The 206,452-nt window shown below is 38.7% G+C and overlaps 10 protein-coding genes, 1 long non-coding RNA gene and 1 pseudogene across 21 annotated transcripts in view; 6 read left to right on the top strand and 6 right to left on the bottom strand.

The window, feature by feature from the left end:
• Positions 1-2,366: 2,366 nt before the first annotated feature.
• LOC148373276 (cyclic AMP-responsive element-binding protein 3-like protein 3-B) lies at positions 2,367-24,677 on the top strand. Of its 3 annotated transcripts, none has more exons than XM_088342004.1 (10): positions 2,367-2,419; positions 14,004-14,099; positions 14,918-15,131; positions 15,709-15,842; positions 19,363-19,467; positions 19,560-19,666; positions 21,317-21,385; positions 21,464-21,548; positions 22,638-22,731; positions 23,973-24,676. In XM_088342004.1, exons 2-10 carry the CDS (start codon positions 14,016-14,018, stop codon positions 24,092-24,094), a joined length of 1,014 nt encoding a protein of 337 aa, XP_088198130.1. In that variant the 5' UTR covers positions 2,367-2,419; positions 14,004-14,015; the 3' UTR covers positions 24,095-24,676. The 3 variants fall into 3 exon arrangements, with proteins under 3 accessions (XP_088198130.1, XP_088198302.1, XP_088198216.1); XM_088342176.1 differs by lacking the exon at positions 2,367-2,419 and adding an exon at positions 4,310-4,509 and having other exon boundaries at positions 23,973-24,677; XM_088342090.1 differs by lacking the exon at positions 2,367-2,419 and adding an exon at positions 12,695-12,828.
• Positions 24,678-24,888: 211 nt separating this feature from the next.
• sirt6 (sirtuin 6) lies at positions 24,889-35,309 on the bottom strand. Its single transcript, XM_088342302.1, has 8 exons — positions 35,152-35,309; positions 34,527-34,654; positions 34,177-34,359; positions 32,208-32,267; positions 32,034-32,129; positions 31,773-31,853; positions 28,177-28,300; positions 24,889-25,474 (listed from the first exon to the last, which is right to left on the bottom strand). Exons 1-8 carry the CDS (start codon positions 35,215-35,217, stop codon positions 25,205-25,207), a joined length of 1,008 nt encoding a protein of 335 aa, XP_088198428.1. The 5' UTR covers positions 35,218-35,309; the 3' UTR covers positions 24,889-25,204.
• A 711-nt stretch (positions 35,310-36,020) lies between these two features.
• Positions 36,021-46,974, bottom strand: cdc34b (cell division cycle 34 homolog (S. cerevisiae) b). The gene is made up of 5 exons (XM_088341891.1): positions 46,332-46,974; positions 45,462-45,548; positions 44,085-44,182; positions 42,425-42,559; positions 36,021-38,484 (listed from the first exon to the last, which is right to left on the bottom strand). Exons 1-5 carry the CDS (start codon positions 46,515-46,517, stop codon positions 38,274-38,276), a joined length of 717 nt encoding a protein of 238 aa, XP_088198017.1. The 5' UTR covers positions 46,518-46,974; the 3' UTR covers positions 36,021-38,273.
• cactin lies at positions 45,984-59,253 on the top strand. 2 transcript variants are annotated; one of them, XM_088341762.1, is made up of 10 exons: positions 45,984-46,188; positions 49,358-49,850; positions 51,035-51,130; positions 51,211-51,356; positions 52,504-52,666; positions 54,011-54,125; positions 54,202-54,394; positions 54,658-54,777; positions 57,219-57,541; positions 58,684-59,253. In XM_088341762.1, exons 1-10 carry the CDS (start codon positions 46,109-46,111, stop codon positions 59,172-59,174), a joined length of 2,220 nt encoding a protein of 739 aa, XP_088197888.1. In that variant the 5' UTR covers positions 45,984-46,108; the 3' UTR covers positions 59,175-59,253. The 2 variants fall into 2 exon arrangements, with proteins under 2 accessions (XP_088197888.1, XP_088197807.1); XM_088341681.1 differs by lacking the exon at positions 45,984-46,188 and adding an exon at positions 46,371-47,913.
• An 11,293-nt stretch (positions 59,254-70,546) lies between these two features.
• LOC148373272 (semaphorin-4E-like) lies at positions 70,547-100,421 on the bottom strand. 7 transcript variants are annotated; one of them, XM_088340277.1, is made up of 16 exons: positions 98,697-98,772; positions 98,368-98,581; positions 92,997-93,248; positions 91,992-92,137; positions 87,244-87,306; positions 85,953-86,051; positions 85,772-85,871; positions 85,576-85,683; positions 79,633-79,784; positions 77,816-77,994; positions 75,452-75,605; positions 74,203-74,398; positions 72,979-73,094; positions 72,748-72,905; positions 72,632-72,684; positions 70,547-71,256 (listed from the first exon to the last, which is right to left on the bottom strand). In XM_088340277.1, the coding sequence occupies exons 3-16, from the start codon at positions 93,139-93,141 to the stop codon at positions 70,784-70,786; spliced, it is 2,142 nt and encodes a 713-aa protein (XP_088196403.1). In that variant the 5' UTR covers positions 93,142-93,248; positions 98,368-98,581; positions 98,697-98,772; the 3' UTR covers positions 70,547-70,783. The 7 variants fall into 7 exon arrangements, with proteins under 7 accessions (XP_088196403.1, XP_088196245.1, XP_088196492.1 ...); XM_088340119.1 differs by having other exon boundaries at positions 98,368-98,578; XM_088340366.1 differs by having other exon boundaries at positions 92,997-93,237; positions 98,368-98,578.
• A 37-nt stretch (positions 100,422-100,458) lies between these two features.
• On the top strand, positions 100,459-101,211 carry LOC148373271 (nanos homolog 3-like). Its single transcript, XM_088341476.1, has one exon. The coding sequence runs from the start codon at positions 100,496-100,498 to the stop codon at positions 100,979-100,981; it is 486 nt and encodes a 161-aa protein (XP_088197602.1). The 5' UTR covers positions 100,459-100,495; the 3' UTR covers positions 100,982-101,211.
• A 229-nt stretch (positions 101,212-101,440) lies between these two features.
• On the top strand, positions 101,441-102,751 carry LOC148373270 (uncharacterized). The gene is made up of 2 exons (XR_015851089.1): positions 101,441-101,930; positions 102,376-102,751. It is a non-coding gene; the product is annotated as an uncharacterized LOC148373270 (long non-coding RNA).
• A 3,758-nt stretch (positions 102,752-106,509) lies between these two features.
• On the bottom strand, positions 106,510-112,085 carry LOC148373269 (uncharacterized). Its single transcript, XM_088340910.1, has 2 exons — positions 111,552-112,085; positions 106,510-107,683 (listed from the first exon to the last, which is right to left on the bottom strand). Exons 1-2 carry the CDS (start codon positions 111,649-111,651, stop codon positions 106,632-106,634), a joined length of 1,152 nt encoding a protein of 383 aa, XP_088197036.1. The 5' UTR covers positions 111,652-112,085; the 3' UTR covers positions 106,510-106,631.
• LOC148373268 (cyclin-Y-like) lies at positions 111,622-122,665 on the top strand. Of its 2 annotated transcripts, none has more exons than XM_088341136.1 (10): positions 111,622-112,589; positions 113,813-113,887; positions 114,057-114,091; positions 115,676-115,773; positions 116,134-116,169; positions 116,247-116,304; positions 116,386-116,496; positions 120,773-120,939; positions 121,001-121,163; positions 122,408-122,665. In XM_088341136.1, the coding sequence occupies exons 1-10, from the start codon at positions 112,430-112,432 to the stop codon at positions 122,522-122,524; spliced, it is 1,020 nt and encodes a 339-aa protein (XP_088197262.1). In that variant the 5' UTR covers positions 111,622-112,429; the 3' UTR covers positions 122,525-122,665. The 2 variants fall into 2 exon arrangements, with proteins under 2 accessions (XP_088197262.1, XP_088197257.1); XM_088341131.1 differs by having other exon boundaries at positions 116,383-116,496.
• A 77-nt stretch (positions 122,666-122,742) lies between these two features.
• pitrm1 (pitrilysin metallopeptidase 1) lies at positions 122,743-147,168 on the bottom strand. Its single transcript, XM_088340009.1, has 26 exons — positions 146,855-147,168; positions 145,176-145,284; positions 144,997-145,103; positions 142,762-142,913; positions 142,568-142,682; positions 141,058-141,154; positions 140,828-140,988; positions 139,145-139,271; positions 138,987-139,075; positions 136,639-136,767; positions 136,446-136,559; positions 134,775-134,871; positions 134,570-134,704; positions 133,455-133,593; positions 133,273-133,389; positions 133,047-133,176; positions 130,902-131,022; positions 130,594-130,836; positions 130,025-130,125; positions 129,839-129,959; positions 128,790-128,840; positions 128,504-128,616; positions 128,290-128,415; positions 124,965-125,110; positions 124,798-124,900; positions 122,743-122,908 (listed from the first exon to the last, which is right to left on the bottom strand). The coding sequence occupies exons 1-26, from the start codon at positions 146,899-146,901 to the stop codon at positions 122,815-122,817; spliced, it is 3,084 nt and encodes a 1,027-aa protein (XP_088196135.1). The 5' UTR covers positions 146,902-147,168; the 3' UTR covers positions 122,743-122,814.
• A 2,732-nt stretch (positions 147,169-149,900) lies between these two features.
• Positions 149,901-150,043, top strand: LOC148373266 (U2 spliceosomal RNA; annotated as a pseudogene).
• Positions 150,044-202,979: 52,936 nt separating this feature from the next.
• LOC148373265 (Krueppel-like factor 6) overlaps positions 202,980-206,452 on the bottom strand; it is a 14,525-nt gene continuing 11,052 nt past the window's right edge. Inside the window, exons 3-4 of the mRNA XM_088352853.1 lie at positions 205,556-205,679; positions 202,980-203,543 (exon numbers count right to left, since the gene is read on the bottom strand). Coding sequence (XP_088208979.1) covers positions 203,492-203,543; positions 205,556-205,679 — 176 coding nt within the window. The 3' untranslated portion in view covers positions 202,980-203,491. The remainder of the gene's footprint in view (positions 203,544-205,555; positions 205,680-206,452) is intronic.

Raw genomic sequence — 206,452 nt, 5'->3', positions numbered from 1 at the left:
GACAAAAAAGTATTTTTTTCCAGATTTATTAATTTTGTGTTCTTTAAGGACTAAAATACATTTTTGTTAAGAAATTTTATTGACATTTCCTATATTCATTTTTTACTAAAACATTGTAGAATTATTTTAAAATAATTCAGATTTGTTATTAATTCCATTTAATATTGGCTAAAATGTCTTTGATTCTGATTTTTTTTAAACATTTGATTCAAAATGTTTCAAATTTATATTTGTTTTCACTAAATGTATATTTTGTTTAGATTTTTTTATATTTAACCATTATTGATCCCATTTTTCTTTTTTCTTTTTTTTTTTACTTTTTATTGACCAAAACATTTTTTTGTTCTTAACAAATATTTAATAATAATTCTGAATTTTCCATTTTCTAAATTTTGTATTAAGATTGTTTTTTTTTTCTTACGAAAATATATTTATATGTATATATATATATATATATATATATATATATATTACATTTTAACTCAACTCTGTATTAATTTATCTCATTCTACACTAATTTAGATTAAAAAATTAAGAGGCTTTGATTTCAACACTTTATCAATCACATTTTCATATTAATTTTTTTATTGAATTAAATATTTTTGTTAAGAATATTTTATTTTAATTCGAATTTTTGTTGTTCACATTTTTAATTTAAAGAATGCAATTATATTTTAAGAATATTTTTAATTATAATTTCTTTATCGATCACATTTTTAGATTCAAATTCATTTTTGGCCGCAAGAAGTCAAGTCAAGTCATGTTTATTTGTATAGCCCTTAATCACAATGAGTCTCAAAGGGCTGCAGACAGGAAAAAGCTCCAGAGGATCATAAAAACAGCCCAGAGAATCGTCGGCTGCTCTCTGCCCAGTCTGGAGGACATTGCCTGCTCTCGCTACCTCAGCAGAGCAGAAAACATCGTCAAGGACTTTTCTCACCCCGGCCACCATCTCTTCGACCTGCTGCCTTCCGGCAAGCGCTACAGGTCACACAAAGCAAAAACGAACAGACTCAGAGACAGTTTCTTCCCCACAGCCATTACCACCCTAAACAGACACCGCACAAAAAACTGAAAACTGTTGCAAAAAAAAAAAAAAATACCTCACACGTATGTAAAATGGTACTCACGTACATGCTGTCTGCACTATGTTTGTTCACTGCTCAACAGACACCGCACAAAAACTGAAAACTCGTGCCAACACTACCTAATACGAATATAATGTTACTCAAGTCTTGTTCTTGCACATGTCGACTGCACTACGTTTAATGCTCAAATTGCACAATGTCTGACCATTTCCTTTTTCTGCACTATGATGTCTATGCTTGCACCAATGTATATGCGGACTATTTTTGCACCATGATGACTTTGCACCAAATGCAATATTGCACAACCGTTACGATACAACGTTATCACGACAACCCTGTATGTAACATCCCACATGCTGACATTCTTGTGTAAATACCATGTAAATTATAACTATAGCCTTATTCCCCTTGTTTTACAACATTATCTTCTCTGTTCCTTTATCTTCTTGCTCATACCTTCACTATGTGTAAAACTGGAGTGTCATGCCCAATTTCGTTGTCACAATATGTTAGCCCATTTGTAACAATGACAATAAAGGTATATTCTATTCTATTCTATTCTATTCTATTTTTGCAAACCACAGACTATTATGACACCATCCCCTGATCTAAAACCTACATGAGGGCAAATAATACACAGATGTTGCCCCCCATTTGTTCTCGGAGGTGCGCAAGAAAAGATAAATTCCAAAGACAGTATAACGCCCAAAAAATCGAGTGCTTTGGATACTGAAATCCCTACAAACTACTGAAATTTTTGTGATCATCCTAGCCTAATTTATTTTTGTAAGGAACGTTTTTCCTTTAATCAACTTACTCCCTTCATTCGTTCACGGATACACTTTGTCGATTTCATTTCCAGAAAATTTGGTTCATCTACAATAAGTAAGTACGTTTTGGGTATGTTTTTTTTTAAAAGTTGAGTTCATTGAAGTTTTTTTTCCTAAATGTCCGACTAAAGCTAAACTCGTGTTGTCAAATATGCGGCCCGCCAAGGAGTTTAATCTGGCCCACAGGACAGTGTGGCACAACAAGGGCTGTAGACTAGTTAAAATGTTATATTTTGGGATTCATGTTGTGTAATCTGGATTTGACTGTTGGGGGGAGTTTATTATTACTTTGCTGGGTATTGAGTTTTGTATAGCAGAAAGGGTGAGAGAAGTATCAGTATATCACCACTAGATGGCAGAGTCTCACAGGTCAGAGAAGGGTGCTTGGGCCAAGTCTCACGGGACCTCACGTGATTTAGTGAGACTTGCTCAATAAATGAACCTTAATGCCAACAATTAAATTGTGTCGTGTGAGACTGACATTTATCATCTATTTTCAAGGTGAGATGTATTTACTGGGAACACACTTACTGTGGGGATGATAATATGTGAAAATATGTGTGTAAATGTTGTTTGTTATGTCTGTAAACTACAATAAGCGAAATAGTAAGTCACTCATTAGCATAAGCAGCAAATAAGGGCCTTGGGTGAGGTATGCTATGTTATGCTGGACTGGGTCAAGAGTCTACTGTGATGTTAATTTGTATATTTTGATACCAAATAACACGAGGTAAGTTGTTTTGGAAGGTACAGTTATGGTGATTTGTCAATTGATTCTTGAAAAGTACCAATTGATGGCAATGTCATATTGTATTTACCGTATTTTCCGCACTATAAGGCGCACCTAAAAGTCTTATTTTTTTTTCAAAAGCTGACCATGCGCCTTATAACACAGTGCGCCTTATATATGGCTCAATATTAAATTCGCAAGGTCTCGCAACTACGAGAAACAGCCGCCGACTCCATTTTTCGCGCTGTGCATACTGGGAAATATTAAACGATTGGTAGTTGCCGGGGCTCGTGTTGTATTTGTTTACTAAGTGGCAAAATGGCTACCCCATTAAACTGCTTAATTCATATTCAACAAATACAGTATTTGTCTGAATCCAGGGTTATGACTGGTGAAGATGTAAAGCACAATTTACCTTAAACAAACGCAGAATTATTCAGAATGTCACGTTTGAGAGAGAGAGAGAGAGCGAGAGAGAGAGAGAGCGAGCGAGATTCTCTTTCATACGTGCATTTGTATAAAAAATGGCTCCTGTTAAGAGACACGCGTACAACGCCGAGTTTAAACTCAAAGCGATCAGTCACGCAGCACAACACGGCAATAGAGCGGCAGCGAGAGAGTTAAACTTAAATGAATCGATGGTACGGAAGTGGAGAAAGGATGAAGATAAGCTCCGCCAAGTAAGGAAAACTCAACAAAGTTTCCGTGGCAATAAAGCAAGATGGCCAGAGTTAGAGGAGACACTTGAACAGTGGGTTGTTCAACAAAGAGCGGCAAGCAGAAGTGTCAGTACGATAACTATACGTATGAAGGCAACAGCGCTGGCACAAAAACACCGGACGTGTTGGATGGCCCATTCACTGAGATATGGTCAATTCGAACACAGCAGAAGAAGAATTCGAGGGATTCGTCGATGAGGAGCTTATAGAGTGATCTTTGTTTTTCTTTTGTGTGTTTACGTTTTACATTTTACAGTTATTATGTTATTGCTTTGCACTCGTTGTTTTTGCACATTACGAGTGTCACTTTATTGCGATTGCACTAACGTTTCATTTAAAATAACAGTATCAGACGTTTTTTTCTTTGCGTGTTGACTAAATGGACAAAAAATAAAATGATATGTCGATGTTGTTCAAAGATGTTAAAGATGTGTCACGAAAATGCTTTACCTCAGAGAAAATAATAAAACGGCTGTTTATTTATTTTGGGAGTGAATGGAGTTGTGGAAAGCTTGTTTGTTAATAAAGTTTGACCTTTTTGAATGGTTTGTTGACATTCCCTTGAGCGTGGCAACATCTAGAGGTTGCATAAAGTAACTACATTCTCTACTGTAGTCAAGTCGTCACATTTATTTACCGTAAATAGCCCTTAATCCCAAAAATGTCTCGAAGGACTGCACAGGATTACAATTACAAAATTGCACAATTACCTGATCTTAAACCAGCATGCACTTATAGCGCCTTATAATGGGGTGCGTCTTATGTATGGCATAAGTTTTAAAATATATCATTCATTGAAGGTGCGCCTTATAACATGGTGCGCCATATAGTGCGGAAAATACGGTAAATGTTAAAGGGATCTCGCGTGATTTAGTGAGACTTGCTCAATAAATGAACCTAATGCTGACAATTAAATTGTGTCGTGTGAGACTGACATTTATCATTTATTTTGCAGATGAAATAAAACAACAACAACAAAAACAAAAATATATAAAAGAAATGTGTAACACCAGCTGGAGCTAGCCCGTCCACCTGGGTCCCCTTTACAACAGCGCTGATAGAAGTACAAGAGGAAAATGTGCTGCAGTCTTAAATATGATCACCGGATGTTGCCAAAGCCAGGAACCAATCACAAAGCAACTGTAGCTTCAGTTTTCCTCCCTTTTTTTTTGCCTTTTTTTTTCCCTTCCGGATTCACGTTTTGCTCTCTCCTTTATATTTTCTCTTTTTCTTGTTTTCTGTTTCTTCTGAGTTCTCTTTGGATTTGTTTTCTCTCTCTTTCACCCTCATTTTTTTCCTCTTTGTCTCTTTATTTTTTGAAGGATAAACATTCAACTATTGAAAAAAAACGTTTCTATAGCTAATTTTAGACATTTCTGCTATGTATAAATACAATTTGCATGAAGTAGTTCACCGTAATGTTGTCAAACACCCGGCTTGCGGCCCGGTTTAGCCCACCAAGGGTTTGAAACTGGCCTGTGTTGCTTAGAGAAGCACAAGAGAAAAATGCCTTGCAGTTTGAACGTTGTCCGCTGGATGTCCCCAAAGCCAGGTGCCATTTACAGAGCAACTAGAGCAGTATCTTTCTGTCTGTCTCTCTCTTTTTCCTTTTCTTTCTTTCTTTCTCTCTCTCTGTCTCTTTTCCTTTCTTCTTCTCTCTCAAATATTCTCATCATTTTTTTTCTTTTGGTTGATGTTTGTCAGTCTTTGCATTAATTTTGTCTATTGTATAATCTTTGTCTTTTTAGTTATTTTTTGTCCAAAAATATAGTCCGTTTTTTTTGTTCTGTCTAATATTTTTGTCAATTTTTCACCATTTTTGTTTGTTTTGTTAAATATTTTTGTAAACTCTTGAATTATTTTGGCTAGCAAACAACGCCTGTAAATCCAAAATTAATCCCCTAGAGTGTGTATTTTATCGCGATCCCTAGTGGTGAAAAACTACTACATTCAAATAATATAAAGCTTTATTGACTCATAAACAGGACATTAGAGCTAGCAATTTGTGATTATATAACAGCACTTAAATAATTTTATAATGGTTGATGGCCATATTGCTACTACGGAAGCCCAAATGAGGATTTTGCTAAGCTAGCACATCTCAGTGCTGCTTTTAGCACATTAGGGCCACTTTACGCACACAGATGAGTCAGTCGTGTCATTCAGGCATCTTCCACTTTTTTATCCAATGTTTCATTCTTTAGCCACTCATGTCAGCCACTTGGTTGAGGGCTATGGTTTGCCGCTAGCTGCTGCTGTTGTTTCTGTTTAGCTGCCAAATAGCTACTTGGCTGCAGGGTATGGCTCTCTGCTAATCGCTATTGCTAGCTGCACCTTCTTTGTCCTTCAGTGTCACTTGGGTTCCACAGCTTCTCACGCAATCAAACATCGCTGAGTTCCCTGATTTAGGCATCTTTCACAATTTAATCCGCTGTTTCCTTCACGCGTCACTGAATTTAGCTACTTGGCTGCAGGCTATTGCTAGCCGCTATTGTTATTGATTGATGTTATATGTCACTCGCCTTCCACAGCTTTCATGCAAGAAAATGTTGCCAAGTTTCTTGACTCAGGCATCTTTCCCTGTTTCCTCCTCCGTTTTATTCTCTAGACACTGTGATTTATATTCCACTCTCTCGTAAGACTACATAAAAAAAAATATATATATATTGTTTTTTTTCCCTTTGGTCACTTATTGCTCATTTTCTTATGTTCCAGTAAATTTTTAAGGATGACAGGTAAAGTGTGGAAAATAAGTATGTGAACACCCTGCTATTTTGCTATTTCTCCCAACAATTTGTGTGATACAGCTGCAAATAAGTATGTGAACACCTGTGTATCATCTAGAGTTTTGACTCTGAAAGACCTGTTAGTCCGCCCATTAGAAGTCCACCTGCACTCCATGTATCATCCTGAATCAGATGCACCTGTTTGAGGTCTTTAGCTGCATAAAGACACCTATCCACCCCATACAATCAGTGAGACTTGAATTTGTAACATGGCAAAGACCAGAGAGCTGTCCAAAGACACCAGATACAAAATTGTACACCTAAAATGCTGGAAAGGGCTACATAGCAACTTCCAAGCAGCTTGGTGAAAAAAGGTCCAATGTTGGAGTAATCATTAGAAAATGGAAGAAGCTAAACATGACGGTCAATCTCAATCGGAGCGGAGCCCCATGCAAGATATCACCTCGTGGGGTCTCAATGATTCTAAGAAAGCTGAGGAATCAGCCTGGAACTACACGACAGGAGTTGGTCGATGAACTGAAAAGAGCTGGGACCACCGTTTCCAAGGTTACTGTAGGTCAGGGGTCGGGAACCTTTTTGACTCAAAGAGCCATAAAAGCAAAATATATTAATTTTATTTTGGGAAAGAGCCACACCATATATTATGAGACAAATTTACTAAATTGCTAAACCCGCGCCCCAGACAAAAGCTTAGTCTTCAGCACATTTATTTTTGATGATTTGATAAAAATTATGAAAAGAATAATGCCAGAGCCCGTGTCCCAAAATCAACAAACATACCACTTTAAACTTGTGTCTTTCTTGCAATTACTCAAGATCGGTTAAACTCATTTTGACCCTTTTTTTCATACATTTTGGTTTCAAAACCAGATGTAAGCAGTTATTTTGTAAAAACGTCACAACATTCTGCAAATAGGGAGCCTGATGAGGTCACTTTTGGCGCAGACGGCGTATGGCGAGAGATGGGAGGGAGTGCTTGCACTTTTTGCATAGCTCCACCCATCCCTCCCACTCACCCAATCAAAAAACTTTTAAGTTCTCTTCCGGTGTTTTGGCGTATTTACAGTTTGTTCTGTGGATTCATCATAAGGTATCTGAACACTGAAGACAGATAATATAGTGAGGTTTTATATAACGGATTCTTTAGCGTTGTACAGCCAGAACAAGTTTTTTTTTTTTTTTTTTCGTGTGACACCTTGACTGTAAATTGTAGTGAAAAACGTGCCCTAAATATTCTGCCAAGTACTACTACCTGATCAGCTTTGGTTTGGCTTTGTGTGTAACTGAACAGGATTAGTAGCCTACGTTTTGGACGGGATGGAGAAAATTTGCATGCAATCAAATTTGTCTCCGAGCCACAGGTACTCATAGAAAGAGCCATATATGGCTCGCGAGCCATAGGTTCCCGACCCCTGCTGTAGGTAATACACTAAGACATCATGATTTGAAAATCATGCATGGCACGAAAGGTTCCCCTGCCTAAACCAGCACATGTCAAGGCCCGTGTTAAGTTTGCATATGACCCTTTGGATGATACAGAGGAGTCGTGTGAAAAAGTTTTGTGGTCAGATGAGACCAAAAAAGAACTTTTTGGTCATAATTCCATTGCATGATTGGAGGAAGAAGAATGAAGAGTACGATCCAAAGAACACCATCCCTACTATGAAGCATTACTTATTTGCAGCTATATCACACGGATAGTCAAACAAATCATGCATTGTGATTTTTGGATTTTTCTTTTAAGGTTTCTATCTCACAGTGGACATGTACCGACGAGGACAATTTCAAACCCCTCCATGATTTCCAAGTGGGAGAAATAGCAAAATAACAAATATCTATTTTTCCAGTGTGTGTGTGTGTGTGTGTGTGTGTGTTTATATATATAAAATAATAATAAATATCAGGAGTGTTATTCTTGGTATCTCGACAATTCCGAAAGAGGTCATAATGAGGTGTACTTTGAGACGGTTCACACTGCAGATAGAGCAATCATAAAGATAAAAAAAAACCTTGTTATTATCCTCATTACTGAACAGATAATACATCATGTTTTTTTTCTAGATTTTATTTCTTTATTATCATTCAGAAGCACTTCCTGGAGTTGTCACTTTAATTTTGTTTTGTGGAGTAATGCCACCAATATATATATATATATATAATATATATATATATATATAAGTTAGGATAGTTTAGATATCTATATATTTATGTAAATGGATTTTATCTATACTTTAAACATATTCATTATGTTTGTATTCAATTTTGAGACGTAAAATTCACATTTAAGATTTGATCACATTTTAATTGAAAAAAATCACTCATGCGACTTCTTAGACTAAAAAAAGGACATAAAAATAATATATTTTCTAAGACTTTTTTTACATTTTTAAACATATTTATACATCATAAATTCACATATACTTTAAGTGCAAACAAACTGTTTGATCTCTGTATTTAGCTGTACAATGCACATGATATACCAAAGATTTTATAATATTATAATCAGAAAATGCAATCATGTGGAAACAAATCTACTTTTAAAACAATAAGGCAACAAAAATAATATGATCAATTATTCAATTTGAATAGAAAGTTTTGATTTAGCAAAATTGAAAAACACCAAAATAAAGCATTTATTGAGTGAATAAATTAATATTTAAGACTTTTTTTTTTCGAATGCTAAATAAAGTCCCAGTACTAGACTTTGTTGAGAAGAAAAAAAATCTATATAAATATAGTGACTGACACTTTTAAATTGGGACACAATCCTCCAAAAGTTTTTTTGTGTAAATTCGTGTAGACATTTGTCGGTTTTCTAGTCCTTGAGCTAATCACCGCTGCCATAGATTAGCTTCAAGTGCGCAGCTAACTAGCCGAAATTGATAAAAATGTTACATGTGCCTATTAGAGCTACTAGAGGTAAAATCTTGGGCCCGGGCCCGAATCAGACCCAAACCCAGCTGGAAATTCAGGCCAGGTTCAAGCTTAAAATGTCAGTCGTTAAGGCGGGCCGGTCGGGCTTCTGTCTCGCTGTATTTTGTTATTATTATTGTTTCTTTCCCCTTTTTGAGAGATCTACACAGCATGCACTTACTTTTACTCAAGTATAACTGAGATAAAGGAAATGCTTATGAAACTATCCCAAAATTATTTCCTTCCCGGTGTTAGGGTAAATGACACGCGGCTTCCTCTTTCCACCTCCCTCATGTCAGATGTCATTTCTCCTTCTTGGCAAAAGCTTACAAGCTTTATAAACTTTCTTTCTGCTGTTTGGTTGCATATCTCACTATTTGCAGCTTGTAATTTGCAGAATCTGATTTTCTTTTTGGTGCCATTTTGTTCAGTTTCACTTTCGTTCGCTGCACTTCGGTGTCAAACCGTTCGTTTAGGCGCTGCATTTGCAGTGCCAATTGATTTCAGGGACTCTCAAGTAAACCCCAAGCTGCATAGCTCAGCCAAAACGCAAAGTTCAGCGCTAAGGTACGCACAGCCGGAGTAAAGCTTCATGTTTACTTTGGCAGAAGATTAAAGATTCGGGCTTATTTCGTGCTCGCTTATCGAATCAAGTCAATCCGTTTTGTTCGGGCGGGTTTGGGTTTATATACCCGTGACTCGGGTCCATTCGGGCTGAATTTTTTTAGGCCTGATCTTACTTCTAATAGCTACTAATTTCTACTGTTAATATAATGTCACTTGATAATGACGAGTGATATATTTTCTCAGTCAACGCATGTGTGACTTCAAATATTAAAGCACATGTATTATGTTTAAAAGTGACATGTATTTACGGAATATTCAGCGCTTTCTGTGATGTTCCTATTGGCGCACAAAGTAAGTACTACTAATACTAGGAATTCAGAAACACGAACTAACTGGAAAAATGTCCATCGTTATCAGGCGAAAAAGCACGTTTTCAAGAGAGCATGTTCCTTCAACGTCTTATGTAATTGCTAACTTGTTAATTGTGAGTCTTCTCAATAAAAAGCTGAGACAGATGCCTTTTACTACAGCACTAAAGATAAGGGAAGAGACACAGCAGATTACAGTACGCAGAGAAATGAAAATTAAGTCAATAAAATTGGATCCAAATGACTTTATTTCTAGCAATACATTGTAATCAGGGTTCCTACGGCTTAAGGCAGGTTCAATTCAAGACTTTTAAAGACTTTTAATGCATTTTGAAATCAAATTTAAGACCAAGTCGCAAAAAAAACAAAAACAAAAAAAAACAATAACTCCTAATTCCAAAGAACTCTTCTGCTACATTCATGAAGCATTTTTATCCTAATGCATGAAAAATGACCTTTTGGTCCAGTGTAAACCTTTTTTGAAAAACATAACACTGCTATATTTGTGGCCCATTGATAGTAATGTCATAAGAACACATGCTTGTAAAAAACTTTACTTCCTGGATTAATAAATACAACAAAACCTTTGTGTTTACACATTTAAGATGTTCAAGAATTGCATTTACAACAAATAAATACCAATTAAGGCCTTATTTCTGAAATAATTCAATGCCTTTTAAGAATTTTCTAGGATTTGCGGGAATCCTGATACTGTATGCTATTGAGTGAGTTCGCAAACAAAAACATCTTTTCTGGATACCACAATAAACAAATCTTTTTATGTATAAGCATTTTATGTCATCCAGACGATGCTAGACTATCATCACTTTAACTAGCTAGCTAGCATTCTATGAAAAACAAAAATGCTTCTTAATGCCACAAATTACATGCTTATGTATAAGTGTTTTGTGTTATTCAGACAACACTAAACCATAAAGCATAGTGTTTAGCTTCATAACTCACTCGATAGCTAGTATTCTTTTCATAAAAAAATTTTATGTTGAATTTTTTTGTTTTTTTATGTTGAGTTTGTATGTTCTCCCCGTGCTTGCGTGGGCACTCCGGTTTCCTCCCACATTCCAAAGACATGCATTTCAGGTGGATTGGCCGGTCCAAATTGTCCATAGGTGTGAATGAGCGAGCGAGTTGTCTGTCCCTGTGTGCCCTGCGATTGGATGGCAACCAGTTCAGGGTGTCCCCTGCCCACTGCCCGATGATTGCTGGGATGGGCTCCAGCACCCACGCGACCCTACTGAGGATAAGCGGTGCGATGAGATGAGATGAGATTTTCAACAACTAATTTTTGTCTTTTGTTGATTTTGGGTGAATATTACTGTCGGATTTGGACTTCTTGTTGATTTTTGTCTTACATTTTAGTTGGCATCTTTCTTTTTTTTCGTGATTTTTGTTAAATATATTTCCTGCATATTTTTTATCTTTTTGTGGATTTATGACAAATGTCTGTAATTTATTTTACTCTTAGCTGATTCTGGTTCAATTATTAAGTCAAGTTTGGTCTTTTTTTTATTTTTTGGCAAATATTTCCATCAAACTTAAACTTGTTGTTGATTTTAGTTAAATATTCTACTTAATTTTTGTCTTATTGTTGATGTTTGCTGAATACCTTTTTGGGGGGTTAGTTTTATTTAAATTTGTTGTAAGTTTGTGTTTTTGTTATCATTTTATTTCAATATTTATTTCAATTTGTGGTATATTTAAGCCTTTTGCTGTTTTTGTCTAATACTTTTGTCAGTTTTTCCTATTTTTTTCAATTTCTGTGAAATATATTTGGCAATTTATTTAAAATCATTTTTCTCTTTGTTAAATTTTCCCAAAATATGTTTGTCAATTTTTGAAATGTTGTTGGTCCTGGTCAAATATTTTAGTCAATTATCGTCCTTTTGTTAATTTTGGTTGAATATTTTCATCAATTTCTGTTAGCAATCTACACCGGCAAATCCAGAATGCATCACTTTTATTTAAAGTATGTATTTTGTGTTGTAAACATAATGCTAGACCAAAGCATCATGTTCAGCTACATAACTTGCAGGCTAGCTAGCTAGCATTCTAAGTCCAGTAATTTTTCCTGGATGCCACAATATCCAAAACATTTGATGTGAAGTTTTATCCAGATGATGCTTGACCGTTTACCATCATTTTAGGTACATAGCAATGAGAATTTTATGCTTGCAAACCAAAAATGAAAATTTAATGTATTCCACAATATACCAAAATCTCTATTTATAAACATTTTGTGTTATTCAAACGATGTTGGACCCTAAAGCATCACGTTTAGCTAAATAGCTCGCATGCTAGCTGTGACGTGGACACACAAATTGTGAAAAAAAAGTAACAAGGAGACTTTTTGAAAAAGTGTTAGCTATATTTTAATATCTTACAAGGTAAGCTATCAACTACTTTGTGAAATACTATCCCCCTAAATTTTAACCCCGAACTCTAAACTCCACACTTACTCTTAACTCTGACCCCAATCCTTTACTCTAACTCCCTAACCTAATGCCCAAACCTTTGATTCCCCTAACCCTGTTTCTGAAACTAATGAGTTTTCAGGACCTTTAAATTGCCTTTTTTTCTGGCGAAGTCTACGGTTTTTTTTTTTGCGAGTTTGGTTTGGACCTTTTCCAGAATAATCGAATGCGAAAGCGCCGACTAAGAGTTTGAGCCAATCAGCTGCGATTGGTTGACAGACACCGATAGGAAACTTCAACTTTGTCCCCTTAATCACATTAAGTGCTCAAGACACACACAAGAGAGCGTCCATTCTGGAATCGGAACATTTTTACAGAATCTTTGGATTATCGCGAAGGACCAAAATTGAGAAATCAACAGTTTTTGGCAAGGAAAAGTAAGTGTAGAGTGGAAACCTTTTAAGAATATTTTGGAGAAAAGAATCAAACGTTCAAAACGGTTTCTTAGTATAGTGATAATTTTGTAGAATATTAAAAAAAACGTATAGTTAAAGAATCTTTATGAATAATCAATAGTGAAAGACTATGAATTATCAGTGGATTAAAATTGAAAATCAGATCCAAAATATACATATACATATAAATAATATAAACATTCCCATTATACAGTATTAATATCATAGATTATAAAAGTGTTTAGTCGAAGACTCTGAATTATTAAGACTACAATCAATATTCAGATCGAAAATCACAATCAAACATTCTGCTTGATAATCTGTTGCTTAGAATCAGTAAAGTCTTTGACTCAGTTCCCATAAAAAAAAATTGTGATCTTCTCAGCAACCAACGATCTGGAAATTTAATACATTTTTTTTTAACTCGCTTAAATTTGAAATTCACAAAAAGACAATTTTGGGTTTTATTATTCACTGATTATCATCTGCAGTCCAAAGTAAAAGCCTATATGTCTTTGGAGTCAAGTCAAGTCATTTTTATTTGTATAGCCCTTAATCACAATTAGTCTCTAAGGGCTTCACAAGTTATTACATATAAGAAGTTTAGGTTATTTTTTGGGAGAAAAATAAACTAAAATCTTGCCATCTTCTTGAAAATTGCTTAAAATTAAAAGTACTTTTTGAGCCCTTGGTATTATTGTTCAGTAAATTGTATTGATTTTAATTATTGAGTAACGATTATTTAATTATTTCACAAGTTTTTTGTCAGTTTAAAATTTACTGCGTTATTTCCAGGTGTTGATGATTAAAAAACTGCTTTTCCAATATGTTCATATGTATTCATCGATTATTAATATGTATTAATAGAAGTGAATTGAATCAAATCAAAATAAAAGTGAAATCTTAATAGAAAATTAATCAACCCAGTTAATTCTCAACAAATATCAATACCTAGGTCACACAAGATTCTTAATTGAAATGATTAAAAACAAATAATTGTACTTGTTTTTTGTAAACCGTGTTTCTATAAAAAAACAAAAAAGGCAACCGATTATATTATCATTCTTTTATTTTTTGTTTGGTTTATTATGTAGGCCAGTTGCCTCTATTTTATTGGCCTGTATCAAGTTGTTTTGTTTGTTTTTTTTTTGCTCCAGTTTTAAACTAGGATGGATCTGATGGACCTGTTTACCAGCAAAGATGAGAGTGGAAGTTGCCACTGCAACCAGCCCTGGACCGTCACCATTTATGATGCAAGTACAACCCCCCCCCAAAATATTTGTGAAATATCTTCGGCAATTTTTTCTTTTTGTTGATTTCTGATTTGCCAAGATTTCAATTTTTTCCTCAAGTTGGTTTTTTATGGATCAATTTAAAATATTTTTGTAATTTTGTTATCGATCCTTGTCTTTTGTTAACTCTTGTTGGTAATTTTGTTTTTTCATCAATTTTTGTTAATATTTCTCAGCAGTCGGGATTTTTGTAGATTTTTGTTGATAATTTTCACAAATTTTTCAAATTCATTTACTTTTTGTCAATTTTTTTCCAATATTTTAATACATTTTCTATGTAACTTTTTGTTGACTACATGTATTTTTAAACATTTCTGTCAATTTGTTTCTTTTTGATTTTTGTCAAATATTGAGTTTTTGTCAAGTTTGGGCTTTGCGATTTTTTGTTGTTGAATATTTTTGAAAATTATTTATTTTATTTAGTTATTTTTGTTGAAAAATTTCAGGATCTTTGTAAACGTCTTTGTTTTTATTTTAGTAGAATACTTTCACAAAGTTTTGTAATTTTGTCAAATATTTTCAGGAATTTATGTGATTTTTTTTTCATATTTTTGTCTTATGGATTTTTGTTGAATATTTTCATAAATTTTCTGGCAATCCTGTTCTCTTACTGACTTTTGACATGTCTTTTTGGTTAATTTTTCTGAATGTGTTTGTTGTTGTTGAATACTTCTGTCATTTATCTCTTCATTTTTTGTCCTTTCATTGATTTTTGTGAATATTTTTTTGTATATTTTTTGTCCAATTTTGTTCAATACTTTTGCCTATTTTGACTGCAGACGCTGAGCGCGGAGGTAAAAGACGCCGATAACTTCCTTGATTCTCTGCTGGCTGGCAGCGAGTCATCTTCGGGCCCCGCCTCACCCGCTTGGTCGCCTCCAACACCAGAAAGCGTAATGAGCGAGGACGGACCAAGCCTGCCCCCATTTTTACGGCCCGGGCCATCACAAAAACGGCAAAACGATATCACGGCGGATATTGCCATTGATATAGGTAGGTTGAAAATTTACAAAAAACACTTAATCGACAAAAATCCCTAAAAGACAGGTTGATGAAAAATTGTCAGAAATAGTTATTCAAAGTCAACAAGAGGACAGATCTGGTTTAAAAAAATGAAAAAAATATTTAATTAAAATTCACCAAAAGACAAAGATTGGCGACAGATTGACATTAATATCAGAAAAAAATGTACATAAAGAAAAAACAGACTAAAATATTGGACATAAAGACAAACGTACAAAAAAAATATTAAAGAAAAGATTTACAGAAATATTGGACCAAAAAAAAACCCCACAAAAAGATGAAAAATTACAAAAAAAGCAGGGAAGAAAATCTGAAAAAACAAAGAGTGACTAAGATTTTACCCAAATATTTGAGAAAAATTGTCGTTTTGTACACCCCATGACACTTTCTCTTGAAACTCCCCCCAAAATACCAATTTTAAATTTGTTCATAAAACGAATAAAAACCTAAAACAACCACTTGCATTGGGACTAAACTTTCATTTTAGGAATCCAACCCCTGCAGAATTTTTATTTTTCAGATTTTTGGGAGGTTTTTCTCGTTTCAGGTTCGGAGTCGGACGCCCTTCAGGAAAAGATGGGAATGACGTATTACCTCACATCCACCAATCAAAGTGCTGCGACCACGCCTAGTCCAGCACTCACTGTTAAGGACCTCCTTTTGTCCAATCTGGGAGAAAAAGTAAGAATATATCTTTATATAGATACATTTGAAATAACTATCTTTATACGCAAGCCATATCCACCCTAGCAGAAGGTGGCTTGATTCGAGAAACGCTTACGATCCTCATTCATACCTCTTAGCTCTCACACCAAACATTAAGCCCACAGCACAAAAAGGGGTGAGTTGCTGTGCCATGCAACACTTCAGCATATTGGCCTAACAGCATACACTTGTTTACCCCCTCTGCATCAAATGCGTCGAATATCAGTCATTCTTAACTACCCTTCGCCATTCACATCTATCTCTAGCACACACTGTTGGATCCATTAAATTAACCAACCTCACATCCAGAGAACCTTTCACTCCATCGTGCCAACCATATCCGGGCCGTCTTCTCATTCTATTTCTCACCACTTTTGCACTACATACTCTTTTAGTCAAACCGCCTTCCTCCATTCTTTCCATATGTCCAAACCAGTTCTTCTCCTCACTCCATTCCTTAAGCTATCCAGTCGTGAAGCTCCACACATATGACGCTAACATCTAATTTCAAAGACATTTCACCTATTACACTCATTTACTCTCAAACCCCACGCCGTACATCACTGTTGGTAACACCACACCATCATACGATCCCCGCTTTGTATCAATTGGCAGATTCCTACATTTAATCAATCCGTTCGGCACCCCCATTGCCTTACACCTTTCACCCACTCTCTTCTTCACATCCTCCTCCAAACCACAACCTGCTGCCACATACCAACCCAAATACTCAAAACCATCTGCCTCCTGCAACGTTGCACCATTTAAAAAAAATCTCTAACCCACCTCTCATAAACATGACTTGACCTCTCGAACACCTCATTACCTTTGTCTTGTCTGTATCAACTTTTAGCTTCGTTCTCTTACACACTCTATTGAACTCGACTACAAAAGCACTCAGGCAGCTGAGTCAGCCAGCAAAGCAGTGTCATTTGCAAACAGCAGCTTACTTACATGCAACCCACCATCACAAAAATGTTAAATATTAAAATGTATCATTTACCAAATTGTTCGAATTAGTCATCTGACTCCATTCACCTAACAATGCGCGCTCGTTTTTTGATGGAAAAGATGGACAAAAAAAGCTGACATTTTCACACGGGGGCAGATTTAATTTCATTATTAATTTAACGAAGTGAACTCCATCGAAATCGGCCGAATTAGTCGAATTAGTGTCGTTGGAGTCTCTGTCAAGCCTCCTCTCTCGTTCTCTCGCTTTCTTCTCCCGGCCCACATTTTTCCGCAAGCTGGCGTGCTGGCTCCTCCCATGGGCAATCCAGGGAAGCCCCCCTTGGGCTTCACCACCTTCTCGCCGATGGGTGTCGCGATGTCTGTCCTTGTGCGTCTGGCCTTCTCCGTCAGCACTCACAGGAATTCTGTTATCAGAAATACGTCTGATGCATTCCACACAGCCTAACCTTTTAATGCACCTTGAAGAAAAACAGTCAGTGAATATCTTGCATCAAACTCAATAAATGTAACTTGTATTCAATCGAATAAAATCCTTTATAGTCAAATGTATAAAATCCTTCAATACGCACTTCACACAGCGCTCCATTCATATACAAATTGAACAACCAAGGTGACATGACACAACCTTGCCTCAAACCCACTCTTACCAGAAACCCCTCTCACGCAAAATATTTTATCATAACATTATTTACTGTTCCAATTTCACTTCATTCCCCACTCTCACACAAGCTCTGCTGTCCTCATATAAGCTTTGCATAGCACACAGCAACCTGCCACCAACTCCATAGATCATCAACAGTTGCCACATTGCTTCACAATCTACCCTGTCATATGCTTTCTTTAAATCGATAAGGGCCAAGTCACCTATCTTCCTTTCTCTATGAACTTTTCACACAACTGCGTTACAGCAGAAATCTGATCCGTACAAACTCTTCCTCTTCTAAACCCACACTGTTCCTTCCCAAATACTTCTTTTGTCTCATCCCTTATTTTTCTAATCATAGGCCTGCCATAAACCTTTCCCAACACACTCAACAGACTTGTACCTCACGAATTACTACACACCAGCCTGTCCCCTTTCCCTTTGTACAAGGGAACCACACGTGGACTAAGCCATTTCCCTGGTACCACTCCAAGCACAAAACATATATTCAAAAACCTTACAAGCCACACTATCACAGATTCACCATCTCTCCTGATATGCTCTACAATGCATCCATCCAACCCAGCAGCCTTCCCTTCATTCATCAACCCCAAAAAACAACAAGGTACTACAAATTGACCTAGAGTACAAGGGCCAAAAAAATGCACAATTAGTTAGCACTGTGGTTTTAAGCGTGCCATGGCTTTATGTACTTCCTCCTTCCTTAAACACAAACATTTCATCTTTAATTTACATTTTTGTCTTCTTTTTGGCAACATGCTTTTAAATTGTGTATCTTTTTGAGCTTGTATTAGGATGAAGAAATGAACAAACTCTGAGTCGAAAATTTAGGTTTTTGATAGCCCTTTTATCAAAGGCGCGTGCTTCCAGGATTGGCTCAGGAAGGAATAAGACGCTCCGCCCATGGCAGGAGGCTGATTCATTGGAAAACACAAGAATGAAACCATACATCTGATTGGTTTGCTGTGTTCATGTAATTTCGTTTAAACCAATCAAATGTTTATACAGGAATCACATGTTTAAATGCAGCGTATAATGTTGGTTGCTGGATGTCGTGCAAGTATAATAATTGAGCACTAAGGATAGTGAAACTATGCAACACAATGCGTCTCTGTAAGAAGAATAAAATGTAGGAAAAGGAGGGCCATCTTGATTAATAGTTAGCAGGCCCCAAGAGAATACAATTGTTGCAAGAATACAAAAAGAACATGGATATACTCTTTGGCTTCCTTAAGCCATATTTGAGGATAACATAGATTTGTAAAAGAAAACACAATTATTGAATATGCTATAAAAATATAAAGGTATGTAAAAGTATAAAAAAATATAAGAGTATAAAAGGCATATTTAAACCATAAGATCCCATACAATATATCAATATACATATATATATATATATATATATATATATATATATGCACACCTGAGACGGATTTAAATCCAAATCGGCCTTAGAAACTTGCCCACCACACATGACTTAATCATTACAGTAAAAAGTGGTGGTTCTATTTTTCTGTCGTGGTTATGGTTTTTTGTTTTAACTCAACTGCCTATTCACCTGCAATGCGCTCAAGTACGTCTTGCCGTCCATCATGGCTTTCATTCTGCAGGAAAAGGCAACTTGACGTCACGTGCAAAGGGTCAGTATAAATGCAGAGCGTTTACCATTTAGTGCACAAATTAGCCACTCGAGAGCACTGTCATACAAACACAATAACTGATTTTCTGGAGTTAAGTGTATGTAGATATGAGTGTATTTTATATTATTTTTGTCATGATTATATTTATGTTTTGTCTCCAGTGTGTTACAAAATGCTTTTTTTTTTAGCATCTTTGTTTTTTCTGTTGTTGCATTTCCAGAGAAATTCCCAACATCCTTTGCAAGAACTTGTCCTCAACGAGGATGAGAAGAAACTTCTAGCAAAAGAAGGCATCAACTTGTCTAGCGAGCTTCCCCTCACAAAGGTCGCTTACCAGACGTGCACACGCAAAGCGAGCTGGCAAGCTAGCTAACATTTATTTCAAGGTTTTTCTCCCCCATCTAATTCACTTTTTAGTGTGAAGAGCGCATTTTGAAGAAGATCCGGCGTAAAATCCGCAATAAACGCTCAGCTCAAGAAAGTCGCAGAAAGAAGAGGGAATATTTGGACAGTCTGGAAGAAAGGTACATGAAAACTTGAATGTATAACAGCACACTTGTAGTGTGACACCAGGCCACACGGTGGCGCCACTAATTCCCCTGACAACTTGAAGTTCTTTAACTATAGATGTGATAATCGTGTGTGCACGAGCAGTAATATTATTTGCACCTCAATAAAGTAAGTATCTACTTTGGATATCTACGTTTAATATTTTTAACAATAAAATAATACATAATATAATGTTCCTTGATGATATCAATAATGCACTCAGTCGCCTATTTAAGTCTCCTCGCCAGTTTAATAACAAGAGGTACAAACACACAAAAGAGCTACTGTTGGTCGCTGCTCACACCGTTCACGTACACACACAGACTGACTTTGAGGCACAAAGCTTCTGCATCTGTTTTTCTTTGTCCGCTGGGATCCTGTAAAACGTCAATTTACGATCATTAACGTTATTTAATTGATTCTGGCACACTAACAACGTGACATTTTAACACCGAACTAGCAGAAACGAAACTTGGTTTCTTCAGAGTATTGATCAAAGCTGAGGATTGTTATGCCTTATCTTTGACTGGGATGGAATGAATCCATCCTTCTATTCATTATCTGCACCGCTTATCCTCAGTAGGGTCGCAGGGATGCTGGAGCCCATCCCAGCTATCTTCGGGCAGTGGGCAGGGGACACCCTGGACTGGTTGCCAGCCAGTAGCAGGGCACACAGAGACAGGACTCACTCGCTCATTCACACCTAGGGACAATTTGGACCGGCCAATTAACCTGAAATGCATGTTGTTGGAATGTGGGACAAAACCGAAGTTCCCAGAGGAAACCCACGCAAGCCCGGGGAGAACATGCAAACTCCACACAGAAGGGTTCGATCTCATGACCTCAGAACAGTTCCGCACTCACGCTAACCACCGCGCTGCTGTGTTGCCCGATGGAATGAATATGTAAGAAAAAAATTGAGGAAGGAGGAATGGCAGAAGAGAATAAAGGAATAAAGGATCTATGAAGGGGTCTATGTGTATGATTTAGTGCCCCCAGTCTATAGAACAAAAGGATGAGTTCAAATGAATGAAGGGAGGAATCGATGAATAAAACAGGGAACTAATGGAGGGATGAAAGAAAAAGAGTGAATGGGAAAACTAACATGGGAACAGAGGAACAAAAGAAAAAGAAAAGACAAAAATGACAAAACAAGGAGGGAGCAAAAGAACCAAATTATAAGCAGGAAAATAAAAACTAAAGAAAGAAAGGAATGAAAGAAAAAACTATGGAAAAAAAACAAAACAAAAATACAAAACCAAGGACAGAATGTAAGTAAGAACAAAGAAAAACATCAGAAAAAAAGGAAACAACAAATTAGCAACACAGAAAAAGAATGAGCTGCATAATTAATGAAAAAAAACAATAAAGAACCAAATAAGAAACAAAGAAAACTGAAAAATAATTGAAAAAATGAAGAAAAAAATAACTAAAGGTGAAGAGAGATAAACAAAGGTATGAACAAAATAAAGCGGAAAAAAACAAGGAATGAACAAAATAATGAGCAGAGGAAACATTTAAAAAGGAAGAAAAATGATACAAAAAGACAAAGTTTAAGAAAAACAAAATAAAAGCTGAAAAAAGACAGACGGACGTTTTTTTTTTCTCTTTCCTTTCTGTTTAAGGATGTCGGCATGCAGCGCTCACAACCTCCAACTGCAGAGGAAGGTACAGAGATTGGAGGACACGAACAAGTATGTTGCAAAAGTTGGCACACCCCGAAATACACAACAAATATTGAATACAAACTCTTGTGTGTCTTTGCACAACAGTGCCTTAATGGAGCAACTGAGCCAGCTCCAAGAACTACTTCCAAACAACAGCAACAAAAACACACAAAAAGGGACATGCCTTTTGGTGAGTTTTTTTTCAGCTGTTTCCTTCTCTTGCCTTAGCTGCTCCCTGTAAAGAAAGTTTGTTATCTCACTCAGTGTCAAGCGGCTTTCAACTGCTCATGCAAACAAATGTTGTCGAGATACGTCATTGAGTCATCTGGTCTTCCCCCCTCCACAGTTTCCTTCTCTAGCCACTTAATTTAGCCACTTAGCTGGCTGCAGGCTAAGGCTTGCTACTGGACTTTACTGTTAGCTGCTCCTGCTTTGCTCTTCAGTGTCACTTGCCTTTCACAGCTGAACATTGTTGAGTCCAGTGAATCAGTCATACGCCGTTCTTTTTATACACCGTCTCCTTCTTGAGCCACTCACGCTAGCCACATGGCTGTGAGCTATCGCTTGGCGCGAGACACTGTTTTTGGCTTTTCCTTCTTTGTCCTCACTGTCACTTGCCTTACAGTAGAGTTTTGCGATTCCGGCATCTAGAGCTAGTCATCTTCTGCTTTCTGGCATGGTTTCATTTCCTAGGGCCTAGCCATTCATGTTAACCACTTGGCTGACACTTATTGTTTGGTGCCATTATAATTGTTAGCTTAGTTCCTGCTTTGTTCTTCAGTGTCAATAGCCTTCCACAACCTGTTATCGAAAACAAAAGTCGCAGAGTTGTGATTCAGGCATCTTTGGCTTTTTTTCCCATGATTTCTTCCTCTAAGCTACTCAGGTTACTGTGTTCCCCGATTCAGGATCCAAATGCTTGACGAATTCAAACGTTTAATGGCATTTTTAGTATCTCACCCACCTCGTCGCTAAAGTTAGCCACTTCCACCAACTCTGACCAACTCCAGCTATTAGCTCTTTTCAACCACTCCAGGCATATCCAGCTGGTTTTGTCTTGTTCTTACTGGTGGGGATTAACGGCAGCTTTCATGTCACTGGAGAAAATCTGGAAATATAATTCAGAATGTTTCCAAATGACATCCTTCAGAATTCTGTAGTGTCTTCTTCCAATGTTCTTGGGACCACAAGGACCTCTATTGTGAATTTATTGAACACTTTCCCTTTTATTAAAAAAATGAATGTTTGAACGGTTTTCTAACTGCATTTTTTACGTCAGGTTTTGCTTCTTTCTTTCGCTCTCATCATCTCCTCGCAACTAAACCCGGATCCTTACACTCAAGGAAGATCAGAAGAGTATACGCACAGCTCAGGTGAGTGTTGTTTATGTGTCATTCATCAAATCTTTAGAAAATATTTCTGTTTGTGCACCAGCGCTCAAATGAAATAGTGCAACTTATTATTATTCTCCATTCAAAAATGCTTTAAAAGATCTAAAACTATACACCACAAACTCATGTTCATATTTATCAATCATAAAATACTTCATACTGTTGCAATTAAATAACTTAAAAGGAAATAATGAAAAGGAAAAAACGAGGAAACAAAAGTGACGAAGGAAGGAAGAAACGCACCAAGGAAGGAGGAAGGAAAACGGAAGATTTGTAGGAAGATACATCATTGGAAGAAAGAGGAATGAAGTGAGGAAAGGAGAGGAAGGAAAACAGATGGAAAATTGGACAGCATGAAGGAAGGAATTTGCAAGTGAAGAAGGAAGCAAGGAATGAAAGATGGAAGTAGAGAATGAAGGGAAATGGAATGAATATGGAAGGAAAAAACTGAGGAAAGATTAGAAGAGAATGAAGGAATGTGTGTGTACAAGGAAGGGATGAGAAAGTGAGGGAGGAAAGTAAGTTACAAAGAAAGCAAAAAGGGTGGGAAAATAAGGAAAGAAGAACAGAAGATAATGGAGGAAGAAAGGGAGAATGAGAGAAGGTAGGAAGGTCAAAGGAAGGAAAGAAAAGGAAAACTGAAGGAGTAATAGGAAATGAAAGAAAATGGGAGGAAGAAAGGAAGGTAAAAGGAAAGAAAGAAAAGGAAAACTGAAGGAGTAATAGGAGATGAAAGAAAATGGGAGGAAGAAAGGAAGGTAAAAGGAAAGAAAGAAAAGGAAAACTGAAGGAGTAACAGGAGAGGAAAGAAAATGGAAGGAAGAAAAGAAGGAAAAAGAATGAATGAGAAAGGCAAAAGGATGAGAAATGAAGGGAAATGGAAGAAAAGTGGATGGAAAGAAGGGAGAAAAAGGAAGGATGATCAAAGAAAATGAAGGAAAACAGGAGGGAAAAAGAGAACAAAGGAAGTAGGATAGAATGGACGAAAAACAGAAAACGTGAGGAAGAAAAACAGAAGGCGGGAAGGAAGGAAGCAAAGTTGCAGGTAAAGGAAAAAGGTAAGAAAACTTAAAGATGGAAGAAGGGAACGAGAGTAAAGCGAATTTCAGGTACAAAAAAAAACCTTATTTGAACTGAACATTCAATTCGTAATATCAGGGGGAAAAAATCCATAAATGAAAATTGTTTAATATTAAAATGATGCAATGTGTCTCCGCCCCCAGCACCATTGCATTCCATGCAGTCGGTGGAGCAAGCCAGCAACATGGCCCACGTTGGGCCCCCTCTCGATATGGGGCCCATGCACTCCCCCGGGCACCAACAGGGACCTACCCGCCATTTTTGATGTTTTTCAACTCATTTGCTGCCGAAAACGAGCTGGAAAAGGCAGAGAATGAGTGAGAATGATTTTATTATTCGTTATTTCTTCTTCTCACCATCCAAATTCTTTTTTTCTACATAAAATTTACCTTGTTGTGATTTCATCTGCCCAAATAAAAAATTTTATTTATCAAAAATATCTTTTTTTTTCTGTGATATTTACCTCTATGCATCAAATGTCTGTCAGATAAATAATTACGGAAAATACTCGAAAATTTAGTATGGAAAAAAACAAAAAGACTTAAAATATTAGGAAGTTTCATTTTGTATTTTATTTTATTAAGCATTTTGTGACAAAAAACAGACAATGTATCCGCTGAAAAAAATGAATGTTGTGACGTAACTTAAGTAAAACAGAACTCCAGGATACAACACGAATCCATTGTAAAAGTGAAGTTGCTGTATAGCGGGTTATACAAATTTAAACTAATTAGATCTTTTGTTTCAAACAACTGGCACCCCAGATAAAAACAATACTAATAAAGTAAGTAATATTGAGGTTTAATGTGCTTTAAATCAATATTCATGTATAGGGACAAAAAAAAAATCACTATTTACCTTTGGCTGATCCAGTGGAGTTAGCGAGCGGATGCAAAGGGGGAGGACACATAGGAAACTTCCACTTGCGAGGATCCTCTTACCCTTCGAAGACTTGGTTGCTTTAAAGGCATCCTTATTCCTAATAATTTTTGCTTTGTTTACATAGTTATTATGTTTTTGCTTCTGATTATATCACCGCAAAGTACGGTAGGTCACAACTGATTGACAACATTCTGTGTTTTATTAAAAAAAAAAAAAAAACCATAAAAACCTTTTTCCTGAGATACAAATTTCACATAACATCGATCTATGCACAGGGGGGAAATGTACTTGTCTGTTTCAGTATTACAGAGAGAGAATATTAAGGCTGTAGTGTAAAAACTTTGCTAAACGGGATGCGTCTTCAACTACATGCACAATAATAATCGGAAAATAAACAGTGGTGTTAAAGGTAACAGCACTTGTACTAGGATCCTTAGTGTTTTTCTCAAGGCAACATATTTCTTTTGGGGGAGGAGGAGGGCATTACCTGAGACTACTTTTCACCTTTCAACTTCTCGGAGGGATCCTTCCTCTCTTTCTTTACATCTAAAGTCTCTTCTTTGAGGGGTGCCGCTCGTTTCTTCTGGATCTCACCTTTGACTTTGGCGTTCGGGGGCTTCACATCGGCCTCGGGTCTGCCGAGGGAGGAGCTCTCGCATAGCGTGGGTCCCTCCCACTTGGGGACATCCAGGTCCAGATGATCCAGAAGCTGCTTCATCACTTCGTCCACATAGCCATTGATGCGAAGGTCCGCGTGCTTGTCCTAATGGAGGAGACGTTGGAACTGACATTGAAAAATGCTTTAAATATTCTTAAGATATCAAAATCTCACAGCTTACCTTTGTTAAAAATCAATACAAATAAATGCCTCAAAAAAAAAAAACAATCGTGTTTTTCATTCCAAATACCATATTTTCACGACTACAAGGCGCACCTAAAAGCCTTTAATTTTTTTCAAAAGCTGACCATGCGCCTTACAATACAGTGCGCCTTATTAATGGATCAATATTGAGTCGCAACAGGTCTCGCAACTATGGCAAGCAGCCACCGACCAAATTTTACCCCGGAGGCGAAGTTGTCCGGTGTATGCTGGGATAGATATACCGCCGTTATTTCCTAACCAAAGTGTCAATCATCATTTGAATCGGTTACTATTGGCTTAGGTTATTTGGAGGTAAAGGAGGCGGGTCCTTTTCAGCATTTACAGGCTCGCATAGGCTAAAGCGGGGCAAAAACGAAGCCTGCAATTTGCCGAAAAAGATGTGAATCACATGTTTGGTTGCTCTCCGGCCTGGAGAAAACAATTTTTACTAGTCTGTATTTGTAAACAGGAATTATGGGGTTAAACAGACAGCTTGCAACAATCAAACTCCATCGATGCAGATACTTCTTGGCGGATTTTTTCTTTTATTTGTCGGCATTATTGTGTGTTTTGGAACGTGTCAATATTTTACACGGTTGGATTTACTACACTCGCGGATGTAAGAGGACCATAATTGCGTATTATTATTGAATGTGATGGATGCAAGACAACTTTGGTGAGCTACCTCGGCTTTTTATTTTCCCAGTATCTTGTTTCAGACTGATCTGGATATTTCTGTGACAAGTCTATTTTTAAATTCAATTCAATTCAAATTGTTTATAGTCATATGCACATTTCCCTGCACAATAAAATTCTTACTTTGCTGTCCACACAGTTGCCAGCAAAAAAAAAAAAAAATAGAAACTAAAATGGTTAGCATTTTTTGAATCCCAAGACTTTAACCTTCCTAATGAAATGTGGAATGACGCATTTGAGTAATTGGTGACATCATACAGACACCGTGTCTGAGACACGCATTTGCTTCTTTGCGAGCCGTCGCAATGTTAAGGGCTTAGTAAGTTTGACTGAACTATCATATTGTTAGAAAATGATATAACGAAATTGTGAATATGCTTATTTGCTGTTAAAAGTGTCAATAAAATTGTTCAAACCCAAAAAATCTGATTGTTTTGTTGATGTCCTAGCTGTAGCACCTTATAGTCTTGAAAATACGGTACGTTTTTTCCTACATGAATATATATATATTTTTTAACTTTTTCTGGTAAAAAAAAAATCTCAATATTAGATAATAGAAGAATAGAATAGAACACCTTCACTGTCATTACACAAAGTGGCAAGGAAAATCAAACCTGCCCCTATAGTGAAGTTAAACATCTCTCAATTTAAGGTTAAAAAAAACGAGTAATATTTATTCATTTAAAATAAAAATTTAAAAAAATAAATAAAATAAAATGGTCTGAATTATTAACAGGGTTTTAGATGTATCGAAATTTAAGATGCAAACATAATCTTGTTTTGTCATTTAAAGCAATATATTTTTATACTATATTTTTGATTATATTATTATTTTAAATGTATTTAATTAAAATACAGGAAAAAGTAGTGTCCTGTCATTTCAGGGCATTTTATTTGTTTCACTATCTTTTAACAATATTTCATTTTTTATTCTAGTAAAATACATAAAATCAATAGAATTATCAGAATTTAAAGATTTTCTAATTTCTATTAATTTAAGATAAAAACAAATTATATGTTTCTTACTCTTTTTTGGAATATTTTTACTTTTATCCTTTTAATAAAAAATCTCAATGATTAAAAAAAAACGTTTTTTGGTTCTATGGAATGTGCCAAATTTTGAAATCTTTAAAATCAGAGTTTTAGTAATGTGGAGTAATATTTTTTGGAAGTAAAATCTTGTTTCATGTACAATTTATGACTATAGTTTTATTTTTTATTTTAGTAAAATATACTTAAAATCACAAATTTTCAGGACTTGATTTTAAAAAAATCTGTTAATTCGAGGAAAAAGATGACATTTGGTTTTGTCATTTGGAGTAATGTTTTTACAGTTTTCTATTCAACTATATTGTTCTAATTAAAAATACTGACAATTACTAAAATTATCAAATTGAAAGATATTTAAATTTTGCTCAATTAAGTCCCCCCCACACACAATTTTTTTTTAATCATTGAGTAATATTTTTATATTCCTATATTTTTTGTTTTTATTGTTATGTATAAAATACTTAAAATTACTCAAATTATCTTTTTTTTTAAGAATAATTTTAGGAATAATCTTTTATATCGGATTTAGAGACCAATAAATCATTTTTGTAGATTAGATTTTGATTTGTATCTTCTTTTCCTGAGTGCTATTCTGATATTTTATTTTCGGTTAGACAACATGTTTACTTTTAAAAACATATGTCGGCCTGGAGAGGGATGGGCGCCACCAGGTGGTACTTGTCTAATACAGACCACAGTGGTTAAGGGATCCAACCAACAAAGATTGTAACAATACCTTAAATTAAAAGCAAGTTAAAAAAAAATTCATAAAAATATTAATGAAAATGAAAGACATGATTGCCATTTGATTTTTTTTTTTTTTACCAAAGACGGTAAAAGGAGGAAACGAATCGTACATGTTTTGTGGGCTGCAGGTTGACGATGACCAGTTTTCCGCCTTTGCGCTTTGTAATCAGCGGAAGGTCGCCGCTTGGTTTGATCTGCATAGAGGTGCCCAGCGTCAGCGCCAGGTCCGATTGCCTAACCAGATCAGTGAAAAAGGGAGTTTTGGGGGATCAAAAGTCGGGAAATCAGAATCTCATTATACAGTGCTGTGAAAAAGTAATCGCCTCCTTCCTGATTTCTATGTTTTGCATATTTATCACTTACAAAGGTCCCAGATCATCAAACCAATTTTAACATGAAAGAGAAACAACCCAATGAAATACAAAAAGCAGTTTTGAAATGTTGATTCCATTTATTAAGGCATAAAAATATAGCCCAGGGGTGGCAAACACGTGGCTCTTAAGCCGCATGCGGCTCCTGGCCAATAAGAATGCGGCTCTTTGCCTCGTTATATTTTCTATATACTGTGGCTCTTTGCCTTGTTTCATGTTTAATTTTTTTGTGTTTATTAAGGGTGGACACTTTCCTTGAAATCAACACAAGAACAATACTTGTATTGTAAGGAGAGGAGTGTGTTATGGGAAATAATGTTTTTAATTGTGTGTGTTTGTGTGTGTCTGTCTGTCATGGCAGGTCAGAGCATAGTGTGGCTCTTTGACCCTCACAGTTAAAAATGTTGGCTCTTTGTGTCAAACTTGTTTGCCACCCCTTATATAGCCCTATATGATACTATGTGAAAAAGTAATTGCCCCCTGAACCTAATAGCAAGGTGGGCCACCTTTCACAGTAATAACAAAAATTAAACATTTACGATAATTCGTAATGGGTGTTTCACAACGCTGTGGAGGAATTTTTGCCCATTCTTCTTTGCAAAGTTGATTCAAATCTGCCATATACGAGATTTTTCTAGCATGAACCTGCCCTTTTAAGGTCAGCGTATCAACTGGATTTAAATCCAGACTTTGACTTGGCCATTCCAGAAACTTTTTTTTGGGACCCAGTCAGAGCAGGACTTGCTGGTGTGTTTCGGATCATTGTACAGCCTCATGATCCAAGAGTGCTTGAGTTTGAGGGCATGAACTGATGGCTGGACGTTCTCCTTCGAGTTCTTCTTTTAAAGATCAGAATTCATATTCAGTCAATCACATCAAATTGTCGAGGTCCTAAGGAAGCAAAGCAGCTGCAGGCCATCACATTGCCACCACCGTGCTTTATTGTTGGTATCATGTTCTTTTTGTCCAATGGTGTGCCATTTTTACACCACACTTAACAGGCTGCGCATCTTCCAAAAAGTTCAAATTTTGACACATCAGTGTAAAAAATGTTTCTCCAAAAGTCTTAGAGATTATCAAGATGCTTTGTGGCAAATGTGAGACGACTAGGTTACTGAAATGTAAATTATTGGTCCATCTAAATGACGTGAATTGTTCTCAAAGACTGCTCTGAACATTGACAAATGTAATATCACCCAGAGTGACAGTCAAAATTTTAGGTGTCACATTCGACCTCAATCTGTCCTTCCAAACACACGTTAAGGATAATACTAGAACAGCTGTTTTCCATCTCCGCAACATACCTAAAATCCACCCCACGTTGTCTCCGTCCGAAGAGGAGATTATAATTCATGCATTTGTTACTTTCCGCCTCGATTACTGTAATGCACTACTCTCCGGTCTCCCGAAGTCCAAAATCAAGAGCCTGCAGCTGGTACAAAATGCTGCTGCAAGGCTTTTAACTAAAACAAGAAAGTTTGATCACATTACCCCGATTTTAGCTAACCTGCATTGTCTTCCTGTTAGCTTAAGATGTGATTTTAAGGTTGTGTTGGTATTATAAAAAATAATGCATGGAGTTGCTCCCTCATATCTTTCTGATTTAATTTCCCTCTATGTTCCGGTCCGGAGTCTTCGCTCTGAAGATGCTGGTGTACTAGGGATCCGAAGAGATTCACAGGTTCGAGAACGTTTTCCATTCGGGCCCCAGTGTTGTGTAATGCTCTGCCCCATGTGATTCAATCTGCAATCTCAGTGGAACTGTTTAAATATAAGCTTAAAACACACTTTTATTCTATATTTCATGTTGACGATATCTGAGTATTGTTTGTTATTTCAAAATCTGTTGTAGCCTGCTCATCTTGGAAGGGAGATTACCTCATGTGCGGTCCCTTTATTTGCCTCATGCTGAGGTTTTTGAGTTTTTCCCCTTGCCCTCGTGTAGGTTTTAGATCAGGGGATGGTGTAATAACAGTCTGCTGTTTGCGATAGTATGCGATAAATACAGCCCCTTGAGACTCCTTGTGATTAAGGGCTATACAAATAAAAAAATACTTGACTTTTGTGGCAGCAGTGCATTTGGCCTGAAAACTCTCCCATGGATGGCATTTTTGGCCAGTGACTTTCTTATGGTGGAGTCATGAACAGTAAATAAAACTCAAGTGCTCTTGTAGCATGCAGCAGGAAAATGATCTGATAAACACCAGCAAGTCCACCTTTGGATAGCTATAAAAAACACGAAATGAAGGTTCTGGAGTGACCATGTCAAAGTTCAGATTAAAATCTAATTGAGATGCTGTGGTGCGACCATAAACGGGCAGTTCATACTAGAAAACCCTGCAATATAGTAGATTTAAAACAATTTTGCAAATAATGTGATAGGATTATTGTCAATGTACTGTACAATGCACTAGCTACAAACATTGAGCATTACAGCGAGCCTTACAGTTTAGTATAAGAGTCTTATCACCTTGTGAAACACTCAACTATTTGCCGAAGGAGAACAGCTGAATTGTCATGTTTGTTTTACTCCAGTCTATTTGATGGTCCTTGTTCTATGATGGTGATGATATGGTCAACTCTTCTCCCCCAACGACTCTGTGACTGATTTGTTTGTAATAAAATAGAAGAGCTGCTAGGGCTCTAGTCAGATGAGAATCAGGCTGAGAACTGATCCCATCTTCTCATGAGCACATAAATGTATCTTGTCTCGTATTGTGTTTTATTCAAAGATGTAAGGTAATAGACAAAACAGAATGGCATGCCAAAATAATTGAAATCAACATTTCAGTAGTAATAATAAGTAAGTGATGAGTGGATTTTTTATGTTTTGTGCCCCCTCCTTATCTTTGGCAGCAATTCTACTTGAACTCAAAGCACACAAACATCTATTGTATAGGTTTCTTTTTTTTAATGAGAATAGCAACCAAACAATGACAGAGGGTTAAGGAATGAGTACATGAAGTGTCACATTTAACCATTTGTGCTCACCCTCTCCCAACCCCTTTGGCAGCAATTCTGACAAGGATGTTTTAACCTGTGTGATTTTATAAAAATAATAAATAATAATAATACATTGGACTTTGAAGCGCCTTTCGGGACACCCAAAGTCGCTGTACATGTAGTAAGACACAATCATGACGCAAGAGTAAATCCAAGCAATTTTGACAAAGGTCAGATCACATTTGATGGTGATTTGATGCAGAAATTTGAGAAATTCCAAAAGGTTTACCTACTTTATTTGGAACACTGTACATTGAGCTTTGTTTTGGCTTTATTAAAATGTTTTTGTTTGAATACATGAAATGAATGTGTGAAAATGTCATCAAATGTACCTGCTTGCGTTGTCTGCTTTGTTCAGATCTTTGTCGGGAAGCGCGTCCTCCCAGTCCAGGATGGTGCTGATCAATTTCCCCCTGAAATGCATTATAATAATAAAATATTTCAACTAAGATAGAATTGTCTTCACTGTCGTTGATCACAACATATTGTACATTGTTTACAGTGAGATTGGACACAGAACGACAGGATGAACATGTCAAAGAAGACAAAGAAAAACAAAACAAAGTAAAAATAAAAGGGAAAAAGGAAAGGACCTGCAAGCTCGGAGTCCCCTGGAGCGCACCACGTCGCAATAGCGTCCTGTCGGCCTCAGCCCCATCACACCGATGACATTTTCCCTCACGTACTGCCTGAACAAACAGCAGATTATTAAAAGAAACATCCTTGCACAAAGATCAAATTTGAGACATAGAAGCCACAACGCGTACCTGCAACACTTCTCGCACTCCTCCACAAACATGTTCCCGTGAAGCTCTGACAACAAGTTCCTGCAGAGGAGGGGGTAAATTTCCTATATTTCTAATGTTCTGTACTGTCTTTATTGTCATGTTCCGTGTTTTTGATCTTCCATGTTGTTGTCAGTAAAAACAAGTCAGAGTTACATCATTGTCTTTTTTTTTTGTTTAGTTAGTTACCTTGCGTTCATTTTTTTGTTTGGATCGACCTAGTTCACGCCGTAGTGCAGTCGCCTGACATGCAAAAGGTCCCTGGCTCGAGACCAGTGGAGACATATGTTAGCCTGGAGAGGGATGGGCACCACCAGGCTGTACTTGCCCAGAACACACCACAGGAATTGGTGCCCCAAAGACTCTACTGGTTAAGAGATCCAACCAACTAGCCAAAAGTTAGTTAGTGTGCCTGCATTAGACCTAAGATTTATGGCCCGAGCCCGAGCCCGAACCCGAGGCAATTTCGGGCCGGGTCGGGCCTGAAATGTCAGTCATACGGTCGGGTCGGGTTCGGTCCTGCTTTTTTTTTTTTTTTTTTTTTTTTTTTTTTTTTAAATTAATTAATAATTATAAATATATGTTCATTAAAAATATATACTTAAACTATGTATGGATACTAGACCAAGGAATATAGTAAATCAAATAAATATTATTTGTGTACAATTAGTTGTGATTGCGGAAATCATAGCGTACAGTGACGTTGGTGACTTTTCCATCCGCATTAACAAACGCATTTTGTAAAATACGATCGCGCTTTATTGTTTAAATAAACGCGTTATATAGACTAGAATCTCCCAATTATTATAATTAGCTCGCTTTATTTTGTTTTAAAGCGTATTATATAGAATACGATCGCTTTTGTCGGAAGCGTACATTGACGTTGGTGACATTTTCATCCGCGTTAAAAAACGCAATTTGTAGAATACGATCGCGCTTTATTGTTTAAATAAACGCGTTATATAGACTAGGATCTCCCAATTGTTATAATTAGCTCGCTTTATTGTTTTAATAAGCTTTTTATATAGAATACGATCGCTTTTGTCGGAAGCGTACATTGACGTTGGTGACATTTTCATCCGCGTTAAAAAACGCAATTTGCAGAATAAAATCACGCTTTATTGTTTAAATAAACGCGTTATATAGACTAGGATCTCCCAATTATTATAATTAGCTCGCTTTATTGTTTTAATAAGCGTTTTATATAGAATACGATCAGGGGGGGGGGGGGGGGGGATTTGCATAGGAGTCGGAAAAGGGCACAACACGTCAACACCCCCTGAATGAAAGTGCTGCGCTAAAATCTTAAGGACGTACTACTACTGCTGCTGTGGATTATGGCCCAATGATCAAGTCGTCAAAATGACGGACGCCCTTAAATGTTTTCGCTACCTCAAAAAAAAAAACCCGTCAATGACAGATTGTCGCTTAATGTAACATCTGCAGTGCAGACACAGAAATATAAAAGATGTAAATGTTTATACAGTTTTATTTAACTTAGGCCTAGATGTTGTAACAAAAGGCAGAGTTTAATTTGTTATCATAAATCACCCCTCCTTATAAATAAAATATGTAATTTCGGGCCCCCTCGGGCCGGGCCAGCAAATCCAGTTAATTAGTCGGGCTCGGTCCGGGTCGGGTTTAATACCCCTCGGGCCTGTGTCGGGCTCGGGTGCTTTTTTTTGGCCCGATCTTACCTCTAGCCTGCATTATATTTCTTGGTCTCATCGTCATAGCACTCAGTGTTCTGTCCACGCATGGAAATGTTTCTTGTTTTGTCTCTCTTTCATGTTTTGTTCTGACAGAACTGGTTGGTGTTGGAACATTATTTAGTTGTTCGTGCTACCTCTCCTCTAGGTTTTATGATTTATTCAGTTAAAACGAGTAAGTATTCAACATATCCCACATCGTCTTCCTTTCATGATTAGTTTATTTAGGTGAAGTCGCTCACCTGGGGAATCCGGATCGCACATGCAGCCCGTCCACATTCTGGCTGACTAGGTACTTGAGGTATCCAGCCCTCTGGAGTCCCAACAGGGCCATGTGAGTGAAGCTCGGCCGGGCCTCTTCAAATGTGGTCTCAAAATGGGGCGCCTCGCCCTTTTGCTCCAAAGTCCACACCCCCTTTGGACCCCTAAACGATAAAGAAGAAAAAACTTTGTTCATATTTATTTTGATTCTTCATTCATCTGTTTACTATTTGTCCCTTAATCTATTAAACGGATGAACTATGATAGCATTTGAAACTTTAAAACTAAATAGGAAGATAGTGGTGCAGAAGTTGTCGTGACAATTTCTCACCTGAAGTCTGGGATGCCAGCTGAGGTGCTAATTCCAGCTCCAGAGTGCACGACCAGGAACTTGGATTCTTTGACCATTTCTGCCAGGGTTGCCACTTTTTCTTTTAGCGTTTCTGGGCTATCGAATGACTGCATCAGCAGAGCAGAAATATTAGGAAAATCATACGATAATCTTTCTTCATCGGAGCACACATTTCAAGAGAAATAGATTATAGTATACTCCATCTTGTACCGTTTATTTTTGGAGAATGACATTCAGTGGGATGGGTACCCATATTCTCCCTAAATTTGATTCCGCCCTTGAGCTACAGGATCCTCAAAACGACAACTATTTGTGTAATTTTTCCGAGTTTTACTCCCATTACTGTTTTGTTTTATGGAAGATTACATTGAATGAAACGCGGGCGCTTTATTATTACAAATAAACAACATTTTGATAGTTAAATTCTACCACGTACCTATTGTTTAATGAAAGTATGCACTTAGCAAAAAGTATGCGTTGTTTGATTCTAGGTTTTAGTAAAAGTAGGATGTTATCATAACAAAGCCGAGCTCCTTGCTAGCCAAACTACTAGCTAACACTTGTTCAAAATTGAATTAGGACCCCCTGTTTAGTTTTGCATTACCTCTGGAAGTCCACAGATACCTTTGTCGGCATACGGCGAGAGACCAGCCGCATAGTTTACCGACATTTCACTTTATTTATTTGATAAAGTGATCATTCAGTAGGAAAAAAAAAATGAAGATAGCCCCAAACCAGTCTGGCGCTTTTTGGTGACGTGACAAATCTGCGACTTTAAGTTAATTTTAAGAGCTTTCGATTTTTTTTTATAAAAAATGAACACCCACTTTGAAAAAATTCATCAACAAACTGGGTTTTTTTGTGTGTAAGTGATAACTGATCTGCTTAAGAATCTCCTCCTTGCGTTGTGTTATATAATTTTCCCCCTCTGTATTCCTGTAGCTCTTTGTTCCATTGAAAAAAATAACTTTGTATAGTTGACTGCTTCATGCCAATTGTTTGTAATCAATGATGCTATGTTCAATGAAATAAAGCATTAAAAATTTGGAACATTCTCATTTCAGCCTATTTCGTTCCAAATAAGCTTTGTTTTTCAATTTTAAATAGCGACCCAAAAAATAAAATAAAAACAGAAACAATTGCCTCCAAAACGGCGACCAAAGATATTTTAAAGGCCCAGTGTGTGATATTTGACCACTAGATGACACTGTTGTCCAATGCAAACAAAAACTAATGCCTCGGCTAGGACAAATATTGCGGACTACTAGGTATGGATTCCACTATGTAAAATACAGATTTCTCAACTTGTGTTTTTTTTTCCCCAAAAAATATGTAATTGGCATGATGATTCATGTATTTTTGCCTAGTATTCAAATAATGTTTTTTCTGCATGAAAGTTTTTTTTACCATTTAGAGCCATTAAATATTACACAATGTCCTTTTAAGCGATGATGGAAAAATCAATGTCAACAATTTCCATTGCACATAAATCTTTATTTTCCACATTAAATAGCCTCCCAAAAAGAAAAAGGATTGAACAAGGCGATCATCCATACAGCTACATGTGCATATCCAATTTTCTGAAAAACGACCCACCATGTCAAATGGAATTGAAGAATCCTGAGGGTCCAATTCGAACGGATGAAACAAATCAATCCTGCTGGCGGGAAAAATACACACGAGGAAACACAGCAACACTAAAACATATTCTCAAAATACCTGATCTCACTACAAACACAAAAATAATTGGTGGTGGAATTGTTCACGTTCACTGGGTACGTTTTTATGCAGGGAATAATCCGATCAGAAAACACAAAATTGCCAATTTCCAAATTATGTAAATGTGCATAGTCATCGGATTATGGTCTTCATCAGACCGCTAATTTTCTGATTGCATGGCTTTCATTTTTTGATTACCCATGCATGTATGCGAGTTTCTTTCATTTGTGATATTTTGGTGCAGCAATGCACGGTGGGACTTGTAGTACAGAGACGAATGGTACACTTAAAAGTCAGCTTATGCTCTTAAAAACAAAAAAAATCCTCATTTATATTAGTTAATTCTACAGGACATTTCGGGACACTTCTATGAGTAGATCACGAAACTGATCTGCAAGTGTGTCTGAATTAAATCAAACAATTCACGCATCACAACTTGCACAAGATAGACTTGATTGCACCTGGTCCAAAGTCTAGTCTATTTTCTACCACCTATTTGCCCTGTGTATTCATCTATATATAGTTGATGTCAGTTATTTCCATCCATATACCGTGTAAATCTCCAATTCTGGCAACCCCTGTATGAGCCATCTTGTAAATTGACAAACGCAACAATGGCGCTTACCTTTAAATCGAACAAGTTACTTGGTTGAATTTGGTGAGTAATATGAATAAAATCATTATACAATGACAAAAATTAAACAAGGAAATGAAGTTCATTCTTGCTTCACCTTTGTATCTGGGACCTGTTTTAATTTCTGCCATCGAAGCCATAGTACTACAGGTGTATCCATCTATATATAGTTGATACAACAGTTGTATCCATTAATATAGAGTGTATTTGCTTCTGGCAAGCTACATATGAGCAAAATTTGTAAAGAACTTAGATGCAGCTATGGAGCGGATCTACGTTGAATATGGTGACATAAATTAAGTTATGAATTTGTCAAAATTATGATGTTTATTATCACACTTGTGAGAAGAATACTCACATACACCATTTACATTGGGATACTTGTTTGTTTGTAGGCATGTAAACTACTCATTGGGATTGCCCCAGATAACCAATTTACAATGGGATTATTGCCTGCATGGAAGCGTCCGTGACTTCCAAGGCTGAAAATGCTTTTCTATTCTGACACTGCAACATCATTCCTCGAACACGTTTTCTACAAACCCCTAATCATTTAATGACAAAAAACATTCGCAAGGTTGCAGGCATTAAGTCTAACCATATAAAAAAAAGACTATCATTGCTTGCGAAAAGCACGAAATAAAAGACAAGAGGATTACATACATGTTGAGGGGAGTTAAAAGAATACAACACAGAGTTTGTTTAGTCAGGCATCAAACCTGTGGAGGAAAATTCTGATGAGCAAGCACTTTCCTCCCTCCCCCTCCCCAAAAAAAAGGTTGCTGTTCCAACTCACTTATCAGAATGACAAAACTCACCTAAAGATCATTATCTTGAAAGTAAAAATTGTTTTCAAAGCCTGAAGTCCATTTATGAGAAATTTCTCCATTCTCTGTCGTTGCTTTTGTTCTCAAAGCTGGAAGCAAATTTGCAAATTGAAAAAAAAAAAGGAAATCCAATGTTTGCTGGCATGCAGTTTGAAGAAAGTCCCATCCGTTTTTTATTAAACAGGAAGTCAATGATACTTAATAGCAGTATATCAGATACGAGAAACAATAAAAGTTGTGAAGTGAATGATTTGCGTCAGTGCAAAGTGGCATTAACCCCCTCCCCCACCCATTAAGTTACCCTTTCCAATTTCAGTCGAAAAAACGAAAATAAAACTTGTTGTTGTTGTTCTGCTGGTGCAAATTCACAAGGGCCCACTCATTAACAAAAAGCGCGCAAGCTAACACAAAATCATTTCATTGGTTTACAAACAGGAGGCGTGAAATATCTCACTTGCAGACCTCGGACCTGTCGTACGACCCCCGAGTGGGGGGTGTTGTTGGCGGCTCTGCAAAGGTTGGTCAAGCTGAAAAGTGGAAGGCGTGTCACGACTCTTCGTTGCCCGAATCGTCTTCGTCGTAGCAGCAATCGCCATCTCCGTCTTCCACGTCGTCATCGTCGTAATAATAGTCATAGAAGAGGTCGGATCCCTCATCGGGAGGCGGGGCGCGAGTGCGGACGCAATATTCAGCCAGCGTGGTGGGCACCTGGACCCCATCGCGTTCTGCCTCTGCTTTGGTGGCCAAGACTTGTTTTCTGTTGAGCACATATCACATAATTTATTTGGGTCATTCGGTACCTTTAACGGGGTGCTTAGTCTGAGGTGCACTTAAAAAGTTGAACATTCAATAATTTCTCTATTTAGTATGTGTTAACACCGCCCAACGGAGTTCAAAAAGCCTTTATATATTTTTTCAACAATGCCTATCTGCTTTTATCTAACTTTTATAATAAGTGCTTAAGTCACAATGCGTATTTCGAAAGAAAGAAGGCGGCGGAGGTGGGTAGTGGAGAGGGATTTCACGCGCGCGCCGGTTGTTTTCATTTATTCAAAGATGAAAATTGTGATGGAAAGAAAATGACTGTTTCACCTACAGAGGAGAGTTTATTCGAGCGGGTCTGAGATAGACACACGCGGCTCAAAGGCAAATTGACAGATGCTGCAATGATGATTTCAGCCAAAAGATGGCGTCAGAAGGTAGAATATTTTTGAAGTTAGGTACACAGTGCCCAACTGAGGTCAGAGAGCCCTTGTGCTTTATTTTCCATTGTGCTATTTACTTTTATCAGTCCTGTTCAGGGCAGAACAAACCCCCAAATCGATGAAAAAGAGAAGAGTTTATTCGATCGCATCTAAGAAATTCTATGTTCTTGCACCCAAATCGTGTGTTACTCTGCCACTATTTCCTGCCTTAAAGTCATGATTACAGCTTAACATTTTCAAAGGCTGCACCCCACCTTTAAAGGTCTAATGTGTAATATTTGACCAATAAATGGCACAGAGTTGTCTGGTATGAGTGAGGGTCAGTGATACACAGCAGAGCGTAGCCGCTGGATTCTGGAAGAACATACCGCTGATCCCAAAAGGGATTTTGCGGTGAAAAGGAAATACAAATTTCTCAACCTATTATCTTTTTATAAAAATTAACATTTGTATGATAGTTTATGTATTTTTGCCAATTAATCAACTCAAAGTTTTTTTATTTTACTGGATGAAAGTATTTTTTGTACCACTAGGAGGCGCTAATAATTACACACTGTCCCTTTAGTGCTTGGCCAACAGCGTCGTGACCTCGTAGCTTGCCTTTTTGGCATTTTTTTGACTCAAGAAAAAGTGTCTCTGTGCCGTTAAAACAGCTTCCAGTTGCTTCACCCTTTCACAGCTTTAGTTTTCAGTTAGTTTTTTGTAGTCAACATGGTCTGTCTGGCAATTCCTCTTGATATTATATTCTTAGGAAACAGCCACAGTGTTTTGCCAAATTAGGCAGACGCATTTGTTTTGGATTACAGTTAAAAAAAAACACTCCGATTTTCTGGAAGCGACGGCCCTCACAGTCCACTTTCTTTATTGATTTACAGTCGCCATGTTGAAATGGAGTGGGCTAAAATTCTCACAGAAAGCCAAGGGCAAGGTGGTCGTAGAGCTACTGCCATCATCTGGTGAAATGGAGATTATTTTTCTTTTTCCGTAGCAATGTGTTTTATATTGTGGTCAACATTACTGGCAAGCCGCATATTATTATATTTATGGCAGAGGCTGTGGGGCCCCAAAAAAATGATCACGGCCGTAACTAGCCCCCAGGTTGGATTTTGGGCATGCCTGCAAGAGATATATTTCTTTAATCAGATTCAGATTCAGATTCAGATCTACTTTATTGTCATTCTAGTACACGTGTATACAGAACGAAATGTCGATGCATCTGACCCCCACAGTTAACTTGAATGTACAGATATAAATAATGTTGTATTGTATTTTGGCTACGTATAGTATTTTACCATAGTGCCGATAGTGCAAGAAGAGTAGCTAACCAGATGTGCAAAATGGGCAGTCAGGTTAACAAGTCAGGTACACAGTAACATTAACACTGTAACAATAACGCTGTAATTACAATAGTGCAGAGAGCAATGTGCAAGGAGTGGCAAGCTATAAAAAAAAACTGCCTAATCGACACATATATTAAATATAAGTAGGAGGTACTATACAGGACTGTCTCAGAAAATTAGAATATTGTGATAAAGTTCTTTATTTTCTGTAATGCAATTAAAAAAACAAAAATGTCATACATTCTGGATTCATTACACATCAACTGAACTATTTCAAGCCTTTTATTATTTTAATATTGCTGAATTTGGCTTACAGCTTAAGAAAACTCAAAAATCATATCTCAAAATATTAGAATATCATGAAAAAGTATACAAGTAGGCTATTCAACTAATCACCTGAATCATCTAATTAACTCGAAACACCTTGCGAGGGTTTCCTGAGTTTTAAAAACACTCAGTTTGGTTCAGTAAACTAAATCACAAGTATAGGGAAGACTGCTGATCTGACTGCTGTCCAGAGGACCATCATTGATACCCTCCATCAGGAGGGTAAGACACAAAAAGAAATTTCTCAAAGAGCAGGCTGTTCACAGAGTGCACTTTCAAAGCATATCCACAAAAAGTCTGTTGGAAGGGAAAAATGTGGCCGGAAACGCTGCACAACCAAGAGAGATGACCGCAGCCTTAACAAAATTGTGAAGAAGAGCCGCTTCCAGAATTTGGGGGAACTTCAAAGACAGTGGGCTGAAGCTGGAGTCCAGGTATCAAAAGCCACAGTTCACAGACGTGTCCGGGAAATGGGCTACAATAGCCGTATTCCAATGGTCAAGCCACTTCTGAACTCTGAACGCTATGGAGAAGAAGCACTGGACAGTTGCAGAGTGGTCCAAAGTCCTCTTTTCAGACGAAAGCAAGTTTTGCATTTCATTTGGAAGTCAAGGCGCCAGAGTCTGGAGAAAGGCTGGAGAGGAGCAAAATCCAAGTTGCTTGAAATCCAGTGTGAAGTTCCCACAGTCAGCAATGGTTTGGGGAGCCATGTCAGCTGCTGGTGTTGGTCCACTGTGTTTCATTAAGTCCAGAGTAAATGCAACTGTGTACCAAGAGATTTTAGAGCACTACATGCTTCCATCTGCTGAAAAGCTCTATGGAGATGAGGATTTCATTTTCCAGCATGATCTGGCACCTGCCCACAGTGCCAAAACCACCAGTAACTGGTGCACTGACCATGGCATCACTGTCCTTGATTGGCCTGCTAATTCCCCTGAACTGAACCCCATCGAGAATTTGTGGGGTATAGTTAAGAAGAAGATGAAAGACACCAGACCTACAAATGCAAATGAGCTGAAGGCCACTATCGAAGCATCCTGGGCATCAATAACACCTCAGCAATGCCACAGGCTGATTGCCTCCATGCCACGCCGGATTGATGCAGTAATCTGTGCAAAAGGATTCCCAACCAAGTACTGAGTGCATCAATGGACATTTTCAAATGTTTGATTTAGTTTTGCTGTTATAAAATTATTTTTTTACTTGATCTGAGGAAGTATTCTAATAATTTGAGATAGGATTTTTGAGTTTTTTTCAGCTGTAGGCCAAAATCAGCAATATTCAAATAATAAAAGGCTTGAAATAGTTCAGTTGATGTGTAATGAATCCAGAATGTATGACATTTTTGTTTTTTTAATTGCATTACAGAAAATAAAGAACTTTATCACAATATTCTAATTTTCTGAGACAGTCCTGTATATATGGGGTACCAGGGTTTCGGATCTCATTAGCTTTGGTTCCTATCCCCCCCTTATACGACAATTTAACTTTGTGATCCCCACCTCAGAAAAGATTCATGTCATATTCCAGGGGTATAATGTAAATCAATAATTGCAGGAAATGGTCTCTTGAGAAATCAGATATTTTTTTGCTAATCACTAAACTTTGTCTTAATCTACATTAGCATTTACTGCATGGAAATGTGGAGTAACACACAAAACCAACTTTTTTTTACCGTGTTGTTATATTAATAGCGCTTGTAATCACACTTTGTCAAGGCTTAAATGGTCACGCTAGACCTATTCCACAATATCAAAATTTGACCTAATAAATAAAAATAAAAAAAATGACATTTTGTGTTAAGGTTAGTTCGACGAGAACTGACCTGATGATCTCCACGTATTCCCGATCTTTGCCCTTACTGTCTCGCCACTTGCGATACATGACAGAAGCGTCCACATTTGCCGGAGAAAAGGTGTTTGGCTCGTTCAGCAGAGAGATGACACTCAACAAAATGGTGCTGGAAATACAAACGGGAGTTACATTATTACTTACTAGATGCAAAAAATATATGATCTCTGTTAAAGTCTATCATGGAGTTCTTAAAATGACAATGTGTAATAATTCATAACTAGAAGTGGTTGTATAATGGAACATAAGTGTGCACTTAAGAAAACATACAACATGGATGAAACATACTAATTAGGCCTGAAGGATACCATTTGACAAAATTCCCAGGCCTACTTCCATATTTTGTCAAGTGAGCATTGATAAATTCCAGCCAGCGACAGGATATAAGACAAGCCAACAGCTGGAGTTTGTCTGAGCTGCTGTAGGTGGCTAACATGAGCCGCAAGCGGGAGAATTTACTAAAAAAAGGGCAGCAAATGATTTAATTTGTCAGACCCCGAATCAAGGAACTCAAGTGTGGTAGGAGAGGACAAAGCAGGAGCAGCTAGGAACAACAATAGGGGCTTGCTGTGAAACCACAGCCTACTGTCTAGTGGCTGACATGAGTGGCTCGAGAAGGAAACTGCAGGAAAAGGCGCCTATCGCTTGTATCATCTGACTCAGTCAAGTTTGCTTGCATGGGCAGCTGTGGAATGTGATTGACACTGAAAGACAGAGTTGAGTCAGCTGACAATAGCGACTAGCGGTGAGCCATAGCGTGCAGGCAAGTTGTGTGAGTGACTAGAGAAGGAAACGGTTGAGAAAAGAAAGAGGAAGATGCCTGAATGACAGAACTCAGCAAGGCTGTTTGCACGACCAAAATCTTCATTTGCGCTTTTGTAGTAGTAAGATGGCGGCCAAGCATGTCAGCTTTTTAAAAGGGTCTCAAGTTGTGTAATATAAAACAATTTCTTTGAACCTACCAAAAAAGCTAGTGTTAATATCCGCTAGCGACACAAAAGACCGAGAGATGGATAAACTTAAAACAGCTGAAAATAGCCAATTTCTGGAGTTGGTCAGAGCTGGTGAAGAGCTAACTTGGGCAGCTAGAGAGTAAAGCTACGAAGGACGAGGCAAGTTTTATTCAGATGAAGCAGCTAACAATAACTGTACCGAATAGCGGCAAGCTAGAGCTTGCAGTCAAGTGGTAACGCGAGTGCTTAGGAGGAAAAAAAAGTTGTAGATGACAAGCGCCGAAAACTCGGAGACGGATATTTGTCTCTAAAGGTTCAAAAGTCTTTTGTTTTTGTTGTATCCTGTAATCTTTACATTTTAAATGGAAAGATAATCATTAGTCCAAAGCTGAGAATTACAGCTTTCCCCTTTTCCCTAACTGAATGTAAAGCCAAAGCAATTCCCAATTCAAACTTTTATCTAGAATTTAATCAAACATGTTTACACATCTTGATTGTGAAATGTGTATTAGGCAAGCAGAAGATGTTATCTCGAGAGACACATGGATCGTCTTTCCTAGATAGTATCGAATGGCAAGATGTGGCATCAACATTTATTTCTTGAGAACGAGACTCCTCTGAGCGTCATGCGATAGGGTTCTTTGTCAAGTCAGTAACCGGATCATCGGCATTCATACTAACCGGACATTCTGGGTGGGATTCCATCTCTCCGAAGGCAGTTCGCCGCTTTGTGGGTCGTCCACCGGCGGGTGTAATATAGAAATACACACGTCTCCGTTCTGTGAAGGGAAAATTTTGATGTGTATTAATTTTATGTAAGTGGCAAAAGAACAATTCTGACAAGAAATGCATAATCGTTTTTGAGAGCCAAATATGACATCACAGTTAATGCCCCAATAAAGAAAAAAAAGGCTGCTAATTAGTCATTTGACACTACAATGTATTATAACATCATCCGAAACTACTTGTTGGAAATTGTAAAAGTAATTATGTTCCCTATATTTTCATTTTCTTAGTTGTGTAACATCTCCACTGCTTCATAGAGTATGTGAAGTCAAAGCACATTTATTTGTATAGCACTTAGTCAAAAAATGTCTCAAAAATGAAGCACCGGAGAGTTCAGCCATAAATCAGTTGTGATTGTATGTCTGGACTTAAGCAAGTAGATTGAGTATTTTTTTGTTTTTGGGGGGTGCACTGCTGTGTGCGTGAATTCAGATTGAATTAACATCGACAGTTTGTTGATTGAGAGCAGTGCAAACAATTGTCTTGCTGGTGACAATCCGTAATATTTTTATGTACTAGACATGCACAAAGTGTAATAAACATATTGGAATGTTTTGTACTCCGTTGGCCATACATATACAACCGTAATAAGCCAAAAGTTACATTTGCCTGCCTTTCTTTTACGCACCGGCCTTGTATATTCTTATTTATCAAAGCTGCTAATGTGTGCAGCTAAGATATTTGCATCTAATTAAGAATGGATGACATATAGCTCAGTAGCATCAGGATGTAGAGCCGTCGTCTTGGGAGCAAAGACGTTGCAGGTTCGTTTCCCTGCTCCTCTAAGTTAAATGACTAAGTGCCCCTGAGCAATACACGGAACCACAAATGTCTGCGCTATGCAGGTAGTCACCTTGCTTGGCAGACTGCTATCGGAGTGTGAATCAGTAAAAGGTGGTTTATTGTAAAGCGCTTTGGATGTCCTCAGTGACTGGTAAATTGCTTTATGAATGCAGTTTGAATACCATTTGTGACATATTGTGCATTCCTAGATTAAAGACCGCTGAAAACGATTGTTTTTCTTTGTAATGTGTCGGGGTATTAGTGTTTTTTTTATATTAATATTATAATTATAATATATTAATATGATTACATTACATGATTAACTATGAATAGTTAGCTTTGTATGAGGATACGAAATGTATCTGAATTTTTTTTCACGTCTGTGCAAACGTTTATTTTGATCAACAAAATGTTGGATGGCAATGAAAGGCACTTTTGCAGTTTGTTGCTACATCAAAGTGGTTGTGACGGGCCAAATGTTAGACCCACCTCGTATATGTTGGGATGCCACATCTTGGTGAGGAATCTGAAGGAAGGTGGGGAATATGGGTAGTCCATGGGGAACTTGATCCGAGCCTGGCACACAACAAACAAACAAGTATTTGTAGACACTTCAAGCGCATTGAAACTGTCCTAGTGGGAAAAAAAACAACAGCATGCAAAATACATTTAAATTGTGTCTAGAATGAACCAGACAAGATTTAAAGAAAGATCCAATGGCAAAACTTGTCCAAATCAAGTAAAAAAAACAACCTGATTTAGCCCCTTACTCAACGTCGAAAAGACATAAATCGGGTCTCAAAAGTATCAGACCACATTTAGCCAGAATTGTGTCCAATAGACATCAAAATTGTGTTAATAAAAAAAAAAAAAAACAAGATTCGATACATGTAAGTCATGTCAAAAACAGACCAAACCAGCTCTACAACAAACAAGATCAGATCGTGTCAAGAACATACAAGACTCAGCCCCAAAACAGAAACCATCTTTAGACGCATTTTGGACTTTGGATTAAAGGCTAAAACTGGTGGTCCGTTCTCGACAGGATTTAGATGTCTTTTGGATGTCCGACTAAGGGTTACATTTGGTCCGGTCTATTTTAGAAAATATTAAATCGTCATTTTTAAGTATGATTTATGACTTTATTTGGCCTGATCAGTTTTGGATGTGATTTAGACCTCCTTTGGACGTCCGAATATGGGCTAAACTTTGTCTGGTACGTTCTAGACACGACTGTAACGGTTTATGGGCGTAGGATTTCGGCCTGAATATATATTTGTTCTTTTCAGACGTTATTTATATGACACATCCAAAAGGCGTCCAGTAACGGGTGGAGTTGGCACTCGAAATGAACCTTACCTTGAAATAGCCCCCCTCATAGTGCGTATTGGGGGGTCCAAAAATGGCCACTTCCCAGTTGTACATGTCCGCCTCGTCCACCAGTGTGATTTTAAAGCCCTCGACGGGTTCTTCTTGGAGGCTTTTCATCTCCAGCATGAGAGCTTTTTGCGAACTGGCGACGTGCGAGGAGTCGTGCTGCGCCATATTCGGAACCTTGTTGGAACGTGTTGCTCGCTTATGTTGACGACAACGAAGCTAAATTTGAACGCAGACCTAAACAGGCCAAAAGTGAAGTGGACTTGAACGCAGCTTATGTTGGGTTATTTACAATCGAGTTTCTCGGTGGTGTCAAAGAACCAAATCATAGTGACCGCTGAGGAACCGAACCTTTAAGTTCTACTTGGAAAAGTCGTCGCGGATATAAGCCGCAAATCTACTGCTAGCTGCCAGCTAAATAAGCTAGCTCGAGAAAACCGCCTTATAAACAGACGGACTTCTGTTTTAAGCTGGTAACCCACCAATTGTTAATCCTTTTTTAAAAAACTAAAATATCTTAACATCTTTTAAGAGTTTTAAAGTCGACAAACAACCCCGACAAGCGTGTTGTCATGCGAGGAAGAGCGAAGAATGTTGTTGAAAAGAAGTCCTTTCTCCCCTGAAAACAGGCAATTGTGCAATGAGCGCCTTTGGGACTTGTAGTCCTGTTGTTGTTTGTAAACATTGCACTATCCCATACAAATAATCAAATTTCCAGACAAAAGCCGCAATAAAGCAATTTTAGAATAATAATAAATACAATAAGACTCAATTTTTACAGGTGTGTCGTGTTTCATATATTGTTTAATGTTCCAAAAATAATGCCAAGAACTACATTCACCAGTTAGCCGGATATTACGCGAGCGCGATTGTTGTTTGCGTTTCTGACCTATTTTTCTAATTTGATTTTTTTCGTCTATTAAAGTGATATACGTTGAAAATTTTATTTTTCATTTATAATGGCGTATATACAAGTGTAATTAAACGTCCAGTTTTAATTTATAATACTATTTTCTTGAGTGACGTAATAATAACGCGCGCGATTAAAAAAGTCCCTGTTTTTAGATGTCCGTGTTACGCCTAGTGAAATTTTTTCAAAAACACTAAAGCAGATTTCATGTTGCACTTTTTAAGCCATACATATTATTTTATTCATACTTTGAATAATTATGCGTCCCTATCACCGTTGTATGCTTTGTTCAAACACAGAAATATCTGTAATATACGTATTTTAGACGCGACAAGATCATACCAGGACCCCAAACTTCGAAATGGCCTCGAAATCACGACGACGGTCCAGAAGTCTAAGCAGGGACCGAAGAAATCGGCACAGAACGACCAAATCTAAACCCCCGGAGAAAATGACGAGTCGTTCTTACTTATCGGAACCAAAACGGTCCAGTCGCGGCCGAGCGCGTTCTGACAGTTCCGATTCTGGCAGCAGTTCACCGCAATCACGACGGCCTCAACATCGGCGACGTTCGAGTTCCCGTAGTGGTTCCGAAAGCGACAACAGACGAAGAATGCAACGTGCGAAAAGCAAATCTAAAGAAAACTCGCTCAGGTAGAGATTTTACGTCAATATGCGTATCGTATTAAAGTATTTGTTATCTCACCTTTGATTTGCAGCGAATCTCTGAACCTCTGGGATGTCCTACGCTCTTTAGAGCATCATTACAGTTTCACTGAGATTATTGAAAGCACGGGATAGGGCATAGATTTGTACTGAGGTGGGGGTCGTTAAGTTAACTTGCTTTACAGGGGGGATCGAAAACCTATTGTAATTAGCCAATGCATTCCGAACCCATGGTAGTCCAGATAAAAACATACAAATTTTAAAGTAGCATGTAGTAAGTGCTACTCTCAGTAGCCTAGATGGTAAGGCGCCCGCTTTGAGACTGGGAGGTTGGTGGTTCGCGCCCCGGCCGAGTCATTCCTAAGACTTAAAAAGTGGTCGGCGGCGCCCTCTGTTGGCTGCGGCTGCATCGGCTCGCTACAACGGGTCAGGTGCAATCGACATTTCGTTTGTGTACATTGTTACACAGAATGACAATACAAGGAAATTATTATTATTATTATATGTAATATATGTGCATATGATTAACATTAGAATGCACTTGTAAAGGAAATCATATTTGTCAATGGCGAGGTGTGTGACTTGAGCTGGTCAAGTGTAGTAGCAGTTAGATGCAGAGTGGCGGGGTCGGGTGGTAGTCATTGGCAGATTCAAATTAAAACCGATTTGATAACTACAATAATGATTATCATGCCTTTCTGTAATTGCTTCCTTATTTTTAATAATAGTCAAAATCGTTGATTGGTTACAGCCATTGTCCTTAGTGAGAGTAGCAATTCGTTTGACCTCTTCCTAGTTGTTGATAATCACAAGCTTCGTTTCAATGGTTCTTCTTTTAGCATCACTACAAGGATTGGGATTCATAATGGATAAATATAGCATAAAGAAATCCAGAATTATCTCATCAATGGACAATTATATTTCGCAATTGTTTCCTACAACTCAATGGTTGTTCTCGCTGTCTTCCTCTTTTTCTCATCACTAGCTTTCTTCTGATCAATCCACAATCGCAAAAATAAGGCAATAAAACACACTACTACACGATCAATTCTGAATGGATGGACAAGCTCTCTGAAAATTATGCTTACAGCACGCCGTAGGCCGGCTGATTACGGATCCATTTTTTTCCGTTCAAATACCGTGGCAAAAATGACTCAAATTTTCGGGTCTAACACTGATTTTTATTTTATTATAGTGTTACTAGTGTACCTAGGTGTCACCGTACAGTAGATGTCACAGTTGTATCCATCCATATATTGGGTAAGTCTATGCTTGTCTCATGCAGTTGAAACGATTCAGTGGGATTGCTCAAGAAATCCAATATTCCCCTTCCAATCCAATAATCACCTGCATATAAACATACCCACTGTCATTGCAAGAGCATTTTCCAAACAAAATATGTCCTCATGCGTTTTTAATCGTGTTGTCTTAGTTCTGATTCAGATCATCTTCGAGAGAGAGAAAAAAGAAACGACATGCAGATCCGACAAGGATCGTCTCAAGAGAGAAAGAAGAAAAGATCTTCTTCAGGAAGCAGCGAACGAAGGCGGAGAAGCCTCAGCAGGGACCAACATAGACAAATGGAGCGCAACCGTGACCATACATCGGAACGAGACAAACGTAAAAACATCAAGAAAGACAGAAGGAGCCGTCATCGCTCAAGTTCGGCCGATTCCTCCGCCAGCTCGGCCTCCGATCAGGAAAGCAAGAGTGCCAAAGACAACGAAGACAAAAAGAACCAGAAGGAGATGATGAAAGCTCTGGAGACGCCCGAAGAGAAGAGAGCGAGGAGGTTGGCTAAGAAAGAAGCCAAAGAGAAGAAGAGGAGAGAAAAGATGGGCTGGAGTGAAGAGTACATGGGATACACCAATGCTGACAATCCTTTCGGGGATAATAACTTGCTGGGGACGTTCAAATGGCAAAAGGTATGTTAAGAGTAGCAATGTTATTTCATCCAAAAATGTTCAACTTATGTACAATTGTGCCTCAGCTTTCCTTCGCCTCTGACTTTGTGCATGTATACTCATTAGAGTGCACTTTTCCCTTGTCTTTGTTTTGTGGGTGCTATAAAGCACAGCGGGAATTTTAGCACAGGGACTAATTATACATAGAATACTATAAAATGCCTTTATTGTCATTACACAAATTGTCAATGAAATCCAAAGCTGCCCAATAAAGTGCACACAATGACATAGAATTAAAGAGATATAGACTTGAAAATGTAACATTGAATTTAAAAAGTAACAAGAGTTTTAAAGTAGTGCAATTCTTGAGTCTATTTACACGCAAACTCTGGTTTACTCTCTCGATAAAGTCTCATGTGTAATTAGTTGACTTCTCTGGGAAATTTCAGTTTTATTTCCTGCCCCCACAGTGAAAATTTCTCAGGTTTTTCCATATACAGTGAATCCTCGCTATAATAATGTTTACTTTTCACTGTCTTTTTACTTAACTGATTTTCCTTGTGTCCTGCATTCTAAATGGCTAAATCTCGGGTGTCAAAGTCAAACAGATGGAAAAGCCAAATAAAAAATGAAGCTACAACTTGAGGGCAGGACTGATAGAATATCAGTATTTTTAAAATGACGCATATAGTCTAGCGAACCTAATTGAAGCTACTGAAAAGCAAATATATATATATAGATATATAAATAAAAATATATTCCAGTATGATCAAATAAATAAAGCGATGTTTAATTGTGCCTCTTTCCGTAATCTTTAATTTTGGATAGGCACAAAAGACAAATTTCCTTGATATAAAAAAAACCATGACATGAACATTAAATGAGAAAAGCTGGTTACATCAGTAACATAAATTTTATATCTTAATAAAACCGTGCTTAAATTACAAGAAAAAAATTATAGCAATTTTTATCATTCATTAAACTATAATAAAATGATTACATTCTTTGTTTAATGAATGTTGAATTGAAAAAAAATCGACTTTTCATATCAGACAGAACGGATTAATGTTGTTACCAGTATTTTGGATTGGGACAATAAATTCAGACCTTGACCAAATCTGACTTTAATTACGAATCTGGAACAGAATATATTTAAACTCCGCAGCATCACTGCATCATAACCTATCCTGCCTTTATGCTGTTAGGCTTTGGACAAGAAAGGTATCGGCCACCTTGGAGAAAAAGACCTCAAAGAGAGGAACAAACGCATCCAAGAGGAGAATCGGAGAGAGCTCCAGAAAGTTTGTTTTTTTGCAGATCTGCAAAATTATTGAAAACGTCACAAAATGCATGATTAAAATGTATCTTGAATCGTTTGTAGGTGAAGCAACTACGTTTGGAACGCGAGCGAGAGAAAGCAATGAGGGAGACTGAGCTGGAGATGCTGCAGAGAGAAAAGGAGGCGGAGCATTTCAAGACCTGGGCGGAGCAAGAGGACAATTTCCATCTGCATCAGGCTAAATTACGGTATCTAGTGCTTGATAGCCATTAATGTATTACACAAGAACCCACAGGATACAACATGAATCCAATTGGAGGTGAGGATTGTAGAGTGTCGTACAACTATGCTAATTGGCTCCGTACCCCCTTTTCCATTGATAAAAAGGCTAAAATGACAAAATTGTATATCATAAATACTACTTATGTGTAATGTGGATAGGATTGCATTACATAAATAAATATAAATGTAAATGATAAACTACATTTGTTAAAGGCAGACTTGAGCTGGTACAGTGGAGTTGGCTGGTGGATGCAGTGGGTTCCAATGAAAACTGATTTTAAAAGTTCCACTTGCGAGGACCGTTGTTGCTTTATTCGCCTCCTTGTTCTTAATAACTGTCTCGATCGCCGATTGGTTATGAACATATTTCTTAGCTAGGGTATCTAAACGTGTGTTTTCTTCCCATTTCTTCATAATCTCAAGCTCCGTTTCCATGGTTATCCTATTTTTGCTTGTCCCTTTAGCATCATTATAAGCCTTGGGACCCAAAACTAAACAAATTCAAGTTTGTTATGAGGATTCTGAACTTAAGAAATAAATATACATGTAAAGGAAATATCAAACTTACCTTTGGTGTGACTTAAGCTGGTACAGTGGAGTTAGCGGGTAGGTGCAGAGGGGGCGGAGGTAGATGGATTAAAATCAAATTACATTGTCATATGCTGAGAATACTTTGTTGTTTTATCACCTTCTAATTCTTAATAATTGTCCAGCTCGCCGAACATGGTCATATTCCTTTCTTTTTCATCTCAAGCTTCGTTTCCATGATTAGCATCTTCTTGCGTCTCCATTTAGACTCACTGGATGTCTTGGGACCCAGAGCTAAACAAATTTATCTTTGTTACATGAAATTCTGAACTCGTTGAAGCCACAGAAATGCATTTTGGGAGGGAAGTTATCCATTATGAGGCTGTGACGCTAACCAAAAGGTTATTTTGTTAGAATTTGTTGTTGTTGGGGTATAGAGTGGAAAATGTTGTAACAAGGGGCCAAAAAGAACATCATCATACACATTAAAGTTAAAACATTCTAAGTTGTGGATGCTGTTCCCTGGGGTCTGCTACATTTGGAAACCCCAGACCAAAAACTAACTTTAAAACATGTATGTCCAAGGTCGAAAATCCGAATCCGGGACGGTCGCGCCAAACCCATCGACCTCCTGGCCAAGTACATCAGCGCTGAGGACGACGACCTCGCCGTGGAAATGCACGAGCCCTACACGTTCCTCAACGGGCTCACCGCTACCGACATGGACGACCTTCTCGAAGATATCAAGGTCAACAAACACCTTTTGCAAATTGCTGATAAAAGAGCTTGGACAAGATTGAAATTTCCCAAAATTGAAAGATCAGTAGATCGTCTCCAGGGATGATTCTATTCTACTATGTCCTTGATTTTGCCCACAATTTCGTTATTGCAGAAGCTACTCGCATTAGCAAATTGCGCCACTTTGGTGGTTATCTTCACTTTAGTCTTAGTTTTAGTGAATTAGTTGAAAAAAAAAAAAATTAACAAAAACAAAATATTCACAATGGTTAAAAGGACATACAATTTGTTACATTTAAATGTACTGTAATCAGTTGTTTATTCCGGTTAAAGGGACAAGAACCCCGTGCCATATGTGAAAATCCACTTGCAGCCATAGTTGATCAGGATATTGGATCATTTTTGGTGGGGGGGAAAAGGGAATAAAAGAATTGCTCTGCATGTCACTAATTTTCTCTCTGTGAACCTGTTCTCGGCAATAGTGTATTGGGGATAATGGTTCGCAGCCACTTGGTAGCACATTTGTCGTAGGCGGAAAGAAAGGGGGGTAAAGGTGCCGACCACATAACAAAAATTTGCTCACTTTGCCTTTGTGCTCAGTAATAGGGGCCTGGGGATAATAGATCGCGGCCAAACGGTGCATTTCAAATGAGGCGGGCCAGAATGCCACGCCTAAATTGACAAAGGTACCCCGTCAGTGCCCACTCGCAGCAATATTAGATTGTGGATAACGGATAGCGATTGCACAAGTTACTTCGTTTTAGGTAGCAAAAAAATAATTGCCTTGTCCAACAAAAGTAAACTCTGCTGGTCGCCAAATGCTGCAATATGTGATTGGTGATAACTGATCTCAACCACGAGTGCTATTGATCTTAGTCAGGAAGATTTGGGGATAAAAAGCCACCAGGCCTGACAAAAATGTGCTATGCCATTCCTCTGTCCTCAGCAATAGTCATCTGGGGGATAATGGATTACAGCAACAACCATGCATTTCACTTTAGGCGGACGAGAATGTCATGCCTCTTGACATAAGCGGTCTCTCTCCCCCCCTGCAGCAATATTGGTTTCGGGATGATAGATCGTGACTGCATAAGTAAGGTTTATGATAGGTGGAAATACAGTAATTGCACAATAAAGCTGCCCAGCCTGACAAAAGTGCACTGCCTGGCCTCGCTCGCAGCAGTATGGGATCAGGGATAATGGATCGCAGACATTTTTTTCAACCTGCGATGCACTGCGGCTACTGCAGCTGCAAAACGTATAGTGACAAGGGATCACAGTGTTCAGACATTTAAACCAACTATGCCCCCCAAAAAATTCTGAACGTCTCACTTAAATGTTGTTCTTCCGACAGGTTTATATGGAATTGGAACAAGGCAAGAATGTTGATTTCTGGAGGGACATGACCACCATTACAGAAGACGAAATCGGCAAACTCAGGAAACTGGAGGCCTCGGGAAAAGGACCAGGTACACGATTCATCTATTTGTTTTGTGTGTTTGAAAGAAATATAAAATGGCGCAAACACAATCTAACACGTTTTAGGTGACCGCCGCGACGGCATTAACACGGCGGTGAGCAGCGACGTGCAGACGGTTTTCAAAGGCAAAACGTACAGCCAACTGCAGGCGCTGCACCTCAACATCGAGACCAAAATTCGGGCTGGGGGCTCCAACCTCGACATTGGATACTGGGAGAGTCTGCTCCAGCAGGTTCGGGTCTTCATGGCCAGAGCCAGGTAGCATTTAGCTCATGTTTTTGTCAAGTTCAGATAAAGCAACGCTTTGTTGGCTGACTTTGTTGTAGGCACTACCATCTTCTTTGGAGCTGAATTTATTCAATTCCGGTAGTCCCTGGCATGGATTTTGTGCATTAGCAAATAACTTTGCTTTAGCCTCAGCATCAAGTAAAGAGTGGATGTTGCATAACCTAGCAGCTAATCCAAGTTTTATGGACCTTAACCGTTAGCACAGCCGCTAATATAAATATGTGTGGATACAGGTTGCGAGAGCGACACCAAGACGTACTTCGTCAGAAGTTGTTCAAGCTGAAGCAGGAACAAGGTGTGGACAGTCAACCTTTGTTTCCCATCATCAAGGAGGAGCCCAAGAACGAAGACGTGTAAGTTGATTAGGGAATTGGCTGAGGTCTGGCACAAGCCATGCGATAGTCTGTGAACTCATAGCTGTAATGACGATTGTTATTATTAAGAGTAGGGATGAATTAGGCTGTCAACCCCAAAATTATCTTCCTTGAAAAAATGAACAAAGATCCATAACTAACATCTTTTACCATGTTATTAACATGATGTTACTATGTTATTACTAGGTTATTATAGGGTAGGGGCCTCCAACGCGGTAGGTAACCCCCTAAGACTGCGGGCTACTTCTGAGAATATATCATGATGGAAATGATTGGAAATGTAATTTCTAACTGGCATAATGTTTAGTACCAGATTGAGCCTATTTAACGACCTAATAATTACAACCTGATAATAACACGACAAAAACGCTATAGAAAAAATGCATATCAAGCTGGTAGAATATATGAATGATCAGTAACAAAAAATAGCTCTTAGCTTAAAGAATGTTAGCTACCCCTGTTATAGGGAGTGAGGCTAAAATGGGCTTAGGCAAGTACGGAAATCGTCATCAAAAAGGGACCAAAGATCTAAAACATCATTATTGGGGAACTAGCAACTACTTTTGCTATTACCTGGTAGTTATTATTTGAAGTGTGGCTAAGATGTTTTCGTGGTTGCATTAGACTCTTTCTTGAAAAAGGCAGCAAAAATTCATAACTACACAGTTAATAAATTCAATGTTGCTATTTTGTTTTATGTTACTATGTCATTATTAGTAGTGGGGCTTGAATACATTCAGTCAACTACAATACCATCTTCCTTGTAAAAGGGAACAAAGATACCTAACATAATAATTTGTTCACTAACAACCGTAATTTTTTTTATACATTTGTAATATTTGTTTGTTCACTATGTTGTTATCCTGTCATTATCAAGTTGTCCCTTTTAGGAGTAAGGCTGAAATAGACAAATCATATTGATCATTAGTGATTTAACTGTTATTCTATTACTGCGTTATTATTGGGTTTTTAGTTCTAAGAGTGGGGTCAAGACTAGCTGTCAACCCCAAAAATATCTCCATTGAAAAGGGAACAAATAATTATAATATAACTAGTGAAATAAAAACTGCTATTTTATTACTATATTATTAGCGTATTTTACTGCACTAAAAGGCACACTGGATTATAAGATATTTTCATATTAAAGGCGTATTAAACTATAAGGCGCATGGAATCAAAACAACAGTAAGAGTTATTGGTGTGTTTTATCCATTTACAGTACGTATCAGCACAAAGATTGATCAATGAGTCAAAATTGCAAAACATTTAACGCAATTCAACTCAAACCTGGGTCGTGGCTGTGAGATCAATGTAACCTAACCACGAGTGGTACAAATACGTACACAAAGCATTTGATCTCATCTCATTATCACGCTTTACTTGCTCAGCTTCGGTAACAATTGTTAGAGAATGGAGAAAAGAGAAAGATGTCCTGAGAGATGAACACAAAAAAGCACGACTGGTTAACAACTCTTTGGTGTATCTGATGGAATGTGATTTTGCACAATTATGGTAGTACTGTATACTTTAAACAGGGGTCAGGAACCTTTTTGACCCAAAGAGCCATAAAAGCAAAAAATGTTTTCAAAAGAAATTGAGAGAGCCACATCATATATTTTCAGACGAAATTGAAAAAACTGCCAAACACGCTCTCTAGACAAAAGCTAATTCTTCAGCACATTTTATTTCAGTGTGTGTCATTTGATGATTTAATCAAATGTATGAAATGATAATAATGCCAAATTTTGTGTCCCTAATCAATGTAAATATGCCATTTACAATTTGTCTTCCACCTTAAGATAAGTGTTGAGGCAATTTTTTTCCATGACATTTGTCCTTAATAACGGTTTCAAAACAATGTGCATGCAAAGTTCTTTTGTAGAAATGTCACTAATTACTGCAAACGATAAGCATATCGTCATATTTACTTTCGGTGTAGACTGGACTGAGCGAGAGAGAGAGAAGGAAGCGGCTTGCGCTGTGTGCAGGGATCCGCCCACCTGTACTGCTCACCCAATTAAAGTCGTTTGCCAGCTTTTTTATTTATCAGTTTAAATGGTTTCTTATCGAACTTCTGCATTAAGTTGCTTCGGCTTTATATGGACCAAAATTGGGATGAAATCACTTGACTTTGAAACGCGACAGAGAGATGTGCAATAGTTACATTTTATTTCGGAGCCAAATGTACTCATCAAAAGAGCCATAAATGGCCCCCGAGCCATAGGTTCCCTACCCCTGCTTTAAAACCTTGTGTAGTAACGCACACGAATAAATGTTGCATGAGTTTCCAGATTATCCACCCTAAACAAAGTGCACCAGATTAGAAACTGCGCTTTTAACTTCCTGGCCCATTTGGATTTTTTAAATGCGCCTACACGGTAGCCCTAAAAATTTGCTCCATCTGTTTCTCTCACCTGAAGTGAAAGCAGAACAGGCGGCCTATCAGCAGAGCCAACCTCAGAAGAGCCCGGCCCGTCGTCATCATTTACCGACGTTGACCATGGCGAGAAAAGTGGTGACAAGAAGGATGAGGAGGAGAAGGACGAGGACAAGAAGGATGAGGAGGCGGAGTCTGTACTGACGGAGGAGGACTTGATCCAGCAGAGTCAGGCCGAGTACGATTCGGGGCGCTACAGTCCGCCACTGCTAACGGCCTCGGAGATGCCATTGGACGCACATGCGATAGAACCTGAAGAGGACGCGCAACGCTTAAGCTTGGCACGAAGGCAACTGCAGGTCACAGGTAAGACGTGTGTTATGAGCGCCCCCTAGCGGTATCAAAATATTGGAGTCATTTCAATAAAAGTGTTGATTCAAATCAGAAGCATGCAGCTGCAGTTCACAGCTTGGATGTGTTTTAAAGCACCGTCTAGTGGTTTCAAAATACTTTGTTCATACAAGAAAAACACTAATAATTCAAATAATGAGTAAAAACACACCTACTAGCTAATGAACAAGATTTATGAGATAGAAATACTTGATTGTATGACACAACTTGAAGAAATGAACATGATTGGCAGCCATTTTACAACTGTGGAAGCTCAAATGAGGATTTTGCCATGCTAGCTTAACCTGGTGCGGCTCTCAGTAGCCTAGATGGTAGTGTGCCCGCTTTGAGACTGGGAGGTCGCTGGTTCGCGCCTCGACCGAGACATACCTAATTGGTATAATGGCGGCGCCCTCTGGCTGCGGCTGCATCGACTCGCTACAACGGGTCAGGTGTATCGAAATTTCGTTCTGTGTACATTGTTACAAAGAATGACAATACAAAGGAAATTATTATTATTATTATTATTATTATTTTATCATGCAACAGCCATGCACTGGGCTGAGCCCAAAATGTGAAGGTCACTGAGATTTGAGTACCTTCCCCTTATTTGCTACTGATTCCTTCTCTAGCCACTCATGTCAGCCACTTGCTTTGCCGCCGGGCAGCCGCGAGGAAAACAGCCTCCTGGGGCTGACCGCCATCTTGGAGCTTTCATCCCAATTGACTGCAGGCAATGGCTGGTTGCTAGCTGCTGTTGCTAGCTGCTGCTCTTCAGTCCCCAGTTCCACAAAATGTCTAGTTAAAAATGTAGGGAAGAAAATGTTGTAATTTTTTTAACTACAGTCATTTGTATCTATTAATCATTTATTTACCATTTCTTTATTTGATTTGACGATCCAGAATATTTTTTTGGCCACAAGGGAGCAGTATAATTATAAATAAATTTGAATTAAACCATCCCCTATCGAGGATGAAGTTTGAAATCATTTTAATGACAGAAAACGTTAGTTCAAATCCCATTAATGAGTTTTAATGGTAAACTTTTTCATGACGAGAGATTTCTTGTCAGGTTTTCAGCGTTAATTCCATCACTCAATTCCGATTGTGTCCACCAGGGGATGCCAGCGAGAGCGCGGAGGACGCTTTTGTGCGTCGCGCCAAGGAGGGCATGAGTTCTGACGAGGCCCAATTCAGCGTGGAGATCCCCGTAACGGGCAAGATGTACCTCTGGGCCGACAAGTACAGACCCAGGAAGCCTCGCTTCTTCAACCGAGTCCACACCGGATTCGAGTGGAACAAATACAACCAGACGCACTACGACTTCGACAACCCTCCCCCCAAAATCGTCCAGGGATACAAATTCAACATCTTCTACCCGGACCTCATCGACAAGCGCTCCACTCCGCAGTACTTCCTGGAACCCAGTCCCGACAACAAGGACTTTGGGATTCTGAGGTTTCACGCCGGACCTCCCTATGAGGACATCGCCTTCAAGATCGTCAATCGCGAGTGGGAGTATTCGCACCGACACGGCTTTCGATGCCAGTTCGCAAACGGGATCTTTCAGCTATGGTTTCATTTTAAGCGATATAGGTACAGGAGGTGAAGATGGGGTCTCCTCTGGTATGGAAATGGGTTTTGTAACACACTTTACAAATCACATATTAAAGATGTTTTTTCATATATATGATGACTTATTGTTTTGGTTTGGCGATCAGGGTTTGTGCACCTTTTTCATGGTAAATTTCCAGCTCTTTTTAAGGACTTATGTCCAAGCCAAATTTCCATTTTCTCAGTACTATTAAAATACGAAATCCAGTGTGAATCATGTATTTTCCAGTCAAAAATATATCTGCGATTTACATATGTGATTTTTTTTTTTTTTGTCCGCAATTGGTACATCATCCATGCACTAATACGCATTTCATATGGCCCTGTTCAGGTGTCGTATGTACCTGTCTCTGGGCGAGACCTGTAGGGGGCGATGGCGCTTCATTGGACAATGTCATACAAACTAATGCCAGCTGCCATTAATCACACGGGAAGAAATGCAATGGCAAAGCGAAGCCACCAGAGAGAAGTGTCGCCATCATTTTTAAGCAGATTTGTTGAGAAACATGGCACCCATTTCCCTAAAATTCAAGCACTTTTCAACTTATGAAAACATTTACAAACGCTTCCCTACATACGACCATTCGAGTTACCAAAAACGGTAGATCTGGAAAAAAAATTCTGGATGTCAAAAAATACTTGGATATTGCTGTAAATTACAATTTGTATTGTGTGTATCTTTTAAGGAGTGCAGGGCATCACTGTAGTGCTTCTTTCCGCCGCTACCGCCATGTGGCTCTGTGAGAGCTCACCCAGTATCCACCCCGAAGAAGCAATCCGCTTCCTCTTCCTAGTTCTTGCGTAAACATTCTATACTGTATCTCTAGCGCACTAAGAACTTTGACATTTTTATTGTTTAATATATCGTGCATCCATTCAATATGGTTATGTAAAGAAGAGGTTACCCATTTCTTTTCAAATGAAAGCTGGAAGAAGAAAGCTTGATGTGGTTGAGAAAATGGTCGGAAAGATTTTTTGTCAGCCACATTCTACCACCAAGGAGGAATTCGCCTTGTTCTTGAAGCTCATCTTCTAAAGGTAAGTTAAACTTCACTTTATTCATCTTTAATAAAGCATATTTTACTAGACGTTTATTTTTTTAGTACAAAAAAATGCAGGTTACTTATTCAAGCTTATTACTTATACCAACATGGCAGCACGTGTTTACGTTGCGGCGGCCAGTTGCTATCCGGCTAACCTGCTATTTACTATCGTTCTATCTTTTTTGCTTTCTTTTTTTGGACACATGCGTGGCCAATAAGACTTAGTCGGGAGGAACTTATTCTATTGGGTGGGCGTCTAAATTTCGACTCTTCGGGCACCTTTTATACCACCCATGAAATCCCGAACGAGCTTCAAAGGGACTCTGGTTCTCCGTGGTTAGCCACTCCACCTAAGAAAAGATGAAGACCGCGCAGACAGAAAACAGAAGCGGGGCTGTCGTGCAGGGAAGCGTGTGAAGTCGAAGGAGCAAGAAGGACACGAAGATGTGTCTAATGCAACCATTATTTCTTCATCGATCTTGTGGGTCAACTGAAGCCCAACGCACCGGAGCGGCGACATCTTGTGACGATCTCGACAAAGACTACAGCTAAGTTAAATGATTCAGCAAAGCTAAAATTTGGTCTTTTAAATGTTAGATCGCTTGCTCCTAAGGCTTTACTTGTTGATAATATTATTCGCGATTATAAACTTAACTGTATCAATCTTGGTGAAACTTGGTTATGAGTTTTACCGCTAAATGCTGCTTCTCCTCAAGACTAGCACGCCCTTTGAAGAAGGGTGGCGGTGTCGCGCTCATTTCTGAAAAAACGCTCAAATTTACTCCTCGTACCTCTAATAATTACAAGGCGTTCGAGGCTCTTGTTATGCGGTCCTCTCTATTGTCAATTTATGTAGTAACTATTTATCGCGCACCAGGGCCATACACGGCTTTCTTGGACGAATTTGCTGAACTTTTGTCTGAACTAGTAACCTATGCAGACAAAATTATAATTATGGGGGACTTTAACATTCATATGAACCCCCCCCTCAGTTCACTTACTGTTGCGTTTCGGTCTCTAATTGATACATTTGGTTTTAACCAACTGGTTGATTTGCCAACTCATAAAGATGGAAACACGCTAGATTTGGTTCTGACTCGAGGAGTTTCAACCTCAAACATGACGGTGTTACCGTGTACTACAGTTATCTCGGATTATTATTTTGTTACATTCGAGGTGCTAGCTAAATGTAGTACTAAAAAAGCTGAAGGGTTTAGTGGACGCAATATAAGCACTGGCACAGTTTCTGAGCTCTCCGATCTTCTTCCAGTAGCAGTTGCGTCCTTTCCTTCATACAAAGGCTCTATCGACTCACTCATGAATGAGTTTAATGCTACCCTGGCTAGTGTCCTGGATTCAGTAGCGCCCATACGGCTTAAATCACGACCTAAAAGATGCACGCATTAGTTTAATGATGAAACTAGATCCCTTAAACAAGAATGCAGGAAATCTGAAAGAAAATGGCGCGCTACCAAGCTTGAGGTTTTCCACCAAACCTGGTTTGACAGTCTGTTAAAGTATAAACCAGCCCTTGCCTCTGCAAAATCAGCCTACCTTTCGAAGGTGATTGCGTCACAAAAGAACAATCCCTAAGTCCTTTTCGACAATGTAGCATCGCTTACAAGGCAACAGACTATCCCAGATAGTTCCACCTATTCAGTCCATGGATTAATGGTCTTCTTTACTAAGAAGATTCAAGGCATACAGGAAGAAATTGCTAAAGACTGTATTAATACAACACATACTAAAGCGCTGAAATCTATAGATGCACGACATGGTGGCTGTCCAGGGAATTTGTCCCGTTTTAATGAACAGTCACTCAATAATCTTAAACAGATGATGAATACGGCCAAACCGACGACTTGCCAGTTCAACAAGGTTCACTTATTAAAGGTCTTTTTGGCGTCCTTGCACCTTCAGTTCTAAATATTATAAACATATCACTCTCCTCAGGTGTAGGTCCAGCGGCTTTTAAGTCCGCCATTATTAAACCCACACTGAAACGACCCAACCTTGATCCAGAAAGCTTATGTAATTAAAGACCTGTGTCAAACCTACCGTTTCTTTCTAAAGTACTTGAAAAAGTAGCGGCACAGCAGCTGAATGATTTCATATCCGAGAACAATCTTTTTGAATCAATGCAATCAGGATTCAGGGCTAACCACTCTACTGAAACAGCTCTGATTACGGTAACCAATGATCTCCTACGGGCAATGGACTCTGGCGCTTCATCACTTTTGCTGCTGCTGGACCTTAGTGCTGCTTTTGACACAGTGCACCATAATATCTTACTAGAACGGTTGGAAAAATGGATTGGTCTCTCAGGAAACGTCCTCTTATGGTTCAGATCCTACCTCTGATAGGACGCACTGTGTTAAATATGGCGAAATGACATCTGAGCCCTTTAGTGTTACCTGTGGTGTTCCGCAGGGTTCAGTGCTTGGCCCCCTTCTCTTCAGCATTTACATGCTTCTATTAGGTGCTATTATTCGCAAGTATAATATCAGTTTCCATTGCTACGCAGATGACACTCAACTTTATCTCCCAATAGGAGGAATCTGCCACACTAAATTGTGGAAATTTGGAGGCCTGCCTCACTGAGATAAAAGAGTAGATGTCACTCAATTTCTTGCGTCTTAACTCTGAAAAGACCGAAATGTTAGTTATTGGTCCATCTAAATGCCGCGACTTATCCTCTAAAACTGCTGTGAACATTGACAAATGTCACATCACACAGAGTGACTCACTTAAAAATTTAGGTGTCACATTTGACCCCGATCTGTCCTTTCAAACAAATGTGAAGAAAATTACTAGAACCGCTTTCTTCCATCTTCGTAACATTGCTAAAATTCGTCCTATACTGTCTCAATCGGATGCGGAGATTATAATTCACGCGTTTGTTACCTCCCGTCTCGATTACTGTAATGCACTACTCTCCGGTCTTCCGATAACCAGACTCAAGAATCTTCAGCTGGTACAAAATGCCGCAGCGAGGCTTTTAACTAGGACAAAAAAGTCCGATCACATCACCCCAATTTTGGCTAACCTGCATTGGCTCCCTTTTAGCCTAAGATGTGATTTCAAGGTTCTCTTGTTATTATACAAAATCATACATGGACTTTCCCCCTCATATCTTTCAGATCTGATTTCCCCTTATGTTCCGGCCCGAAGCCTTCGTTCTGAGAGCGCCGGTCTTCTGGTGATCCCATGAGCCAAGAAGTGTTCCGCTGGTTCGAGAGCGTTCTCCATCCGGACACCGGTGTTGTGGAATGCTCTTCCCCCTGAGATCCGATCTGCAACCTCAGTGGAAATGTTTAAATCTAAGCTTAAAACTCACTTCTACTCTATAGCATATGAATAACCTAAACTGCTCATGTGTAATAACCTGTGACGCCCTTTGAGACTCTGTGATTAAGGGCTATACAAATAAAAATGACTTGACTTGACAAGCCTTCAACATACTTACATAAACCTTAAACATACAAAATGTAGCACTAAAGCAACTTGCGAACAAATTGAACTTACGAATGATCGTATGATCTCGTCCGTAAGTAGGGTCGCGTTTGTACATTCAGGCATTTAAGGATTTCAAGCACTCGTGCAAACCCTGTGTAATTCTCAAATCACAGTCCAGGGGCTGACTATTTGGAAATTTTAACTCAAAGTGACAGTGTGTAAAAGTTCACTAGAGGTCATTGTAGCATGGAACGTGATGAAGCGTGTGCATTGGAAATTGGGTAAAACAATCCCCCAAAGTGGGGTCATAAATGTTGCTTTAATAATAATAATAATAATAATTTCCTTGTATTGTCATTCTGTGTAACAATGTACACAGAACGAAATGTCGATTGCATCTGACCCGATGCAGCCGCAGCCAAGAGAGGGCGCCGCCGACCACTTTTTAAGTCTTAGGAATGACTCGGCCGGGGCGCGAACCCGAACCTCCCAGTCTCAAAGCGGGCGCCTTACCATCTAGGCTACTGAGCTGGCGAAAAGTAAAATATATTCAATAATTGAAATGACTAATAAAAGAAACAAAAAAATCAAATCTAGTTTTAAAGTGACAGTGTGTAAAAATTCAGCAAAAGAGGTCGTTACAGCATGGAAGAGAGATTCAGTGTGTGCATTGTAAATATAAAATTAGGTAAAAAAATAGTATCATAAATATTCCTTAAAGGCAAAAAGTAATAAATACATTAATTAAACAAACTTTTTAACAAAGAAAAATGCAAATCTAGTTTGAAAATTTACCACTGCAGTTTGTCAAAACATTAAATATAGATTAAGAATTAAAAATAGATAATTAGGTCAGATTTGCAATAATTCCTTAAAGGCTATAAGTAATAAATATATAAATTAAAATGATAAAAACTTGTTTTAAAGTGACAGTGTGTCAAAATCCACAACTATGGGTCGTGGATTTTAATGGAGCTGAAGCATACACATTTGTAATAAATGGGGTTTTAAACATTCCTTAAAGGCCAATTTTTTTAATAGATATTAAAATGAACTATTATAAAAAGAAACATGAATTGGTGACAGTGTGTAAAAATGAACCACTGGAGGTCGTTGTTGTTTGGAGTTGAAATATTCAAAATTAAAATGGTGTTAAATGTGTTTATAAACATTCCTTAAAGGCAAAACGGAATGATTAATTATTCAAAATAAAATCATAAAGATACATTTAAATGTAGCTTCAAAGTGACAGTGTGCAATAGTTGACCACTAGAGGTGGTTGTGGCATGGAATGGAGCTGAAGTATGTGCATTTAAAGAGGCCGAACTAGACTAGAGGCTAACATGAGTGGCCATAGAAGGAAACAGTGGAGCAAAGTCAGATGCTTGAATGATGAAAGACCAAGCAGGAGCAGTTAACACAAATAATAGTAACAAGCGGGGCAAGCAATGGTCAGCAGCTTAGTGGCTCACATGAGTGGCTAGAGAAGAAAACGTTGGAAAAAAAGTGGAAGATGGAAGGACAGGAACCAGGCTTAACTGTGGGTGGTAAGTGGCCTTTGTGTGCTTAGCAAAATCTCTTAAATAAGTTGAGTGCTTCGTGGTTGTATCGTCTTTTTTGCGTGTTTCTGTTTTGCTTTACTCTTTGATATATTGTTCGGTTTTGTCATTCATTCTTGATAATGTGTTCTTAGTTATTGACCACTGAGTGTTCATATCGAGTTCCAATGAAAAAAGAAACAAAAAGGAAAATGGAGTTTAAAAAAAGAAAAGTGAATTGATTTGTTAGCAATAAAAGAAATGGTAAATGGACTGCATTTCTATAGGGCTTTTCAAGTCAATGACGACCTCCCAAAGTGCTTTACAATGTGCTTCACACTTACCCATTCACACACACACTCACACACCAATAGCGGCCATGCAGCCATGCAAGGCGCCAACCTGCTTATTGGAGGCATTAGGGATTCAGTGTCTTGCCCAAGGACACTTCGACATATAACATGCCCTCTACCTGATCCTGTTCAGTTCCAATTGTGTTGGACAAGTTTTATTGTGATCTACTGTGTTTTATTGCCCATTTGTCATGATATTATTGAATCCCAAGAAATTAGTGATAAGGGGAAGGAGAAAACAGTGACAACGATCGAGACGAAGAAGGGAATGATTTGAGGATGATGTACAACTGTACAACTGTCTGCCATTAAGGTTCAATACATTTTTAAAATTATTTTACTTTCTACCAGTAGATTATTCCTCATTACCTACACATTTAAATAATTGTCATTGTTTAGCTTTACTCATATGTGATATTTGTATACGTACATTTTGAGTATTTATAGTTGTGTAGGTACATACATAATAATAATAATAATTTCCTTTGTATTGTCATTCTTTGTAACAATGTACACAGAACGAAATGTCGATACACCTGACCCGTTATAGCGAGCCGATGCAGCCGCAGCCAACAGAGGGCGCCGCCATTTTACCAATTAGGTATATATAGTAATATTTTGGGTATTTATAATGTTTAAGTCGACATTTTATTCATATTTTGAGTATTTATGTTTGCTTAGTACAGGCTTCATACATATTTTGGGTATTTATAGTTGTTTAAGTACACTTTGCATCATATCTTACCTAGTAATGTTTAAGTACACATTTTGTAGTTGAGGGATCCAACCAACTGGAATCTATCAGACATTTAGAGTTGTCTAGGTGCACGTTATATGAATATTTGGGATGGATTCTCTTATTAAGGTACACTTTTTATAAATATTTGGGATATTTATGGTTGTTTCGGTACACATTGTGTGAATGTTAAGTTCTTGTGCAGTCGAGAAGAACCCTGAGAGCAGTTTTCTTTTCCCTTTCTGTTTCATTCTGAGGTCAATGAAGGTCAGGTTTGCTTTTGGATTTCCCAATGATCTTGCAGGAATTTAATAATATAATAATAATAATAATTTCCTTGTATTGTCATTCTGTGTAACAATGTACACAGAACGAAATGTCGATTGGAAAACTGTAAAGTACTGTGCTCCAGAACATTTAACTTAATTACAACCCTCCTTCTGCATTTAGGATTATGTTTAAAACTTTTTTTTAATTCACCCACAGGCAGCTCAAGAAATAAATAAACATTTGATGGAAATAGCCAACAATGTCAAAACTAGTCTAAGCATATCTAATCTAAAATTATTTATAAATTCCCTTGTAAATTCATATGTGTCTTATAGGCTCCAAAACCGCTGAACCGATTTTTGTGAACATTTTCACTGTTGTGGTTTAGGGCTCTGGGAGTGTTGTGAGCTAGGTTTTGTGTCAAGGCACCCCCAATAGATACCATCAAAATGGATACACATGTGCCTTCATTTTGGAAACCCAAGGTCCCACCCTGAAAGGCAGGCTGTACTCGGTGGGCTGACACGCCCTTTCCTCTTAGGCGAGGTTGTGTACCACCGTTTCCTCCCAGTCCCAAAAATCAATTGGTCACACCTCAGGACAATCTGCTAATTACCCAAGCAGCTGCAAGGGCATAGCGGGGAAAAGAGAATTAGTCCCTCCAAACTCTGGTGTAAGCAGCCAATGGTTGAATCTTTTTTTGGGAAAGTGGAAGTCCGTTTTGTTGAGGGTAAAGAGAAGTCAGGACTAAATGGAACACTGCCCTTTCATGGAGCGTTGAAGGGCAGGCCTGTTTTGCTTTTAACTGTTTAACTATTTGCTCCCTCTGCCACCTACCACAGGAAGCCTACCTCAGCTCGGAGAAGAACCTTTGTTTTTTGGACATCATCTTCCATTTCCCCTGTTAGGAATGAAATAATTAGAATGTAGCGTTTACCAAATTGTTCGAATAAGTTATCTGACTCCATTAACAAAACACGACCTGCATTCTCCTAACAATGCGCGCTCGTCTCTTGATGAAATATGGACAAGAGACCGGCATTTCCACACGGGGGCAGATTCAATTTCTTAAACAAATTTAACTAAGTGAACTCCATCGAATTAGCCGAATTAGTGTGACTCAAGTCTCCGTCAAGACTTCTCTCTCGGTCTTTTCGATCTTCTTCCTCTGCCCACGTTTTTTTCCGCAAGATGGTGCGTGCCAGGAAAACCCCCACGTGGGGTCCACCCCATCGCCTCGATGTCTGAAAATCTCATAACAGCAGAGCGCTTATCAAAACAATGCCTGACGTTAGAGACTGTTATCAAAATTCCCCAGCCAAAACATTCTGCATTTGGAACTTCAGCCTACCCGGTGAAAATCTTTATTGCACTCGATAAATGTAACTTGTATTTAATCGTATAAAATCCTCTATAGGGGCAGCACGGCGGTGCAGTGGTTAGCGCATGTGCGGCACAGTTCAAGTCATGGGAACCTCCTGCGTGGGTTCAAATCCAGCTCCAGACTTCCAGTGCGGAGTTTGTATGTTCTCCCCGTGCTTGCGTGGGTTTCCTCCGGGCACTCCGGTTTCCTCCCACATTCCAAAAACATGCATTTCAGGTGAATTGGCCGGTCCAAATTGTCCCTAGGTGTGAATGAGCGAGTGAGTTGTTGCGTTCAAACAGATCTGGAGGTGTATGCCGTTCTTTGGCACTTGCACGTGGTGATTTTCAACAAACCACAACCCCAACAACCTCACCCAAGGAGCATGCCCGGCAACACCGGCAATAACTCAGGAGGTCGCAGGTGCGATTCCAGGCTCCTCCGTGTTAAATGTCTAAGTGTCCTTAGGCAAGACACTGAATCCCTGATGGTGCCATCGGTGTGTGTGTGTGTGTGTCAATGGGTAAGTGCGAAGCACATTGTAAAGCGCTTTTGGAGGTCTTCATTGAGTTGAAAAGCGCTATATGAATGCTTGTACTGTAATGAATTGAAATGGCCGCTAAAACCCAAATAATCGTTACGGCCAAATTCCTTAGCTATGGTAACAATGTGTGTGCCTTCATCAACTTCTCAAACTTTGTTTCCATGGTTATTTTCTTTCTTCTCCATTTGGAATTGCTGCAAGTCTTTAGACCCATGGCTGAAAAAAAATCAATCTTCTTCTAACTGACTTAAATTGTATGTTTACAAATTGCAATATTTTGTAATTGTAATATAAATAAAACTAGACGACAAGACTTGTCTTCTTTCTGCATCTTTTCATTCAGTTCATTTTTTGTATTATTTCAATAAATATATTAAATCAAAATCAGATAAAAGTGACTTAATGGATGGGCACTAACATAGACAAAAGAAAAAGATGTCATATTTTGTATTTTCAGTAGAAATTTGCCTTGAATTTGGAGATTTGAAGTTAGTGGAGTCCGTAAGGGTTCTTGTCTTGTCTCACTTTTATGTTTGGTTCCATTAAGACAACCGGTAAGTTAGTTTGCCAACATGTTCTGCATCGTCTTCAGGTTTTGTTCAGTTCGAGCTAGTTAGTGTCCTTGCAATAGATTTCATGGTCTCTTCATAATTCTGTCCACGTGTGGGAATGTTTGTAGCGCCATCTTTTCATGTTTCGTTCCGTTAGAACTAGTTGGTGTTGGAACATAATTGTGTTCTATCCGCAGGACAGTACATTCCCTGTTTCCTCTTCCTTTCGTGTTTAGTTCAGTTACAACTAGCATTCCAACCTATCCAATGTCTTCTTCCTTTTATATTTTGCTCATTTCGATCCGATTAGTGATTGAAGATGATGTAGCAGTAATCATGTATTAGAGCCTGTGATCGAGTAGCTAAGTTCCTTGTAAATTTCATTGTTCTGTACCTGTACACTATCCACTATGATTCCTTTTTTGTAAAAAAAAATTAAAAAAAATCATATTCTATAATCGTATTTTGAGTCTCCATTCCTGGGATCCAATTCTGTGGCCACCTGACATAAACAGCATTATGACACTATAAGGTTGTGATAATGGGGCCATTACTCGTGTTGTCATCTCCATTGTTGAGGTTTCCTTAAGCGTTTTTTATCTCGTTTCCTTTTTCCAGCTGTCCTTGCTCTGTTCCAGCAACCAGACGCCCATCCCGCAACACACATCCTGACTACAAATGTCACAATATTACATAACCAGAACCCAAGAAAATCTGGAACACAACTGGTCAACAGCATTTACTTTATGAAAGTCAGTTCACTGTCAAGGACAAACAAGGTCAGAATAGTCATTAAAGTTAAAAAAACAGAGTGGTCCAAAACTATTTGTGTTGAATTAAAAAAAATGAAATTAGAATTGAATTAATTAGAAAAATAATTAATTTGTAATGAATTATTAACCAAAACTGAGTCTCAATAACAGTGATTCTTTTAAAGGTATTGAACTAAGGAATTTGCTTTTATTTAAAAAAAGAATTACATTTTGCCCATTTTTTTAAATCTAATGATTTTCTGTTTGAGCGCACAGAAATTGAAATTAAAACATTTTGTGTTAATTTAATTGCCAAAATTAAAATATATGAAAAGGTGCACTAACAAGAATAAAAAAGGACATTTTCTGCCCAAAAATCCATTAAGTGCCAAAAACCTTTTAGACGAAATTTGCAATTATTTCATGTGTGGATAGCAAAAAGCTAATGACTTAGAAGGGTTTTTTTCATATTACAGAAAAATATTTCTATTTGTGTCAAAGTTGAACCATTTCCTAACTAAAACAGACCAACATTGATTTTTCTGCTCTAAATTCCACTGAGTGCCAAAGATGGATTTTACGTCATCTCCAAACATTTTTTGAGTGTGGATAGGACAAAATGTATGTGACGAAAACAAGCTGAACATAATCATTTTATTTTTTGAAAAGCATTTATTCCAGCTCTTAAATTCAAAGACTAATTTGTATGTCATTTCCAATTTATGTGCACGCTGATAGCACAAAGTTAAATGGACCAACCATCCAACCATACACAACACAAGAAAACATCCAGTTCTTAAATCAACTCAGTGCCAAAGATGTATATTTACAGTTTTTGTTGTGGCTAAACTGATAGATAAAAAAATAAAAGATTTTTGCTGTTTAAAAAAATGGTCCAGAAAATTCTAAGATGCTTGCCACTTGTACTCAAGTTGTATTTACATGTAAAGAAGTCTGGGAAAGTTTCCTGAAAAGCAAATCTAAACTGTGTTGGGGTTTTAGAGCGGTCCTACGTCTTCGTGTCCGTTGGACTCGTAAGTCTTCCTGGTGCTCTTCCTGTTGCACTTCCACGGCAGCGGAAGATGACCTTTGTACAAATTCCAAACTAAAAGCGCTACAAGTGCAACAGTCAACAACCCAACAACCACTTGCAGCCCCACTGGCGAAGGGTCGTCCTTCTGGGCCTGGGGGTCCCGGGCCCGGCCTTTGAGGGCCAGCTTGTATTTTACAACGTCGGCGGCGTGGCGCTCGTATCGGGAAGGCTCCAGCGCCACGCAACGGTAGAGGCCGGCGTCCGATTCCGAGGCGTTGAGGATGAGGAGGCCGTCCGGAAAAATTTGATGCCGATGCAAGGGAGACAAAATGGCGCCGTCGTGCTCCCAACGGCTCGTGGCCCGGTTGGACGGCGGGGGGCAGACCAGTTTTACACTGCCGCCGGGGGAGAAGAATTGGGGAACTACAGGTGGAGGGGCTGAGAAAAAAAAGATGAACTTAAAGGGCCCAGTGTGAATGGTATAATTATTTACTTCATTACAATAAAGGACTAGTGATTTAAATCATAAACAAAAACACGTGTACTATTGTTAGACGAGGCCTTTCAGATATTGGATAGAAGACTTGAGCTGACTAGCTAAGTTGCTGTGACCGGTCCTTGCTTTGCGTATTCCCTTCTAAAAGCACTCTTGCACACATTATCCAGTTTGAACTAGTTAAGACCATTGGGTTTCACATTGGGACAGTGGTGAGACTGAGTCACCCCCTATCCTCCAGCGTGGGTACATTGGCCGAGACAGTATAAGGCAGCCCTTCTTCCGGGTCATGCTAAGAAAAGCTCCACAGCTGTGTATTCAATGTTTCTCGCATCCAGTTAATAGTTAAACGAGAATATGTAGTCTCGTGGTTGGCAAGCATTTAGATAAAAGAAATGGGCTGAGGTTCAGGCCGAACCTTACAATATCTCATAAACATGAGATTTTCTTTTCACCAACTTTCACATTTTTTCCACCGTTTCCATCTCTAGTAACTCATGATACACTCAGCTCAATGCTATAGTTCTTGTTCCAAGCTTGATTTACATGGCACAGCTTTATCCTTCAGTGTCACTCAGTTTCCATAGCTGGTCAATTCAAGCAAAAGTCTCTTGAGTTCTGTGATTCAGGCATCCGGTGCTTTACTCCACTGTTCTTAAGCCATTCATGTTAGCCTCTTAGTCGCAGGCAGTGGCTTGTCACTAGCCGCTTTTGCTCCTGCTTTCATTGCCACCCGCCTTCCACAGCCGAATGTCACTGATGTCGTTGATTCAGGAATTTCCCACTTTTTTACCAGTTTCCTGCTCAAGCCAGTCATTTTATATCCCCTAAACTGCAGGCGTTACCTGGCCGCTGTTGTTATTGTTAGCTGCACCCGCTTAGTCCTTCAGTGTCACTTGCCTTCCACAGATGACCATGCAAGCAAACAACGCAAAGTTTCATGATTCAGGCATCTGGTAATTGTCATCTTTGACTTTTCCAATGTTTCCTTCCCTAGCCCCTCATGTTGCCGAGTACAGTCATTCTGGGTTCTGAGACTTGACAAATTCTTCTGTAATGAAAACTAGCGTTGTCATCTTCCTGGCTGAAAAGTAGCATCATCTTCCTTCTAGCTCAGGAACTAGCGTCATCTTATACACAGAAAATTAGTTTTTCTTATAATACCTCAAAACTAAGAGGCAGCACCGTGTGGTCTGGTGCTGTGCTATGAATTGTTACAAAGAACAAATATTCAACAAAGTATTCAAAAAAAATAAGGGGATTCATTTGTGAATCTTATAATAATATTTTTCTGAAAAGGACTTGTCCCCAACTCACCAGCTTTTGGACAGAGGGCTGCGTTTCCGTCCTTGACACTCTGAATCAGTTCCCTAAAGCAGAGAATTTCAGTTACATTATGCCCATACATTATCATATCAAATACGAGCTCATACCTTCGGATGCTAGCAATAGCGACGCAAGCGCTAGCGTTCTCATCCCACCCGCAGTAAGGATCTCGAGATAGGACGCAGTCTGTGCAGGACGAAGATCTTCCGCAGGTGGCGAGCGGAACCTGCGCTGCTCCGTAGTCGGAGCCGGCATAGAGATGACCCTGGAAATCCGTGGAACCGTGGTAACGTACCTCAATTAATGTAAAGCAGAATAGAATAAAAGCATTTCTTTACCGTGACGGCGGAAAAGCGAAGGATCTTGATGGCCTCGGGCTTTTTGAAGAGCTCAACTTGTTCGATGATGAACATCTCGCCATCGTAATTGATGGCTTTCAGGATGGAACCGTCACCTGGGGACAAAAACGTATACAAGGGATATTAAAGACTTGTTTGGTCAATCATTTCAGAATACAGTATTCAAAGGAAGACGATTTGAAGTTCAAGACTAATTTGAAAATAAACTTTATCAACTGTTCCCGTGGGCGACAGAGCGGCTGGGTGGTTAGCGCGCAGATGCTAGGTTAATGGTTCGATTCTATCTATCGCAGCCTCCCTGTGCGAAGTTTCCATGTTCTCTTAGTGCCTGCGTGGTTTTCCTATGGGCACTGTGGTTTCTTCCCACATGCAAGTCAGGTTAATTGGCCGGTTCAAATTTTCCCTAAGTATGAACGAGTGAGTGAGTTGTCTCTGTGTGCACTGCGACAGGATGGCAAACAGTTCAGGGTGTTTCCTGCCCACCGCACAAAAACAACTGAGATAGGCTCCAGCACCCACGTGACCCTAGTGGGGATAAGCGCAACAAAAATCGATGGCTAGTTGGATGGAACTGTTCCCGTCTTTATGGCCCCAGTGGTGTCATAGCCAAGGGAAATTCAATATGTACAGGACTTCGTGTGCGGTCCCTTCTCAAAGTTTCTTCATTTTCCTCATGTTGAAGTTTTTGAGTTTTTCCTTGCCTTCATGAAAGTTTAGATGAGGAGATGGTGTAATAATACTAGTAGTCTGTACAGCCCTTCGAGACTCCTTGTGATTAAGGTCCATACAAATAAACATGACTTAAATAGATCATAGATTATTAATAATAAATTATTATTAATAAGTGCATTGTATATCTATTTTTTCATCAATTGTTTTTCTTTTTTAATATTTTGAGCATATCATACAAATAATTTATTATAAATATGGATAAATTGTTATATTATTCGTAGAAGTATATAATAATTTTTAGATGACTGGATTTATATAAATGATATACATTATAAATCCTGGTACATTACAAATGATCTATTATTACTCTTAGTTGTCCTAGATTATACATTTTATTTTTTCACCTTTATTTCCTAATGCCCAATTATGTATAATTTTCTACTAAATACTCGACAATTGCTAAACTATTAAAAGGTTTTTTTCCGCATTTTTCTTAAATCATTTCTTATTAAGTGAATATGGTGCCCTCACCCGTTCCAATAAACATGACGTGATATCGGCATCCATCTGCCGCAGTCACTTGGTCTACAACGATACACGTAAAGGCAGGACCCCTTCTTTCCAAGACAGGCTTCTCGCCGATAGGCTGAACGGCATCATCCATGAGTGGTCGATCTTTGATGAAATGGAGGGTTTGGTCCGGGAGGTCCTGAGACGGAGTTTGGCACTGAGGGGAAAATCAAATGCACCACTTACGCGATTATTTTTCCACCATAGAAGAAGACGTCAGTGTAACATATTTTCCGGCCTGAAAACCTGAAATTGAGCAGTCATTTGAAAGTGCGGCTTATAACAAGGTGCGCCTTATATACCGCAAAATACCGTGGATACGATTGAAAGTGCATACGTTACTTAAAGTTTGGTGTTGCTGAGAAATTCTATTCATTGATGAAAGTTTGAAGGGTGAAATTTTTATTCTTCAAATAAAAATCATATATTTCTAACCTTCTTAATGTCTCTAATTTACTCTCCATTTAATTTTGCAACTCATTTGATTAATAAAAAAGGGTGACTTCTCATGGAACAAACGCTATTGTGTTGGTGACCCTAAACTTTTGAATTCTAGTCTACGTGTGTGTTACTATGCAGTACAAGTTTTAAGGTACACCACTGTATTTGTGCTAGTATTGATCATTTAAAAATCATTGCTTATCAAAATCACAAAACAGGAATCAAACCCGGGTTGCGGCGTTGACAGCACTGACACAGTAACAGTGATACATATGACATAGGAAAAAGGTATTAGATTTTATTTCATCACGCTATTTTTACTCACTGTGCCAAAAACAAATGTTTGTGAATGAAGAAAACAGGTACAGAATTTGTTCGCTAGTTGTGCTTTTTTAGCCCTTATTTATATCTTTCAGGACAACTTTTAGTTTTGCTCATTCTCTAACATTCATATCTGGCAATGTGAATAAAAATAGTGTGATAAAGCGATAAAATCGAATGCCTTTTTGTATGTCATATGTATCACGGTCAGGTTTCGGCACTCTCACCTCCATGACCCGGGATCGGTTCCCTTTGCATACAATGTTTTGTGATTTTTATTGCACTAATACATACCGTAAGTGAATACACAAATATACAAGGCAGCACTTACTGTAGTTTTAGTTCCATGCGCATTGTGTATGAAAAATATATGACAAGGGATTATTTTTTTTTAAAGGTGCGCTTAATAATCAGGCGCACTTTATAGTACAGAAGATACGGTACTCACCGATCCGGGACGAGGATCGGGAACCTCGCCGCTATACGCCACCCAAATAAAGGATGTTTCCACGGAAACCAGCGTCTTGAATTGTCCCTCAGCGAACACTCGGTTTATGTCGGAGATGTTGTAAGCGCACACCGCAGACACGTCCGACGTGTCTCTGAAGAAAATAAATACAGGCAGTGAGAGAATTGAGAGCCTTCCAGTTAGGGATGCACATTATAAATAGGAAAACTAATCCCACTTGATATGAATGAGTGATCGATTTTTCTTGGCCAAGGCGTGTGAGACATTAAGTTTGGTAGCAGGGTTACAACGTCCCCAACTTTAATGGGAAATATTGGATTGTCGATTGCCATTATTTTAATGAAACGGGGAAAAGTACTTTAACTGAGACTAAGGGTGCACAACAATTATCGGGTCGATAGTTATAATCGATACCAGTCACAGTTATCAGGCTGATAGCGTAAAAAAAGATACTTGAATAAACAAATGACACCACCTGATAATACTCAATTAGCTGACACCACTTACAGTATTATAAAGAATGGAAGCATTTCTGTTCCGCAGAATATATTTGGATTTTGTATAGAAGTACAACTTGGTCGTGTCTCCTCTGTATCTCTTCATAATATATAAGAGGCAACGTGGAGTTCTGCTATAATCAGTGACAGGTCAGGATGAGTGATAGTTTTGTTTTTAGAATATTTTGGTACTGGAGAGCTCCTCCATTATCAGTTGCACGTTAGGACGGCTGATGGTTTTGTTTAGAAGTTTTACATTTTTTTCTAGGGAAGTAGAAGCACAACTTAGTTGTGTCTGCTTTCCACTTTTTTCTAATGTGCGTAAGGCACTGCAGAACTTTGCAAGCTAGGGCTGCTGTGATTGCATGGGCTTCTAACTTTGGCCAGAGTTTTATTTTCAGGGTATTTGAATTTTTCTGAGGGCAGCACGGTAGCGCAGTGGTTAGCGCATGTGCAGCACAGTTTTGAGGTCATGAGATCGGACCTTCCTGTGTGGAGTTTGCATGTTCTCCCCGTGCATGCGTGTGTTTCTTACGGGCACTCCGGTTTCCTCCCACATTCCAGAAACATGCATGTCAGGTTAATTGGCGGCTTCAAATTGTCCCTAGGTGTGAATGAGCGAGCGAATTGTCTGTCCCTGTGTGCCCTGCGACTTGCTGGCAACCGGATCAGGGTGACCCCTGTCCACTGCCCGAAGATAGCTGGGATGGGCTCCAGCACCCCCGCGACCCTACTGAGGATAAGCGGTGCAGATAATGGATGGATGGATTTTTCTGTAGAAGCAGGCGCATAATTTGGTTCTGTCTCCTCACTACCACTTTTGAATGTGTGTGAAGTGCTGGACAGCTTGGCCATTGTTAGTTGCATGTAAGCATTACTGATGGATTTGTTTTTAAAATATTTACTTGATTTATAGAAGTACAACTTGGTTGTGTCTCCTCTCTACCTCATCTCAATGTGTGTGAGGCACTGGAAAGCTGGGCCATAAACAGTCGAAAGGTTTAGGCTGTTGTAACTGGATGGACTTCTCCACTTTAGTCAGTCCATTAAGTTTTATTTTTCAGAATATTTAGATTTTTTTTTTATAAAAGTAGAAGCACAACCTGGTCATGTCTCCACTCTACCCCTTCTTATTAGGCGTGAATAACTCGAGAGCTTGGCCGGTATCAGTTGAATGTTAAGATGACTGATGGTTCTGATTTTAGAATATTTACATTTTTTCCCGTAAAAGTAGAAGCACAACTTGTTCGTGTCTCCTTTCTCTCCCTTCATAATATACAAGAGGCAACATAGACCTCTGCTACAATCAGTGACATGTCAGGATGAGTGATAGTTTTGTTTTTAGAATATTTTGGCACAGGAGAGCTTGGCCATTATCAGTTGCACGTCAGGACAACTGAAAAGGTTATTGGTATCTGTCTCCAGAAGGATTTCATTGGTTATCAGCATGAGTAGTAAAATAACCAGTTATTGTGCTTTCCTATACACTCTTAGAAACTACTGTAATAGCAATTCATTTTTGATCATTTTACATCATTTTTTTTCCCTCAAATAATTATCTGTGAAACACAGTACAGAAGTAGTGATTAATCGCAATTAATTATGAAATGTATTTGAATAATTGAATAAGGGCTTTGTGTTTGTTTAGGCAATTATCTTCACATTAAAGTTGATGTTGAGGACGAGCAGATTCAAAGTGTCCACTGACCTACAAAGTTTCTGTTTATCTGTATTGCTATCAGTCTACAGCATCAGGAATTTATTTGTAATAGGTAAATAAAAAACAGTTCTTGTGCATCCTTGGTTCCAGTAAATGCAGATTTGACTTAAAATGAATAAAACGTACGATTGTGGAGTGAAGATGGCGTAGAACAAACAATGTTGCCAGGGCTTTTGAGGGTCACACCAGCGATAAGTATTCTGGATCACGTTGGGCAGCTGGGAGCCCATAACAGGACATTCCAGTCTAGCTTTTAGAAAGGACGTCCACTTTCTCTGCAAGGTCCTGCGACCTCCTGTGTCGGCCTGGGGGAACAATCTTTATCGTTAGACGAGTTTTTCTTTTTTTTTGTATCAACTGCACAAATTAAAAAAAAAAGATGATATTAGCAGAGGTGGAAATATGGTAGGGCAACAGTCAACAGCACAAACCTTGCTTGAAAGTTTTGTTATAAAACTGACCTGAGAAACCTGAATAACCAAAATGTTCTGGACATTTGAATTGTCCAAATTTGGTGTTGTTGATGAGATTGGTGTTCCTGATACAGATGATAAAAGTGTATTTTTGAACCAATGTTTTAAGGTGGGAGGAAGAGAACAAAAAAAATTAAGAGTCTTTTTAAAATGTTTGTTAGAGATGGAAATTAATCTTTAGTGGCATCTTGCATTCCTCTTTTTTGTAAAATCAAATAATCTAAGGGTTTTGTCCCCCCCCCCCCCAAAAAAAAAAATTATAACCATAAACTTGTTATTAACTGGCACATTTGCAAAAACTTACGGATTTGGGACAAATACACATTGAATATATTCTTAAATGGCAAGTTTGCAGGAAAATATCCATAATGATCAAGAAACTCAAAAACAATTTATTTTTTAAGAAGTAGCAACCTGGCAATAAAACAGTAATTTATGAGGAAATTTACAGATTATTGCTACGTCGTGAAATGCTAAATGTACTTCGGGAAAAATTCACAAATGTACAAAAAAAGTTGCTCAAATTATGACAACAAATTTCCAGGTAAAAAAGAGAAAGTTGTAAAATTTTAATAAAACGAGCCAAATGAATTTTTAAAAAATTTCCTATAAAGTTAGAGAAAAAAAATGCAGATTTTCAAGATTCTAAAGAGAAAATCTATTTGTGAAAAATCCACCAAATTTATGAGATAAAAATTTGGGACTTTTTGCCTCTAAATTGGAATAATAACACCAATTGACTGGAAAACATTTGCTGAAGTTTAGACAAGAAGAAATTGCAAATTTAAAAAAATAAGTGAAAAAAAATATAGGAAAAACTGAAATAATTTTTGAGTGGAAAACTTGCAGCCTAACCTCAAATAATCAAGAGAAAAAAATAGAGATTAACAAAATGTTTAAAATACAATTGTCTCATAAAAAACTTTAAAGACAAAAGATACAAGATATAATACAGAAAAATATATATTATTAGAATGTACATAGATAAATTTGGGAAAAAAGACAGATGTTATAGAAAAATATTATGCAAGATTATAAAGAGGAAAATTATTTGTGAAAAATACATACAATTTACGAGACTAAACTATGACTTTTGCTTCATTAAAAATTGTACATTTGAGGAAAAAACATCACATGTCAACAAAAAAGAAATACTTCAAAGAGTATATTTTAAAAATTAATTAAAAAAGAAATGAGAAAAAAATAGAAAGCTATTTTCTTTCCCAAAAAATAATTAAGATTAAAAAAGAAATGGAGATTTGTAAATAACAAAAGGTGAAAAGAATTAAAACTAATAAACTAGCTCAGATAAACGCCACAGTTGCAAATAAAACTGTGTTCTTCATCTTTTTGCCTTGCTGAATGAATTTTAAAGAAATAAACTGCAATTTCTCATCTCTTTCCACTTTTCAGAAATTGAAAGTAACAACAGGAAACCAAAAGTTTAAAACTTTTTTTTCTCCAATTCACCTTGCAAACACGAGCAACACGGGAAACCACCACCGCCTTCTTGTAACAGTCGTACTCTACGGCCGTCTCGCTGAAAAACAAGTACACTTTGTTGTCGTCGACGCTGCCCTGTTGGCTCGACGGCATCTCCACCAGGGACACAAATTTCGGCTCTAGCGTATATAAAAAAAAAATATATTTGAACCAGCAGCAATATTTTGTCACTGAAAACGTTTCTGTTGAAAATGAGCATAAGAGTGTTTTGGTTCCACCAAAAAAACAAAACGAGGCTTCCGAAAGAACAATGTTGTGATGAAGTCACGTTTAAGGTGAGGCGAGACGTTCAGACCTGCCTGTCACTCGGGGGCAGAGTTGGTGTAAGACACATCTGCTTTTTTGACCATGATTGCACACAGGGAAAGGAAAAAATGAAGGTTGAAACGGGAGCTTGGACATCTTTTTACCAACTTGACATTTACTCACAAGGTGGCGTGTCTCTCTGCTTCCACATTTTTGTTAGTTACTAGCTGGACTTCGACAAATGTTTGGCTAAGGTTTACATTACACTAATTGTCTTCTTTTCTTTTGCTCTTGAAAACTAAGAATGAGAACATCTCTAAAACAGGAATTCTGGCATTTTTTATTAATAAAACATTCTTTCAGAAGTTGGTATGTCCCTCTGCTTGTTAGCCACTAGCTGGACTTTGGCTAATATTTATATGCTAATGCTACAGAGCTGAATTACTAAAGATCAGCAATTTTAATTTGTAAATACGTGCTTTGTTTGGTACAGTACCTGTAGTACCTGAAGTTTTTCTTAGCCGCTAGGGCAAATATTTACATGCTATCAAAACACAGCTATCGACAGTCCAGAAGTTTTAATTAATCATTACGTATTTTGTGTGTAAAAATGTCTCCTCGGTTCAGTTGGCCTGTTAGCTGCTAGTGAGTCTTTGGGTAATGTTGACATGCTAAATCGTCAGAGCGTGCCATCTATGGTCCAGTAGTTTTAATTCATAAACACATATTTCTGTCTGAGTCTGTTCCTCTCTGATGTTTTTATTAACTGCTAGCCGGATTTGGCTATTGTTTTCTTGCTAACACATCGGAGCTAACTTTTGAACATTCGTAAACACTTAATTTATGTGAAGTTTCAGTCAATTTGTTAGCCAATAGTATTTAAACTTTAGTCAAAATTTAAATTTGTGAACACAAACTGCGTGAACGTCATTCAGCCATTCGTCATTGAAGGTTTTGTTAGCTGCAAGCCTTTGGCTAATGTTTATATACTAACATTAACAAAATAACTTACGACAGTTTATTTCATAAATATTTGTAGGCATTCAGCCCGTTTGTCCCCTAATATTTTGTTAGTCCCTCGTCGGACTTTGGCTACTGTTTAAATAACAACGCTACAGAACTAACTCAATAAAGTCTATCTATCTATCTATCTATCTATCTATCTACCCTGGTGACCGACAGCAAGACAAACATATACAATAACAAAGAAAATAAAAGCGAAAAAAAAAATTAGCAAAAAAACAAACACAAAAATTTTTTGGACCATGGCCAACCCAGTTGCCCAAACACCCAAACAAGTTAGGCACCTCGGCACCTAAGTTGGTCATGCTTTCGAACCTCCAGATGAAATGGGACAACAAAAAGTGGACAAGTCACTCGGGTCAGGGTGACACAACACACTCTTTTGTTCAACAGCAGGGCCCGACAGCTTTTACTGGTTTACCCCTGCCGCATCATACGGGTGCCCAGCCCATCCTTAAGAACGCGTCCACAATCCGACTATCCTTTCACAACATCTCTCCACTCCTTCCTATCACCAACAAGAGCTCTAGCTTCCATTAAATTTAGACCTCTTTCCTGCAGTGCACTCATAACACAATCCATCCACGTCAATCGCGGCCTTCCTCTTGGTCTCCTTCCATTGACCACTGCTCCTCTTCAACATTTGCTCCTCATCCATCCTCTCCATTAGGTCGGCAGTAGCTCAGGAGGTAGAGCGATCGTTTTAGGATTAAGGGATCCCAGTTCGAATCCCGGCTTGTCCGTGTTACATGCCGAAGTGTCCTTGGGTAAGTCACTGAACCCCCAATACCCCCGATAAGCAGGTTAGCGCTTTACATGGCTGCACAGATCACGGCCGCTATTGGGAAATGTGAAGCACAATGTAAAGCGCTTTGGGAAGTCATTGACTTGAAAAGCGCCATATAAATGCAGATCATTTCATTTCATTTCATTTCATTTCCATTTGTCCAAACCAACCGAGTACTCTCTTATCAACACGCTTGCTCAGTTCCACGACTACTCCAGTTCTGTCCCTCACAATTTCATTTCTCAATCTATCCAATCTTGTCACTTCTAACATACTCCTCAAACACCTCATCTCAAAAACATTCAATTTCCTTCTTAAATCTGCGTTCAAGCTCCAAGTCTCCATACAACACAGTCGGCACAATCACACTCTCATACAGTCCCCTCTTAACATCCATCATCATCCTCTTGTTGCTCATCACTCTCCTCAGAGCACCCAAAACCTAGCTTCCTTGATTCACTCTGTGCAATACCTCGCACTCCATTCCACCAACTGCAGCCACATCACAACCCAAGTACCTAAAGCTTTCAACTTCTTCCAGCACCTGTCCATGCAACCTGATTTCCAACGTCATGCCCACTCCATCATGTGAACACTTCATCACCTTACTCTTCCCAACATTGACACATAACTTACGCTTATCACATACTCTTCCAAACTCCGTTACTAACCTTCTCAATGTTTCCTCAGAATCAGCCACAAGCGCTGTGTCATCTGCAAACAACAACTGACTTACCTGCCACACTGTTCCACTGTTGTCCATCATCTCTACACCTCTGCCAAATACTCTTGCATTCACCTCTCTCACCACACCATCCATGTACACATTAAACAGCCATGGTGACATCACACACCCCTGTCTCACACCAGTCAACACTCACTTGTCTCACTCCCTACTCTTACACATGCTCTGCTTTCATTTAAAAACTCTTCAATGCTTCCAACAACTTTTCACCCACTCTATACATCACCATCACTTGCCACAACGCCTCTCTATCAACTCTGTCATACGCCTTTTCCAAGTCCATGAAAGCCAAATAAACCTCCTTACCTTTTGCAAAATGTTTCTCACACACCTGTCGTACTGCAAACACCTGGTCCACACATCCTCTTCCTTTCCACTCTGCTCTTCCATCACCACCTCATTCGTTCTTTCTCTCACTCTCTTAATCAAGACTCTTCCATACAGCTTACCCGGCACAGAAAACAAACTGATACCTCTCGAATCGCTACATTCTATACTCATCACCTTTACCCTTATACAATGGCACCACACATGCACTATACCAATCAACAGGAACCACACCACTTAAAAAGCATTCATTCAACAAGCGTACTAACCAGTTAATCATAGCTGTGCCACCTATTTTCAGGCATTCAGCAGTACAACCATCCAACCCAGGCGCCTTTCCCTCCCATGTTTCCACAGGCTTCACATTCAAATCACCCAACACGGGCATTCTCTCCATACCATCAATCGCCTCGACTCTTACTTCTATCCCATCCTCCACATTTAGCAACTCCCCAAATAATCTGCCCATCTCGTCCTGACTGCACTACCGCTAACCAGCAATCTACCATCCTTATATTTCACTTTCTCTTTCTTTCAAGACTCACTGTTTCTTACTCTTTTCACTTCTTTCCAGAACACTTTTCTCCTTTCCTCAAAGTTCACTCCTATCTTTCGACACCATTCATCATTTGCTTTCCTTTTCGCTGCTTCCACTGCCGCTTTTACCAACCTTTTCTTCATTTTATATCTTTCATACGCATCGCCACTCTTGTCTTGCAGCCATTCCTCAAAGGCACGTTTCTTTTCTGTCACAGCCTCTGATACCTCATCATTCCAACATTCACTTCCTTTCCTAATACCTCAACCAACTTTTCACATTCCACACACTTCTTTTGCACTCCGCAACACTGCCTCTTTAAACCACTTTCATTCAATTTCCACACTCTCCATTTCTCTTCTACTAATCCGTTCATACTCTTCCCTTATCCTCTCTTTAAACTCCCTTTCCTTTTCTGCCTTATTCAACTGTGACATTTTCACCTCTGTCCTCACACTCTTCTTATAACTAGCCCTCCACGATCCATCCATTCTCAGTTTTCCTTCACATAAAAATGATCAGACATACCACTCATTTCACCTCTGTAAACATGCACATCCAACACTCTACTTAACATCTCTTTCCTTACCACTACATAATCCATCAGTGCTCTGTCCACCATCTTGCCACTATCCACTCTGACAAAGGTATACTTATTCCACTCCCTCTTTTTGGACAATGTATTTCCAATCACCAACTCATTTTCCACATATAACTCAATCAATTTCTTCCCACTCTCATTTCTTCCTGGTACTCCATATCTACCAAACACATTTTCAACCGTTTCATCACCCACTCTAGCATTAAGGTCACCTAGTATTACCACTTTCCACCCTTCTTTCGCACTTGCCACACATTCGGACAAGTCCTTCCAGAACTCCTCTATCTCCTCAGCGCTTCTTTCTGAACCAGGTCCATATGCACTTATAAACATCCATACTTCTACACCCTACTTCAACCTCACCCACATCAATCTGGGAGATATCTCTTTCCACTCCATCAGTTTTTCCTTTGCTTTCTCACTCACAAGCACAGCCACTCCTTCTCTAGCATATCCACCCGTAACTCCAGACCTTCTACCATACATACCTCCAAGCTGTAATTCACCCTTTCCTTTCATCTTTGTTTCACTCAAGGCTAACACATCAACCTTCCTTTTAGTCATCATCCTTCCAATCTCCTATTTCTTCCACTCAGTTGCTTTACTTCCACATCCTCTCACATTTAGTGACCCTATAACTAGGGTTTGCGAGACCTTTCGGTCTTCCGCCCCCCTTTCTTTGCCTTGCTGTCTTTTAGGGAGTAGAGATATAGAGGAGAGGATCCCCAGTCCCCTCGCTCCCTCCACTTTAGTCGCCTCTTACGACACACAGCGGACCACGGTGGGAGAATTATCTTACCTCTCACGAGGGGAGGGCCTCTCACCACAGGGAAAAAATAAAGTTGAGCTGTTTTAATTCTTGAAAATGTACTTTGTGTGTGACATTCAGTGCAGCTGCCCCCAAAGTTTTAGTTAGCTGATCGCCGGGTTTGGCTAATTTTTAAAGAGCTAGTATCTACAATCCAGGAGCTTTAAATAGTACTCATAGTTGACATGGAGTCTGTTTAACCCCAAGGTCGATTGGCTGACGCTAAACTATGTACGTTTAATTTACCAATATTATTTTACAATGGTGAATATGCAAGAATGACTTCATTGTTTTAATACACAGCGCCTACTACAGCATCATCATCTTCAATTCCTTACTGCTCCAGTTTTCTTCACTCTACTATCCCTGGCTTGAAATATGAAATGCCACCAAAATTAGGATTGATAATAATGTAGTGAACATTGTCTGCAATGAGATTACACATGATACTCAAGGATAAATACATAATAAAACTTCGAGAAAAGTAAGATAAAAAGGTTCACTTAAAAAACAGAAGAGCAAAATTGTACCATGTAGCAGCTACAAACTAATCTTCATCATAACTTTACTCAAATTTGCTCGAGTTATTTACATTGTCAATCTCTCACAAGTTTTACTTCTTACTTTAGCACTATGTTGTCCAACTGAACATTTTTAAGCATTTAAATACTGTTTTCTGAGAATTTAATAAATGAAAATCCTCAAATGAGCATCTAGTATTATGATATAATTTAATATAGAACTCTTTTAAGCAAATTAGATCAAAATAAATGATTCTTTTTGTTATTTTAGACATTTTTTTTTTTAAACTTTTTTTTGGTTCATTCTTAATCACCATTGAGCCAAGAGGTTTTGATCTCGGTGCGAATGGGAGGCGAGCTGCGCATCAGAACCAGTTCCGAGCCCAGGAAGTTCATGGAGGTGGCCGAGTACAGGTTGTCGTCTGTCAAAAAAAGAAAAAGAAAATAATAATAATAGAGGAGGTTTTTGGGTTAGCTGACACATATTTCGTTTCGCTAGGTTGTACTCACCGACCATGATGGAGGCGTGTCTTTGGAAGGGATTAAAAGGACATTTGCCTTTGCCGTCTTCGCCGGTCCTCTCTCGGGTCAGTTTTCCGTTAGCGTAGGACTGCAAGCAAAATAAAAAATAATTAAAAAAAAAACAAGAGTCAAATGGCCACGGAAATGAAATGCCGGTTGTCCGTCTCACCATGAAATCACACTCAGGATCGAAAGCGTTGGTCCCACAAACATAAATTCGCTCGTCCGTCATCTGGTGCAAGATCTTGATGTAGTTTTTGCACTCACTCTGTTTACAAACATAAAGCAGTTGTCAATCATACACTTAAATGTTATTAGAGTAATAACGGCCGAATATGACATCACAATTATCGGCCTGATAGGAAAAAAAGACCTGATAAGGAGTGAAGTGACACCACGCTACTGTTCAATCCACTAACAGTCCTTATTAAAAAGAATACAAGCATTTATGTTCCTTCTTAGAAAATATATATAGAGTTTCTTTAGAAGTAGAAATACAATTTGGTCGTGTTTCCTCTCTACCTCTTCATAATGTGCACAAGGCACTGGGGAGCTTGGCCAAGATAAAATTTGAAGCATTTATCATCCTTATTGTAATATATTTTGATTTTCTATTGAAGTAGGAGCATGGCTTGGTTGAGTCGCCTCTTAAACTCTTCATAAATGGCGCAAGGCACTTCAAAGCTCGCGCAAGATTCGAAGCTCATTAGAATGTGCTTCGATTTTCCATACAATTAGTAGTACAATTTGGTCATGTCTCATCTTTATTGTTTGGGGGAGGCACTTGAGAGCTCGGCCAAGATAAAATTATATGCATGTATTTACCCCAATAGTATACATTTTGATTGTCTATAGTAGTAGTAGTAACATAGCTTGGTCGTGTCTCCTCTTAAACTTTGTGCGATGTATCAGAAAGCTCAGCCCCGTTTCTAAGGATTTGAGTTTCTGTACAGATAGTAGCACAACGTGATTGTGCCTCCTCTCCACCTCTCTAATGTGTGATAGGCACCGTACAGCTGACACTTCTTGTTTGGAAAGACTCGAAGCATATATGTTCCTCATTACAATATTTTTCGATTCCTTATAGAGGTAGCAGCATGACTGGGTCGTGTCTCCTCCTAAACTTCTCATAATGTTCACAAAGAACTGGAGAGCACTTTGGGCAATATTTATATATACTTATAACAATATCTTGCCACTAGTTATTACTGCAAAACTAAATATTTATCGATTGATCAAGTCAAGCTCGAGTTGTATCATAATATTGTAAATGTAAACAAAATAAAGAAACGCATACAAATAATTTATAATGATTTTGCCTGCATTTATTTTTTATTGTATGCAGTTAAGAAAATATATTGGTTTTCAGTATCAGTCTCGAGAAGCAAGATTGTATATGTTACCAGTAGGAAAAAAAGTTATTGTGCATCCCTCACATTGAATGACAAAGGCAGGCTCACCTCAAGGTTTCTTCCTTTGTTTTGACAGTCCACCTTTTGCTGTTGTGTCACTTCCCATTTCACCTTTCAAGATGGAAAAATAATTTTAAACTTATCTCTTTGATTTGCACTTTGTAACCAGATGCATGACCAAGATATTTAAGATATGGAACAAAATGGGAACATATAGCGACTCCTAATGGTGTAAAAAAATACTCGATTTAATTTTTTGATTAAAAAAAAACAAAAAACAGAACAAGTACAATACCGTTACATAATTTTAGGTTTAGAAATTAGTAATTACACATCGCAACTTGAAATAACAGACGTGTTTGGCAGCCATCTTGCTACAACAAAAGCCTGAATGAGTTGGTGATCTAAAATACATTGTTTGAAAAGAGTGAGGTGAATAAGTTTACCTTTGTCAGAGTGGATGGTGGTGGGATGGTAGACAGAGCACTGATGGATTATGTAGTGGTTAGGAAAGGGATGTTAAGTAACTTGCTGGATGTGCATGTTTACAGAGGTGTAATGAATAGTATGTCTGATCATTTTTATGTGGAAGGAAAAATGAGAATAGATGGATCGTGGAGGGCTAGTTATAAGAAGAGTGTGAGGGAAGAGGTGAAAATGTCAGAGTTGAATAAGGCGCAAAAGGAAAGAAAGTTTAAAGAGAGGATAGGGGAAGAGTATGGACGGATTAGTAGAAGAGAAGTGGAGAGGAATGGAAAGGAAGAGAAAGTGAAAGATAAGGATGGTAGATTGCCGGTTAGCGGTAGTGCAGTCAGGACGAGATGGGCATAGTATTTTGAGAAGTTGCTAAATGTGGAGGATGGGAGAGAAGTGAGAGTCGAGGTGATCGATGGTATGGAGAGAATGCCCATGTTGGGTGATTTAAATGTGAAACCGGATGAGTTTTTACCGTTAAATGAGGCTTCTCCTCAAGACTACGTGAGCAGCCATGTAGCACGCACGTTAAAAAAGGGTGGCGGTGTCGCGCTCAGTTCTGAAAAAACGCTCAAATTTACTCCTCGTCCCTCTAATAATTACAAGGCGTTCGAGGCTCTTGTTATGCGGTCCTCTCTATTGTCAATTTATGTAGTAACTAATTATCGCGCACCAGGGCCATACTCAGGTTTTTTAGATGAATTCGCTGAACTTTTGTCTGACCTAGTAACCTATGCAGACAAAATAATAATTATGGGGGACTTTAACATTCATATGAACTCCCTCCTCAGTTCACTTACTGTTGCGTTTCGGTCTCTAAATTATACATTTGGTTTTAATCAACTGGTTGATTTGCCAACTCATAAAGATGGAAACACGCTGGATTTGGTTCTGACTCGAGGAGTTTCAACCTCAAACATGACGGTGTTACCGTGTATTACCGTTATTTCTGATCACTATTTAGTTACATTCAAGGTGCTAGCTAAATGTAGTACTAAAAAAGCTGAAAGATTTAGCGGACGCAATATAAGCACTGGCACAGTTTCTGAGCTCTCTGATCTTCTTTCAGGAGCAGTTGCGTACTTTCCTTCATACAAAGGCTCTATCGACTCACTCGTGAATGAGTTTAATGCTACCCTGGCTAGTGTCCTGAATTCAGTAGCGCCCATACGGCTTAAATCACGAACTAAAAGACGCACGCATTGGTTTACTGATGAAACTAGATCCCTTAAACAAGAATGCAGGAAATCTGAAAGAAAATGGCGCGCTACCAAGCTTGAGGTTTTCCATCAAACCTGGTGTGACAGCTTGTTAAAGTATAAAGCGGCCCTTGCCTCTGCAAAATCAGCCTACCTTTCGAAGGTGATTGCGTCACAAAAGAACAACCCCAAAATCCTTTTCGACACTGTAGCATCGCTTACAAGGCAACAGATTATCCCAGATAGTTCCACCCATTCAGCCCATGACTTTGTGGTCTTCTTTAATAAGACGATTCAATGCATACAGGAAGGAATTTCTAAAGACAGTATCGATACAACACATACTAAAGGGCTGAAATCTATAGATCTACGACATGGTGGCTGTCCAGGGAATTTGTCCCGATTTAGTGAACTGTCACTCGATAATCTTAAGAGGGTGGTGAATACGGCAAAACCGACGACTTGCCTGTTTGAACCGCTTCCAGGTTTGCTTATTAAAGGTCTTTTTGGGTTCCTTGGACCTTCAGTTCTAAATACAGTGGAACTCCTCTCAGTTCGAAGAAATCGGAGTTCGACCAAGAATTTCGAGAAATTCTCGCTTCGCTGTTAGGTAAAAAATTCGGAGTTCGAACGCCGGTAATGCGTGAGTGCGTACGCTAGGGTGCGATGCTGAGCAGCTCACGGGTGTAGATCGCCCCCACCCCTCGTGACCAACTGTTATCACGTGCGCACTTGCCTCTTTTTGATTTCGCTTTTAATATCGTGAACGGAGTGTTTTAGCCCCTAATTATGCCTCCGAAGAAGGTCGGTGCAAGCAGGACAGGTGAAAAAAGAAAAGTTGTTCGTACAACTATTGCCTTTAAGAAAGACATAATAGCCAACTATGAAAGAGGTGTGCGAGTTTCCGATCTTGCTAGGGAATACAGCATGCGCCTTCTGCTGACCACCACAAAGGTAAGAAATCCTATTCATAATTCTTTTCTTTATCTTTTTTTTTTTTACACGTTCATGTTAGCGTAATCTTTCGTACGGAAGATTACGATAACGCGAACGTACGATTAGCCTGGGTTAGCTTCATGTTTACGTTAAACACTCATGGTAAACATTCAGGGTGTTGGAACGGATTAAAACGATTTACATTATTTTTAATGGGAAAAATTATTTCGGTGATTGAACAAATCGGTTCTCAAACAGGGTTCTGGAACGGATTATGGTCGAGAACCGAGGTCCCACTGTATTATAAACATATCACTCTCCTCAGGTGTAGTTCCAGTGGCTTTTAAGTCCGCTGTTATTAAACCCACACTGAAACGACCCAACCTTGATCCAGAAAGCTTATGTAATTATAGACCTGTGTCAAACCTACCGTTTCTTTCTAAAGTACTTGAAAAAGTAGTGGCACAGCAGCTGAATGATTTCATATCCGAGAACAATCTTTTTGAATCAATGCAATCAGGATTCAGGGCTAACCACTCTACTGAGACAGCTCTGATTACGGTAACCAATGATCTCCTACTGGCAATGGACTCTGGCGCTTCATCACTTTTGCTGCTGCTGGACCTTAGTGCTGCTTTTGACACAGTGGACCATAATATCTTACTAGAACGGTTGGAAAAATGGATTGGCATCTCAGGAACCGTCCTCTCATGGTTCAGATCCTACCTCTCAGATAGGACGCACTGTGTTAAATATGGCGAAATGACATCTGAGCCCTTTAGTGTTACCTGTGGTTTTCCGCAGGGTTCAGTGCTTGGCCCCCTTCTTTTCAGCATTTACATGCTTCCATTAGGTGATATTATTCGCAAGTTTATCAGTTTCCACTGCTACGCAGATGACACTCAACTACATCTTCCGTTGGAGGAATCTGCCACACTAAATTGTGGAAATTTGGAGGACTGCCTCACTGAGATAAAAGAGTGGATGTCACTCAATTTCTTGCGTCTTAACTCTGAAAAGACCAAAATGTTAGTTATTGGTCCATCTAATGCCGTGACTTATTCTCAAAAACTGCTGTGAACATTGACAAATGTCACATCACACAGAGTGACTCAGTTAAAAATTTAGGTGTCATATTTGACCCCGATCTGTCCTTTCAAACACATGTGAAGAAAATTACTAGAACCGCTTTCTTCCATCTTCGCAACATTGCTAAAATTCGTCCTATACTGTCTCAGTTGGATGCAGAGATCATAATTCACGCCTTTGTTACTTCCCGTCTCGATTACTGTAATGCACTACTCTCAGGTCTCCCGAAGTCCAGAATCAAGAGTCTTCAGCTGGTACAAAATGCTGCAGCGAGGCTTTTAACCAGGACAAAAAAGTCCGATCCCATCACGCCGATTTTGGCTAACCTGAATTGGCCCCATGTTAGCCTAAGATGTGATTTCAAGGTTCTCTTAGTATTATACAAAGTCATACATGGACTTGCTCCCTCATATATTTCAGATCTGATTTCCCGCTATGTTCCGGTCCGAAGCCTTCGTTCTGAGAGCGCCGGTCTTCTGGTGATCCCAAGAGCCAAGAAGCGTTCCGCTGGTTCGAGAGGGTTCTCCATCCGGGCACCGGTGCTGTGGAATGCTCTTCCCCCTGAGATCCGATCTGCAACCTCAGTGGAAATGTTTAAATCTAAGCTTAAAACGCACTTCTACTCTATAGCATATGAATAACCTATACTTTTCGTGGACAATATCGCTTTATTATTTGTGATCGCAACATCCTTTGCTGTCTGGTAATCCTGAAAGGGGGATGCCACATGTGCGGTCCCTTCTCAAGGTTTCTTCATTTTCCTCATGTTGAGGTTTTTGAGTTTTTCCCTTGCCCTCATGTTGGTTCCAGATAAGGGGATGATGTAATAATAGTCTGAAAAATAGTCTGTGTAATAACCTGTGCAACACTTTGAGACTCTTTGTGATTAAGGGCTATACAAATAAAAATGACTTGACTTGACTATTGCAATAGTTTACAATCACCTTTTGAGTAGCTTCTCCCACTCTACTAAAGTTATCTTACAACACCTCTGACCAACTCCAGCTATGAACTCTTATCAGACTCTACGGATGTATCCAGATTGTGTTCTTGCTGGCGTACATTAACACCAGTACGAACAAGCATAAGGTCACTTACAGAGTCTCGTTGTTTGGAGATGTCGTTAAGGTCAAGCGCAAAGACGGCCTCACTAGCCCCCAGTAGCAGGAGCTTTTTGTCCTCCCGCAACAGCATCACCGTGTAGTTGGACACGCCCTCCTTACAGAACAGACGGGCGCCGTTGCCTATGGGAAAATCAAAATAAATTTTAATGAGAACAATCAATTATAGCTTTCATCTTTCTAACAAGTAATCGGCTGATCAAATATTAAAAGTCATGAATTATCGGCTCTCTTTTTACTATCAGCTGATAACTGTGACGCCTTAATAAATCGTTGTTCGGGCCAATAATGATCCTTAGTAATAACTATGATAATATAAAGAAATTGCTTCCTTAAATTAATTTGCAATTTTAATGGGAGCCAAAATGTCACTACTTGATGTAGTATTTATAAATATAATTCATTATATTCCCAAGTACTAATTTCTTCCTTTTTGGCAGATTATTTCATTTATTTCATCTTAACATTTTTATTTTTAATATTTGAATTTGTTTTCCTTTAACATTTTTGCAGCATGCTTGCTAGAAAAAATACTGAAAACAACTGCTGGAGATGAGTCGTCTCAGCATACGTACAGGCTGTTGTATTTTACAAGTACAGTACATTGAGTTTATCTTTCAAGAATGATTTTGTCGCGCTCCTGTGAATGTTGATGCCGAATGAATTAATATTGACTGCTGTAATAGTTGGTTGGGACGAAATGCTGGAGACCCAGTCTGCAAAGAATCATCTCAATCCTGGCACTATGTGTTACTTTTCTGTACTAGACATTTCCCCACTAATTAAAAAAAAAAAAAAAAATTAACGTGAATGAGTTCATTTTTATGGCGGCTTAAAATCCAGTGTGGCTTGTACAAAGACAAATTTGAGTTTCTTCCTTAACTTTGCGCATACGGCTTATTCAGGTGCGCTCTGTAGGCTGAAATTTTTGGTGTTAATAGTATAGTACAGTTTTGCAACTTAACTAGCAATCAAAACTCACTTTGGTAGGCCACAAATCGCCTGGGGACGCCATCCAAGGCTGTCTTGTCCTCCAGCGTCAAGGCCAGAGACAAGAAGCAAAAGACGCTGATGCACAGCAGGGGACACATGGCTTCTTTGTGCCAAGCTTGTTCAAAATGCGCCATTCACGTCGTCCGATAAATCCGACCGGTGTCATCCGACCAGCGACCACATCCGTATACAGCCCAGCATGCGCTCCATGGCCAGATGGACGCTGCAGGCTGAACGTTTTGTGGGTAAGCATTAGAAAATATACAGAAGTATGTAGCACAAAACTGTTACAAACATGCACCGGTTTGATTGAAAAAGATTACTGTACATTCTCAAAATTGGTATTATTAAATGTACTAAAAAGGTGCAACAAAGTAAAGATAAATGAATACTATGATTTAATTACACTCTTCCAAGAACAAAAAATACATTAAATAATTCTTAAAATAAGAAATACTCTGTCATCTGCTGTATCAGGAACATTTATAGTCATATATATATATATATATATATATATATATATATATATATATATATATATATATATATATTACAGTATATATACATTGATGTTCAAAATAAGAGCAGTGCAATGTGACTGACCACAATATTTCAGGTTTTATTATTTATTATTGTTACATGCCAAATAAGTTATCAGTAGGTGCAGTAGATTCTCAGACAATAAATAAGACCCAGCATTCATAATGGGCACGCTGCGAAGGCTGTGCAATTGGGCAAATAGTTCAACGGGGTGTGTTCAGAAAGGTAGCGGCTTCTGCTGATGACTGTACAAACTACTTTGGATTTTCCCCCCAGAAATATAGGATTGGCAATCCTAATATTTAGTTGCATGACCAGTTTTTTATAACTGCTTTACATCTGCGTGACATAGTCAAACCAACTTGTGGCACCTTTCAGTTGTTATTTCACCCCATGATTGATGGATAACATTCCACAAGTCATTTATATTTCTTAGTTTTTCTTTACAAACAGCATTTTATGTATCACCCCACAATTTCTTGAAAGGATTGAGATCCGGGGATTGGGCTGGCCATTACATAACGTTAATTTTATTGGTTTGGAACCAAGAGTTTGCTTGTCTATTGGTATGTTTGGGGGCATTGTCTTGTTTAAACACCCATTTCAAGGGCATGTCCTCTTCAGCATAAGGAAAAACAACCTCTTCAAGTATCTCGTCATACACAAATTGATCCATGATATGGTATGCCATAAATGCGCTCAACACCAGAGAAGGAGAAATATGCCAAGACCATACTTGCATCAATGTCTTCTATATGTCCTGAGGTTTGAATTTAGAGTTTGGGGGTCGTCTCACACCCAGTCTGTGGCACATGGAGCCAAAAAGAGAAATTTTACTTTCATGAGTCCACAAAGTGTTCGCCCATTTTTCTTTAGGGCTTTTGATGTGTTATTTGGTGAATTGTAACCTCTTCTGCAAATTTTAACAGAGGGACTTTCCGTGGGATTCTTGAAAACAAATTTACTTCACACAGTCGTCTTCTAACTGTCACAGCCCTTACAGGTAACTGCGGACAGTGTTTGACTGTCCTTGAGCTGATCATTTCCTGAGCCTTTGCCATATTGATTATTCTCCATTTTAATAGTTGACTTCCGCTTTCTTCCTCGTGTGTCTGGTTTTTCTACCCATTTTAAGGCATTGAAGATCATCTTAGCTGAACAACCAACAAATTTTGGCACCTCTTTAGAGGTTCTTCCCTCTCCAATCAACTTTTTAATTAAAGAACGCCGTTCTCCTGAGCTGTGTCTTGAAAAACCCATTTTGCTAAAATGAATGTTCAAACTGTGCTGGCTTCGTCATCCTTAAATAGGCGCTATCCGATTCACACCTGTTTTTTTTCTTCCCCCAAATGAAATGATCTGATCTGCATTTATATAGCGCTTTTCAAGTCAATGACTTCCCAAAGCGCTTTACATTGTGCTTCACATTTCCCAATAGCGGCCGTGATCTGTGCAGCCATGTAAGGCGCTAACCTGCAAATTGATGAAGAGATTGGTTGCCACCCTGCATAAAAAAAAACAACAAAAAAAAAACACCCCTTTGATCTATTTGCCCAATTGCACAGCCTTCGGAACGTGCCTGTTATGAATGCCGGGTCTCATTTATTTTCTGAGAATCTACTGCACCTACTGGTAACTTGTCTGGCATGTAACAATAAAAAAGATTCTAAAAACCAGGGATATTCTGGTTGGTTGGTTATTCCAACTCAGCACTGCCCTCTAGTTGTTGGGAGCTGTACAATACTTCCAAACTAGTTTTACTCATTTTCACAGTGCAAATTCGCAACAAAAAACTTACAAAGCATGGCGAGCGTGGCCCCCGAAACTGACTGGGCCCAGTTGTAATTCTGCCGGTGCTTTGTAGTGATGCGTATATACATTTTTTTCCTCAAAGTGACTGAATTAAACCAACCCAGTGCCGCCATCTAGTGGTAGGAAGTGGCACAACAACTACAAACTTGTTTTCCTGATTTTCACAGTGCAAATTTGCATCTTTTTGCATATTTTCCCACACAATAAAGTTACAAAGCGTGGTGAGCAGGGCCCCAAATATCACAGGGCCTGGCCGTTATTCTGCCAACTCTTTAGAGATGCTAATGTGAGGCGCTTAAAAGCTGTCGGCAGGGTGTTGTCCCAAGCGCCGGTTTCAAGGCGCCACTTTTGCAACCGTGGTTGCCGGCTTTGTGTCACGCAAGCTCCAACTCGTTTCTTTTCAGTTTGTCTTGACGAATGAAGACAAAGTGTGTGCGTTTTTGTGTACTGATGAGTCCAAGCATGTCCAAGAATGTGGCTCAGATAAGAACGTTTGTGTTTTTCAGGCCAAAGGCCAAATCCTGCCACGTGTTTCCTGCAGCGTTGACTTTTAAATGGTTGACTCAAAAAGGAAATTTTAGTATGGGCTAGTGATTGGTGATGATATGCAAGGCAGATATGTAAGGATGCACGTTAATCAATGAGACGATAGTTGGGTAATAAGGGTAGGCAGTAAGATGAAGCCACTTGATAAGAACGAGTGATCTTGTTTTCTAAGCCAAGGCATGTGTGACATTACTTGTACACACGCTCCCTTACTTACGACCATTGGACTTACGAATAACGGTAGAAACAAACTTTTTTTTCAGGATGTTGAAAAATATCGCTACATTGCTATTAGTTAATTTTGTATTGTGTGCACCTTTTTCAGAGTACAGCACATTACTGTAGTGCTTCTTTCACCCGCTACCTGCGCGTGGCGCTGTGAGAAGTCACCCAGAATCCACCCCGAAGAAAAAGAAACAGCTTCTTCTTAGTTCGTGTGTAAACAAACTACGTGTACTGTATCTGTATAGTGCGCTAAGAACGTTGACATTTTTATTGTATAATATCTCGCGCATCCATTCAATATGGTTGGTGTGAGGTGTAAAGAAAAGGTGAGCCGTTTCTTTTGAAATGAAAGTGGAATAAGAAAGATTGATGCGGTTGAAAAAAATGGTTGGATCGCTTTTTTCACCCACTTCCTACCACTGAGGAGGACCTCTTGAAGCACATCTTCCAAAAGTAAGTTATGCTCTATAAAGATAAACAAAGTTGAGTTTATTATTTTACTAAATGTTTATTTCTTAGTACAAAACAATACACGTTACTTATACAAGCCTAAAACATACTTATAAAAACCTTAAACATACAAAATTTTGCACTGAAGCAACTTACCAACAAATTCAACTTACCAACAATTGTCCGGAACCTCTCTAGTTCGTAAGTAAGGCAGCGTATGCATAATATTTAATTAGTTATAATGTGACAAATTTTCACGTATCCTTTACACACCCAGTTATATGAACTATCTGCAATATGTGGTGCTCATAACAATATTTTATCATTGGTATTACTGACAATCAAACTACTGTTTGACTGATTCATTAAGTTAAGCTCTCGTCTCTCCAACACTTCTTTTTGGAAAATATTTACCAAAGCTGTATTATGTTATTGCATTTGTAAACAAAAATAAGGATACGCAAAAAATAATTGGATCTGTATGTGTTTCTATTTTTCCTAAATATGGTAGGTAGTAAAAAAGAAAAAGTTACATTTATTCGGAACTGTGATTATCTGTTATCGGAAGTAAGTTACAGTTATCGTGCAGTCCACCAAAAACAGGGTGACCCCCAAAAACATATTCACTTTAAATAGCTAATTAACTTTATTTTCTATTCCAGATTTGGTTTTGAAGTAAGAATGATGAAAAAAAAGAAAACTTTCTTCAAACATTCTTGTAATGTGAAAACAAAGCTGAAGTGCAAAGACGTGTTGGGTTATCCGTGTGTGGAACGCTCTGCACTTCAACTTTATTTTCACATTTTCAGAATGTTTTCAAAACATATTTTTCTGCACAGAATCAGACATTTTACTCAAAAAATCCAATCTGGAATAATAAAGTATGTTTATTGGCTATTTAATACAGTTTTTGGGACACGTTGTATGTGCAAATTCCTAGCACACAAGTGTCATCCCATTTTAAATGCATGAATTATCTTTTCTCTCCATTAACAATGTTAAGCTAGTTTTAGCTCAACAGAAGAAGTTCCAGATTACACAGAAAAAAAAAAAATCAAAATTCCTGGCCTCTATTCAAAGCAAAGTCCTTGTGCCGCCAGGTGCTCTCGAGCCATAAGGCTAACAAGTTTTTCTTTTTCTAAAAAATAACTCACCATTTGATGAGATACTTGAATGTAGTAAAGCAGTAACATTTATGTACTCAAACATATTTCATGTTTTAAATAAATTTCACTCTAAGAAAAAAATGATGTTTAATAATTGCATCAAATGTTTTCATTGACCAAAATATTAACTTTCCCCGCAACCCTACTGAGGATAAGCGCAGTGTTCATTTTACCACTGTGATGGGTCCCGGGGACTCGCATGCAACTTAACAATGTTTCATCTATACATTGATTCAATTAGAGGGATGAATTGAATATTTTCATAAAAAATAGCTTAAAAATTTCAACAGTATATCGGATTGAATTATTTGAGTTATTTCACAGCTATTATCGTGATTGTTAGATTTTATCTCACTGAATATTTTAATATAACACCTGGTAAAATGTATCCTTAGTATCTATATTTCTGTTCTTTTGTATTCCTTAAGTGGAGCTACTGTTATAAATCCAACCATTATTTTTTCAAGAACAAGTTATCTTTATGTTAATTAGTTAGCTGGTGGACACGCCTTCAAAGTACTCGTTACAACAACAAAAACCAAAACCAAAACAAAAAACAGTCTGGATCTACTTTCTGCGGATTGATCCGAGCATGCCTAAAGGCAATATTATTTCACTCACCTGAGGCGTGTTCAAATTCGACTCCCCCAAAACACCAGCGGAAATAAAAATATATAGTCCCCAGCCACCTGTTCTACTTATCTTTGCTCCAAATGTATGAATCAAACACTCGTGATTGATAAAAATTTGATGTGAGTTTCATTAGTTTTGCAGAGTGAAAAAAAAAACTTCAGCCGCTGCGCAGAGAGCAGAGGTATTCCCTTGGCACTTCCTGCTTCACGTAAACAGCGAAAAAAGAAAAGAAAAAAAGCTTATGTCATTTCAACTCTGTTACACTTACAACGGAGACAAATGCAGCGCTAAATTAAGGAAAAACGTGTTTAACTCACCCCTCGTTTGAATCACTCTCACACAGAAAGTCCCCCCCTCAGAAAAAACATAAGCGCGTTCTACCCTACTACGGCGTGTGTGGAAGACGCCCGAGTCTGTTAACGGGGCGGGGCTAAATGCTTGGTCGCGCCTCCAATTTTCATTATTATTATTACAAGCCACCTTGCTGTTGGTGTTATGAATGCACTGCAGGAAAGAGGTCTAAATATAATGGAAGCTTGAGCTCTTGTTGGTGATAGGAAGGAGTGGAGAGGTGTTGTGAAAGGATAGTGGGATTGTGGACGCGTTCTTAAGGATGGTCTGGGCACCTGTATGATGCAGCAAGGGTAAACCAGTGAAAGCTGTCGGGCCCTGCTTTTGAACAAAAGAGTGTGTTGTGTCACCCTGACCCGAGTAACATGGCCGCTTTCTGGTGTCCCATTTCATCTGGAGGGACGAAAGCATGACCGACCTAGGTGCCTAACTTGTTTGGGTGTGTGGGCATTTGGGTTGGCCATGGTCAAAAAAATTTTGTGTGTGTTTTTTGCTATTTTTTTTTCTCTTTTATTTTCTTTGTTATTGTATGTGTTTGTCTTGCTATCGGTCACCCCTCTTGAGGGATATGACCAAGGTAGATAGATAAATAGACAACAAGCCCAAAATGGCGTGGAGAGAAGTTGAATTTGATTATTTAGTTAAAATAATTCATACTTTGAAAACAAACAAGCAGGTTACACAATCGCTTTTTATTCAGCGAATTGTTCCGTTTCTTTTTTAATTATAAAAGGTTTGTTGTTTTTCTTTTGGTCACTGCATCTTTTGGACAATTTCTCTCTTGCTTTTACTGAATGTCTTTTTTCTCTCTCTCTCTCTCTCTCTCTCAACCGATCACCCTCCCCCTATCTTTATATATTTATTATTTCTTTCTTTTTCTTTTTTCTCACTTCCTCTCATGTTTTCCCCTTCCATTTGTTTCTCTTTTCTGTCTACACTTTTCCGTCCTCTCTCTCTCCCCTCTGATGCACTGTCTCAACCACAACTTGCACTTTCCCTCTTTCCCTTTTCTTTCTGTCCTTTCTCCCTCTTCATTTCTTTCTCTGACTTTTTGTCTCTCTCTTTCTCAGTCTTTATTTCTTCATCTTTCTTCCTTTCACGCTCACTCTGATGTCTTCTTTCTCCCTCTCTTTCCCTCTTTTACTTAATTGAACTCCCTCTTTTCTTCTCGCTTTCTCTCGCCTTCTTTATGCTTGTCCTTTTCTGTTGTTACTTTCTCTCTCTGTCTACTTTTCTTTGTCTTTCTTGCTCTCTCTCCATCTTCTTTTCTTCTCTCCTTTTTTCTCTCTCTTGCTTTTCATTTTTTCGGGCTCCCCTTTTTCGCTCTCTCTCTCCCTCTCTCTCTCTACTCTGTTTATTGTTCAGTTTCTTTTTATTCTCTCTTCTGTTTTTCTTTCACTCCCCCTTTCTTATTTTGTCTTGCACTCTTTCTTTCTCCCCTATCCTTCTTTCCTGAACTCTCTTTCTATCGCTTTTTCCACCCCATTGTCTCGCTTACTTTCTCTAATCGTTTCCCTATTTCTCACCCTCACTTCATTCTTTTATTTTTCCCTTTAATTTTGTATGTCTTCCTTTCATTCTGGGTGTCCATTTCCTCCTTCTGACTTCTTTCTCTCTCTCTGTGTGTGTGTCTCTTCCTTTCTCGCGATCTTTCTTTCTACCACGTGACTCACCTGTATCCAATTAACAATTAATTGGGGCGGGGCTTATATCTTGATCCCCGGTCATTGATGGAATTCGAAGTCGTTGAACGCATCAGCTCGTCATGGCCGCCGACAATTTTCAGCCTTGGAAAGATTACATTGGCCTGTCGGACACGATTCGGCGAATTCAGGACGGTGATATCTCCAAAGTTCGACCCCCGCCCGATGATGACGTCACTGCAGCCTTTGCGTCATTGCACATGGACCAACTTACCCAAAGAAGCGAGTTGGAAGACGCCGGTACAGAAAGTCCAAACCCAGTCCACCCCCCCTTGCGTCATTCAGGACCCGCACCTCGTCTTCCCGCGGGGATGAAGTGCAGTTTCTGCAAGCACAACGGCGAGAGCGAAGACATTTACGGGTCGCACTGGCTTCGGAACCAAAACGGGGAGGTTCTGTGTCCTTACCTGCGGAGATATGTGTGTCCGCTTTGCGGGGCCACCGGCGGACAGGCCCACACCAAAAGGTTCTGCCCTAAAGTGGACACTTGTTACACTTCGGTCTACGTCAGGTCTAGACGAAGAGGTTCGGCCCAGCCCTGGCCCTAACCGAGCTGTGTGCTTCTTTGCTTTCCTAACGTGTGCCTTTTTGTTTTTTTAATCGTGTGTTTGAAAAGGATTGTTTAAATCTGCAGTCTGTTAGTGTTTTTTGTGGTTCTTTGTTCCGAAAGTTTCAGGGTGATGCATGCCGCCTGAAGCGAGTTTAGTTCAGTTTGTGGAGCACAAACGTGCCTTATGTTTTCTTGTATATTTAAATGACAATTTGTTTGACATGTCAACCGTTTTGTCTGTGATTCTTTTGGGTTCTAACAATAAATCGGGACCCTTCTCGAACATGTTCAGAAAAAGAAAGGTAGCAGTCTTGCATAAAAGCGCCACTTGGTGGTAGCAAACGTTCTGTAACGCTTGTTTTTAGTATTTCCTTATAGTTGCTATTTTCTTCCTAATTCCGCTGTTTCATTTTTATCAATTTCTTTTGCTTCATTTTTGTCTTTGTTTTTCCCTCCCTCTTCTGTCCCCTTTAACGTTTTCTCTTTTGTCCTCCCACTTGTATCTACTTGTCCCCTTTCTTTTTATACCCCCTTTCCCCTCTAGTCTTAGGCCCAATCCAATTCCTCTCACTTGGCCCTGAGAACCCTCCAGTGAGGTCCCTCCATAGGCAAGTGCCCTTGGTGAGTGGAGTGCAAAGTGGAGATTGTCCCCTAGGAAATTGGACGACACTTGCAAGGTTCCACCCCAGTCCAGTAGATGGCCGTAATACGAATTGGCTGTAGACCTCAGTGACTTATTGTTCTACGTCACATGTAAACAACTCTAGTCTCAACCTGTGGTGTGGCAGTTGGAGAGTTTGTGCAACGTTAAAAATGCTCGCTACAGCTGTGTTATTACCGATTGCCTGAAAGCTCATCATCTTTTCCGTGTCTCCAATCAACGGAGGACAAATGTGCTATACTGAAGACATCTTCTGCGCTATGTAGCGCTGATTCATCTTTACAAGGTGCGTACACTCATTAAAAAAATGACCCGTTCGGTCAAATACAGTAAGGATTAACATACAACGCACGTTCACATAATACCCTATGATTGTGTAGACATAAATGGCAATCTACTTACTAGGGGATGAATAAAGTATCTATCTATCTAGTATCTTAATGCCATTTTATGACATATAGTAGGGGTCTTTAATTTGTGACATGACGAAAAGTAAACAAACACAAGAACAGCCCACCTGACCCTTAAGCTGACATAATATCGTCACCAAACTTCCCTGTATGACCCAAAAACCTTAGTTCATAAGGAATTTAATTCAAGAGTTGTCATTAGATATAAAAAAGGTCATTTCAAACTTTTTTCATGATGCTTACATCACAGTAAAATCTGTCTTTTTCTTTTCTATGCCCACATTTATGTCTAAATTGTTTATGTTATCTATTGTGTTCCAGAGTGGCCGTCCCATAAGTGTGGACAGGTTGGACAGGAATGTTCCCATCCTGTGCTTATGACTCGATGTGGAGTCAGAACTCATTCAGGACTTAAGGTTGAGCAAGAAGGTCATGTGGGCCCTGCAGGAGCTGCTAAAGAGGGAACAGGGCCATGGCTGGAGGTCCTGATCTACGTGTACTGGCTGGCCCACGGTCTGTCCTACCGTGTGGTGTCACGGGTCTTCAGGGTTCCCAGGTCCACCGTACACAGAATTGTCCACAGTTAATATGGAATAAATTGCTCAAAAGCCATGTTTTAGGCTCTGGAAGTCAGACCCACATTTGCATTCTGTGCTTTTCTACATTACTATTCAATAAACATCTTTATTTTGAGTAACACCTTGGTGGTTTATTTCATAATGATGTGAGATACTGTGTGTGAACTATGTGACTGTTGGACAGAAAACAACTACAAATCACTCCAGCTTAAATAATAGTTTACTTTCAAAAAAACAAACTCTCATTGGGCCGAAATACATAATTGTAAATAAATAATGTGTCACAAATTGTAACAAAAATATACCAATACTTCCATAAAGCTGGAAAACACAAACTGGAACTTCATTGAGTTCTTAATAAAATAAAATATTTTCCTTTTACAAAACAAAGGGAAACATTGCAGAGATGTCACTGTTCTGGAAATTTGTCCACGAGCTTCCCAAAAAGGATCAGGGACCGCTCAGTTTTGGCCTCAGTTTCCTCGTGCCTTTTCTTCACTCTGGCAGACTCCTCTTTCAAAAAGTCAAGGAGTGTATCGTGCTTCCTTTTTTTTCTGGGTGATTTGGGGTTTGGCGCCGGATTAGAAGATGCCAACGACGTGCCCGGTGGTGTGGATGGTGTGGTAGCTGTGATGGTGACCAGCTCTTCCACGGGACGTTCTACAGTGGCCTTTAAGTTGGGTGGAAAAAAACAAGAACTACTTAATGCTGGTGTATTGTACAAAAACAACTGTGTATAGGATGCTCAACAAGTTTATGTGAGAAATTATAGGATGTGTTCTGGATAATTATTTGATAGTGAATAGATACACAAAATTGACATGTTATTCTTATGGCTGTAAGAGCCTTCTATTGGCCAGCATCACATATGCTTTAGAATATTCTCCACATTTGGACAACATTTTGTGAAGGTAATTAGTTTACTTAATATGTGTTTACAGAGAAGGCAGTGGACTATGTGATAGTAATTTGTTTCAACTGTATCTCCACGTGAAATTCGGAGACATTACTCATGATGCATGATGAAAACTAATGCATTCTGATCTCACATGAAAGAATCATATTGTAAATAAAACACGACACCCGAAATTGTGTGCAGTAAACAAGCGCATATATTCAGAACGTTATTCTGACTATGCTCCTTTAGCGACTGGCCATATAGATGTAAAAGCACGACTCGTTTAAGATACAAACAGGGATGGGCTGAACCGTGAGTTTCTGCACAGTTATCCTACTTTACAGTTTGTAGCGTGAAAATTTTTTTTTTGGGCAGCTCCCTCGGTAGATTTGTGCACTTCGTCAAGTAGCGATTTTGCAATGTTCATGTTTTAACGCGGCAGTGGTTAGCGCTTGTGCGGCACAGTTCATGTCATGGGAACCTGTCGTGGGTTCAAATCCAGCTCCAGACTTCCTGTGCGGAGTTTGTATGTTTTCCCCGTGCTTGCGTGGGTTTCCTCCGGGCACTCCGGTTTCCTCCCACATTCCAAAGACATGCATTTCAGGTGAATTGGCCGGTCCAAATTGTCCCTAGGTGTGAATGAGCGAATGAGTTGTCTGTCCCTGTGTGCACTGCAATTGGCTGGCAACCAGTTCAGGGTGTCCCCTGCCCACTGCCCGGAGATGGCTGGGATGGGCTCCAGCCCCCCCGCGACCCTAATGAGGATAAGCGGTCGGGCTGATGATGATGATGATGATGTTTTAACGCGAAAATACGATTATATATTGCATTTACGTCTAACTTAGATATCTCAATACATTTCGTTGCAAATACATGCGAGGTTGTGGAAAACTACTTACATTTGTGCGGTTCCTTTCCAGGCATGTTTGTTGATATTGAGAATTCGCAAAGCCTTCTGGGTAGTCACTTCGCCGCCAAGTGAGGTAGAGAGCTCCCTAGGTCTGAAGTGGTTATGACATGGTTTGAGGGCACTTCTGCCTCGGTCTTGAAAGTATCGGGACACACCCCATTTTCACGTGAACGCGCAAAACCGAGTGACTAGGGCACATAGCGAGTGAAAGTGCGAAGAATGGGACTCAGCCTTCGATTTTTACTCTTTTTGTTCCTTTTTGCCATCCTTTCTTCCCTCACACCTTTTCATTTTCACTTTACCTTTTTCTCCCTCGTCCACTCAACTTTTAATTCCTTTTTTCCCCCTCCCCTTTTCATTTCCTATTTTTAACGTATATGGAGATTGAAGAGGCAGTCAGGCACGGCGCAACAAGGGCAATTGACGACCTGAGAAGGGGTGATCAAGAGGAGCATTAAGTGGTCCGACGTGTGGAAGATGCCTCAAGCAAGGCTGAGTTTTCTGATTTGAGCCATGTACGACACCTTACCAAGTCAAAGCAACCTGAGGCAGTGGTATGGCTCTGAGGAGAACTGCCAGCTCTACAACGTCCCAAAACCAAGCTTACAACATAGCCTGTCCAATTGCAAGACAGCGCTGGTGCAGGGTAGCTACAGGTAGCAGCAGGGTCTGATCTTACGGAAGCTTGCTAAAGTCCTTGAAGAGTGAAGAATGGAACCTTCCAAAGACCGTCCTTCCAGGATGCAAACGCTGATCTATTTAATTGGCCAAGGGGCTGGAGCTCAGAACATCAGTCAAAATGGGGAAACCACCACTTTTAACACCAGTATGTGACTGGAACTTATGGATATACCTTGATAGGAAGTTCAAGTTTTTGTCAAAGATAACCATCACCTCTCTGCAAACAGATGTCATACTTTGGTCCCCTGCAGGCAAAACGGCGATCATAGCAGAGGGCCACGTACCTTGGGAGAGATGAGTAGAGGCTGCATATGACAGAAAGAAAGACAAATACACAAAGCTGGTAGCAGAGCAGATTGGGAAACATCTACCCTGTAGAGGTGGGCTGCAGGGGTTTTTGTTGGAAGAGCCATCCAATGGCTCCTCAGGAAGATTGGAGTGAGAGGAGCTGAACTGAAGAGGCCAATCTGAAGAGACTGAGTCAGCTTCTGGCTGTGACTGAGAAGGACCAGTTGTGGGGGGAAAATGAGGCTTGGGGAGAAGTGCAAGGAGACGTCCCTGCCATTGCCCCACCACCATGAGATATTCCGAGATTAATTTAGATCAAAACATCATTGAAGGGTGGCTCTTGGCTGATGACCCTGCAGTTACCCCTCTCATTTTGCACGGGCGGAGGTATGTCAGTTGGAAACACTATGCAGGTAGTCCTTGTCTGTGCTCTCATCCAATTATTTTATTTTTGGTGTTTTGAAATCCCACACAGAAAAAAAAAAATCCTAAGAAGATAAATTATATTGTAATTATTCTATTAACTTAAAAAGTATAAATATTATGCATAGTAAAACATGTGCCTTCTATCCTAGATTGTAAGTTTAATCACCTTTCAATTGCAAAATATTCACTTTACGAATAAAAATACAATGATAAACAACATTTGTATATCTTTTTTGATGTATTCTAGCTACTAAAGTGTATAGCTAAGAGGGAGTCACTTAGTCTAGTTTTATGGCACTCAAAATAGTTTGACATTAGAGTTATTAAAAATAGATTAATGATGATAAAGTCCAGCTCTAATCTCTCCAAAACAACTTTTTGGAGACATGTCAAGTCACATTTACCGGGGCTAAATAATGTGCAACTTTTTTTTTTATTACATTACAATAATTTGATTTTTGCCTGTTTTTTTTTAAAGTTATCGGTCTTCAAATAGAATTTTATAGGTAAAATTACTTTTCTATCAATATCATGCGTCGCTAGTTAAGTTGTAAATCTAAAAATGTTTGCATGTAAGGACCCCAACCCAAAAATACAAATTAACATATTCAAACAGCAACAAATATTTTGTAACAAAAACCTCTCAAACTTTACACATTTAAAAAGAACAAAAGTAGACCAAAGAGCTTTATGTGACATCAGAGAATGTATGATCTAAAAAAACACAATAAAATAGAAACTAAATGAATACAGGTTTAACCAAAGCAAAATTTGAGAGGAAAAACTGTTTTCTCTTTCAACTTGCAGGAGGGCTGAGGGGACTGCACTGGTGTCTCTCAACAAGCTTTGGACAAGAGAATTGTTGTGCACAAATTCGGCAACTCGACTTTTCCTTTCCCGCGTGATTTCTTAAATTTGATTTCCGAGAAAAATTCCGTCCGCAGTCGGAGCAGAAAAAGGGTTTCTCTCTGGTGTGTGTCCAACCGTGCACTTTCAAACTCGTCTTGTCAGAGAAACGTTTGCCGCACTCCAAGCAAGGGAACGGTTTATCTCCAGTGTGAGTCCGGTAATGTCTGGTCAAATCAGATTTCTGAGCGACTCTTTTCCCGCAAAATGAGCAGGCGAAAGGTTTCTCTCCAGAATGCGTCCGGGCGTGCGTTGTCAAATCCTTCTTTTGAGCAAAGCTTTTTCCGCACTCGCAGCAGGCGAAAGGCTTCCTTCCACTGTGCGTCCTGGCGTGTCTGTTTAAATTAGACTTTTCTGAGAAGCCTTTGCCACACTCGCTGCAGGAAAACGGTTTCTCCCCAGTGTGCGTTCTGCTGTGGCTGCTCAGGTGCGAGTTTTGCGAGAAGCTTTTCCCGCAAACTGTGCAAGAAAACGGTTTCTCTCCTGTGTGCATTAAGGTGTGTCTGGTTAAATTATTCCTGTCGGAGAAGCAGAGGCCGCAAAAGGAACAGACGAAAGGTTTCTCTCCGGTGTGCGTCAGTGCGTGTCGGGTTAGGTTCAACTTGACGGAGAAGCCGAGGCCGCAAACCGAGCACATGAATGGTTTCTCCCCAGTGTGCGTTCGGGCGTGCACTTTCAAAGTATGTTTGGCGCCGAATGTTTTTCGGCAGAGGGAACATTCCCAGCGGATGTTGTCCCTGTGACAACGTGCCAAATCACCATCAGGCAAGTTTGACCAATGAATTTGTGAAAATTCACATGCTGTTATTTGTTCGGAGCTTGAGCTTGGAGGCTCCGCCCACCTGTTCTCACATTCGGACACTCCATTGTCAAAGATAAGAGGCCATTTTGAATCATTTTGATGCTTCTCGTCCTCGACTTTCACTGGGTGAGGATAAATGCCTGAAACAAATCCAAAAACAGATAAAATACATTGTCTTGCTGAATATCACACACTCAATTCCAAATAATTGCTATTTCTGTTCTATGTCTATATAACGGACATTTACAGTGCCCACAAGAACTTTTGGTCATATTGACACATTTCAGACTTCAAACTTAAAGCTAAAAAAACTGCAAATGTTTTATAAGGATCAACAACATGTGAGAGACAATCGCAAAGTGGAATTAAATTATTTTACCATTCCAATTATATTTACATTTTAAAAAAACTAAAAAGTAGGTGTTGCAAAAATTTGTTATCCTTTGTTTGCTAGGTTCAGCCGATTGACTCCAGAACTTTCCTGATGACCTCTGAACGATCCAATTTCGCCCAACATGACTAACAGTGATAAACAGAGTATACCTGTGTCAGTTTAAGTGCACCTGCTCTGTGATGGGCTCGGTGGTCTGCAAAAGGACACACTGCAGAACAGACAGCAGTATGAAGAACAAAGGACACACCAGGGAGGTCAGGGACAAAGTGGAAAAGTTCAAGGCAGGAATGGAATAAAAGAAGATATTGCAACATTTACACATCTTTCGGAGCACTGAATGAGCAATTATATTGAAATAGAAATAGCATAAAACCACTGCAAACCTACCGAGACCTGGTTGTCCCTCCAAACTATTGGCCCAAACAAGGAGAAAACTAATCAGTGAATCAACCAAGATGAAGGCATCCCTAGCTGAGGAGAGACAATATGTGCATAAGACGACCATTAGTCTGCATAAATCTGTCCTTTATGAGAAGAAAGCCCTTTATGAAAGAATACTACAAAAATACCAATTTGGCGTTTGGAAAGAAAGCCACGTGAGAGACAAATAATTTGTGGGACAAGGTGCTGTAGTCAGATCAGGGTTGGTTGGCTGGGGTTGCTTTTCTAGAAAGATAGTTGATGGGAAGATGGAGGGAGCCGAATACTGGGTGATCCTGGTGGAAAATCTGTTGGAATCTGCAAGAAACCCGAGAATGGGGCGCAAGTTCACCTTCCAACAGGACAACAACCCTAAAAATAATGTAAAATCTACAATGGAATGATTTAAAACTAACAAAATAAAGGTGTTAGAAGGGCCAAGCCAAAGTCCAGACCTCAATCCTATTACACATTTAAGGAAAGATCTGAATAATCCTGTGCACAATAACCATCAAACCTTCGGGAACTTGAGCTGTTTTGTTAGAAAGAAAGGCAAAATATTTCTGTCTCATGATGTATACTGTAGAGACATATACAAAAAGACTTGAGGAAAAGTGTTAACTCAAAGGAGGGAGGGGGAGCAGCAATATTTTTGAAAGGCCACCTTTTTCGATTTTATTGGCTTAAGGTGTGACTTTAAGGTTCTCTTACTAACATTCAAATGTTTGCATGGACTTGCGCCCTCTTATCTCTTAGTTTTGGTTTCCCCCTATGTTCCTGCACAGAGCCTCCTCTTGGAAAATGCCTGTCTTCTTGTGTCTCCAAGAGCCAACAAATAGTCAGCAGGCTCGAGTGCATTCTCCATCCGAGCCCCCATGCTGTAGAATTATCTTCCTCCGGAGATAAGATTTGCAACCTCAGTGGAAGTTTTTAAATCTAGACTTAAGAACCGCTTCTATTCAATCGCTTATGATTGATGCCCACTTCTTTCCTGTTCTTTCCAACTTCCTGGCCGGTAGTGATACTAGGGATAAGGACAATTTGAGATGAGTTAGCAGACGAGCATCTGAACCTGAAGCATTTCAACGCCTACATCGACCACCCGGCGAGATGGGAAGCTACATCGTTGCTGTTATGGACTTATTGGACTATTTAACAGGCTTGAGACGATGTTACTGTCATGCACTTTCTAGACAAAGTTTAACATATTACCTATTGTTTCCTTTTATTGATGTTCACTATGTTTTCTGTACTGTTTCCCAATGCAAAATCTTCTGTACCCTGGTCATCCTGGAAGGGGGACTACCACTTGTGAGGCCCCTTATCAAGGTTTCTTTTTTCTTCGTGCTGAGGTTTTGATTTTTTCCTTGCCCGCATGTCGATTTTAGTTTAGGTAATGTTGTATTGTAATCCTGTGCAGTCCTTTGAGACATCTTGTGATTAAGGGTTACACAAATAAATGTGACTTGACTTGATTTTGTATTTGTTAGCACAATAAAAATGTTGAATACATTTGGTTTCTTTTCACTTTTGTATCTCACGTGTTGTTGATTCTTAAAATGGAGTTTTAAATCCATAAATTTTAAGCCTGAAATATGGCAATATGTCAAACAGTTCTCGGGTGGCCAACAAATTTGCAAATCACTGTAATTGAGATTTATTGCCATTTCTATTCTGTCTTAGACAGACATTTATTTAGGAGAAAAAAATGAAATTGATGTTATATCCTTGTAGTATATTTAGTTTCAAATAATGTTCAGATAATGATGGTTGTTTTATGAAGTTTTTTTCTGTGAACAAAACAAATATATTAAGGATACATTCTTTTCAAGCCAAGTTATCGTACCATTACCTGCTAAACATGACATCACAGTTATCAGCTTGAGAGAAAAAAAGACCATAATTCTTCACTTTTAATCAGACTATAATATTTTATTATAACACTACCTGTGGGCAAACTAAAGCCCGGGGTGTTTTAATGCCGTGTTAAGAATATATTATGTATAAAGTGATTATTGAAAACGTATGACTAATGAAACTGTGTTGATTTTGGCACACTCTTGTCCCCAACATTCACAAAGACGGCAACATTTTAAATGAGGAAAAAACGTCGACGTCTTTGTTTTAATCTGAGCGTTCAAAATTGCATCCATTTCCAGACAAAGCAAATGAATATATGGTCGCTACTATTCTAATAAAGACGGTTCTCCCTTTTTTCATTTTCTGAGAGTAATCTGCAAAAAAAGTAAAAGATTTTTAAAAATGCCAAAAAGAGAAATATACATTTCTTCGAAATGGCTGTGACGATAAATAAATGGTATTTTTCCCTCATGAGGTATCAGATTCAAGACTGCATCCATTATCCATCCATCCATCCATCCATTATCTGCACCGCTTATCCTCAGTAGGGTCGCGCGGGTGCTGGAGCCCATCCCAGCCATCTTCGGGCAGTGGGCAGGGGACACCCTGAACTGGTTGCCTGCCAGTCGCAGGGCACACAGGGACAGAGAATTCGCTCGCTCATTCACACCTAGGAAAAATTTGGACCAGGCCAATTAACCTGACATGCATGTTTTTGGAAAGTGGGAGGAAACCGGAGTGCCCGAAGGAAACCCACGCAAGCACGGGGAGAACATGCAAACTCCGCACAGGAAGGTTGGATGCTGGATTTGAACCCATGACCTCAGAACTGTGCCACACACGCGCTAACCACCGCTACGCTGTGCTGCCCCAAGACTGCATCGTCAGTAAAATAAATAAAATAATTTTCTTTATTCCCAGCTCCATTGCCCAATTTTTAACCCAGTGTAGCATGCGACTCCAAAAGTTTGCCCATCCTGAGCTAAAGCATGTGTGACATTCAGTATTAAAGCACATGCATTGTGCTTGAAAATAATCAATTACCTTTATTTGCACTTTTTGCTATATATGTGTGTGTATTGTGGTGCTCTTTTGCTTTGCTTGTTTTATAGTATAAAATTCGTTACACTCAGTATTGTTATTAACTATTTTTTCCTAAGAAGAAATTACGTTAGCCAAACAATAAAGCTTCGAGTGATTACAATTTCTGAACTCATTCGATTTTGAAAATGAGCCATAAAGTAGCATGTAAAGAGCAAAAATCAACAGATTGAATGATCTATACTAGTGTACAATATTTGCATCCGTTTTGGAATAAAAACTAGTGTACTAACCTGCTCTTTGTAGCTCACAAACATCGCACGGCTGTTCCACGTCCTCTACTTTGATTTCAATGACGTTAAACTCTTCGTTTGATGTTGACTTTGCACACATTTTAAACAAGAAAAATAAAATCAAAACTGTTATTTGCTTCTCTTTGTTAGCCGGCTGGCTTAGCCTAGCTCGACAAAACCGCGTTGAAAATATCACTCGTCTTTTATTTATTTTAGTCCAAGAAGTTAATTAGCTTTCTAAATCGCTTTCAATATAATTTCCAACCATTAAACTATTGACAAAAATATTTGAGGATATTTCGTTCAAACGTATTGTGTTTACGGAAGTAACTGTGCTGCACGCGCACTGCTGCGGTTTGATTGGCTGTCTTGAAGCGCTGTCGTCAATTGACGTATTTTATTGTAGCACAATTTAAAATATAATAAATTAAAATCATATTCATAAAACTAAGTTTAAATAAATTTGCACCCTGTTGCACGTTCTCTGTTACCTGGTCAACTTCTTTAAGCCTATATCAATGTTGCTCTTCTTTTTTAGTTTTAAAGTTCCTCATAATTTCTAGTCGCTTAAAATGTCTGTCAATCTATTAAAAAATTGTTCTTTATGAGGAATATAATAGCTGCAATTTGATTGGCTGCTGTATGTAAGCAGCGTTGAAGTGCTGTGTTTTATTACAAAACAATTTAAAACGAAATGTTACTACCGAAATCATTTAATAAAACAAATCGAGTTCATTTAGTTAAAAAAAACACATAGAAGGTTGAATATTTCATTTCAAAACGAAGCCGCATCAGGGATTCCCTCAAACTCAAACGGTGTATGTTCAGGGACACTCTGACTTTTGAGATTCAACTTCTAAGCTTCGTAGCAGTTCAGGATGGGCAACAGCATCCCGTCTTGTTGCATTTCCACCGATCTAAAAGGCCACTCCAGACTTGATGCAGACCACACCAAACCAGAACAAAATCCACAAGAAGAAGAAAACTTTCTGATAAAGAACAGCCTGCAACACATCAGTGATATCGAGAATATGGACGGTAAGAGAACGCAACAAGGGTTTGGTATGGAACGTTTAATCATAGCACATACTGTCCTGTAAAAAAACTGATCTTAAAATTTCAAAAGAAAAAAAGAAAAAAAGAATGATATGATATTTCCAGAAAAAAAGAAGAGAGTTGGTATTCAGCCCTGGGAGCCCTGGGAGGTGTTGTGTTGTTCATTGATTATTCAGTGGCATCTCGTCTTACGTCTTATTTTAAACTTCCTGGACAAAACAAATAAAAAAACTTTGGTTAGGCCTTCGTGATTATAACTGGTTCATAATTTGGGGTACATAAGATTCTAATCTAAAATAAAAAAACATCCATATTTCAATAATTTAGCAGTTTAAATAAAGTGTAAAATCCTATCCGTGTTATGTTGCTAGGTGTTTTTAAGGGTTGATATTGAGCTTTAGCTTTACATTTTTAATGTAAGATTTCTAAAGTAATTTGAAAAGATGTATCCAATTTGCGATAATTTCCAGTAATTATTAAATATACAAAATGAATGATACACAAAGAGTAAATGAATGTAATTAAAAAAATAAAAATGGACCAATCCTCGCTTGAGTTTATTAGTTTGTGTTTTAAATTTTGTTTTCGTTTTTAGACACAACCCAATTGCATCTTTTATTTATAACAACATTATTTGTTTGAATGTGGACATTACAATAAAACTACCATTTTGTACAGTTAAAAAAAATAAAAAATAAATTGATCCAGACTCAATGTGAGCAATGTTTCTGGAGTTAAATTATTATTGCTTTTTTGTGTTTATCTACATTGTTTTTTGATGTATGTATAATTTTCTATATAATCATTTTAAATTTTATTCTATTCTTTAAATATTTTCAATTGATATTAATCTTTACCCGTTGTAAATGTGGAAAACTTAGTGCTAAAAAATAAAATATAATTTAAGTATTCAAATAACAAAAAAAAAATTCATCGGATAAACAAGACCTATTTAAACACCATAAAAATAAAAAAGGAATAAAGTAAAAAAAAGTAAAAAGTTAAAAAAAAAAGTCGAATATAATAAATAATAATGATAATAAAAACAATACAGTAAATAACAATCACCTTTCAGAAAAATAATTGAATTAAAAAAAGGAAAGGGAAAGAAAAATAACCAAAAATTTGCAATATATCTACAGTGAACCAGGTTTGGATCAAGATTCAGTCCGGTATGATATTTGCACCTGTTTGTGTTTTTCCAGAGTTGAACATATTGTTGTGTCCAGCAGATCATCCTGAAAGCAGCACCATATTCCTTAGCAAATGCATGAATGACGGTGAGCTCCTTATTTTGAAAATATTTCTTCCTGAAATTGCTACTTTTACAAAGGTAATGAGACCACTTATGTGCAAAATACGTAAATATGATTACATATCATAAATACATATACATGCAATAAAAACCTAGCCTCCCTCCACTCCATCAAGTCCTTTTGTCTTTTTCAGTTCGAGAAAATCAGAAGATCCATTACATCCGCTATGTGAGTTAGCTTACCTCTGCGATGCTGTGAAAAGAATTTGCATGCAATATTTGCATATTTATCACCCACAAAGTTTTCAGATCAAACCAATTTTAGTATCACAGAGACAACCCAAGGCAACACAAAATGCAGTTTCAAAATGTGGATTCCATTTATTAGAGCACAAAAAGAATATTGGCCTGTCTGTCCCCATGTGAAAAAGCAATTGCCCCCTGAACCTAATAGCAAGGTGGGCCAGTGATAACAGAAATAAAACATTTACGATAATTTATAATGAGTCTTTCAGAACACTGTGGAGGAATTTTGGCCCACTCTTCTTTGCAAAAATCTGGCACAATAGAGGGCTTTCTAGCATAAACTGCTCATTTAAGGTTACGCCACAGAATCTCAATTGGATCTAAAGCCGGACTTTGACCTGGCCACTCCAGAACCTTATTTCCTATTTTTTGGAGCCATTCAGAGGTGGACTTTCTGGTGATTTTTGATTGTTGTCCAGCGGCATGATCCTTAAGTTTGAGTGTATGAACTGATGGCCGGGAGTTCTCCTTCAGGATCTTCTGGTAAACACCAGAAATTATTCTTCCGTCAACCACAGCAAGTTGTCTTGGCCCTAAAGCAGCAAAGCAACTCCAGACGATCACACTGCCACCACCATGCTTTAGTTGGCATCATGTTCTCTTTGTCAAATGCAGTGCCATTTTTTACGCCATATGTAAAGCACTGCAAACCTTGTAAAAAGTTCAAATATTGACTATCAGTCCACAGAAAGTTTGTCATAAAGTCTTGAGGATAATTAAGATGCCTTTTGACAAATGTGAGACGACTTTGTGTTCTTTTGTGACAGCAGATGTATTTGCGTGGGAAATCTCCCATAGATGCCATTTTTGGCAAGTGTCTTTCTTATAGTGGAGTCATGAGCACTGGCCTTAACTGAGGCCAGCAAGGCCTGCAGTTCCTTGGAGGTTTTTTGAAGATCTTTTGTAACCTCCTCAATCAGCTGTTGTCAAACTCTTGGAGTAATCTTAGTTGGTCGACCACTCATGGGAAGGTTTGGCACTGTTCCCAGTTTTCTCTATTGTTCATTTGAGCCCAACAGCCTTGGGAATGGCTTTGGTACCTCTGAACGGCTCAAAAAAACAAACAAAATTTGGGTTCTAGAGTGGCAAAGTCAAAGTCCGGATTTAAATCCAATTGAGACGGTTTGCAAAGAAGAGAGGGCCAAAATTCCTCCACAGCGTTCTGAAAGACTCATTACCAATTATCGTAAATGTTTAATTTTTGTTATTACTGCGAAAGGTGGTCCACCTTGCTATTAGGTTCAGGGGGCAATTACTTTTTTTTACCAGATAGATTTAGATTTGTTTGTGCCTTAAATAAATCGAAACAACATTTTTAAACTGCATTTTGTATTTCCTTTGGTTGTCTCTGTGTGATATTAAAATTGATTTGATGATTTGAAACCTTTGCAAGTGATAAATATGAAAAACAGACCCACAGAATTCAGGAAAGGGGCAAATACTTTTTCAAGGCTCAGTATTAGCTGTGAATAATCATTTCAGATTACTAATTTTTTTGGTTTACTAGCGTGGCCCAACCAATAGATGCAAGTACAGTTCCTGTTCCACCATCTTTCTGGATGAAAACACTGTCTGCAGGCCTCATCTCAAATACACCATCAAATGGTAAAATTAGCAAACACTATGTTTGATAATAAGAACGTTGAAATAACAGCATAATGCGAAAATATTGGTTTGTGTTTATACTTAGCTTCAAGACGAAGTTTAAAGTTAGTCATCGTAAAGTGACAGTGTGTAATAATTCACCACTGGAGGTCACTGTAACATATAATGAAGCGGAAGATACAACATGCAAGCCCAAAAGATAACAAAATTAAGCATGTTGACATTGAATTACGTCATAATCTGGATTTTTCCTTTTTGTTAGAATCTCCTGATTTTTTTCGGGGTTGGTGTGACGGTTAGGAATTGTAGTTGTGTGTTTTCCGACTTACTGTTTTTGATTTGTTTTTATTTAATTCACAGTGTATCGTTGGCAATTTATTTTCACATCAAAAACAGGTGAGGGCCTTCATCGTGTTCAGGAATGTCTTTGATGGGTTCTTTGATTGATTGATTGATTAGACATCTCCTTTCAGGGAGAACAACCAAACGGCGCTTTTGGATATTTTTGATGAAAGGCTTCATCCTCTTTCGGTGGGGCTTCCATATCTATTTTAATTCAAATTCTTTTGTTTTTATTCGACTTTGACCCTCCTTTAAAAAAAAATTCAGAAGGGCCCTCCCAAATCAGAGTATCAGGACCCGGAGCGCAGGCAGGTGTACCGATTTGTCCGGACGCTTTTTAGCGCTGCGCAGCTTAGGTCGGAGTGCGCTATTGTCATGCTGGTGAGTGAAATCTTTATTTTTATTTATATCAAAAGTGTGAAAATGTATTCAAATATTGTTTTTGTCAGGAGGACAAAAAAAATATTACAGTGGAACCTCGCTAGTTCGCGGTTCCACTTTTGCGGGTTCAGAGCTTCTCTAAAAAATATACCTTACCTTTTCAATATAAGCATTTATTGACTTGAGCAAGGGCAAGCTTATGTCAACTGAAGACACGGTGTGGACACTCTTATTGTGAAGGGGAGGGGAAGGCCCTGACACAATGCTTAGTCATGGTGAGTTACCGCTTCGCTCACCCCCCTCCTTCAACTCCTCCCACCTCACTTATGTGGCGCTCAGTTTATAGAGGAGGAAATTGGCGACGCGATGTAAATATATTCTCTTCTGTCACACTTTATCTCAAGTTTGACTTTTCTTAAACCAAAAGCGAGCAGTTGTTTGTACTACCTAAACACGGCTAATTGTGTGTGGTTTCGTGTATTTGTTGTAAAAGCGGCTCGATGCCGCCATCTAAAGTATGTTGTTATTGTCAGATGGCAGCTCTTTCACTTTCATTAAAATGAACACAGACCATTTTTTTAACTGTTGTTTCCCAAACACTCATCAAATATCACATTTTCAGTTTTTATTTTCAATATGTAACCGGTAGTGTTAACAAGCAAAATAAGCTGCGATGGCTGCATGTGGTTGAGAGCGATTAATACAATCATACTGAATGGTTCGTAGTGGTTTTGCCGCAGTCCTATTCCGTGTAAATTGATTATATAAGACATGGCTACACTTGTGGGTCATGTTTTGGTCCATTCAGTTCCAGTGTGAAGAGTTCTGGATGAGTCACCCAATAACTCCTTGCATCATGCCAGCGATCACTTCGGTTTAATGGCAGGGGGGTATACTGTATACGGTTTTTGAAGCATTTTTGAAGGGGCGCCGCTACTTCGCGGATTTTCAGTTTTCGCGGGTGGTCTCGGTCCCCATTAACCGCGATAACCGAGGGATTACTTGTTCCCTCAAAATCAATTTGATATATTTTTATCATCATATGAAAGCTTTGATACACTTTATAATGACACATTTAGATATTGATCACTCTAAGTGGGCGGCAATAGCTCAGGAGGTAGAGGTCGCATGTTCGATTCCCGGCTCCTCCCTGTTATATATCAAACTGTCCTTGGGCAAGACACTGAATCCCTAATGCACATGTGTCAAACTCCCAGCCCGCGGGCCACGTCCAGCCCGCCGTGTGACCAAATCCGGCCCGTAAGACCATTTTACATTACCGTATTGTTATTAATGGCCCGTTCTCCATCTGGTTCAAAACTTGAACCATTAATCCTGTTCAGACACACGCAAGGCCAAACGAGAACTGATTTATACAGCAGTACTTTTCAGAATATATAGGGCACGTTTTCACAACGATTTACAGTCAAGGTGCCACACAAAAAAAAAACTCGTTTTGGCTGTACAACGCTAAAGAATCCTTTATATAAAAGCTCACTATATAATCCGTGTTCAGATACTTTTTGATGAATCCACGGAACAAATTGTAAATACGCCAAAACACTGGAAGATAACTTAAAGTTATTTGATTGGGTGAGTGGGAGGGATGGGTGGAGCTATGCAAAAAGTGCAAGCACTCCCTCCCATCTCTCGCCCTACTCCGTCTGCGCCAAAAGTAAGCACATAAGGCTCCCTGTTCTCAGAATGTTGTGACGTTTTTACAAAATAAATGCTTGCATTTGGTTTTAAAACCAATATGTATGAAAAAAGGGTCAAAACGAGTTTAACCGATCTTGAGTAATTGCAACAAAGAGAAGTTTAAAGTGGTATGTTTGTTGATTTTAGGACATGGGCTCTGGCATTATTCTCTCTTCATAATTTTTATCAAATCATCAAAAATAAATGTGCTGAAGACTAAGCTTTTGTCCGGGGCGCGGGTTTAGCATTTTAGTAAATTTGTCTCATAATATATGGTGTAGCTCTTTCCCCCCAAAAAATTAATATATTTTGCTTTCATGGCTCTTTGAGTCAACAAGGTTCCCGACCCCTGCTATATACTATATATATATATATATATATATACTATATATATACTATATATATACTATATATATACTATATATATATATATATATATATATATATATATATATATACTATACCCTTTTCGCCGCGCTGAAAACACAATACTGCAAAGGACTACACAGTGTCCGGCTGAGATCAGAGCAAATGATCAAATCAGAGTCTTGAGAGCAAAGAAAACGGAATGATTAGAATTGTTATTTCTGAAAAATACATGTTTTATGTATATTTCCAGGTTTTGTAGCATTTTCATATTTCTACTTTTGACAGGAGATATATTAAGGAGAGCAAAATCTTTTGGGGTATTTAAGTTTTTTTTATATACTGTATACATTGACGTAGGAGCAAAGGAATTTGAATGTTATTTTAATGTTAAGTTGTTTAAGTTAAGTTCTAAGTTGTATAATTTAACAAGATATTTTTATTTAGAGCAAAATAATAAATACTGTATAAGTGATTTAAGGTTTAAATTTAATATTCTTGTCCTTTTCTATTCATATTTATGTTCCAAAAACATTAAGTTTAAGCGTGTTCAATAAATGTTTATCCTGGTTGGCCCGCGACCTTAAGTGTGCTTTGAATTTTGGCCCCTTGTGCAATTGAGTTTGACATCCCTGCCCTAATGCATGGCTGATGCTGCTATCGGTTAGTTAGTGTGTAAAAGTGTGAAGAACATTATAAAGTGCTTTGGGAGATCTTTATTGACTTGAAAAGTGCTATACAAATGCAGACCATTTACATATGCATCTAATTCTAAGACATTTATGACTTCAATTTCAAGGTGAAATATTTTTTTCTATATCGCCACTGGCATGTTAAAAATACCTATTTCAAAATGATTCTCACCCAAAAATATTTTACGGACTTTGTCTTTTCACATGGAAGCAACAATTTTGTAAGGTCAGTAGGTCCCTGGGATAAGGCTTCCCCTACTTAGTTTTTCACTTTACGATGTGGAATCAGATGTTTTTCGGCCCCTCTTTGTGGCATTTGCTCCAATACGCCAAATCGACAAATTACTTTACATGCGCAAAAAATTCTAAATTTTCAGTTTTTGTGCGGAGGACGAATTATGTCTCCAAGATGCCTGTCTGCTATTGGTCAACATCATATAATATGCTGAGCTGCTATTGGTTTCCATCATGGCTTCTTGTCTCTCCCTCTCTCTTTTTCAGTTCAGAATAAAGTTGGACCGAATTAGTGTGATACCATGCAGATTTCTGCATTTGTTAGCTACGGGTCCTAAGGCCTACAGTGATGTTAAAGAGGAGGAAAAAAATGAGCACTGTGGAAAGAATGCATGTGATCATAAAGAAATATAAAGAAGGCTCACACTTGGCTACCCTTGCTACCAGAATACGGCCATAACCAATCAATGATTGGGGCTTTCTTAATTAAATAAGGTGATGAAGACAAAGAAATCCTCCAATGGCATAGCAATCTTCGCAAGTGGAAGTTTTAAAATCATTTTGAATTTGAATCTGGTGTCTCCTCCCCTCTGCATCAACCCATCACTCCATTCAACCAGCTTAAATCATGTCACACCAAAACTAAATTAAATGTTTTTCAGTTATATTGTATAATGCAATCTACTTGTATATATATGTTTGTTAGTTGGTATTTTATTATTTTAAAGGGACACTGTGTAGCTTTTGACCAATGAATGTTGCTAAAATGTGTAAGGCAACTATAAACAAGTGCTACAATGCAAAGGAAGAACCACTAAGACTTAAAGTGGCCATTTTTCTTTTAATTTTTTGCCCAGCTTCTCACAATGATGTCAGCTCCTTCTAAACTCTAAGACTCATGAAGAGTACAACCTACAAGTATTTAAAGAAAATGCACATTTATATAACTGTTCATGCATTTTTGCATATTAGTCAAAACAACATTGGTTTATTTAAATAACCTTTTTTATACTGGTAGGAGGCGCTAAATAACACAAAGCTTCTTTCGTGTCGTTTCTATTTGAGGTACTGGGGTTTTAGAACTAACTAGCTTAGGATCCTATGCCATCCTATAAGGCAATTTCACTTTGTGGTCCAAGACTCAGAATGGATTCATGACGTATTCCGGGACTCTACTGTTCTTAATAACTTTTTATAACACAACCAACTGAAAGTCAACACACTAAAACGATACGATGGTTCTGTAATTCAATGTGAAAGAATTGTAATTTAACAATTTGTGTCAGGTTTACCTGGAGCGTCTCCTGACGTACGCAGAGGTCAGCATGAGTCCGTGGACCTGGAGACGTCTCGTTTTGGGTGCAGTCCTGCTGGCGTCCAAAGTGTGGGACGACCAGGCCGTGTGGAATGTGGACTACTGCCACATCCTCAAAGACGTCACCGTGGCCGACATGTACGAGCATCATGGTCCTTTCCTGCAGACATTCCTGAAAATGTGTTTTTATGGCCGCCAGGAACTGTCTGGAGCGCCACTTCCTGGAGCTGCTGCAGTTCAACATCAACGTCCCCTCCGGCGTTTACGTCAAGTATTACTTCGATCTGCGCTCGCTTTCCGAGGCAAACGACCTCAGCATCCCGCTAGAGGCTCTTAGCCACCGCAAGGCGCTAAGGCTGGAGGTATGGATGTGGTACCCCGCTTACAAGCTAAGAGAGATCTTCAGATACTAAGCCACCCAGCTGATGTTGCCTAAGTATAACCCCAGAAAGTTGTTTTTAAAAAGACAACACACCTTCCACAGCTGAACCACTAAGGTGATGGTCCACGAGTCCGTTAATTCAAGCATCTTCAACTTTTTTTCAACTGTTTTATTCTCCAACCACTCATATTATGCACTTGTTTGCAGGCTATGGCTCGCTGCCATCATTAGCTATTCTTGCTTCATATCTCATTATCACTCGCGTTCCACAGCTAGTGATGTAACCAAGCATCAGAGTCCCATGCTACAAGCAACATACATTTTTTGCCCCCACTATTTCCTTCTCTAGCCACTCAGCTGGAGAATACAGCATTCCAATATCCACTATTGTTTTTGTTAGCTGTCCCTGCTTTGTCCTCCAGTGTCCTTTGCTTTCAACACCTGATCGTGTGAGCGTCTCCTAGTGCCGTGATCCAGGAATCGTACAATATTACCCCGTTATTTAATCTTTGAGCCACTCATCTGCAGACTATTGTTTTTTTTTTAACTTCTCCTGCGTCATCCTTCTGAGTTTCTCGCCTTCCACCACTCCTCATTAAAGTGAGCATCGCAAAGTCCCGCGATTCAGGGATCTTTAACTTTTTCCTCCGAGTTTACTTCTCTAGCCACACATAAGCCTCTTGAATGCAGGTGAATACCCTCTGCTATTGTCAGCTGCTCAGAGTACATTCTTCCGTGTCACTTGCCTTGCACAGCCGAATGTCTCAAAGTTTAGTGATTCAGGCATCGTCTTTGTCTACCGTTACTTCTCTAGCCACTCATGTTTGCCACTTGGCTGCAGGCTAAGGCCTGCTGCTCGACACTATAGTCATTGTTAGCTGCTCCTGCTTCGTCCTGCTGGGTCACTCGTCTTTCAGTTCTACGATTTAGACGCTTGACAAAAAATTATTTCTTGCCTTTTTAGTAGCTTATCCGGCTAGTTGCTAAACTTAGCCACTTCCAGCAGCTCTGACCTACATTAGCCATTGACTCCTTTCAGCCACTCTGGGTGTATCTAGCTTACACAGTCTTTAGTTGTCACTGATGGGGATTATTTTTAACAGCAGCTTTCATGTCTGGACACTGCCCAAAATGCTCACTTGAGAAAATGTGTATGTCGGCTTCGGAATTTTGGATTTAGTTTTAACAGCATCAACAGTTTAAATGCGAAGTATTTGTGTACAGGCTATTTCCAGATTGGGCGACGATGTATTCAAAGACGCGCGGCGAGCATCCAGGAAACGCTCAGCTAGCGTGGACCAAGCGGACGGAGAAGCGTGGGTGCCGGCCATCCTCTCTTAAAAACATCCGCCTGGCGATGTTTTTTTTCCTTTATAATAATTCTTTTTTTGTATTTTAATGTGTATGCTGATTGTGGAACTCAGCTCAATATTACACTGGCTTCTTTTTCACTATCATTGAAATAAAAATGGCTCTGGCTTATCTATTACCTCCAAAGGTTTGCAAGAACATAGCTGTTAATATGAATTCCTTCTTCAGTGGCATTTAGTAATCTGCACTTTTCTATTCCAACACACTTATTTATTGGCTTTACAGCGTAGATATGTACATAACATTTTTTCACAAACACGTTATTTGACGACCCACGACGGATCTTTAGTGATGGTGTCGTGCTCCGGGCCTAGTACGGCCACACCGCTCGTCTTGTGCCCGGCGCTCAGGTACCTGCAGCACAAAAAAACCATGATTGTGATTTTCTAGTCTAGTTACATGTCTAACGCACATTAGAAATCATTGACATGATGGGTGCCTTTACATATAACCTCATTTGGATGAGCCTATTTAACCTTACTTATAATAGTTACAAACTAGTTACAACACAGTTATAACACAAAGTTATTTTAGTAATAGGTATTAAACCGATAGCCCTTTGCGCTAATAGGTAACAAGAAAGTAGCTCTCGGCTTTAAAAAGGTTGATGACCCCAGGTGAATATATGTTTTTATATGTATTATATCACTACCAAGTGGCCAAGGAGAGCACAGCAGAATTTTCACTTATGCAAATGCGAGCATTAAAAATGTATTTGATGATGCTGTCAGAGTACTTTTAAAAATGAAATCAAATATAGTAAATAACCAGGATATAGCGTGACAACCTCACGACGTTGTCACTTTGAGGTTTGGAAGAAAATGTTTTAACCCGCTACACCACAACAAATCATTTCACTTGGCTCAAAAAAAAGAAAAAAAAAGAAAAAATCAAACTTTGCAGTGTTCACACATATGAAGAGTGACATTTCAGACATCATTCTGTGATTTTGTGGTTAATTTCATAACATGCTGGTCTGCCATTGGTTTGTGTCACCACATTGTGGAGATACAATGTGCTATTGGCCAAACGTCTTCCCACAATGTTCTTTTCTTCCTTTGTTCTGAATCTGGCGTTATAAACTCTCATTTGCTTAGCTATGGGTCCTAAGATGTGTAGTCATTACTATCATTATAAAAATATAGGAAAAACACAATAACCATTAAAACAAAGCTCGCAGCGATCAAGAAATACAAAGAAGACACACAAATCACTACCCTTGCTAAGTTGCATGGACCGGAACTGATCAACCATCAAGATTATTATTAAGAATAAGCAATTAAAGCCTGAATGTGTAATATTTGACCACTAAATGTCACTGTTTTGTCTGTTACAAGCGAGGGCCAGTAATACACAGCACAGCGCGACGGCAGGATGCCGAACTAACATGGCGCAGACCTAAGTGGGGATTCCACGATATAAAAGAAATACAAACGCTCCCTTACTTACGACCATTTGACTTACTGTATATACGAATGTTTTTTTCGAAATGTTGAAAATAATCCGGACATTGCTGTAAGTTAGAATTTGTATTGTTTGCACCTTTTTCTGAGTAGAAGACATTGCTGTAGTGCTTCTTTCTGCTGTTTGGCGCTGTGCGAGGTCATCCAACATTCCACCCCAAAGAAGAAATCTGGCTTCTACTTCCTAATACGTGTGTAAACATACTACGTGTGCTGTATCTCTAGTGCGCTAAGAACTTTTGATGTTTTTATTGTATAATATATTATGCATCCTTTCAATATGGTTGGTATAAAGTGTAAAGAAGAGACGAGCAGTTTCTTTTGAAATGACAGTGGAATAAGAAGGCTCGATGTGGTTGAGAAAATGGTCAGAATGCTATTTTTGGCCACTTTTTACGATGGAGGGGGATCTCTTGAAGCATATCTTCCAAAAGTAGGTTAAACTCAACTTTTTTCCGTTTATAGTTATAGAGCATATTATTTTATGAAATGTTTATTTCTTAGTACAAAACAACGCAGGTTACCTTTACAAGCCGTAAACATACTTATACCAACCTTAAACAAAATATAGCACTGAAACTTGGGAACTAATACAACTTACAAACGATCGTCCGGGACTCGTTCAAAAGTAGGGCAGCGTCTGTACATATTTCTCAACCAGTGATTTTTTTTTTAATATAAAAATTAACATTGGTAGGATAGTTAGTGTATTTTAGCCTAGTATTTTCGAAGGCCACATCAACTCAATTCAGTATCAAATAAAGAAGAGAGAGTTAAAACCTTTCAGCCACGTCTAGCAGGTTTTCCCGAGTGACATCAAAAAGTCTCTGGCGGTGCTCCTGCTTCATTTCATCCGTGATTCCTCTCAGGAATAAGGACTTGCCTGTAAATATAAAGAATAAAAAAACACTCAGGTCCATTTTGATGTATTAGTTGTTCAAGGTTACCTTTGCCAGAAGGTGCCACGGGCGAATCAACAGCGGAGAAGACAGACAGTTTGGCTTCGTCGATGTCCTGCTGGCTAAACTTCGCCGACTTTGCCCATTCAACACCTCGACTGAAAGCCGAGAGCGTCTGCACCGAATTTGGATCTCTGATAAAGAAGTGTCACATTTATAGAATGACAATTTTTATATCTAGGTTACTTGGCTAATTTTGAAAAATTATTTGCTCTACTTGCAATACGGTTTAGAATTAGATGTCTTTTCTGCCCCTCTTTACAAAATTTACACACGATATAAGATCAACAAATTACTTAGCTTGCCCAAAAACTACATATTTAAAATGCCTCTCTGCTTTGGGTTCACATAGTAAGAGGCTGGTGTGCTATTGGTTTGTTTCACGTTCTAAAGATGCTGATTAGCTCATGGCTGAAAAAACTCCCACAACTTCCTTCTAGTTCTTCATTCAGTTCAGAATCTCGTGTAAAAAAACCTCTAATTTGTTCAGATAACGCCCCGAAACTTCCCAAAAAAGGAGAAGCAAACCATAGGTTTCTTTCCCCCATTATAAACCGATTTAATTTTGCTATTCCATGTTACAACGGATTTATGTTGTATTTCAGGGGTCCACAGCTTTTTTTGGTCTGGTTTTTCTTTGGAAATTTACTAATAATTCTTGTTTTTTTTCTTTGGACAGAAACATAGACTTACAACCACAAGCGTCTTGCTGGCTTCAGAGACGTTGAAGACATCTAATGGCTTCTAGTGAACAAACACGACAGTCTCATTTAACAAGATCGTCCCCCTCCATTGTGTGTGCGGTTAACATGCAGGCAATAATCCGATTGGAACCGAAATATTGGGATTTCTGGAGCAATCCGGATGAATAGTTTACATGCCTAGACACGAACAAATAACCAAGTGCAAGTAATCCGATTACAAGTGCGGAATGGGAGCCACCTCGGGTTCCTACATTGAATATTTGTCAATAATTAAATGTTGATTCAATTGATGCCAATCACCAAATTCAATGAAGTACGATGCTTGTTTGCTCCTTGATCATAAGTAAGCTACCTGGCTGCATCCTGTGTCCTAAGTGGGCTAGGCAAAAAAATAGACTTACACTATAAATGGAAGAATACTGTTATTCCGTCGACTATATATTGATGGATACACCTGTAGTGTGTTAGTATAGAAAATAAAATTTAAATTTTGTCAGAGAAATACACAAATTATTTTGAGCGAGTAGGGCGACGTTAACGTGTAACAATCGCCTGTACTACAAAGTACCACAAGTCCCAGAGTACTTTGTGGCATCAGAATATTCCGGATGAGAGAAACTGAGCATGCGCACAAATAATCGGATTACTGGAATGCATATATATGCACGAGTTTTATGAAAATAAAAGGACCAAACCATTAGAATCGGAATACTTGCAGTCGGACCAAGATCATAATTGCTTTACAGTGGGACCTTTGGGTTCACATAGTAAGAGGCTGGTGTGCTATTGGTTTGTTTCACGTTCTAAAGATGCTGATTAGCTCTTGGCTGAAAAAACTCCCACAACTTCCTTCTAGTTCTTCTTTCAGTTCAGAATCTCGTGTAAAAAAAACTTTAATTTGTTCAGATAATGCCCCGAAACTTGCAGTGATGCTAAAAGGAGAAGCAAACCATAGGTTTCTTTCCCCCATTATAAACCGATTTAATTTCGCTATTCCACGTTACAACGGATTTATGTTGTATTTCAGGGGTCCACAGCTTTTTTTGGTCTTGTTTTTATTTGGAAATTTACTAATAATTCTTGGTTTTGATAAGTGTTATTTTCCTTTGGGGCAAGCATTCCTGTGCTATTAGGGGTTCTATCTGCACTCTTCACTTTTACCTTATTTTAATTCATTGATTTTATTATGTTTTATCTGTGGTCTAATGCATTTGAAAAAACACATTTTAAATTTTCAATGTCTTTTATTGTGTGTTTTTAACCTGACTGCCATTTCTGTAAAGCACTTTGAATTGCCTTGTGTATGAATTGTGCACATAAACTTGCCTTGCCTATTCCATCATTTCATTTTTCTCATTATTTTACTTTATGATTTCTCCTGTATTTTATCTTAAAAAAATAATAATAATAATAACGCACTTTTTCATATCTTGTATGCAAGTGATTTTTTTTCCTTTGTCCAACACTTTTGCATTATTTTATCATTTGTATCACTTTCTTTTTATTTTGCTTAGTGTTTTTTAAGACTTCTAAATCTGAAAAAAAAAAGTTTTATTTAGGTCAGAATTAAATACAAGTCTCTCATCTCATATATATATATATATATATATATATATATATATATATATATATATATAAAGTATATATATTTATATGTAAAGTATATTTACAATTCTGTGACATCACAAAAACACAAAACGTATATTTTTAGGGTTTTTTTATAACCTAAAATAGATACAATTAGAATTTTACTTATATATTTCAGGTATTTTAAATTTTACATTTTTTTTGCATTTTCCACAAACAAGTTCTGTATATTCCGGAATATGAGCCACTTTTTTTTTTTTCATAGTTTGGCCGGGGTCGCGACTTATACTCCGGTGAGACTATTATATCATTGAGTTTAAATGTTTTATTACCAGTAGTGGTTAGCACACGTGAAAGGTCCACAGTTCGAGACCGGGCGGAAACATTTGTTGGCCTGGAGAGGGATGGGTACCACCAGGCTATACTTACCCAAGTCAGACCACAGTAAATGGTGTGCCTACAACCCAGTGGTTAACGGATACAAACAAACAAAACTGTATATCACTTCACAGGTTATTTATACCCTTAACCCCAAGAGGGCGCTCTAGGCCTGTATTGATCATTTTAACCTTGACCATGACTTAAAAGCGGAACGAGCAAGCCGGCGCCTTGTGGACCTCCGGTGTTTACCGATAAAGTGACACAGAGGATGAAGATTTGATTAAATTTAGCAATTTTGGAGTGAAGATGATAGTTTAATAACGATGTTCTTTATGCAAGAGTTATCTGAATAACTCTTGATAATCAAGTATGTGTAACTTTAGTATACTGTGTTCAATATATGCTTTTTTAAATTACCTTTAAAGACGACATTTATGTTTTCGGTTTAGGATTCTAATAAAAAAATGTCCCATAAAAATGTTACTTATATGTGTTTTTTCCTTCTTAGTTATGCATTCTTTTTCTGGAGCAACTTATAAGCCTGAGTGATTTATAGTCCGGAAAATACGGGTACTCCCAAATGTTCTCATTCAATTAATAAACCACAACAAGTTTGTTAAATAAATGAAGGATCTTGGCACCTGTAAGAGTAAAAGGTGAATAGGCCGCCTCCTCCCATCTTGGCTCCTCCCCCGTAAGCTCCACCCTTCTCTCGGATCTCTCCATGGAGGAACTTGGCTGTCATCATTCTTCCCAACACGCAAAGACTGGCCACAAACAAAAGAGGTTGTTTGAAATTCAAACAAAAACGTTCTAGTATGCGAGCGTGGTGCATAAATAAAAAGGTAGACATACCTGGCATAGTCTTTGTGGCCATACGGTACAGTACGGATAGACTCGCTGACAAAGAAGACGGGGAATGGCAGCGGAAAAAACGTTTTCATGTAACAAGGCTGGAAATTGGGATCCTGGTGAAGGAAATCAAGAATTTAGAACAGGCAGTTACAGTATGGGCTGCATTTGAGGCTACAGTTAAATAAACTTAAACCATAACCAGAAGAAGTTCGAAGAAAATGCTGCTTCAATTTGCAGAAAAGTCAGGATGAAGTCAATTGAAATAAAGACAGAAAAATAGACTTACAACCACAAGCGTCTTGCTGGCTCCAGAGACGTTGAAGACATCTAATGGCTTCTAGTGAACAAACACGACAGTCTCATTTAACAAGATCTTCCCCCTCCATTGTATGTGCGGTTACAATCAGGCAATAATCTGATTGGAACCGAAATATTGGGATTTCTGGAGCAATCCGGATGAATAGTTTACATGCCTAGACACGAACAAATAACCAAGTACACATTTGCAAGTAATCCGATTACAAGTGCAGAATGGGAGCAGCCTCGGGTTCCTACATTGAATAATTGTCAATAATTAAAGGTTGATTCAATTGATGCCAATCACCAAATTCAATGAAGTACGATGCTTGTTTGCTCCTTGATCATAAGTAAGCTACCTGACTGCATCCTGTGTCCTAAGTGGGCTAAGCAAAAAAATAGACTTACAGTATAAATGGAAGAATACTGATATTCCGTCGACTATATATTGATGGATACACCTGTAGTGTGTTAGTATAGAAAAAAAAATTAAATTTATTCAGAGAAATACACAAACCTTATTTTGAGCGAGTAGGGCGACGTTAACGTGTAACAATCGCCTGTACTACAAAGTACCACAAGTCCCAGAGTACTTTGTGGCATCAGAATATTCCGGATGAGAGAAACTGAGCATGCGCACAAATAATCGGATTACTGGAATGCATATATATGCACGAGTTTTATGAAAATAAAAAGGACCAAACCATTAGGATCGGAATACTTGCAGTCGGACCAAGATCATAATAGCCTTACAGTAGGACCTCGCTACTGTTGCAAGTCTAAAAAATAATAATGATGAAAAAAAAATAATTATGTATAATATATATATATACATATATACATATATATATATATATATATATATATTATATATAATGTTTTTCTTTTTAAAGCATTTTTAAAGGGGCTCAATTAACCGCGATAACCGAGGGATTACAGTATTGCTCGCGTTTACATGGATATACATCATAAGCATACAGGCAATAATCTGTTTCCAATCGGATTATCGGCTGCATGTAAACGTGCCCACGGTCATACCTGGAGGACATTCGGTCGTACAGCTTTAAACTGCTTCCTGTTGGAGTCCACATCTTTTATGAAGCTCCCCAGGTGGGCAACGGACCTGGACATCCCTTGAGGAGTAGCGTTGATGGCACACCTGGAGGAATATACGTCATAGTTATTTTTACTCACGTGAGGCAGAATGTTGCAAATAAAGGGCACCTCATGTTGCTAGGGTTGAGGAGGTGCTTCTTTATCCTAGGCAGCATGCGGATGACCGGGGTCAGGTCTGACATCTCCGCGATCCTCTTCATGAACTTCACCTGAGGATGAGAAAATCACAGGATCAGTGTGTTGTATGCTGGCAGCATAGGGGCTGACAGAGGGCTATTACAGAGAGTCATCACCACTGCTCAGAAATCATGGAGTCCCTGTCCAAAACGATAGGTGATTGGGGAGAATGGACGGTAGAATATCGTTTCAACCCTTAATGCAGGCCGTAAAGTATGAAACGGCAAGTAGTGAGGGATTACAGTATTTATTTTTTATTGCTCTACCATCATTTAGAAAATATGCTGCTGCACTATTTTTCATTGCGATGTTTTCTGATGATTTACAATTAAGGCCAGTTTACAAGCATATCGATCCTCATATTCTTTTTTTTTTCCCTTATTTTTGTTTTTAATGTGTTTATCCTGGAGTGCCGCAACTAACCTTTATGTAAAAATTGTAACACTATGTTGTTATCAATGACAAAAAAGACAAATCTATTTTATTATCTCTGATAGTACCTGCTCCATTCCATCAAAGGTTTCCAGAAGTTCTCCAGCCGGCGTCAGAAGATGCCCGGCCCGCGTCATGGCATAAAGGTGGCCCGAGTAGGAGATCCCATTGGCCAGCTCCTGCGCTGACATCATCACCAGCACTCTCAGGCGCTCTTGGTCGTCAAAGTGAGGGCTGTTGAAGATGTCCCCCCACAAACGGAACATGTCGGAGAGGTTTCTCTCCAAACATGAGGAGGACAGGAGGATGCCCTGAAAAAGAGAAGGGAGGCAACGGCACCAGATGAATGCAGGATTTCAGTTTGAGATCTACTCACCTGTTCAAATGTGTCCATGTCGGTGCAGTCGGAGATGACTTGCGGGGACACAGACATGTCCCCGGTCCTCAACTCCATCTGCTGGGCTTGCTGACGGTAGTCTAAAGAGCCGCATCCCATCCTAAAAAAAGAAACATTGTTGTTTATTCACTTTGCAGCACCAAAGCTGTCCAAGTATTTAAAAAAAAAACAAAAAAAACTTAAGATTCCAACAGAAAGATTTTTGTACACAAATTGTGGTTATAAATAGCACTTTAATAAAGAACCTTTGGAAAGTCTTAGGAAAGTTTTTTTTAAATTTGAAAAGCCATTTAAAAATTATTTTCAACAAGATACTAACTCTTACTCTTATTTTCATTTTTCTCCTATTTTTGTTTCTTTTTTTTAGCCCATCAAACAGGGATGTGATTTGACCAAAGTGAAATTATCTGAAAATTAGGCGGGGGTCTGGGGGCCGCGGGCACCCAGCTAGGTCCAGGGCAGTGCCCTGGTGGGGGGACAAGTGGGGCGAAGCCCCACGGAGCTCATGGGTTTTCCGTGTTTTTAAGTACTTTCAATGCACTCAGATGACAAAGAAATAGACAAAACAACAGCATACATTTTCAATGTATATTGAACTATCCCATATAAAATTACAGTTTAAGTCAACTCAAAATCAGTCACATTAAAAAACATTGGACTGCCTTTGCTTTTAAAAACTATCACTGAGAATATCATCATATCTAACTCATGTGATTACTAAGGTAACACATAAATCATGTTAAAGAGTTCAAATTTCATGAACAAATAATTGTATCATGACCAAATGAAAAGTAACTCATATTAGAACATACCACAAATGTCTTTGTTATAGCAGAAGATGTTATCTATAAATGAAAGTACAATAATTATAGGCCCTACAGTAAAGTGTTGGTGTAATGTACACATGAAAATCTATTATTGTAATTGTTAAATATTTATGGCCATTTTTATTACATTATAATATTTTCGAAAAAAAGGAGAAAACTGTCAAATAAATTTGAAAAGTTTACCACCTACCTCAAAATTCACGACTCTATCAGCAACTGGTACAGGTTGTTGGGGTGGATCACGTCTCTCTATTACCGCTTCCGATTGTGATGTCTATAGAGGGCTCCGAGCTCTGTGCTAAAAACGAAGCCGTGTTACTATTTTTAGCACAGAGCTCGGAGCCCTCTATAAGGGATGGAGGCCGTAAAGTTTTGGAGTTTTCGTTTGGGCACCGAAACTTCCAGTGATGGAATAATTTGTTGTTCTTGACTGGAGTTCTTTCACGTGTTTTTTGCTCTTTGCGTGACTTTCAAGAGCTTTGAAACCTCTCCCACCATAGTCAATGGTATCATGGCACCAAATGCAAAGCGCTTTCCCGGCACGATCGATCTTCCGAATAAAGTCACTGAACAAATTCGTCACAGTCTTCTTTCCAACATTTGTAGATAATTCCTTCTCTAACCAGTCCCATCGAAACTTGTTTTTTACGATCTTATCAATTTCTTTAACTCGCGGAGCATCTTTGCGTTCGATCACGGACATCTTTCTTTAAACACCCGGCAAAAACGTGTGAGAAATGAACAATGGCATACTCTTATGCCTTTATAACAAGCGCGTTTATTGGTCAACACAGAGACTTCAACCAATCGCAAGTACGTTTAATTTCAGTTACGGAAACACTAAAATGGAATGCTGTAGAGACGAAATTGGATTTTTTACCACTTAAAAAATCGGAAATTTTAAAATTTTATTTTTGGAGATAAAAAAAGCGGAATTCCGCGAATTAGCGGAAAAATCACATCCCTGATCAAATTACTATTTTATTCTATTTTCAGAAATTAAAAAAATATTGAACAAAAAAATTAAATTCGAATCATAAAACCAAAAAAACTACTGTATAAAAATGTACAATATTATGGAAACTTGCAGAAAAAGTCTACTAAAATTATTAAACATATAAAAAAATATTTCCAACAAATTATTTTCCACCATTTTTGTCCTGTAATAATATATAATTCTTCTTGTTTATCCATCAAAATAGTTTTATATACATATATATCAAGTATATATAAAGTAGAACTAAAAAGATAGACTGGAATACAAAAAAATTCAGAGCTGGCGGCAAAACGGACTCACTTGGTTAGGATGCCGCAGAATAGAGGTACGTAAGGCTTCAGGTCCTCAGGCAGCGTGTTGAGGCTGCACATGGCCCGGAAATACACCAAGCCGTTGGTGGGCTGCTCGCAAAGCTGGAGTGGAACGCCACCTGGGCATTACAAAAAACGAAAACAACAAAAACAAATGTAGCCTGAGATACCAATTGAAGTACCACCCTATTAGCAAAATATCCACAGCGTGTTACCTGTTTTGGTCATTTGGACAGGTGTGCGGGGTATAGTGGGCGAGATGTCGGACACTTGAAGTGCGGGCAAACATGAAGCGTCTTGAGTTTGACTTTGAGCATCCAGCAGCTGAAGACCTGACAAAGAAGTGGCACATTCGTGTTGGATCATAATTGTGGACTTATTGAGTCATCGTCCTCACCTTTGTCATAAATGTCCTTCTTGTCGCTGTCAGAAAGAGCAGCGATTTTCTCCTGAAGCTTAAGCTGCTCAGCTGAGACCTGCTGGTCCAGGTAGGAGTCGTCAGGGCTCATGGAAAGTGTGAGCCTGTGGCTGTTATCCTTGATGACAAAAAAATAATTCAACAGTGGGTATGTTTACATGGAGGCAATAATCTGAAAACAGACTACTGCCAGTATTCTCATTATGCAAAGCCATGTAAACGAGGACTATTATCTAATTAAGGTCCTTATCTGACACAGTATTCCAGTCGTCAGGGTTGGGTTAATCCTATTTTTTCTTAATACTAGTGTATGAATATGCATTTGATTTTTCTGAATGCTTGTATGCCCGTGCGGTTTCCCTCATACGGAATATTCTTATGTCACAAAGCACTGTGGGACTTTTAAAACAGAGGCAATTGATCCACACAAAATCTGGTTTCTTGTTGGAAAAATCTCATGTGTATTTGTCGATTTTTGGGGGGGACGCCTATTTTCTGTCCACACGGAAAAAGTGCTGCCCAATGATAGTGTAAGTCATGTACGAGCATAAGTTGTAAACAAACAGGACTCAAAGGACCACAATTATGGAGCAAACAAGCATGGTACTTGGTGGATTTTAATGAGAGACCAGTCAAAGGTTAAATTCCATAATGATGTCGCAAGTGCTGGTCTCCCGGATCAGATTGCTTGCGAACGACACATATAGGTGATTACTTGATTGTCACTAGGAATGTAAACGATTCATTCAGAATGCTGCAAACAGCGCCCAGGAAACAAAAGGCAGTTTTTTGATTAGTTTGAGTGTAATGCAAACTTAAGGTGACACAGAAATTCCGCAATGTAGGCAAAAATCCACAGAACTAATTAATAGAAAATATATACAATGCACAGAGGACACAAAAGTCTAATTGCGCTATGGAGCAAACATGGTGGTTGACTTGAAAGATGTATTAATTTATGTATTTATTGCCTAGGGGGAAAAATAAACAACTACAAAACATGCAAAAAAAAAAAAAAAAAAAAAAAGTTTCATATCTTACATTGTAAACAGAGAGAAGAACGATTATAAGTGGAAATAGCATTTTTATTTTACCTTAAAGTAGTGTTGGACTTTCTCCTGGAGAAAACGTGGGTTGTCCTTCAAGGCTTGTCTGAACTTGAGGACACTGTCGTTGATCCGTAGAAGCTCCACCGGGTCTCCGTCATGGTTCCACGAAGATGCGATGTACTGCAAATTCCATGGCTCAGAATTAAAAAAAACTAAAACTAGGCTGAGTTTGAAGACAGTGTGCTCTTACTGAAGCCAAAGAGAGGCCAAAATTGGTGGACTGATGTTTCATCTGAATCTCGATCTTGTGCAGAAGCGCTTCAATCCTCTCGTCCTCGAAGCCAGTCCTGATCAAGAAAACCAATAAAAATGTTGGAGTCATATTTGACCCCAATCTATTTCCAGTTACTTGTTAAGAATATCACTAAAACAGTTTTTTTCACCTTCACAACATTGCAAAAATTTGCCCTATGCTGCCCTCGTGTAGGTTTAAGTCACGGAATTGTGTAATAATAGTCCTTTGAGACTTGTTTTTAAGGGCTATGCAATTAAAAATGACTTGACTAGTGGGGACCAGATTTCTGGCATTTAAAATGCTTCTACCAAAAATGCCAGTTATCTAAATGACTCTTAATGTATTGTTAACTTTTTTACCTTTGTTACTGACATAACCAGGCATGTCTGTCAGTCATGTAAAGTTAGTCTACGATACACTTATTCAGCCTCTTGTTTTCTATTTTAAATTGCCTTTAAAGATGACCTCTATATTTTCGGTGTTGGATTTTATCAAATAAATTCCCCCCTCCGATGCGACCTATATTTTTTTCCCTCTTGATTATGCATTCGTTTTGCAGTGATTTTGTCAAAAAATACAGAATTTAATTTTTTGTTCCTGTGTTTTGCTTTTGGTTTTCGGCCAAACGTTTCACGTATTTGGTTCCGACCCCAAATTTACATTTCAATGCATCCTTAATCCAAGGCGCAAAGCTAGCTGTAATTGTATAATACACAAGTCACATTTAAATAGAATTTGCATACCCATTAAAAAAACTGGTAACCAGATAAAGGATTATAAACAGGGTTTGTACACCCTTTTCCCCAGTCAAATCCAAGCACTTTTTAGACACTTTCAAAGCTAACTTTCCAATTTCTCCAGTAACTGGCATCTTAGTGTCTTTACCGGTCCTCTTGGGTGTGACGCATAGGAGGCGTGACGCTTATCATAACAATGCCATACAAACTTAATGCAAGCTGCCGAGGTAAGAAGTAACGGAATGGCAAAGCGAAGCCACCAAATCACGCTTGTCGACGTCATTATTAAGCAGACTCGATTTATTTTTCTCCATTTTATATGTGGTCTATTTGGTGAGACTGCTGGGAAACATGGCACCAATTTGAAGTGTTTACAAACATTTCCCCCAAAATTCAGGCACATTTCAAACTTTGAAAATACAACATTGAATTTAAGTATTTTCAAGGATTTCAAGCACCCGCACGAACCTCGTATGAACATTTTTGGGTTTTACAACGCAGGATCCTCACTAAAAGTGAAAAAGAATTGATATATCTTTTAAATAGAGGTTCGTGAGTTTTTCCTTGCCATGATGTAGGTTTTGGATCAGGGGCTGGTTTAATGGTAGTACAGGTATGTAGTCTGTACAGCCCTTTGAGACTTCTTGTGATAAGGGCTTTACAAATAAATATGACTTGACTTCACTTAAAAAGTACCAGTAAGTGAATATATGTTAATGGACAATATATTTTTGTTTAGTATTGCTGGGTTATTGCTAAAAATGAAAAGAAAAATATTAAAAAATCTACCTATGAAGAAAATGCAACCTTGTATTTTTAGGACGGTAAGCGGTCATAAATAAATTTGAATAAAAAAAATAAACACAGATTTTCCCTTTTAGCGACTTACCGGATGATGTCATCAATAGTTTGGTGAATGAGGTTCTTGACTTTTTCCACATCGTCCTTAGCCATCCCCTGCAGGCCGATGCTAAATGAGGCCTCCTTGGTGCTGTCATCGTATCTACAAAGGACAAAATTCCATTGAGAACGAATTATTAAAAAAATCCAAACTTGCTCCGCCTCCTTTCTGTCTTGCTCACCCCACCACCGAAGAGAAGTCGGTTCCGATTTTGGGTTCGATGAGAGCTTTGTAAAAGGGAGCATTTGGGCCCGAGGTCATCAGAGACGACAGTAAGCTAAGGGTGAAGGCTTCGAAGGTGTCGGTTATGCTGACAAGACAATACACTTATTTGTATCGGCACAAAAACGTCCTATTAACCGTAGCAATTAATGACATTCAAATTATAAAACTGACTATGGTGCTACCTGTTGGGTCAGAAGTCTTAAAAAAATAAATTACTAGGTATTCACATCTGGATCGAAGAAGGGATTGTGACATTAATAAAACAAATAAGTAACATTCATCATGAGACTACGAAGCCAAAATTGTATCGTTTTTCACTTATCTATTTAGATAATAAGAAGTGAATATCTTCTGTGAATGTGTGTTTTTCTTCTTCTTTTTTAATTTAATGAAAAAAATAAAAGTCAAGTTCTTTAAATTTCACAATTCGGCTTTGGCCTAATCACAGTCAAGTAGTGAACACCTATTGCAAATATATATTCTTTTATGTACTGTAACTTTCGGACTATTAGCTGCGACTTTTCCCAAAGATGCGGCTAATTTATGCAGTTTTTTAACGGCTGCCAGCGGCGCCCGAGCAGTATAGGTTAGAGTGAGACTGGTAGAATACAAGCGTCGAAGAAGACTCAAGTTTAATGGAACTTCACGCTTTGTGCATAATTAAAACTAACATGAACAGACCCTCATCATTGAAAATGTGTCAATTGAAAGAGAAGAAGCACTAACTACCATAATAGGAATAATTTTACGAGTCTGTTTATATGTAAACAGAAAGATCGTGGTGAAACTAATGAATTACAAGAAGCAACATCCAACGAAGCAGAAATGTTTAAGGCGGAATTCTATTTATTATGTCGGCGATATCATTTGGTTTGAGTAAATATACAGTTGGATTCTATGGATTGTAATTGATATAACAATACTATTTTTGCTGACATTTAAATAAGTTGAAGACAGCAGACTTAATAGTTTTCGGGTATCTTTTTTCAGACTGATCGTGAGGTTTCTCTGATGAGAAATGGTCATCATATTTTGAATCCCAAGATGACGTATCTCAGTGACTGGTGACATTGTACTGACATGCATTTGTTTATAAAAAGTCCGGCGATGGGCTGTAGGTACGTTAAGGGTTTAAGATAATGTCTATTATTGAAACTCTTTGTACCATCTTTCTCTATAATTATATAGAATTTTACGGTATTCTTTTTTATTTAATCCCTTTGACATCTCTGTAAAATCCACTTAAAATTCCAATCCAAAACCTACCAAAGTAAATTCAATGATGTTCTTGAACCATTTGGAGAATATGGGCGGTTTTACTCTTTTCAAAGGTAAGATTTAGAAAAAAAAGCCTGAAATTGGCTGAGAAAGGTGTCAATTGAAAGGGGAGAGGCTAACTGGGAATAATTTTGGGAGACAGGGGTTTTTGGAGCAAAACGAACGGATCACTACAAGGAACGTCCAATGAAGCAGTTATGCTTTTAGTCTTATTTTTTTAATCTGTCGGCATTATTGTGTGATCTGGAGTAAAAATTTTACACGGTTGGATTCTCTGGATTGTTTTGGATATAACAAAGCCATTTTTGCAGACGATCAACTAATTTGATCACAGCCAGGGAACATAAATGGTGAATTACGCCTGTTTTATAGTATTTGGGTATTTTGATTCAGACTTATCGTGATGTTTCTGTCTTTAGTATATTTTTAAATGGTCATATCTCATCTCAAGAGTTAAAGTTTTCCAATGATATGTGGCATGATATATTTCAGTGACTGGTGACATCCTACAGTTACAGATTGGTTTATTCGGAATGTAAAAGGGGTTTAGTAGTAAAAGTGGTTAAGGTGTCAAGCACAAACAAGGTCAAAATAGTCATCAAATTTACGTTCACAAAACCTGTTAGAATGGAGACGGAAGTGGTCCAAAATTATTCGTGTTGAAATAAAAATAAAATCTTGACATTAGAATTCAAATAAATAGAAAACAATTCATGTTATAGTATTAACAGGGTTTACAAGGTACAAAAACAAAACTAAAAACTTTAAAAATAATTTTAATTCCAAAATTAAGGTTATTTTAAAATCGCCTTTTTTTTTAAAAAAAATGGGGGACTAATTGAAATTAATCAATAATATTTACTGCCCAGCCCTTCTGTGAAGTTTACCCCAGCTTAACATATTGCAATAAAAATAAAATGAAAATAAAAAAGAGGATTTTGGGAAACACATTAGTGAGCTAAATACTACAAAAACATCTGTGCTTTTATCACTCCAAATGAAAGAAAAAAGGAATTATTTACTCACTCTCCCAGCAGGTAGCTGACACACAGCGTGTTCTGACGAGCAGCATCAGGAGCCATGGCGTCAGGGCTACAGGTCACGTGCTCTTCCCTCTGAACAATAAATGAACAGTAAGCTGAATGTTTTTTTTTTTTATCATAATGAAGATTCCGCATACTCACTGGGCTGCTCCAGTGTGGCTGAGACGGCACTCTGGTGTCTGGGTGAATGCGTTCGAACTTGGACAGAGCCTCCTGATCGATTTGCTTCAGGTGTTGCTCCAGGGGAAGATCTCCATATGTGAAGAACCTGAAAAAGCAGGAAATGTCAGGCCGGTCTCTTCAGTAGCTGCTAGCTTGGTGAAACCCAAAGATAAATTTATGTGCATGTACATATATTTGTTACTTTCTTAGAGCAATTTTTGGCAATGTTGTGACAAAAATCCACAGAAGAAACTGTAAATACCCAGAAAAACTCTAGAAAGAACCCAGAGCAATTTGATTCAGTAAGCAGTAGGAATGGGCAAAGCTATACACTAAGGAGGCACACTGCTTTTTCCTCTTGCACCAAAGGTAAATATGTTGGTATCCTCGTTTGCAGTATTTTGTGACAATTTTACATAAGAACTTTTTTCATACCTTTTTTTGAAACCGTTTTTTAGGACAATAACAACTGTCAAAATGAGCCTCAAAACTCAAGTAACTGCAGGAGGGAGACACCTTTTAAGTGGTATATTTAAATTGATATGGGACACGCGCTCTGGCATTATCATTATTTCAAAGATTTTATCAAATCATCGAATATTACACAATGAAACAGAATGTGCTTAAAAATGATTTTTTGACTGTAGAGCGGTTTTGGTGGTTTTGTTGACTTTTATCCTAAAATATATCTTGTGGCCCTCTTAAAAAACAAAAAAAAACAAACAAAAAAAAAAAAACGAAATATTTTTGCTTTTATTGCTCTTCGGGTAAAAAAAAGGTTCCCTACCCAGAGTATGGAATAGAGCACAGGTATCAAACACGCGGCCCGTGGGCCAGATCAGGCCCGCTAAGGGATTGAATCCGGCCCGAGAGACAACACTCAGAAAAGTGCAAGAGGCAAAACAAGCTGCAGGTTGAAATATGTCAACTTGATGTTGCCAAAGCTAGGTGCCTCGAACAAAGACATTGTACTTATATTTCTCTCTCCCACCCCTTTTCTCCCACTCTCTGTCTCTCTCTTTTTCTCTTCCTTTGTTGCTCTTTGTCTCTTTCTCCCTCTGTGTCTTTTTAAATTATTTTGCTCTAACTTCCTTTTTTCCTTTTCTCTTTCTCTCTTCCTACCCTTCGCGCTTTCTTTCTTTTTTCTCTCCTTCTGTCTTTCTATTTCTCTTCGGATTTCTTTCTTCCTCTTCCTTTCTTTTCCCCCTGTCTCACGACTTTTTATCTCTTTTGTTTCTCAAGCTCTCTCCCTCTCTCTTTTTCTTTCTTTGTCCCGCCCTCTCTCCTTTTCCCCCCCTCTTTCTCTTATTTCTTTATCCCTTTTTCTTTCTCTTTAATCTACTAGTCCGGCCCCCGACAGAATGTTTGTTCTATCGTGTGGCCCCCCGAGTTAAAATGAGTTTGACACCCCTGGTATAGAGCATGGGATAATGGGGAGAGGGAAGAGAGGAGCATAGAGGGAGAGAGAAAAAACAGAGGAGAGGAACCGAAATCCAATGAATAACAAAGAGAGAGAGAGAAATAAAGAAAGAAATTGATAATGAAAGGTAGAAAGAGAAAAAAGCCAGTGAAAGATAGGAAACTCGTGTGCTCTGAGACAAACTTAAAAAAAAATTCCTGTACTCAAGCTACTATAGTAAAAGGTGTGTTTATTTTTGTTACCTGGCGTTACTGGGGTGATAATGCGTTGCATGGAAGTTCTTTAGTTGCTCCCAGGTGAGGTCAGGGATGGCCAGGGGCTCTCCGCCTGACACCACAGAGTACGTGTGGTCGGGAAAAAGCTTGTTCTGCAGATACTGAGCGTACAGACGCTCATTGTCCGACTGCCGGGAAACACGGTAAAAGATGGTGAATGTTTCTGATCCAGTTCCAGGTGAAACAAAAAAACTCACGAAGGCTCCTTTCATCTCGTTGAAGACCACGCCTTTGAAGACCAGAGGCGAGCTGGGGTCGGTAGGGTTTTCGTTCTCCAGCCGCCAGCCCTCCTGCCTGGGGGAATGGGGTATATTTCTCACAGGGATGTGATTTGACCAAAGTGAAATTATCTGAAAATTAGGCGGGGGTCTGGGGGCCGCGGGCACCCAGCTAGGTCCAGGGCAGTGCCCTGGTGGGGGGACAAGTGGGGCGAAGCCCCCCGGAGCTCATGGGTTTTCCGTGCTTTTAAGTACTTTCAATGCACTCAGATGACAAAGAAATAGACAAAACAACAGCATACATTTTCAATGTATATTGAACTATCCCATATAAAATTACAGTTTAAGTCAACTCAAAATCAGTCACATTAAAAAACATTGGACTGCCTTTGCTTTTAAAAACTATCACTGAGAATATCATCATATCTAACTCATGTGATTACTAAGTTAACACATAAATCATGTTGAAGAGTTCAAATTTCATGAAGAAATAATTGTATCATGACCAAATGAAAAGTAACTCATATTAGAACATACCACAAATGTCTTTGTTATAGCAGAAGATGTTATCTATAAATGAAAGTACAATAAGTATAGGCCCTACAGTAACGTGTTGGTGTAATGTACACATGAAAATCTATTATTGTAATTGTTAAATATTTATGGCCATTTTTATTACGTTATAATATTTTCGAAAAAAAGGGGAAAACTGTCAAATAAATTTGAAAAGTTTACCACCTACCTCAAAATTCACGACTCTATCAGCAACTGGTACAGGTTTTTGGGGTGGATCACGTCTCTCTATTACCGCTTCCGTTTGTGGTGTCAATAAGGGATGGAGGCCTTAAAGTTTTGGAGTTTTCGTTTGGGCACCGAAACTACCAGCGATGGAATAATTTGTTGTTCTTGACTGGAGTTCTTTCACGTGTTTTTTGCTCTTTGCGTGACTTTCAAGAGCTTTGAAACCTCTCCCACCATAGACAATGCTATCATGGCATCAAATGCAAAGCGCTTTCCCGGCACGATCGATCTTCCGAATAAAGTCACTGAACAAATTCGTCACAGTCTTCTTTCCAACATTTGTAGATAATTCCTTCTCCAACCAGTCCGATCGAAACTTGTTTTTTACGATCTTATCAATTTCTTTACCTCGCGGAGCATCTTTGCGTTCGATCACGGACATCTTTCTTTAAACACTCGGCAAAAACGTGTGAGAAATGAACAATGGCATACTCCTACGCCTTTATAACAAGCGCGTTTATTGGTCAACACGGAGACTTCAACCAATCGCAAGTACGTTTCATTTCAGTTACGGAAACACTAAAATGGAATGCTGTAGAGACGAAATCGGTTTTTTTACCAATTAAAAAAAATCGGAAATCTTAAAATTTTATTTTTGGAGATAAAAAAAGCGGAATTCCGCGAATTAGCGGAAAAATCACATCCCTGTTCTCAATTGTGAAAAAGGAAACAAGTTGCACTAACTCACCAGAAGTCCTGTTCTCGTAAGCAAGGGAAGAAGACAGCATCTAAGTAAACCGACAGAAGATTCTGGAAGTCTTTGGTGTTCTGCGTGGAAAACGGATACATGGTGTAGTCGCTGGCTGTTGGTAACATAAACAAATATAAAGTTACATGAAAAATAATAACAAACAATAGTAATAAAAGATAATATGTTTGTACCAGTGAAGGCATTCATGAAGGTAGACAAGGACCTATTAAGCATTTTGAAGAAGGGATCCCTGCATGGATACTTGAGGGACCCGCACAGCACTGTGTGTTCCAGGATGTGAGGGACCCCCGTGCTGTCCATGGGGGTGGTCCGGAACTGCACGCTGAAAAACGCAGAGAGGTCAGATCTGTCATGTGTACTTTCCGGACTTTAACATTTGTTGCTTAGTTGCTTTTTGATTTCTTGTAGACATGCCCTTACAGCTTGCACAGCGTTGTCAGATCATTGTTTCTCTCTGTATCCAGTATCTTCCTTTCATGTTTTTTTCACTTAGAAGCAGTTATTGCACCATTATGTTTCTTGGTTTCCTCATCCTGGACCTCTAGTTATGGTTCTATCCTCGCGTGAGTAAATATCTTCCATTGTCTTACTTTCATGTGTTGTTCACTAAGTCTTAGTCAGTGTTGCAACATTGTGTTTCATGGTCTTGTTGCCTTTGTACCCTCATTATTGTTTTTATCCATGCGTGAGTGCACATCTTGCATCATCTTTCTTGTTTGGGATGAGTTCAAATTTGTGTTTCAAAATATTCTGTCCTTCCGGTTTTGTTCAGTTAGAGGTAGTGTCCTAGAATAACTTTAGTAGTCTTGCTTCTCGTTATATTCTGTTAGTGTTCAAACATATCATGTATTGTTTTCTTTTATGGTTTTGATCAATTAGAAAGAATGACAGAACAGAAGAAAAATAAAGGAGAGATGGAGCGGAAATAGAGGACTAAAAAGATTAAAGAGAAAGGGGGAGATAAACGGAGAAAGAAGTAAAAAGGGTAGAGAAAGAGAATGACAGAGGAAAACAGAAGGAAAGTGAGAGAAAGTGAGTAACACAGTATATTTCATGGTCTCATCGTCATGACACTCATTATTATTACATGTGATTATTTTTGTTTTTTTCCTTGCCCGCATGTGCGTTTAAGTTCAGCAGATGGTGTAATTGTGGCCTTGAGACATTTTGTGATTAAGAACTATACAAATGAATGTGACTTGACTTGATGATTGTTCTGTCCACGTGTTGAATGTTTGCTGCGTCCTCTCACTGTGTTTATACTTTGTTCAGCGAGAAGTAGTTAAAATTCCAACATACCTAGCTAGCATTGTCTTCTATTCATGTTTTGTTCAGTCGGTTCCTACAGATCCTGCGTAGTCTTTTTTCACGTTTTCTTCATTTAGATATACAGTGGAACCTCGGTTTTCGAACGCCTCTCAGTTCGAACAAATCGGTTCTCGACGAAAAATTGAGAAATTCTTGCTTCGCTTTTCGTTCAAAAAAATCGGAGTTAGAACACCGGTACGCTAGGGGCGATGCTGAGCGGCGTACGGGTGTAGATTGCCCCCCACCCCTCGTGAAAAACTGTTATGACGCGCGCACTTCTTTTTTGCTTTCGCTTTAGATATCAGTGTACGGAGTGTTTTAGCCCCTAATTATGCCTCCGAAAAAGGTCGGTGCAAGCAGCAAAGTTGCTACAGTTGAAAAAAGAAGGGTAGTGCGTACAACTATTGCATTTAAGAAAGAAATAATAGCAAAATATGAAAAAGGTGTGCGAGTTTCCGATCTTGCTATACATACAGCATGGCTTCTGCTGAGCACCACAAAGGTAAGAAATCCTATTCATATTTCTTTTCTTTATCTTTTAACCGCTTACGACTTTTTGTGGAGACCCGGGTACTAAATGACATGTAAACGACCTGATTTTTTTAGTTGTATATGTTCATGTTAGCGTAATCTTTCGTACGGAAGATTATGCTACCGCGAACGTACGATTAGCCTGGGTTAGCTTCATGTTTACGTGCATGGTAAGCGTTCAGGTGTTGGAATGGATTAAAATGATTTTACATTACTTTTAATGGCAAAAACGATTTTCGGTGATCGACCAAATCGGTTTTTGAACAGGGTTCTGGAACGGATTATGGTCGAGAACCGAGGTTCCACTGTAGTGCTTTAACATCATGTAGTTGAGCCTGGGGTTGCTTTGATTTGTTCTGGAGAGCTTAGTAAACTCTATTCCTTTACACAATCCAACACAGATTCTTTTTTGTATTTTTTTCTTTCCAAAATTTTTAGTTCATGTTCACATGAATGGGATCTGGTTCTCTGGCTGTTCTGAAACCAGACAGAATAACTAAAAGCTGTGAAACCTGTGAGTAATGCAGTACCACCTTAGAGCACATTTAGTATTATTTCCAAATCACCTGAAGAGATTATTAGGATCATCTCTCGCCGCATGCAAGAACTGAGCTCCAGTTTTGTCGTGAGTCAACTTTATGGCGGTGAGGAATAAGTCAGGGATTTCCACCACCTGGGTGAGCAAGAGTATGACAATTAAATACATTGATGGATATATGACGAAAAAAAGAAATAAAACTCCTACCTCTTTGACTGTAAATCCATGAATTTGTTGGCCAGCTGTGTATTGGAGAGCTTTTTCTGCTGCGTCTGCCGTGCTCCTCTGTCTCCATGAAAGATGTGGGCCCGTCCAACTAGATCAAGGGGGATTTTATTTTCGATTTAGGATATTCTCAAATAAATAACATCTAGATATTTGCGCAATGAATGAGTGGAAGGGACAAAAATATTTTAAAAATACACATACCTTCATATTTTTGAATTATGCCAGGTTTTCAGTGTTTTTATCTTTTAATGCGTCCTAAAATGCATTCAACTACACAGGAAAAATGTTTAATAATTTCAGTCATTTCACAATGTCTTTCCTGCTTTGGTATATGTTACACTTTTTCAAGTAAAATAAATACAAAAATAAAGAAAATAAAAGAAAATAAAAAAGGGAAAAAGTAGCAAAAAAAAAAAAACACAAGCAAAATGTTTTGCACCATGGCCCACCCAAACAAGTAAGCACCTCGGCATCCAAGTTGGTCATGCTTTCGTCCCTCCAGATGAAATGGGACATAAGAAAGCGACCATGTCACTCAGGTCAGGGTGACACAACACACTGTTCTGTTCAGCAGCAGGGCCCGACAGCTTTCACTGGTTTAGCCCTTCTGAATCATACGGGTGCCCTGCCCATCCCTTAGAAAGCGTCCAAACATCCCACTATCCTTTCACAACACCTCTCCACTCATTCCTATCACCAACAATATGTAAAAAGAGGAAATTGGGTATTGTATATCAAATCTGAATCCTTTAAGAATCAATAAGTAAAATTTACAGAGGAATGTTATTTAGCTCATTTTAGCATTTTTCACAAATTTAGTCAATTCTAATTTCTGAGTGATTAAATGAAACTAATTACTCATTTCAGGGAAAATTATTCTTTATTTTAATCTATTTGAGAGGGTATTTTGGGACACATGAAGATTTTAAAATTTGTTTATTTTAGTCTTTCAATTTTTTTTCTGTAATTGAATACAATTAAACTCACCCACCCACACACACACACACACACACCCACGCCTATTTTAATATTTGTGATTTATGAGGACGCTATAAATATACAGATTATAGGGATTTGTTTTTTTTTTTTATTTGTGTCCATCACAAGATCATGTTTTAAAGTGTTTTTGGTGATGAAATGACAATTAATTAATTTATTTTTTGTATTTTCTCCGATTTTGGTCCTTGGAAAATGTTCCCTTTGGCAAAAAAAAAACTGCCTAAACCGGTAAAGTATTCGTGATTTTACTATTCATTATTTTCACTCTTTAAACTTATTTTTTACTATGATAAATAAAACAAACTTAAATCAATAAAAAAACTTATAATTGGGAATTTTATAACCTTAAATGTAATGCAATACGAAAGACTATTGATGATAACTATCACAATTAACAATTTTAACGTGTTGGCCAAAAGAAGAAAGCTTGACTTTAAAATGACTGGGTTTAAACAAAATATTTTCTTTTCTAGTTTTGCTTTCTTCAAATGGTACTTTTAACAGTTCTGAGCATCAACCTTAAATTAATACGTACATTTATCTTGAACAAATGTGGAATTCAATAATAATCTTATCATATATATCAATATATTGCATTGTCAGACTGACACATCCAGGAGAATGCTAGTTAGTTTACTTAGCCACGCTAGCGAACTTACCGGGCATGTCGGAGTTTCTCGAACAGCGACTTCGCCTGGCGTAACATGGCGAGCTGTTTTATCTTCTCTTTATCAACTCGGAATATTTTTCCTTTTACCTTAGACTCCAACACCAATTATTATTCGTGTTTCTTTCAAATAAATTACATCACTTAATCTTCGTCCTCTTCGTTAAAAGAGCAGCCATGCTGGGTATCGACGCAAAGCTCAAAACACAGATCTCACAGCACGTGTAAATTTAGCAAACATGTATATAACGTATTCACGTCAATCCAGTCTGTCTAGAAGTTTACAGCGCATTTACGTGATCTTGGGAAAAACATTGCAATATCCCTGATTCTGATTGGGCAACTGTTAGTACAGAAGCTCACAATTGGATAAATTACTTCAACGTATGGCAGTTTTGATGACAAGCTTTTATCTCTGGATTGTGAAAATTATTTAATTTCTAATATTCTATACTATATAATTTAACATTTCTTCCTCTTGATGACCCAATTGTTCTAGGATTTCTGAATGTCAATTGAAATTACTTCAGATTTCCAAGAGAGGACGCCAGATGTTCACTCTATAAACATAACGAACATAATTTAAAAGGCGCTACATCTCTATTTGTTAATCCTTGGATCATTGATTTGACGATAGATGACAATTCAGTCAAACACACACACACATGAATCGATGAGGACAACACAACCACGTTTATTGAAACGTAAAGACAATAATCAAAACATCTCAACAAGATGGTAAATTAGAACATTTCCATTTTAGAGTTAAACTTGAAAAAGCAAAAGGGTACCTCTCTACTTTGCACAGTATCACTTTGTTATTATGTAATCACCAAGTTGTAATTATTAGTAGTGTTGAAGAATTGCTCATTTATTTAAAGACACATACTATATCGAATTTCCTAAAAAAATACAATGACCAATGAGCAGGGCTGGAGTGGGACCCTTTTTTAGCCCGGCAGTTTTACACTCAAAGCCCACTTAGCCATAGAGGAATTTGAATGCGAGCGCGGATTATATATTTTATTGGAAATAAATTAAGATGTATAAGTGAAACACTTGACAGTTTTTAATTTAAAGGAAAATTAAATCAATATTCGGATAGAGATGGAAACATTTTTTTTAATATCAGTAATTTGAAATGAAAATTGCATATGCCTTCCCAACAGACTTTTAGGCTTCACACTTAACTCTTAACTCTTATGAAGTACCTTCAGTACACAAATTTTGGGTAAGCTACATCATCCTAAGCAAAGCACTGGTCTCTGCTACTTTGTTAATGACAAGGTCATTATCTATAGACATGAGAATTTCCTTTTTAGTGTACATCCAAAAGTTCCCGAGACAGTATGCTTCTGAGCCCAGTTTTCACACATTTTAAAACAGAAAAGCTCTGCTCACATGCAACCTGAGTACAGGAAAGGGTCAACAGGAACTTATATGCCGGCCCAATGACATGGTAGGCATCTTTGAGGAAGTTATATTGCGAGAGGACCTGCCTTTTTTACTATTTGCATTTTTTCTTTTTTCTTTCTGCCCTTTTCTTTCTTTTTTGTTCCCCTTTCCTTCAAGTGTTTTTCTTCCTTTTTTCTCAAGTATTTTCCCTTTTTCCTATTTTCTACAGCTTTTTCCTTCCTTTTTCTCATTTTCCTTGTAGTCTTTTCATTCTTCTAGCATTTTACTTACTTTTTTCTTCCTTTACTATTGTTGATTCTTTTTCTCTCTTTTTGCGTTTACTTTATTTTTTGCTTCTGTTGTTTCTTTTTTTCTATTTTGTCTTTGATTCTTTATTTTTTTAATCTCTATTTTTCCGCAAAAAGTAGCATATATCGCAATCTGAAAGTTAGTTTACTACTGGAGGGGGAACAGTGTCCCCCCCCAAATATTTAATAAATCAAAAACTTTACTTTCCCTCCATTGAATCCTCTCTGTGTTTTAGTCAGCAATGGTGTGTTGATTTTTACGCTACGTGGAGGAAAATGGAATCCAAGCAGCTGAGTGAGAATTGAAGATTAATTAATCAATGTTCACAAGTGGAGGAAGATAAAAAAACAAACTCTCACTATTTTTATTCATGAGTCTTACTTTGTAATCAATACTTAAATAAAACACAACCAAACTAAGTTTTGCTTCCGCTGTATTTTTAAATCGTACTCTTGTTTGCTTGTTTGTGTTGTGCCCTATAGTGCGGGTACGCCTCCTGTAGTGTTACATTTAGAAATAGAACCAGCTCTGGAGACTGCACCCTTTCACATGGTGCGCCCTGTGGTCATGAAAATACAGCATTTTAAACAGGGGTCACCAACAGATATGGAGTGTCAAGATAATGTTTTGTTATCGATTAGCACAAAGGGCTACCATCTTTACTACCGTATTTTCTCGACCATAGGACTCACACAAAAGTCTTAGATTTTCTTCAAATTGCGCAGTGGGCTCTTTCTCGCAGTGTGCCTTGTGTGTGTTGTAATGCGGATGTAATAGACGACACCATGGGAAGTGTGGAACTTCAACCGCTGGACATCAGTGTGAACCGGCTGTCAAAATAAGGTTGTGAGCATCGTGGGAGTGACGGATGAGCAGAAGTGAAAGGCAACTCCTGGCGGGTTATGCCACGATTTGCAAATGGATGCTTGGGCTAACGTGTCTGCTGGGACTGTTGGCCGAGCTTTCTCAAAAGCCGGCATCATTTCCGAGGAGCCGCACAGCACCAAAAGTGACTCTGACAGTGAAGAAAGTAAACCTGGCACATTTGATGGGGAATTAGCTAAGAAACAGAGGATGAGGACTTTGATGGGTTTGATTGATAGCGATTAATGGTAGAAAATGTGAGTATCGAACTCAGTTTTGCGCCAGCTCTTTTGAAAATAATTTACCATGCCTCCGCCTATTGACTTTGTAATCAATACTTAAATAAACCACAACCTAATCCAGTTTTGCTCCCGCATATTTTTTAAATACAGGCACTTGTATGCTAGTCTGTGGTGTTGTAAGGCAAATGTAGTGTAGGCGCAGCAAGGCTTTAATGCTAGGACCTTAGCTTGGCCTTTGGCCTTAGGCTTAGATACTAGGTCCTTAGCTTGGCCTTTTGATTTTTGCATTCCGGAGATGGAATAAGAGCTTGCTCTGTCCACTCCACGCATCGGCCCGGTATTGCAGTACCTCCGGGAACGGTGCATTCGCAATGATCGCAACAAGGCTTTAAGGCTAGGACCTTAGCTTAGCCTTTTGGCTGAGAGTAAGTGTCCCGGCTCCTAGGCTTTGTAGCGTATAATGAACTGACCGATAACGGATAATGGATAATGAATAACGAAGATAGAACAATAACCCTTAAAAACCCCAAAACCCCCGCAGGAAGAGATGCGCGGTTGGATGAGTGTGTGTTCAGTAAGTCCAATGTTGTGTTTTCAATAAACGGGTGCCAAATTGGTCGCTCTTGAGGAAAGGCTTACGTGTTCATGTGTATCTTTTCTTTAAAGGGGAGTGATCCAAAACCTCCCCAAAAACGACACGCTACAGTAGCAGAGGTCACCCTCGCCCAATAATCCGGTGTTAAATACAGAAATAGAACCTGCTCCAGAGACTGAGCCTTTTAAAATGGTGCGCCCTACGGTGGTGAAATTACGGTACTTATGTTAGTACTGTTATTACTATGTTATTATCATGTTATTACTATATTGTAATTTAAAAAGAACAGTTAAGATTGGTTCAGTCAACCACTAAAACATCTTACTTGAAAAAGGGCACCGTGGGATTTACACATCTAAATTCTAATCTAATTTGAAGACAGTTTTTAGAAAAATTGATCAGGCATTTAAAGACACTGCTCTTGTCAGTGAGCCATGACTGGTGAACTATATTCAGAGCTTGCCTGGCGTCTACTCAGGTGATCATAAAGGGGCTACCTGTGGCTCACTAGAACCACGTTGGGGGCCTCTGCTCTGCATGGAAAACTTTGTCTCATAGGTCATAATTACAACTCAATATGTAAATGTTTTTTTTTATCTTTAAATACACAAATTATAATCCACATTGAAGGCTCCCTGTTGGTGCACATGCATACTGTATTTATGAATCATTTAGCAGCAAGCTGCTCCCTTCGGAGATGATATTTGAAGCATGACAAGCTGAGGCTGCACACATACTCTGAGGCAAGCCAGTTCCAAAAGGGTTCTCGCTCGTTTTTTGGACGTCTTCCTCCTTCTTGTGTTCTGACATCGAGTGGGAGATTGAAAAAGATGCTCAAGACTTTGCCTCTTTGCAGCCTGTCGCCTCATTATCAGCGAAAAGTCTGCACGGCGCCCTCGCATAATAGGAGAGGGGGAAAAAAATTGGATTAGGGCTGCTGTGGCTCTTTCTGGGATTTTTGACATCATACTTAAAGTTTCTTGCAAGTCTTTAAAGGATTTCCTTAGAGACATTTTAATTGATTTTCAAAGAGAAAAGAGCGGGGCATCCCCGCCAATTTTTTATGAATGTAGATGAATTCCAGCAAATAGAAGTGGCTCCTCCATTGTTTTTTTTGAATGGTACAAAATGTACAGAGCATTTTCTTCTGCGACCATGTCATGGGATGCAGATGCTTCCCAGACAATAGATGAAGCCACTGTTTTTCTTAACTGGTACAAAACAGGACATTCCATTACATTTTTGGGGTCTCCCTTTACATATTACTTTCATAATTATAACTCTTGGCGTCCTATTTAGCTATTATCACGATCAAGGATCCTAAAACTAATCGAATCCAATAACGAATCTAATATCAAACTAATTTAAAGCATGTTTTTATGACCATTCAGTACAATGGTTGCACGCAAGAGTCTTCAAATCAACCTATGACGGCTACTTCCTTTTGTTTACTATAAATGGGAAGTCCTGCCATTAAACAGCCAATTTCTCTTTTATAACATGTCAGTCCAGTGACAGTTGGGAAAATGCACAATCCGCTGGACGGGTCAAGTATTGTTGCTCTATTTCCTGACGGCGTTTATAAAGGTCCGCTTTGTCCAGACGCAGGCCATCCATCAGGAAACAAAACCCACCATAAAAATATTACACATTTTCTCCGCTAGTTTTTTTTTATTTAACAGCTTTTTTTTACAGGGTGATTGACAGCCGTCTGGGGGCCGACATCGCCCCTCCCCGAACAACTCCTGGCGTATTTCAAGTTGAGATATTGTAGATGACAGCAGACGACCGAAGGTTGGGGAGAGAAAGGCACTTAAAATGCCAGTTGAACAAAAAGATTTTACGGACTAATCGATGAAAGCGCAGAGAGGAATACAAGAGGAGTTAATGAGAAGAGACGCAGATTGGACGAGGTGATGGGGTGGGGTGGGGTGGTGTAAATGATTGGAGGGATGAAAGGGAAGAGGACAAGTTAAAGGTTAAACTGTAAGTCATGATGTTAGGTTACATCATTTAAGATAATAAGTCAAAGTAGTGTCCTGTAATCCCTCGTGTTTTGCATGGGTTGTGTTCCCCAATGGTACTGAGAACCTGTATTTATCCATGTCATGGATCCTTTAACCATAAGGGTCGTATGGGCACCATTTCTCGTTGTGTGTCTTAGGCCCAACCCCCTCCAGGCTGTTTTAGGGGTAGGGGTTTGCTTCCCACATGAAGCAGATTGGTGTTCAACAATACCAACAGCAGGAAAAGCCTCCTTTTCTCACTCAGATACAGCACCTTCATCATCTGGTCTCTGTTGTTTCTCAGTGTAAATTGTCATTCCATTCTCCAGAGATGAGCCGGACCTCAGCATGCCTCAAGCACTGGTTTAATAAATAAAAGTACTGCACTTTTTTTCCAGAATGAGAATCAGTGAGATTTCTGTGGCACTCCAGTTGACAAAAAAATAAATGTAAATACTCATAGAAAAAAATATAAAGTGTCCACTTCTGACATATAGTATTTGCATCTGAAATAAGAACTACATTCAACCCGGACATTGCACTTGAAACAGGATATTGCACTTATAACTGTAGCAAGTCAATGTCTTTCAAAGTCTTTCATTGCACAAAGTTATGCAAATTAAGTCAAAGGTAAATAAAGTAAACAGTACTATTCAAAACAACGTTAACTTGACAGAAATAAAATAAAGTACTACTGCAATAAAATACTTCTTCCAAAATCAAGTCAAGAGCCTCTAAAAACTGCACATACTCGTATTATTGCACTTAAATGTGATATTTCACTCAAAAACTGGGGTATTGCATTTAGAACAGGGAAATTACACTTGATACCTTATGTTGTTTTTTAATTTCTACCTGACATAAAAACAAACGAGTAGGAACTCGACACAATCAAGGGTGTCTTCTCTTTTCTTCGTTTGACAATATTATTGCTGCGTTCCTATGAAAAACACAGTTTTTTTCTTGTCATCATCTTCATCAAAGCATACAATAATATCGTCGTCTATTACAATCTTGGTGAACCATTGAAGAAACCAGGAAGCCAGTTCGACGCTGAAGAGCTCAGCATCTTTAATCGAGTTTTTTCCGAGCGTGCTTATTGATGCAAAAATAAATTATGATAATAAAAAAGAAGGTAGGTAGTTGAAAAATCCCCTCCCTTTCGTCTTCATTCGGCGCTTAGCGAAAGTCGACTCAAACATGAAATATGCAACAAGGTTACGGCAGCAGGTGCGAAGGCGTCACGGCAAAAGCTAAATTTTGCCAAAGGGAAAAAGCTTCGGTCGAGCAAGGACATCACCATCCTAGCATAACAACGGACTAACAGACTAACTAATTGACCGGTAGGGGCCGTGGAGGCCTGCAAGGACTTCTTTGCTGGCCTAAAATCTATGATTCATGTGATTATATTTTGTCCATCAATACTTGTGCATTAAAGGGACGGTATGTAATATTTACTGCCTCCTAGTAGTACAAAAAAACTTTCATTTATGAATGAAAAAACATTTATCTGAATACTAAAAATACATAAATCATACACATTTTAATTTTCATAAAAACTTATAGGTCGATAAATTTAGTTCGTGTCACCCCTGTCCGAGGACGGATGCTTAAACTTAGTCAATTTGATAGACTAAATTAGCTAATATACATTATAAAGATTTTCTAAAGCATTTAATTTTTTGGGGGGGTCTAACATTTTTTTGGGGGGTCTAATATGGCTCTTTCAACATTTTAAGTTGACAACCCCTGCCCTAACCCTATGTTTGTTTTTTCCAGATAGTTTTGTTGTATTTATTTTATTGCGCTCGATATGCAATATGGGAAACATGGCAGCGCAGCAGTTAGCACATCTGCGGCACAGTTCTGAGGTCATAAGATCGAACTTTCCTGTGTGGAGTTTGCATATTCTCCCCGTGCTTGCGTGGGCTTCCTCCGGGCACTCCAGTTACCTCTCACATTCCAAAAACTTGCACGCCAGGTTAATAGGCCAGGTCAAATTGTCCCTAGGTGTGAATGAGCGAGTGAGTTGTCTGTCTCTGTGTGCCCAGCGACTGCCTGGCAACCAGTTCAGGGTGTCCCCCGCCCACTGATGGAAGACAGCTGGGATGGGCTCCAGCACCACCACGACACCACTGAGGATAAGCGGTGCAGATAATGGATGGATGAATATGCAATTTATAAAAAAAATAAAGTAACGGTATAAAATTAGCAGACGTTAGATTTATTCTCCCAAATTTTAGGGAAATTTGATTTTTTTAGAATATTTGAGGTAATATTTTGGGGATTGTTATGTAATGTCTCAATAGTCTAAACACTTGGCATCGGATTTGGTGAGAAATATTAAGTAGTCATACAAGTATGTGTCCGAAAAAAAGGGCATGTCTTTGAAAATTAATAAAAGAAGCATCTTTCAAAATAGAAAAAAAAATCTCATTCCAAATTTGCTCAATTTAAATGTTGTTGTTCGAATGTCAATGAGTAGATAGATTAACTACTAGTTTTAATATTAATGTTCTAAAGTGATTTTGATATTTATTTTGTAAAAACTTAGTATTAATGTTCAGATATTTTTGATATTTATTTTGTAAAAACTGATAAACAAAACTTCTCTGCTTATTCTAAATATTCTTCTTCTAATGTTATGTGTGGATAGATTTATTATTAGTTTTAGTATTATTATTTAGATGTTTTAAATATTTATTTTGTAAAAAAAAAAGATATAAAAAAACTTACAAATGTTTATTTTTATATATTTTCCATTTATTCATCCGGGATCTAGTAGTAGTCAATTGTATTAGTATATTCTCAACTTGTTTCACAGGTATGGTAGAAAAACCTAAAATTTATCTGTTAATGTAATTCCTTAAATAAATTAAACAAATAAAATAAATGATCATAAAAATGGAGTATAAATTGAAAATTTTACATACCAATTCTGAAATTGCTAAAAAAAAAAACATTAATTTAAATGAAATGTCAGATTATTTCTGATCACAAACAAGACTCGAGCAAGCACGCTAACAAGCTAACGCAGTGTGCTTGACACATTAGCTTCAACGCTAATGTATGGCGGGCCCCGTACTTGCACGACTGAATCCGCTGACCCGGCGCCTCCCCCACTTGCGAGCGTCCCCCCCTGGTGGGCAGGAGGCTGGCTTGGGAAATTAATCGTGGCTGTTCAAGCCGGCGGGACAGCCTCGGAAGGTGCGGCAATCGTAATTAACCTTGAGCATTTTTAGGGGCCCCTTGGAACACTTTCCCATTCTTTTCCCAACTACGGGACCACGTCAGGTAATCGAATGAGTCAAAATATTAGGAGCAGTTGTCAAGTAGATGTGCTTCGCTTTGCTATCAAAAAATATATTTTTAATTTTGTTGGAAAAAAAAGTTTGAAGGGCAGTATCAGAATTTTTTTCTCAGTGCATATTTTTTGAATACGTCTGATTTCTTTGCTGACAGAATAAAAAAAACAACGTTTTCATTTGATAAAGTTGATGCAGTGCTTGAAAAGTTTTTATGTAGTAACATCTTTTTCCTCACCTTCTGTTGCCATGGAAACAAGCTGGCACTCCACACACTTACCAGCATGCATTTGTGTGTGTGTTCCGGAGTATACACATTTAATTTTGTATTTATTTTCACATAGTCTGTATGGTCACATGGCGTGTGTGTATGCATTCAGGATTTTTGTGGGGTCCTTATTAGGACATTTTGGTGGTCTTCATGTTTCTAGAGTACATATATTAGGGTTTCAACATGGTTTAAAAGTTAGAGGTTTAGTTAGATTAAGTTTCGAATTAGGTCTCAGTTTGAATATAAAAACAAAATAGTGTAAGTGTACTTGTATTTGTAGCTGTTTCTAGGACCATTTCGGAGTTTTTGGGGAGACCAATATTCCTTAGTAGGATATTTTGCTAGTCCTAATCTTTCTTGACTACATTTTAAGGGTTAAAACACGGTTTTAGAGCTATAAGTTAGACTTTGTTTGGACTTTGTCGGTCTCAGTTTGGATATAAAAACAAAATAGTGTGTGTGTGTGTCTGTAATTGTGTGTTTGTGTGTGTGTATGTGTGCATCTGCTGTATTTGCCACTTTAATCGAGGAACATTTTTATGATTTTTGTGGATACCAATTGTCCTTGGTGAGATTTAGTGTATGTCAACTACATTCTTAAAATTAAAATGTGGTTTTCTAGTTACAGTTCGAGTTAGACTTTGGTTGGTCTCAATTGGGATATAAAAACAAAGCAGTGTGGATGTTCGTCTATTTTTTTTCAACCTCTTAGGAACATTTTTGAGATTTTTTACAGGGGATGAAATTTCCTTATGAACTAAAGTGCTTGGACTCCATTTCTGGGGGTTAAATATGATTTTAGACTTAAGGTTTGAGTTAGACTTTTGGTTAAGGTTAGGTCTCAACTATAACATAAGAACCAATCATTGTGTGTGTACTCATATATGTTACCTCCTTGGGACCATTTTCAGGAGTTTTACAATAGTTTTTGAGAACTAATCATTCTTACTAGGTCATACAGGTAGTTTTAATGTTGCTATAACTCCTTTTAGGGTTAGACAATGGTTTAGTTAGACGTTGATTCTGTCATAGCGTCATGAAGATGCTGATATGCGATTCGCTCAACTTCCACAATGCCTTTCTCTTCAATTTAGAATCTCCTGTCACAAACTTGAATTTGTTTAGCTATGGGTCCCAATGCTTGAAGTGATACTAAAGGAAGAAGCAGACATGGGGACTTGAGACTTAGTGACTTGGACTCGAGTCGACTCGAGTCGCTGTTTTTATGACTTGTGACTTGACTTGGACTTGGCAATCTAAGACTCGGGACTTGACTTGTGACTTGACTTGCCCAAGAAAAAAATACTTGGGACTTACTTGGGACTTGAAGGTGAAGACTTGAGACTTACTTGAGACTTGCACATGTGTGACTTGGTCCCATGTCTGGGAAGAAGTAAGAAGATGATAACAATGGAAACCAAGCTTATGTTACTAAGAAATGCAAAGAAGGCATGCGTATCCTTGCTAAGGAATACGGCTGTAACTAATCTAATCCAATATATCTAATTTAGATTTACATAATCTAAATGTAATTAATCTAAACTACTTTATAAATCCTGATTTGTGTGTGTGCGTATGGGTGTGTTTGTGTGTATATACATACATATATATATATATATATATATATATATATATATATATATATATATATATATATATATATATATATATATATATATATATAAATATATATACATATATGTGTGTATGTGTGTGTGTTTGTCTGTGTGTGTGTGTGTGTGTGTGTGTGTGCGTGTGTGTGTGTGTGTGTGTGTGTGTTTGTGTGTTGTATGTGTGTGTTTGTGTGTGTGTGTACTTGTATTTGATACCTTCCTAGGATAATTTTCGAGACCGGCAGTCCTTATTAGGACATTTTGGTGGTCCCAAAGTATCCTAGTCTTAATGGGCCTAGACTACAAACTGTGGATTTAGTGTTAGACTCAAGGGACATTTTGTAATATTAACGCCTCTTAGTGGTGAAAAATATATATTCATTTAAAAAACAAAACAATATTGATTTGAATAACAAGCAAAATACATGAACTTTTATATGAACGTGCATGTTTTTTAAATACTCCTGAGTCGAGAAAATTGTATTAGTTGACAAAACATGAGTCTCACCTAAAAGCAGGAGACATTATGTTTAGCCATCTTGCTGCTAATGGTACCCCCCCAAAAAAAACAAAAAGCTTGCGAAAGGCTGGGCAAAAACAAAAATGGTGCTCCTTGCTCACTATGACTCTCTGTGGTTTGCATTCTTCTTATGTTTTTTTAGCATGACACCAGTGTTTTTCAGACTTTGTTGAGCCACAACTTCATGTTTAAAAAATAATTACATTTTTTTTTTCTTAAAGCTTAAATTATTGTATTGCCTTAAATGACAGTATAAAGTTTTGTTTTGTTTCCAGTTGTGGTCAATGTTGCTAATGAAGGACAACAGGCCCTTCATTTTGGTTAGTAATTTTGTTGTAATTCAGGGATTTACTACAGTTTTAACCTGTTTTTCAAGTTTTGATATATTTTTAAATCATTTTTTTCTATAAAAATAACAAATACAAAATTCAAATCGAGCAAAAAAAGAAAGAAAAAAACACATCTTTTTCTCTTATTTTGGGGGCAAAAATAAGAAAATAAATGTCAGAAAAAGGTGTTTACTTTATTTTATTTGTTATTGTTTTTGCAGTGCAATTTCAAACATGCATTAACAGCTCCTGGCATAATTCTATTTATGTGACTCTACTGGTTTGCACATGTTTGTGTGCTGGTATTATGTGACTGAAAGAAGTAAATTGTAATGGAAAAAATGAACAAAGATGTGTTTGATGCTCTCCGGGAAACGCGGCGCTGACTATCTCGGCCTGCAGATGCAGATGCAGATGCAGATGACTCGCTTGTGACATTTGGGTTCTTCAAAAAGACAATTCGATTTGACCAGTAAAACCAGCGCACGATTAACCTCAGTCAAGTGTTGCCTCGGGGGAACGCCATAAAAACAATGGCGAGCTTATGTTGACCGCGGGCATTTTTTCCCGAGATTTCGGCATCGCAGCATACTCCCACTTTCCCCCCCTATTTCTATTAATATGGCCGCCCACACGCACATACAAAAACTGTCAAGTCAAATACAATCGGATTGATTACGATGCCAAACACAAAAAAGGAGAATCGTGTGAATGGTAAGAATGGGTTCAGCGAAGGGCCACAGGAAATATTTTCGTCTTTTGGATTTTTATTATATTTATTTTTGTTGTATATCTTTATTCAACACTGCAGCACGGCGGCACAGTGGTTAGCGCGTGTGCGGCACAGTTCTGAGGTTATGAGATCGAACCTCCTGTGTGGAGTTTGCATGTTCTCCCCGTGCTTGCGTGGGTTTCCTTCGGGCACTCTGGTTTCCTCCCTCATTCCAAAAAACATGCATGTCAGGTTAATTGGCCGGTGAAAATTGTCCCTAGGTGTGAATGAGCAAGTGATACTGTATGTCTGTCTTTGTGTGCCCTGCGACTGGCTGGCAACCAGTTCAGGGTGTCCCCTGCCCACTGCCTGAAGACAGCTGAGATGGGCTCCAGCACCTCCACGACCCTACTGAGGACAAGCGGTGCAGATAATGGATGGCTAGATCTTAATTCAACACTACACTCCCAGGATACAGCGTGATTCAGTTCTGAGGTGGTGTATGCAAAGCGAATTTGCTCTATAGCTGGGGACAGATACCTATCGCCTAATTTTCTCCTTATTTTCAACAATAGTCCCGATTGTTTATTGGTTCAGACCAGGGTTGGGTAGGGTTACTTTAACTGGATTAATTTCAATTACTTTTGGATTACTCCAATACCAAATATGCTAATAAAAGACAAAAGAAACTAAATATGAATAAAATTATGACTCACAACACGTGGTAAGCTTTCTCTCCTGGCTTTGATCTCATTGATCTCTGGCAAAACTAACATAAAATGCGACAGAAACAAAATAAAAATAAATCCAAACAGCTTGCCAACATCATTTTTGCAGTTCCATGTATTCCGTTAGGGCCCGGTCACACATCCGTTTGCGTCTGTATCGAGGCTGAATCACGGCCAGAAATTTCTGCCCGTGAAGCGGACGCTATTGGACGCTTTGAGATCGCCATACAGACGAGATACAGCAGTGTTTTACATGCGGTCGGAAATTCACACGCGGTTGGCAGCGCGAAAAAGTTTTGCACTGCTCAAAACTTTAGGGCCTGGTCACACAGCCTTTCACGGGCGCATCGAGGCTGAATCACGGCCAGAAATTTCTGCTCGTGAAGCAGACGCTGTTGGACGCTTTGAAATCGCCATATAGACGAGATACAGCAGTGCTTTACTCGCGGTCGGAAATTCACACGCGGTTGGCCGCGCAAAAAAGTTTTGCGCTGCTCAAAACTTTAGACCACATGTTAACCGCGGGCGGCACACGTGGTACACACGAGGTAATGACGCGGAAATGACGCGGAACGACGTGCTATGGCCGCGGCCAGGGCGTGGTTACACGTGGGTAGGACGCGAAATTTCAGCGGGTAATCGTGGGTGGAGCACGGTCATAGCATGTTCTGCGCCTGTATCGCGGTGTTATTACGTGAAATTAGCGTGTTACGCGTGTGACGGTCAAACGCCTTTCTCCGCGTATATACAGTGCGATTTGCCGAGCACACGTCAGTTGTGCTCGAGACGTCAAGGGGTGGACATGGATCCCCGTCACCGTATTGACCTCGTCTTAATCCATTTTTATTTCTTGACATTTCTTTTCATTTCATAACAAGATAATAAAATAAAAATAAAAAACTATTACAATAATAACATATTGGCTGCTTTGGTGCCATAGCTTGAAATCTTGATCTTCACGGGACTGTGTCTTGAGCGGTTATGATTTCTACAGCCCGGTGTTATGCCGAGAAATGCATCCCTGCCGAGATTTGCATCCCCTCGCTACTACAACCACTTTTACCTCGTTTCATCTCACTTTTATATCACTTTTAGGGAATGTAATGGCGAAGATATAACCAAATCCACTTCGTCTTGCATTTGTTGGGAATGTAATACAACTTAAACCATTCCGTCTTTGTTTTTGTTGTGAACGTAATCGAACGGTAATGCACACCGTATATAAATCACTTTTGAGAACTGTTATACACTCTACCGTAAAGCTTTATATGCAGAAATAAGCTTTATGGTAGAGTGCATAACAGTTTCAATATGAGCGATTTGAATAGAAAAAGGCAAAATAAACATGTTACCTGCTCAAAAGTGATTTGTATACGGCGTGCATTATTGTTCGATTACAGTCACAACAAATACAAAGACGGAATGGTTTAAGTTGTATTACATTCCCAACAAATGCAAGACAAAGTGGTTTTGGTTATATGTTCGCCATTAAATTCCCTAAAAGTGATATAAAAGTTAGATAAAACTAGGTAAAAGTGGTTGTAGTAGCGAGGGGATGCAAATCTCGGCAAGGATGCATTTCTCGGCATAACGCCGGCTCGGCAGCTTTTATACCCCTGGTACACACGAGAAAATGACGCGGAAATGACGCGATGAGGAAGCGGAACAGTCGCCGGCGTCTGTTTTGCGGGCATACCACCGATGAACAGCGGGTTGGCCAATTTTGCGCATTTTCCATCGCGGGCAACCACGGGCAAAAAAAAACCCGCAAAACTTTACCCGCGATACAGACGCAAACGGCTGTGTGACCGGGCCCTTACTCCTCAAGCCCACACAAAATTTAGTAATTTTATTCAGATTTAGTTACTTTTATCTTTTATTAGCATATTTGGTATTGGAGTAATCCAAAAGTAATTGAAAGTAATCCAGTTAAAGTAACGCTACCCAACCCTGGTTCAGACACATTCCTTAGAGAATGTAACAATTCATGTGCTCTCTTCTTTTTTCCTGATAAAAATTGCAAGCTTTGCTTCCATGGTTATCATGTTTTGGCTTTTCACTTCAGCATCACTGCAAGCCTTGGTACTCATAGTGAATAAATCCCGGTTCACAAATCCCTTAACGGCATGTGTCGTTGGGGCACCAATGAGGACACAACTCTTGACAGCTTTCTCCACTATTGATGGTTCCTGGCCTGTTTTTGGGTCATGGCAGTGTTAAAAATACAGTATTCTATCACCGAGTACAGACTAAAATGATCAAAGAGAGAAAAAGGCATTATGGGTAACACTTCAGCCAACAACATATATGTATTTTCATCATGCCGTGTTGAAAACAAATAGCAGGCCAGGGTTTTTACAAACAAATGGGGGATATAATAGAAGTCAAGTCATGTTTGTTTGTACAGCCCTTAATCACAAGGAATCTCAAAGGGCTCCACAGACCACATATTATTGCAAACTACAAATTATTCCACCATCCCTTGATATAAAACCTACATGAGGGCAAGGTAAAATTTAAAAACCTCAGCCGTCACTGCTGCCCGACTAGCTTCCCATCCCTGACAACGCTCCGTTCTCCCGTCCTGGCTGCCCGACTTGCTTCTGATCCCCGACCAAGCTTCGTTCGCGAGGGCTTCCTGCTACCCCTGCCTAGCGAGCACCAGATCGCGGTCTTTTGCCTCTCTCCCTGACATCCCCGATCCTTCAATAAAGCATTGTGTGAAACATTACGCATTTGGGTCCACTGCTTGCACCGGTTGTGACAGTACGGACTGACCCAAAATGGACCCAGCGAAAGCTCACACAAGCGCTGATCGGGGAGAGACGGAAGCTCCCCTCACGCTGCAGCAAAGGACTGAGGAGGAGGTCTGACCGATGTCGGGTGACGTCTCCGCCCTTCTGCAACAAGTCCAACAGCAACAACAGCTGCTTCATAGTGTAATCAAATCGCTACGGCCACGGAACTCCTTTCCCGTCAGCTGCCGTCATCAGCCCCACCTACCAAGGATTCTCCTCCTGTCGTACCGTCGCTCTCCCCGCCCGTCCAGCACATGGACTTGTCCGCCATGGGTTTTGCCGAGCCTCGAGTTTTGCCGGCTGGTCTTTGAGGTGCAGCCCAGGAACTCTGCCTCCGAGGCCGCCAAGGTGGTGTACACTATCAATCACCTGTTCGGAAGGGCTCGGCTCTGGGGAACGATGGAGTTCGAACGGAGGTTCGTAGCCTGCTCCTCATTCCATCTACTGCCCCAGGGGATAATCAGTGTTTTCGACATGGGATCATCATCAGTCGATGCGTCAAAAACCCTCATGAGCATCCGGCAGGGACAGCATACCATCACTGATTACTCCATTGACTTGCCAGCCGCAGCAACTGGAACTCAGAGGCTTTAGATTGACGTCTACCGCCACAGCCTGGCCAATTACATGACGAATGAGCTAGTGTCCCACTCTCCACTCGCCAATCTAAACGATGCTATAGCGCTGACGGCCCGCATCGATTGTCGGGTCCAGGCGCGACGCCATCAGCGGGGTCGCCAGAGTGGGCCAGCTCCCAGTTCACCCAGAAGGGTGGCATCCCAGCCATCACCCGCGACCCATCAAGATCCACCGGGGGTGATGGAGGTGGGTTGTGCGTCCCTATCAGTGGCGGAGCGCTGGCGGCGTCTGTATGAGGACCTTTGTTTACACTGTGGTTGGCAAGGACACCGGGTCCCATCATGCCCGTTAAAAGGGAAGAGCTCCGGTCAGGTTCCACGCCTTCACCGCCCAATCTGTCCAATGTTCCCGTCTGCTACCACCAGCTTCAGGAGGTCTTCAGTAAGGCCAAGGCCACCTCTCTGCTGCCGCAATGACCTCATGATTGTGCCATTGACCTCCTCCCGGGCTCCACTCCTCCCCGGAGCCCCCTCTACTCCATTTCGGCTCCTGAGAGACGGTCCATGGAGGAGTACATATCCGACGCCCTGGCTGCTGGCATCATCCGTCCATGCTCCGGTCCGGCAGGGGTGGGCTTCTTCTTTGTGGGGAAGCAAGACGGGTCACCCCGCCCATGCATTGATTACCGGGGACTGAACGACATCACGGTGAAGAACTGCTGCCCTTTCCCACTGCTTTCGAGCTGCTCCAGGGGGCCACGGTCTTCACCAAGCCTAAAATTTGGTGCGAATCCTGGTGGGCGACGAGTGGAAGACGGCGTTTAACACCCCTACAGGGCACTATGAGTACCTGGTCATGCCCTTTGGACTTACCAACAAACCTGTCATCCTCCAAGGACTAATTAATTATGTGCTGCGTGATATTTTGAACCGCTTTGTTTTTGTGTACCTGGAGGAACACATGGAGCACGTCCAATTCGTTCTTCGCAGTCTCCTGGAGAACTCACTCTTCGTCAAGGGCGAGAAATGTGAGTTCCATGCCAAGACCGTGACTTAGGGTAGCATCCAGATGGATCCAGCCAAGGTGTCAGCATTCACCTCCTGGCCCGCTCCTGACTGCTGAAAGAAGCTCCAGCAGTACCAGGGACATCGAGGGCCATGTGAAGGGGGCGCTTCGGGACCATAAGGGATGCAGCACCTGCCCCGATGGTCACCTATTTGTGTCGGAGGATCTCCGATCCAAGGTCTTCCAATGGGGTCAAGACTCCCTCCTGGCCACCCGGGAGCTGCCCGCACTTGCAGCCTCCTCTCTCGACGCTTCTGGTGGCCCTCCCTGGTAAAGGATGTCCAGGCATGTCAGACCTGCTCCCGGAATAAATCTTCCAACCAGCCACTCTAGCCCTTAACCGTTCCCACCTGCCTGTGGTCCCACATTGCCATGAACTTTGTGACTGGAATGCCTGCTTCTGATGGGATGACAACCGTCCTCACTGTGGTGGACCACTTCAGTAAGATGGTCCACTTCGTTCCGCTCCAAATGCCCCCTTCCGCCAAGGAGACCCCACAGGCAGTCCAGCTCCATGTCTTCAGGCTCCATGGCATTCCAATGGACATTGGGTCTGACCGGGGCCCCCAGTTCTCCTCCAGATTCTGGAAGGAGTTCTGTCGTCTGCTGGGGGCCTCGGAGAGTATCTCCTTGGGGTTTCACCCCCAGTCGAACGACCAGCCTGAGCGTGTCAACCAGGAGCTGGAGACAGCCCCACGCTGCGTGGTCTCCCGGGAACCTCTCTCCTGGGCTCTACACCTGGTGTGGGTTGAATATGCCGACAACTCACTAGTGCCTCTACAGCTACCAACCGCAGCTGTTTCCCAGCCAGGAGGGAAAGGTCTCATGTCCTTTGGCTCTCGCCAAGCCCCGCCGCTGTCGCCGCACCTCGGCGCGTGCTCGGGCCACCCTGCTTTGGGCTTTCGGCACGTACTCCGTTGGGGACAACCGCCGTCCCCTCCAGGTGGAATCTCGCAAACTGGCTCTCTGGTTTCCGGGACCAATCGCCATGGAGCGGGTGCTCAGTCCATCGGCGGTTCGGCTTCGCCTGCCCAGCACCATGAGGGTCCATCCGACGCTCCACATCTCCCGCATCATGCGGCTTATAGTCAGGTGTGGCTTATGTATGTACAAATTTGATGCGCTTTATAGTTTGAATTTTAATGTACTTGAATAACACACTGCAGTTCGTCGCTGCAGTTCGGCACTGCGGTCAGGTGCCAGAGTTATATTATTCAGTTAACGTATAAAGAACATGCTTACCAAACTATCAGTTTAACTTCAAATCAATGAATGCAAAGAAATTTTCATCCTAGGAGTAAAAGATGCGCCGCTTCCTCCTTCCACCTCCCACACGTCAGATGTCATTTTTCGCATCTCACCAATAGCTTACAAGGTTTACAAACTTTCTTTCCGCTTTCCTTCCAAATATTTCACTATTTGCAGCTTCTAAACTGCAGAATATGATTTTCTTTTCAGTGCCATTTTGTTCAGTTCCATTTTGCTGGAATGCGCACCTATGACAGTTCAGGTATTTTTGCTTAATATTGAAGTCAATGTTGATTTCTTTACTTAATTAATGTTTTTTGTACCACAAGGAGATACTAAATATTACACATTGTCCCTTTAAGAGTACTTTTGTCCATCCATCCATTATCTGCACAGCTTATCCTTAGTAGGGTCACGGGGTACTCTTGTCAGTATCTGAAAATATGTGTGATTAAGCATCCCTAGTTCAAAATTTTATGTACCGTAAATTCCGGACTATAGAGCGCACCTGATTATAAGCCGCGCCCGACCCCATTTTAAGAGGATAACCGCTTTTGTATATACACAAGCCACACCTGTATATAAGCCGCATGCGCCCACATTAAAACATGTAATACAATCACAAAAGTAACCCAAATCCGACTTTGAGTCCCACGGTTGTAACTGAATATAAAGTACACAGTCCAAAAACCACAGCCGGCAAAATGAACGGAAAATGATACCAGTACTTAAAGTTTGATGCAGATCTGCAGAGTCCGGGTGCCGTTGAAAGTAATCCAAGGGAAAAAAGTAAATATTTCCAAAGGTAAGGGTGGGAAAAATGAATATCCACTATTGTCCGCCGCAACACCAGGTCTCAGTCACCTTTACCCCACTTCCCGTCAGCCCGTGTTTGCTCCGCCCCTCTTTTTTAATTAGCAAAACATATCAGAATAAGTCTCTAAAATAAATACATTACAAAATATACAGTTACAAATACATATTATACATGGTTACACATATTTACAAAGAAAGACGGTACACCGAGAGAGTTTTCAAAGCTTTAATAATAATAATATAACTTTCATCCCAAACCGTGACTGTGACAGGTAGCAACACGCTACTATCAACACGCTCTCAAAACAGTAAACGGGTCTGTTAAAAATTATACCATACTTGTAAAAATCACGGTAAACCATCCTCATCTTCCTCCTTGTAACTGAGGCCATCAAAGTCGTCTTCCTCAGTATCGGAAAGAAACTTTGTCATATAGACGTCGTCCCTCGCTCCCTTATTCCAAAACACGCTAGCAACACGCTCGCAGAGTAAAGTTTACGTGTAATAGCTCTGTTTCCTTCTTTATCGGTTTGCTCGATTGCTTTTAGCTTGAAAGCTGCGTCATGTGCCTTTCTTTTTGCAATTTGCATGATGAGGGTAAGTTTACGCTAATTTAATTTGTGCACAAGCTAAGAAGTTGCAGTCTTCCTCGCCGCATATATTCCAGCAGTCTAAATCTTACCTTTTGTACTCGAGCGCCGCTGGCGGCCGTTAGAAAAATTACATAAATTGGCCGCATCACTGAGTAAGCCGCAGGGTTGAACGTTTCGGAAAAAAGTAGCGGCTTATAGTCCGGAATTTACGGTATATATATTTTTTTCATTCTGTGATAACTTATTATTAGACCAAACATACTGAAATCAACTTTTTGCTAATTCAATATTGTGATGCTCCTTCTGATTTACCTTTTTTGGCCACTAGAAGGCAGTATAACACACACACACACACACACACACACACACACACACACACACACCCACACACACACACACACACAAACACACACACACACAGCCCCTTATTTCAGTTAGTCCACAATAAAAGGCAGCTGCTCCAACAGCAGTCCCTATTAATTCATAAGTCATTCGTCACAGAGGATAAATAATAGTATTGCTTTCCCGTCCATTTACATGTGTTAATGCGTGTATGTCATTTATGCAAACTAGACTTAGGCCCTGTTTCGATTGTTCAAAATGCCCCAGACATTTATGATAAATGACGAGTCATTTTTCTGCTCCTATCATAATTAGCGAGTAATTACTCATCAATTAGTCGTAAATGAATTATGTCAACATGACATATATGCATTAGATGCCCAAGTGATTATTTCTAGTTGCTGAGTTTGTTTTATGTGGTGCAATGGCTTTATCATTTTCACCTGGCATTATACATATATATGCAGTATGCAGTATATAAATACAGTATATGTGTGTATATATATATATATATATATATATATATATATATATATATATATATATATATATATATACACATATACATATTAAACATTTCCACTGAGGTTGAAGATCGAATCTCAGGGGGAAGAGCATTCCACAGCCTTACATATGGAAAATATTTTACAAAAGGCAATTTTTGAGGGCAAATCTTATAAACCAGTGCCCGTCCGTAAATTGCAGTAAAAAATCCATAAAAAACTTACTTGCTGCTAAATATTGAGAAATGAAAGTTGAAAAAAAAGATTAAATACAAAAGTGATACATTGTGATGGCAGAAATGACAACTTATTACCTTGTCAACTTGCAGTTGTTAGGAAACAAAGAAACCTTTAATGCCATGACTTGTTCTCAAAAACTGCTCTGAACATTGATGAATGTAATATCACCCAGAATGACTCAGTCAAACATTTAGGTGTCACTTTGACCCCAATCTGTCCTTCCAGACACACGTTAGGAATAATACTGGAACAACTTTTTTCCACCTTCGCAACATTGCTAAAATTTGCCCTATGCTGTCTCAGTCAGATGTGGATAATATAATTCACGTGTTTGTTACTTCCCGTCTCGATTACTGTAATGCACTACTCACCGGTCTTCCGCAGTCCAAAATCAAGAGTCTTCAGCTGGTACAAAATGCTGCAGCGAGGCTTTTAACTAGAACAAGAAAGTTTGATCACATTACCCCGATTTCAGCTAACCTGCATTGGCTCCCTGCTAGCTTAAGATGTGATTTTAAGGTTCTGTTGGTATTATACAAAATCATGCATGGACTTGCACCCTCATATCTTTCAGATTTAATTCCTCCCTTTGTTCCGGTCCGGAGCCTTCGCTCTGAAAACGCTGGTCTACTAGTGATCCCAAGAGCCAAGAAGAGATCCGCAGGTTTGAGGGCGTTCTCCATTTGGGCCCCGGTGCTGTGGAATGCTCTTCCCACTGAGATTTGATTGTCAACCTCAGTGGAAATGTTTAAATCCAAGCTTAAAACACACTTCTATTCTATAGCATATGAATAACCTATATTTAATGATGACAATAGCTGTGTATTATTTGCCCTCATGTAGGTTTTAGATCAGAGGATGGTGTCATAACAGTCTGTAGTTAGCAATAGTCTTCGATCTGTGCAGCCCTTTGAGACTCTTTGTGATTCAGGGCTATACAAATAAACATGACTTGACTTTTCAGTCTTTGAGTCCTTCAGACTTCCCACCAAATTATCATTATTATTATTATTATTATTATTATACTTATTATTATTATTATACTTATTATTATTATTATTATTATTATCATCATCATTATTACTGTTATTAGTGAGCTCCAGCAAAGTTGGAGTGATCCAAATTACGAGGAGGAGCTTTTGACAGAAACTAGTCTTCTACTTTCTCTTTTCAAATTCATATTTTATATTTCCATCTACTGTTTTTTTAAATCTTTCTCAATTTTTTGCTATGGTGGTCTTCATCACTGAGCCTTTGTTCATTCTTGCCAAATATGGTCACAAATTTCTTTGCCTTTTTATGCCCATCATTCGTTTCGTTACATCAAAAAAAAGTACAAATGGTACGTGAAAGCGTGTCTGCATTAGCCTGCGGTTGCCGGCGGCGACTTTCATCTTAATAAGTGGATTGTTTATGCACCTATAAGGCAAATGTTGCTGCCTTGCTCATTATTGCTGAGTGGGGAGGGACCAGTCCCCCGGGGCGATGCACAGTAACACAAAGACATGCAAATACAAACACGCACTCAACCACACACACCCACCTACGCACGATTGTAGCTGCCGTGCTCACATCTGTCAACGTTGCGGAGTTCACGGACAACACAGAGTCGTTTCATTAGACACCCCGACTCACTGCTTGACAAAAATAGCATCGATGAAATCATCAGTGTAGAGTAAACCCCCCGGGGTATGGCAACCCTGTATCCCGAGGGTTGACGTTCTCATTCACCGGTACAAATGGATATGTTATGGTAATTTCCATACTATAAGGCGCACTGGCTTATCAAACGCACCCTCAAAATTTGTCCTTTGTAAGATATGTTTCCAAATTTAAGGTGCACCGGATTATGAAGTGCCTGATATTAAAACCTCAGTTGATCCCCAGGATACGGCGACACTGCCTTGCAACAAATTTTTATTTAAAGTGTAAAATAATATTCAGCCCCTCTTTACAACTTTCCCCTCACTATACCACAAAAACAAATGATCATGCATGTTCAAAAAAATCCAAACTTTGCGTTGTTCGTGCATTTAAAAAAAATTGAGGTCTTAAGATGCCAGTCTATCATTGGTCGATGCTGTCAGGAACCAGGAACGGAGACGGGAATCCAACTGCGTTAGTGTCTTAGTTTTATTTGAAAAGAGACGTAAGCCGGCACCCACGATCCAGTGATCGTTTATTGTGGGGGGCAGTTCGCTCGTGACGCGGAAGTAGGACTTCTCTGACGAGCGTTAGCGGTGTCGAAGAGGGAAAATCAGGTCGGGTTACCGGGGCGCAGGAGTAGAGACGTGATCAAACGGAAACAGGTCGAAGCCGGGAAACGTACGGGAGTCAAAAACAGGGAGTCTTGCCTTAGCGGAAGCTGAAGGTTCGCAATGATCGGACGCCGATAACGTGGAGCCGGGGGCTTTAAAAAGTGGCAAGGAGCCAATCAGCGACCAGGGCTGTTGGCGCCACCGGGGCAGCCGCAGGTGCCCCGAATCAGTAATCATGACAGATCCCATGTAAGATGCTGGTCTGCTATTCTCTGAACTACACCTATAACAAGCAAATGGATTAAGAGCTATAAAAAAATAAAAGTGTCATTGCTTCTCCTTACTAAATTTGCATTAGATCTATTTGTTAAAAAAATATTAGAGAGAAACACATTTAACTGGACGTAAGTTTTTTTTTTTACCAAATTTAACTTTTTGTAACCTCCAAAAAACGTTCTTAAAATGAAAACAAATACCTCAAATCATCATTTTAATAGATCCTGGCACCTTGCTGCTGGACCACAACATACAGTATGTCACAATATTGAGTATAGCCCTTACATTTCTGCAGGGATTTTATCATAATGTTTAATAGAACATCACTGAAGAAACATTGCTTTGACACAATTAAAATAAGTCTGTCAACAAAGGTCATGGCTTACTGGAAAAATATCCTCAGGTCTGATGAGACAAAGATGAATTTATTTGGCTCAGACGGCGTAAAGCATGTGTGGCAGCAATCAGGTGAGGAGTAAAAACATGTTTGTCTCGTGCCTAAAATCTAGCATGATGTTTGGAATGTCACTGTTTGGTGCTGCATGAGGGCAACAGGAATTAAGGAGTTTCATTACGGGAAACAAACTCAAACATATACTTTGCAAAGCTGGAGCAAAGAATAATCATCTCCCTGTAGACATTAAGTCGCAGGGTAATTTTCAAGCCTGACAATGATCAGAAATACACTTCTGGTCTGAAAAGAGACAAAGATTAATTAATTTGACTCAGATGGTGTGAAGCATGTGTGGTGGCAACCAGGTGATAAGCACAAAGATGTTTGTGGCGTGTCTTAAGTCAAGCTTGGTGTTGGGAATGTTATGTTTGGGGGCTGCATGAGTGCAACTGGTGTTGGGGGGGTTGCAATTCATCAGGGGAAACAAACTCAAGTACAGTAATCCCTCGGTTATTGCAGTTAATGGGGACCAAAACCACCCGCGAAAAGTGAAAATCTGCGAAGTAGCGACGCCCCGTCAAAAATGCTTAAAAATAAATAAATAAATATATATATATATATATATATATATATATATATATTTTTTTTTTTAATCATTATTTTGTTTTATTATTATTATTTTTTAGACCCACGAAGCTCTGAACCCGCGAACGTGGAACCGCGAAGTAGCAAGGCCCCTTCAAAAATGCTTAAAAAAATAAAATAAAATAAAACAATTATTTATTTATTTATTTATTTTCCAATTGTATTTCATTATTATTATTTTTTTAGACACGTGAAGCTCTGAACCCGCGAACGTGTAACTGCGAAGTAGCGAGGTCCCACTGTATATACTTTGTAATATTGGCGCAGAGAATGATCCACTCCCAGTTTCTGGGTCACAGGGCAATGGTTTACCCTGACAATGACCCAAAATACGCTTCTAAGACAACCAAGGCTATTTAAAAGGGGCTAAGGGTAAAGGGGATGGACTGGTCAAGCATGTCTCCAGATCTTAATCCAATCGAACATCTTTGGGGCATCCTCAAGCGAAAGGTGGGAAGCACAAGATCTTAAATATCCCCCAGCTCAGTCATGTAGTGGAAGAGCATTCCAGCGGCAATTTTTGAGGCTCTGGTGAAATCCATGTCCAGAAGGACTAAAGTGGTTCTGCAAAAATCATGGTGGCCACACAAAACATTTAACTTCAGGAACTTTTACGTAAAGGTGTACTCACTTTTGTTACCAGGGGTTTAGCTGAGGGGAAAAATACATTTACACTGCTGGTGCCACTTGAACCCTAGTGCTTCTCCTTGAGAACAAGTATTATACTAGTTTCTATTGTTATGCAAGTGAATCTCAACTGTATCTGCCACTGGAGACAATCGCTCCGAGACATTTGACAAGGACAAGAAAGTTTGACCATATAACTCCTATCTAAGCTAACTTGCACTAGATCTTTATCCACTTAAAATGTGACCAAATCTTACCAACATACAAATGTTTGCGTGGACTCGCCCCCTCTTATTTCTCTGATTTGATTTCCCCCTATGTTCCTGAACGGAGCCTACTTTTGCAAAATGCCGGTATAATTGTGACTCCAAGAGCCAAGAACAAATCTGCAGGCTCCAGAGCGTTCTACGTCCAAATGCTCTGCTTCCCGATTTGAGCTCTGCAACTGCAGTGAAAATTTTTAAATCTATACTTAAGACACATTTCTGTTCTGTGGCTCATGTTTGACCCTCTTCTTTTCTTTTCTGGTCCTGGTTGGTCTAGAAAATGAGGAAGAGGGACGTATCGAGATGGACCGTCTGAATCGACCAGCCAGCTCGGATGAAAAGATGTGTCGTTGCTGTCATGGACTTTTCGGACCATTAAACACACTACCTATGTTTTTTTAAAAATTGATGTTCACTGTGTTTTGTGTACTGTTACTTAATGCAAAATCTATTGCAGCCTGTTCATTCTGGAAGGGGGATTACCACTTATGAGCCCCCTTCTCAAGGTTTCTTACTTTCCTTATGTTTAGGTCTTGAGTTTTTCCTTGCCCGCATGTTGATTTCAGATCAGAGGTTGGTGTCAGTGTGGCCTTTACTGTTCTTAAAGATCTTTTGTGATTAACAACTTGACTCGAATGACGCTTTTCCAGTTGAGTAAATCATGTTATTGTTTTTTTTTTTCAATTCTGATCAAAGCGCGAGCAAACAAGAGCTCTTTTCATCTGTGCCCGAAAGATTTTGACATCAAAGGCAGGCGTTTTTTGACTGCAAACGAGTTCCCCCATGGAAAGATCATAAATGAATACGAGAAGAAGTGACGCTTACCACGGATGACTTTCAAGTCGGCGAGGCTTCATCTGATAGCCTCGTCAGACCGTAGTCTATTTTAAACGGGTCCTGGAGGTAATTTTCACACTTACAAATGTAAAATAACAAGTGTTTGAATAAATCCATTCACAGATGTATTGGTCCACTTTCAAAATTAATTTGGATGGGTTTGATTTGTTTGTTTTTTCAGAGTTTTATCAATTGAATATGTATTTTTTTTTTGTAAAATACAAAAAAATATATTTTAAAAGCAAAAATTGTCCCCTGGTAGAACAAGCTATTTTATATATTTTATCAGAACATTTATACTAGTTTTATAATCATGAGATACTTTGTTGCATTCTAAATCATCATAAAAATTAAAACAAATACATAATTTGTAATTTGTATTAATGACAAATTATATTCATTCATTACATTAATTATATTTTTTTAAGTTTCATATGTATTTAAAAGTAATGTAGGTTGAGTTTTTTGATAATTAAAGGTTTATGATTAAATATTTCTTTATAAATAAGAAAAAACTAATATAAAAAAGTTTTTTTTGCAAGTTTAAAAAAAAAAATTAATTTTATCAAGGAAAATGTTCCTTTAATCTTATTTCTAAATTATCATACAAATAAAATCATAAAATATATAAATTATATAATTTAAATCATAAATTACATTCAATTGTATTTTTGAAAATATCATTTATATGGAGTTTTTTAAAGAATTGTCAAAGTTATATATTAATATAAATTCATTGCTGGCAAAAATATTCAAGTCCAGGCATTTCTAAAGTCCAAAACTACTGCGCAAATGTAGTGAGTCCGGCCCGGCCGCCATCCGAGTCAGTAGGCGTGCTTTATTGAAAGGTCGCACATGCGCAGTGAATGGATGGAGTCGCACATGAGTGCCACGTCGCATTACAACGGAAATTAGACTGAAAACGTATTACAATGGAAATAGACTGATCTTTGAAACATGACTATGTGTGTGTGTGATGATTACTTGTATAATTAAAAACAAAAAAACAGGTTAATTTCATAGCATGGGAGTCTGAGAAATACACAACTTAAAAATAGCTTTACAAGAATCACTTTTACTTTTAAAATTATTTTTCATCTCATCTCATCAGCTGCACCGCTTATCCTCAGTAGGGTCGCGGGGGTGTTGGAGCCCAGCCCAGCAATCACCCTGAACTGGTTGCCAGCCAATCTAAATTATTTTTGATAGAGCCAAACATATTTTTTAAGTGTTACTTTAAAAAAAAAAAAGTTTTACTTTGTATGTTTTAAGATTTGTTTTGTGAATCAGGAAAGAGTTCTCTTAAAAAGTAAAATTTCTGTTGGTGGAACACAGACAATTATAATTTCATGCACATACGGCGTTCTGTTACTTTTCATTCTATATATTTACAAGTAATAATAAACACATAAATTCTACATTAAGATATTTTACTATTTTTAAAGTATTTGTGTTTGTATTTTGATAATTATGTTATAGTATTTTTATATTTAATAAAAATAGTACTATTATTAGTATTAAAAAAGAATTTTAAAAAAGGAAACAAATTATTTCGGTGTATAAATTCTTCAATAAATTTTACTAATAAGATAACCTGTTTTGTTCCCATTATTATCATAAAAAATAAGATACATGAATCATGCAACATGATTCATGACATAATTATCCAATTAAATAGATAACATTTAAAAAATACAATCATTTACATTTTTTTCAAGTACTGAATTTGTATATATAAGTATTGTATGAAGTTATTTTTTTAAAGAACTACAATAATAATTCGAATTTTATGATAAACTTACGATAACATTTTTCTTTCTGATGTATTCTTACCAATTTCACAAAATTTTTCAATAATAACATTAACGTTTGGCAAATACGATATGCTAGTGCAGGTAAAAAAAGCAGAACCAAAACAAAAAAGCATCGCATTTGTGTTTAAAAATGACTTCCATCAATTCTAAATATATAATTAGCTCATGATTGTGTTTTTCTTTGAAATGTCTTATTGGCAATTTCACTATCTTTTTCGAGTCATACACAAACGATATGCTGGCATAGGTAAAAAATAAAACATGAGGCTTTGGAGCTCATCTTTGAATAGGCTGCCAATGCCGTCAACACGTTAGCTGAAACGCTAGGCCACCTTTGCTACGAAGCCCCTCATCGTATTAAATGAGGCAGCTCCGACATTTATTCCACTTTGACCTGTCAAACGTCGGCCTGATGAAAGCCGCCCTTAGCCTCTGATTCACAACTACAGTCGGAATGGCAAATATATTGCCGCATTGTTAGCTACATTAGCGCTCGCTAAGACAATGAGTGCCATAAATTATAGCGGGGTGTCAAAGTCTAATGGACAGACGGCCAAATTTAGAGGTGAGAAATTAGGCCCAAGCCTGAACTTGGCCCTATATTTCTGTTCGGGCGGGCCTAAAATGTCTATTATTACGTCGGGGTTCGGGCCAGGCTTCTCTCGCGCTGACTTTTTATTTATTTATTAACCACCAGTCTTTTTTTCTCGGTTGCTTTGTGGAGCAGCCCATCATGCTCGCACGGCAGCGTGCTTGGTGACGTTGTTAGGCGCAGAGGAGCGGGTGCGCAAAGAAATAAATTTGGATTTGCTTCACGCTCTGCCCCTCAACTAAGGTTAACTGGTTGGGCTTAGGCTGGTTCATACTGTATTTTTTAGGACTTATGTTACCTCTAGTAACAATTTGACTGCGACCCTAAAGCAAAGCTAACAGCAAACCATTAAAGCTAATTATGCATTCAGTTCAGCCAAAACTCTAACAAAAACTACACTTAAAACAAGAAGAAAAAGAGATTTTGCAGTGGATTCATTTTCAATCTTGCAATGTTTTAATTTGTGTTTGATGATAAAAGCAGTCTCACTAATGCAAAACAGATAGTGACAGCGTCTGTCATGGGAGCTACTTAAGTAAAGCTGGTTGCTAATGTTGTGCCAGTCACAGCTAGTGAGCCCAAAGGCAATGACAATAAAGCTAGAACCCACTTAGGCTAAACATGTACTCACAACTTAAAATAATAAAGCATTTCTCAGTGTGTTACTTGCATTCCTCTTCAAAGTCCCTATGTTGTAATCAAAATTGATGCTAGAAGCTGTCTCAGTGACGGAGGATCTAATGCTAGTTGCTAATGCTAAAACAGCAAGTGAGAGCGTCAGTGATGTCAGCTGTTTGAGCAAAGCTAGTTGCTAATATTTTGAGCTAGAGACCTCTAAAGCAGGGACAATACATAGGCTGACAACTAACGACTAAATCTACATATTTGCTCAAAACTTAAATAAGAAAGGATTATTGTTGCAGTGCATTATGTCATTCATTTTCAAAATTCCAATGTTTTAATTTAAAAGATTGATGCTAGAAGCTGCCACAGCGACGCTAGCCACCATTATTTAGCCACTATCATTAGCCGATAATTTCTATTTAGCAAATGTAGGCTAAATTGACGGCCATCAACAAAAAAGTCACGGTCAAAAACATCACAGATGAGCTCATAACGGCCTCCATTTTGTCTCAAAAGACAAAAGAAGCTCACAGACTTTCTTCTTTTCAAATGTCAACCGATCTGGCGTAAGAAATGAAAAGTAATGGCAGTCGAAGAGTCCAACAAATAAAACTTCCCACAGACTGATGTCTTTTGTCGATTGGGAAAGAATTGATGACCTGTGCCTGCTCGAGCGAAGAGTAAAGAGAAACCACTTCATTGCCCAAATGACCATATAAAATATATTAAAATAAGATCCATTAGGCTTCATCAAGTACTTTTCAATTTCATGCTATATTTGGATAAAAAAAATACACATGCAAAATATATATATATATATATATATATATATATATATATATATATATATATATATATATATATATATAGTAAAATAAATAAATAAATAAACTTAATTTCACACATGCCTTTCTTTTTAAATTTACAAAAATCACCCAAATTATTGACAGAATTCTGGCTGAAAATACATCACTCATTCTTATATGGGTGTTATATCATAGCTGCGCATATTAGTAGCGAGAATAGATCAAAATGAATGTACAAATGGAACAAGGTGCAATTGTAGCGTTTGGCTAAATATGGCTAATTAGCAACAATTTCCTTAGATAATACATTAATTCAAACATGTACACAACACTCTGTGCACGTCTACAACAGAAAAGTAATCCATTTAGTCTCTATTAAGACACACGTTTGCGAACCACACCAAGTGGTCTATCTTAATTAAATCGGCTTTCATGCAAAGACACACGCTGGAGTCCGACAAAAAAAAAAAAAAGAAAAAAACATTCTATCAACAAAAAAAGTCATCAGTCCGTATAGTCACAACAGCCTGAGCCATGCGACTGATTAAAATCAAGCACTCTAAAACTCTGAAGAGGTAACTATCTGCCTGATAATAATAGTGCTAAAATCGATGTAAAACATATAGAATAGAATATTAAAAAACACATCCTGGGCCATCCGAGAGATGAGACACGACCAAGTTGCTCAACTAATTTTACAAAAATGAGAATATATTCTAATGATGAACATAAATTCTTAGGATATTTCTAACAAGTAACTTAATGACTATTATAGAGTGGTGTTAGGTGATTACTAAGAAGTAGATTCACGAACAAGTAGTGCTACTACTAGTAGAGTTGGTGATGTAAACATTATAGCGTGGAATAAAGGGAAACATGAAATATTTTTCCATCTGTATGATAAATCAGACATCCTTTTGGCTGTTACTATTTAGAAAATTATATATATATATTTATATATATATATATATATATATATATATATACATTCTCATTCTCATGAGTAACATTAATGTTTCAAATCTTTCTGGCAAGTTTGGCTAATTTAATATTTTAGTGTGGTTAAATGCCAAATTATTGTGTCTCCAGTGCCTTGCTCACCTTTCGAAGAGGTAAAGAGGAGAAATGACCCAGTTGTGCCACTAGTTCTATAGAAAACCAAAATTTATTCTAATGAGAAACACATTTTTGGTATCCTTTTAACAAAATGTGTCAGCTTTCCTTTGCTGCACACACATTACAGAGAGTAGACATGACCTAGTTGGGCTATTACTTGTATAGAAAATCAAATTATATTCTAATGAGGAAAACAAATGTTTTGGACCTTTCTAACAAAAAGTTTCAGCTTTCCAGTGCCTCGCACACTTTACAGAGAGATATGGAGGAGACACGACCAAGTTGTACTACTTCTTGTACAATAAATCAAAATATATTCTAATAAGGAACATTAACACTTAGAATCTTAGGTAAAATGAGTGCCGACTGATTGAATGTATTACATTATATTATATTCAGGAGTCAGCAACCTTTTTGGTGTGGAGTGCCACTTTCAAATTTCCTTGTAAATCAGTGTGCCACGCCAAGATTAATGACTCGCATAACATTTTTTTAATACCCAACAGAGCTGTCATTTTACACCAGTCCAAATATATAACATGGATAAACAATTTAATCGTATAACTCAGTGTTTTTCAACCCTTTTTGAACCAAGGTACACTTTTATTTCTAGAAAGTTCCGAGACACACCGTCCGTCGAAAATGTTTGAAAATGAAGTTATGTCAAATATTTCAATGTACTACCTCATAAGCAGATAATTAGTATATAAAAAGAAGAAAATAATACTTCAAATAAAAAAGAATGATGTGCTTTATGTTTTTATTCTTTACAGTGCAATCTTCAATCGCTTTATTAAACAAATTAAGTTATTAAATGTACTGTGCTACCTCGAGAGCAGATAATTAGTACATAAAAAGTATATAAAAATCTACTGCCACCTACTAATATGGATGACTATTAGAGTTCCTCGTCTGAAGATAGCAAAAATACTGAATAATGGCCTGATTTCTTGGAAAGATAAAATTGGGCAAATTCCAGCGGCACACTAGACAAAGTTTCATGGCACACTAGTGTGCCCCGGCACACTGGTTGAAAAACACTGGTATAACCGACCAATTTATCTTCCTCAATTCTTGTTGATCAATCAACTAAAAAAGGAATGTGAATAACAAGTGGAAAGGCCTGTAGCCATCCATGACTTCAACTTTTTGCCACAAGAATTAACCAGAATGAACCATTCAACAATGAATTACTATAAAAAACAAGTGCTATGGACAGCTACCATACCATTCATCCATGATATATTGTTGCAGAAAATATCAAAACTTGAAATAACAGCACGGCGGCGCAGTGGTTAGAGCGTGTGCGGCACAGTTCTGAGGTCGTGAGCTCCTGAGTGGAGTTTGTATGTTCTCCCTGTGCTTGCGTGGGTTTCCTCCGGGCACTCTGGTTTCCTCCCACATTCCAAAAACATGCATTCCAGGTTATTTGGCCGGTCCAAATTGTCCCTAGGTGTGAATGAGCAAGTGAATTGTTTGTCTCTGTGTGACCTGCGACTGGCTGGCAACCAGTTCAGGGTGTCCCCTGCCCACTGCCCGAAGATAGCTGGGATGGGCTCCGGCGCCCCCGCGACACTACTGAGGATAAGCGGTACAGATAATGGATGGATGGATGGATGGATGAAATAACAGCAGCAAAGCAGAAGGCACACGCGCACACACACGCACGCACATACGCGCGCGCACACACACGCTCCTTTAAAATATTCTATCTATCTATCTATCTATCTATCTATCTATCTATCTATCTATCTATCTATCTATCTATCTATCTATCTATCTATCTATCTATCTACCTTGGTCATATCCCTCAAGAGGGGTGACCGACAGCAAGACAACACATACAATAAAAAGAAAATAAAAGGGAAAAAAATAGCAAAAAAACACACACAAAAATTTTTGGACCATGACCAACCCAATCGCCCAAACACCCAAACAAGTTAGGCACCTCGGCACCTAGGTTGGTCATGCTTTCGTCCCTCCAGATGTAACGGGACACCAGAAAGCGGCCATGTCACTCGGGTCAGGGTGACCTAACACACTCTTTTGTTCAACAGCAGGGCCCGACAGCTTTCACTGGTTTACCCCTGCCACATAATACGGGTGCCCAGCCCATACTTAAGAACGCGTCCACAATCCACCTATCCTTTCACAACACGTCTCCACTCCTTTCTATCACCAACAAGAGCTCTAGCTTCCATTATATTTAGATCTCTTTCCTGCAGTGCACTCATAACACCATTCATCCACGTCAATCGCGGCCTTCCTCTTGGTTTCCTTCCATTGACTTCTGCTCTGTAGATCCTCTTTAACATTCGCTCCTCATCCATCCTCTCCATGTGTCCAAACCAACCGAGTACTCTCTTATCAACACGCTTGCTCAGTTCCACGACTACTCCAAGTCTGTCTCTCACAATTTTACTTCTCAGTCTATCCAATCTTGTCACTCCTAACATAGTCCTCAAACACTTCATATCAAAAACATTCAACTTCCTTCTTAAATCTGCGTTCAGGCTCCAAGTCTCAGCACAATACAACACAGTCGGCACAATCACATTCTCATACAGTCCCCTCTTAACATCCATACTCATACTCTTGTTGTTCATCACTCTCCTCAGAGCACCCAAAACCTAGCTTCCTTGATTCACTCTGTGCAATACCTCGCACTCCATTCCACCAACTGCAGCCACATCACAACCCAAGTACCTAAAGCTTTCAACTTCTTCCAGCACCTGTCCATGCAACCTGATTTCTAACGTCATGCCCACTCCATCATGTGAACACTTCATCACCTTACTCTTCCCAACATTGACACATAACTTACGCCTATCACATACTCTTCCAAACTCCGTTACTAACCTTCTCAATGTTTCCTCAGAATCAGCCACAAGTGCTGTGTCATCTGCAAACAACAACTGACTTACCTGCCACACTGTTCCACTGTTGTCCATCATGTCTACACCTCTGCCAAATACTCCTCTCTCACAACACCATCCATGTACACATTAAACAGCCATGGTGACATCACACACCCCTGTCTCACACCAGTCAACACTCACTTGTCTCACTCCCTACTCTTACACATGCTCTGCTGTTCATATAAAAACTCTTCAATGCTTCCAACAACTTTCCACCCACTCTATACATCACCATCACTTGCCACAACGCCTCTCTATCAACTCTGTCATACGCCTTTTCCAAGTCCATGAAAGCCAAATAAACATCCTTACCTTTTGCAAAATGTTTCTCACACACCTGTCGTACTGCAAACACCTGGTCCACACATCCTCTTCCTTTCCTGAAACCACTCTGCTCTTCCATCACCACCTCATTCGTTCTTTTTCTCACTCTCTTAATCAAGACTCTACCATACAGCTTACCTGGCACAGACAACAAACTGATACCTCTCGAATTGCTACATTCATACTTATCACCTTTACCCTTATACAATGGCACCACACATGCACTACACCAATCAACAGGAACCACACCACTTAAAAAGCATACATTCAACAAGCGTACTAACCTGTTAATCATAGCTGTGCCACCTTTTAAAATATTCGCCATCAGTAAATGGTTTTCTGTGATTTGCTATCCAGTAAACAATGTTATAGGTTGCTTCAGTGGTGGTATTTTTAGCAGTGACAAAGGTTTTCAGGGTCTGTGTTTGTTTGCCGTATCTGGACACTGCGTGTTTTAATGTTTTCGCCTCGAATTTATGTTCATGTTTCGTCTTGTAATGATGTTTAACACTTGATGCGTGAGGTACAACGCACTTGGGATATAATGCACAAAACAGCACAGTCATTTTATGCACAAATTCCCAGTCGTCTGTCCACGCTGGCTGGAAAGAACGCAATATTTTTGCTCGAGGAGCCGCCGTGATTCATTCAGTTATCGCGCGCTTGTGTTTCGTTGGCTGCGTTAAAACACGGAGCTCTCCTTTGCGAGGCGCGGCGAAGACACGCACTCACACACGAAACAGAAAAGGACGGGCGCTATCGTAAACAATGCGCGCAACTGTAAATGTCTAAATTTCAGGTAAAAATGTGCATTTTTAAAGTATAATCATTATTATTTTTTTGTTGTTCGCTTGCGTGCCACTGGTTAAACCCTCGCGTGGCCTGGTGTCATAGGTTGCCGACCCCTAGAATATAATAACAAGGCGTCAAATACATTATCTGGCATTTCTTTTCTAACTTTTCTAATAACTGTGACGTCATACTTGGCCGTGATCATTCTTATACTTTTCGAGCATCTCTGGTCGGAATTGAAGTACCTTTGCCACTTGAATGTACGTTTAATACACATTCACAATTAAATTTTTCCCTTTCAGAATAGGGAATACCTGCAGAGCGAGGAACTGCTTTCAAAGCGATTGGATCCCCCAGAAATTTCGGCTACTATGAATGGTGGTGATAATTCAATAAGGAGTCATCTAATTGAGCTCTAAATAGCTATATTTCCCACCAATTCCTTTTTAAAACAACGTAATCCCCGTTCAAGACTCAATCCTCTCATCACAGGTTGATTTTCCTGACCCGGCCGATCTTGCCAGGCGGTAAAGGTTGCCCACTCGCTGCCTTTTTACGATGCGTCCTTTTCCAATAAAGCACTAAAGCAGCCGGCGCGTCCCAAGCCGCCGCCCCGACCAGCGCGCCAAACGGCGAGTAAAAGCTGTAACGTTCCTCCAAGGCGAGTAAAAGCCCTAACGTCCCTCCAAGGCCAAGCCGCCTTCCTAATTAAAGGCATAAATTCTTGCGCCGCCTCCTCCCCTGCAAAGACAACCGCAGGAAGATAAAAACCAAAAGAAGGGAAAAAAGTCCTGCCAGAAAGTCTTTCTTCCCCGTAGAGTCTTGTAACGCTTTGATGGAGGAACACGAGCGATTGCAGCACAATTGAAGTAAATGAAATCACTTGAAATAATACACTCAACAAAGTTCAGCCATCTGTCACATATGTCAACAAACCCTACAAAGGCGTGGACAGAAGCAATACACATAAGGAGAAAAAGGCCTTTTCGGGCTCCACATAGCATATTGAATTAAATCTTTTTTGTCACTGATGACAACGTCGTGAACATTGTTTGCAAGAAGATTTGACATGGTACTCCAGGATAAGCACGTAATAAAGGCCTAAAAGGAAAAACAAAATAAAGTCAAGATATATATGTACAAGTTTTTGCTACGACACTGGCCTTAAAAATTGCATTTTTCCTATGAATACAGAAAAAAAAATTGGGAATCCTAGGGGTTTTTCAATTAAATTTAAAACTTTCAAAGACCTTTTCCAAATCCACATCCAATAAAATTTAGGACCAATCTTGAAACTATTTTGGCATCTCATTTATGAAATAATGCACAAGAAACTGTCAGAATAACTTACACCATCCAATCCCAAAGTCACCCCAACAACAACAGCGGGTGAGAGACTTACTTTACGTAAAGCTGCATTTCTAAAATTGCAAAAATCTGGATTTTCCCACCGACACATTGGATTTATTGGTCAGAAATCGATAAAGTCAAATTTATTCTACGGTGTTTGGCTCTATCATGCAGTTAAGGCAGGAACAAATTAGGATACATAAATCGCATAATGAAGATGCCAACACACTTTTTAACTCCTTCCCACGATGCTCCATTTATTGTTTTTCATTATAAAATCTTAAAGATTGTACAAAAATATAATATACTTGTCATGATTTGCCCATTGCCGTCACCTGTGCCCCCTCGTTTGGCTCCAGCTGCTGCTCGTTTCCTGATTGGTTCTCCACCTATTTAAACTTAACACTATCAATCACTCCTAGTCAGTCCATCAGCGAACCTCCGCACATGCAAGGCAAGCACTTTTTGACGGTGGCTCGTGTCTGTCCCGTCCTTTCCTGTATACTACCCGTCTGCCCCTGGCTTCCCGATCGTCTCCGGCTACCTGATTTGATTCCTTCTTCTGACCCCGCTCCGATCTCCCGTCCCGGCTGCTCGACTCGCTTCTGTCCACCGACCACGCTCCAATCTCCTGTCCCGGTTGCCCGACTCGTTTCCGCCCTCCGACCACGCTCCGATCTCGTCGGCTTCCTGCTTCTCCAGCCCAGCATTTGTTTTCCCGCGCCTGACTTCTCCGCTTCCGCAATAAAGCTTGGTGTGAAACGTTATGCATTTGGGTATACCGTCTGTTCTGGTTCTGACAGTATTTTTTGTACCGTATTTGCTATGGGTTCCAAGGCTTACAGTAATGCTAAACATAATAAAACATGCGTTTGACTTTGGGGAACTTTTTTTTTTTACTTTCCCAAAATAAAGTGGAATTACGCCTCCACTACACTAGGGCACAGTGGCGTTCTCATTAGCAGAGTGTTTTGTTTACATTTAACATCCAAGCAGTGCATTAAGCACAAAGTATAGGTATTGAATATGAAGTGTAGACACAAAGTGTAGCAGGCACTCAAATGACCCCATTAAAATAATATTTAACACGCATGCGGAGACAGGCAAAGAGAGATGGGATAAAGAGACAAATGGTCACCTTCCGAAAGTTCAGACGAGTTTTTTTCAGACAAAATGTGCCGAATAAGGTAGAATTAGCATCTTACTGCCAATATCGAGCAATCGTTCTTTTGTCCCCACCAATATTACATCATCAGTTAAACAAAAAAAGACTAGGGGCGCAAGAGGATTTTTTTCTTCCGAGGGGGGGCATGGCAGAAAATAATTGAGAAGCACTTACATTAACCCGTACCTCCACACAACCAACTCATGTCACACCAAAAGTGAAATGTCACTTTCCTTATTTCCTTATTTCTTTATTTATTATGTTATTTAGTCATGAGTGTAATATAATAACCATAGGTAGTTACTACTATATACTATTTTGTTATTTTAATGCTTTTTATCTGGTTTACAGCAGTTTGGACTGCTTTAGCTAAATTAACATGAGTTTCTGTCCCCTAATATATGGCAACTCCACTTTAGAATAAATTCATGTTATTTCCTGGGGTCTACTGTATTGCCCATCAATTAATCAGCGCTAATATTCAATACTATATGACTATATCTGTATATATTTATACATTTTATATAAATTATTTTGTTCAACATAGTCCTTGACATACACTTGTAGATATTGCCATTAACTTCGATTCCTGTTACCTTTTACTAACATCAGACAAAATTAAATTAAAATTAAATTGTAGACCTGCCAATAGTTGGTCCATAAATCATCAGAGAATGATGTCATATCCTAAAAAAACGTATTTCCTTCAGTTTGAAAATGTCGGCTAAGCCTTCAGGTGACGTCTTCCATCATTTTTAGGACCCGTTGCTTTGTGTCAAACTGCTCAAAACGTAGCCGGAAAGAACCCGTAAACTGGAAACGGCTGCCGTAAAATAAAATAAATAAAAAGACTGGGCTCGCCTTGAGACGTTTTTACCTTTTAAGCTTTGCTGACCTTCTGTTTTTTGTTGTTTTTAACACCTTCATCTGGATCACTTTGATGGAAAGTTCCCTAATCGGAGAAAACGCTGGCAACCTTGGAGGTGGCGTTTGAGTGTTACTGATGACTTGATATCTTATTTGGCCACACGAAAGAAGATCTTTAACAGCCAATCAATAAGTTTATGGCTTCGGTCATCAAATCGGGAATGAGCAGTTTTGACTGCCGAGACCCGAAGCGTTTTGCGGCGAATCGTATCGGAAAATCAACGGTGGATAGGCTCTGTCGGACGTTGCCGGATATCCACTCTTCTCTTGCTTTGACGCACGGCCTTGGAAAATAAAAATGAAAAAAAATCAATTTGCAATATGCACTTACATGATAGGATATGGAGTTTAACTAAATAATTTAAAATATGTGTCTTTTCTTTCATGTTTCTGTTCAGTTAGTATTTTATATATACTGTGTCTTCATGTTTTTATTTAATTAGAGTTGGTTGTGTTGGAACATTATTAAGTGGTTCCATCAAAAAGCAAGTAAGTTTCCTGTGTCCTTGAGATCCTGTGTTTTGTTTGGATGCAACCGATTGGTTCCAACCATATCTTGCATGTCTTTAATGTTTTGTTTGTTTGAATCCAGTTAGCGTTTAACATTATGTAGCAGAGTATTATAGTCAAGTTTTTGTTGTCAAGCTTGTATGTCTTTGAATTCTGAAAATCCTTCTCGTAGACGGTAGGGATAGTGAGCTGCAAATGGCCGCCAGCCATAGTATGGACACCCCTGTAGAAGCATATGTAGTACAATTGAATCAAAATTTGTCGATTTTATCGTCGCACAGAAAAAAAAAAATCGTCAATACAGATTGTCATTCTTTTGATAATCAGCGGCCTTTTCTCGCTCAATTTCGGAATCCCCGCTCGGTCGTGCGCCGGCTAGCATTTGGCGCTTTGGCACTAACGAGCTCGAGCTGGGCTTCATAACTTCTGTAATTGAGGGGGCCTGCAAAGCTAATTAATTAGCAATTACCCGATAACGGCATTCATTGACGAGCCCCGCTAGCGCCGGTTAGCCCCCAATAAATACTTATTAGCTGACGCCGATTGCTAAGGAGCCGGTCGCTAGCACGCTCACCGCTCTCGTTAAAAAACAAACCAAAATAGCACACAAACACACGCTAGCCACGGAAGGCTACATACAAAAACACAAGGCGGGCATTTATCTGGAACAATTTTTAAGTCTGCATAACTTTTTCAAGAGAATCAATGAATATGCAGTAATTTTGTCTTTTGAATATACATCAACAGTCGCATTTGAGCCACCCAGAAGGGTTAATTGAGTATGTATATACAGTATACAGTAGGTATATGTATATGTATACATATATATATATATATATATATATATATATATATATATACATATATATATATATACATATATATATATATATATATATATATATATATATATATGTATATATATATATATATATATATATATATATACACAGTGGAACCTCGGTTTTCGAACGCCTCTCAGTTCGAACAAATCGGAGTCTGACCAAAAATTTCGAGAAATTCTTGCTTCGTTGTTTGGTCAAAAAAATCGGAGTTCGAACACCAGTAATGCGTGAGTGCGTACGCTAGGATGCGATGCTGAGCGGCGTACAGGTGTAGATCGTGTAGATCGCCCCCCACCCCTCGTGACCAACTGTTATCGCGTGCGGACGTGCTTCGTTTTGCTTTCGCTTTTGATATAGGTGTAAGGAAGTGTTTTGGCCCCTAATTATGCCTCTGAAGGAAGTCAGTGCAAGCAGCAAAGTTGCTACAGGTGAAAAAAGAAAAGTAGTGCGTACAACTAAAACTGCATTTAAGAAAGAAATAATGGCAAAATATGAAGGAGGTGTGCGAGTGTCTGATCTTGCTAGGGAATACCCCACCGTCCACCTGCGCCTTCTGCTGACCACCACAAAGGTAAGAAATCCTATTCATAATAATTTTCTTTTTATTTATTTTTTATTTTTACATGTTCATGTTAGCGTAATCTTTCGTACGGATGATTACGATAACGCAAACGTATGATTAGCCTGGGTTAGCTTTATGATTACGTTAAACATTCAAGGTAAATATTTAGGGTGTTGAAACTGAGCCCAAAATTCAGGGTGTTGGAACGGAGCCCCCTTTCCAATGAACCGCTCAAAACTTGTTGTGGAGACCCAGTGCTACATGACTTGTAAACGACCTGATTTTTTTATTTTTACACGTTCATGGAAGATTACGATAACGCGAACGTACGTTTAGCTTAATGATTACATTAAACATTCAAGGTAAACATTCAGGGTGTTGGAACGGATTATGGTCGAGAACGGAGGTTCCACTGTATCTATATATATATATATATATATATATATATATATATATATATATATATATATATATATATATATATATATATATACATACTTATATTTAAGATCATGGTATTGGTACTTGGGTTTCATGAACGACTTCTCAATAGCAAGCTGCAGGCTAAATAGAAATAGAGCCTCCCCGATTAATACTTTACTTTAAATTCTCATCATGAATATAGATTTTATTGCGATTCTTTATTGAAAAAAAATACATCCATCTATTTTCTTCCGCTTTTACGTGGTTGTGTCGAGGGGCAGCTGCCTCAGCAGGAAAGCACAGACCTCTTTATCCCCGGGCACCTCATCCAGTTCATCATCCTGAGGCGTTCACAGGCCAGCCTAGAGACATAGTCTCTCCAGCGTGTCCAGGGTCGTCACCGGGGACTCCTGCCGGTGAGACATGCCCAGAACACCTCCCAAGGGGAGGCATCCAGGAAGCAACCTTATCAGATGCCAGAGCCAACCCAAATGGCTCCTCTCAATGCGGAGAAGCAGCAGCTCTACCCTGAGTCCCTCCCAGATGACTGGGCTTCTCACCTTATCTCTAAGGGAGTGCCCAGCCACCCTGTGGAGGAAACTCATTTTAGCCGCTTGTATCCGGGATGTTATTCTTTCGGTCATGACCCACAGTTAATGACCATAGGTGAGGGTAGAAACTTGGATTGACCAGTAAATGAAGACCATTGCCTTTTGGCTCAGATCCTTCTTCACCACGCCGGACCAGTACGGGATACACATGACGCTGCACCAATCTGTCTGTCGATCTTCCGTTTCATCCTACCCCCACTCTTAAACAAGACCCCAAAATATTTGAAGTCCTCCACTTGTTGCAGGATTTTTTACTAAACCCAGAAGCAGCATACCACCCTTTCCAGGCTGAGAACCGTGGTCTTGGACTTGGGGGTGTTGATGTTTATCCCGGCTGCTTCACACTTGGCTCCGGTGAGAGCTGATGGTCTCAGCTTGAGGAAGCCAGCAGCACAACATCATCTGGGAAAAGCAGAGATGCAATGCTGAAGCTTCAAAACCAGACCCCCTTGCCCCCAAATTCTGTCAATAAAAGTTATGAACAGAATCGGTGACAAAGGGCAGCCCTGACAAAGTCCAACTCCCACTGGAATTGAAATGAATCTTACTGCCAGCAATGCAGACCAAACTCTGGCACGGGCCATACAGGGGCAGCACAGCCCGGGTAAGACAGTACGGAACCCTATACTCCCGAAGCACCCTTCACAAGGCTCCCCAGGAACACAGTCGAATGCTTTCTCCTCCAAGTCCACAAAACACATGTAAACAGGATAGGCAAACTCCCATTAACCCTCAAAGACCCTGTACAGTGTGTAGAGCTGGTCCACCATTCTATGGCTTGGAAAAAAAACCCGTTGCTCCTCATGAACCCGAGATTCGGCTTCCTGACAGACCCTCCTCTCCAGTACCCCCAAATAGACCTTATCAGGGAGGCTGAGAAGTGTGATTCCTCTGTAGTTGGAACACACTCTCCGGTCCCCCTTCTTGAAAAAGGGCACCAAACCCTAGTCTGCCAGTGAGTAACTATAATTTGTACCGCTAAAATAACTGTAATTATGCTTTTCCATTTCAAACAGTATTTTCCATATATAAGGCACACTTGATTATATGTGGCACTTTTGAAATTCTTGCAAAATTTTAGGTCCACCTTATAGTCTGGAAAATATGGTAATTGAAATGTCATTTTTCTTTTATATTGATGTTATTTAATCCCATACACATATATTAGAAATTGGTACTTAAAATATAGAGGCGGTTAAGGCAAAGAACTCTTTAAAGAGAATGACAATCCTCGCAAGTGCAAGTTTTAAAATCATTTGAATCTGCTGTCTACTCCCACCCTGCATCCACCCTCTACTCAACTCGACCAGATCAAGCCATATCAGTCCAAAGGTGAATACAATTTGATTGTTACTTTAAACTAATGTTTATTTATCATGGTATTGATTGTAACACAAGTACAGTATATTACATGTAAGTAGTACTTATACTCATTAGCTAGTTAGTATCGGTTTTGGTGGATTCTTAAAAATGTGTCACTGAATCAAGTCAAGTCAAGTCAAATTTATTTATATAGCCCTTAATCACAAAAATGTCTCAAAGGACTGCACAGGATTACAGTTACAAAATTAAACAATTACCTGATCTTAAACTAGCAAACTAGCATGCGGGCAAGGAAAAACTCAAAAACCTCAGTGTGAGGAGAAAAGAGAAACCTTGAGAAAGGACCTCACATGTGGTAATCCCCCTTCCAGGATTGAACAGGGTGAATTACGTTTTTAATTTAATCATAAAATGATTACTTTGATAACATAACTGACTTACACTATTCATTTAGTCATGATAAATTCAATTTATCCATATAGTTGAATGGAGTATTTACTTCCTGTATTATTTAATGCATCAATGCATCCGGTCATTCAATACTATCTGACCAATGCTTCTAAGTGGTGTTCTGATAAGTCTGTCTTAATTGTATCATACCACCAAAAATCCAATTAGATGCAGCCAACAGACAAACGTCTGTTATAAAGACTTGACTTTTTAACCAGGAATTAAGTTTAATTTTTGTCAATCCACACATCTTTGCTATAAAACAGTGGTCAGACATTTTTCGGTGCTTGTTTAGGGCTGATTGTGTCCAGCTTACAAGCCAAAAATATTCTGTTTGTTCCTTATTTTGTTCATGTGTAAAAGGAAAGTCCTCAACAGTACTGCTATCTTCAGCTCTCGTATCTCTGCCCCAATACTCGGTCAGAATCCCGGAAGTTGAATTGACCCTTGATACAGATTGTGTACGCTTTCCAACCCCTGCTATGCGGTAATTTCACTTTGCGATCCCCACCTTACAACTGATTCATGTCTTATCCTGGGGGTTTACTGTCTTTCTTTCTGGTCTCAATGAAGCCCTTGACTCAAAAACCTTGTCCCCGTTCTAGTATAAGGAGTATTTTCTATTTTTCTTTTTTGAAGGTAAAACTTTCAGTTTCTTTTTTCCTCGAGGGCACTTGACACTTCTTTTGTGCCACGACACCTTTTTGATCTAAACTCGGCAATTCTACGACTACTAAAGAGAATTATTCATGCGCCATCACACATCGACTCACGGCATCTTACGTTTGTGTCATTATCACAAACGTATACACTGTTTTAGCCTGAGGCTGTTGCCACGGCGACAGCAGGGATGCACTCAAACAGCTGCGACCGGCCGGTGCCGTGCGTCACCTGGAGGGGAGGGGTATGGGGGGCACAAGGGGCTTTTGTGTGTATATGAGGGGTGTAAATTGTGTATTTGTTCTTGTGTGTTTAGCATGTGCATTTGTGTCACCGTTAAGGAAAATGGGCAGAATGAAATGTGAGGTAGCCGGAGAGGAAAATATAGAGGAGGGAAGAAAGCATGATTGTAAAAGGACAAGTTGAAAAAGTGTGTGCATAGAATTCTATAGGTCCAAACATGCACAAAACTTATCTATAGCAGTGTTCCTCAAATGGTGGGTCGCGGGCCTTTGCTCTGGCAAAATAAAGCAAAGAAGAAAAAATGGAGTGTCAATTACACATTAGATGGCCATACGAGATTGCAGTATAAGATCTATTTTTCCTGTTCAGTCAATTGACCTATTCGACAGGGAGGGACCACATCTCATTTTATTGTGATTTTCCTTTTCTTTTTTCCTTTTTCTGCCCATAATAATGCGTCCCAAGAAAAGGGGTTATAAGGGGAAGGAGTGGGAAAAAGTGAGCTTTTTCCAAGCATACGGATTTTTACTACATACACAAGAAATTATTGTTTAGGTACACGGCATATTAATATTTAGAGTACGAACTTCTTTTACAATGTTTCTATTTTAAAGCAGGATCAAGGGGTAGCTTTTTTATGTGCTTATGTGTGAGTATATATGGTATTTGAAGTCGTTTTGGTTTTGCTAGTTATTTTGTTTTTTAAAAAGGGTGAATATATTCTGCTATCTCTGAATCTCACGGCACAATCTTTTCATTCATTTTGAGCAGTGGTATTCATTTTCGATTTGGGTCGCAGCTTGGCATTGTGGGTGCAATGGTGGCTCCTCAAGTCAGGTATTTGTCATATATATATATATATATATATATATATATATATATATATATCTCATCTCATTAGCTACACCGCTTATCCTCAGTAGGGTCGCGGGGGGGCTGGAGCCCATCCCAGCCATCTCCGGGCAGTGGGCAGGGGACACTCTGAACTGGTTGCCAGCCATATATATATATATATATATATATATATATATATATATAGTGAAGAAAATAAGTATTTGAAAACCCTGCCATTTTACTATTTCTGCCATTTAGAAATCATGGAGGGGTCTGAAATTTTCATCGTAGGTACATTTCCAGTGTGAGAGAGAAAAATCCAGAAATCACAATGCATGATTCTTTTTAACGATTTATTTGTGCGATATAGCTGCAAAAAAGTATTTGAACACCTGAAAAAATGAACGTAGCCTTTGTTTGCTATTACAGAAGTCAAACGTTTCCTGTAGTTTTTCACCACGGTTGCACACACTGCAGGAGGGATCTTTCATACAGATATTTTCTAGTTGTCGCTGAGAAACACCGGGTTTTCGATTAGGTTCTGGTCTTGAGACTGGCTGGGCCATGCCAAAACCTCTATATTCTTTTTACTCCTTGGTTTTTCTGGCTGTGTGCTTCGTGTCGTTGTCTTGTTGGAAGACCCAGCCACGACCCATCTTCAATGCTCTGACTGAAGGAAGTAGGTTGTCCCAAAAATCTCACAATACACGGCCCCAGTCATTCTCTCTTTAACGCAGTGCACTTTCCTGTCCAATGTGCAGAAAAAAATACACCGAAAGCACCCCCATGCTTTACAGTAGCGATGGGGTTCTTCGGATTGTACTCTTCATTCTTTATCCTCCAAACACGCTTAGTGGAATTATGACCAAAATGTTCTATTTTGGTCTCATCTGACAGCAAAACCTTTTCTCATGACTCCTCATCCAAATGGTCATATGGCAACTTAAGACAGGCCTGCCCTTGACATGTGCTGGTTCAGGCAGGGGAACCTTTCGTGTTTTTTCATGATTTCAAATCATGACGTCTTAGTGTATTACCTTCAGTAACCTTGGAAACGGTGGTCCCAGCTTTTTTCAGGTCATTGACCAATTCCTGTTGTGTAGTTCCAGGCTGATTCCTCACCATTCTTAGAATCATTGAGACCCCACAAGATGATATCTTGCAAGGGGCTCCACTCCGATTGAGATTTACCGCCATGTTTAGCTTCTTCCATTTTTCAATGATTGCTCCAACAGTGAACGTTTTTTCACCAAGCTGCTTGGCAATTGCTCCATAGCCCTTTCCAGCCATGTGGGGTTGTACAATTTTGTCTCTGGTATCTTTAGACAGCTTTTTGGTCCTCGCCATGTTACAAGTTAAAGTCTTACTGATTATATGGGGGTGGACAGGTGTCTTTATGCAGCTAACGACCTTAAACAGGTGCATCTGATTCAGGAAAAAATCATGCATTGTGATTTCTGGATTTTTTTTTAGTTTATCTCTCCCATAGTGAACACGCACCTACGATGAAAATTTTAGACCCCTCCATGATTTCTAAGTGGGAGAAATAGCAAAATCACATGGTGTTCAAATACTTATTTTCTTCACTGTACATATATTGCACTGGTCCAAAGAAAAATAAAGAAGTGTTGAAAAACTAAAACACAGAAATATATTTTCACACAGAAAAAGTTATAAAAACGAAAGTTTAATTACATTAAAAAATGTGAACAACCAATAAAAGCATATATATGTATTTTCACTCAGTAATTTATGAAATATGCAAATAAATAGGTACACAAGATTTAACCTTTACCAAATATATTTTCACTCAAATAAATTATTAATAATTTTAAAACAAACGCAAAAATGCCATATTTTAACTTGACATGTAAATAGTTGTGCCGTTCTGGAAAATAAAAATAAAAAGCAGCATTGGGATTGCAAGTGCAGGCTGGCATTTTGATGGATGTTTCTCATCCATGTGCCGTTAAATGTATGGAAAAAGCCAAATGGTAAAATCCATAACGTCATTTTGCAGAATGTCAGCCGCCATCAGCGTATCGATCCTCCCAGGTAACTAAATCCACCTGTCCGCATAGACGTTCTGCGTTTTATATTGGCGGGGGGGGTCGCCGCCCACGCCGCTTAGATCCCACCCGATTGGCCCCCGCCTCACATCAATCAAGCCAATTGTGCAGCAGCGGCCTCTAAACACCAAGGTCGCCAAAGGATGGACAAATACACATTCAAATGTCGACCGGAGATTGCCCAAACGCTTTGGGTCAGCGCCGATACCACCTGGGGGTGCACACCCCCATCAGTCACTCTTTCACTCACTTTGGGGCCTCTGCCATTATTGCCAGTTTCTAGGACAATTTTACAGTGTTAGTTGCTAGGGAGCTAACACTCATGCTAGCAAAAACTCTTGAAATGGATCGACCGTGTTGCAGTCACTAGGAATCAGAGGTAATTTGGGGCCTGAGAAATCGAGCCCCACCTGTGGGTATGAAAATCTAACTCAGCCTGAGCCAGACTATTTCATGCAGGATCGAGCCCCAAGCAAACCGCAAATTTTATATTTTATTTGTGAGGACTCAGGAGGTCGAGAGGTGACTTATAATAAAATTTGAGCACCATGAGAGAATAACCCACATTGAGACGCAAAAACGATTTTGCGTGGTATTTCTCTTTTTAGCACATGAGAATGGAAAACCCAAAGACCAAGAATGAGTCCAGATGTGGAAAATAATCCTGAAAAATTGTTCTGGTCTGGAAGAGTGGAATGTCTGTCTCTGAAATAATCCTGGGGCAACAAAATCAAAAGTGCTGAGCTTTTTGGGACATTCTTCACATCTAGGGTAACATACCTGACTGCCTGTGAAAGATGGTGGTCATTTCTCAACTCCTTCTTCCTTTTATTGGGTGGATATATATTTATAAAAATAGATTTTAAACGACTCCCCCACATTTGAGTGTGTGTAAACTGCATGGCACAGAAAACAAATGGAGCATTAAGAAGTCATCTCGCGTCGCCGAGGTTATGTAACGTCGCGTATCGGAGGCCCGAAATAGCGGCAATGCCTGGCCTGCCTGCTTGGGGAAGTTTGGAGAAGGGTTAAGAATGGAGACAGGGTGGCTTCTCCTTCTCCAATAGAAAAAATCACGGACAGAAAAATGTTACATACATTTTTTTCTCAGCAAGCCCCGCCCCCAAACTGTATTGAGTTATCTGATTCAAAATGTTGAATTTTTGTCGTTCTAACATTAATTGTAGTTTTTTTTTAATTGTTTTTGATTGCTTCTTTAAAATTGAAAATTGAAAGTAAAATATTTTTTCTATTAAGTATGTGTTAACAATGCCCACTGTAGTTCAAAAGAGAGTTCTTTTTGGGGACCTTATATTCGTTACATACCCCCCACCACCGCCCCCTCTTTCTATTGACTGATAACACAAAATGTTTGTGTTAATCACACACCCGTAGCATCGGAAGAAAAAAAGCTTGAGGCCATTTCCCGCAACCAAGTCAAGAGTTCAATCAAGTGCAAAGCACCAATGCCCCCCTCCCTTACCCCCCTTACCCTTCTTAATGACCTCCCACCCCCTGCATTTTCGAAGATTTCATGTGCAATCGCAGAGATGATGGAGATGCTTTCTCCGATTGCTGTGGCCTACTGACCCACTTGATGCAAACGCACACATTGGTATCTGACACTAGTATCTACTCTTTTATTGAGTTCCTGTGTCTTTTAGTTCCTGTTCTTTTTTTCTTTTTCTCTTTTCTTTTTTACTCCCTCTTCTACTTTTTTAGCAGGTAAGCATTTCTGATCCGTGTGCCACGTTTTCTGTTTTTTCCTTCTTCTTTTTTGTTTTTCTTTTTATCCCTTCTCCTGTTTTGTTTTTCTTTTTTTCCCTTTTCTTTGCTGTACCTTCTCTCATTTTTCTTAATTGTTTTTCCTTCTTCATTCTTTTTTTTCTTCTTTCCCCCTTTTCTTTCCTGTGTTCTGATCATTTTTCCCCTCTTATTTTTTTATTTTTTCCTTGCCCTCATCTTTTGCATGTTTCTGTGTCTTCCTTTTTCTTTCTTATTTATCTTTTTTTGTATTTATGTTTTTCTTTTTCTCTTGTGTGTTACTGTGACTTTTTTCTCTCCCTTTTTTCTATTTTTGTAGGAGCTCGGTGTTTCTGATCTTTTTCCCCTCTTCTTTTTTACTCCCCTTTTCGCTATTCTTGTAAAATTTCAGTGCTTCTGATGTTTTTGACATCTTCTTTTTTGTTTTTTTCTGTTAACTCTCTTTTCTTCTGTTTGCCTCTGTTTTTCCCTCTTTCCGAGAAGCTCAGCGTTTCCAATCAGTGTGCCCCGTTCCTCCTTTTTTCCCCTCTTCTTGTCCTTATTGCTGTGTCTTTTTTTTAACTTCTTCCTTTCCATGTCTGTGTCTTTTCCCCCTCGTCTTTTCCGTGTTGCCCATCATGTTTTTTCCCCTAGGGGCTCAGAGCCTCTGATCTATGATCATTTCTCAAAGCATCATTGCTCTTTTTTCCTTTTCCCCGCCATTCTTTTTTAATTCCAGGAGCTCGGTGTTTTAAATCTACCATCGTTTCTCATAGCACCATTGCTTCTTTTTTTTGTGATTATTTACAAGAATCTATTTGTGCTTCATTCAGGGGAACGTGTACAGAATCGAGACTACGATATATCAATATGCAATCTATTGCATGTTTATTATCAAATAATGGGTGTGAAACATCAAAAATTGGCTTGGTGCCCCTCTCGTGGGTATCTTTTTCTATCTCTTACAATTTTGTGACCATTTTGTTTGTACCGTAAGTTCCGGACTATAAGCTGCGACATTTTTTCCAAAGTTTTAACCCTGCGGCTTATGCAACGATGCGGCTAATTTATGCATTTTTCCAAATGGTTGTTGGGGGCGCCCGAGCGGAAAAGGTAAAAGTGAGACGCGTGGAATATAGATGTCGAGGAAGACGCAAGTTTAATGTCATTTTGCGCTTTGTGCATGAGTAAAACCATCATTAACAGATCCTCGTCAACGGAAAATATGTTAATCGAAAGGGCAGCGCTAACTACCATATTGTGAATAATTTTACAAGTCTGTTCATTTGTAAACGCAAATAATGTGGTGAAATGAACGAATTACAAGAAGCAACGTCCAATGAAGCTGAAATTTTTAGGCGGTTTCCTATTTATTTTTTCACATTATTATGTGTTTTGGAGTAAATCTTTTACACGGTTGGATTCTATGAATTGTCCTTGATGTAGTTAAGCTATTTTTGTAGACATTCACAGAGGTTGAAGACGGCCAGGGGACGTAATGGTGAGGTGCGCCAACTTTACAGTTCTCGGGTATCCTGTTTCCGACTGATCGTGTTGTTTTTCTGATGAGTACATTTTGAAATCTTGAATCCAGGAGTTGAAGCTTTCCAATAATATGTGGCATGACCCGTTTCAGTGACTGGTAACATCGTACAGACCTGTATTTGTATATCGAAAGTCCGGAGGCCCACTGGTGGACCCACAGGTGGGCCGTCAGAACATTAACGGGTTAAGTTAGGATATTGCTAAAACTCTGTGTAACATCTTTCTTTGTAAATATCTCATGTTTCAATTGGGCACATGCGGCTTACAGTCAGGTACGGCTTATGTGTGTACAACATGTTTGTTCCTCTAAAAATGTAGTGGGTGCGGCTTATAATCAGGTGCATCTGATAGTCCGAATTTTACAGTCATTGATGTGAAGAGACAAACGAAACAAATGTTGTAAAATAGCCTTTTTTCTAACAAAAATTGATTATCTTTCAAGTCACTACAAAAAAGATATCAAAAATAAAAATTGGCATTCGTTCAATTTTACTTTTGACTTAAACTTGTTCGCAGGGGTGAAAATCAATAATTTCCACCCAAAAATGTTCTGCTTTTGGCCCAAAAAAAAACACCCTCATGTTAAAAAAACACTTAGGGATGGGCGAGTACCAGGTATTATTATCTGTGTCAATACCGACCTTCTTAAATGTGTTGGTGGCATAAACACTTCTATTTAAATTGATAAATTAAAATATTATATGAATGGCAGAAAACTTTGCTCATTTGAAGTACCATTTTTCTCGTTTTCAAATATCTTATTTTGACTATCAATTCAAATAAAACAACTTTTACAAAAAAAGCAAATTGCTGAATCCTTTTGGTTGTTTCAGACATTTACTTTTAATGTGAGTACATAAAAGAGCTAAACAAATATAATTTTGTTTATTTGAAAAAATATTTGTCTTATTTTGTCACAGAATAAGAGAAAAATATACATAAAAGAACAAAACATTCTGCCAATGATTAAGATTTTCTCTTTTGGGGGGGTGTCATAATCCGTAAAATCATTTATTTTTAATTTAAAAGTATTTTTTTTAAATATATTAAGCGGGTGGGTGGTTAGCACACAGCCCCCTGGTCTGGAGGTTCAGGGTTCAAGTCCACCTAACGCAGGCTCCCCGTGTGGAGTTTGCATGTTCTCCCCGTGCTTGCGTGGGTGCCCTCCGGCACTCCGGTTTCCTCCCACATTCCAAAAACATGCATGTCAGGTGGATTGGCCGGTCCAAATTGTCCCTAGGTGTGACTGAGCAAGTGAGTTGTCTGTCCCTATGTGCCCTGCACCTGGCTGGCAACCGGTAATGGACGGATGGATTTTAAGCATTATTTGAAGATGGAAGGACATTTCATATACTGGTGGTATCGATATGGACATCAAGATTTTGAATATCGGCAATATGACAATGGAAATTTCCTAATTCAATCATTTTTCTATGCAATAAACCACAAAAAACAATTGAATCCAATAAAAGCTTTTTATCCACTTTTTCCCATAAAAAATACATTCATACATTTTGCGCATTTTACAAAACAAAGTAAAAAAAAAAAAACAAAGCGTCACATTTGATCACCCGAACAAGTCACTTGTCAAATAAAAAAATAACCTAAAAAAATACTTGTGTTTGCAAAAAAAAAACAAAAACATTTTTGTTCTTTTTTTCAATGTTTTTTTTTTCATTGGTCCCTGAAAGGAAAGGGCCCGGGTGGAATATTTGTGCAACAAAAAAACTCTTTTGCTTTGTCAACGCGCGGCAGTGAAAACAAACAAAGAACAAAGCTAGGTCGGTTCGAGCCAGGCCGAGTCGCACAATTTCAGCTTTTGTTAGCCGTTAGCTTAGCTTCCGGCTAACCGATTAGAGCTTCTTGTTCAAGATGCTTTTCGAGAAAGAGAAATATCACAAGAGTCAAAATGTTCTAGCGGAACTATTTGGAGGCGGGGACTGCGATGGGTGAATAAAACGTCCAAGGGGACATTCCTGGGGACCTATCCTTTTTTCATTTATGAATAGATTTACATGCAGCCATCTACATGATTTATTTCTTTATAATATGATTAATCTCATCAAATTGGTTTTGGAATGCTCACAATGAAATCAAAATAATATGTTAGGTTCCTGTTTTAGGCACTAAATCTAATATTTGTTTTGAAGTAATACTGTAGTTGTATTTTTTGCTATTCTTTCAGTATTTCTGCTGTCAGATTATTATAGTATTAAAGTATAGCATAAATAAGTATTTCTGTTTTTTTGTAGTATTACTGTAGTTATATTTTGTAGTATTTATGCAGGAATATTTTTGTAGTATTTGCATGGTAGCATTTTTGTCGTATTTCTGTAGTATTTTTGTATTTATGTAGTATATTCTTTTAGTATAGCTTTAGTATTTTGTATTCATAATTGCATTTTGGATTTTTGTAGTCTAACTGTAGTTTTATTTCTGTATTAATATTTGTTGCATTTCTGCAGTAGTATATGTGGAGAATTTCCATAGTAGTATCTTTGTCGTATACCTGTGGTATTTTTGTGGTATTACTGTAGTATTTCTGCAGTAGTATTTTTGTAGTATTTATTTACTTTTTCGGTCATATTTCTGTAGCATTTCTATGGTATATTTTTTTGAATATATCAGTAATATTTTTGTTGTATTACTCCATTTGTATTTTTGTAGTATTTCTGTCATAATATTTATGTAGTGTTAATTTTGGATTATAGTATTTCCATAGTGATATATCTGTAGAATTGATCTAGTATTTCCACAGCAGTATAGTTGTATTTTTTTTAGTATTTTTCAATATTATTGTAGTTTTATTTTTGCGGTTTCTCCTGTTGTAATATTTGTGTAGTAGTATTTTTGGACTATTTCTATAGCCTTTTTTTCTTTTCGAAATAAAAGCAAAAGAACATATTAGATCCCCGTTTTTAAGCACAAAATGTGTTATTCAGTTTTGTAGTATTTATGGAGTAATATTTTTGTTGAAGTTACAGAAAGGGACAATGGGAATACTGTTGGCGTCATTTTTTTTATATTAGTAGTGCTATATTTACTATCATATATATTGTCATTATATTTTGACCATTCTTGTTCGGCGGACCTAAAAAAAAAATCCTGAAATGCATATGGCCTGCGGGCAGTAGTTTGCCCACTCCTGTTCTAGAATTTCAGATTTTTGAGAGATTGATTTTTCGAGATAAAATCAAAATTTACTCATTTTTTGGAAAGAGGAAAATGTGGGTTGCACATTTTGATTTTTTTTTTCCTAGATTTCTTTCAATTTCAAAAAATGGCGAGGCTTATGTTAGACAAAAACAATAAAAAAACAAAAACAAAATCAACACAGCAGTTATGGTTTTAAAAGTAAGGGTTATGAATTATTTTTAAAGAGAAAAGTCACTACACAGTTTCAACATTACCCCCAAACCAAAAAACATACAAACAAAACACAAAGAAAAAAATCAAAAACAAAACCAAAATGATAAAAACACATCAAAACATAGAAAATAAATTAAAAAAAATAAAAATAAACCTAAGTCACAAATGACAACAGAGTAAAGAAAAGGAAGACAAAATACTACCATACAGAACAAGAGGAAACAAAAATAAAAAAGTAGTAAAAGAAAAAAAACAGAAAACCAAAACCAAGTAAAGCAAACCAAAAAAAAAATGAAACAAATAATTAAATTTAAAAGAAAAACAAGCACACACAAACAACAAACAGACGAAAAAAAATAATCTTAAGATTGTTTAGAAAAATCTTGACGGATAAATGATAAAAAATATTTTCTTCGACAGAAAAACAGATTTTCCTTTTTAAATCAAATTATTTTTCAACCAAAAACCTTCAGTACATATTTGTCTATGTTGGTCATTGTTTTGCTATTTTGAAGACATTTTAAAATATTAAAATTACATTTTCCTATCAAAAAACAGTTTGATGAAAAAAATGAAAAAAGAAGAAAATAAAGAAGGAAAAAAAAGATATATTTCAATTTTAATGTATTTTTCTCAATAAAGTCACAGTTCTTATATTTATAGATTTAAGTACAGTTTTTTCAAATATCACCAAATCAATTGTTTATTTGGTGAGTCTAATAAATGCAACCTCACAAAATGTGCCTTTTGTTTCCTGGATAAAAGAGTTCATAAATAGTTGCATATTTTCTACAGAAAAAAGAACATGGCTATTTGAAATAAAAATTTAAAATAACTGGGGGAAACTAGGGAAAAACACATTTTGGGGGAAAATATTAACGAACTAAAAATACTATAAATTTGAATCCATGCATGTCAAATATTTTAGGAAAAAAAGGTTTTGTGTCAAATCACAAAAAGTCTGAGAGGCAACAATCCAAATGAATTGCTCATCTTTCCTCGTCTTATTTTGAAATCTGTCTGCCATCAATCTTACTACACAGTAGCGAAGCCATCCAGTTTCTGCGCTTTATTGTTGTGTTTGTTGCGGATGAACATGACCACCAACTGTGGATGTTTTATTTTTTCCTCTCTCTTTTTTTCCCCACTCGAACAAATAATAAAAAAAAGGTTCAAGGAGAAAAAAAAATGCTGTTTTTTTGTGGGACCAACAACAAAAAAAATCTAAAAAATATATATTTTTGACAATAAATAAATAAAACAAAGTTGGCAGGTTAATTGATGACCCCTAAAATAAAAAGTAATGTAGCTGCTCGGCAAACACGTCTTTAAAAAAAACACTGGAAAGAAAAAGAATACTTAGGATTTTAAATAAACAACCCCCCTACCCCCCAAATTTAATAATTCAAGGAATTATTATAATAGTATTATAATATAGTACTAATAATGATATAATTAAATATTTCAATTTATTCCATTTGTTAGTGATAGACGTTTGAAATTACATATCAGTTTGTGGAAACAAATCTGCAGAATTTTTAACGAATTATTATAAATAATAATATACCTTCCCCACAAGAAAAAAGTTCAGTACAATTTTATTTGAATTAAATTTTTATCCCACAAAAAAGATGGTGTTTATTAAAAAACAAAACAAAATTGACATCCCATTTTAAAAATACATCAAAAATAAATAAATAAATATAAAGTTTCAATTCTACAAAAAATAATTACATTTAATACAAATTGTAGGACATTTAAAATTGAATTTTAAAAATAGACAACGTTAGATTCCCCCACTCCCGCACCCCAAAGTAAAAAAAAGAGATTTGGATTTCTCAAGACAAAAGTTAAATAATAATATAAATTAATTAATTTTAAAAATTGAATCCCACAAAAAAAAATTAATAGGACAAATTTCCCCACTCCCCTGGATTTTGATATTTGAATTTAAAACAAAGGTACGGTTTGAATCCCACAAAATCCAATTTAAAAAGTTGAGTGTTTTAGGGGGTTTGTATTATTTGGGGACCAAATTTTGATTTTGCACAAAAAATGACCTCCATTAAAACTAGAAATTCAACAAAAAATGTTTTCCTTTCCAGCACATCCGACCGTCTGACTGCTTGTGTTAATTATTTTAATTTTTCTCTTTCTCTCGCTTAACTAAAAATACAATAAAACACAAAAAAGAGCTTAGTGGCGTGTGTTTTTAGACACTATATGTCATACATTGCACATTTTCTTAGCTGCACCCAAAAAAATTCACTCTCCCTCGCTCACTCTCATTTTTTTTCATAACAGAAACACTCCGGTCTGCTTTTCGGGTTTTCTTTCCATTCACTCAGAGACAAAAAAATTGTCCACCATGCATCTATAGTCCCAAAATACCACCCAAAAGTCCGGATGGGCTGTCCGTATAAAAACAAACAAACCCAAATTTCCGTCCTTTGCAGAATTTTTCGGGAATGTTTTCGCTCAGCCAAGTGTTGGAGGCACCGAGTACACTATGTCTTGGATAAAAGCCCCGCCCCCTCCAAGCGGGATGCCGCTCCTACGTGCCGACCTTGTTGACGTGACACGGGTCGTGAAACGTTCGGCCGATTGGTCCCACTTGGCCTCGCATGCCGTCGTCCAATCAGACGTGCCGCTTCATGTGCAGTGCCAGGTGGTCAGAGCGGGAAAAACACCTGGGAACAGGCGTGGGTTGAAGTTTGGAAAAAATCCAGTTGTTTAATAGGTTACATTAGCATGTTGTGTTAGCATGTAGCATTAGCATGTCTTACTGCTGACCATGGAAATCTCATTAAAATTATGATTTAAAAAATTGTGAATAGTTCAATGAGAGATTAATTTGTTTCTGATGGAAAAAGTGAAAACAATTTTAAGATACAAATATATTTAGGGGATTAAGAAAAAAAAATCAATTGGGCAAAATTGACATCATTTTTTTTTTTTTGATTTCTTTTTTTTTTATAAAGATCGTATTCAATGTATTTTTTTCAATAAAAACAACATATTTTAGTCATTTTATTTTATGTCAGGCAGAAGGATTAGGTCATTAATAGAAAAAGAAAACACATTAGCATTCAAAACATGTAGCATTAGTGTGTAGCGCAGGGAAACTTGACAGGCGTGAACTCATTTTTTTAATATAAAAACTGAGAAACAGAGTAAGCTCGCATTAAAATGAGACTTTGTTGTAGCAAAAAAATAAATAAAATTGGGAAAGTAAGAAAAGGTGAAAATACAACAACAAGTAGGGAGTGAAAAAAAGAGCCCTTACGTATGTTTTTTGGTGGAAATAACAGAAAATCTCCAATCAAAGTTTTACTAAAAAGGTTAAAAAGAGTTAAGTATTTGGCCTGTTTGGACTGTGAAGTGAAAAAGAAACAGGCATTTTCATAATACAGTGGAACCTCGGTTTTCGAATGCCTCTCAGTTCGAACGAATCGGTGTTCGACCATAAATTTCGAGAAATTCTTGCTTCGCTGTTCGGTCAAAAATTCGGAGTTCGAACGCCGGTAATGCGTGAGTGCGTACGCTAGAGTGCGATGCTGAGCTGCGTACGGGTGTAGATCGTGTAGATCGCTCCCACCCCTCGTGACCAACTGTTATCACGTGCCTACTTGCCTCTTTTTGCTTTCGCTTTTAATATCGGTGAACGGAGTGTTTTAGCCCTAACTATGCCTCCGAAGAAGGTCGGTGCAAGCAGGACAGGTGAAAAAAGAAAAGTTGTTCATACAACTATTGCCTTTAAGAAAGACATAATAGCTAAATATGAAAGAGGTGTGCGAGTTTCCGATCTTGCTAGGGGGAAATACAGCATGCGCCTTCTGCTGACCACCACAAAGGTAAGAAATCCTATTCATAATTATTTTCTTTATCTTTTTTTTTTTTTTACACGTTCGTGTTAGCGTAATCTTTCGTACGGAAGATTACGATAACGCGAACGTACGATTAGCCTGGGTTCGCTTTATGATTCGAGGTAAACATTCAGGGTGTTGGAACTGAGCCCAAAATTCAGGGTGTTGGAACAGAGCCTTCTTTCCAATAAAGTGCTAGCCACTTGTGGTGCTAAATGACTTGTAAACGACCTGATTTTTTTATTTTTACACGTTCATGTTAGCGTAATCTTTCGTACGGAAGATAACGATAACGCGAACGTACGATTAGCCTGGGTTAGCTTCATGTTTACGTTAAACACTCATGGTAAACATTCAGGGTGTTGGAACGGATTAAAACGATTTATATTATTTTTAATGGGAAAAATGATTTCGATGATTGAACAAATCGGTTCTCGAACAGGGTTCTGGAACGGATTATGGACGAGAACCGAGGTTCCACTGTACATTGTTCTTCCCCAGAAAATAGGTGAAAGTAGGCCCACAGTACGGTGGGAAGATAAAAAGGTAGGTCTTTACAGAGTGCTTTCTTAACATTAAAGAGCGTTTCTCTGATTAAAATGTGACTTTTTCTAGCAAAAAAAACCCTGAAAATAGTTCAAATAGAGTGAGAAGTAAAAAAACAACACTTTTTTTGTAGCATAAAAAGTCTAAAAAATAATAAAAAATAGCGCAAGACTGGAGTTTAAAGCAGGACAAGGGTTTTTTTAAAAAAAATCCCTATCTTTGATAGGTAACATTAGTATGTTGTAGCATGTAGCATTAGCATTTTCCTATGTGATGTCACACTCGCTTACCGGTCACAGTGCGCACATTTGAAGGGTTTGGCGCCAGTGTGCTTCCTGAAGTGACGCGTTAGCTCGTCGCTACGAGCAAAACGCCACTCGCAGCCTTCCCATGAGCAGCGGTATGGTTTCTCCCCTGACAAAAACACACAAAATGCGTACATTAGCCACAAAATCATTGAATAAAACAAAATGTTTTGAATTTTTTGGGGTATTTCTTGTTTACACATAAAAATGGGGACAAAATACATTTGGTCAAAAATGTACCCAAAAGTATTCAAATCAAATTGAATTATCATTGTTGTCTTTTATACAAGACTAGATCTTTTACTTTGGGACAGCGTGTAATATTTAGTGCCTCCTATTGGTACAAAAACGTTCATTCACTTAAATTACTACACAAAAAATACATGAGGTTTCATACCAATGTTAATTTCATTGCTCAAGAAATTTGTATTTTTATTACACAGTGTAACACATACTCAGGTCGCTGCCATGTTTGTCCGGTATGCAGCCGTCAACAGTGCCATCTAGTGGTCAAATATTACACACTTGGGCTTTAAACTAAATGAGACATTTTTTTGTCTTTTTAACAGAACATCCTTGTTTTGGGGAATTGTTTCGCGATTATTATTTTTTTAAACAAATGGACACCCCCCGTTATGATCAAAAGAACACAATCCCGTATACAAGGCGGCTGAAATAAATTTCCTCCACAGTGTGTCTGGGCTCTCCCTTAGAGATTAGGTGAGAAGTTCAGTCATCCGGAAGGGACTCTGTGTAGAGCCACTGCTCCTGCGCAATGAGAGGAGCCAGTTGAGGTGGCTCGGACATCTGATTAGGATGCCTCCTGGACGCCTCCCTTGGGAGGTGATCCTGGCATGTCCCACCCGCAGGAGGCCCCGGGGG

Source organism: Urocampus carinirostris, chromosome 1 (assembly GCF_059441175.1).
Source record: "Urocampus carinirostris isolate Australia breed hairy pipefish chromosome 1, RoL_Ucar_1.0, whole genome shotgun sequence".
NCBI classification, from domain to species: Eukaryota; Metazoa; Chordata; class Actinopteri; order Syngnathiformes; family Syngnathidae; genus Urocampus; species Urocampus carinirostris.
Note: the sequence above shows the minus strand (reverse complement) of the source record. Positions and strands in the feature narration are given on the sequence as shown.

Coding starts and splice junctions, on each gene's coding strand:
- LOC148373269 (XM_088340910.1), bottom strand. CDS start 111,651: ATGTGTGCAAAGTCAACATCAAACGAAGAGTTTAACGTCATTGAAATC. Junction 107,684..111,551: donor TTGTGAGCTACAAAGAGCAG/GTTAGTACACTA, acceptor GATTTGTTTCAG/GCATTTATCCTCACCCAGTG.
- LOC148373268 (XM_088341131.1), top strand. CDS start 112,430: ATGGGCAACAGCATCCCGTCTTGTTGCATTTCCACCGATCTAAAAGGC. Junction 116,497..120,772: donor AGTGCGCTATTGTCATGCTG/GTGAGTGAAATC, acceptor AATTTGTGTCAG/GTTTACCTGGAGCGTCTCCT. Junction 121,164..122,407: donor GCAAGGCGCTAAGGCTGGAG/GTATGGATGTGG, acceptor ATTTGTGTACAG/GCTATTTCCAGATTGGGCGA.
- LOC148373271 (XM_088341476.1), top strand. CDS start 100,496: ATGGCCGCCGACAATTTTCAGCCTTGGAAAGATTACATTGGCCTGTCG.
- pitrm1 (XM_088340009.1), bottom strand. CDS start 146,901: ATGTTACGCCAGGCGAAGTCGCTGTTCGAGAAACTCCGACATGCCCG. Junction 130,126..130,593: donor CCTTTGATGGAATGGAGCAG/GTACTATCAGAG, acceptor TCTCATCCTCAG/GTGAAGTTCATGAAGAGGAT. Junction 129,960..130,024: donor CTCAACCCTAGCAACATGAG/GTGCCCTTTATT, acceptor ATATTCCTCCAG/GTGTGCCATCAACGCTACTC.
- LOC148373272 (XM_088340592.1), bottom strand. CDS start 93,141: ATGGCGCATTTTGAACAAGCTTGGCACAAAGAAGCCATGTGTCCCCTG. Junction 85,872..85,952: donor ATCCTGAGTGTGATTTCATG/GTGAGACGGACA, acceptor TTTTGCTTGCAG/TCCTACGCTAACGGAAAACT. Junction 71,257..72,631: donor AGCCCTCTGTCCAAAAGCTG/GTGAGTTGGGGA, acceptor TTTTTTTCTCAG/CCCCTCCACCTGTAGTTCCC.
- cdc34b (XM_088341891.1), bottom strand. CDS start 46,517: ATGGCGCAGCACGACTCCTCGCACGTCGCCAGTTCGCAAAAAGCTCTC. Junction 44,183..45,461: donor GGCATCCCAACATATACGAG/GTGGGTCTAACA, acceptor TTCCCTTCACAG/AACGGAGACGTGTGTATTTC. Junction 38,485..42,424: donor GAATACGTGGAGATCATCAG/GTCAGTTCTCGT, acceptor TGTGCTCAACAG/AAAACAAGTCTTGGCCACCA.
- cactin (XM_088341681.1), top strand. CDS start 47,621: ATGGCCTCGAAATCACGACGACGGTCCAGAAGTCTAAGCAGGGACCGA. Junction 49,851..51,034: donor GGACGTTCAAATGGCAAAAG/GTATGTTAAGAG, acceptor TTATGCTGTTAG/GCTTTGGACAAGAAAGGTAT. Junction 51,357..52,503: donor CTGCATCAGGCTAAATTACG/GTATCTAGTGCT, acceptor TGTATGTCCAAG/GTCGAAAATCCGAATCCGGG.
- sirt6 (XM_088342302.1), bottom strand. CDS start 35,217: ATGTCGGTAAACTATGCGGCTGGTCTCTCGCCGTATGCCGACAAAGGT. Junction 32,268..34,176: donor GTGCGATCCGGATTCCCCAG/GTGAGCGACTTC, acceptor CCTCCTCTGCAG/GAACTTGTTGTCAGAGCTTC. Junction 28,301..31,772: donor AAAGCAGACAACGCAAGCAG/GTACATTTGATG, acceptor TGATCTGGTTAG/GCAATCGGACCTGGCGCTGA.
- LOC148373276 (XM_088342176.1), top strand. CDS start 14,016: ATGGATCTGATGGACCTGTTTACCAGCAAAGATGAGAGTGGAAGTTGC. Junction 14,100..14,917: donor GGACCGTCACCATTTATGAT/GCAAGTACAACC, acceptor TTTTGACTGCAG/ACGCTGAGCGCGGAGGTAAA. Junction 21,549..22,637: donor AAAAAGGGACATGCCTTTTG/GTGAGTTTTTTT, acceptor TTTTTACGTCAG/GTTTTGCTTCTTTCTTTCGC.